The sequence below is a fragment of the Pteropus medius genome, unplaced genomic scaffold (assembly GCF_902729225.1).
Source record: "Pteropus medius unplaced genomic scaffold, Ma_sr-lr_union100, whole genome shotgun sequence".
NCBI classification, from domain to species: domain Eukaryota; kingdom Metazoa; phylum Chordata; class Mammalia; order Chiroptera; family Pteropodidae; genus Pteropus; species Pteropus medius.
Window position 1 is genome coordinate 12,165,069 of NW_024350325.1, and position 288,358 is coordinate 12,453,426.

A 288,358-nucleotide genomic window follows, 5' to 3' on the forward strand; every position below is an offset into this window, starting at 1 on the left:
ACCTGTGTTTTGAACTCCGTATCAGATAGGTTGCTTGCCTTCACTTCATTTAATTCTTTTTCTGGAGTTTTCTCCTGTTCTTTCACTTGGGATATGTTTCTCCTTTTCTTATATTGGCTGCCTCTACGTTTGTTTCTATGTATTAGGTGATTTTCTATATCTCCAAGTCTTGGCCAGGTAGCCTTATGTAGTAGAAGCCCTGTGTGACCAGGAGACACAGTTTTCCTGGTCACCTGCACCAGGTGCTTCAGGAGTGTCTGTCCCTTATATGGGTTTTCTGTGTATTTCTATTGTAGTTGAGCCTTGATGGCTATTGGCACATCAGCGGTTGAGACTGACTCACAGGATGACTGGCTGTGACTACTGGCTGTGCCCACAGGATATGAGCTGCTGTGTGGGTGCTGACCCCGTAAAATGGGATTTGCTCCAGCAGGTTTATGTGTCTGTTGAGACCACCCTTTGGGTGTGCCCTTGTGGGGCTAATCAAGTGGTGCTCTGTTGTGGCTGACACCAGCCTTTGTGTGTGTTGGCTCTGCAGCCCCTTGGTAGGGGTTCTCATGCAGGCAAAGCTCAGCCACTGTCTCTGACCCAACCAGGGCTATCTTGTAGGAGGTACCAAGCTATCCATCATTGGTTGCTGCCTATAATGGACATGGGAGGAGCCACGCTGCAAACAGAGGCTGGCTGCTACTGGTTCCAGGCCTGAGGCAACTCAGCAAAAAGCTCAGGGCACCTCAAGGCCTGTGGCTTCCTGCCAGCTAGCTATAAGGTTCAGAAGCTGAAAGAACCTGAGGCAGTACTCAAGTTGGGTGAGGCAGCATCCCAGGGAGTCACCAGGGTGAGGCGAGCTGTGTTCCCCAGGTTAGTGAAGATTCAGACTTTGTGCCAGTGCTGAGCCAGTGACCACTCTCAAAAGTTTCAGATCACACTGAGGCCAGCCACTGCCCACCTCTAGCACACAGACTTCCAAGATTTGTTCAAGAAATACTGCTGCTCTGGCTGGGCCTGGTTGCCTGCCACTGGAATTGTCTCTGGAGGTGCGTGAGCTGAGTCCTGTTGATTGCTGCTGAAAGAGCTTCCTGCCAGGAGGGCTGGGGGAGCCAGTTGCCCAGCCATGAATATGCCTCCAACAATTTGAAAGTTGATAGCGGAGGCATCCCAAGGTGGAGCAAGAAGATTTCAGCAGGCCAGTTCAGATTCAGATTTGGCTGTGTGTGGGAGGAATCAACACAGGCAAGATGGCACCTGCCTGCAGGCCACAGGAGGAGGGCTCTACACATGGTTTAATGGTGGCTATCCCTCTAGCCTTTGCCCTGAAGCCACATGATTCAGTCTTTTCCTGTATGTCTCTGGCACCTCCCAAGCTGCTGTTCCTCTGCCAGAGTTCAGGATGAGTACCTGTAAGTGAGTGAGTCTGTGCATTGGCCTTTTAAGGGGATGTCTGGGTTACCAGCAGCCTTACGTCTCACCCAGACAGTCAGAATCCCTATTGATTTTTGCAACCAGATTATGTGGGGACTCCTCATCCTGGCATTGGAACCCCGGCCTGGGGAGCCCTGATGTAGGGTTTCGGGCTCCTCATTCCTCCGGGGGGGACCTCCATACCCTAGATATTCCTTCAGATGCTCAACTGCCACACGTAGGTGTGAGACCAGCCTGTTTTGCATCTCCACCCCTCCTACCAGTCTTAATATGGCCTCTTCTTTATATCTTTAGTTATTAATTTAGGTGCTTCTTGAAACCCCTCTGCAGCTTATTACTGGGGGATTAATTATGCAATGGAGAAATCAGGATTTGATTCACCAACTCGGTCTTTCCTAGGGAGTCACAAGATATTTTTCTCTGTGAGGTGAACCACTTCTAGAATGAACTGAATCTCCACCATCTCTTCTTATTCTTCCGCCTAGCCCCAAGATGGCCACTCTTGGGTTCTACCACTGGCTGATGGAATAGATAAACCAAAATAGCTTGGTTTAACATTTGAGGTTGGAAGTAGGACTTTTCTAGAGAAGAAATCAAAGAAGCAAAAGAAGTATAAAGGCAGCACCCCAATCAGGGTACCCACTGGCAGAGTCCCAGGCCCCTAGTAAATACAAAAGTGAATGGAATGATCAAGCATCTTCAATTCACTATCAGACCTGGAACACAGCCATACATCCTGATTCTTCAGTAGAAGGCTGGCCACTGGAGCTGCATACAGTCTCTAGGCAATGTGGAGACTATGCTTAATGTTCCTTCAACATTACTCAGGGTGCTACACACTCTTCATGACCACTGTTAGGCTATGAGCCCTTGAAGACTTACATTTGAGGACAGGAATTTGCCCTCAAGACAAGCATTTGAGGTTTGGACATAGAATAAACCTTTTTTATTCTCGTGCTAATTTTATTAAATGTGCATACAAAAATAAATCTGGTCTGTATGAAGGAATTTAGTTGTTCATTTAACCATAACAGCTGCCTGTGTGATCCACTGGTGCTCTTTATAGGAAAAATCTAAATAATTGAAATCATTAATTGGGTTAAAGAGATCCTTAGCACATAGTGTTCTATAAATAAAAGAATGTGTAAATAATATAGTGGCCTCCCTTTTTCAGCTCTTCCCCTTAAAGAGATTGTTTTATTTTGTTTGCACCAAAGATCATTGTTTGGGGACTCTTAAGAGAGGTTTGGTTTTGGCCTATGTTGGCCAAATCTTTTTTAGTTTGTTTCAGGTGTACTGCCACCTTTTTCCTTGGTTCTTTCACTCAAAATGAGTAATTTGTTTATCTTTTCTGTAAGTAGCTAGAAACCTGGGCTTTGCATTTGTCACTGGGGTCAAAGAAAGAAGTCAAGGTAGCAGGCTGACCTTTCTTTGTTATCTGAAATCAAATAGGTTTAAGCGCCCATAATCTGACAGCTAGAGCAAAAAGAAAGGGAAGGAAAGAGAAAAATGCTTATAAAGCGGAAGTGGTAAGAGGCTTCTAAATTTCAGTGTGACCTGTTCCGTCAGGTGATTTTTTGCAGGGGAGGGAACATGAAAAAAAAGTTAAGTAAAATGTCCTTATAAAGACAAAATCTATTTCTTTCTTGGCTGATGATTTGTCATTTTAGTCACTTCCTGCCTTGTGACCACACACTCAGGGTTGACAAAGTTGTTCTGCAGATCAGAAGAAGGGGATTTCTGGTCACAAATCAGTACCGCTGAGGACAGTTTTTCTACAAGGTAAATTTTCTTTATGTCGTTTTGTCATTTTTAAATGCTTATGATGTTTTGTTTGTTGGGTTGCTCTGTTTCTGTGGATTGCAGATTTTGCCTTCAGAGAACTAGAGATCTGAGCACCTGTCACCTGAGCCCTATGTGAGCCCTGCCACCGTTAAACTGCCCAGCAATTGCTGCAGCCACATCATGTGGCCATTGAAAATGGGACCCCTCAGTTCTCCGGGTGGTTCCTTCTCCAGTTATCCACTGTTACTGCCTCACAAAGCTATGACTTTTTTCCCCCTTTAAAACAACACCATGTTCTGATTTATTTCTATTCCTTTATTTCAGGGAGGCTATTTACTCTGACTTTATCTACTTTATGTTTTCAGGATATTGATCATTTAGATTGTGTTGCTCATTGGCCAATAGGCATAGTTTAATTTTAGCTCCTGTGGTTCTGGTTTTCTAAAAAACTTCTTTACAATACTTTAGTCAGTGGATATATTAACATCTTGAGTCATGTATTAATTTGGTACTGGTTATTTGAATGATTTTGGTGCGAATGGTTTTTAATGGGTGTGCTTAATAACCACATGAAATTAGAGGTCACCTCTCCACCATTTATTCTCTAAAAATAAAAGCAATTTCTGTTGCTTATTTGTACGTTTTCATAGAATTGTCTGAATTATCTGTTATCCTTATGACCTTACAAATGACTGTTAAATTCTGGATGAAAGGTTTCTGTCTACAACAGAATTTCTTATCAAGTTTGTATGGGATATTTATTCTAGGAACTTTGTTGAAACATAGACTTTGGGTCTTGCAGCATCAGCCTTTATTTAATTGTCATTATCCGACAATGTTAAGAACTATTGATAGATGATAAACATCAGCATACTTAGCAAAACCCAATTTTTCTTGATCAAATATAGCAACTTGTTTTCTAAAATCACTTCCTAAGGATATTTTATAAAAATCATTAAATGAAGGTGGTTTATCCACACACATTTTGATTTTAAATTTATATAAATTTACATCATTGGTTTCTATTAAATAAAGTTTGTTAAAGAATATCTGCACAGGCAATTTTGAATGAAATTTACCTATAAAAGTGAATTTCTGGACATTGCAAAATGTGACCATCAATATTGTTTTACACATCTCATCTGAAAAAATGTGGAATTGGGAGAGGAGAACTTGAACCCCAAAAATGACAAATTAAAAAAAATATACTATGTGTTATTTTAAGTAAAAATATTAATGAGAATGAAATAAATTAGTATGCAAAGGTATGGCAGTATTTTCCTTACATTGGAGGGAGGGAATAAAATAAAATATGAAAAAGTTATTTCAAAATAGAAAAAACTCTCTGGATTTAAAGCAAGTTCAGCTTGTTAAAGCATCAGCCTAATATGTTATAAAATATCCAGTCTTCATCATTCTAGCTCACTCTCGGTAACAGCAGGGAAGAATCTTCTGGGTCTTGCCCTTTAGACAAGCATTGCTGTAGTAGGATGGAGCTGTACTTGTGGGGACATTTCATTAGCATCCTCAGGGATACTTTTCTTTGTCACGCTTTAAATTTTGTCTCTTCATAAATTATACCTTGAAACATTTGGTAATTTGGGAACAATTTCAGGGTTTTAACACCATTTATAATTCTTTTTATGAACTCTTTGGGGGAAGAGAGGCTAAAAAGTGAAGTCTCATTCAAATGTATCTATTTAAATTAGAGAGGATGGACAAGTAATAATAACACAATATTTATAAATACAGCCATTCTTCATGGATTACCTCATTTGATCCTCTCAAGTACCTTTACAGATGAGGAGTGGGCCCACAGTCACTGGGCAATTGGAGGGGACAAAGGGCAGTAGATAGCTGGGATTTATGGCTCCAGACTGCCTCTCTATAAGCATGTGTCTATTCCAGATCCTCTCTTCCACACTAGCATACTTTTCCCCCTAGAAATAGATAATTAAGGGCTTTTATTTCTGAAACTGGGGAGGAAGGGAGGAGATAGAGTGATGCACAGAAAATGAGAGAAAAAGAGAGAAAGAGAAGAAAAGTTGCAATAAACCCAGAAACATTTTAAATTTTATAATAGATATCATTGAAGGTTTTATATAATAATAGAATGAAGTGTTTTCTTTTAATTAATGCATAATTTTACTAAAAAATTGTGTGCCTTCACAAACTTGCCTCAACCACTTACCCAACCTAAATTTCTTGTCACTTCCTTCTGCTCTAGCTGCTTTCCCCACCCCTTACACCCCCCTCACTTACCCACATTCTAGGTGCACAAGACCACAAGCCACTGGAAAGTTCCATGCTCTTTCACTTCTTTTTGCTCCAACCGTTTCTCCAATTGCTTTCTTCTTTATTTGTAAAACTTCTGGTTATTTTTCAAGGCTCGTATTAAGAAATCTGCTCTTTGAGAGGTCTTCCTTACAGGACCCCACCCCCATTTTACTTGCCTAAAGTTTCTTCTATGTGTGGTTGTTTAATGCTGTGATCTTAAAGTAAATATAGCAGTATTCAGGTTAGTTTAGTTTCAAGTCCTTATTTGCTGACATCCTGAGCTCCTTCTCTAGCTCTCCTGGCATATAGTAGGTCTAATGATGTTTATTGAATTAAAAATTTGTCGCTAATATTTTTTTCTCAGTTTCTTAGATATTCGTTGAAGTCTTTTCTGTGATTTCACTTAACTTAATATTTACTGAGTTCCCCCAGTGACTGCCATGAAAGAAGATACAATAATATAATATTTTGCATTCTACTGTGCTTCCTCTTCGCCAAAGCACTATTCTTCGTTTTAGCCTCAAAGCACTAAATGAACATTGACTTGAAGGAATTTAAGAAATTGTCCAATGACAATTGCACACAGACAAAATTATAATCTCATTACTTATTGAGCTAAAAGTTAGCTAATCTTACCAAAACTACATACCTGATAATGGGCTTCTCTGATGATAAAACACAGGACCAAATATCATTAACTTTTATTCACTTTGGATTATCCTCAGAAAATTCTTAAGTCAACTTCTCCTTATTGCATAAAGACCCCTCTGTGTATACAGGAGAGATGGCAAACAAATTTTTAAATCAAGTTAGGTATAATAAATTTAAAAATTTTCTTATAAGATTATATTTATGAAGTCAAAAATTTATAAAATAAGATTATAAAGGCATTTTATAGCAGATTTTATAGCAGAGTGACATTATTTAGATTAATGTAATTGTCTTCCTAAGGTTTTTTTTTTTGTCTGCTAGTTTCCCTACTCACAGATATCATCTAATGAAATGGTGTTATTCCATCTGCATATTGAACCCTATAGAAATAAAAATTAGAATTAGAATCTATATAAAACTAATCAGTGTCAGCAAATTCCAAGTTTCAAGTTTCCCTATTTTTCCAGACAGATGGCCATGCATTTCTTAAATAAAAAGTGTTCCTTTGACATAGTTTTCATTTGGAGGTCTAAGAAGTTTCTATCTGATTAGATGTTTATCTTCTAGGAGCATCTCCCTACAGCTGCTGTAACCACTGGGCTCCCCAGATGGCATCTCCTGATTACTTTCCTCAGTTCCCTCCTGATTCAACTTCCTTATACTATTAACTGTTCCTGTTGTTTTGGTTTGTCAACTTCAGTCATTACATAGTCTTCCCAGTAATTTCGTAATTGCTCCATTTCGTAAGATACTGCAAGCAGCAGGGGGCGGAGGGAACAAATTTCCATTTATCGTCCCAGTAATAACAGCTAATACTTATGTATTACTCACTTCGAAGTGAGCATTTTTAAAGCATTTTAACCATATTAATGCATTTATTTGTCACAACAATCCCGTGAGGTAGTTGCTGGTATTATCTTCAGATTTAAAAGCTAGTAAATCCATTCAAATATTTTATTACTTTAATTTTCTACAATTGAATTAGTTTTGTATTAACTGCCAGATTCTAGGGAAATCTGGAATAAACAAACAGGCAGCAGACCATGGTACTTATTTACACCTAAGCCCTTGAGGTAAACTCAAATAATCATAATTTATCCTAAATAAATGCATTTGTAATATAATGGCTTTAATTAAACACACTATTCACCATCATCATCATCATTAGTATTTACTCAGCTCCTCTGTGTACTTGACTGAGTATTTGTTTTTACCAATTTATAAGCCTCTGCCTAGGTAACAAAACCTGATCTGTACCCTCAAAAGCTTTAAGAAGTTCTCAGTCTTAGAAGGTTAGAATACTTTTAGTCAAGTGGCATTCACATTTTCTAATTGTTGTGACTGACAGACACAAATAAATTTAGTATTTAGACCCAAGCACACATATCTATAATTATATAGTAATAGCCAAATATAGGTGTCCTAAAAACCTCAAAGGAATGGAAGATTATTTTAATTATGAGTTGAAGTATAGAAGTAAAAAGTGACCCACTTACTGAGTTAAAATAAGTTTTTTCTCAACTTCAGAGCCATGCCTGTATCAGCCCCACTTACAAGTTATACAGAGGCTTGTTTCTCAAGTATGGTTGGTTGGTTTTTTTGGCGGAAGAAAAAGCTAAGATGTTAAATTGAGGAACTAGCAAAACCACAGTTCTGTGGTTGAAGAATTGATTCTTGTTTTAGTCCAACATCAGTTACGTGGACTGATAGACTGACTCTCTCTCTCTCTCTCTCTCTCTCTCTCTCTTTTATTACAACTGTTAGCCTCAGTTGTAATATTTCAAAATATGGATCGTTGGCACCTCCTTGACATTACCAGCTCACATTACCTTTACCAGGAGGGTCAAATTAAGAAAGAAGAGTGGAATACACATTCCTTAGCGAGAAAGATAGGTAATAGCGCAAAGTGAAAGTAAGAAAAAAAATGAGGAACAAATATGCAGTTTTGCATTATTGAGCCCCCTTTCTTTATCTTAAAAATGTGAAATGAATGCTCCTTGTCATTTTCAGTGCTTTAGAAACATTTTAAATTATTTCTCTTTGGAAAGATGAAATATTATGGATGCCTTTGAGTTTTTCAGATTTTTTCCTTCCCTTGGTGTCTTTCAAGTTGAAATTTTCATCAAAATATCCCTGATTCTCTTTTCTTTCCTGTGAGCACAGAAAAAGGCTATTGTGAAGCTTAAGCTATCTGGCTATCATATATAATGTATGTAATATGTAACATACATAATATCATATGTAATGTCAGTTTTTTAAAGCCTATGAGACTAAGTGTGTGTCTACAGTTTCTGTGCATGAAACAGGTATGGTACAAAGAAGAAAGTAAATTAGGAGGCAAGTTTGGAGGCAAATTTGGATTCATAGTCTAGCCTTTTACTAAATGTTGAGTGTGAGTAAGTATCATTAAGCCTTCTGAAGTTCAGTTTCTTCTGCAAAATAGGGGAAAGTCCTATTTCTCAGGTCTATTTTTGGATTTATTTCCCCTTTACTTTCATTTCCTTATTTTATCAATCTATGTGTATATTTCACTCTGTTACACTCATCATCACTACTGACTTATTGAGTTATTACGTATTGTTAGGCATCATGCTAAGAACTTGATATATGTTTGCTCTCATATTTCCACACAAACGCTGCATAAAGTTGATGTTATCATCATCTTATAACAGAAAAAATCCTCAAGCATTGGTGCACCCAAGAGTGAGGAAGCATCGCCCAGTGGTTCTCATCACCATTAAAAAAGGATACCTTTTCTCTTCATGACTCATATGGATGTGGCTAGGCTTTTTTAAAGATTGCTGTAATTTTCCCACTCTGGCCACACTTCCTCAACTGTTAGAAGGTACTTTCCACCATCTGTATATCTGGCAAGGCTAAGCCCAGAGTCCCGTAACCACTCAACATGAGATCAGCCAGTACCAACACTGTTGGCTTCTAGTTGGCATGATCTATCATTCGTAAAATACCTTTCGAGACTCACTTCTCAGACTCTGGATGAGAAATGTGGTACAAGATCCCATTCAAGCCAAGCTAAAAACATTTTAAGATAGAGCACATATATGAAATATAGATTTATACCCACTCCCATACATACATACAATTAAGATGGTGACTCTACATAATATTTCATACAATTTACAATGAAAATTGGGTTTGTTCCCCAAGATAATTTTGTAAAAGTTCTAGTTCTCTATGTTCTTTTTCCTTCCTTCCTTCCTTCCTTCCTTCCTTCCTTCCTTCATTCCTTCCTTCCTTTGCCAAGCACTGTTGCATGAAACTTAAACACTTTGACTCATTTAATTCTAGCACAACTCTATGGAGTGAGCACTGTGGTTGCATTATTAATATCACCATTTCACATGTGAAGAAACCGAGGCTCAGAAAATTTCAGTAACATATACAAAACACACAGCAAAAGCAGTTGCATCAGAAAAACCCAACATCTTTTCATCATATGCCATAAATAGGCATATCAAGCTTATTTATATAAAGGAAGTTAGAATCATTAATGTTTGGCTGAGGTTTGTGAGATGCCTGAAATGCCTTTCCACTGGCTTAGGATGGGAGAGAGACAAGTCATTTTCTAGCATAGGTGAAACTGTAAACTAAAGAGCTGGTGCCATTCTTGAAACATGAGGAAGAAGAAACTCCTCTCTTATTTTCCTTTCCACCCAAATATCTTAAGATATAAAATACATTTTATGGATTGTGCATCTCAAGGGGGTTTTTTTTACCTTTAGGTTGTTTAGTGCTAACTGACTTGTATTCCCCTTACTTTGGGCAAGTCAAACCAAGATACAGAGGCTCTACTCTTTTTAGACTAGTCACTGACTCACTTTGAGAATTTGGGGAGCAACTTTACTTTTCGGGGCCTCCATTTCCCATTTTCTAACATGTCCATTTTCCTTCTCACTTCACAAGTCTGCATTTTCTAAGTGGGAGATAGTGATAAAAGTAGGAAGATATGTACATACAAACAGAAATGGCTTCTAGGCAGAATCATTTCGTTGTTTGAGGAACATGAAGGGTATTCGTATTACCTATAGTAAATGCAATAAGCATTGTAACTGAAGACAGCAAGAAAAGCCTAAACCATCAAGGTTTTCCTTCTGGAAACAAAAGCTATTGAAGAAAGAAACCACGATGCCACTTCCCCAAATCTTTCTAGGGTTATGCCCCCAACATTCCCAGCCAGTTATGCTAAACTCTGAACAGCTTCTGTGGTGTGCTCCTGCTTGTTTCCTCACTCTTATATGGAAAAATGGAGTGCTCTTCTCCATTTCATCTCTTTGGAAAACTTCTACTGGTTCTTTCTCTTCTCTCCTCAGGCAGAGTTAAACGCTTCCTTATTTGTGCTCCTATGGCACCGTCGTAATAATACCTTTAAACAATTTCAATTGGTGTGGTCTTTAAGTTGCATAACCAATTTCCTTCATGGGACTATGTGTCCTCAAGAGCAAGGACTATTCGATATTCATTTTTTTTATCTCTAGTATCTAAGACAAGGCCAGTGCTTTATTAAATGCGAGTGAACGACAGGTGTGGAGGCTACTAATAGAAAGGATCCCTTTGTCCACCAGAGGCAGGTGACACAGGCAGAAGTGGGCAAGAACAAGCCTGGTGGTGTCATTACTTAATTCTTCCTTCAAGATGTTGAGGAACTGAAGAGAAGAAACATTTAGAATTTCTCAAAAGAGCTTCAGATGAGCCCCAGTCATAAATAAACTCTTGCAGAAGTGTATGTGTTCCTAATCCACATGAGGTCAGAGCTGAGTAAACTGAGTAACCCCAAAGGAGAGTAGAGAAACTTGAGATACAGAAATCCAATGTCCAGGGGCACTAGGAAAGGTAACTCCAGCAAGGCCTACATCTGTGTTGGCCTGCAACGTCCAGGCAAGTGCTGGCATAAGCAGGAGGCTTCCCCGGTTCATAGTATTGTAACCCTGGACCAGTTTTTTAAACCTCAGTTCTCTCATCCATAAAGATAAAATCGTAATAGTGCTCCATAAGATTGTGGTGAGAATTAAATATGATAATGCTTATAAAACATTTAGCATTGAGTAACCATTCAATAAACATCAGCTGGTCTTCTCATTTGTCCTTTAGCTATTATTTTCTCTGACTCAAACATAGATAAACTTTCTATGGAGAGAATATGGATTAATCATCCTACATGAATAAGGAAAAAGACTAACTGAGCAATCTCCTCACCTGTGGAAATCTAAGTCAAATGTCACTTCTTCTGGAAGGCCAGGCTTGGCTCTCCAGAGGAAAGCTATTTTCCCCCTTCTCGTGAAGCTAAAAAGTCCCCTTATATTCTAGTGAGTGGAGTCTCTCTCTCCTACTACACAGGCAAGGACCACATCTTATCTTTATGTTGCCAGCATCTAACCCAGAGCCTGGCATATAGTGGGTATCCGACAGATATTTATTGAAAGAAGAAATGTACAAACAAATATATGAATTTGCTTAGTGGCAGACATTTAGAATTACCAGAGGATGAATTTTACAGTCCAGACAGTGACATGCAAATTATATTCAGGTGAACTCTAGCACCTATTCCAAATGATTTTCTGTGTGCTCCTGGTACATCCTGGCTTGGTTGCATCTTCCTTTCAGTGACTGCTCTATCTCTACAGTCTCTTTCCTCCCAACTCAGCAGGACTCAGCTCAGAGTCAGATACTATATACTTAGATAGAGACCCACTGCCAAGCATTACCAGCAGCTAGCAGGGTTTACAGAAACCCGGTAAGAATATGCAGAGTGAAAGGCCTGCTGGCAGTTCCCAGGCTTTAATTGGTAGGTTCTCCATGGTTTTAGCCATAGACAATGATCCTATTGGTTCCTGTTTTCCTTTCACAGGCATGGGGAATGAGTTGTTAGCAATCCCAGCAGAAATCTTCCTTTGTGCTAAAGGTGTCTTCCTGGCCTGGATGCAGGCTCATCGGCATATTGCGGTCTCTGAATGTAGCTTAACATTTTAAATTCTCTTGCCACCTCCCTATATTACCTTTATATGCAGGAAAACATACATGAAATTATATTCATAAGCTATTTGAAATCATGAGGGAATTATACCTTCTATATGTTGAGCATGTCTTACTTAAAGAACAGCATTCCCCCTTAGATTTGAAAACTGATTATAAAGGAAAGGGGAAAAATAAGGAGGTCTAGACTCCAGTCCCAGTGAGCGATGTGATGTTGAGCACATCCTTTAACTGGGCTGTCATTTTATTCCACTGTGACAGGAGGAGGGTAGCCAAATAGATAATTTCTAATGTCCCTTCACCTCTGCATTCTATGACTCTGTTATTCTTATGTTATTATTTAAGGAACTTGGCACAGACCCAGAAGATCGCAAACTATTAAAGATTTGGAAAATAAACCTCCAAAACAGGTTAAATGAATTTTTTAAAGCCTGGTGGCAGTCACCAAGGCATGTGACAGAATTTTTATTAATTGAGCAGCTTCTGTAACTCCCTCTGAGAATAGCTCAAGAGAAAAGAAGCTTTAATCATATCAAAAATAGATTTAAGTTACAGAGCAGGGATATGAGATACCAGAGAGCTTGTAGAGTTTCCTTATTTGGATACTTTTAAGAAAATAGTGGATGGTTTACTTTCTGGGACAGTTTTCATACAGTCTTGCATAGAAACTAGGAGTGAACTGAGTCAACATGTCTTAAGCTTATACGCCGTGACACCCCAGAAAGCATATCTCATGTGCTGCTCTGTTAACTTCCTTGCACTGTGCTGAGCGGGCAAACAGTGGGCATCTGCCTCTGTCAGTGAGGAGAATTCATGAGGACCAAGCTTTACCTTCTGCTCAGGTAAAGAGCCAGATGGGGATGGGAGAGATGCTAGGTTCATGTTAGAAGAGGCACCCCAGGAGGTTGTATTTGAAACTTGATGTGTAACTGTGGGCTTCTTGAAGCCCCAGCCTTTGTGAACCCCATGCTTTTAGCCCAACAATCAGAGCAGGGCTTTGTTTATAGACTCATAAGTGGAGTGAAAGAATGAACGTATGAATGAATGAATGACATCTGATATTGAATTAATCATGTAATAGTAAATAATCTACTAGCCCATAATAATAGTCAGCTTTTTAAAAAGATCCGGGATACCCGAACTTTCAAAAGAGAAAAGTCCTGGTGGTAGAATGCGAAATGAAGGGTAGCTGTGGATTTTCAAGACATTAACACCAGGAGTATTATTATGTACAGTCCAGGGAGAGAGATACCAAGGCAATGAGGGCCTCCCCAACCCATGGCCTAGAGTATCCCCTTTGCTTGCAAGAGGTTTGCTCTGTATCACATCGTTGGCAGAAAACAGAGGTGTTGGGTGTTTGCTGGGGGGAAAGGAGACAGGTGGTGAGCACTCCTTAGTTGGTGACAGAGCCAGGCTCTGTGTGCTACGCTATACAGCTTCAGAAGCTCCTCGGTGGAATAATCAAACTACAGTGGATCCATCAAGTCCATCAGGTTTGGAGTAATGTGTCCTGCTGGCTTCCCATGACTGTTTACATGACCTGAGATAGTGAGAGAAGAGAGCCGCTAGATCTGTACTGTGAATAGGCTTCCCCCTGCATTTTTTTTTCCTTTTTTTTACCTCGAAGAATGCAGAGATAAGAATTCTGTACCCTGAAGCAGTCCCTGGGAGAATCAGTGAATCTGCAGGGAGAGAAAAGATGACCTGAAGAAGATTTGACTTGATAAAAGAATTTGTAAGGGCCTCTTTAAGTGGCTTTCTGTATTTATAATTCTTCAGTTTCTTAAAAACAAAATCATTTTTAAAATACATTTCAGAACCATCTTTTACATAAAGCTTTGGTATATCTATCTGTATCTGTAGACAAATTGTTTCCCAGGAATACATGGTAAATTACTCATAGTTAGATCCCCTAAAGTGGTCGGTCCATTTTGTAAAATGAAAGTGAAAGCAAAGCTCCTTTGTTATCTAAGTTTTTACAAAAACTTATGGGTATTTCATTTTGTGTCAAAGTTTTATGTATTTGATGTTGTACTTCTAAAGTCATCACAATCTAACACTTGAGATTACAATATTAATCATGTTCTAGATTACATGTTGTTTTGGATTACTTACTGTTCATTGAGATATTTGGGAAAGTGTACAGTTTTCCCCTGGATACATACTGAAATTGTTGAGGTAAAGCTAGGAATTTGGGTCCTGAGTTTCCAGTTTTGCTTTACCCATTGTGTAAAATCGCATAAAAAGTAGGGCATATTCAAAAGAGTACCTTGGCAATGTGATGCCAGGTAACAGGTGCATCCTTGATTCTGGCCATTACGTAATTGGGCATCAATATATTGATTTGAAATACTGACCGGCACAGCACACCTTTGAGAAATAATTCTAGCCCATGAGCATTGTACTCTGGACAGGTCACCTTTTTTCCATCCTTTCTGCTTCTTTCATTATCAGTTTTCTCTCACCCCAGAGAAAATTCAGCCTCTAGTTTTATATTTATTTAAGAGAACATATTTCCTTCTGTAAATTCTATAGCACAGTGGTCTATAGTAAACACCAAAAATAATTTCTATATTCAGACTTCAGGAACTTGAGTCAGTTGCTTTTATTCTAAGAAGAAATTTGTTTTTACTACCAATCTGGGAAGTACCAGCCTCCCTTGAGCAGGGATTCAAAACTCACTGACCTAAAGGAATCAACAGGTTTTGTGGTTTTTGCCTTTTGAGGGGTTACTTGATTTTTTTTATGAGACTTTAAAAACAATTTTATAAAAATGAACAACTGGTACTTTCTTTGGCCAAATGTCATGGAATTCTATAATTATTGATTTAATAAATTTAAATGCTCACAGAAAAACTTGTAGCCAGATGTGACTTAGAGAAGGGTTTGAGATTTGTCTTCTTAGATTTTGTGTTGAAGTCTTGTATATTTCATGTTTCACTTCTTTAGATTTGGGCAGTGATTCAGAAATGAGATCTAAAATTCACCACTGATTTACAAGAGACTTTACTTAAAATGGTTTCTGGCAGGGCATAGTTAGATGATGCAGTCACTACATAAAGTAGTTCAAAGGCCACACTTACTGCAAGAGCAGTAGAGCAGAGCTGAAGAAACTGCTCATTCATGCTCTGGAAGAGACATCATATCTTACACTTTTTTTTCAGGCTCCAAATGCTTCAGCAAGTCTCATTACTGCAGTGATCTCTCTATAGTCTGCTGCCAATATGGTGCCAGTAATGTGCAAAATAAAACACGATTTGCCTTGATGAATTTTATCAACAATATTGTAACTCATATCTTCAAATGCATGCATTAAAATGAGTGTATTTTTCCAGGCAAACACATTAACAGACTATATGTAAGGTACTTAATATTTGATTCTAACCCCAGCGATGTCCTTCTTAGAAATGGTCTGATCTTCATGTAAATAGCTTCCTCTTCCTGTTTCTCTGCTTTGTGAAAATGCTTCCATTTACATATGCAGTTCAATTAGTTAAAAAGTCTCTTTTCAGTTATGGACCAAAATGGCACTTCTAATGGTCCCTCCATCCTTTTCTTGCTCTGCTCTCCAGCAGCTGCATCAACAAACTGTAGCCTGGCATTGCTTTGAAAACAGAGACAAAGCATTTCATCTCATTGGACCTTCAGATTCCTTGTCTATAAAACGAGATGGTTGTAAGAAATTATTTCTTAGTTTCTTTTTGCCTCTAAATGTTGGTTTATGCTTCTAGGACTTTCTGTTCATTTTGATGTTAAAAGAGAATCTCTTCAGATACCTATTTGTGTTTGGGCCCGATGACCAAAAAAAACATATCACAGTAACTTAGGCTGTTGAATATCGCTTCTCCAATTCATTTTTTAAAGTAGTTCAATCGACTCTCTTGTCCTTTAGCTCTTAAATCACTGACAGGTTTTGGGTTTTTAAAATTTGAAGGCTGTCTCACTATATGGCTTCTCTGAGCTGACCCCATTTATAAATCTCTTAGAAAAATGTGGTTATCCAGATGCTCAAGTTTTTCATCTTGACCTATCTGCCATGGCTTAAGAATCACATGGTTTTAAAATAATGCTTTTTTTATCCTCCTAGGTCTTTTATTTGAATGGGCCATGCAATTTTTATACTAAAATACTTGCTCTGCTTTTTCACTATAGCATGATCTTTATTTTTCACCAAACACTAATTTTTTCCTTTCTTCCCTGGCCTTGCTCTTGACCCTAACAATGCAGTCTCATTTCTTGCCTTTACTTGTATTTCTCACCAGTCTCTTACAGTATTCTAAAATCTAAACTTCTTATGTTAAAGGATAGGGCCAAATTTAGAGTCAGAGATCTCATTCATTCTCTTTACCTTTCACATTGTTTTTTGCTTCAAGGTAATTATGTCAATGTAGATATGCCTCACCTGAAATGAAGAACACTGCCTGGATTATAGTAGGCATTCACTAAATATTTGTTAAGTGAATGGATTTGTCTCATAGTTCCATGAATATTCATGAACAAAGAGGTGTTAAGATACCTAAAAAACAAGAAGGTCAGCCAGCTCTAGGGCTTTAGACCAGATTTTACCAAAGGCCTTATTAAAATATGATGGGGGAGAGCCTTCTCTTAATGTATATGTGGAATATTGGTGGAGAGTATAAAGGAGAACTAAACCAAATTAGTCACAAGAATTTAGTAAAGTATACAAAGTTACATACTATTTTCTTAAAACAGAAGCCTCAATTTCTTAACACGTGAAAGCAAAAGCTTTCTAAGCTAGAACACCTAGATATGCTCTCTATATTATAGCTGTTTAATCTCTCATGGGCTAAGCATAATAAAGACAATGAATAATTTCTGAGTGAATGGATGGATGGATGAAATGAGTATCTAATAGAAATATGAAGGCATTGAACCTGAATAGACAGCATGGGAGAAGAAAAAGGACTGTGAATTGGAATCCCAGTTGCTCTTCTACCTAGCTGTGTGATCTGAAATATGTATTTTAAATTTCTTGAGTTTCTGCTTCCTGCTCTAGAAAGCAAGAATGTTATACTTACACCATCAGCCTTCATTGAGGGACATTATAAGAAACACAAAACTTGTGTTTCCTACATCACACAAGATCTTTTTCTTGAAGCCTGGGTAAAGGTATTGCTATCAGACCTCAGTTCTGTGGCCCTAAGAAAATTGATTTGTTTGTCTTATATAGAGTAAATTATGTAACTGATATTTCCCTTTTTGCATTAGTTTCTAGGGAACTTGGAACTAGATTTTCAGCCCAAAATATCTTGTCCTAACCATGTATTTGCAGTATTAATGCTCTTTCTTCCCTGCCAACATCTTATTTCACCTATGCTTATTTCTCCTTCTCACCAATTATATAATCTTATTGGTTTAGAGCTTAAGTTTAAAGATATCTTTGTAACCTGGCTTAAATTATTTTTGGAATAAAACATGGTATAAAAGAAGGAAAAAAGAAAAGAAATAAAGGAGAGAAGGAGATAGAGAGATGGACAAAAAAGACAAGACAGATAGACAATAAAAGGAAGAAAGTGAAGACAAGAAAGTCAGATATGGACCTACCTCTGAGGGTTACTGTGATGTGTAAATGAATTATATGCATAGTTAAGGTCTCAGCATTTTCTACTACTATTCAGAGAATCCAATGGACCAATACCTTTTTAGATATATAATAAAATAAAATTTCATCGATAATAAAAAATTCCACAGTTTTAAAATCATGTTCCCTGGCGTTCCCATCAGTGCATAAGGGGACAAGGAAGTGGGATAGTGGAAGCAGGAGGACATTTGAATTTTTTCAACCAAAGCCTCCCACAATTGTTTTTTTTTTATTTGTTCACTTTTATTTACATGTAAAGTTTCCATTAATGAAGAGAGGCTTAGAGAAACAAAAGTTTGAAAGCACTAGTGTATACACGTGGCAAAGTAGGAAATTGGTAAATAATGGATGGGAACTGGCTAAATTGAGCATTAGCATTTTTGACCTGTAGGTTTAAGTGTTCAAAGAGTTTCCTTTTTTGTGTGGTTGTGGTTTCCACTGAGAACAAGTACAGCATTATAGAATAATGTGAAAATATGGAAAAGGAAATAAATCTAAAACAACATTCTGTCACAAATTTAAAATATTTTTAAAAATCAGTAGTTTCACTAAAATGCCAAGAATATAATTATAGAAATATCCCATCCTTCAGTCTCACCCCACTTATCCCTTTTTCATTAGGAAATCCAGTAAACTTTAGTGGAACTCCTATTTGAAACATGCTGGTGCCTGCCTATTAGCTAGGGGCATGGAAAATAGGATCAATTTTCTGTTTCATTTTCTTTTACCCACTAGAGGGCAGCAATAATGCACAGGGAAAGGGAAATTATTCCAGCACTGGCATTGTTTCTCAGCAACACTAGCCTTTCTAAGAAAAGAACACCTAAAAAGTCTTTCAGATTCACATATATGAATTATTAGAGGCTCAGATATCCTTCCTCCTCTAAATATTTAGAGAACTTTGAAAATTCCCTTCTTATAAAAATTATCTGTTGACTTGGCCAAACATATTATTTTTAAATATGAATTTGACAGTATGTCTAAAAGACATCTAGGTAAAAATAAAGTGTTTTCATTGTATATTGCTGTTTAACAAACTACTCCAAAGTTTAGTGATTTAAAACATCAATCATTTTATAATCTCTTTCGACTCTGTTGGTTCAGTGGGCACAGCTGGACGATTCTTCTGTCCCACGAGATATTGACTGGGACTGTGAACATCTGGAAGCTCAGAAGGGTTGGGACATCCAAAATGCCCAACATGCCCAACTCAGGTAGCTGGCAGTTGACACTGCCTGTCAGCTGGAAGCACAGCAGGAACCATCAACCAGAATACCCAGTTCTCCTTTATTGGCTTCTTCATGTGGCTTGGACATCTTACTGCATGGTGGTTTGGTTCCAAGAGGGAACATCCCAAAAATGAACATTTCAAAACAATGAAAGCAGAAGTTTACAGTTCTAGACATGGATTCTCCAGCCTTCTAAATGGTCAAAGCAGTCATAGGATCAGCCCAGACTCAAGGGAAGGGAAATAGGCTCTGCTTCCTGATGTGAGCAGCAGTCCATATATGTAAGAAGAGGAGAATTTGGTGAGGGCTGTCTTTGGAAATCACCACATTCAGGGTTAAAAAAAAACTGGCTATTTTTTACATTTTTGAAAGATAGTTATAAATCATGAGGGATGCAGAGGTATATTTCTTCACCCGAACAATAGAAATTGCTTCTTAATGTTGTACTTTAAGAATTAATAGACACAACAATCATTGCTTATGTTCTCACCTACTGTAGATCTGTTGCCTAAAGCAATAAAAAATGGCCAGAGGATCAGTGTCTGATGAAGAAATGATGGAGCTCAGAGAAGCTTTTGCCAAAGTTGGTGAGTTGACCTGGTACTTCAAATGGCACAATCCTCTTCTTTAATGAATAGCTTCAGGACAGAGTTAATGAAATGGTAAAACAAACAAAATAGCAGAAATGACAGGTATTGGTAAAAGAGCTGAGGAACTTAGTTCTGAAAGATATACTTCAAGAAAAATCCTTCTTTCTTTATCAAAATATGGAATATGGACCCTTTCTCACCTGTATCTTTTCCTGGAAATGGTCCCTCGGTCTAATCTTTTTATTGTGTCTACTTCCTTTGGTTTTCTATGTTTTTCTATTATTTTATACTTTTTCTCATTCTTTATCTCTAAGCCTGGGATTTATTTCACCATCTGATTCTATCAAAGTCTCTTTAGATTCTATTGCCAGACCTCTGTTTTGAAATTATGAATCTTGGATATTGGAAGTGATGCTAATGCCTGTATCCAATAGCAACAGAACATCTTTTGAGATTCTGACTCTTGCATGGGGTCAGGCTGTGACCCCCGAATGATTGCCTCTGCTGCCTTCTCACCTCCCATCTAGCCTTCTCTCACTTCTCTTCATGCTTTTAGCTGAATTTCTCTGAAACTTCAGCTCGTCATTTACCTTACAGATACAGACGGCAATGGGTACATCAGCTGCAATGAGTTGAACGACTTGTTCAAGGCTGCTTGCTTACCTCTGCCTGGGTACAGAGTGAGAGAAATTACAGAAAACCTAATGGCTACAGGTGATCTCGACCAGGATGGAAAGATCAGCTTTGACGAGTTTATCAAGGTGCGTATGATGCAGTATACAAGGAGATGCATTTGAAACTTTGAACTTTAATTCAAAAAATATCCAAAAATACATTCCCACTGTCCTTGCTTAAACATTATGTACTCTTTATGTTTTTCTTGATTACATATCAGGTTTCTAAAGATACGTTATATTTTTGCAGGTTTTTCATGGCTTAAAAAGCACAGATGTTGCCAAGACCTTTAGAAAAGCAATCAATAAGAAGGAAGGGATTTGTGCAATTGGTGGTACTTCAGAGCAGTCTAGTGTTGGCACCCAACACTCATATTCAGGTAGGCTGTACTAATGGGTATGAGTGGAGGTAGGGGGAGTGTTGGAATGAGGAGAGAGAGAGACCTGAGGGCAGGGGGAAAGGGAACCATGCAGAAAGGATCACGTCTTCTGGGTTACAAATTCTAAACTTGGTATTCCAACTTAAGGGGTGCAAAGAAAGACAAGTTAAGATAAATTTATTAACTACTGCCCGTTTTCCTATGTGTAGGTTGACCAGCTCTAAGTAGGCCCGATACAAAGTAATCTTAACAGCATTTAAAAAATACATTAAAGGCTGCCAGAATGTCTTTGTAAATCTTTTAGATAAAATGAAACTCTCAGGCTTCTACTTTCAAACTTCATGATTATTCTTAATGCCTACTGAGGTGTTCAAAATTTGTTTTCATTGATTTAAAAGAAAGTTGTATATTTATTTTGAAGATTATGGATGCTGCCATCCAGCAGCCTTAATGGAAACTTCTAATAGCCCAAAGAGTAGAACAATCCAACAACCCCCAAAATGAATTCTTCAAAACATTAATTGATCTTAAAGATAAGTTCATGTTTAAGTACCATTTGTAATCACTAAGACAAAGTTTAGCCTTCTATTTTTAAATACATTTTAAATACAAAAACTATTTACATAGCTTTTTGCTATGTAAATGTACATTATGAAACTTCAAGACAGTGATATGCAGTGTTTCTCAAACTTTTGTGACTTGGGATCCTTCTGAGGGACACTATTGTTTTCAGTGACACACAATTTGAGAAACACAGTGCTGGGCTATAAGGGCATAACTTGAGGTGTTATTACAATTTCTAAAGTTCACTTTTGGCAGCTTTACTGATAGGAAAGAAAGATTATATCGAAAATGATTTCATTTCATAGCAATTTCACTATAAAGAAACTCAGAGATATTGCAATGATTGTCTGTGATCATCCCACTTAAGTCATCAGGGCTAAAGACAGAACCTTAAGTTTTATCCTGTAAAAATTAGACCACATTTATATTTAAATTTTATATAAACTTAAAGAAAAATATCTTTTTTATTTACATATTTACTTGCATAAATATAGATATAATATATATTTCCTTCTAAATATAATATAATATATTTGCATATATACATGTGTGTGTGTGTGTGTGTGTGTGTGTGTGTGTGTGTGTGTGTGTGTGTGTGTATATCTTCTAAATCTGCTTGCTGTATGTTTTACGACTTGGAGTGAACAGAAATTCTGTGCCTATTTCCCCAGTCATCTGAGATTTTTAAATGTCAATAGATGTGAGACGATAGGATAATTGATGAGATAACCTTGCAATGTCTCTCTTAGGCATGAGAATCTCAGATCCACATGTATAATTTTGCTTATATCAGAATATTACTTTGAACATAAGTCTACTTTTAATCATTTACTTGCAGAGGAAGAGAAATATGCCTTTGTCAATTGGATAAACAAAGCCTTGGAAAATGACCCTGACTGTCGGCATGTCATTCCAATGAATCCAAACACGAATGATCTCTTCAATGCCGTTGGGGATGGTATTGTCCTTTGGTAAATAAAACCTCCTTCTTTGTTTCCAAAGATTTCCCTAGAATTTTCTGGAATATCAACAATTAATTGTGTTTATCCTAGACCAAATACCTTTAGTGATCAGCTGGACTCGAAATGCTTTCTAAACTTTTATTTGGCAGGTTGAGGACAGCAAACTAATTTCAAGAGCAACTTGTAATGAGACATGTAAAATTATTATTTATGGGGTGGAGGAGAGGGATGCCCAGTATAGAGACAAACATAAACATAAAGATATAATAATAAAAGGTCAAAAGCAACTATTTTTTGGAATACATACTGCTTTGCTTTATGGGAGCATGGCTTACATGAGAGTAGATGGAAGATAGCAGTATGATAATTGGAGCAATCCAATGCAAGTCCTTATGCAAAGGGATTTGTGAGTGGTGCATTCAAATATACAACTGAGGGAGAAATCTATTCACTCCATGGGAGGCCTCAAAACATAGTTGGTCAATTCATAATGGTGTCTTTGAAAATGCCTTTGTGGCTTTTGCTTCAGTAACTTCTTTGTCATCATAAAACATAGTGTTAGTGAGGAGGCTTGAAATGCCCAGTCTTAGGTGGGCCCAGGAGTTGAAGGGCAAACTTTGAGCACCTCCTTCTCTGCTTTGACCAGAGAAATTCCACTTTTGATATTTTATTTATTAGAGTTCATTTTCCAAAGTTTCAACTGCTAAAAAATAAAATAATAAAATAAAATAAAATAAAAACCCTAGCCTACATGATCAAGTCCTGATTCCTTAGGTTGGTACCCAACCCACCCCGTGACCTTCCATCAATCTCCTTCTAGTTTTACCTCTCAAGATCCTCTGATGCTGGTACCCAGCCCAGTGTACTGAATGAATGGCTTCATGAATGACAGAATGCATTAGCAAGCTTACTCACTCTTTCCTACTCAGTCTTTCTTATAACTTGCAACTGTGGCTTTGCTTTTTATTTTTCTTTATTAAGAATGCCTTTTCGCATCCTCTCTTCCTATATAAATCGACTCGTGGATAATTTTCTGGTTTATCTCAACCCCCAATGATTTCTTCCTTCACTGAATTTTTATAGCTCATGTTATTTGTAATATTTTGGGAGCCATTATAATGTTCTGCATTGGACTGTTATATAACTTTTTATGTCCAGATGTTTTGTCTCTGTAATTAGACTATATGCTGTTCAATGGCAGGGGATATTTTATACTTTTTTAAGTCATCCCTGGGATTCACCATCTCCAAGAGCTTCTAGTTCTCTCCAGTTTCATATTTTTCAAATGATGATTTAGGAGTTTGTTTTACTGCAATACCTATATCGCAGTAAGGTGACTTTTATTTAAATATATGTATACACTCATGATAAAGTCATAAAAATATATCTTTAAAGAATAACCACACAAAAGAAAGTATTGCTTTAAAATTGTTAGGAAAAAATGTTAATGCCAATTTCTCTTCTCATTAAAAAAAATAGTCACAGTCATTTACCATTCTTTGATTTTGTTGTTTCTTTGTATTTTTAAAATTTTTTTTAAAATAAGATGAAGGTGACCTAAGAAAATTTAATTTTTATACCCCATTGAAGATTAAACCAGTGTTAACTTGGATAAAATCAGTTTTTCATAAACAATATATGCTTGTTTTGGGTGTCCGATCAATGTATTAGATACCTGAGTGGGTGAAATTTCTAAAGTGCTGGTACAATAATGACTATAAGAAGATGTGAAACATTTTATCATGTGATTAATTAAAGGTATAGAGTTTGACCAGGTGTCAAATAGAAATTTAGGCATTATTATATGAGCTCAAAAGTATATAGTGGTCTTTTACATAGTGGGACAATTTTTATGGCTGAGAAAGTAAAGTATTCATGGGGGATTTGCTTTGGCTATCCACTCAGAATTTCCTAATATGCTAAGGGAACCAAGATAATTTGTAGCTTTTAATATAAGTGAATGAAGTGGGGTCCTTATTTCCTGGCTCAGTATACTAGTATGACTTTAGAACATTAACCTGTCCCACAGATAGTTCGAATCTAGTCAAAATTGCATAACTGATTTTATATCTAAACTCTGGGTAGCACAGATTATGTTGCTGTCTTGTCTGCTTATGATATCACTAGAATTTAAATTCAGTGTTACTGGGTCCTGTTATTCAGAAGCCTGCTTTCTTTAATCTAATTGTATCTCCTTCAGTAAAATGATCAACCTATCAGTGCCAGACACAATCGATGAAAGAACAATCAACAAAAAGAAACTTACCCCTTTCACCATTCAGGTATGTCTTCTTTCTGTTACCTTCACAGAGGATTGTTCTTGAAATGAATGAACACGATAACTGTTGAATCAGCCTTGTTCAGGTGCTCAGATGTTATTCTCAGAATCTAGGCTTTCGACTGGTGATATGTTATAACTAGTGGAGATAGAGTGACACATTTCTGTTTCATCTTCTATCAATATAACGGGTGAGGTAGGGGGGCATTTGAGGTGGAGAACGTTAAACGGGTATTAGTAGTTGGGGAATTATTTGTTTGTTTTTGACCACTTGTGAATAAAATTCACACAGGCTAAAGTTTTAACTCAAACTTTCCCTAGCAATTTATCTTTGAGCTGATGCCAAACGCATAGCATTTTAGCTGAAGAGATAAGCCTTTCTAAGAAGTAAGGTGGTAGAAAGCGGGAAATGCTCTGGTAGCCTTCACAGTGCCATTGGCTACAGCCACCAGCATGATAAATATAACTTGCATTAATGCCTTCAATATGTTGATCAGCTGAAACAATAACCAGTAGTAAATTGTATGTCTATGCTATGTTCCAGAATTTTAACATTATTGTAATTCTCTTGCAAGAGGTAAGAAGTCATGTCTTACCTCTAAAATCATAAACAATGTTACATCCTGTTTGGATTTTAGCAACCCTGTGTACTTTTAAAACAGAATTATTAATCAAAGAGAACAGTGATGATTAAATCTATATGAAAATATTTATGTTAAATTTACTCTCATCTATAAGGAGAAATGGTATTTTTCACTCATCATTTGAGCTCTAACTAGGGCAAAACCCACTCTTCTCATAGGTACTTTCCCAATTCACTGGTGACCTGTGTTTTGTCTTATTAATTTGTTATAAAACTAACTTCTATATATCTCCAACTCTGTTATCTCCTCCTCTGTGGACCCAAGAATAGTATATAGAGTCAATGGAAATTTCATTGACCCTATTCCAACTGTATATGAGTTACATTATGTACATTGTTGTTAGTGATAAGAACATATAATCTATACACATGTGCATGTGTATATACACATGTATGTGTGTTTGTGTAGACGTGTGTATATTCAAGGTCCCTAGATGTTATAGATACTCAACAAATCATCATAGTAAGAACCACTCTATCTTTTCTAAGCATTTGATTTGTATCTTTTTCATTTTTTAATACCCAATCTGAAAGTCAAAATGCTGTTTCTTACTCTCTTCTCTGATCTTGATAATCAACAATTGTGTCATTTATGATAGCCAGTGACAAAACAATTAGGGCATGTCTTGCCCCTTTTGTTTCTAACTAATGGAGATGTTGAGTGTGAAGGCTCCAAAATAGAGCAAGATGGAAAAATGTAAGACTCATTTGCTTCATCCTGATCAGGATGGCCCTTCAACTCAGGGTTCTAGTTTGATTGACTAGGCACTGCATAAGCTCTGTGTCTGAGTTATTGGATTTTCTTTTCCAATTATTGCTCATTGCTTTTTCTCAGTGTTAAAATCTAGTGAAGACCATGCTTTTAGACCTGTGAACTTTCCAGAAGCAAAACATTGTTGCCAATCAGTAATCATCATTTGGCATTTGCAAAATAAAAAACAAAACTTGCATACTTTTCTCCCTCAGGAGAATTTGAACCTGGCTCTGAACTCTGCCTCAGCCATTGGGTGCCATGTGGTTAACATCGGGGCTGAGGACTTAAAGGAGGGGAAGCCTTACCTGGTCCTAGGACTTTTGTGGCAAGTCATCAAGATTGGGTTGTTTGCTGACATTGAACTCAGCAGAAATGAAGGTACAAGCAAAACTTCAAATATTATTAATGGTGTGGCTTTTTATTAACACATGTGTTGGGGGCTATAGGAGGAAGATGTCAGGAATAGTCAAGTTCAGAATCTTCGATTTTTGAAAACTGTAATTATATTGAATTCATTATATTACTGTAACTAATTCTATCTACACTAACCAGATTTTTTAAAAACAATGTAGCAAAAGCTTAAGACTACAGACTATTAATGATGCACGTTTAGAACCTACAGCTCAGTCTAGCTGTCTGCAACTCCAACCTCAAGAGTTTTTCTGAGTTAACTTTGCCTGTAGACACTTTACAACAAATAAGTCTATGTTCAACTTGTATTTTATGAAGCAATTCAAATTCATATATTGCAGATAGAAACAGATTAGGAGAAACTTGTTCTATTTCTCACCAAGACAATAGAAAATTATATTTAGGTTTTCAAAGTTCTCAACTAAATATGTAATTATTAATCTTTTTCTGTTTGTTTGCAGCATCCTATCCGCATTTAGACAATTATAGCCTTGTCCTTAGTAGCAGATCTTGATAAGTATCATATAAAACACAATGTTACTTTCTGATTCTTAGGTACAGATCCTACCAATATGAAATCTGTATCTAAATTCTAATCCTTATACTTTATATGTAAAGTACAATATATTTTTATTATATACTTAATATACAAATCATAATAACCAGTAAAGAATCCTGGGATAATATAAAACCAATACATTAAATATAATACTTTTAAAAAACCCAGAGAACTCAAAACCTGTGAGAAAGACTATTAATTTGCAAATAATGACCTCAGCTAAATTTAAACCTTCTAGCTGAGCAAGAAATATATATTCACCTGGGAAACATAGAGGAAAGAGTTGATTGTACTTTTTGAGATGCTACAATTAGGCAGGTAAACATTGAAATATAAGACACCTATGGGAATAGACAAGAGAGCATTGTTATTACAAAACTGATGTCTTAAAAGCAAAAATGTTGTCATCTCATGAAATGTGGTCTGACAGACCCAGTGGAGCATTCTGAGCCAATAATCTTGGTTATTTCTGTGGCATGCCACCATATTCTTTGGCACAGGATTGAGATTCATTGGTGCCTTTTCTTTCCCATCTGAAAAATAGGGATAATAAATAAGCTTATGATGCCTACGCCTCTTTTTAAGAAATAATAATAAAGTGTTTGCTCTATGAGAAATATTACCACACAGAGATAATGTTGCTATTTTTGGCTTTCCAGCAGAGCTCAATGAAAGTTATAACTAATCCCCCGAAATAGCACCTGCATTCATTTTTTGTTTTTTTTTGGCTGTTTGTGCTTCCTCAGCTCTGATTGCTCTTCTGAGAGAAGGAGAGAGTCTGGAGGATTTAATGAAACTCTCTCCTGAGGAGCTTCTGCTGAGATGGGCTAATTACCACTTGGAAAACTCAGGCTGCAGCAAAATCAACAACTTCAGTACTGACATCAAGGTAGGAGCACTGTAGTTTGAACATGACTGACTGCAGAAAGAAGGGAATTTGGGTGGCAATGGAGAAAAGACAAAGACATTGGGCTATGTCTCTTCAGAACTCTGGGGTTAGTTAGAGAGCGGCTGGTGCTGTTTTTGGAGCCCCTGCTGTTCTCAAGTTCATGTGCGGGTCTAGCACTGGGCCACAGGCAGATGTGTCTGAAGTCCTTGGGACTGCACAGCAACAAAGAAAGATAGGTCTCCCTTGGAGTTTCAATATCAAGAAGGGACAAGGATGAGATAGAGGATAAGAGATAAGACTGCTTTTCAAATATGTGTAGGATCGTAATGTCTCTTCTGATTTTATAAATGAAACCATCAGATCACTATTCCTTTAAAAAATTAAATGAGGACTCTTCTAATTACATTGATACTAGCAAACAGTGTCTATTGCATGCCAGGTACTGTTCTAACTGCTTTATATATGTATTGACTCATTAATCCTCACAACAGACTTTTGAGATAAGGATTATTTTCTCATTTTACAGATAAGGAAACAGAGAGAAAGAGATTTTAAGTAACTTGTTCAAGTTCACATAGCTGGGGATAAAGTCAGGATTCAAATCCAGCAGTCGGTCTCCATTTTCCATGTACTTGACCACTACACTATACGACCACTCTAAAACAGCTTGTGAATTTCTTAAAAGGTTTTCCTTTGTATAACCCAGAGTGACTTTTAAAAGATAATGTTTCTGGAAACCACCTGCAATGATAATTTACCCCAGAGTGTGTAGAAGACATAATAAGTCCTACAACAGATATCCAAAAGGGGCAAGGTTAAGGAGAGCATATACTATGGTTTTCCATTTTATGAAAAGTTCCATGTCAAGGTGAAAGGAAACAGCTGTTGACATTGATGACAGACTAAAATAGAAAGAACTTAAGGTGCGTGCAGTAAGGAATGTTGGAGGAGCAAATGGTGTGAGATGCTGGAATAAAAATATTTCAGTCTTCACTTTCTCAAAACTTAAAGAAATTTTCTCCAAAGAAAGTCAGAGGAAAGGTTACATGCCTCACCAGGAGTCAACCCAGGCTTATAATTTTTTGAGTGACAGCTTCCACCTGCTGCAGACTCCTGGCTTTTAGAACTCAGTGTCTGTCAGGTATGGTGCCAGTTAGAGTGAAACTTCTAAATGTAAAGTCTCCCATTCCTTAGGACTTAAACTAATAATGCCAAATTCATTTTTTTAACTACATCACTTTCATTGGTATTAACGGTCTTCTAGCACCACCGACCAAACTGGGATTTATTAGGAGCTGGAAAACATCTTTCCCTTTGTGTTCAACAGTTAAGCTCTAAAATTGTTTCAGCCAAAATTTTCAAGGTTTTTAGCCAAAATTAGGCTGCTTAATTTAAGCCATGAATTTTCCTGACGTGCCATCACTGAAGTCTAAGTTATTTACGATAACAACCATTTTGGACTTGGGAAGTAGTTCTATGAAATGGGAACTGGCAAGCTGAGCATTTACACAGTAGTTGTGCTTGTTCACAGGGAGCAGCTGCATCCCAACCAGGGTCAGCACTGTGAAATGTATGTCTGAGCAATAGGCAACTTTGGGAGATATCCTTAAATTGCACCCTCAGCAAAGGTGGTAAGAATGCCCATGCTAGAGCGAATGAGAAATATTTCTTAGGATCAGATCAAATGAGGCAATTCTTAGCAAGGCTAAACAGATGTAACACATGCTAGGCAGATTTTATTTGTGCCTAACACCTTCGTGGAACTTTCACTGACTTTTAAATAGCTACAGTAAGACGAGGGGAAGGCAGAAATAAAAGAGACAAAACTCGAAACTTGGTTTCCTCAAGTGCAACATCAATGGCTGGCATTTTCTTGTTTTCATCTTTCTATTGTCACTGGAGGTGAGCATACCTCTGCTTTCCCCAGCTTTAGATAACATTACATGTACTTGTCATCTTAAAGTGCATCTTAATATCTCTCTCTTTTTACATAAAGACTGCTTATTAAAAATCTTTTGCTGATTTTCCATTTAAATGTATTTTTTAAACTCTGCTTTAAACTTCTGCTTCCTTTTTCTGTCACTTTTAAAGAAATTAAACCTTAGCTGACTGACTTCTATAGCCATATAAAAATATATATTTTCCTGCATGCAATTTATTACAGGTAAGTAAATTATTTTTCTCCCTTAAGAACAAAAGAATAATATTTGCATCTTTGGGTTGCCTTTTGTGTCTGTCCTGTATATTTAATTGTTATACTCATTTTTAAAAAGGAAGGCAAATAGAGAAGGTAAACAGACAATTAGAAAATTCAAATTAGTGAATGTTTCCAGCTTTGTTAATTAAGTTGCATTCTTGAATGATAGTCAAATAAGAAATGAAATACATTTGCTTTGGGGAAATTATTGTTATCCTAAGTATGTAATTTGAAATTGTAACTTCTCAATTTCTCACAGGACTCAAAAGCTTATTACCACCTGCTTGAACAGGTCGCTCCAAAAGGAGATGAAGAGGGTATTCCTGCTGTTGTTATTGACATGTCAGGACTAAGGGTAAGGCCATGTTCCAAGTTGTGTTTAGAGAACTTTTGTGTTGGCAGCTCTATTGACCTGCATGACCCTGCCTCTGGGGTTTCAGGATTGAACATCTCTGCTTAAAGCCCTGTTGAAACTATTAAAAACTATTAACAGTTTTGGATCATAATTATGGGAAATTAAATCTGGAAATGAACATTAAGGAAAGGAAGAAACTAATACTAATTAAATGCCCATACACCATGCTAGGTACTTCTGTGTATGTCCCATCATGTAATAGGCTCTATAGCACCAAGAAAGATTACTATTTTCATTTTAAGTACGTGAGTATTATTTCTGGAAATAGATGGGGTATTTCTACAAATAAATAAATTCTCACTTTAAGTGATGAAAAAAACTGAGACTCAGAAGAGTTAATTAACATGTCCAAGATCATATGACAGATTATTAGAAGTTATTTGATCCAAATCTGGGGCTCTTTTCCTCAAGTAATAATAAAGAGAGAAATCCCCACTTGCTGAGTTCCTCCAGCGTGCCCGGTACTATAGGAGGCATGTTGCATAAACAGCCTCTAATCCTTGCAAATATCACTAAGGTAAGTATTAAACATAGTTGAGAAAACTGAAGGTCAGAGAAGCTAGTAATTTCTCATGGCCAAAGAGCCAATACCTAAAACAGCAAGGATTTAAACCTAGGATGGCTCCAAAATTCACCTTGGGGATTGGGAGAAAAGGACTGGGCAGAATCATAGAGTTCTTAGAAGTGTCTGGTTTGAGCATTCTTAAAAACAGTACAATATAGGTCTGAAGGTTAAAATTTCAGTTTTGCTACCACTTTAATATTGATCTTGAGAAATCACCTTACCCATTTTTATGCCTCATTTGATGTCATTAGAGTTAAATCCAATGAGTTCTTATTGAAGTTAACTCATTCCTGAATGAGAAGTAAATCTCATGAAATGTATAATGTATAGTGTTATCTAGTAAAGCATCATATTAAGAAATAATTGTAGTTTAAAGTTCTGTTTCCTGGAAGTTAGTTTTTATAGGCTCTTAAGCACTCTAAGAACTGTGGACCATAATTCAACAAAACTTTTGTTTTCTAAGAGTCTTTTTACAAATGACTGGAGATTCTCTAGAACTAATTAATTGAACAGACATTTAATGTTCAGTGAGTTTTTCTCAATCTGAAGTTTACAAAAGCCAAATTGATATTACATACTTATTAATGACAATATGTAGCTTATATAACTCAACATATTTTGAGTTGCCAATATACCAGCTCAGTGTGGGAAAGGCGGTTATACTAATCAGAAGTTCTTATTGGCAGATGTAAATATCTTTGATGAACTAAAAATAGGAATATAATTTATTACTTAATAAATAAACATTTTTGGTAGACAAAAATCTCATGAAGTCTGGCAAGAAATAATATTAAGCTTAATGGTTGAAAATAATTAAGACATACTTAAGTAATAAATTGTAGAATCTACTGAATATCTTTAAAAATAGGACAACCAACCATTTATCTGAAATGGTTCTATATAGAGATGGGATTCTTAACTTCTCAGATTCCTTTTACTTGTGACTTTCTGACTTTGGTTCAGGCTAATATAAGTAATAATAGCTATTATTAAGTGTCTATTTGCAGTTAAAGACTAAGGATTTTGATAATATTTCCATTTCTTTTTCTGTTATCCACGTCTACTTTGTGCATGAAGAGCCTTGACCCAGCCTTGACATGTCTTTTTTTGTTGCAGGAAAAGGATGACATCCAGAGGGCAGAATGTATGTTGCAGCAAGCAGAGAGGCTGGGCTGCAGGCAGTTTGTCACAGCCACAGATGTTGTCCGAGGGAACCCCAAGTTGAACTTGGCTTTCATTGCCAACCTCTTTAATAGATATCCTGCCCTGCATAAACCAGAGAACCAGGACATCGATTTGGGGGCTCTTGAAGGTAACTGAAAGTCAGTTGATTAAGAGTTTGGAAAGACATTTGCAATTTTAGGGAATCCAAAATCACCTCCTAAGCAAATATAAACTTTTCACATGTCAGGGAAGATTTGCAAATAGGTCATCAATTCTCTGGTACATAACAAAAATAATAAATAGATTAATCAGGTCAATTACCCCCAAGCAGGAATAATCAAGTACTATTATATCACATCCATAATACATGGGCTTCATCCATTATCAGAATTGTTTTAGGGAAGACAATGCATTTAATTATCAGACGAAATAAATCCTGAGTTCCAAAAACCTAATTTATGTACTTAATGGACTGAGTGTTAATTTCTAGAGGCAAGGAATTACAGCCATTCATTATCTAAAAATGATATTTAATTATGCTAGAAGGTGCTTACTAAGATTTTAGGGTTTTTTATTTCTTTGATTTAGGTTATGGGAGGCACACAATCATATTATGAGGCAGAATCCCTGACCATTATATACGGGGGGTTAGTGCCCTAAGATTGAATAAAAAGCATATTGCTTTAGTCAGTTTCTGACAGGTAAAATTGCCAGAGAAGTTTACTCTTTTTTCCCCATCATGAATTAGTCCCAATCTTAAAGCCAAAAAATCAAAACAAAATTAATATCACCAAAGAAAGGAAATTCAGGTTTAAAGTATTGGTTGATCCTTTTCTGCAATGCTTTATTCTATCTGAAAATACAAAATCAATCTGTGTTCCAATACTGCTACATTTGTATCATTTGATAAATTGTGGTAAGGGGTCCATGCATTTTATTGATTCCAAATACATGTATCAAGCCTACTAATCACCTATGTCCAGCTGACTCTAGAACATCCCCCTTTGGGTCTTTCGCTATCACTTGAAATTCAGCATATACAAAATAGACTTGATTATTTTCCCTCCCTTCATTGTCTTTCTACTATACCCCCCATCTTATCAGCTCTTCTTTAGAAGGTCTCCATTTCCATTAATCATACCACTTCTTCTTCTTCAGTCACGAGAACTTTGGGTTTCACTTTGATATCTTCCTCTCCTTTACCTTTAAATGTATTGAATCAGCAAATACTAATAATTCTTCCTGCGTAATTGCGTTTCGATTGTTAGTTTTCCTTTCTGCTCTTCTGGACTCTTATTAAATCATACACCAATTATTTCAATAGGTCTTAGGGGCCTACTCCTCCATTAATCAAGTATTTGAATGTGCCTATATGCTAGTGTCAAACACTACCCTTTCTGCAGGTTTACTTTAAATGCATATTGCCTTCCAGTAGTTTTGTATACTGTTGCCAGGAACATAACAATACTACTTTCATTACATCTCTTACCTTGCTTAAGAACTTATTGTAGTAATAAAAAAAAATAATAATGACTGACATTATCTAATATATCAACGCAAATCTGCTACCTCACACCCAAAGATCCCTGATTCTGATTCCAGCCACTAGATAGCCTTATCTCCATGTACTGTGCCACACAGATGCCTGAAAAGTCAGTTCCTAATGGTTTTAATAAGACTTTGTCTATCACTCTCATTGTGTTCATATTTATGCTATCTCCTACTCCCATCCCTTACCATCCCCCAAATCCTCTCCCCTTTCCTCTTTACTATCCAGGTTTTACTGGCCCTATAAGGTGAAGCTCAAATTCCACTCCCTCCAAGTTTAGCCCATACTATTCTCTTCCCCTATCTCAACTCAAATAGCAAATGTATCTACTTCATATGTTAGCCCTCAAGCTTGCATGATCTCTCTTTGATGCCTAAAAGTCTTGTTTTTTCAGAAAGAATGTAAGCCTTTGAGGGCCAACTCTGAACAGTTTCCCTACAAAGGATCTTGCACACTTCTAATAGATACCATAGAAATACTTCTTCAATCGAAATGGAAAAAAATTAACACAGAATAACAACCGTCATCTAAATTCATTAGGATTTTTTTCATTCTTCTTCAGTTTTTATTACAGCTTCTTTACTTAAACTTTGATAAGGCATATTTTTCTAGGGGCCTAAAAGATAACCAGTCTTCATTAACTTAGGTGAGACAAGAGAAGAACGAACATTTAGGAACTGGATGAATTCCCTGGGCATTAACCCTCGAGTCAATCATTTATACAGGTAAGAATATTTGAGGACTCATCCTTAATGTGAGACACCAAGACCTTGAAAGATCCCCAGGATTCCAAATACTGCTACGGTGTACAATTCTCTTCACAAAATGTGTGTACCTTGATGAGAAAGGGGAAAAGTGACAAACTGACCTGCAGACGTTGGATGTTCAGCTGAGAAACTCGCTTTCGTATACCAACTTTGCTCTATGTTTAGTACAAAATCATAACCTAGAAAAAGGACAAATGTACTACATGTTACCAGCCTATATAATCTGCTCACAAGCAGACAAAACAATAAATGTTAAGTTTGTGGTGGTTTCCTATGCCATTTGTTAGAGTCATGTTTCTTTCCCCGGATGCAATGTGTTTTGGCTGATGGGCATAGTAGGAGTCCTGGGGGATACCTCAAGTAAGTACCCTCAATGTCTGAGTCAGAGTTTTTTCACCTCAAAAGATGGAGCTGCTAATATCAATTTTGCCAAGTTGTGAACGTTCCTTGAGCTAATATATAAAGAAGTTCCTGGCTCACCGTAGGCTCTTTATCAACGTCAGCAACCTGAGAATTCTTTTGTGTTTGTGTTTGTTCAGTGACTTATCGGATGCCCTGGTCATCTTCCAGCTCTATGAAAAGATTAAAGTCCCTGTTGATTGGAACAGAGTAAACAAACCACCATACCCCAAACTGGGAGGCAATATGAAGAAGGTAAATCATGACTCTTCTGATGTTCCAGTAGTTAAGCAAAGTTTTAAGCGTGCAAGACCATCCTGTGCATACTTTATCAGGAGGCCAAACTTAGATAAATAATGTTTATCTAGGGGTTAAATTATAGTAGAGCAATCAGAAACCTGAATACTTTTATTAAAGCAAGTCCATTATTTCTGTTGATTACTTATATATAATTCCATGTTAGAGGTCTTGAAACATTGTGATGTGAAAATTTCAGTTAACATAATTAGAGCAAGCAGGGTTGCTTTTCCCCAGCGGGATCCTCATTCTAATTTTCTGAAGAACTGGAGCTTTGTACTGATACTTTGACTCATATGAATAGTTTGTCTAATATCAACACAGTGAGAACACATTGTTTTATAAAAGTAGCAACAAGGTTGGCACAAACATTTCCCACCATTTCTCATCTCTGTGACTCAATGATCTAACCACAGAAATACCTGTCCCACATGTCAGTTCACTATGTACATATAGGATAGAGAATTCAGATTTTCCATATCATATCTCTATGAATTCAGCTTTTTAGGAATATTATGAACTGGTAACTGAGCATGGCTCTCTATTTATGTAGCGTAATATAGCCATGAAAATGTTCATAATGATGAATTCATTTTGGTTTTGTATTTAAGAGGACACTATGAATAGTTTTTGGTGGAAATGAGAGGTTCTATTTAAGAAAAGATGGAAATTTCTTTGACTAATTTAGAATCTTATGATTTCAGAACCATGTGAGTCTTGAGAGATCATTCAATTTGACCACATTTATTTCATTTTGAGTCTTTATTTCTATTCTTATTTTATCTGGTATTCATCACCATAGAGATGATGACATTAGATTTTTGTCCTTTCTCATTAACAGCTTGAGAATTGTAACTATGCAGTGGAGTTGGGGAAGAATCAAGCTAAGTTTTCGCTGGTTGGCATTGGTGGACAAGATCTCAATGAAGGAAACCGCACTCTAACACTGGCCTTGATTTGGCAATTAATGAGAAGGTAATGCAACTCAGAGGAATGGCTTTTTACTATTATTAACTTAGAAAATACTAGCACATTTTTAGGAATGTGATTTAATCTAGCAAAACTATATTTTAAGCTAAGCTTGAAACCAAAAGAGTGGTTTTTAAAATTTTTTTTCTTATTTTTTCTTTCAGTTCTATCAGTTATGTTTTAGATATTTTGAAACTCTTGTTATTAGGTTCATAAATATTTTAGATTGTTTTATCCTCTTAATCACCCCCATTTTCATTATGGAATGATCTTCTTTATGGCTAGTAATATTTTTTTCTCTGAAATCTACTTTCTGTGATGTTAATATAGGCACTCCAACTTCTTGCTGATTAGTGTTAACAAGACACATCTTTTCCAGCATTTTACTTTTAATCGATATGTGTTAATAACAGATAAAGAAAAGAGATTTTCAAAATAAAGGAGAAATATGCTACATCTACCTATCTATTTGCCATTTCTGATACTCTTCTATGGTATAGATCCAGATTTCTATCTGGTATCATTTGCCCTCTACATGAAATATTTCTAATAGTGCAGATCTGCTGCTGAGGAATTAATTCAGCTTCTACATGTCTAAAAAAAAAATCTATATTTTATTTTCATTTTTGAAAGATATTTTCTCTGAGTGTAGAATTCTAGGCTGATAATTTTTTCTCAAAGATAGTGTTGACTATCTTTTGGCTTGTATTTTTTTCCAATGATAAACCTGTTGTCATTCTTATCTTTGTTCTTCTGTATATAATATGCCTTTTTCCTCGGGCTTCTTTTAAGATTTCTCTTTATCACTTATTTTAAATAATTTGATTATACTGTGTTTTGGTGTCTCTCATGCTTGAGGTTTGTTATGCATCTTGAATCTGTGAGTTTATAGTTTTCATGAAATTTGGAATAATTTTAACTTAATGTCTTCAAATATATCTTCTATACTCATTCTTGTTTGGGGGAAGATTCCAGGTACACACATATTTGGTCATTTGAAGTTGCTTCAGATTTCACTGATGCTCTATTTACTTTTCTCCTCTATGTGTCATGTTTTTTCTCTAAGCATTGCATTTTGGATAATTTATATTGTTTTGTATTCAAATTCACTACTCTCTTCTGCAGTGTCTAATCATCATCAATCCCATCCAGTATATATAATGTTTATCTCAGACATTATAGTTTTCATGCATAAAAATTTGATTTGGGTCTTATCGGCATCTCCCATAGCTTTTTCCTCCACCTTCTTGAACATATAGAACATAATTACATAATAGACCTGTTTCTATTAATTGATTTTTATCCTCATGATGGGTCATATTTCCCTGTTTCTTTACATGCATCCTAATTTTTATTTTATTGGTAAAAATTTTTACCTTGATGGGTGCTGGATAATTTCTGTTTTCCTTTAAAGATTCTTGAATTTTGTCCTGGGGTATAGTTAAGTTACTTAAACATGGATGATCCTTTTGAAGATTACTTAAAATCTTAATTAGTCTTGAGCTAATTTTGTATCTCAATACTTAGATTATCTCTTCTGAGTACTTTACTTGACGCTCTGTGTATCATAATGTTCTTCCACTCCAGCTGGTGGGAACTGAACTATTTCTAGCCCTATGTGAGCTCCAACTATTGTTGTGCTCATTCATTTATGACAATTCTTTTCCTGGCCTCTGGCACTGCATGCATTCACTGAGAGTACTCAGCTAATGACTTGAGGCGAACCCTCTGAAAATCTCTGGAATTTTCTTTCTAGATGACTCTGTCCTTTACAGGCAGCTCCCTCCTCAGGTATTCTGTCTCACAAATTCTAGGCACGTTGCCTTCCTTGAGTTCTCACTCCTTCCCTTCGACTCATGGGAACTGCCATGTTCCGTTTGGGCTCTTTCTCTCTGCACTATAGCTAGGACAATCTTAGGACTCACCACATTTGTTTTCCTTCTTTCAGAGACCACTGTTTTGCACTTCCAGTTGTCCAATGTCTAAACTACATTATTTCATGCGTTTTTTCATTGAATATTAGATGTTTAAGGCAGAAGGGTAAATCTCGTCCTTGTTATTCCATCATGACCAGAAGCAGAATTTTATGCTAGTTCTTTAAAAGAAAGCTTTAGATAGCTTTTAGAGTTGAATATAAACTCAATTACTATGAGAGCTATATGATGATATTATTAAACAATAGTGGAATATAGTAAGATATATAAATAGAAAATAAATTGTAAGAAAAATAAACAACTTTTGGTACAAAAGTAGTTTTAAAAGAATTTTAGAGAACAAATCTATAAGTATAAAATCATTTATTTTTAAATGCTTTGCTCTTTCCTCTTTTACTGATAGTTCTGACGAGGCAGAAGTCTTATCACTTAATTAGAAGCTATGTTAATGTGACTTAATTCATTTTTCTACCTGGAAGTAAGCTCCAGAAACCATGTGTCACATTGTCTTATGTCTAACAAGGTAATGGCAGTGACACATCAGCTTTATTCCCAGGCCACCGTTTGCAGATCTTTATTTTTATAATAGTCCTCAAAGTAATTATTTCAATGTTTCCAGGTGCCGTAGGATAATCAGAAGTGATTATGATATATTTCACTACCCAATTCACATTTGCTTTATTAAGTATAGTGCTCTGCTAACTATTTCTAATCTGGGGTCTCCTTGAAGATTGAAGGCTGGACTCATAAAACTCTGCTGACACAGAAAACTCCAGACCCAAAGAAACTTCAACTCTATCTTCTATTTTACTTCCTGTATCTAGAACATTACCTAAGGTTCCTAAGGATCATTCTCACCAGTATATTTTCAGAAACTATTTTTGAACTATTCTCTACTGTCTTTCACATGTGTTTTTAATTCTTAACAGACTGGCTTTTGAGACTGATTGTGTTAAAAACCAAAGCAAAAATCTTTTTAGTTGCAAAAGCTAAGTTGAGTTATTGGTTTGAATATAAAATAATCTTTGATATTTTCTGTTTTAATGGTTAAAAAAACCGAGGCCAACTCTATTCTATTTTGAATTTCATAATATCTGAAAATCACCTTGTAATATGATCTTCGTTATGAAAGTTTTATAAAAAATGTGGCCCAAAGTAATACTTTATGCCTGATATATATATGGCTACTGCTGCTGTTGCCACCTGGTTAATAAGTCATATTTCTCATGAGTGTTTACTATATTAGAATTGTGCATGTAAGAAAGCGAAGAGAGAAATACATTACTGTTGAGGGCTGTGAACTGATGATTTTGCAAATGCCACCAGAAGGAACTTTTTTTCTCTATATGCTACATATTAACAAACCTATTAAATTTAGAGCCAGTTCTAACTAGAATTTATTTCACTGGATTGCACAGATATGCTAATAATTTGGTTATTATCTGGGCAATAAATGGCATGTCATTTTTTCCCCTAAAAACAAATGAGATATGTGTGCTTAAACTTCTCTTGCCCCTTTAGTAGCTTGGAAATTATTTTCAAATTGAAAAGCTGATAAATAGTGTGTGTAGAAATTTAGAGGTGAAAGCCTGAAACAAGCAGGCTGCTGGCAGATAGCAACGATAGTTAGACTCCAGCACGTGAACAGAGTCTGAGCAGGTTAATGAGGGGATTCTCCCCAAATCAAACGAGTTGTGAACAGCGAATTTGAGATAGGTCATTGAAAAACAAAACACTGAGGTTTGTCCTTCTGGTTCAAATGTTAAATAAAACAAGTACTGGAAATCAGGAAAGCAAACAAGTTAATGACCACAACCCACCTGGTACCACACATGCATACCTCATCAATCTTCTTTTGTTGAATGAGGCACTAACTGAAGCAGAGGCTCATGATGTTGTTTCATCTTGACAGAGGGCTTTCAGCACAGCACAGTTTTGCAAACACAAGTGGTACTGGCATCTTGTCTGGAGGGTTCCATTTAATAATAGCACAGTTGCCTCGAAACATGTTTGATGATATTAGAGTGTTTCACAAGGAAAATCACAGCTAGACACAGGCCAATTTCTATATTTAGTGCTTTGAGTTGAAGCTCCAACCTAATTCTATCTTTTCTTCCCTTAGTTTTTGCCATTGTATTTATAAGCAGGTATCGGATTCCATTTTAAACATCTGCATCTCCCTTGATGTGGCAGAAAGACAACTTTGTGCTTGCCAAGACTCTGTGCCACGTTGAAGGGCTATTTTCAAATCCCTGAGTGCATTTGTCTGCCTGCACAATTTTCTGCATTTTCCCCTGCCCTTTAGTGGCTTTTTAAGAAAATTTCAAAGATAGACTTTTATATAAAGGTGAGCTTTTCCTCTGTGCCATTTCTTTCCCTAGCTTAAGAAGCTGATCAGAAAGTTCTGTTTCTGTCTACTTGAGAGTGTCAACAAAGGAGGCTGGGACTCTTGACAAAGAGAAATGAGAATAAAGTCCTGAGATTACTGAAGCTGCTAGAAGATTAAACTTAGTTTGTTTTTATCAGGCTATATATAGACATGACCTAAGGGAGCAGAGACAGAGACATGCACATAAACTCCATCAAAAGTTCTGGGAAACAAGTTAGAAGTAACTGTAACGATGATTAATACACTGTATGGGTTGGAAAAAAAATGATGCTTGAGCTGTGAATTGTTCAAAGAATTAAAAATTGTTTGCCAGAGAACATAGCTGAGTCACAGAAGCAAGGAGGCAGGGGACAGGATCATGCATGGTATGGTAGGGGAGCTACTAACATTTCTGCGAGGTTAAAATATGAGCGTGTATGTCCATGAGGGGGATGGGGATAAGGCTGGGAATAGAGGAGGGAATAAGAAACCAAGGCTTCACTGAAAAGAGATACTAAGGCCAAATTGTGAAGGGCCTCATGTACCAATCTAAGGAATTTTACCTGTATTCTATGGGCCATGGAGAGTCACTTCAAATGACATGACTGGAACTGTACTTTAGAAAGGTAGTTCTATGAGGAGGAGAGGCAGAATGAAGAGAAACCAGTTGATTTGAGGGAGTCTGAGGATGTATAATTAAGAGGACTTTGATGCCAGATTGGTGAACATGATTTTTTTTTATACAGATAAAGTTGCAGAGCCCTTTTCCTCCCCACCTATAATAATGGGAAGGTATTATAACCTGGAGGAAGCAGGGCATCATTCCTATTTCAGAGATTAAACTTGAAACCCATGTGAAAAATTATGGGAGAATTGTGTTTTCCATAGAAACAGTAACTAAAAGAGGATACCCAATGGATTTTGTAAGCAGAATCCTAGGCACCCAACTAGAAGATGACCTCATTTAGGTAGGCCCTCCCTCCAGATGATACTCAATGGCAGGGTACTTGAGTTTCAGAGTGAACAGCAGCACACTAAAACACTAGCCCTGAGAGTCTTTCTTGGGTTTATTAGACTGAAACTTGAGGCCAACAAACCTGCTCAACTGCTTGGCTTTCTTCTGTGTATTTCCCCTTTCAGAGGGAGTAGCTTTATAGAATGGTGAGACTTCTCTGTTCCATGAAATTTTAAGAGCTTGAAGTATCTTCTTAATGAATGTTTTCCAACTCAGTTCCCAGAAACAGCATGTATCTAAAGTAATTCTTACTCTCACACTGGAGATTAACTTTGGTTTCTATTTAAAGTGACTTCCGTGTGAGGCATTCCTAATCTGCTTTTACGATATAAGAAGGAAAATATGTTTTTCCTTCAATACGTTGGCTATTTGGGCTTTTCTAATACTGAATTATTCCTTGATTTTTATGGTTCCCTTAAGAAAAGCATTACTGGTTCAAATCTTTTGGTTTACTTTCCTTCCCTTCTTTTTCATCTGCTTTCTCTTCCTACCCAGAGCAATTACTGCTTAAAAGAAGGTATTTGCTCTGCATCTCACTCTAACGACCACAAAGTTACATTTTAAGTCATTCTAAAATTCTAAAAGGAACTAATGTGTGTGTGTGTGTATATATATATATATATATATATATATATATATTTTTTTTTCTCCCCTCCATTAAAGTATTGTGTCCAGGCTGTCTCCTGGAACATACTAGAAAGAAAATAACATTTTCTACCCTTGCTGCTCTCTGTGATATTGAATTCTTCAGCAACTTTTCTCCAGAAATCATTCTTGATTTTGTTCAGGTACACACTGAATATTCTGGAAGAAATTGGAGGTGGGCAAAAGGTCAACGATGACATTATTATCAACTGGGTGAATGAAACATTGAAGGAAGCAGAGAAAAGTTCATCTATCTCTAGTTTCAAGGTAAAATTCTTAGTCTACTACTTGTGGCCACCTGAGATCTATGCTTAAAGTTATTGTCTTTTCTCTACATACATTTTAAAGTGACCTTTAGTGTGAGGGATTTGAGGCTCCCCATCCAGTTTTGATTTTACTTGAATGACCCATTATTGTTTTGATGTTCATAAGCTGTTTTGTTACCATTTGGAGTAATCTGAACTCCAGAATTGCCCTGGTAACACTGGGAGTCCCCAGTTCTTTTCACCAACACAGCAAAGAATTACAGCTCAGCGAGATTTAGGAAAGGTAAAATTTATTAAAGTACATTTTAAGGAAGAAGCACCTAAATGGCTATTACCACATGGAAACAAAAGGCATGATTAAAGTATACTCCAAGCAAAGAGCGGGTTACAGTAAGGGCTATAACCTCATGGAAGTGGGGAGGTCTGTATTATATTAGTGCCATGATGGAGATGTTACAAAGACGTTCCTAGATGATTGGCACATGAGGTCATTTTGATTGACATTTGGCTGTTATATAACTCTCTGCCTACTGTTCATGCAGTTACCCAGAATTCAGTCTGTTATAATTAGATTCCTGAACTTCCAGGCATGGGCATGATATTTTAAAGATGGTGTAATGGGGCTAGGTCACAGGGAAGTTAGAGGAGGACTGATGGCACAGGCCCTTGTGGCCGAATTTAACCAGCTATTGGTTTATGGCTCTTCATTCTTTTGTTCTTCAGAGTGCAGGGGTGATTTATAACTATAAAATGGGTGTTTAAGGGAGATCTCTGGGCTGGCCCTTTGTTCCTTTATTCCCCCGTTGCTCATGTCTGTCTAACTACCTAACAATTTCATTGATAAATTTCTTTTCACTTTTTCTTATAATAATTAATTTTTAAAAACCATCATTTTTTACACACCATTTCAGGCATTGTTCTTCCAAAGTACCATAAAATATGATAACATTTTTTACATATGTACAACTCCATGATTCAGATTGTTAACATTATGATGGTGAAATGGAAAATGCTAAAAGATCTCCCATTTGGTGTTTTCTGAGAAAAAGCAGTTGTATACTTATATCCAAATCCCATTTTTATTAATAATAACATTACCTTATATTAAATTTCTTAGCTCATGTTTCATCCATTAACTGGATCCTTCCCCAAGGGACCTGTGCACTTGATCCATATTATAATGTTTATGACATCTTAATTACATTTTTGTGATTTAAAGGTCAAGATTGGGGGGAAGGAACCCCTTCAGAGTTGTATTACCAGGGTCGGTGAGGCATTTTACAATATCAACTTTCTGCTCTAAAATCAAGAAAAAATTAAAATCTCTCCTAAAAGGGCAGAAGGTATCTCTGGGTTGGGCTATACAAGCAGTGCCCATTCCTAGTGAGCTCATCACAGATAACAGCTACCTCTGTCCCCCTTCCAGTTTATCATTCAGTCTAGATTGCTGAGCAGGGATAGGAGCAAAGGCTGGTGACAGACATAAGCAAGTTCTTTCCAGAAAGATATTTGGAAAGGTGGAGAAAAAGAGCAGAAAAGGGCACATGGAATGCACTCTATCAGGGGCTCCTTTTTCGTAATGTCTCATTTCATCCTCACAAACGTTATGAAGTCAGCTTTACTGTTTTCTTCATTTTATAAGTGAAGAAACTGGAGCTCAAGTTAACTTCTGAGGTTAGGACTATTGATTCTAGGTGATGGTCCATTATTGAAGAGAAAACATCTTTTATCTGCAAATGAGGTTGTAGAACAGAGTATATCTACAGATCACTTAACTGCTACTGTGAAATAACTAGTTAAATAGCCCAGGGGTGCATCTCTCTGTAACTAGCTGCCCCTGAATCCTATTACATTCCCCTAAGGCTTCTGGAGTGTTCTCTCTCTGAGGATTCACCTTTGAGAATGTTTGACAATTCTTTTGTCCCTTGTTCCTCTCTGCACTTTCTCCTGCCTTCTCACTGCATCATTTCAGAATTAAGTAAAAAGGACCACAGAAGGAACATGTCAAATTAATCGCACATTGCTTTTAAAGCGAAATCCTTAAAAAAAAGAACATAGCCCATTCTTGATTAACCATAGTGGAAATATTCCTTGTCCCCTCCTCATCTATGAATGCTTCCAGATGCTGGCCATTTCTCTGCCTGTCAGTACCTTTACAAGATTGTGGACAGAAAGTAGAAAAGAAGGCGAAACTCAAATACCTGCATTTTGCTTCCCTTGTATTTCTTCACCAAAAGTTTCTGTGGAGATAGATACTCAGGATAATGGTGGAATTAGATTATGATTATATATTGATTTCAACTTTGTTACTCAGGAGTAAATAAAAATGAAGCTATTATATTTTTAAAAACGTTTTTCTACCTATACAGAGGACCAATGCTAGAGACCTAGTGTCTTTCTTACAGGTGTCTTGTGCCTTGTTTCTTGCTTGGAATTGATTTTGATTTGAACCCTCAAGATATGAAGTATTTGGACTTGATTGTGCTCAGATGGAGACAAGCAGTTGCCTCTCCATCTCTACATTCACAGGTCCCGAGGAGAGAGGAGAACAAATGGTGCAGAAGTTTGTACTTCACACTTTAGAAACATTTACAGCTCTAGGTCTGACCATGAAAAGATTTACAAATGCTCAGGATTTTAAGTTGGAATATCTGGGTTAATATTCCAGCTCTACCATTCATCAACAAGTCACTTAACCTCAGAAACTCCCTTTACTCATTGTAAATTAAATTTGAGTGTCTGCATTTTTGGTGACAAGTGAGATAACTTAGTTAAAAGTACTGAGCAAATTGTGAGACACCAACAAATATTAGTTACTGCCATTGCATTTGATCACATAATTACCATCACTATCTCCTTGGACCTATGGACTCTTTTCTATCCTTGAGGTCCCTAAGAAAGGAGCATCTACCGAAGCTCCTGCCCAACTGAACTCTTATCACTATCCTTGCCTATCACCTCTGAAATGTCCCCCCAAAAGGAAGCAAGGTTTTTCCTAATGTTTTTGGTCTCTCCTTTCTGATGGTTTCTTTTTCAAATCATCCTTTCCTCTATTCATAAACATTAAATATATTTCAAACTTTATGTTTTTTTCTAGTTGTACTTTCTTTCATTCACTCACTATTTGAGAATGACCCTCTGCCTGTTGGCAGACAATGGGTTTTCTCTACTTAATAAGCCACTGGAAAGCTTCTGATGCCTCTACAGTAACTACAGTTAATTCAAAACACCATGTCCAACACTGTGGCATTTTCCAGACCATGCTATATATATTTCATTTTTAAGAGGAAAGAACCACCCATTCCTTGAGCAAAATAGAAGTAACTTGGGGGCATACTGATAAAACCTACCCTTTCTCTCTGTGCAGGACCCAAAGATTAGTACCAGTTTGCCTGTTCTGGATCTCATTGATGCCATTCAAACTGGTTCCATTAACTATGACCTTCTGAAGACAGAAAGCCTGAACGATGAAGAGAAGCTCAACAATGCGAAGTATGTAAATAAACCTGAGGTCAGGGAAAGAAGGACCGAATCAGTTACTGGATACCTATAAAGTCTATTGCTCATGCCTTTGTGCAAACACTTTAATTTCACTATTAATGCTTTTTCTTCTCATGATTTATTTTGTCCCATCATTATTTTAGATATTATACAACAATAGTTTAAGTCTTCTAGTGGTAAGGGAGTAAGACCAAAAAAACAAGAATATTCTTCCAATTGATAAGCAAGCCTATAGTTTCATACAATCAATTTTCTAACCATAATCTATAGGAGACTTCCTAAATAAAGTCTGTATGTGGCAGGCCTGAATATAAACACCCTTTTGTGAATATATATGGTTATGAATGGGCAAGGCGGGGATCAAGACCAGAGTCTTCACCAGCTTGGAAGCAGCTGCCATTTTCTTTACCGTGTAGAGTGAGGGTCAGCAGACTACAGTCTGTGAGCCAGATTTGGCCTATTGTCTGTTTTTATAAATAAAGTTTTATTGAAACACAGCCATGCTTATTTATTTATATATTTTATGTAGCTGCTTCCCTGCTACAACAGCAGAGTTGAACAGTTGTGACAAAGCCTACAAAGTCTAAAATATTTACTATCTGGTCTTTTATGAGAAGTTTGTTGACCTCTACTCTAGAAAGGCACCTTTCTCAGAGAAGGTTGTGTTGCTTACCTAAGGCTGCAATAACAAAATACCACAAACAAGGTGACCTCACAGAAATTTATTCTATCACAGTGTAGAGGCTACAAGTCTAAGATCGAGGTATCAGCAGGCTTGATTCCTTCTGAGGCTTCTGAGGGGAAGAATCTATCCCACACCTCTCTCCTGCCTTCTGGTGTTGGCCAGCAATCCTCGGCTTATAGATGCATCACTCCAATCTCTGCCCCCATCTTCACATGCCCTTCTCCCCTGAGTGACTTCACATGGTTGTCTTTCCTCTGTGTGTTTGCCTGTGTCTCTTTCTCTTTTCTTATAAGGATACCAGTCATACTGGATTAGGACCCAATACTATTTCAGTATCACCTTATCTTAACTAATTACATCTTAAACAATCTAAGATGCTAAAGGATAGGTGACATATCTTTTTGAGGTGACAAGGTTTTTATATATCAACCTCAATAGTACCCTTCTCTCTGTTCCCAATTTGAGACCTGTGTTCCTGGTATGCTGTTGTTTAGCACAGTCTAATGGAGATAATATAAATAATTAAATGGCAATTAAAATAGAGTGTGATGGATGGTATGGAAGGGGGAGTACAGGATGCTGTGAAGGGGACAGGAAGGAAACAGAAGCTCTGCAGAGAAAATGACATTAATGCTGAAATAGATTGAAAGGACAAGTAAGAAGGAGCTAGACGGGTGAAGGAAATAAGAATACTTCAAGTAGATGGAAGAGCATGTATGAAGACCTAGAATTTAAAAAAAAAAAAAGACCTTGAAAAGACCTTGAGCCTAGATGTTCAAGAGAGAGGTGATTAGGTTTAAGGAACTTGCCCAAGGTTTTACAATTATTAAGTGGTTCTACTAAGATTCAAAGTCCGACTTTAGGGCGCAGGCTCCTAAGCACTATCCTATAAGGACAAGATACAAAATTTCTTAAATAACAGGCAAAAGGAATTATATAAAATCCTAAAAAAATGCTTATGGTGTCAAGATTGTGATTTTTTTAAAGCTCTATTTTCTAATTTTCAACAATTTTCCTTTTAGATTTTATTATTGAAAATATACTTTATTTTATTAATAATGAATATAAAAGAAGTGATTGAGAGATGGATAAGGAGAAAGAAGGTGGACTACACCAGCGTGATGTTCTTAATTTAATTTGATTTATAAAGTAAGACTAAAGTTATTTTAGAGTGGCAGAGGGAGTGATGAGGTCTTGGGTAAAATGGAAAATCTCTGGAGTAGTCATTGCAAGAAATTCCCAGATAATAAATGAAATGAATGGAAGAACTTACAGGTGATAATAATGTGAGCTTATTTGAAAATAGATTACAGTTAATAAAAATTATCTTCCTATAACTATAAATAGAGCAAAAATGTTTAGATGCATCTATGATCATTTTATGTGAAAAATGTGTAATATAATACTCTGGCTATTTTAATAGTATAGCAACATAAATAAATACATGTATATGTGTATAAGGGTTGGAACTGACAAGAAATAGAAGGATTCGTGCATAAGGTTTCAAATGCATTTCTTTTTTTTCCTTGCAGATATGTTTCTGGAGTTAAAATATAAGCTGCAGACTTTCCCTAGCACACATTCTTATTCAGTTTCATGGCTTTTTCTACTTCTATACAGCCTCAGACAATACTCATGATGTAGGCATCAAAAGTGGCAGGAGCTAGGAAGACCTCTAAGAACAAATAATAAATTTAGTAAGCCAGACAGCAAGTCTGATGAAGTCAGGAGCTTTGTCAAGCCAAGATTTACCCAAAAAAGTGGAAGGATGCCAGTGAATTGCTTTAGCCGTACCAGGAGTGAGTTCTGTATTATATATAGAATGTAGTATATAGTATATAGCAGTATATAGTGTATATAATGGCTATAACTATGATACTTTTGTTGCTCTGGCTCTCCTCATTCTTCCTTTTTTCTCCTTTTCAGGTATGCCATCTCTATGGCTCGAAAAATTGGAGCCAGAGTGTATGCCCTTCCAGAAGACCTGGTTGAAGTGAACCCCAAAATGGTCATGACAGTGTTTGCTTGCCTCATGGGGAAAGGAATGAAGAGGGTGTAAGGTCCAGTGGGGTGAGGCTGGAGGTGGCACACTCATCTCTGACTGCTCAGCACTAAATGTTCCCAAGAAGCACGGAAATGATTTAAGCCATTCCAAAGTTCTCTACTTGGTAACATTATGCAAAATCCATAAAGTGTAGACCTGTTCAGCCAGGTAGCCTCTCCGGTATTTAACAAAATTTCTTCATTCTTTGCAGTAGACCCAATCTCTTACAAATATATATTTTTTTTTACCATGAATTTATTGCTTCTTTGAAAATCTAGAGAAAAAAAGAATTTATTTTTCAGACACTGTTCCTGCTTTCTGCCATTAGTCAAACATAGAAGGTGCAGTGTTATTAATTTTAACATAACCTTTCAAACTAGCTTAATTTGGCTGCATTATTGTTTCAGGTAAGGACCAGCAGAAGTAATCATTAAACCCAGTCCTAAAGCCTGTTTCTGGAGGTCAACATGTGATCTGAAACAAGCCTCTCTTTCTGTCCCCCGTCTCGTATACTCTATCTCCCTGTCACTTTGCTCTCTACCCTCTCAGAACTATGCCTCCTCTATGGCCCACTTCTGTAAGCCTTCCTTATCTCTGGGCCATTTGGAACATCTGACAAATCAGTCAGGCTTTTGGGGTCCCAAGATTCTCTAGTAACCTGCAGAAGTAAAACTCAATATCAGAGCTTTTCCTCATACTGTGGTCCCACATGTTATCAGTTTTGATTTTTTTTTTCAGACAGTAGGAAACCTTCTGTTTTCTATGCTAGGATTTGGGCTCAGTTCAGATCTAACATCTTGAAAACTTATGCCTTCAGGTCTATTCTTAATTCTTGGTTAGCTCCAAGGAGAGTGTAATTGAGCAGCAAACCACGAGGAGACAGCATGGAGATATAACAAAGCATCTATTCTCTGGTGTGGCCTCTCCATTTAGCCCTACATGGTAGACCTAGTTATTGTGGTATGCTAAATATCTGGTGACTGGGAACAATCCTGCTCTGCTTTTATTTGCTCTTAAATCTTAGTGTATCTGATTGCTGCCAGGCCATATTGTCAATGTGTACTTCTTTGATACGGTAGAAGCCACCCGCAAACTTCCAGGGGGCAATAAGTGCCAATAAACAAAGCCTCCACCTCACGCCCCCCTACACACATACTTAGCCATACCTACTCAGATGTCAAGCTGAATAAGAGCTGACTGAGTTGCTTTACAAAGAGCCAATTTACTGGATGTTTAAAGAATTCCAAAACAAAACCAGAGGAACAGTGTGAATTTAAGCAATCTAATAGATTATAGAATTTCCATGAAAACCTACCGAAGCTAAAAAGCAGAGCATTGTGAACCAACACTAGATTTTATCGTGCTTAAAGTGCTCATCAGTGAGGTATCTTCCTTAGTGGGTAGTACTAATGGAACTTATCCATTTTTCAAAGCACTTGAAATGCATTGCCCTGGAGCTGCTCCTTGTCAGTAGACTCAGGTAGCCAATACGTGGTTTCTCCCAGGGCATAATCTGTGTTTCTGCAGCATCTGAAAGAAAAGTGATTGGCTTTGTCTTAATTCACACTTAATGTAGCCTCAGGTGATTCTTTTCTGTCTGCCTCCCCAAAGAATGTTTCTGTCTTAATGGAAAATGAAGGAAAAATAGTGTTTAAGATGTCTCCAAATAAAATGCTCTTTATATTGGTTGTCCTTTGAAGGTTTCATAACTTATTCATTCAGCCAACATGCATTGAGTGCCTAATATGTGCTAGGCACTGTGAAAGATTTTGGAAATATGCTTATAAATGAGACAGGCATTACACTCAGCTGAGGGGGCCGGGGGGCGGGAACAGATGTTAAACAAACTGACAGCTGTGGTAAGTGATTAATAAGGGATGGTGAGACTGGACCTTAGAACAGAGGAAACAGGTTAAGGAGAAATAGTTTGTCTGAAAACTGAAGAGTAAGTTGAAGTTAGTTCAACAAAGAGGAGGCTAAAATTAAAGTTGAGACAAAATTTTCAGAAACACATTGAACCCAGTTGTGAACAAAAGCCAGACTTGGGGATTGATGCAAAACGGCTTTTAGAGTGATTTGAGAAGGAATCTTTTGGGTTGGCAGTGCCAGTGGTCTCCTCACTAGCCAGTCTGGGCCTCACTTGGGCAGGCAAAGGTGGTGGGGGTGGGGCGGGGGATATGCTGATAAATTCTGCTGCAGCCCTCTTTCTCTTAGGTGGGCTGCTATGACAAAAGCATCTATTTGGCATGGTCACATTCTCACCTACAGAGGCACCACAATCCCACACAGCTGCTAGAAATCTGGGCTTTTGTGCTTAAAGCTGTACGTCCTGGCTTCAGCAGCAACTTTTTGGTGATGGCTCTTTTCTGTCTGGAACATTCCTTCAGATTCTACACTTAGGAGGTAGCTGCCTTCCTTACATATAAAGAGATTACAAATATTAAGTGTTTTTTTGAACAAGTCTACATTGATAAGTCTCCTGAACATGTTCAGGATAGCAGAATAAACACCCTCAAGAAAAGAAAACCAAGACTCTTCTTGGAGAAGAGAAGGATAAAGGAATACAGCAATCTAAGCATGATTATTTTTCTAAATTTAAAAATTTATTGTTACATTTAAATAATTCGGGTATAGCATCAGAAATTAAAATTGTACCAAAAAGTCTACAATGGAAAGTAGGCCACTTTCTCATTGTGTCTAGTGATTTGCTTTGAAGCCGGCTCATATCAGCTCACTGAAGCTAATTTTTTAGCTTATTATCATTAAACCATCATTAACTTGAAATTGCCCATGATGGGGAGTATTTACACCACAGATATAATCAAAATCTACAAATAGGGTGTTTTTTTAAATCTCTAGAGAGCTAGTTTATCAACCCACCACTGTCTTTGTCTCAGTTCCTTAGTTCCCCTCTGTAATGCAGGAACCCCAGGCCTGGAACTTGCTCCTGGGTTTGGATATTTCAGAAGAACCACCGGGATGACTAGTTTATTTTAATCTCTCAAATGTAGTGTAATTGGGAAAGTGTAATTTAATTTAAAGCTGGTTAAGGTAACCGTCTATTGGTGAGAAAAGCCATTTATTACTCACAAGGCAGGGAAGCTTCAGCAGTGGCTGGTCGAAGCTGCAGGAATGATGCTGTTGACCAAGAGCAAGCAGAATTTTTTATGCCCACAAGCAGAGGGAGGGGTTATCTCATTGCTTCTCAGATGAGAGCAAGATATGCTGCTTGGTTACAGGAGCAGATAACATCCATGGGAGTAGGCATTGCTGAAAGCTCTTGATGTAGTGCCTTCCTTGGCTGCTGGTCAGGCACCTATCAGTCAGTCTTCTCAGTATGTAGAGGGTCTACGTTCTGAGTTAACTCTATACTCTCCTAGTCAGCAAGTACTGTTATCAATTTTTTAATATCTTTTTAGAAATATTCTCTATGCGCGCACGTGCGCGTGTGCGCGCGCGCGCACACACACACACACACACACACACACACTTCTGTTACCATTGGGGTGATCTAAAATCCATTATGCCCCAGTAGCCCAGAGGCATACCTCTGTTCTTGTCTCTCATGCAGCAAAGAATTTCTAATCAGTGAGATTTAGGAAAGGTAAGATTTATTTAAAGTGCAATTTTAGAAGGAGACAGGCCACACCAAAGAAAGCTGCAGCCCCATGGAATTCGGGAGGCAAAAAGACAAAAGATACTGTACGTTCCACATGAGGGGCAGATTATAGTGAGGGCTATAATCTCATGGAATTGGAGAGGTCTGTATTATATTAGGACAGTAATAGGGGGTAACAAAGGTGGTCCTAGGTAACTGGAACCGAGATCATTTTGATTGACATTTGGCTGTTACATAACTCTCTGCCTACTGCTCATGCAGTTACCCAAAATTCGGTTTGTTATAATTAGATTCATGAACTTCTAGGCATAGGCATGATATTATAATGATGGTATAATGAAGCTAGGTCACAGGGAAGTTAGGGGAAGACTGATGGCACACACACTTGTGGCCAGAATTAACCAGCTATTGGTTTATGGCCCTTAATTCCTTTGTTCCCCAAAGGGTGGTGTAATTGGGAAATTACACCAGGGTGGGAAACTCCACTCCAGGGTGGAGGAGTGATTTATAACTATGAAATGAGTGTTTCAGGTAGGGCTCTGGGCTGGACTTTTGTTCCGTTGTTCCCCGTTGCTCATGTCTGTTTAATTATCTAACACTTCTATTACAAATTAGCATACACATCATTCTGCATCTCAGTTTTTCACTTAATATATTTTGGAGATTGTTTCATATTGGTACATACAGACCTGCCTCAATTTTTTCAATAAGTGCTTAGTACTCTATTATATGTGTATGCCAAAATGTATTTAACCAGTGGCTTATAAATAGATATTTAAGCTGTTTAGATAGTTTGCCTCACCAAATAAGGCCACAATTAATAATATACTTCTTGTGCACTGAATGTTAATTTTAATTTGACAAGTATTTATCAAGTTTCTGCTCTAGCAAAGGTATTGAACATTGGCTAATAAAACAGATCCTCCTCTTAAGTTTCTTCAAATTACTTGGCAAAGAACCCTGACCTGGCATGGACCCTTGAGCTAATCCCAGCTTCTCCATTTTTTGTCTAAAGAAACATGTTAATCAGCAAGGAGATACATCTATAATGTAATAAAAAGTAGAATGTGATAGATGCCGTAATAGTAGAATAGATGCCATAATAAATTTGTAAATAAAGTTTGGAAGCTCAGGAGAAAAATTAACTCTGGGTGAAGGATTTGCAAGTCTGTTCTAATCTTTAGTCACTTAGATTAAATGCTGGTAGTGCTCTCTTAGTGAACTTGACATTGTTTTGGCCAGCACATCTCTGCCAGCCTCATGATCCAGAAACCACAGCTGATGCTCAAAACGAGTTAGCAGTGTTGACTAATCCTCTTGTGAAATCTAGTCACTTTGACAGTTTCCTAATTCAATTCCAGTAAAACTCTCAGCCGCCAAAGACTATTCTATACTCAATGTCTTCTCTCCTCATTTCTGAAAGACAGAGTTTAATGATTGAGTCTGTGCCTAGGTGACAAAAAAGAATTGTGTAAATGTTTTTTCACGTCTAAAGTCTACATAATTTTAATAACCCACAATATGTGAGGTGCAAACACATAGATAGTCTATTCAATATGTACTATCTCACCATTAACAACTCAAGGACAGGTCAGCAAACTGGTAATAATTTTTATGTTATCTGATATGTCAAAATTGGAGAGTTCTATTTAAACAAGTATTTTGATTAATAGCTATCATAAATAATTTTTGGAATAGCAACTTTTAGAGGATTTGAATGCACACAGGTATTTTATTCTAAAGTTAGATGTAATCTAACATCAAAGTTGCTGTCTCAGTAGGCATTTCTGGACTTGGCTGTCCCACAGGCCCATCATCATGAGTCCCAAATGTTCAATCCTCCTTGCTCTAAGTGTGGTTCTCAGGCCAGGGTCACTGGGAGGCTGGTTAGAAATGCAGTCTCAGTCTCTACCCCAGACCTACTAAATCAGAATCTGCATTTTAATAAGCTTCCCAGTTAATTTGAATGCACAGTTAAGTTTGAGAAACACTATTCTAAAAGAATAAAAGTTGTCTTAAAAGATCTACAAGCAATAGACAGTTACCTTAACCAACTTTAAATTAAATTACACTTTCCCAATTACACTAGACTTGAGAGATTAAAATAACCTTCCCTTAATGTTTTCCCATCATCAGTACTCATTTGAGGTAGCCCAAGTGGCTCTGCTCTCCATGTGGGTGCACCCAGCCTTGCCGTTTTCTATCTCACATCCCCTTGGTTCCTCTATTCCTCGTGAAACCGACTCCCAGGCACTGGCCCAAAGAGCTGCATCTTCCTGGTCCTGCTGGATATAATAAAGGTGTCTCTTGGCACAACTTTCCCTTGCTGGCTGCCCAGAGCTCCCACTTTAATGCATCTGACCCAGGGGATATCACTTAAGTCTTCTCTTCTGTTTCTTCACTATTTACATCAAAACTACTGGTTGTTCTCCTACTGTCTCTGGGACAATCTCTCTATGACTTCCAGTGACAGCTGGGTAACTTATTAAACAAAACTGTTCCAGGAAAGGGAATCATAACCCTTCAGTGCCTACTCTTTTCTCTCCAAAAACACACACTTCGAAAAGACTTTCTGGGGATACAGCTTCGTCATTGTTCTCTTTGCCAATTCCCTAATGACAAAGAGAGAGAAGAAAGTGTTTTCCAAGTGAACAACTCTTAGAAATATTCAAAGGTCCAGGGAATGGAAGAAGCTTGTTATTTTTGAGAAATTAAAACACTAGTATGGCCAAAGGGGAGTAAGAAGTGTCATATCATGAGAAACAGATGAATTAGTGAAAGGTTTAGAAGTGATTTTCAGAATTTAAGGTGCTTATGAATCACCTGGGGAACTTGTTAAAATATAGATTTTTCAGATCCTGCCTTGAGATTCAGTGCCTATAGAGCTACTGTGCCCAAGAGTCTCCATTTTCCACAAATACCCTAGGAGATTCTGTAACTTACAGACCACTCTTAGAAAATTACTGGTCCAGACCAGCTAGTCTCAACCCTGTCTGCATATTGGAATCATCTCAGGAGCTTTAAAAAATGCCGATGCCTGTACCCCTCCCTCTGAGGTTCTAATATAATTGATCAGATATGCAACCAGGGCAGCTAAATAGTTAAAAGATCCCCAAATGATTCTAACTTGCAGTCAAATTTGAGAACCAGTAGTTTGGAGTACTCTTCAAAGAGCAGGACTGGGTGAAGCATCTTAAAAGGTGGAGAAACCATAAAAAAGGAGTGGTGAGTTAGAAAAGAGAAACGAGGGATAGAAATATCCAAAGACAATCTTTGGTTTTTTCACAACTTAACTGTCTAGTCAACAATCAATTGCCTGTCTGTGTGCAAAGTAACCCTCTTGGTGCCCTAAGTCTCAGACTCCATCTTGCTAGCAAGGGAATTAGAACCCGGGACAGAGTTCTCTGCCCTCAAGCTTAAATTCTCCTCATCAGTGGCTTCTGAGATGGCATCATCCTTCATAAGAAGTAAAGCACAGGAGGCCAGATACACCAAAACTTAGTGCAAATTATAAAACTGTTTCACTTTCCTTGAATAAACGTGAGAGATAATGTGTGAGGGAAAAAAAAACATTTATCAATTATGTGTCTTTGAAACCTCTCAAGATTATGCAGCTTTAATGGCCAAATGATTCTGAAAGGAAAACTTGTAAATTAAGCTGCACCTGAACACATAATAAAACACCATTAAATTAATAAACTTTCTCAGTGCTTACTTAGCAATAAGCCTGAGCCAGCCAAGACTGCAATGGCATTTGCCCTTCTCCTCAGTCCCCTCCAATTGAAAGGCAAATCAGAGCACTCTTTACAGGGGAGGCTATCTTTTTAATAAAGGCTCTTGAAGAAACACTTGCCATATTATTTTTATTACCTAAATATTCCAAATTGGCTGGAGAACAAATGTACAAATTAGTGGGATCCTAGGGGGCATAATTCAATCAGATAAATCCCCAGGACTAGATTGCCTTCTAAGGGCGATGATTCATCACCTACCTCCCTGGAAGCAGCAGAGAAAGAGGACCAGCTGTCCTCAAGGTCATAATAAGTTGGATAAGGCTCTGGAAAGAGAACATGTTGGCCTTGGTCAGCTCTCTTCCTGATTTATCTTTTTAATATGAATGGAACATACTGAGCACCTGTTTTTTGCCAGTTACTTTCAAACGTTATCTTGCTTAATCCTCACACCGGCCCTTTGAGGTCCATTATTTTTAACCTCATTTTTCGGAAGAGGAAACTGAAGGTATTTGGAAGCTAAGGTATTTGACTGTGAGCTAGGGATGAAGTCCATCTGATCACACTTTTGTGTTCTTTTTCACTCTCCACAAGAGGTGCCCAAATCAGAAATCCCAAGGAGAGATGAAGAATGAGGAAAGAAACTTGTCTCCATTTATTTTCTTCTTCTCTCGTTTGTTCCTCTCTTCCTTCCTTCCTTCCTTCCTTCCTTTCTTCCTTCCTTCCTTCCTTCCTTCCTTTCTACAACAGTTTCAACTTTTAAGTGTCCATGTTAAGGAATTTGAACAGTATAAAACTGTGTGACTACCACCACAATCAAAATATAGAGTCTTTCCACCATTCCAAAAAATTCTCCTATACCTCTTTGTGAGTTAATAATCTCTTCCTCCCCAGCCCATGCCCTAGCCCCAGCCCCTGGCAAGAACGAACCTATTTTCTGTCTCTGTGGTTTTGCCTTTTTAATATGTCATGTAGATGGAATCAGACAACATAAATCTTGTAGTATCTGGTTAGTTTTACTTGACATGATATTTTTGAGATTCATCCACTTGTTATATAATCAGTAGTTTGCTCCTTTCTGCCGCTGAGGAATACTTCGTTGCATGCATGTACCATAATTTGCTTATCCAGGAGAACAAAGGAAAAGAAGACAGTGAGGTCAGGACTTTTATTCTTCCAGCTTCTTCCCTGCAGGGTTAGCAAAAATTGGCTGAGTCCCTCAAAGGGAAGTCACAGTTCCTGTAAGGCAGCCCTCTATGTGGCTCTGTCTCCAGTTTCTTACCTTTTCAGTGCCCTTCTGTAACTAGTCTTGGTATACTGAACAGCTCCTTGTAATTTTCCTATCTCATGCCAACATGGGTATAAACAACACTTTTATTAAATTCCCCACAAATTAACCAAATTGAGTGTTTCATTTTGCAACATTCACCAGGAGTCTTCTTATGTTCAACTAAACATTTAGACTCACAAGACTTTCATCAGCCTTATTCAGCACCAGTTTACTCAGAGATATATAAGACAGAACCAAAGCTTGACAGTAAAGCAATGTCAAGAGGTCCTCTCCCATTTGAGTAGTTCTTGCAGCAGACAATGAAGCAGTCTACACAGCTTCCCAGGCTCCCCAAATGACATTTCATGTGTGAGGAAATGAGATTCACAACAGGCAAGTATAAGAATCACCCTGGCTTGGAAACCCCATACCCCATAGTAACCAACCTTTTGCAATAACTCCATAGGCATAGCTTCTAGGGTCTCTGTACAGGCATTTCCATTTACAAAAATCACCACATTCAGAGACGCCTAAGACTATAATGTCCCAATCATTTATGGTTTCTCCCAGTCTAGATAGAATTTACTCAGCAAGGGTTAATTTCTACCTTAAGTAATATTGCCTAGGAACATAGTGACAGTAGTTTACATTTATCAAGTTCTTAGGGGAACACAGTGAGAAAGATAAGCTAAGATTAAAGTTTCATACAGAAAGGGACATCTCGTTCCCCACTGGGAAACAGGCTATATATTCTCTATTTCTAGTTTTGTCTATCATAGACAAATAGTAGTATGCTAAAGTCTTCCCTATGTTTTATTTATCTTTGTATTTATATCACATTTTGCTTTATATTTTAATGATATTTTTCAACTCATAAATGACTGCTGTAGATTAATTATACCTGTTATCAATCTCAATTGATCTTTGGCTAGTTTGATGCTTTGCATCGGTTAAACTTGCTTTGTCTGATTCTAACACTGTCATCTTTGTCTTTGTTTAACGAATAAACTACTTCTCAGAGCAGTTTTAAGTTTACAGAAAAATCTATTGGAAAATACAGAGTTCCCACATACTCCTCCTCTGCCACACAGTTTCCCCTATTATTTACATCTTGTATTAGTGTGGCACAATTTGTTACAATTGATGAATACATATTGATACATTCTTATTGACTATAAAGTCCATAGTTTATATTAGGGTTCACTCTTCATGTTGTACAAATTCTATGTGTCTTAACACATATATAATGATATGTGTTCATTATTCTATTATCATACAGAATAGTTTTACTGGTCTAAAAGTGCTTTGCGTTCCATTTATGCATCTATTCTTCCCTCTCCCCAAGCCCTTGGCAACCACTCTTTTTTTTACTGTCTCCATAGTTTTGTCTTTTCCAGAACTTCATATCATTGGAATTATATAGTATGTAGCCTTTTCAGACTGGCTTATTTCATTTAGAAAAATGCCTTTACGTTTCCTCCATGTCTTTCTGTGGCTTGAGACCTCATTACTTTTTATTGTTCCACACTAGTTTTTGTTTCTATTTTGTTAATGTCTCTTTCCATATATCTTCTATTTTTAACTTTTTTGGATCATTCTACTTAGAGTGTATAAATTATAAAAAACATGGAAAGGCTGCCTGTGATGGGGGAGGCAGGAGAGCTGAGAGACTTCTTACAGTGAAGGAAGACTGAGCCTGCTGAAAGCTGAGGGAAAAGCAGGAGAACTTAGATAAACTCTCAGGCAATCAAATCCCAATCCCCACGAAAGGAAAGGATTTGCTCCTATTCTCAAATAATTAGAATACTGTAGTGAACAAAAATCTAATGAAAATAATAGCAAAGCCCAAACCCATTCAGCCTCAGCCTAACTCGACACTAGCATCCTGAGATATGTGTCCTGTTCTGGGCATAAATACTATTTACTTCATTCTATAGTAACTGGCATTCGAGAAAAAAAATTGTAAATATGTGACCTAATACATAGTAACTGGCATTCGAGAAAAAAAAATTGTAAATATGTGACCTAACTTAAAAAGAGGAAAAAACTAGATGCAGAAATTGGCTGTGTACAACATGCATGAACAGATAGGGTAATGCAGCAGTAAGAAGAAAAATTAAAAAATAATCCAAATACAAGTCAGACATGATAGTTTGATATAGAAATGAGGAATTATTTCAACAGATTTATCAGCAAACTGCAATAACAGGGAAAAGAGTAAGTGAACTTGAAGCCAGATCAATAGAAAGTGTTCAAACTGAAGGACAAAGAGAAAAAAGAGTTAGAAAATAAAACACAAAACTTTTCTAGTTATTATTGCTATTAGAAAAAAAAAAGTCACTGCAAACTTTATGGTATAGATTCATTTATGCTATAGAGTCAATTGATTTTTTTGCAAAGATAACAAAGCAATGCTAAGAGGGAAGGAAAGTCTTTTTAGCAGCTGGTGTTAGAACAACTGGATGATCATAGGAAAATTAAAGTACCTCAGTCTTTACCTCATATCATATACAAAAATTAATTTGAGATTAATCATAAACCTAAAAGTAAAAAGCAAATTGATAAAACTTCAGGAAGAATAATTCCATGACTTTGAATTAGTTAAAAAATTCTTAGATAAGGCATAGAAAGTATCAACCACTAAAGAAAAACTGATAAATTGAAATCAGCAAACTTAAAAAATTCTGTTTTTCAAAATACACCAATAAAAAGTGGGCAAGGCAAAAGATGACAGAGATATTGACAAAACATATGTCTATATGTCTTTATATATTCTGGATACAAAACATATGTATCCAGAATATATAAAGAACTCGCACAAGTTATAGTAAAAAGACAACCAAATTTTTCAATATGGTCAAAAGAATGCAACAGACACTTCCCAGAGGAAGATATATTTATAGTACCTCTACCTGACAAAGGACTGATGTCCACAATATATAAATAACTCCACAATTCAGTAATAAGACAAATAACCTAATTAAAAAAAAATCAAGCAAACAATTTGAAGACACACACATACATATGCTGAGAAGGACAGAAAAGATTCTTCACATTATTAATCATCCTGAAAATGTAAATTAAAAACAAAATTAAATACCACCACATACTACAATGGCTAAAATGAAAAAGATTGCATCAAATATCAACAAGGATGTGGACCAACTAGAACTCTAATACACTCTTGGTGAGAGTGTGAAATGGTACAGCCACCTTGGGAAAAAATCATAATAGTTGCTTATAAAAACTAAACATCTCTATTACCTAGCAATTCCATTCCTTGTTATTTATCCAAGAGAAATTAAAACATTTGTCTACAAAAAAGCTTTGTACAAATATGTTCATAACCATTCTATTTATAATAGACCCAAACTGAAAACATCCCAGATGTCTCTTAATAGGAGAATGAATATAGCGTTACATGACTTAACAATAAAAAAGAATCAATTGCTGGCATATGCAACAACATGAAAGAATTTTAAAAGCATGCTGATCCAAAAGTAGCCTGACGCAGGAGTGCATTCTGTATATACTCAATGTTTGTGTCCCCTTTCCCTTGCCACTCATTCATATGTTGCAACTAATTCCCACTGTGATGGTATTTGGAAGTGAGGCTGTGGGATGTGATTAGGTCATGATGATGGATCCCTCATGAATGAGATTGGTGTATCTGTGCGTGTGTGCGTGTGTGTGTGTGTGTGTGTGTGTGTGTGCGCGCGCGCGCGCGTGCACGTAGACACCCCAGAGAGCTCTCTTGCTTTTTTTTCTGCCATATGAGGATTCAGCAAGAAGGTGGACATCTTTGAACTAGGAAGCAGGTCCTTACCAGACACCGAATCTATGCCTTGATCTCAGACTTCCTACTTTCCTGAACTGTGAAAAATTAATGTTTATTATTTAAACCACCCAGTCTATGGTATTTTTGTTGTAGCAGCCTGAACTGACTAGGACAATATATAATTCCATGCAGGTTTAAGACATGCAAAATTAATCTATGGTAATAAAATTAGGACAGCTGCTGCTGGAGTAAGGGGAGAATTGATTGGGAGCGATGTGAAGCAATGGAAATTTTCTATACCTCGATATGTATACTCAAGTATACATATTTTTCAGAACTAATCTAATGGTACACTTAAGATCTGTGAATTTCACTGTATGTACCTCAGTTTTTAAAAGCTACTGTCCAATGTTACCTAGGCCTGGTTTAGCTGCAGCTGCTGCTCTCTAGGAGACAGAGGAGTAATTAAACCAGAAGAACTAAGCCAGTAATTAAGTGAAGCTCTGTGAAAGCTATAATATTCTCATAGCATAGAAACTGCAAAAACCAGTGTAAGACAGGCTTTTGACTGGAAGCCCAGGGAGGCATATGCAAAATGGAGAGAAAGGAGCATAAAGGAAAAGACAGGAAAAGAAAACAAAAGACTTCAAAATGAGCCTGCAAACTAAGGTTCCAAATTACAAAACAAATCAAATGCTAAGAAAAGCAACCAGCAAAATCAATCAGAGCTTGAATTTACCCCAAATATAATTAGTCTTCTAGAGCAGTCTGATGCAGACTTTAAAATAAGTATTCTGAGGATTCTCAACAATACCTCTGAAGGAATTTTTTATGTATATATATATATATATATATATATATATATATATATATATATATATATATATTAAACAGTAAAATATTTTAAAATAGTATTTCAAAATACTTATATAAAATGAAATGAATAAATGTGAAAAAGAATCAGTTATATAAGTTGAAAAAGATTTATATGGTTATTAAAATAATTTTTAAAATCTACCATAATTGACTATGTAGTCTAAACTAGACACAAAGAGTAAATTAGTGAATTCAAAGGCAGTGCTGAAAAACCTAGAACTCATCAAACAGAGGAAAATTTATGATTTTTAAAGCCATGAAGGAAAGTTACAAGAGAGGAAGGGTAGATCAAGGAACTACAAAGGGTACCCTTAAAAAGAACTAGCAGAGATACAATAGCTGAAGAAATAATCAAACGGGTTTCCAAAATTTAAAAAAAGCATCTAAATCCTCAGATGAAAGTTATGTTGTGTACCAAGCAAGATAATAAAAAAAAAATCCATATCTAGACCAGAGCAATAGATCTGGGGAACATCAAAAATAATGATAACCCCTTAAAAGTCATTGAGTAGAAAGGACAGCTGATCTGCAGGATAATTACCTGAGTAGCATATTATACAACAGTAGATGCCAAAAGACAATGGAGGACCTGTCACACTAGAATATCACATTCAGCTAAACTAGTATTTAAAAGTGAGGGCAGATAAGGTTATTGTTAGCTATACAGAGCATAACAGAATTTACTAGCAATAGATCTTCAATAAAAAACTTTTAAAAGATTGCTTCAGCAAGAAGAAATGTAAACTCAGAGAGGAAACAGGATACAAAATAGAGAGCACAAAATTTGACAAAACTTGTCAGTAACATTTAACCTACTACTATTTTAAAGTTGCTTTTTGTGTAAAAAGAAAGAAAAGGTAAAAGTCATTTGGGTTAGTTTTTTCCCCCTCTCCCCTTCAGTGTGGTTATGTTATTCATTTGAAACACAATTAATTTAATTTATTTTGTTTGTATTCATTTTATTTACTTGTTTGTATGTTTCGAGTATGTGAAAAGTTAACATCCTTGTAAAATTTAGAAGTATTTAAAAATGTTACTCAAAGAAGGGTACCTCTCTCATCTCTTCTACCCTGTTTTTATTCCCCCATATTTTCCACTCAGTTTTCCACCTACCTGCTGTAGGTAACCAATCTTATTAATTTCTGATCTGTGTTTCTATGTTTCTTTTTCTACTAACAAGCAGATACATATGTATTTTCTTTTTTTTCTCCTTCTTTCTTATATAAAAGATAGTTTCAGAGTTCTGGTCAAGATGGCAGAGTTGGTAAATCTTGTGCCTGCCTCCTCTTACAACCACATCGAAATTACAAATAAACTGCATAATGGCCATTATTGGGAGTTACCTAAAATTTAGCTGAACAGAATCCTACAACTGGGGACACACAGAAGAGGACACACAGAAGAGACTGATAGGAGGGGCAGAGGTATGAAATGGGCTGGTCCCACCCCCTCATGTGGCAGTGGAGAATTGGGAGAAATATATCAGCTGCAGAGATCTTCTTAGAAGAGCAAGGGGTCCTGGCACCATACTGGGCTCCCCATCCCAAGTGCTGGGAATAGAGGTCCTCACAACTTCTGGTTGTGAAAACCAGCAGAGATTATGGATGAGTGAGACAGAGGGCCGAGGGAGTCCCAGGTGCTCTTCTTAAAGGGGCCCGCATGAACTTACCAACTCGTGGACTCATTTGCTCTGAATTTCAGTGTCGGGAAAGTGTTTTGAAGGAGATATGCAGGGAAGAACTGAGTTTTCTGGTTTCAGAGTGAGGGCTGGAGGGGCAGCTTTCTCCTAGACAGAAGTGCTGGCAGTGGCATTGTTGTTTATTAAACCCTACCCCCCACAGCTTGCAGACCCAAGTGGCTGCCATATCTGAGTCTCAGGCAACATAGCAAACACTGGTCACCTGGCCTGGGTTAGTCCCTGAGACCTCACCCTTCCCAACTTTCATGCCCACTCAAGCTACTTCCAGTGAAGTTTCCATACAAATGACCTGTCTTGGGCTATACTGCAGGCTTCCTAAAATCTCTCAAAGATTTACAAAACCTAAACATGCCCCGTACTTCTTGCTGAGCAGCCCCAAACCCAGCACTAGCAGCCGCTGACCTCAGATTGCAGTTTGGCCTCTTGAGGCACTTCCAAACCCAATCCAGGTGGTGGCTATCTGCAGATTGCTTGGTGGCTCATGCCAGGTGGCCCTGGGCAGGGTACAGGCTGCAGTTGAACTTAGCCTGTGGCAGGCCCCTCCCTGGAGGTCCCGGCCTGCACATCTGGTGGCCAGCTTCAATCTGAGCCTGAGTACTACCTGGGGACACATCTAAAGACAAGACATACAAAGGGCAGACAGGGCAGGCACAAGAGCCCTGCTAAGGTGAATCCTGATCTGTAGGGTCAGCCCCAGCACAACAGCTCCTTCACTGGTCTTGGCTAGTCATCAAAACCAATCAGCCTAAAGGTCAATCCCTCCCATTGACAAACAAACAGCAACCAAGGCTCAACTACAACAGAAGGGCACACACAACATATACAGAGGACGTATTTAGAGCATCCGGCTCAGGTAACCAGGGAAGGCTGTGCCATTGGGCTGCATAGCACGCTTACTACATAAGGCCACTCTGCTAAGACCAGGAGACATAGCATTTGTTTCTAATACATAGAAACAAACACAGAGAGGCAGCCAAAATGGGAAGACAAAAAACATGTCCCAAATGAAAGAACAGAACAAAGCTCCAGAAAAAGAACTAAATAAAATGTAGACAAGTAATTTACCAGATATAGAGTTCAAAACACCTGTTATAAGGATGTTCAGTGAACTTAGGGGAAAAGTAGATTAAGTCCATGAGAACTTTAACAAAGAGATAGGAAGCATAAAAATGGAAATAGAAAACACTAAAAAGAACCAGTCAGAAATGAAGACTACAATAACTGAAATAAAGAATACCTTAGGAGTAATTAACAGTAGGTTAGATGAAGCAGAGGATTAAATCAGTGATTTAGAAGATAAAGTAGTAGAAAACACTCAATTAGAACAGAAGAAAAGAGAATTTTTAAAAAACGAGGATAGTTTAAGGGGCCTCTGAGACAACAACAAGTATACCAACAGTTACATCATAGAGGTGCCAGAAGGAGAAGAGAGAGAGGAAGGAATTAAAAACCTTTTTAAAGAAATAATGACTAAAAATTCCCCTAAGCTAGTGAAGAAAATAGACATACAAGCCCAGGAAACACAGAGAGTGTTGTCCCAAACAAGATGAACCCAAAGAGGCCTACACCAATACACATCATGATGAACATGCCAAAGGTTAAAGACAAAAGAGAATCTTAAGAGAGCAAATGAAAAGCGGTTAGTTACCTACAATGGAGCTCCCATAAGACTGTCTGCTGATTTCTCAACAGAAAATTTACAGGCCAGAAGGGATTGGCAAGAAATATTCGAAGTGATGAAATAAAGGATCTACAACCAAGGTTAGTCTACCCAGCAAAGCTATTATTTAGAATTGAAGGACAGATAAAGAGCTTCCCAGACAAGAGAAAGCTAAAGGAGTTCATCACCACCAAGCCAGTATTACAGGAAATGTTGGAGGAACTTTTCTAAGAAGAAAAAAGATAAAAAGATAAAAATATACATAATAAATTGGCAATAACTAAATATCTATCAACAATTACTTTAATGTCAATGTATTAATTGATCCAATCAAAAGGCAAATGGTAGCTAAATGAGTAAGAAAACAAGACCCTTACATATGCTGCCTAGAGAGACTCACTTCAGTTCGAAAGACACATATAGACTGAAAGAAAAAGAATAAAAAAAGATGTTTCATGAAAATGGAAACAAAAAAAAAGCTGGGGTAGCAATTCTTAAAGAAGACAAAATAGACTTTAAAACAAAGACTATAACAGCAGACAAGGACCCAGTAATCTCGCTTCTGAATATTTATTTGCAGAAACACAAAACACTACTTTGATGTAAATTCATATGTCCATTGCAGCATTAGTTACAATAGCCAAGATATGAAGGCCACCTGGGTGTCCATCAGTGGATGAACGAATAAAGAAGAGGTGATACATACATACAATGGAATATTACTAAGCCATAAATAGAATGAAATCTTGCCATCTGCAACAACATAGATCTTAGAGAGTATTGTGCTGAGTGGAATAAGTCAGAGAAAGACAAGTATCATATGTAGAATCTAGAAAACAGGATAAACAAACAACAGAAACAAGCTCATAGATACAGAAAAGATTTTGATGGTTGTCAGTTTGGGAAGTGGGGAATGGGTGAAAAAGGGAGAGGATTAAGAGATACAAATTGGTAGTTACAAAATCATTATAGAGTATAGAATGGAAAATATAGTCAGTATTGTAATAACTATGTATGGAATCAGATGGGTACTAGATATATTGAGATGACGACTTCATAAATTATATAATTGTCTAATCACTGTGCTGTACACCTCAAATTAATATAATATTGTATGTCAACTATAATTAAAAAATAATAAGATAATTTTTTAAAAGGTAGTTTCAGTGGAGGATACCTTGCTCCATTAAATATGTTTCCATAACTTTGAAATCTCAAAACTTTTCAAGTCCATCATGGGGGGTTTAATTTATTTAGCAAATTTGCCTGCCCTGAATCAAGAACATTCAAATGCATTTGTCAGTAGGAATGGACGAAGGGTACCAGAGCTCATTCCACTTACAGAGAGTAGATATGGCCTTGTACCAGACAAAAATGTTATATGATGCTACCTTCAGAATGACATGTGGTGGGTTGTTTCATGCCAGTCTCAGCCTATCAATAACCAATGTTGTGGCTGTGGCTAGACTAGCCCTTGTGGTTTTTATTATGATTGTAAGACACCTTTATAGCAATAATCACCAGGAAACTTTGAAAAGATACAAGTTTAATAACAGGAACTGAAAATTACACAGCACACCTGGGGCCACACAGTGAGGTCACGAGAGAGAAAAGAGAGAGAGAGAAAGAGAGAGACAGAGAGAGACAGAGAGTGACAGAGAGAGAGACAGAGAGAGACAGAATCGCCAGCCCAAGGAACTGGGCCTTAGGTTCTGCTTTTATCTGGGTTGAGGATGGGGGCATAGGGTTTCTCAGTCTCACCCTTTATTGGTGAATTTAAAACAAGAGCAGAGATTTGAAACACAGGAAAAGAGAAAACGAGCAGCACAAATGGTCAGTTATTAAAATCAACCAAGATCTCTAGAACAAAAGAGCCTTAGTAAGCGGCTTAGGTCTTTTCCTAGTCCTGTGGCTAGCAAGGTGTGTATTTCAGATAGCTGTCTTTGAAGTGGATGACTCAGCAATCAAATCTTAAATCAGGCACTTGCATTACAAAAAAGAAAAAAAAGGTCAGGGCTTACACCACATGGGCTTTGATTTAGATAATAAATATTATAGTGGGCTTCCCTAAATATACATAATTTAAAGTAATCTGATTTCTTTACTGGTCCAAAGAGCTCCCAATAGGATAGTATTCTTATCCTTTAGGGATGGATCCATTATTCCATATGGACAAAAAAAATTTTTTTGAATGGAGATTCTGTAATCCTCCTTATAATTTCTCCTTCTCATCCTTGTATCAGCCACAGATTCGAGAAACTCACCTTCTACATCTTCATCTAAACTGTAAATGTTGAAAAAGACAGGCAAAGGGAGATGTTTTTAGTATTCCACTGGAGACCGCCCTCAGCATGGCTTATGATTCATTAGTCGATACTCTACTGCTATGGCTCTCCAACAAACTCAGTACATTCCTGCTATATTACTATCTTTTAATTCTTGGCCTCGTTTTCCTTACTAAGTTAAATATTTTCCAGATAGTCTAAACTAAGAACAACAACTCTCATCATACTTTCTTCTTGAGAGTGGAAATGAAAGCTAAGTTGATTAATTACAGAAATGAGAGGAAACATGTCATTAAATTTTAACCACTGTGTAAAGAAGGCTCTTGTGTAACAAGCTATCAGGGTCTTTCTCTTCAGATAATTTTGTTTTTCCACAGATCACTGTTGGGATGAAGTTTTATAGCTTTGGAGTCCTTGTAGCCACTATCCTCTTCTGTGAGCAGCATGCCTTCGCATTTCAAAGGTAACCTGGTAGAATCCTAGAGGGTGGTGGGCCATTTGTTTGCCTCACATGGAATCTGGTCAGTGCATTGGATTGGGGAGCAAATAGTAAAGTTTGAAGGTCAGCTTTTCCAGAATCATTCCATGTTTCTCTGACAAATAGTAGATTTCATTATAAGGATCACAGTAGATATAAGGTCTGTCTCTTTTCTTATCTCTTTTTAGTTTTATTACTGAGAGGATCATGGATGATATGTATATTCAGTGGCTGCGGAGAATAAAGAAACAGAAACTTTTATAAAAAATAATTATTTATACTCTAACACTTATAAAATAAATTAATTATAGATAATTTATTTTCTTCTTGTACATGGAACATAGGTAGGAAAAGAGGGTCAAGGTATCGAATAGGAGATTTTGATTGTACATGACACTATTCAGCATGGAACATAAAAGTAAGAATAGTTGTGTTATAAGAACAGCTATGTGAACATATCTAATTGTTATTTTGCTTAGTAGAGTGATTCCCTTAGGATTTTCTACTGTAAACCACTTAGAAGAACACAAATGAATATGCTCTAGCATACATAATACATGCTGAAAATAGTTCCTAGCTGTGTATAATATTATTATTGATTAGTTAGTCAATATTTAGGCTTTTTAAAATTTATATTGTTTCCTTTGGAATTATCTTTTTTTTTCCTTTGCTTTGCTTCTATGATCCTTTTCTTCTCCAATTATTTCTGATACAGAGTTCTCTCCCCAGGTTAGTGAGTGGCAAAGAGAGAAGGGACATATCAGGGGCAGGAAAAATTCTACCAGAAAAAATTTTCTGAGTCATAAAGAGCCATAGGACAGCACTTAAGATGATAGAGCTTGACCGCTGAGCCCGAAGCTGTGTTTGCACATCGCCACTGAACTAACTATAGTTGGTTGATTCTTTTTTGTTCATCATTATTGTCAAGTGTCCCTAATTTACCAATATTTCTCCTTCTAGGTTCTTGACCAGTTAAGCCATTTGCCACTGCTCATGAATCCGTGTATATTCTAACTTTTTATAACTTCTTATTCCACACAAAATGTATGATCAGATGTGCTGCCTGAAACTCTGCCTATTTGAGAATGTTTCTCTCATTGCTGTCTTTCTGAGCCACCCCTGAGTGAGTCTATAGTGCAGCTCCAGTCCACTTTTTATTTGTGCCTACACATAAAAAGCTGACTATCCATGTATCAAAATTCCTCTTTCTCTACTTGCGTTAGTTCTGATCCTTCCAAGAAGCAGACACCAAAATGGAATTATACATGCAAGAGATGTGTTGAGAAAAATGCTTGAGAGGCAGAAATGGGGAGGGGTCAAGAGAAGACTGAGAGAGCCCTGAGACTGTAATACAGGTTTCACCCCTGTGGAGGAGAAAAGGAGGGGAAAAAGGTGGAGAAGGGAAGGTCTTAGATTGCATTGCATTTCTAAGAAAGTTTTTGCAAAGCTGATAGACAGTCTTTGAGCCAATGCCATCTATCGAAAGAGTCTTTCATCTTTCAAGAATGAGCTTTTCTTAGTATTCTCACCATGGTCAGTTATTAGCTGAAAGCAGGCAGTTGGAAATATGACTTTCATATTAAACAGGGACAGATTTTAAGCACAGCAACTGGAGCCTTCCATCAATTACACACCTTGCAGTTGGAGATCTGAGAGGTACATTCTGATGACTACAACACTCTTTCATGAACTGTTCATAAGGGACCTTCGTATGTCATTATTAGTATATAGCTTAGTTTAGACAGAGTCATTGGTGCAATAGTAATGGATGACACATGGGTCTGGGGCACCTTCTTATGCACCTCACTGTGTCCCCTGGCCCTGCCTGTGGATGATCATAGATAAACCACTTTCATCTTATGATGGTCTACAGGAGGGCCTGCCTAACCTCATGACATGGTGAGTAGATATTCCCCATTGCCATGTAACAAATTACCACAAATTATTGACATAACACAATACAAATTTATCATCTTACATTGCTGTAGCTCAGAAATTAAAAATCGGTCTCACTGGGCTAAAATCAAGGTGTCAGCCATGGCTGTGTTCTTTTCTGGAGGCTCTATGGGAGAATCCATTTCTTTACTTCTTCCAGCTTCAGAGGACACTCTTACTCCTTAATTTATGGCCGCTTCCTCTATCTTCAAAGCCAGCAAAGGCAGGTCAAGTCCTTTTCACACTGAATCACTCTGACTTTTTCTTAGGTCAAATCTCCCTCCGTTTCCTTTTTCCACTTTTAAGCATCTTTGGGAAAATATTGAGATAATCTAACATAATATCCCACCTCAAAATCCTTAACCACATTGGCAAAGTCACTTTTGTTATGTAAGGTAACATTCAGTGGTTCTGGGGAATAAGACGTGGACATTATTTTGCCTACGACAGTGAGTATGACTGAGTCCAGCTCATAGTAGGTGAGGCTAGCCCCATGGCTACTTGTTGTCCCAGGGTCAGGCATTCCATTCTATTAGGGCCCAGTAGCAGCCAGGAACTTTTTCTCAAAAGTGTATGAGTCTCCATTGCAGATTCCATGGCCTTGCTCTAGGTGACTACTTGGTGATTCTCCTATCACATGCCAAAACTTCCAAACAGTATCTTTTTCTACTACAGATGCCTCTAATCCCATATGGTATACCAGGCTGCTTGGCCCAAGTGTCAGGGCTTTTGCACTACATCCTGAACATTTCTGCTCTGGTTCTCTCACAAAATGCTAGTTTTTCATGTCATCTAATATATAAGTTGAAGCAGTATTTCCAAGAGAGGCTATCATATTCTAAGAGACTTACAAGGAATTGTGCTCCCTTCTTCAGCAAGGGTGGTCGAGATGTAATAATTTGTCTTTTATTTGAGAGGAGATTTCTCAACCTATCCAAGACCACTAGACCCTTAAAATTTTCCTAGTGTGGCAGGCCCTAAATCTTTGCGGTATTTATCTCCCACTCTTGGGAGTACGTGTGTGTTACTGGAACCTCCAACGCACTTGCACTTCTTGCTTATTTTACCCAAGATTCATATGATGTCATTGATATAGTGGACTGAAGTATCCATACAGGCTACTTCTCTTTATGTTATTACAGTTAGTGAACAAGTTAATTTAAATTGAAGCAAGACTATAGATATACATTGGTGTCTGTCCCAAGTAGATGTGAACTGTTTCTGACACATTTTTTTATGATCGATATGGCCAGCTCAGCAGCTGAATACCACATACCTGAGGTATTTCCTAGCAAAGATACCACATTGAGTCCTACCTACTTGGTTGAGTTTGATTGTTCACTGTCATTTTCTAGGATCTGTCTGGTTTTTGTGGGATCCAGACAAGTGAATTGAAAGTGGATTAGATGGGAACCACTATCACTGCATCTTTAAGTCTTTAAAAGTGATACTCATATCTGCCATTTCCCCCAGATACATTTTTTTTTTTAATTCCACTATCTTGGCTAGCAGATGAACAGTTTCACCGATAGCTTTTTCTGCTATAATAGATCTTATTTTATAGTCAAAGAACCAATATGAAGGTTCTGCCAACTACCAAATATGTTCAATTCAAGTATACATTTGGCAACCATAGACATGATCATGGGGGGATCCAGGGACCAAAGTGTGTGTACTATGAGCTAAACTTACTTACATTAGGACTCCAGATCTCCAGGTTTCAATGTCAACTTAGATGCAGCATCCCAAAGACCTAATATGTGGGGTTCCCTGAGTAAGTTGTCATAGGTCCCTTTTGGAACCAACTGAGGAAGTCATGATCATACCGCCTTTCTACACTGTTGCAGGATCTTTCTTAGTAGGCACTTGATTCTTCCTTCAGGCAAGAAATTCTGGTTCTAAGAACTGGCCCAGATGTGAAAACTGGACAATGGATTGTGATTTTTGATTAGGATATCTGTCCTTAGCCTCTCTCACACATTCTTGATTTATTTTGATGATAGAGATTGAGCAATATCATTGTTGGCTGCCCATCTCTCTTGCCCCTAAGAACTCTGTGTTCTTTTTAACTCTATAGCATTTGAATGTCATGTTTCTCTGGCTGCCACTCTGACCTTGCTGCTCATTACAATATTTGTACCCAACTTGTTAACATGTGGTTAAGCACTGCCAGTTGGCTTCTATTGTATAGCAATCTTGTCACCCCAATTGCTGCTGGAAAATTCAGTTCTCTAATGTCATCTCCTACTCCTACTGTCAGCCATCAGAGTCTACTCCCACTTCCCCACCCAGCCTCCAAACCAATAGCTAGGATTAAGTCATGACATTATCTGGCTGTGGAAGTGCTGAATATATTAATAAAAGAAAGAGACTATATCCCTAAAGGGGTACACTCACTCATAATACAGGACTTAATGTTAAATCTTTGAGAGGTGGTGCCAACTGCTGCCAGGATGGTTTTTGGAAGCTTAGAGAAAACAATGGCCTGTACTAAGTCAACTAGAAATGTCAGAACTCTTGTGGCAGATGGTGAAAAAAAAAGAAGATTAAAAAAAAGACATACTTTTTATTGAAAATACTATGAAAAGCTAGAAAACCCACTGGGTAACTGCCTCACTGATGGGCTCAGAAGACGTTTGAAAACAATAAGTAATGTTCTAGTACAAGGGTCACAGCATCATGAGAAGCTCAGTAGTGGCTTTTTCACAGTCAGAGTAGCTTTTTAATAGTATTTTTTTTTTAAGTACAATAAGTATTTTTTTTTAATTTAAAAAGTAAATAATATAAAAAAGCATAAAATTAGGAGGGAAAACGCTGAAATTTCATCACTTTGAGAAAATGTCGTTAACATTTTAGTGATCGTCTTTTCATCTATTTCTCTCAACAATCTTATTTGCTTCTCCCTTCCCGTATCTGCCCAATCTTTCAATTGCCATTCTTCACCATCCAAATCAATGTTAATAATGTACTATGTATTCATTCATAATTTTCTCCTGCATTTAATATATATAATTTTCCTTTTTCTAATTTATTTTTATAAAAAATAGATAATATTTCATAAAGTTCTCCACTTGCTCTCTCCCATAATACATCATGTAAATCTCTCCCAAGTTAACAAAAATAAATCTAAATCATTCTTTAAAATGATTATAAAACATTATAGAATGTGGAGACAATATCAATATTCTATTACTGATAAGCATTCATATGGTTTCCTGTTATTGTTACTATGAATAATCCTGTAATACATACTCTTGAGCATATATCTTTAAGCACCAGTTGAATAGTTTATGCTAAAACTGTACTAGGATCCACATAGAATTTCCTAGTCTATTTTTTCTGTAAGTTACTCTTTCCCTCTTCTGATAACAAAATCTCTAAAGGCTTATTTCCAAAATTTGTAGTCTGTTAATCAGGATTTCCAAAATAAAACCATCTTCCATCCCGCTATCAAAATTATTTTTATAAATCACAAGTCAAATGATGTCACTTTCCTAACTCCTAATTGCCTACAAAATAAAGACCATATTTCTCAGCATGCATTCAAAACTTTCTCTAGAGAAAGTCTAACATAAGTTTCCAAGTTCATTTATGTTTACCTACTATTCTATCCTATACTTGGCAATAATGAACATCTTGCCATTTCCTCAACAGTGACCCTTTGTTTCCCATCATTGTGCCCATGTACACTCTTACTTACCCAATCATCTCTTTTATAAATCCTTTTCCAATAATGACAAGCAGAAGTTATTATAACCTCTTTTATGCTTCCAGAGCTCTTGGCACAGTCTTTTTTTTTTTTTTTAATTTCTTTGGAATATTTTTAAATTTGTAGAAAGTTGCAGAGATGTTACAGAGTTCCTGTACACCCAGTCTCCCCTAAGGTTAGCATGTCATAGTACCATGGTACATTTGTTAAAACTAAGGGAAAAAAATTAATATTAACCAAACTCCAAACTCCAGACTTTATTTAGATCTCACCGATTCTTCCACTAATATCCTTTTTCTGTTCCAGGATCCAATCTAGCATACAATATTGCATTTAGTAATCCTATTGCTGATATTCAATGTATTAAGTGTATTATTTTGAATAGATAGGCCAGCTTTTTGGTTTCAGGCAGGAGGTTCTTGTTTCTCCATCCCGACTGGAGGCAAAGTCTAAGATTAGTTTTAAATAAAGCAAAAGCAAAACATTTTCTTTCTTAATATTTATAAAATATTTATAATCATATTTTAATAGCAGTATTTGTCCAAAAATAAAAGAAAAACCATTTAAAGTTAAATAGGCCCCTTTCTGGCAAATGCCATCAATATAGCTTAATCTTAATTTAAATAAAATAATTACTTAGAGGTAAACTAGAAACTTGAGAATGCCTTTGCTGTTAACAGATTCCACATATATCTGCAATTCCTCACCTTACTGTTTTCATTCTCTCTTTACCCAAATCTTCCTCACTATCAAAAATGGATAAAGAGTTGCAAGTAAGAGAAAATTTATTAAGAAATTATTTCTATTAAGTGATATGTGAAAATAATGTTGATCCATGTTTATTCACATTAATCTATTACCTTGGTTTTGCAAGAATCATTAACCATTCCTCATGGCCTTAGCAAGCATTGCAAGGCAGAAAGAAATATGACAAAGCAAAGGTAAAAAAAAAAAAAATTAAACCAAGTGTTGACTTACAAAAAACTATTAATGTAATTCATCACATTCAGAGATTAAACCAGAAAACTTTGTGCTCTTCTCATAAAAATATGATGAAATCCACACTCATTCATGATAAAAACTCATATCACAGAGCAGAAGGAAACTTCTTGACCTGATAAAAGGCACCTACCAAAACACTACAACAAGTATTCTAATGGTAAAATGTTAGAAAGTTTTCCTTAAAAATTATGAATCATGCATTTTATTTCCACTTCTACTCAATACTGTATTGCAGGTCCTAGCCAATACAGTAAGGGGGGAGAACTCTATAAGCATTGAAATGAAAGAAGCAAAACTTAATATGTGCAGTTGTAATGATTACTTGCAAAGAAAAAAACCAAAAATATCCACATTAAAATGATCAAAATTACCAAAAAGAGCCAGATAAAAAATCAATATCTAAAAATCAATTTCATTTTTATATCCTAGCAAGAAAGAATTAGGAGATTGAATATTAAAAGTTGTCATGTACAAAAGAAAAAACAAATTTGCTAGAATAAATATAATAAAAATATGTAACACCTTAATGGATAAAAATTATAAAACTTTTTGAAGGCTATTTAAGAAGACCCAAACCAATAGACATATCTACTCTATTGACCGAGAAGACTTAGAATCATCAGGATGTCAGTTTTCTTCAAATTATTGATCTATAGATTCAATATAATTATAATCACAATCCAAAATTTTTCATGGAACATGACAAGCTGATTTTCAAAATGTGTATGGAAAAGCAGAGGACCAAACCAAGAAGATATTTTTTAAAAGAAATAGGTAAGGGAGAGGAGAAGCAGGAGCTTTTCCTATAGGGTGTTAAGATTTAATATAAAGCTACAGTCACAAAGATGAGTTGTTTAGGCACAAGGCTAAACAAGTAAATCAATGGAACATAATAGAGAGCCAAGAAAGAAACCACACTATATTAGTGAGGGTAATCCTTGATTATACTCTAATATCTAGTTCACCCTGAAGCAGTTTTACTTGCCACAACCAAGTTTTATTTCTTGTTTAGCTCACCAGTTGATGAAGGTCACAGGGCTCTCCCTGGTGCTCTCCTGCAACTTGGAGATCTGGGCTTCTTCCATTTTCCCACTCCATATCTCGGAGTTCTTTGCTTCTAGCCATAGGTTGAGAGGGAACATAAGCATGTGAAGACTCCCACTTGCTCTTAATTGTGGCATATTATTCACACACACATTCCCATTGTTGAGAACTCAGGCACCTGGTCTCAATGCAACCATTTAAAAGGCTGAGAAATGCAGTTTTTTTGTGTGCCCAAGAAGAGGAAATTGTGTGATGAACCAGCATTGTCTCTGCAAAAAAAGTATGAGACCTTATAAATAGCAGAATTGACATAGCTGATCCCTGAGGAAAGTATTAATGATTAAAAAGTAATGCTAAGAAGAACTCACTCTCTTCTTTACACTGCACTCAAACAAATAATTTCCAAATGGATTAAAAGCTTAAATGAACCTATAACCAAAATTACCCAGCAAAGCTATCATTTAGAATTGAAGGACAGATAAAAAGCTTCCCAGACAAGAAAAAGCTAAAGGAGTTTATCGCCACCAAGCTAGTATCAAAAATATGAATAATAAAATGGCAATAACTACATATCTAGCAACAATTACTTTAGATGTCAATGGATTAAATGCTCCAGTCAAAAGAAAGTGTGGCCGGATGGATAAGAAAACAAGACTTTCACATATACTGCCTACAAGAGACTCGCTTCAGATCAAAAGACACAAATAACCTGAAAGTAAAGGGATGAAAAAAGATGTTTCATGAAAATGGAAACAAACAAATAAAAAAGCAGATATAGCACTACTTACACCAGACGAAATAGACTTTAAAACAAAGGTTATAACAAGAGACACAGAAGGACTGAGTTATCCCATTTCTGGATATTTATCCGAAGAAACCCAAAACACTACTTTGAAGGGACATGTGAATTCATATGTTCATTGAAGCATTATTTACAATGGTCAAGATACAGTGGCTACCTGGGTGTCCATCGATAGATGAATGGATAGAGAAGAGGTGGTACATATATACAATGAAACATTACTTACCCATAAAAAAAATTAAAAGAATGAAATCTTGCCATCTGCAACAACATGGATAGACCTAAAGGGTATTGTGCTGAGTGGAGTAAGTCAGGCAGAGAAAGACAAATACCATATGATTTCACTTACATGTGGAATCTAAAGAACAAAACGAACAAAAAAAAAAAAACAAAACAGAAATACTCGTAGATACAGAGAATGTTTTGGAGGTTGCCAGATGGGAGCAGAGTTGGGAGGGTGGGTAAAAAAGGAAAAGGAATTAAGAAGTACAAATTGGTAGTTACAAATAGTCATGGGAATATAAAGGATAGTGTAAGGAATATAGTCAATAATATTGTAATAACTATGTATGGTGTCAGATGGGTACTAGATTTATCAGAGTACTAGATTTATATTGAAACTAATATAATATTGTATGCCAACTGTAATTAAAAATTAAATTATTTTTAAAAAAACTTTAAAAAGAAAAACAAAAGAAATATAAAAAAAAAAATCTTTATGACCCAGGACTGGGAAAGAGTTCTTAACACACACACAAAAGCACAAACCCAGTAGGAAATGATGAATAAAAATGCATCATTAAGAAAGAGAAAAGACAAACAAACTGGTGGAAGATATTTTCAGTACACATAACTGAAAAGAGTTAGTATCTAGCCTATAGAAAGAAATTATACTGGCCAACTGTCACACAAAAAAAAAAATCTAAGGGAAATAACTACACTTCATCAGTAAATCAAAAAAATTAAAATTAAAATCCAAAGAAGATTCCATTCCACAACCATTAGATTGAAAAAGTTAAAGTCAGATAGCATCAGTGTTAGCAAAGAGGAGGAGCTATAGGAAATCTTTTCCACTATGGGTGAGAATATAAATTGATACAAAAAGTTTGATAAATAATTTGACACTATCTCATGAAATTAAAATAGTGTATACTCTCAAGAAATAGCAATTCCACTTGCAGACAAATTCTTGCACACGTGAACTATGACAAAATACTTCAACACAAATGTAATCTTGAAAATACGATGTTAAGTGGAAAGATACTGAAGAAAGTATATAGTATACCATTTTGTAGGGTTAGATCAAGCAAATCTAAAGATATTTTAAGAATCCGCATGTACAAGAATCCATACATGTGTTATAGTCCATACTATAAAGAAAAGCAAGGGAATGAGCAAAGTCGAAATTTAGGGTAGTGGATACTGTTGGGGGTGTGGCAGAAGGGTATGGTGGGGAGCTTCGAGGACACCAATAAAGTTATATTTGTTTAGTGGGGTAATGGGTTCACAGGCATTCCTTTTATTATGTAATAAACTAATTTTAGCATAAATATTCCCTTATGCATCAATATTTAATTTTTAAAATACACACACGGAGAAAAAAGTAAGCACTCTGCAAGCTGACTCTCATTCAAGAGAGCTGTTTATTTTGCAATTGCTTAGGAGCAGAAAGAGTGAGTGGATGTTCTCTTTTTAACACTACACTTAGTCTTTAGCAAGATCCTCTTTCCTTTTAACATTTCGAGTTTGTTTCCTTTTTATAATTATCTCAAAGTCCCTCCCAGTATAATTTATCTCATTTTTACTTTTTATTTAACATCAAAATTCTGTTTTATTTTTTCCAGTGGCCAGGTTATATCTGCTCTTCCTAGAACCTCTAGGCAAGCTCAAATTCTGCAGAATCTCACTACGACATATGAGGTAATTTTTCCCTCATAGATGTTTATATTGGTTTCATTCTGTAGGAGTATAGTGTGCCATATTCTTTCCTATATGTTGTCTAACTTATCTATAGTTGGTATAAACCCCTCTTCTAATAGCCTTCTCCCCCTTCTCATATTTACATGATTTTACTTGTTCCCCAAATCGAAACTTCTTCATTTGTATTATTGTCTTTTTAGCAAATTGCATAATAGCATCTTGAGATTAAAAGTGTGTACTTACAAAGATGCTACAGTAACTGAGGTCCAAAAAGACTTCGGTTATAAAACAATGGTTTTTAATCAAGAAGTAAATATCAAAAATAAAAGTGAAAATTTATTAAAATTTTCATGCCTGGGACCCATCTCCCCAGAATGCCTAAGATGTAGATGTTAGACCATGATGCAGCTCTGACAACTGTGCAGAAAAGAAAATTATGCATTGAGAACCTCTAGACTACAGGGTGGTTCCAACGAAAGTTTGGCTGGACCAATGGTGAGCCCTTAAGCCAAAGTCACCTGTAAGAGGAAACTCATACCTAGCAGGAATGGATTTGTATTAATTCTCCCACAGTGCTCAATCACTGTGTGGCTACAGCCCTGGAGTAGCATGGCTTCAGCCAGGTGGATCAAGATGCGGAACAAGTGAGAAGATTAGTCAACCATGCTTTTCCCAACAGAATTGCTAAGTAGCGAATTTTCATAGCCACCACACCATGGAAAGAGGAAATACCACCAGAGGAAGCATCGGAGATTTAGAATTTAGTTCTTGGTCTACCATTTCCTAGGTGTGTGATTTTAGACAAGTTAGCTATTAACTTTAATTTCTTCATCCAAACAATAAAAATAATAACAGTTGTCCAGTCTATATCAAAGTGTTATTATAATGATCAAAGTAAATGAGTGTGAAAGTGCCTTGATAAAGTACAGTAATATAGAAAAATATATATAAATAATTTTTGAAGGCATTGCCCAAAGTCCATAATTAGATTAAAGAATAGGAACACTGACACAATAGTAATGTTAAAGATATGAAATTTTTAGTAAAGAAAATTAGCATTTAATTTATTTAGAAATTAGCATTTAACTTTCTGGACAAAATTTTATTTCCCTCCTAAACATCTGACATATACATCCAGTTTTACAGTTGAGCCATAAATATATTCATTCATTCACTCATCCATTCATTGTCTCGTCAAACATTTATTGAATACCTAGCATGTTCCATGTCCTTGTTAGCAACTGGGGTTGCAGAGAAGAATAAAACAAACTCCCTGAAAAAGAAATGTTTATAATGCCACTTGTGTGAATGAGGACCAGTGGCCAGGAAATATCTTTTTCATTTTTCTTATATACACATTTAATGGCTTTAGCTGCAGATAAGAATGATATGAAAAACCGTTTTTATTTTATCAATTTCCTCCCTTGAAACTGCAGATTGTCCTCTGGCAGCCAGTAACAGCTGAATTTATTGCAAAGAAAAAAGAAGTCCATTTTTTTGTGAATGCATCTGAATTAAGCAATGTGAAAGCCCATTTAAATGAAAGCAGAATTCCATTCAGGTAGGCATCATTGAATATTTATTAAATTGCTATTATAAACACCTATGATGCGTTTGACTAGCAGATGATATAATTGCTTCCTGGAAAAATAAACACTTACATTAAACATGACAATAAGAAAATCTCCAAAATGGACTGGAGATGAAACCCAAGTGGCTAACTCTGTGAGCTTGAGCAAATGGTTTAACTTCCCACGACCGCATTCCCTTGTCTCAAAATGATTTAGACTCAATGATCCATGGAGCCTCTTAAATTCCTCCTAATTCCTTCTTTCTTATAGTTCCTCCACTCTGTAGCCAGACTTGGGGAGCAAAATTGTCATTCACTTTAGTAGACTTTGTGGTATCTCTCAAAAAAGCAAGCTGGTGAATAGGATTTTGCTTCCTTCATCAGGTCAGTGAGCATTCTGGAATGTCTGGTCCTAGACTAAAAAGTCTAGGATTTCTGCTCAGAGTTCGTGGTCTCCTACTTTTGGAGTCTGCTGTCCGACATCTCCTCTCTGTATCCATTGCCCACATGTCAATGTCTTCCAGCTGCTCTAGCACTTCCTGAAGGCTAGGGTCTCTTCTGTGTATCATGGGTGACCTTTGAAGAATACGCTATGATAATTAATAATGTTATAGGTGTTTACCGCCTTCTAAGAACTATGCCGAACCTTTCTATACATTGTATCATTTACTCCTTATTTAACCCTGTGAGGTAAATACTCTCCTCATTGTACAGATGAAAAAGTTTTTCAAACTTACAAATGAATTTCTCAAAGTCAACCAGCTAGAACATGGTAGAAGTAGGAGTTGAACTCAGATCTTCCTGATGTCAAAGCCTTGGCTCTTATCTGTTGGCCTAAATAAAAGTAAAGAAACCTTTACTAAAATGGTAGCTTATTTTCAAATTGTTTATTCTGGGTAATTAAATGGCTTAATTCAGTTTTTGCCTAGTTAACTGTGTGGCACTTCTCAAGAGTCATCTTACTGATGACCTTCCTGTAATCTCCCTTTTCCTTCTATTTTTCTAGAGATATGATCATCTTTGGGTATGTAGAACTTCTGATATAGGTCAACAGTTGTCACAATGGAAAACAAAAAGAAAAGGCATTTTGCATCTCTTTGGCTCTTAACTGAAAAGAAAATAATACTATGTTACTCTGAATTGAAGAAAGTTGTTCACTAACCCACATGTTCACAGAAAAGACACTGATGAAGCACAACCAAGAAATGTTAATAACAGTGAGGAAAGGGTGAGATATTGGAGGCCCTGAAAATATACCATATAGGAGTCACTTTCCCATGTGGGTTTGTGAATTTCAGCTTACCACAATGTTAGGTGGTGTTTTCACCTGATGATCTTCTGCTTATTAGACTTCTTAATGATTTTACCCCCATGCTCACCTGTTGTGACTACAATGGGCCACATGGGAAAATCGAGGCTGTTTTGGAAACAAGTTTGCCCTCTGTTTCATCACCTAGTGTCTTGATGGAAGATGTGGAAGATCTTATACGACAGCAGACTTCCAATGACACAGTCATCCCCCGGGCCTCCTCCTCATACTATGAAAATTATCACTCACTAAATGAAGTAAGCCATTCCATTTCTCTCCAAAATTACTATTTTCATTTAACCAGCATTTCCATGGGAAATTATTAAAGTATCATAATTTGTGGAAGAGGGTAAAAAAAAAAATCACAATTAGGTTGATCGTATGGTGGTAATCCATCCTTTTGTAGATGGCGTTTTATTTGGTACACTGCCTCTAAGCAGGCTGTTTGTCCACAGCTAAGAGTATCTCTAATTGCTAGGAGTAACACTACCTGCCAAGGAACAGCAGGAAATAACAATAGGGCCTTTTTATTGAAACTGACACACAAAAAAATTAACGGTCCAATTAATCATGTCTCTTTGGAATATAACCCTAATTATACTCTTGCTGAATAATTGCCACATTATCTCACTGAATTAAAAAAATTTATTCACTTATATTTAGTATACTATAAATAAATCCATTTTATTCCCCTTAGGAGGAAACTATTAAACTAATAATAATAATAATAACAATAACAATAATAATGAGAAGAAAAATGTGTTTTAATCTTTAAAAAATCGATTTTTTTCTATCAGTACTTCTTAAAGTTCTAGTTTTCCTAGAAAGAACCTAAAGATGTCAATGTTCAGTTTACCTCACTAAGTTTTCATATAATATCGTAAGAGCTATTTCCCCATATTTATTAGTTGAAAGGATAGACTCCTTGGAGGATTTTCTTGTTTACATAGTATACTCAAAGGAATAAGAATTCCTTGGTATCTTTTATTCTTTCATAGGAGTACACTGCTATATTTTATCATCTTTGGCTAGGTGCCCAGAAACTATTAAGAATCATATCTATGTTTTTAAGACTTAACTAATAAAAATCAATTTTCTATTTTAATTTTCAAAAACCTCCATTCCTTTCTAGTTAATTAAACCAGAACTCAGTCTGCTTCTAGAATCAATTTGTCTGGTTGATTGATGGCATTCTTAAAATGCCATCTCCCTCTTTTATCTCTCATACCTTGTCTCTATCTATTCCACATAGACTATCTCCTTCCAGCATCCATTATCAGCCCTGCATAAGCAAACCTGATGTCCAGAATTGAGAGGTGAGGTAGGAATGGAGAAGATAAATATGTCAGTGCTGTGTTGAGTTTGGTGGGAAGAGGGGAATTACTTAAACAAGTATTTTTAATATTTTTAAAAATATATTTTAATTTTTGTTTTAAAAAGTTATTTTTTTCTTACCCTATTCCCAGGAAAGAATTGGAAACACAGTTTCCATCAGCTAGGATTGCTATTTGAAATTACCTCTAGAAAAGTTTCTAGAAGTAAGGCCAAGTGTTGGTTATTCCCATTTCAGAAAGTATAAAAGTTTAATTGTGGCCCCTGAGAAGTTGGTCTACATTGAAACATGAGTAAGTTACATCTTTCAACACCAGCTTTGAAGTAGATGCTAGCTTATAGTCAGGCCTGGATTTTTTAATTTGTCCTTCCAGTGTAATCTTGACAGAATCACCAATACCACTAGACTTCCACCCAGGAAAGAGGTCTGGAATCAAATTTCTTCTCAAAGTAGAAGAGAATTTTTTTCTCCAGATTGTATTCACTTTTGCCTCTCATAATTTCTCAGATCTTATTGTGCATGCACAGGTCTTTAGTGGAAAATAATGGCACTGCCATTTACCCTGTGCAAAGGTAGTACCCAGGGCTTCCTTAGGTTACTCTTGAAAATTGAATTAAAAAAAAAAGTCTTGTATAAAAGTGAACTCTTGAATCAATGGCAAAGAGAATTTCATACATAGAGGCAGGGATTTGATTTGATGAGGCTATAAAGAATAACTCCTAGGAGACATACTTTAAAGATGAACTTTTCCTGCTATGTCATAAGGTTCTCAGTACTTTTCTACTCTTTCTCTAAACCTTAATACTTTTCAAAACTTAATTTTATTGATTTTTCCTAAACAGCAGAAGGACCATTCTGCCTCGAGTGTTTTAGTTCTTCATTCTTTCTACATACAGAGGTTTTAGAGAGCTCTCCTTCCCTCGAAGATGTTGTCTGTTTCCTTTGGTCAGGGAAATGCTTTGAAATTGCTCTGTGACTGACTGCTTTTTTCCATTTTGATAGATCTATTCTTGGATTGAAGTTATTACTGAGCGGTATCCTGATATGGTTGAAAAAATTCACATTGGATCCTCATATGAGAAGCGTCCACTTTATGTTTTAAAGGTATGTTGTGGGGAGAGTCATTGATCTTTCAATTTTGGGGGATGTAATTCTCTGGTGGCACTTGTTATAACTTGGATTTTTTTCTTTAAGTTCTGGAAATATTTGTATTACAAGTGTTCCTCAACTTTAATACCGAGCTATTTAGGGTTGGTTTTACCTTAAAAACTTTTTTCAATTACTAATGCAGTGTTGGTCTATCAGTGGACATCGGTTTTAGAATCAACTCTGTCTCTGTTTATATGGCATAGATAAGCCATTTAACTTTCCTGAGCTTCAGGGCTTGCTGTCATAAAATGAGAGGAGTGGTCTGTATTATTTTTCAAATCCTTGTTTTATTTACACCATCCCCACCACCACCACCCCTTCCTCTGACTGGCTTACTTAGGAAAAGAGAGAAAAAGAGAGAGGAAATCTATTATTGGACAAACACTGACATTGACACAGGTTTTAAAACCAAATAAGGAGCTGAACAACCAAGCCCAAGGAAAGGTAGGAACAAGGGCAATGCTGGAGTCTTGGCAATAGGGCTGATATAATAGCTTCTGCCCCAGTCATGGTCCATTTGGTTATTTATTTCAGTTGAATAAATTGGCTTTAGTAAAGGTGAATGAATATGACCATAGGAGGAATTTGGGGGAGCCATGAAACCATATTAATTCCTGCCTATTAATTTCTAATTCTGTACTTCTTTTTATACTTCTCCCCAACTAAAAACATTTAAAAAAAATAAAAAGAAGCTCTAAAAATGTTTAATCATTGGAAAAATACATTTGATTTAGTAACACTTAATTTGCATATTGCTTCCCAAAATAGTCTCAGTTGTGATAGGAAAGCCTCTTCGGTCATCCAAAGATAAGAGTTTGAGTCAGAATTTCTGGGTTTTAATCTGTTCTGACAGGAACTTGCAGTTCAAATTCAAGAAAGACATATGAAACATTGGGTCCTCTTGGTAGCTGAGTTGGTCTATCAGATTGGATCAATGTAATCATGACATACCCATCCATGACATTTTCTTTCAGTCATATAGTGTATATTCTTTGAAACTTGTGTTTCTGGGACATAGAAGTTGAAAAGCCATAATTTCTGCATGTTTTGGTCTCACTCTTACTTAACCAAGGCATAATGTGAGTCTCTGGGGTTCCTCTATCTTTCCAATGTCAGGAAAAGCACCGAGTGTTTACTCAGCACAGTTAGACAGAAGGTAACTAATTCAGATGACTCAAGATTCTTATTAAATTGAATAGATTAAATCAGCCAGGCACCACTTGTTCCACACCTCCTGCAGAAAGTTGCCCACCCAACACATACTTATTTACCTATAACGAAGTGTGAAGAAATTGCCTGAAGTACTAGTTCTCTGGTCTCTACTTCTACATTTCTACATGCAGCACAGGTATGACTAGTTAAATATGGAAGAATAAAAAGAGCTTTAAATTAAGAGTCCTGGCTTTAAGCCTTAATTCTGACTCTCACCAGTTATGTGAAAGTTGGCTAGTAATTTCATCTCTTCACCTTTAATCTCACCAGTTTTTAATTTCCCTTGAGAATTCTGAAAGAAATGCAGAGACTAATGCACATTTCAGAGATTTGTTAAAAGAATTAGATATAAGCACTAAATAAATGTAAGTTATTATCCTGAGGCTTCTCGTTATTGTTTTTGGTTTTCTTTGGGTAGGTTTCTAGAAAGGAGCAATCAGCCAAAAATGCTGTGTGGATTGACTGTGGAATCCATGCCAGAGAATGGATCTCTCCTGCTTTCTGCTTATGGTTCATAGGCTATGTAAGTACAGCATTCACATTCTTTTAAACCAGAGTTTTTTTATTATGTGGACAAAGACCACCTGTGTCAGAATAGGCTGGGCTGTTTATTAAATGCATTTCCCCTGGTCACATCCTAGAACTCGACTTGAAATCTCTGGCTTAGAAATTTATAATTTTTACAAGTTTCCCAGGTCACTTTTATACATATTAAATTTGAGAGCCATAACTTCAAGCATTTAAATCACGCTAAAGATTGTCAGCCTCCTACATTTTATCTAAGGCTAAACACTGGAAAATAATTTAAAAATAGTATGCAATTGTAATATTTTTTCAGGTAGAAGAACTAAAGCAATTATCCAAATCGAGTTCCAATTAATTCTTTTCTTTTGATTTAAATTATCCAGGCATCTTTTGCCATATTCTGCCCTTGGAAATTGAACATTAAGTACAGCATTACAGAGCAGATTATATTTTTCCACATGTTATAATAGAGAATTTTGTCCCCAAAGAAGACCTTGACATCAAAAAATCCACATATGAGACAAAGAATATGGCATAAAAGTAAAAAATTATAATGAATATAAACCTCTATAGTAAATGAAAACAGTAAAAATTATGGTTTGGATCCCATAAAATGGACATATATGTCCTCTACACTGATTTAAACAAAGAGCCATTGTTCTTTGTATAATAACAACATAATAACTTTGGAAAAGTAACTTAAAATATGTGTCCTTTTGATAATGGTTATTATGGTCTCTATAGTTAGAGATATATAATAACACAAAATAGAAGTTAGAAAATTAAGAGATTGTCACTTAGATTGATCTGTCTTAATAAATGAGGTACATTGAAAGTAAAAATATTTCCTCCTCTTTCGGGTCTTGTCAACTATAACATCCCTATCTGCTTTTATTTGACTTATCATCTTCTCTTCCCCACTTATGGGAGCTGCAGCATCCTGGAGCCTACTGTAAAGTTCCCAACCATCATTGGTTCCGCCTTGACTAAATGAGAGTAATTCCCAACTGACCAGACTGTTAACACAGCCCAGTCATTTGATGATCTGTAACCTTCACAAAGTTGGGCAGTTTTATTCATTTTAGGTAATAAATGAAGCAGCAGTTAGTAGAAAAAGGTGCAAAGCAAGAGAGAAAGAACGTTTATTTCTTATTCTATAACTGAACCTGGAAGGGGCCAGAAATTTCATTTCATATTGACTCATTCATCTTGATGAAGTTGTCCTTAATTGCTCTCTTTCTCAACATTAAAACTTTTTCTTCCTACTACACATGCTATTCCCCACCCCACACTTGCTGAATCTTTCTAAGATTAAATTACTTATTCCACAAATATTTATAAATTGCCTATAAGGTCTGGACCCCAGAGATACAATGGAAAACAAGATACAGTTAGAGAAACTTACAGTCAAATATTTTGCCCCCAATACTGTGAGCCTGAGTTTTGTAGCCCAAGTTAACAAGCTCTTTTTAATGGACATTTAAGCTCCATTCTTTCCTGCCTAAAACTAATCTAGATCATCTGACTTTCATAATGATTCAAACAACTGTAGGAGGAAAAATAAAATACAATATTTAGCTTTAAAATATTTGTGTAGGTAGACTTTATATTTAAAAAGTAAAGCACCCAAGGGTAAATTGAAGTCTTTGCTTTCAAGTCTGTGTAAAGAAAACCTACATTACTCCTATGTTTCTCCTTTAATCACATATTACTACACTCATAACACTTCTGATACCAGATATGTGAGGATTTCCCCCACACCAAGCAATTCTGTGACACCAGCTGAGTGTCCTATAATTTAACTAAATTCTGACACTATTTACCTGGTGATAGCATTAGATTCCACAGGCCTGCCCAACCCCTCTCCATACTTGATGTTAATTGAAAGTCCAGGTTGTTATCTTTGTTTCTGACCAATCAACTGTAAATTGAAGGGTCCCAAGACCCGCTCCATGGGTTAAATCAGTTTGCTGGAGCAGCTCACAGAACTCAAAAAAAACCCAGTTTATTTACCATATACCAGTTTATATATGAAAAGACAGATAAAAGGGATGAATAGGGCAAGTTATGTGGGAAGGGATCAAGAGCTTCCCTGCCCTCTCCAGGTGCACCATTCCTCCAGCACCTCCATGTGTTCAGAAATTCGGAAGCTCCATGAACCCCATACCTTTGGGATTTTTATAGAGGTTTTATAATGTAGGCACGATGGATCAATTTTCAGTTCTTCTTCTCTTCTTGGAGGATAAAGAATGGGGCTGAAAATTTCAAGCTTCTAATCCCGGCTTGGTCTTTCTGTTAACTAGTCCTCATTCAGGAGCCTACCTCATCAGAACAAAAGATATTGCTTTAACCCAGGAAATTTCAAGGGATTTAGGAATTCTGTATCGGGACGCAGTGTCAAAGATCAAATATTTTACTCTATTTTATTTTTATTTATTTTTTAGGCGAGGCAACCCTAGGTTGATCTCACAGATTGCAAGGACCTTGTCAGCTTACAATTCCTTTTTTTAAAAAATCTTATGCCTTCGGCACCTGGTCTTCCTTGATAGTCTCCCATCCAAGTACTAACCAGGCCTAACCCTGCTTAGCTTCCGAGATCAGATGGTATTGGACTTGTTCAGGGTGGCATGGCTGTAGCAAAGACCAAATATTTGAACAAAAGATGCTGCTAGTGCTCTTTTAGGAAATTACGAGGGTTTTACGAGCTTTGTGCCAGGAACCAGAGGTGTGGTGGGGCAGAGACCACGATATATATTTTTTCCATTATCTCAGTCTGTCCCTTCCTTTTCCCACTCAATAAAGATTTTTAAAGTTTTGTTTCAGTCTCAGCTAAAGGAAACCTATTGTTCTACACTTTAGAAAACTTGAGGCCAGTCATTTCTTTCTGTGCCTCTCTTTCATCTTCTGGAGGCCCAATTTAGATCCTTTCTACTTCTGCAAAAGCAGGGGCTGAGGCTCACTTGTGCATGACTACATCACCAAGTCCACACCAAGCAGAGGTCTGGCATAACATATGAGCCCAATGAACCATCACACCTTGCTCAGTACTTTGTCTGTAAGCTGACTTTTCTCACTGCTATCTTTCCTCTGAACCTCTACCCTGGAGAACTCTCACTTAATTGCACACAAAGTTGGCACTCTACAACCTCAGGGCTTCCACAGAATTCCTTCTGCTGTTCCTCATCTTAACTGACACATGACTTGAGAAGGATTTTGCTTCATAGGAGCTCCATCAAGTAGAGGGCCTGCTCCTTCATATCTTCACATGCCAAGGGACCAGGAGAAGTGAATCAACAATCTCCTGTCCTAATACTGCCATTGCTCTCATTCTCCCCCCAAACTCATAATCTGATCTGGTTATTCTAACTTTGTCTTTTCTTATTACTGTCATCTATTGGCCTCCAGATAATTTCCTAGAACCTGGCTCATGGTCCTTCATTCCCTTGCAACTCTTGCATTCATTCTGAGTGAATCCAAAGTCCATATGTGAGACCCATTTGATTAATCATCTTCTCAGCTCCTTGAACTCTACATTACCAAACCTAACCTCAACTCTGTTTTAGTAAATTTCTCCCATGTCCATCCTCTGGATCTCAGAAATAATTCTCTTCCTGATCATTAGATCTAGAATGTGACCATGGACAGGGAAGGCTAGGAGGGGCCACTTAACAGTCTGACTTCTTAATTTCCTCTCCTTCCATTTCTCTCATTCTTCACACCTGCTATGCATTTTTTCATTTTTTTCTTTAGTAGATTTCCAGTTCTTGGATATATCTACTTTCTTCTAATTTATCAGCTCCTTTCCAGGAATCTCTTTTTTTCACTAACAAGCCTGAGTCTCATCACAAATCACCCACTCACCTGTATCCTGAATTTCTTGCCCCTATGATCACCCTCCAGCAATTCCAATCCCAAGCATCCCACAGAATTAACCTGAGCCACTTTGTATATCTCAATTTTATTATCATATTTATAACATTGAATGGTTTTTTTTTTCTTTTCTAACAACACTTATATTAGTTTTTCGAGGGCTAAGATAATCTCTAAAGTCTTTTCGTGGGGCTGGGGGGGGCGGTGCTTCTCCATAACCCAGTGTGTTGTTCAGTCCACATAATTGGCAGTCAATATCTTTTTGTTACATTTGAAATTCAAATCAGTACTGCAGGTTTAGGCTGAAATACAACTATGGGGTCCAGTGAGTAGGAGCTAAACATTACAAACCATTGGGCTAATACCTTATTGCCATTGGATAAGGTCAGAATTATCCATCCATACATAGAAATTAGAGAAAAACTGAGACATACAGTTCTTTGCTATATTTCTAATGGTAGTAGGAGTAACAGTTTATTTTAAAATCTTCTTATACATTTTATATGCTTTCATATAATATTTATTCTCTATCAAATGGTTATTGGTACTGTTGTTGGTTGCTGTTTAGAATCATTTTAAAGACAAAGCTTTAGTGTACCCCAGGCAAAAAGAACTAAGTAATCATTTGACACTGGCCTACCTGATAGGAATCAGTCAAGGCTTCATCTCCCACCTCCTAATCACTCACTTACTTTTATGCTCTCCTCTGGCACCCCCTTTCCTCATCTTTATTCTCAATTGCTTATAGTAGGACAATGATTTCAATTATATTATCATTTGGTGGTATACCTTTTGTGTGTCTGGCATAATTTCTTCAGCCACTCACCTTATTAAAAGTAATTTATTCACTAGATATAAATATATTTACAGAATACTATGAAAACTCATTGGATAAGATATGCTTAGAGAGCCCCATGATACATCGATCACAAATTAATAGTAAAGAACTATTAGATTTATGAACATGTTTGACTTGGCTGAAAATGTTATTTGAAAAAGAATTAATGTCTTTAAACACAGTTGATAGTACTAAGTCAGAATTATAAGGTAGGCTTATAGAATTTTAGAGGTTAAATTACTTCAATTACATGTTTAGATATTTAGATTGTATGCTTTTGAAGAATAGATTATTTGATAAATGTCAAACCTGAAGAGATTTTAATAAGTAACGACATATTTCACAAAGTTGATTAAGAACATTTCTTGGATTTCTCTGCATCTATATAACCTTGCTGTAGTATGGTTATGCCTGGAAAGGAACACAGGCCTGCCATAGTTCCAAGTATAACTCAATCTTACCTTTAGCCAATCAGAAAAATATTTAAAGGCCTAAGGACACTATATTATCTAGCTGATACATTCAGGTCGCCCTTTCATCGGGGTCTACTTCTCCACTTACAGACATTGAGAAGTACTCTTATTGCTGAGTTTCCTCTCTATCCTTCTTTTTACGAAGGTTATATTTCCGCCCTCACTCACCCCACCTATTTGGAGCCCTACTATTATACAAGAAATTCCACAGCTAATATTGATCGTCTCTTAAAGCCTAACTTTCTGCTGAAAGATTTTCATCAACCATTGATAAAGATAGTAAGGAAGTAAAGAGAGTGAAGCAGATGAAGAAATTCACCATGCCATATCTATTAAAAGTTCAGCACACATTGCAGAAATAAAAATGATAAATGCTTTATATTTTGAAATAAATAAGATCTTATAATCTTTTCTTCTGACAATGAATGCTATGTTATTACTGAAACATGACTCTGACATAAATTTACAAATTTGTAGAATAAAAGCATATTTAACTAGTTGCTCAGCTATTTAAAATAGCTTCTTTTATCCTATAAAATTTTCTTCCTTCTCATTCAGCTTTCATTTCTGACCCGTAGTAGGTTAAAAAATAACTTATACTTTTGCTTTTTTTTCTCCTATTCTTCATAAGTGTTATCCATTGCAAAGAATTTTAATATGACATAATTATTTTAGGGAAATATAAATATAATATTTTAAATATTAGAAGAGAAAATGGTAAACATTTTGCTATAGCTAAGGTAGGATTTAAAAAACATTTTTCTTTTGTTGATAATAAAACCATTTCTTAAAGTTTTTCAAATAAAGTTTGAAGCAACAAATAATTGTAAACTAATCCACAAATTAAAAGGTAGCAAAGTTGCCACAAGTGAAGGTTTTATACCAAATCTCAGTCCTAGATAAAGGTTTAACCAGCTGAAATTTGTCTTTGTGTTTCTCCTGCCTCTATGTTTGGTTAGTCTGGGGTAAACTTTTCAGTCATTGAAATGAGGACATCATTGGATCATGTTGAAATATGTGACCCTAATGAAGGTGTGAGTCTAAAGCAGAGAAGACCAGTGTTAGATGATGCCTACTGGGAAACTCATAGCCAGTACCTAGGAAAAGCTATGGCTGATTTTAAAGCCGAATAATCTGATGCTTGGAAAACACACTTTATTGCTGCAAAAATTTAGCTCCATAAGTTATGAAGACAACACAGAAAATATCATTAGTTCTATCTGGGCATATGACAAGGTTAGTTTAAGCTCTGGTTGATATGGATTATTGAAAAAGAAGTGGAACTATGTCTAGATTTTTATTTCCTTAAATATTTGTGGTAGGCTTTATGGATTTAACAAATAATTATTTTTGTTTCTTAGAGAAAATTTTAGAAAACATTTGGTTCTGTTTGGTGCCTCCATTAAATAGGAAAACCATTCGTCCTGTATCCAAGGCATTTACCACACTTGGCAGTTTAGTACCCTAAATTCATTCTTTCCAGGAACTGATATGCTTCCTGAAAGTTAAATATTTTTTAGCGACCTTTAAAAAAAATAAAAACACACAAAGAAACAGATAAAGTTTAGAAGAACTTAAAAGAGATATTATTAAACATACTTGGTTTAATTTGTAGGTAACTCAATACCATGAGGAAGAAAGTCTATATACCAATCTTCTGAGGCACTTGGATTTCTATGTCATGCCGGTAGTTAATGTGGATGGTTATGACTATACATGGAAAAAGGTAAGTGAAGCCAAATAAAACAAAATATGCTCCCTTTAAGGATACAGGATACACAGGCTGAATTATTCATAGAATCCTGGATCTTGGCACAATGGTTTTATTATAAAAAAAATGTTTAATTATCATTATGGAAAAATTCAAACATATATGTGTGGAAATAATTTTAACTCCTATGTACCTGTCAGACAGCTTCAAAAATAATCAATTCATAGCCAATCTTTTTTTATCTACATGCCCCACCTACTTTTACCTTATCCATATTATTTTGAAACACATCTCAGATATTATATTATTTTATCAATAAATATTTTGCTATGCATCTCTACGAATTCTTAAAAAACAACCACAGTACAATTACATATATAAATTAATTAACAATAATTAATATAAAATGTCCAATCACTATTTAAATTTCCAGTGATATCATAACTTTTTAATAAGTTTCTTTCTGTGATTCAGGATCCAAAGAAGGTTAGTATGTTATGATTGATTTACATGTCATTTAATTCTATTTTAATCCATAGATGCTCTCACGCTTACTCTTTTACTCTCATTCTTTCTTGCAGTTTATTCATTGAACTGAATGAAGTGTTTCCCATTGTCTGGATTTGCTATTTGAATTTTGCCACGTTGCAGTTTAAAAGATTCTACTGTCCTCTTAATTTTCTAAAACTTGATATTTGGATCTAGAGGCTTAATTAGATTCAGGATTGACTTTTTTTTGGCAAGACTTCATTGTGCAAGTGTGTCCTCCCATCAAGATGTGTATAACGTCTGATTGTGACTCTTTTCGAGATATTTGCTACCATTGATGTGTAATGCCTATATCCATTTATTCTTACTAGGAATCCTTTGAATAGCATTTTGATTTGTAAAATCATAAATTGAAAGACCTAAAACAGCTTTCTAACTGAGCTTTTATTCTAGCCGATATGTGAATTTAAACCTTAGTACCTTTTAAATCAATCAATATAAATATAAGTATCCTGGTCAATCTCATCTACATCAGAAACCACCATTATAAATGTTTTCTCTAGCCCATCATGATTCATGTAAAATTACTCAAACAATATGAAGTACAATCTTTTTCAATTTAATGAGGGGGATATAAAAAGGCAACTAAGTATATATAAGTTCAGAAAAACCTACTTGAATAGCACATGTAAACACTAAGGAGAATGAGAATAATTGCAGTGATTAGAAATATTTGGGATTATACAGAAATTGTTTCACATAGGAGGCAATTTATGCAGAAAAGACAGGAGTGATAGAGATTGATTTTTAAAAAAGTCATCTCAGGTGAGAGGAATACTGTGGATAAGCGTTTACAGGTGCGGGAGGGCAAATCTTGAACTAATGAGAAATACCTACCATATACATAACACAAATTTAGTGTTCAATAAATGGTCACATTTGTAGATCGATACTATAATAAGTTTATGCCTTCACCTGAATCATAGCGGAAATCAGTTATCCTTTAGATGTTCTTACTTTCCAGCTGGCCTTTCTGTTTTAACTCTGTCAATTGTCCCTGCAGTTTGAGAACCTAATTTCTCCAGGGCAATTGTTACTACCCACCAAACCACAAGCCAGGGGTTGGAAGCAGACAGGGAGGCTTGGGCAGAAGGGCTGGTGAGAGTAGGGGAAAAAAGTGCCATATCACCCCAAACTTAGAACTTAAAGTCTATGCAACTGTTTACATGATAAAATTTCCTAGTTTGCCCCAAGAATCCAGTGGGGAATTTGCTTTATGTCTCCAAACCAGAATCGAATCAGTACAATCAAAGGAGCCATCAGGCTAGAGATGTTTTCCTCTTTCTGTCTCCTGTAGCTTTTAGAGTGTTGAATTCAGTCTAAAGAGATCATTGAAACTCATTACTCAACAATACTGTATTATAATCATCAAATGTGCTAAGATACTAAATCTTAATTATGCCCACCATAAAAATGAAATGATAATTATGTGATCTGATAGAGGTTTTTACTGTTGCTACAATGGCTATCCTATTACAATATATAAATGTATCAAATCAACATGTTGTACACCTTAAATTTATGAAATATTAGATGTCAAATATATTTCAATTAAAAAAAGAAACTCCTAACAGTTTTAATTTGAGTTGAAACACAAAGTTATTTTACTTTTCTTAGAAAGAACTCAAAATGATGATGCATAAAATTAAGGGAAACAAGACTAAACAAGAAGGCCAATATGCAGTCTAGCAAAACCAAGTGAAAATTTGTCTACATCAAAATTAATCAAATATTGTGATTTTTTTTATTATTCCAACTGAAATAGTTAGAGTGAATGTGATTGAGACCTACCTAGAAACAGGAGCTGTGTAAAGGAATACTGTGAAGACTGACAGGAAGAAGTGATGGGGTTGACTAAAAGAAACACAACCCTGGTTACTTAGGTTTTAAAAGTTCTGTCTTTCCTTGAACCACAAACATAGCCACCATGGTTATCTGTGTTTTGTTTATTTAGAATCGAATGTGGAGAAAGAACCGTTCTTTTCATGAAAACAATCCTTGTATTGGAACAGACTTGAACAGGAACTTTGCTTCCAAACACTGGTGTGGTAGGTTGTTTGCTTTATTTCTAGCAATGTTACTTCATTGAAAAGGTGGTACTCATAAAGAAAGAACCATTAATTAAAACTAATTAGAGGGGAAGTCTACCTGAATCAGGAAGTAATTTAAATAATTAATGTTTTGGTTAAAGTAATGCTGTGAATATTATTGACTAGAGTCAGCAAATCACCTGAACCTCTCCCCTCTGCTGTTTCCTCATCTTTTAAAAAAAAGAAGTTGAACCAGTTCTTGAAGGTAACTTCTAGCTTAAAAATTCTAAAATTAAATTTTTCTAGAATAATAAGGAAGTGACTCAAATTTCCTACTTTAATAAACAAATAATTTTCATCCTTAGGATAGCACTGAGAGAGGAGAGGAGGGCTTGCAGAAATGACCAACTCAGCCAGTTAAAGCCCATTCCTAACTGCCCTCTCTCCCTCTTCCAGGACTCTCCAGCTCACATCTGTTGATTCATGGTTGTCCAATCAACTAATGTCCTTTCTTATCTCTGTAGTTGTGTAGGAATAACAAGACTATAAAACTGCTTGTTATGTTATAGTCGGGGCTCACCCTTTGGATAGGAATCCGCTGAACAGGTGCTGGCATTAATAAGTGTTGTTTCCTACTTAGAGCCTCAATGTCCCATCTCTCTGTTCGAGAATCCTATAACAGTGCTGATAACGCCAAGGTTGCAAAACAAACGACCTGTAAGACCACTGGCCTGGAAATTCCTCCCCGCTTGCAAACCCTGACCCAAAGCTCCCCCTCCCATAGTGAGTCATGAAGCACATGTGAAACCTCAGACAAAGGAATCACGTGCCCCTTGAATGGACACTGCAAGGGTATATACACTGTAAGAAATCTAACCAAGGGGAAATCATGCTTTGGGTCTGTTGAAAGCCCCACGCTCTCCGCTGGCATTAAATTCTCCTTTCTCTAACAAAGTTGTCTGAGTGTCCAATTCCTCAATTGGATGTCGCTTCCTGCAACAGCAGAGACCAGGGTTTGGTGGGTACCTCTGATTTGCATAGGTAAATGTTTACTTCCATAGTGTTTGAAAACATTTTCTTTTATGTTTACTGTTTACTTTCTTATCGAGTTCTTTCTTTCATGAATATCATAAAGATAAACTTTGTCTAGTGGATGGGAGTTTATCATTCTTTGACTTAAGGTACTCAATGAACATTGATTAAAGCATTCTGGAACATTGTCTGCTCTCAGAGAAGTAGGTGTTAGTTCACCTTTCAGTCTCCCATTGTATTTCATAGGCACAACATTTAAGAAACAACTACAAAACTACACTGAACAATAAGCTTCAATCATGTATATTTTTGGAAGTGAGAGCATGTGGCTCCTTGGAGATTACAAGGAGTTTAAGCTCCTGTGGACAGAAATGCCCTCTTCTTTCTAGCCCTTTGCCCCTGTAATATCCTACATATGTACATGATCTTACATATTTTCTTTAAAAAAAGAAGTGGTTATTCGTGATTTTGAACATTTTATCATTATCCCAGAGCACATATGAAAACTCCACAACAAAGTAATTACCTTTTTTATTTCTTTCCCCTTCCAGGTTAGAAATTCCATGAGGGCAATAACCATTATCTATGACCTAATGCAGTGCCTGACATATGGAGGGTTCTCTGAAAATGTTTATTCAATGAACATGTGAATGAATTTAGTTGTTCTAAGAGAGCTAGAGATGTAGTCAGTAAGGAGAAGAAAGAGCAGTTAATCCTGTCTCAGGCTCAAAGGAATCATGTAGTGGTTTATCCATTAGAGCTGTTCTCAAGATTGCCTAATAAAAGTGCCTGCTGAGGCCCAAAGACTGTTGTAGCAATGACAACTGAGCAAGGGAGACAGAGAAGCAGCAGCTAATATAAAATAGGCCTGAATAAATAGAACTGACAGTTATTAAGTGCCAAACAGTTTACATAGTTCATCTCCTACATTTTATTACCTACATATCATAGAAGAATCCCAGAATTTAAAGGGTTAAATCCCTTGCTGGAACACAGTAAGCTACAGAGTGGCAGAACTGCGATATAAAGTCAGGCTGACTGACTCCAAGTTTATTGAGATTCTTCTCTGACAATCACTCATCAGTTATAAATTCCTTTTAGGAACTTTTTATTTTAGTTAAAACTCTTTTGGTGCTCTATTTTACTTAATATTTTTCATGGTGAAGGCATTGTTACCTAATTTGAATAGCCAAGTAGTCAAAATATATTGTTATTGCCAACAAGAAATATCTCAGGCTCTTCTAAGGCATGGCTTTATATTATTACACATCACAAGAGTTAAAAACAGAAGCAGAAGCAGCAAGTACATAGAGAAGAAAGAGTTCCAAATAAAACAAAAAGTAATTGTAAGGACTCTTTTTTTGCCAAATGCCCCAGCATCTTTTCAGTATCACATAAGTAAGCCAATGAGAAAGAATTAAATCTTATCTTTTCCTTGCCCCTACAACTAGAATATGCCTTTGTAATACTTTGTAAAATATCTATTAGAGTACCTCGCTTATTAATAGGAAGTGATGTATCAAGCCTACTTATTCATTTTATGTTCATTTTACCCTTCCTTTGTATTAAAATTGTTTGTGTGTATGTATGTGCATGTGCGCTAGAGATGAGAATGAGGTTGGGAATATCTTAGTTTGCTAGGGCTGGCATAAGGAAATATCACAGACTGGGTGATGTAAACAAGAGAAATTTATTTCTTGCAGTTCTGGAGACTGGAAATCCAAGATCAAGGTGTCAGAAGGGTGGGTTTCTCCAAGGCCTCTCTCTTTGGCTCATAGATGACCACCTTTTCATTGTGTCCTCACATGGCCTTTTCTCTGTGTTTTGATCATCCCTGATATGCCTCTCTTCTTTCAAGGAAACCAGCCATAGTGAATCAAGCTTCCACCTTTGTGACTTTATTAAACCCTAATTAGCTCCTTAAAGGCCCTATCTCTAAATACAGAACATTGCGGATTAGGGCTTAAACAAATGAATTTGGGATGGGGGGCAGAAGTCAGTCCATTACAAAGGGCATTTTGGTCTCAAACTTCCTAAGACAGATACACAAATTTTCAAAAATGTTAAGTTAAATTACAAAGTTTTTACAATGGGTATGCAGTGAAAAATTCTTTATTCCTTTTCCTATGAGACAGTAGTATCTTTTAATTATTTTTTATTATAGTAAAATATATATAACATAAATTTGTCATTTTAACCATTTTGACTATACGATTCAGTGGCATTAAGTACATTCACAGTCTAGTACAATCATCACCAATATTTATTCCCCAAACTTGCATCATCCCAAACAGAAACTCTGTAATCATTAAGCAACATCTCTTCATTCCCTATTCGCCAAGGCCTTGTTATTTCTAGTCTATTTTCTGTCTTACCTCTTCTGACATTTCTTGATTCTTTGCCTATAGGTCAAATAATGCTCTAACTTGAAGGGACCTGGTAAACCAAGCACCTCTTGGTCCAAAGTAAGCACTTAGGCTAAGAGAGATGAAGTAGCTTGCCCAGATTAATGTGCCTGCTTAATGGCAAAGCAGAGTCTCAAATTCAAGTTTCCTGACCTCCTATTCTTTTCTCCAAAATGCTTGACATCTCTAGGATGAGAGTCACAGAATGAGAATCTGAAGGTGCATTGTCCAAGACAGTAGCCACTAGCCACATGTGGACATTGAGCCTTTGAAATGTGACTTGTTTGAATGGAGATGCATAGTTATTATAAAATACACACCAGGTTTTGAAGTTTTAGCATGAAAAAGTAACAAAATATCTCATGATAATTTTTATATTGGTTACACTTGAAATGATACTTTGTACATATTGGGTTAAACAAGATGTATTCTTAACATTAGTTTTACCTGTTGTTTTTTTAAAGTGATTACTTGAAAACTTAAATAAGTGACTTACATTATATTTCTATTGAACAGCTCTGGTCTGAAGATTCATATTATGGTACCACCTCTCCCTTCAACTCTTTTATGTCCTCTCCAACTTCTACCCCTAATAGATAATCTTTATTTTCCAGAACTATATGTATATCAGGGGAAAAAGGCCAGGAGAATTTGAAGTTGACTGAACTATCAAAAATGGTTTGTCCAATCACATTATTGGTTAAAAAGTAAAACAAATAAAATACTTGTAAAGGCCTTGGATGTTCAGTACAAAATTTCCTTGTGGGAAAAAGAACGCTTAACTAACATTAAGGTTGTTTCCTTTGAAAATAACAGGAAGAAAGCAGAGCAAGCTTAAGAAAGGGCAAGCTCTGTAAGGATAATGGAGTGGTCCAAGGAACCCAAGGACAAGAATGCAGCTGGGCCTCAGAAACAGACTGCAACTGGGCTAGAGCAATGTAGGGGGCTCACTGAGTCTTTTCTCTTCTGTCTCATCTCTGTGATGCACACTGGCTTTTGTGAGTTCCATTCCTCATGATAATGGTGACAATGATAACAATGGCGAGAAACAACAGAGAGTGAACACTTAGTATATATGCCAGGCACTGTGCAAAGTGCTTTGTATGCATTAGCTCATTGAAACCTCATTAAATCCTCATTTAATGTGTATTTTTTTCCATTTAGCAGATAAAGAAATCAAGGTATGCATAGGTTGAAAAACAAGGCCATATAGCTATTAAGTGGCAAAATCAAGATTAGAATCGATTGGGTAATTAACAATATGTTACATAGCCTTTTATTGTAGGATGGTTGACCACCAAGAGTGTCCAATTCGCATCTCTTAAAATAACAGTATTTACTTCAAAGGATTATGTGAGTATTAAACGAAATGTGTGTTAATCTTAGCAGAGTTCCTGATACATACATAAATACATACATACATACATACACACACACACACATACATACATACATACATACATACATACATACATATCTCATATGCTCGATGGGTGTCAGCTAGTGGTGTTATTGTTATCTTCTTTGTTCAAGAGAGCAGTTGGACTGAAACTAGAATCTTCAACTTGGCAGAATACGAGTTAAGGATCCAGTTTAGAGCTAATAAACTGTTTCCGGGAGGGAATAATTTTTTGGTTAGAGGTGGCTCTCTGTGAATTAGGGACAGAAATGAGATGTGTTGGGAGGCAGGCTATAATTCAAAGCAGTATATACTATAATCTTTCAAAAGAATGCATAAACATTATTCTGGCACCAAATACCCCCATCTCATTTTATTTACTAAACCACTTTAGCAAGTTAGAAGTAGCACAGAAGGTGAACTTGCATATTCTTTTTTTTTTTTTTTTTTTGATGGGGACAGGTCACAATTTTATTTATTTATTTTTATTTTTTTGGTGATGTTGGTTAACAAAGTCCAGTAAGTTTCAGGTGTACAATTTATCAGTAAGGCATCTATATATATATATAGATGCCATATATATATATATTTATATATATATATATATATTGCATTCTGTGTTCCCCTCCCTTAGATTTCTTTGTCACCACATAATTGACCCCTTTTACTCCATCTCCTTCCCTCCTCTCTCCGCCCCTCTACCCTCTAGTAACCACTAGTCTATTGTCCATGTCCATGAGTCTCTGTTTGTTTGTCCTGTTTGTTTGTTTGTTGTTTTAGGTTTATACCCCATATATAAGTGATATCATGTGGTTTTCAACTTTTTCTGTCTGCTTTATTTTGCTTAGCATGATTATCTCTCTGTCCATCCATGTTGTCGCAAATAGCAGTGTTTCATTCCTTCTTATGGCTGAGTAATATTCTGTTGTATATATGTACTACAGCTTCTTTAGGAATCATCTATCGTAGGACACTTCAGTTGCTTCCATGTCCTGGCCACTGTGAATAATTCTGCTATGAACATCGGTGTGCAAATGTCTTTTCAGATATGAGTTTTTAAGTCTTTGGGGTAAATACCTAGCAGAAGAATTATATGGCAGATCAATTCTTAGTTTTTTAAGGAGCGTCCATACTGTTTTCCATAGCTACTGTACAAATTTGCAGTGCCACCAGCAGTGTATGAGAGTTCCTTTTTCTCTGCATCCTCGCCAACATTTGTTATTATTTGTCCTGTTGATTATAGTTACTCTAACAGGTGTGAGATGGTATCTCATTGTGGTTTTAACTTGCATTTCCTTAATAACTAGCGATGTTGAGCATCTTTTCATGTTTGTTGGCCATTGTATATGTTCTTGGGAAAAGTGTCTGTTCAGGTCCTCTGTCCATTTTTTGATTGGATTTTTTTTTTGTTATAAAATTTGCATAGTCTTAGTTCCCAAATGATACTTTTCTTTTATGGGCTATATTGATTATTAATTTTTAAACTACGTATATCAGAAAAAAACAAACTTATAACAGATTAAAGAAAGTGGGGCTTATTTTTCTCATATAACCGGAAGTTTGGAGGCAGGGCTAGCATTTCTGAGACTCTCTTAGCCACTTTCTCAAGGTTGCAAGATGGCTGCCCCCATGCAGCAAATGTTGGAGTGTCTGCTATGAGGACATATAAATATTTGAGTTCACATAAATAACATTTAGTGAACATCAGAAATATGCTCTTTACAGAGCTCTATGTAATCCATTATCTAAAAATGTTATACCATAGATATTAGGAGAATACATTGTGAGGGAAATCACAAATTACTATAGTATGTGAATCCCCTCATAATTCTATCAATTTCACCACAGAGAAAGGTGCATCAAGTTTCTCATGCTCAGAAATCTACTGTGGACTTTACCCTGAATCGGAACCAGAAGTGAAGGCAGTGGCTAATTTCTTAAGAAGAAATATCAACCACATTAAAGCTTACATCACTATGCATTCATATTCCCAGAAGATAGTGTTTCCATATTCCTATAGCAGAAGCAAAAGCAAAGACCACGAGGAACTGGTAAGTACTACTTAATTATTTTTATCATTAGTATTTCAGAGATAAAATAATACTTAGTTCAAGAATCAAAAACTGTGGGAAAAAAATTTCTCCTCTAGAATACAAATGAAAAGATGCTTATATTTTGGTCTAACTCTACTGAGGGTTACCCAGGGTCAGGGTTCACAGAAGGAATGTAAAGAATGTGGCCTTACCCTGAGAACATGAACTTTAGTCCAGCAGATGGGCTAAGGAAAAGTCAGACAAGTTCTTTGAAGGTCAGGAGGGAATTATTCCACCTGGATATACTCCACATACAAGCAAGAACCAGGAAAGAGTCTCTGGAATTATGCAACTTTCTGGTCACTAGCTTTCTACAATAGCTACCACAGATCAAGTCTTAGCACAATACTCATCAATTTGACAGGTGCATCAGGAATTGTTTGCATGATGATCTCCCTAACCCCCAGAGGTCCTATTTAAAGCACTTCCAATTGCAGCATTGAGGCAAGAGCACCCCCCACCCCACTCACTCTCTTTTTTGAAATATAGTTGACAATACAATAAAAGAAAAAGGAATGATAAAGTGCTATTGACATCGAGGTACAGATACAACTTTAGCCAGACAGTAAAAAATAGGATTTCTACAGGTGGACAGGAAGACATGCCAAGCTGAGAAGATGGTATTTCTCATGAGAAGTATGTCCAGGGGACTGTGAGGGTACAGAGTGAAGAGTGACACTCTCTGAAAGTAGATGAGGTCAGCTTATGAAGATAAGGTCAACTTGTTTGAATGTCAAAATAATTTGCATTTTATTGTATAGACAATGGGCTTCCATCCAAACTTTTATTTTGAACAAAAGAATGGCACAACATCTTATCCAATGATATTCCTCTGGGTCATTCAAGAGAGTGACAGTGAATACCATTTAACTTCAGAAAGATCTGGGTAAGCTAGAAACAAAAGTAGTAGAATAGGAGACTTAGTTGTTACCCTGCTCCATACCAGGAATGATACCTTTCTTTATTTATGAGTCTTTAGGAGTTATTAGACATTTTACACAAGAATAAAATAGAGTTTGTGAAAAGGATGAGAAGGGAATCAGGCATGCCTTAGGTATAATATTGTTTAGAGATGTTGGATTTAAAGTTTGGTGATAATTTTGTCTAGGAATGAAATAATCCCAAGTTGTTCGCTTTTGAAATAAAATTATACTTCATTTTACAAAATAAATGAATTCCTTAAAAAGGCATGTGAAAGTTATTTTTTTCAAATTAAATAAAAATTTCAATACATTGGAAGAATCTATATTTAAAGACAACCAACTGTGATTTCCATAAAGCAAAAAACATTTTTTAAAGTTAATTTATTCTTCTTGATTTATCTTTTGAATGTAGATTTTTCATATGCATAATTTTTTTCCAACTTTATTGAGAATAATTGACATACACATTGTGTAAGTTTAAGGTATATAGTGTAATGATTTGATACACACATATATTGTGATATAATTACCACAATAAAGTGAGTTAACACATCCATCACCTCACATAATTATAATTTTTTAAGATCTATTCTTTAATCAGCTCTCAAGTATATAATATTGTTAACTGTAGTCATCATGCTGCACATTAGATCTCCAGAACTTATTCAACTTATAACTGGAAGTTAGCGTCCTTTGATCAATATCTCCCCTGCCAGGTCCTGGCGACCACCATTCTACTGTCTGTTTCTTCATATATATAGTCTGAGTCAATTAATATATGATTTTTTTTAGAAACTTCTACATGTCCTGTTTTAAAGCTGTACATTAACCGAAATTCCACATTCTATTAATTTTAGTCTCTAGTGGCCAGTGAAGCAGTCCATGCTATCGAGAGTATTAGTAAAGATACCAAATATACACATGGAAGTGGTTCAGAAAGTTTATGTAAGTATTTCTTAAGATCTTGGAGAACTGTGATGTACTAAAGAAATCTGTTTTGTTTTTCTGTGTTGATTTCAGTTTTCTAAGTGGAATGTTTAAACAAGGTCACATGAAAACAACTGTATTATAACAATTAGAAATGGAAGCATAATAGCTATGACAGCACTTAAGAATATATTAAAGAAGCCAAAATAATACTTAAGAAATTATGCTTATTTATATAGAGTAAGAATTATAGAATTGGCATCACACTAATTGAGTGAAGCAGAAAAGGTCATAAAGGGTCAAAAAAATGTATAAGCTGTATAGCACCACTACGTAAGGTTGTGCAGGTTGGAAACAAATATAGGGAACACCATTTATATTAGTTGCTTCTTAATGACAGTCTGTGCTCAAAGGTATAGCACATTATAGTTGAATATCTTTTGTTTGTATCACAGTGATGAGAATATGCATGTGGCTAACTCTTAACAAATATTTTAAGTTAATTTCTGCCCAAAGATGTTTATTGAGGGACTCCTTTGTGTCTGCAGTGGGATGATAGACAATTGTTTTGCTCTTTTGAAGCTGGAGGGGTAGATGAGAGAAGAGCAACAGAAAATAAACATATAACCAGATATCAGAAAACTATGACCTGTAAGGCCATGGTTTTCCATTTTTTAAAATGGTTGAAAAAAATTAAAAGAATAAAATTTTGTGACACTTGAAAATTATATGAAATTCAAATTTCATTGTCCACAAATAAAGTTTTATTTGAACACAGCCACACCCATTCATTTGTGTATTGTCTATGATAGTTTTCATGACAGTAGAGTTGAGTAGTTGTGACATAGATTATGTGACACACGAAGCCTAAAAGATTTACTATCCGGTCCTTTATAGAAAAAGTTTTCCAAACTCTAATATTTAAACAACTAAATAGCAAAATATAGTATAATTCCATTGATAAGTTAAGAAAATAAAATAGGCTACGGGTTTGAGAATGACTTCTGGAGAGAGGGGCTACATAGCTAAAGTGGTCTTGTAAGGTCTCTCTCTGTAGGTGACATTTCTGGGAGACCTACCTGGTAAGTAGCTGCCAAACAACGAGGAGGGGAGAGGGAATGGCATGTGAAAAGGCTTTGAGGCAGTATATTCAAAGTCCCAGAGTTTCCTTTAATAGGTATGATCTGCAGGGGTATAAAAACACATTCATATTAATAATCACATTTATATTATATTCAATAAATAGTTTGAGTACCAGATGCCTTATTAGTGGAAAGTCCAGAACCAGAAATTTTCTCTTCCTTCTAAACAATCTCAAATTGTCTCAGAACAAACTGAGGCCAGATTAGTTTACATGGTATCACTGGTTCCTTGGTGTCACTGGTCCACCGCTGCCTTTGTCAACTCAGGTCCTTGCTCTGTCACAGAAAAACCCCACAACTCCCTTTCACAGTTCAGAGCTTTTTTGATTCCTACTCTTTTCTCTACTATTGTTACCCAAAGCATAACCATAGTGTCTGAGAGCTGGAGGAATTTATGGAGCAACTTCCTGTTATGATGAAATGAGTCCATTTCCACACCTTCATTCATTCAGGACACACCCATGTGTATGTGTGTGTAAGCACAGGAAAATGTCTAGAAGAACAAATGTTAAATATTGACAATGGTTGTCAGAAATATTTGCTGAATGAATGAATAACTTAACTAATCTACTCTTGATTGATATTTTTTAATATCATAAACAGTGTTTCAGTAAACATCTTTGTATTAATTCAAGTATAGATATTAGAGAGAAGCAAAAATGATCACTTGCGTATTATATGGTTGTTCACCTGGAAAACAGTAGAAAATCAACCAAAAATATTAGTTAGAATTAAAAAGTTGAGTAAGGTGGCTGACTATGAACTAAATATACATCAATCTATAACTTTCTTATATACCAAAAATAATCAGGTAGAAAATTAAATGGAGAAAAAGATCCTACTTCATCCTTACTTGTGTGTATGTGTGTGTATATATATATACACACATGCACATATATATACATATACATACACATACATGGATTCATTGTCAAATGTGTATATATATATATACACACATGTATATACACGAATTTGTATGATCTACATGAAAAACAGAAAATTTTACTTGTGTATATAAAAGAAGACATGAGAAACCTGTCATGTTTTTGAGTGGGAAAGCAATATAAAAAGTGTCAGTTGTTCTAAATTAATTTGTACATTAATCCCAATAAACAAATGATTTTGAATTTCATTTGAAACAATAAATTTGTTAAAAGAGCTTGTAAAATTATGAAAACTAAGACTAATAAGAGAGAATTTGCTCCAACCAGATATTAAAACACATTAGAAACCTGTAGTAATCAAGACAGTGTGGAACTGAGCCTGGAAGAGATAGATCAATATAAGGGAATAGTGAGTACAGAAAGACACTAATAGATAAGGAGATCTAGTGTCTCATCAAGAAGGCATTTCAAACCACTTAAGAATGTTAGGTTACTAAATTAATGGGGCTGGGAAACCTGACAAGTTACTTAGAAAAAATTTAATTGTATTACTAACATGTCTTTCTCCAAAATAAATTCCAGATAGATAAAATATTCTCATATAAAAATCCTGTTATAAACAAAGTGGAAAGCTAAGTAACCAAATAAGAAGAAAAAATTCTCTACATATTACACAGGACTAATATCACTAATGTTACTTTTATAAACAATCTATACACTGAATCAACTAGGACAATAAGACAATTGATAAAAAATATGTTAATATGTACAACAAATATACCAAACAAAATGTTTAACTGTGTTAATCAAAGAAACATAGATAATTTAATATTATTTTTCACTCATATAATTGCCAGAAATGTAAAATTCCTATGGATAATGTGTGAGGGGGAAGTCCACATATTCATATCTTGCTAGTGGAGATGTAAATTGGTTCAATTCTTTTGGAAGCTATTTGGCAACATGTAGCATAATTGTAAAAAGTACATACCCTTACATTATCAAATCTATCTCTGGGAAGTTCTGTTCTAAAGAAACAAAGAAGCAATTATGATAAACAAGGATGTTCATTGTAAAGTTGTTTATATTAATTAGAAATGAGAATAAAATCTAGAAGTCTCCAAGTAAATATTTAAATTAACTATATCTAGCTTTACAATGCAATGCTATGAGATTGTTAAATATGATAATGTAGATTTGAGCTCATTAGTACATAAAGCTGGTCACGATAAATAAAGCTTAGAAAAGTTATAAAACAGCATGTTCTTATGTTCTTATTTATGCAGGAAAAATTAACTTAGAAAATTTAGAGAATTAAGTTAAAAATTAATTTTTTTTTTGGTTAAAAAGCATGCATTGAATAAATAAAGCACTAAAATGTTAATGGTGACTGTCACTTCTCAGTAAAGTTAGGGGGAATTTTTATTTTCCTCCTTGGCCTGTTTTTCTTCAAACTCTATTTTCTACCAGAAACTTAGATTACTTAATAACCAGAAAAAAAGCAAATAAATTTTCGCTTTTAGGATTACAAAAATCCATTTTGTTAACTTAGCTTGAAACATCTATATTTTTAAAAGTAATATCTCTTTCTTCTTGTAGACCTAGCTCCTGGAGGTTCAGATGATTGGATCTATGATTTGGGCATCAAATATTCCTTTACAATTGAACTTCGTGATAAAGGCAAATACGGATTCTTGTTGCCAAAGCATTTCATCAAACCCACTTGTATAGAAGCTCTGGCCGCTGTTTCTAAAATAGCGTGGCATGTCATCAGGAATGTTTAATGCTCTTAATTTTTTTTTTTTCGCTCTGCTCTCATATTTTAATTTACTAATTCCAACAAGAGCAAATTATTGTACCAGTTTCTTTCTAAGTTTTATCAATAGTTTTGTTAAAAGGTTTTCTCTTCCTTGGTATTGTCAAAGAACAAAATAAATATTACCCTAAAATTAAGGCAGACGAGGATTCACATTTATTTTCTCTTTTTTCTGTAATTTGTAAGAATCTAGGTAATGATTTTTTCTTTGATTTACTATGGTTGACTAGCCATCTCAAGTAATTTTAACAACTGGTTTCATGCAAATGATTGGAACACAAACAACAAAAAGAAAGGCTATTAGAAGCTCATTAAAGATTTCCTTTCCAAATTTCAACAAATTTCTGCTTGCACCTTTAAAAACAAAACTTTGCAGTCCGTTCGCTCCACAGGAATAGACAATGGCCTAGAAAGCTGAAGGGTGTCAAAAACACGACAAGCACCGCCTGTCGTTCCAGATTAGTGCTCATTAAACATTGTTGAGAGAATAATGCATGGCTGTACTTACTTTCGACAAAACCTGGGGCACTTAACGCATTTATAACAACCGTTTATTGTAAGAAATTATGTAATAAAAGAAGGAAACTTTTTCTCTTAAATTTACTTTTAATTGGGCACTTTAGCTCTTCCTAGCTCCAGGTTTCCTCTTGTCCAGAGATCTCTCACCAAGGTACCTTGAACATTTCAGCTGCGCACAGGTCGGGTCGGGGTGCTGGGCGTGTCTACAAAGGGGCGGTGCCTGCGCGCTGACGACTAATCCGGAGGCCGGAAGCTGCACCGGTCTGCGGAGGAAAGGGCAAGCCCGTGACTTCCGGCGGCTTTATGAGGCGGTCCTCTCAGCGGCCCGATAGTATTTTCGTTGTCTTTTTTTACTCTGTTGTCGCTCTTCGTTGTTTTTCTTTCTGCGTCCCAGTCGCGTGATTCTGGCAAAGCGGCCGACGGGTTTCGTTCCTTGGCCGCCCCGGGGGACCCCTCGCTAGCCGAGGGCCGGTTCCCGGGGCCGCGCGCGCACCACCTCCTCCCCTTTGTGGTCTTCCCGGGGCCCGGCGCGGGGACAGAGTCCCCTTCCCCGCTCCTCGGGGCAGCGGCGGCGGCAGCGGTGACGCCTCTAGACTGTGCTCACGGAAGGAGTTCGGGAAGGAGGTAAGCGTGAATTGCGCGGATTGGCGTGGGCGTCGGGGAAAGGCGTTGCACGGAAGCGGGATGGGGAGGCCGGTTGTTGTCTTCCCCGTCTGGTACACGCTGGGCTTTTGAGCTCCTGGAGCATCCCGCCCATAACACTGCAATAGCTCCCTGTGCTCAGGCCTCGTGTCTCGCTTTCGTTCTGATTCTGGCGAGTTTGTCCAAGGGGACAGGTGGATTCGAACAAAAGACTGAACCGCTGCCATTGAGGTGGGCTTGTGAACCCTTGCGTGGTATTCGCATTTGTATGCGATGAAAAGGTGTTGGAATATGGTTTTAAATTTAGAGGCTCACTCTTTATGCATTCCACACTTGGTAGGGAATCGTATCTTACTTTTGGTTGTATTTGGTCATGCTTATTTCTTGGCAGTGATAACGACTGAGAGTTGAGGAGTGCTACTTTTTCAACTTCACATTTCCTAAGTAGGTGGTTTTGGCAACTATCAGAAACCGAGGAATGTGGAATGAAAGGAGAGGATCTGTTGTTTGGCATTATCTCTTTCTAAATAGGTTAAAATAATTATGTGGCTAGAAAATTATTCGGAGTTGATAGTACTTGAATGATATTGGTAGGATCTTTTCTATGGAGCATAGTGTCAAGCAATTCGGTTATTCGCGAGGTTTTCAGATAATTTGAACTATTTTGAAAATTATTGGCGTATGCATTCTTTTCAGATGTGGGGATTTTTGAAGAAATAATTTCAAAAGTTTGGAAAAGATCTTCACACCTCAAGTTTTCAAAGTCCATGACACTGTCTCAATAAATCCAAATATGGTTATGCAGTACCGTCCACGCGTATATGCTAATTCTGAAATATTTGAAAATTTTGTCTTTACTACCTAAGCGACAGTATTTTGAGAGTTCTGTGGACATAATCTGTAGATTTCCAAGTAATTTCCAATTTTTTAATGAAATATTTAGATTGTAACATCATAATTTCAACAGGAGACTGAGAATTCAGAATGTTGATGCAGGTAGGTAGCAATTTGTGTCTGTAAGAATAGTTGCACCATGAAACTAAAACTGTCGATCTGATAGGATCCAGTTTTATCAAAATACATGCCTTTTACTGGCTTCCTAATTATCGATGTTTCGAAATGAACATTTTAAGATATGGAAATTCATCAAATTTTCATATCTGTAAATTAAAACTAAAATCTATAAGTGGATGTTGTATTCACTTCTGAACAAGTCATCAGTGGTGTTAATTTGTATTATAATATGCCTTGGTATTTACATAGAGAAAGCAAAGTTGTTTAACTTACATTTATTTGAAGAATTGGTTTTCAGTACCTTAGTCTTCCTCACCTCCCCTAATCCCAGCTCTCTTTGTTATTTAGAGTTGGAGCTGTTTCAGCAGATATTTAGTAGCAGTTGAAATGTAACTGGTGTTGATATATAAAGTGTCTTTTATTCTTTTTATTTTCCTTTGGTAGTTTTGTGTGTTGTTGTTCTCTTTGCTTATAGTAGTTGCTAACATGGCATATTCTATGTGCATAGTCTTTTTAACAAATTATTTTTTCTACACCGTGCCATAATATTACTGCCTTGCTCCTACCTGTGTGTAGTCAGTTTAGTTCGGTCAGTCTTCTTTGGAATTCACTTTGTAATGGTTTTAGTCTATCTACATATAAGCAATCTGTAAGATTGTTTTAGAAAGTTCTTTTTAAAAAAATTCTCCCAGACTGTGCATCAAATAAACTTAACTTCTTTCTTTCAAAAACATGAAATATAAATATGAGGAGATCTTATTTTTAACATAGCCCTTTTCATTTTAGAACCTTGGTGGATAGGGGTTTAATATTATGCTACTACTCATCAGATTAAAGTGGTTTATGCTTTCATTTATGCTGCTGGAAGATGAGACCTCAAAAGTATGTAAACAAAGATTGAAGTGGGCATGCTAGAAATGATACGTTTTATTGACAAGATTTCAGTAATTAGGCTTTAGAAACAGTTGTTTGAAAAGAGGCTCCTGTGTGTTTTTCCTTTTTCAACCATCTTTATAGTATGAATTACAAGCATGATTATTTATAAGTTTGAGGAGGACCGATAGTTCTCACTTATTAAGACCCTCTTTGTTGTGTGTTAATAGATTCAAACTTTGTGCCCCCTGTTTTCTTTTTCAATTGAAAAAATATAATAAAAACTTCTAATCTTTATTTAATCTGCAAATGGATAGGAGAAATAAGAAATAACTCAATAGACTTTCACCAGTATCACCCTGGCTTTGATAATGATGGCGTTAGGGAAAGATATGATGCAGATGGAAGTGTGATGACAACTTTTAAAACCAGAGTAATTTGAAAATAAAACTGGAGGGAAAATCTTCAAAATCTCTGAGATAGGGAAGACTTTAATATTTGCATTTTAATCTTATTTTTATTGTTTTTAACTTTTCTCATACTTTGAAGCATTCACTTCTTGAAATCTGTTCAGATATTAATTGAAAACTGCCTGCTCCTTCAGTCAAATCTACATTTTATTCTATTATAGTGTTTATCTTTTGTGAGCCCACATTTTTAGATTGGAAATTCTAATTAAATCACATTAGTTGGTAAGAGATTTAAATTGATTAATTACTACATATGAGTAAATGCTTTTCTTTTTCTTTCTTTTTTCTTTTTTTTAGGTGAGGCAACCCTTGGTTGACCTCACAGATTGCAAGGATCTTGTCATTTTACAATCCCTTATTTTTTAAATTTTTTTACAGCTACAACACCTGGTCTTCCTAGGTGGTCTCCTATCCATGTACTAACCAGGCCCAACTCTGCTTAGCTACCGAGATCAGACGAGATCCGGCTTGTTGTTCAGGGTAGCATGGCCGTGGACTTTAAGTGCTTTTCTGGTGTATTTTAGAATATATGTATATACTTAGACAAATAGGATTTAAAGCATATTTTGTATTCTTTGCAAGCGTAAAGGATTTTACTTATGCAAAATAATAATATTTAGATAACTTGTTATTGACTGATGAAAGTTCCTAGACAGATGATCAGAAGAATTCCTGGTTCTTTCAGTTAGAAAACTTTTAATTCCTACTTTTTCTCTTTTGCCTTTTTTTTTTTTTTTTTTTTTTTAAATCTAAGACCCTTCTGTAACCTAGACCTGGTACTCAAACTCATTGCCATTTTGGGGCAAGATCTGACACTGTTGGACTTTCTGAGAAAAGAGGAAAATACATCTTTACTTCATTACTCCTATTCCCTAAGGTGGTAGACAAATTTACTTCTTATCAAATCCTGCTCAGTTATAAATGGAAAAAAAAAAACACATGGTTTTCTCAGTTAATCAAAGCTCTATATTTTCTAGAAAATCTCAGCTCCACTTATATTGGCTTTTATTAGTTCTTTATGTTCAGTAAATCAAATGGACATACGAAATTTTACCAACTTTTCCTGTGTAAATTCACATTTGTGCTGAGAATGTGCTCAAGAAAAGTGAAATCAATTATAATACTAACTATATAGTATGTAGCGTTGACTGTACAGTTTCTTAGAGAACAGATGATACATAAGTGATTTTATATTGCAGCAAATTCTTGTTCACTTATGTGACACTACACTAATTTTTAAAAATGTGGAATTTAAAGTTCTTTTCTAACTTTGAATCACTAAAAATTAATTGCTATTAATTTTTAATATTTATATTAATTTTCTATTTTATTTACATACTATTTATATTAATTACATTTTATGTTAAAGAATAAGTATACATTTTTCTAATTTAAAATACCACCTTTTCGTATTTTCATTTCATATTTTCCTCTTGGTTCATTATCTTTGCTCATTTGTCAAACATTGTCTTTGTTCTTTGGATCCTTTAAAAATGTGACCTGAAAATAAATATCTAACTGAACCACACATTATTTATAATTTTTTTCCTTAGTTTTGATTTGGTGCTACTATGATTTAATTTCTTTTTAAATGGTATGCCTTTACTTTGAAACACATTAAAAAGCATTGTGAACTTTATAGGACTAGTTGTCTACCAAATGGAACTTTTACTTTTTTAACTGCCATTATTCATTCTAGTAACTAATTTTGACTACTGATGAAATTTCAACTAATATATAGATTGTATAAAGAGTGATATTGCTCAGTTCTTTTTTCTTAGGCAGTTCCTATTACCCACTTTCCACAGTAGTGTACTGTTTGAGTTAATTTTGGTCTAGAATTTAATATTGTTTTCTAATGTATATTGTACAACCATTATATTTTCATTTCCAGTTGAATTACCTGATTATATATTTGGATTAATTTTCTATTAAGTTTTAGTTTTTAATGTTTCACTTTTTTTGTAAAATATTTTTGCAATTTATCTTTCTTGTTACTAGTAATTGTAAAATGGCCTGTTTATTACTTTTAGCATCTTTGACTTTTATGTCAATGTAGAATAGATTATAGAAACATCTTCATTTTTTCTAGTTCTATAGCCTGTTCTGTTTTGAAAGAAAGTCATCTTATCATCAATTGAGGTTTTCTTTTTTTTTTTTTGGTATTAACAGAAAATAAATATCCTCTATTAGACTGTGTTTGACTTCTATAAGACATAGAAAATATTTAAATAGTATTCATTTTTTTCCCAAGGTGATTTTTGGAACGTAAATAATGTCACTTAAACTGAATAAACATAACTTCTATCAATAAAATTCTAAAAAAAATAAAATTTTCACCTAATTTTATTCTCCTGTTTTTCTTTTGACATGGCTTTATTTTCCAGTTAACCAGTTGATGGAGAATGATAGTACAACTTTTCCGTAAAAGAAGAAAGTTAATAAATTTTTCAATGACCTGCATAAGGAACTTAGCAACTAATCATTTTATAGTGTGTTTTCTGAGAACTTAACTCTGAGTTGAATCTTTTGCTTTCACTCTGCAGAAAAGGTAAAATTCTAGCCAACAGATTCAAAGTGACAAATCGACTAATAAGTTGGTCTTAGAACAGTGGTCTTCAACCTTTTTGGCACGAAGGACCAGTTTTCCTATGAGAATCTAATGCCTGCTGATCTGGGGTGGTGCTAGTGCTGGGAAGCAGCTGCAAATATGGATGAAGCTTCGCTTGCACCACTCCAACTGTCATTTCGTTCTCTTTCGGCCATTACAAACACCAAGATCACCACACGCAGCCTACTCACACATTGTATGTAGTGTGGTAGTGAAGTGAGTAGTCAAGGACCCTTGTCTTAGAAGATAACTTCTGCTTACTTTTGTTTACCTGTGACCTCTCTCATGCCCTTTTTTTTTTGTCCTGAGGAAAATCTGTAATTTTACGGTGTTATGTACAATTTTATCTGCTTGTAAGTAATGGACTCAGTTATTATAAATTGAAGAATTTTACAGTTTTGCCTCTCTCTTTTTTTGGTTAAAGTAGTACAAAATGTCAAAAATTAGAAGGAAGGTCACCGTGGAAAATACCAAGACCATATCTGATAGCACATCCCGAAGACCCAGTGTATTTGAGAGGCTGGGACCCAGCACTGGCAGTGCAGCAGAGGTGAGCTGTCACTATTACAATCACAGGGTTTCTCTTCCAATCCTGTTCCTGAAATACTGATTCGTATCATAAAGATGAACAGATTGTATTGTAGGAATGTTGGTTTAGTAAATTTTTTGAAATGTGTTTTGTGGAAAAGAGTGAAAAGGGTGATAAGGTCAATGGGTTCTTTTTTTTCTTGATCTCTTTTATTTGGGGAGTAATATATAGCTCAGGTTAGCTGGAATTTTGATATCATTTGTTTTAATTTTATTCTGCTAACATTTTTGTCCAGAAATGAATATGAATATATATGAAATTTACATAGTAATATCTGTCTCTTAGACACAGTGCCGAAACTGGCTGAAGACTGGCAACTGCCTCTATGGAAACACATGTAGATTTGTACATGGCCCTTCACCCCGTGGTAAAGGTTATAGCAGCAATTACAGAAGGTAAATGGAGAACTTTGAATTGTTCCTATACTATTAGAAGATGGCTTTTGTAGTTTACCTAGTGTAAAAGTCTGAATACAACCATATATTTGGTCAGATTTTCTATTTTGATGGTAGTCTTATTGATATCCAGTTAAAGATTGGCAAGATCTTTTTAGTCGTTAAATTCAAGATTAATAAAATGATTGCTTTAAAACTTATTTGCTCAATATTTACTTTTTTTGACAGATCTTTTTATGTGTATGGCTCCCAATTATGTATTAAAGTGCTACTTATGACAGCAAAATTTCATGAATTTAGTTTTAGTGAGGAGAGGTTATTTTCAACTCTTAAAATATTAAAATTTAAGTAGAATATAATTTTTAGCTTTTTAAGATGCTATAAATATAAATCTTAATGACAAAAGATAATCTAATACAGGCTCTGAAGGTTAAAATGCATTTGTAAAAATCCCTTATAATGTATTAATGTAAATGAAAATATGTATTTATATTTATAAGGGTGAATGTACTACCTATTTAGAACATCATTTTGCCTTCAGTAAAGGCAAAGTTAAATTAAACTTTCCTGATAAAGACCTTATTCTTCTTTTGGTTCCCTCATGATTTTGTTGTGGTATAGCATACATAAAAATTGTCAAAAAAGTTTAAACATAATTGATAAACAAATAATTTACCTAGTTCTAAAATTGGGTGTGCTAATTGCTTTGGCTATAGCAACAGCATAAAAATTGAACATTAACATTTGGAGATTTTTTTTAATTGGGTGAATTTTCTTGTGTGTTTAGATTATGAAGTTCAGTAGAATTTAGAATTCAAACCCTTAACATTAGCTGACTTTCTTTTCATGTAAATGTTGTAAATTTTAATATACTTGTGATGCTGAATATTGTTTTATTCGTATTTAGAGTGTCATTTGTCTTGTCTGTTAATGTGGGCAAATTAGTCTTAATTACCAATATAAACACTTACCCAGGAAAACTATTTCAGTAATTTTAATGTTTTATTTATATTATTGCTATACTTTTAATACATGCTTTAATTTATCTTTGAAATTTATTCTTAACGGACTCAAAATTATTATACAAAAGATAGTTTTGAGGAAGATGGGCAGGGAAATTTGTCTCACATGAAAAAACAGTAACATACAGACTTAGAATAAAGGACTTTTTGTTATAATTTTGCTATTTTTTGTGTTTTTTTATCTGATAACTTCTCTTGTATTTGTATATTTTCTCCTTTTTGTAGGAAAGAAAAATATAGTTTATAATGCGATTCAAAGATGGAAATAAAAGCAGTGTATTTCAGATATGCTTATTTAGTCACAAGCCAGTTAAGTCACTTATTCGGCATTCACTGTATATATTCTGTTAGGTGCTGTTTAGGATAGAAGCAAGTTTATAATCATATAAGTGAAACCCTGGCACATAAAATTTACATATACATCATGATTATAATTTAAAGGATTTAGGTACTGGTTCATAGTAATATTCATTTTTAAGTTCAGCATTAACTATTAAACATTTAATATAGATCTATAAAATATACATGGAAATGTTAATGTGATCCTTTAAAGTGAATTAATTGAAATTTTTTCTTCATTATGTGATTTGTATTGATTGATAAATTTAAAGGAATTGATTTGATTGGTCAGCTGTTACTTGAAATATATGTGAATATGTGATTTGTTTATATCTTTAAAACTATTACAGTATTTTTTAATGGCTAAAGAGGGACGTATTTTTAACTTATATTGCCTTCTTTTAAAGGTGCTCTGGGAATATTCTTTAAAGTCAATGTGTTTTCTGTCTCTGCTTTGTTTTTCTCACTTAGTAATGGTGTGAAAATAATTGAATTGCCATTTATCAAATTTCCACTATAAATTATGAAGCCTTACCAGTGTTGACTATAAATATGTGTATTTTTCTTTAATTAAAAAAAGCCCACAGTAGAATGTAAAATCACTGTTTAAAATCTTGCTAAGAACTCTTTATTTTTTATTCTGAAATAATTTTAAAGTTAAGAAAAGTTATAACAAATTCCTATATTTGCTTTGATTCCTAAGATGCATAAAATTAATTTCTCAGTTGTTGATGCTGCATCCAGTCACGTACATATGTAGATGATAATACCATTGCTTCTAGATTAATTTTGCAATGTTGTGGTTTAAAACTGTCTTCCTACTTTTTGTTTTCAAATATAACTATTTATGTGGTTAATACAAAACAAATTAAGTGTTAATTACTAATTGCTTTTTCTCAGCTCATATACATTTTCTTATTCATATTACCAGTACCTGCCACCCCATGGAATTTTAACGTATACGTTTTGATTGGTATTAGGAGAAAACTTGTAAATGATTCTCATATTTCTTTATGTTAATATTTAAGCTATTACATTATTAGTAAATTAATTTTTTACCTGAACTTTAGGAGTTAGAAATTATATTGTGATTTGTGAGATTATTTCTGTAAATATATTTTTATAAAATGTTATATAAATATAGTTTTTTTCTGGCTTGTTTTATTTTTTGGTTCAAAGGTCACCAGAAAGACCTACAGGGGATCTTAGAGAAAGAATGAAGAACAAGCGCCAAGATGTGGACGCTGAGTCTCAGAAACGAAATACAGAGGAGTCATCCTCACCTGTTAGGGTAGGAACGAATTTCCCGAAACAAAGTTAAATTTCAGTAGTGATTTGTTATTTATATTCTATTTAAAATATTCTTATATGCTAAGTATATGATAAATGTGTAATATTGCATTATAATGTTCAGACAGACAATGTAATTTGGAGGAAAGAAGCCCTCTGGCAAAACTCATAATTCTCTTGATTGTTTTAGTTTTCAGTGGTAGTTTAAGATAAAGGGAATTTGTTGGCAGAGCTCAAGCTGAACATAGGGTTTCTGTACTTTCGTGGACATCATGAGTATCTAAACATATTCTTAAGTTTTCAGAATTCAGCTAGCCATCATATCCTGCCTGCGTCCAAGAATAATTGAAGTGGCTTAAAGAAGGACAATTTTAAATTAAAATGACAGAAGTAAGACATAGTGGTGACAGAAACAACTAGAAAAGTTAGGTAAAGGAAAGCACATGTGACCACAAAATTTAGTGATAAATTTCTTGGCTGTTAAGCCTAAAGAGAAACAATTTTTGATGTAGTTTATTGAATAAAAGAAAACAGGTATTTGTCAGGAATGGAATCTTTTCCAGAGCTTTTTTTCCCCCAACAAATTTTTCATATCCTTCCATGTGTGTAACAGATTTATTGTGATATATTTCACATATCATACAATTCATTCATTTAAAATGTCCACTTCAGTGATTTTTCGTATATTGAGAGTCAAGCAGTCATCACCACAATCAATTTTAGAACATTTTTATCACCTCCAAAAGAAATTTCGTACCCTTTAGCAGTCGTTCCCTTATCCCTTCAGCTGACCACAAGCCCTAGGCAACCCTTATTCGACTTATTGTCACTTAGATTTACCTATTGTGGATATTTCACATAAATGGAGTCATACAATGTGTTTTTTTGTGACTAGCTTCTTTCACATAGCATAGTATGTTCAAGGTTCATGAAAGATTATGGTGTAAGAGTATTTTATTTTTTTTTGCCAAATATTCCATTGTATTGATATATGACTTTTTTTTTTATTTTTTTATTTCTTTTAATGACATTTTGCTTCCTCATTTACCAGTTGAGCATTTGGATTATTTCTACTTTTTGGCTTTTATGAATAATGCTCTTATGAATATTCATATACAAGGTTTTGCATGGACATATTTTTCATTTCTTTTGGGTTTACATATGGAGTGGAATTGCTGAATCATATGGTTTAATCATTTTAAACCGCTATGTTTAACCTTTGGAGCAACTGCTAGAATGTTTTCCAAAGCAGCTGTACCATTTTACATTCTTGCCAGCAGTGTGTGAGGTTTCCAGTTCTCCATATCCTTGCCAACATTTGTTATTATCTAATTTTTTGATTATAGCTAGCCTAGTGAGTGTGAAATGTTAATCTCATTGTAGTTTTGATTTCCCTGATGACAAATAATGTTGAACATCTTTTCATGTGCTTATTGGCCATTTGTATATCCTCTTTGGAGGATTGTCTATTTAGATAGATCCTTTACCCATTTTTTTAATTGGTTGTCTTTTTATTGTTGATTTATGAGTTCTTTATGTATTTTGGATACATGTTACTTGCATATATGATTTGTAGAAATTTCTTTCATTCTGTGGGTTGTCTTTTCATGTTCTTTTATTTTTCCCCCCTCTTTAATCCCCACACCCCTGCCTCCCCAACCGCCTCCCCCACCATTTCCACCCCTGACCTATGGATGTTGCCGTCCCCTTTAAGAACTGGATCTCTGAAGGCGGGGTGTCTCCTCCCACGCGCTTGTGGCAGGTCCCCGGGGCCTGGTGCCCCTGTGGTATGGTCCCTGGCTCCACCTGGGGCATGAACCCAGGACCTTCTGGGTGTAAAGCAGAGGTGCTAACCACTACACTGTGGAGCCACCCCCATCTTTTCATGTTCTTGATTGTTTCTTTTAAAGCAAAATGTTTTTAATTTGATGAAATCCAATTTATCTAAATTTTTGTTGTTTCTTGTGCTTTCGGTGTCATATTTAAGAAACCACTGTCTAATTCAAGGTTAATAAGATTTATGTTTATGTTTTCTTCAAATAATCTTAGAGCTTTAGCTCTTACATTTAAATCTTTAATCTATTTCGAGTTAATTTTTATTTATGGTTTTAGGTAAGGGTCCAATCTCATCCTTTTACATGTGGATATCTAGTTGTCTCATTGTAGTCTTTTTATGAAAGTTATTGAATTATGTTAGTGGCAACATTTTTGATAATTTAAGATATATAAAAGCTTTCCTATGGCTGTTTTTGATCTTTGATAAAAAAAAAAAACTGCATTGCAGTTTTACATTATAATTTGTAAAGACTTACCTTTGGAGACCTAAAGTAATGCAGTTTTCCATGTATATCTTTCTGCCATCTAATATGATACAAAATATACTGTTTTATTAATCTGAAGTAGGAGTTCTTAGCCTGAGGTATATATCAAAATTGTTTTGGAGGAGAGATGGTCTTTTTCAGAATACACATGCAGCAGATACTCTACCCCTGATCTGCTGAATTAGAATTTCTGGGTAGAGGCTGAACACATATATGTTGCATTTCGAAATAACCTGTTGATTCAGAATAATGAATTCTGTCGTTTGCTGTAAATGTTTAACAGCCACTCAAGGAAAAAAAAAGCCATGCTTTGTAGGATTTGGCAGTTTCTTTGGTGTAAATACTCCTATCACGGTCAGTTTCAAGGTGATAATCACTGAACACAGAGCTGGGAAGAGATACTCAGTTTTACACCATTGTATAGTATTCTGACACAGATGACCATATATACAATAAATGTCATTAACTACAAGAGTAAAACGTACTAAATATTTAGGAAGTGAATAATTTTTAATTATAGCCTTGACTATGAATGGCTTACATAGTTCTTAAAAATTAAACAGTTGGCTTTTATGATGAACTGGTTCCAGCACACTACTACATGGGCTGTAATTAATGTAAAAAGCAAACATCTGGAATTCATATTCTGAACACATTACTTTAGGAATTATTGTACTTTCAGTTTCTCGATCTGTAAAATGGAGGCGATAGCTATATCAGTGTGTTGCTCTGAAGAAAATATATGTAAAACAAGTAACACGACTGACCATTCCTTAATGACTGCTTAATAAATGGTATGCACTGGCATTAGAGTAGCTTTCTTTTCTCTTTAATATAAATTTGGTTTAGGCTCTTAATAGGAGATGGACCTCAGCAGTGGAGATTTAGGTTGTTAATAGGCATCTAAGTGTGTGTTGTTGATCATAAAGGTTTATATGTTCAGCATATGATTTAGTAGACAGCAGTGCTGGCATTTTGTTAAGAAATTCAAAGACCGATTCTTGCTTTCCCTAGATGAGAACGCCCTGAAAGACACCGAGCTTCATGCATAACTAAGGAATAGAGAGAGTCACAAGATTCAAGAATAGTCAGGTTTCAAGGAATTCATTAATCAAACTTAAAGAAAACTGTTAATAAGCTAATATACTAGGGTATTAATTATTTTGAGTGATATGAGGCTAATATTTATGTCATTGATCATTTAGATTTAGTTTAGGTAGGGGCAACTACAGCATAGATGACAACATAGTTATGACAGTATGTGTGTAATTTTCCACAAACTAATTCCACCCCTTCTGTGCCACTGACCTCAGCTCCGATGTGTCTGAGTTATGAAGTTGATAACTTGATTTCGTGGAGAGAGAAATTCATAAATAGATAAATTGTATTTCTATGGCGTGTGAGAGATGTCATAGAGATAGGAGTAAATGGACAGGATAAATGAGTGCCTGGGGAGCAAGAGAACTTTACAGAGGGGAATGATGTTTTGCACTTAGTGCTGAAAGAACAGTGAAATAAAAGGAGACAGATGAAAGTCCAGGAAGAGGGAGATACCAAAATAGTACCCATAGAAGTTTAAAAGACCTGCTGGTTTGAGAACCTGTGAAGCTGTGTTCCTAGAATTTAGGAATTATAGGATGTGGATGTGAAATGAAGGCTGGAGAGATCTTCCTTGTTCACCAGTTCACCTCCATACCCTGGAACTAGTAAGTCCACTTAGTGAATAAATGAAAAGTGATTCCGCTGTGCAGCCAGTATTGAGAACTCCTGGTGGTCTCAGTCTGTATTGTCCAGTGGGGCTGTTGAACACTTGAAATGTAGCTAGTCTGAATTGAAATATGCCATAAATGTAAAATACATACTGAATTTCAAAAACTTAGTATGAAAAAAAAGAAAGTCAAATATCTTAATTTTTAATGTTGATATGTTTCATTGGCATTATTTCGGATATATTGGGTTGAATAAAATATACTATCAAAATTTTAATTTTATCTATTTCTTGTTTTTTTTTAATGTGGCAACAAGAAAATCTTAAAAGTACATATTTAGTTTGCATTATATTTATATCGAAAAGGGCTGATCTAATGTTTGGACCAGACTTAACACAATGAAACTGAATTTAACACAACCAGAGGCTTAATTGAGGTAGAGTCAATAGGATTTGATGACCAAAAGGCCTTTAATTAAGATGAAGAGGAGAGAGAGTTGGTTTGTGGCCCCTTTTGTTTACTAGGCTCATATCATCATGAACAACTAATTTTTGCCACTGTTTACAGTACTCGTACTGACACTAATATGCTATTTTGTAACATAATATATTACATTTTTATGGTACTAGATACTTTCAACCAGTCTATAGAACTTTTCAAATGCAATAATTGTGAAACCAGACCACTGTCATACACCACATACAAGAATAAACTCAAAATGGATGAAGGACTTAAATGTCAGACCCAAAACCATAAAACTCCTAGAGGAAAGCATAGGCAGTAAACTCTTTGACATTGATTCTAGTAATATTTTATCTCCATGGGCAAGGGGAAGGAAAGAAAAAAAATGAACAACTGGGACTACATCAAACTAAAAAGGTTTTGCACAGCAAAGGAAATTAACAAAACAAAAAAGACAACCGACTAAGTGGGAGAAGGTACTCACCAATGATAAGGGGTTAATATCTAAAAATTATAAATAACTAATATAACTCAACAACAAAAAAATAAACAATCCAATTAAAAAATGGGCAGAGGACATTTCTTTAAAGAGGACATACAGATGACCAATAGACATATGAGAAGATGTTCACCATGACTAATCAGAGAAATACAAATTAAAACCATCATGGAATATCACCTCACACCTGTCAGAATGGCTATCCTCTATAAATCAACAAACAAATCTTGTTGAGGTTGTAGAGAAAAGATAACCCTCTTGCACTGTTGGTGGGATTGCCAGTTGGTACAGCTACTGTGAAAAACAGTATGGAGTTTCCTTAAAATAAAAACAGAACCATTTTGTCACCTACCAATTCCACATCTGGTTATTTATCTGAAGAAGTCCAAAGCACTAATTTGAAAAGATAAATGCATCCCTATGTTCATTGTAGTAGTATTTACTATAGCCAAGATAATCGTAAGTGCTCATCAATAGATCATTACGTAAAGAATAAATGGTACATATATACAATAGAATATTACTTGGCCGTTAAAAAGAGTGCAGTCTTACAATTTGCAATAGCACGGATGGTCCTGGAAAGTATTATTCTAAATGAAATAAGTGAGACAGAGAAAGACAAATACCATATGATTTCACATATATGTAGAATCCAAAAAAACAAACCAGAAACACACTCATCGATATAGAGAAGAAACTGATGCTTGCCACATGGGAGGTGGGGTTAGGGAGCTGGGTGAAAAGGTGAAGGGATTAGGAAGTACAAATTGGCAGTTTCAAAATAGTCACAGGGATATAAGTACAGCATAAGGATTATAGTCAGTAATATTATAATAAATATGTGTGATGCCAGGTGGGTACTAGACGTAATGGGGAATCACTTAAATTTTATAAAAGTTTAACTGCTATATTCTACACCTGAAACTAATACAATATGAATGTCAACTGTAATTTAAAAAAATGTCTATAGCCATGCTACCCTGAACAAGCCCGATTACGTCTGATCTCGGAAGCTAAGCATGGTCGGGCCTGGTTAGTACTTGGATGGGAGACCACCTAGGAAGACCAGGTGCTGTAGGTGTAAAAAAAAAAATAATAATAAAGGATTGTAAGCTGACAAGGTCCTTGCAATCTGTGAGATCAACCAAGGATTGCCTTGCCAAAAAAAAAAAAAAAATTAAAAAAATTTAATTCTAGAGCTGCACAAGAAAAATTATCACGAATTCGCTGATTTTTTGTGTTCTGTGAAACTAAGTGTATTTTTAGAACAATATGATTTGGAATCATTTTTTAAAAAATAAAAGATTGTATAGAAAAGTGAAAATCCTTTGTATAAAACATTGAGTGTTTAAAAATTTGATATTCATTATAATATGGAATTATGAATGATAGCTTTAGGCTAATAATGGACAAATTTATATAGATGTTTTAAAATGAATATAGTAAAAGTGGAGAACTTTGTTGTCATATAAATGAGTCATTCTTTGACTAAGTGTTCTCAAAGTGAATTTTATCATGCAATTTTGGAAAAGTATAAGGAAATCTATTTTAAGAGGTGAGATTATATAAGATAAATGGAAGCGGTATTTGACGCAGATTTTTATTTTTTCCCATCTTTGTCTCCATCTAATAGATACTAATGCTCCTCCCAGTCATTAACAAAGCCATACCTTTTGTTAGGGATAAGCATAGACTTGATCTTAGTCACAAAATGTCAAGTGGACCAGTATAACATAGAGTCCTGTGACCTGACAGTAGTTGTGAATAAGTCTAAGGGGAAACAAGTGAATTATACTTTAAACAATAGGAAAAGTTTAATATGATTTCTGTAGAAGTGTTAATCTTAACTTCCCTTTTTAACATCATTACTGGCGATATACTCTGAGGATTTTCCCATTTCAATAAAACTAGATCCTGGATAAGAGACAACAAACACATTTTTAATGCATTGCTGCTTTCTCAAGAACTCAAGAACACAGAAACAAAGAAAAACAGTGAATTGAAACCAAGGGTTGAGCAGCAAATATAAAAGCTGGTGGCAACCTTGAGACTTTTACAAGTATTAGAACTGGTCAGAGACTAATTAAGCCTGGGCTCATCTGTGAAGAGAAAATTGGTGAATTGGACAATAGAGCTGAAAAATTTATCCAGAATGCTGCACATAATGACAAGGTTATAGAAAATATTGAAGAAGTTCAAAAATGTGGGGGAAATACTTGGACAATCTAACATACGTCTGTGGGAATTCCCAGGAAAATTAGAATGTAGGAAAATTAGAATGTAGGAAAAGCAACATTGAAAGAAATAGTGGCTGAGAATTTTCCATAATTGATGAGACATAAATCTACAGATACAGAAAGCACAATACATTTCAAGTAGAATAATATAATGAAACTGCAAAACACCAGAAGCATAGAGAAAATATTAGAATTACCTTAAGAAAAAAAGGCAGATTCTCCTACAAAGGAGCAACAGAATGACAGAACAACAATGGAAACCAAAAGACTGGAATATTTTCAAAGTGCTGAGATAAATCTGTCAGCCCATAGTTCATACCCAGCAAAACAATTTTTTAAGAATGAGGATATAATAAAAAGGTTTTCAGATAAAAAGAGTGTGACTACCAGGAGACCTTTGCTAAATAGAGAATGTCTAAAAGGATATACATCAGGAAGGTGGAAAATGACCTTAGATCCTTCTGAAATGTAAAGGTGAAACAGAAAATGTTTACTAGGTTGGAAAAGTCTGTTTTGTTTTGTCCTATGCAGTTGTCCATAATGTGGCATTTATTAAAGGTGTAGCGTAAATTGCTTGAACTCCCGAGAATCCATTCCATCACCTTTTCATTTTGTAGGTGTACTGTGGCTTGGAGAATAGACCCCAGATTAACAGAGGGGCCCTGCCTAGTGTAATCTAGTTGTAATAATCCCATTCTCCATGTTAATTCAGTTGACTCAGAACCAGGCCTTAGTAATTTATTGATTCGGATGAAACCATGTCGGCCTACTCAGACTGAAGGACAGAATTCTTATTTTGTGGTTTGAGAGAAGCACACTGGGGGAACTTAGATTGCTTGTTATTAAGCAGTATGCTTCAATGTGAAGTCAACACTAGAATAGCAGAGCTGTGAGAAAGGAAAAAAAATAAGGAAATTGGTCTCTAATTATTTCAGTGTGTTACTGAATTAGCCAGCCCTGATGTTTACCCTATTTTTAGATTTCATTTTATGTGATTGTGGTTTGAATTTACATAGTTATGAGATTATAGTTTGTTGTTTAAACTCCACCAAAACTCCTTCCTTCAAAAAGCAAGTTAGACTTCATTAATACAAGTATAATTTCAGTTCTGCAGTAGGAAATATAGAAGCTATATGCTCTATGCTGCTTTGACAAGACTAATTTTAGTTAATCACATTTTATTGAAGTACAGAGGAGATGACAGTGATGAGTGGTGTGAAAATCATGAAATGTTAATGTATGATCAATATACAGGATATCTTTGGCCTGGAATAAGAAGATATTGAAGAGATTTGGTAATAGCATTCTAATATTTAAAGAGCTATCATGTAGAAGTATTAGATTTGTTTTGCACAATTCCAGTGATCAGAACTAGTCAATCAGTAGAAATTCTGGAGAGGTATAAGAAAGTTGTTATCGATGTAAGAAATAATTTTCTAATAATAAGAAATGCTTGAAAATAGGGGTAAAGGGGTATAACTGTGAAGAGCAATCAGTGGAGACTTGGGAGTAAACTTGTTCCCTAAAATTCTTCTAATGGAGGACTTCTATAATTACACAGTATTTAACAAAGTTTTTCTACATTGGGTAGAAGGTTGGATTATATTAATTACAAAGACCCCTGACATTTTATTCTAGTTGCTAATCCCGTTACTATATTGGTTTTCGACTCTCTTGGCCTCAGCACTTCTTTTCAGATCAAATTCTTGGTAATGCCTCCTTACTATCTAAAAATAAAATTCATAACAACTATAGTCTGCCCATACATATAATATTTAACAAATAAATATGAATGTAATATGAAGCAGAAATAAAATGAAAGTAAAGTCAAACTCCACAATCATTTATTGTATTTCTGAAATGTAAAAAACTTTTAAAACCAGACATTTTTCCTAAGTTAGGCTTAGACTTATTTGGCAACAAAACCTGATATTGACGTAAAGCTAATGATAGGCTTTACCCAATTGGTGAATTCATATGTTTTGCTGCAAAAATATTAGTGTGTTTGGTACTAATTAGTATGCTGCTCCAGAACCTACCAGCAGTATTACTTAATGTATTTTGAAATCCAGATAAATCCTGAATTCTTAGAAAACATCTCTTCCCAAGGGTACTAGCTAAAGTATTGTGGTTCTTGAACAAATATTTCAACAATATTTAACAAGTAATTCAACACATATTTCTAAATTAGAATGACTAATTTAGAACATATGACGAATTATTAAAAGGTTGCACTTCTAATTAATGTTTGCATTTAAGAGAAGTAAAAATGGCAAGCTATTCTATTTAGGAACTACAGGAAGGTGAAGGAGCAGACCACGTTGTATGTACTACATGGGACAATATCACACTTATTTATTTGCATAGAATAAGAGTAAGGGGGAAATAACTTTATTTGACAACAACATGCCTAAACAAGTTTTATATATTGTTGAAGTGGGGAAATGAAGAAATAATAACATTTTTTTAAACTGACCTGAGCCCTCTTAATAAATGTTATCAAAATAATTCCTTGTATTATGATTTGAAATGGACTAGTGATACAGTGTTAAAAAAAATAAAAAGTATCTCCTAACTTGAAATTCCACCACATATTGAAGCCTGCATTTAGTCTTTAGAAATTTCTGATGGAAGGTACATATGGTCTCTGGGGTTAGTATCAGAGTCATTTTGAAAAACAATGGACAAATCATAAATTACATAATTTCAATACATAAGGTAAATATAAAATATTTAAGTTATAAACATTTTTTTTAAGTATATTGGGGTGACATTGGTTAATATAATTGTATGAGTTTCAAGTATACAATTCTATAATACATCTTCTGTATATTGTTCACCACCCAAAGTCAGGTATCTTTCTGTCACCATATTGTTGTCCCCCTTTACCCTTATCTACCCTCCCACCCCTTCCCTTTGGTAATCACTAAACTGTTGTCCATGTCTCTGACTTTTTGTTTGTTTGTTGCTTTCAGTTTTATATCCCAACTCAGTGAATCATATCTCAACTTTTTCTGCCTGACTTATTCCACTTAGCATGATTATCTCAAGATCCATCCATGTTGTCAGAAGTGGCAGTATTTCATCTTTTCTTATGGCTGGATAATAATATTCCATTGTATATATGTACCACATCTTTATCCAGTCATCTATCAAAGGACACTTCAGTTGTTTCCATGTCTTGGCCATTGCAAATAGTGCTGCAATGAACATTGGGGTTCATATATTTTATGGATACATGTTTTCAAGTTTTCGGGTAGGTAGATACCTAGAAGAGGGATTGCTGGGCTATATGGTAATTGTTAATTTTTTGAAGAACCTCTATACCATTTTTCATAGTAGTGGTATGAATTTATATTCCCACTAGCAGTGTGTGAGGATTCCTTTTCCCTACAACCTTTCTAACATTTATTATCACTTGTTATGTTGATGATAGCCATTCTTACAGATATGAGGTGGTATCTCATTGTGGTTTTGATTTGCATTTCCCTAGTAGCTAGTGAAGTTGAGCATCTTCTCATATGTCTTTTGGCTATTTTTATGTCTTCTTGGGAGAAGTGTTTTTTCTGGTCCTCTACCCATTTTTGTATTGGATTTTTTGTTGTTGTTGTTGAGTTGTATGAGTTCTTTATACATTTTGGATATTAACCTCTTTTTGGTGGCATTATTTGCAAGTAAGATTATTTTCTGGTTCTAAATCTGTTAAAAATAGTCTGTTACAAATTCACAGAGTGTATTGGTTATTTTGCAGACAAGTATTACTAAGAAACCCTTTTCACCCTTCTCAACTAAATCTGTACTTGGATATTACAGGATATTTCATGTAAACAGAAAGCACACTATATTATTGAATAATTTGGAGATAAGGTTCTATAAGCTTTTTTGATATAGTATATACTAATATAAATTATAAATTATAGTGGATTTAATCCAAGTAGGTCATTGAAAAGTTGCATGGGATATAGAGTAATTCTTCATTGATAGTCCATAGAATATATTTTAAGGATAAAAATAAATTATATTCCTTTTCTCCTTTTGTCTTACATATAAATAGGAGCTCTTTTTTTTCTTTTTCTTTTTTTCTTTTTTTGACCTTTTACCATTTTTTCATGTCTGGTTCTACCTTTGTATAATCTTTTAATAATTTATGTCAGTTTCTGTTGTCTTACCAGTAGCCATATACTTAAATACTTAAACATGACTTCATGGCTAAATATGCACAATTTAGGGATGATTTTAATGTATACCAGTTTTTTTTAAAAGAAAACTTCAAGGATAAACTAATTTGTGTTTTAAGCAGCAAAATTTTATGTCTGGTAATGCCCAGAAAGAACTTTCAGCATGTACTGTTCTTGTGTGTTTGTGTCTTTCATAGTAAAGATTGAGTATTAATGAAAGTGAGACACTGGTGGAAAGATAACAGTTGCATGACACTGGTTACTTTAATTAAATTTTATAAGCTGAATTACTGCTGTCCTATTTTGTCTGTTGGCTGCTGTTGCACCTGGGATAAAGTTTAAAACCTTCTGTTTTTCAGGTGCAATGTAAGCACTAATTTCTAATCATTTTAGCTGGCATTTTGGTTTCATCAAATTAGAGAAAGTCTCTTTTTTTAAAGCATTTGTAAAATTATTAGATGAGTTTGGATTTATCTCTAGATGTGTAGGAAAATGGTGACAAGTCTTAGATCAGCAATTATTTTTGAGAGTTTACTGTGAATGATGTTGCCTTTTTTTAGTAATTTTTAAAATTTAGTCACTTACAAATCTTTTTATATTTTATCAGTTTTAAACTCTTTTCCCTTGTGATTTTCATATAAAACCTAGTATTCAGTATACTGTCAAATGCTTATTAAAGTATTAGATTTGCATTGTATATTTTAAAATCTTAGTTTCTCCTTACATTTACCATGTCCCTGTTTTTATGGTAAAGTATAGTCTTTTCATTGTGGTGCTTCACTACAAGTTGTCATTTCCTCTTCTTAGTGGATAAGTGATTATTTGCGAAAGTGATTCTTCAGTAAAACACAGGAATAAAGTTAGAAGTATTTTCTATTACAATAATTACTATATATAATTTTTTAAAATATAATAATTTATATGTATGTATGTATTTTTAGAAAGAATCTTCAAGAGGGAGACATAGGGAAAAGGAAGACATAAAAATCACTAAGGAGAGAACTCCAGAAAGTGAAGATGAAAACGTAGAATGGGAAACTAATAGAGATGGTGAGTTTCAAAAAAAAATCTTTGTTTATATAGTCAATTTATTGATTATTCACTTTGTAGACTTTTTGTGGGCTCCCAAACTCTTTTCAGTTGTGATCTCACTATTGGTTTAGAATCATCTTATTGACTGGTTTCTACCTTTTTGAGTTTTAAGGCAGCAAATGACATATAGTAGCAGAACAAAGGCAGAAAAAGCTGTTTGTGATGCGTTTTTCAACTTCTCCATCCTTTTTCCTCCTGGAACTTTATTGTGCAGCATACAGTCCTTTGGAATTTTATTGCATTTATAAATTTTTAAATTCCTCAACATCAAGGTTAAAAAATTTAAATTTATGTTTGTTGTCTTGCATAAGATATTAAAAATAATATTTTAAATATTAAAGACATGGGGAAAATTATTTCCAAGAAATTACTGACTTTTATCTTTAACAAGAAATCCAAATCAGATGATAATTGAGGCCTGGGATTTATTCATGAAAAATTAGCAAAATCATCTTTGAGTCATTGTCTTAACAAATAAGTATTTATTTTCCACACCATAAGTATTTTCTCTCTTCTTCACTTTTATGACCTTCTGGAAGGTGAGCACTATAGCCTCACACTACCAAAAGTAGAGAAAAGGAACTCATATTTTTTGACTCTACTGGCTGTGCTGGGCATTTTAGTATAATTTATAAACTAATTAAGTAGTTTTGCTACTCTACATATACATGACAAAACTAAAGAGTTTAAGAATTCAAGCAACTTCCTCAGCAGTAAGCTGAACACTTAGACCAGGGGGTTATAAAATTATAGCTTGTAGACCAGCCCCCTATTTTTGCAAATAAAGTTTCATTGAAACACAGCCCTGCCCGTTTGTTTACATACTTTCTGTGGCTGCTTTTGAGCCATCATAAATGAGTTGATTACTTGTGACAGCCAAGAGCCTATAAGCCTAAAATATTTGCTACTATGTTTAAGAACAGTCTCTGAAAACTTACAGACTAATACTTAAATTGTACCCTTAAATGCCTCTCCAGTACTTTGAACATCTGTAATTTTTAAGGAAATACATTCTATCTTTGGACAGTGTTGTCTGTTGAAGAGTTGCTTCTAAGAACAAATAACAAAACTTCCCTGTGATTAGTTCATTGGGATTTCATTAGCCAATCTAATACCTCTTACATGATAGCAGTAAAGTTAGCTATAATGCTTCATTGTACTTGATTCTTTTTATTAAATCTATTTATTAGTTTTATCTCTTTTTGAGCTGTGTATACATGGAATCTACAGCATGTACTTTTTCTGTTTAGCTTCTTTTGCTTACAGTATGTTTGTGGTATTAAACCATATAATTTATTGCACATAGTTGTAGTTCATTAATTCTTATTGCTATAGTGTTTCACTGTATTAATATACCGTAATTTATCTATTCTACTGTTGACAAACATTTGAGTAATTTTCAGTTTGGGCTGTTAGTAATAAGGTGCTGTTAACATTCATAATCCTATCTTTTGGTAATCATGTACCTGTTTCTTTTGAGTTTATGCCTGGGAGTAAGATTGTTGGACTATGGAGTTTGCATATGTTCATCTTTAGTAGATATTAATAAATGGTTGTCATTACTCATATACCATTTTTTGCCTTTTTCATCTTAGCCATTCTAGAGGTTTGTAGTGGTATCTTATTGTGGTTTTAAATGCACATTCCCCTAATGACTAATGTGAACTTTTTCATATTTATTGACCATTGTACAACCTGTTTTGTAAACTGTTTCAGACTTTTGTCTATTCTTATGTTGTGTTATCTGTTTTTTTAATTGTGGAGAGTTCTTTATATATTATGGATATAAGATCTTTATCAGATATGTGTGTCTTCTCTCACCGTGAGTTGCAGAGTGAACTTTTGGAAGAATAAATTGGTTCATTTCATTCCCCTGTTAAAAATTATCTGATTTTCCATTGCCTTCAGGAATCAAGTTTTACATTATACCTGTAAAACTTTTCATTATCTGGTTGCTTACTGTATTTCCAACCCCCTACCCCAAAGTCCGTGTTTTTTATCTGGTTCTTTAAACTTCTTTTATTTCTTTACCATAAAGACTAGTGCAGTAAAATAAAAAGCAAAAGTATCATTGCAGTAGCAGAGAAAAATGTATGGATATATTTTGGTACACTTGCATGTGGGTACATCTTCCTAAGATAAGTCATAAAACTCATAGACCATAAAAAATCTGATTATATAAAGATTGAAATTTTCTTTATAACTAAAATATAGAAGTTAAAAATAGATCACTGTAAGATAATACATGACATGTAACATGCATAAGCATATAATAAAAACACTATATAAAAATGTAATGAGCTTTCACAGGTATGTAAGGAATAGATAGCCTAGTTGAAAACGGGCAAAAAACCAAAAATTAGATATGTAATTCATAGAGGCCAAATAAGTGGTCAGGTTTACTGCAGGAAAATGCTGATGAAAATAAAAGAGATGGCATTTTTTATCCATCAGATTAGCAGAAATGAAAAATACTTATGTTAGCAAGTGGGCATTTACATTGCTAAAGCTGTTTTGGAGTACAGTTTTGCATATTAAAAATAAAAATTTTACTTGATTGGCAAATATAGTTTGAGAAATAAATACCTGCACTTGTGAACCAAGATAGATATCAAAATGTTCATTGAAGTCTTGTTTATAACAGCAAAATACCTGTATTAAAAACAAACAGAATGTATGTCAAAAGGAAACTGGTTAAGTAAATGATATATTTATATCATGAAATACTTTGCAGAGTTTGAAATGAAGGTAGTTGATCTCTATGACATGGGAATATCTTCTGTAGGGCAGTGTTTTTAGTTTTACACCCATAGTTTTGAAGAGTATAAATATAAAGGCTTATTTTTATGCATATAACAGTAAACTATTAACAGTGTTATCATTAGAATAAGGATGGCAGTTGGAAGAGCATGAGGGAAATTTCATATTTTACTCTGTGTACTTAAGACTTTAATAGTGAGAATGTATGAAGACAAAAAGAAGTACTCAAATATATATAGTCTTTAATCCTTATACACATACTTTTTATATATCTATGATTATTTGCATACAGAATTGTTATATAAAAGGGTATGAATATTCTTAAGGCTTTTACTCACATTGCTAAATTATTTTCCAGGTTAGATATACTAGTTTACATTGCTTCCACCAAAGAAAGAACATGCCTTTATCTATGCTAATACTTAATATGTTAATTAGAAAAAATTGGCTGTTTCCAGTCACGATGGTGGAGTAGGTAAATGCTCTGCTTGCCTCCTCTCATGACCATATCAAAATTATAACTAACCTACAGAACAACCATAATTGAGAACCTTCTGAAGATAGAGGAACAGAAGTCCTATAACTAAGGACATACAGAAGAAGCCATGCTGAGACTGGCAGGAGGGGTGGAGACATGGAATGGGCTAGTACCACACCCATTTGTGGTGGTTAAAAATTGGGAGAGATATCTCACTGGTGGAGGTCCACCCTGAGAACCGAGGGGTCCCAGCCCAGGGTTCCAGTGCAGAGAAGAGAAATCCTCCAAATTTGTGACTGTGAAAACCAATGGAGATTGTGGCTGAGTGACACAGGATGGCTAGAGTTCCAGGCACTCCTCGTAAAGGACTGACACACTGACTTACTCACTGACAGATTTACTTGCTCTTTGCTCCATCTCTAGGACAGCAACTCAAAAAGAACCAGGGACATATGGGGAGAAACTGAATTGTCTGGCCTCAGGGCAAGGGCTGGAGGTGCAGCTTTCTCCCAGCCTTAAGTGCTGGTAGAAGCCATTGTTTCTTTGTTGAGTCCTACGCCAACCAGCGTGCATGCTCAGGGAAGTGCCATATCTGAGCCTCCAATGGCAAGAACCATTGGCCCTCTGCTGGTGATTCCCTGAGAACCTGCCCTAACCAACCTGCAGGCCCATCCAAGCCATTTCCAGTGGCTTTTCCATACAAACAGCCTGTCTTGGCTTGTTCTGCAGACCTTTCTAAAATCTCTCAAAGGTTCACAAAGCTCAGACAAACAGCATCTGGCCTTGGCATGCCCTGTACCTCTTGCTCAGCAGCCCTAAACCCAGCATTGGCAACAGCCGGAAGTTTGAGGCTTGGCCTCTTCCAGACATCTCCAAGCCTAGCACAAGTGGCAGCCATCTGCAGATTGCTTTGTGACTCATGCCAGGTGGTCCCAAGCAGGGCACAGGCTGTGGATGAACTTGGCCAGTGGTAGGGTGTTCAATTGGGGTTTTGTAAATGTGGCCTCTCTATTACTATTTAACATGCACTGCTAAAAACTTGATAAATAGCCATCATTATTTGCATACTCACTCTTCATATGACAAAATGATTTATTTTGAAAAATGCCCAGTGACTACCTTTGAACCAAGCTGGAGTACCACCCAACCACTGCAGACTATATACTCACAAGGCAGACTGGGCATGCACCAGAGCCCTGCTAAAGCAAATCCTTCTCTGTAGTCTCAGCCCCTGCACAACAGCTCCTCTACTGTAGTCGCAGCCTGTCCTTACAACAAATCAGCCCGAGGGTCAGTCTCCAGTTGATATGCAGACAGCAACCAAGGCTCAACTACAGCAGGAAGGCACACACCACCCATACAAGAGGCACACCTGGAGCAGAGAGTTGCACCATTGTGCTCCACAGGATACCTACTACATAATGGGATACATGGCAGCTCTACTTAATACATGGAAACAAAAACAGGGAAGCCACCAAAGTGGAGAGGCAAACATGTCCCAAATGAAAGAACAGAAGAAAACTCCAGAAAAAGAACTAAACAAAATGGAGACAAGGAATCTACCAGATGCAGAGTTGAAAACACTGGTTATAAGGATGCTCAGTAATCTCAGTGAGAACTTCAAAGAAATAAGAAACATAAAAATGAGATAGAAACGAAGAATTAGAAACGAATACAATAACAAATGAAGAATACATTAGAGGGAATCAACATAGATGAAGCAGAAGATCAGGGAAGCGATTTGAAATATAAGATAGCAGAAAACACCCAATCAGAACAGCAAAAAAAAAAAAATCTAAAAAATGAAGATAGTTTAAGGGACCTCTGGGACAACATCAAGAATACCAACATTTGCATCCTAGGGGTACCAGAAGGAGAAGCAAGAGAACAAATAATTGAAAACCTATTTGAAGAAATCATGATGGAAAACTTCCCTAACCTAGTGAAGTAAATAGACATACGAATCTAGGAAGCACAGAAAATCCCAAACAAGATGAACCCAGAGAGGCCCATACCAAGACACATCAGAATTAAAATGCCAGAAATTACAGACAGAGAATCTTAAAAGCTATAAGAGAAAAGCAGTTAGTTAACTCCCACAAGACTTGTCAGCTGATGTTTCAGCAGAAACTTTGCAGGACAGAAGGGATTGTCAGGAAATATTCAAAGTGATAAAAACCAAGGTCCTACAACCAAGATTACCCAGCAAAGCTGTCATTTATCTGAAGAACAGATAAAAGCTTCCTAGACAAGAAGAAGCTTAAAGGAATTCATCACCACAAAACCGGTATTACAAGAAATGATGAGGGGAAGAAGAAGAAAAAAGGATCAAATATATAAATGATAAATGGTAATAACTTCATATCTGTCAACAATTACTTTAAATGTCAATGGATTAAATGCTCAAATCTAAAGATAGAGTGGATAAATGGATAAGAAAACAAGACCCTTACATATGCTGCCTATAAGACACTCACTTCAGATTGAAAGACACAGGCTGAAAATAGAAAGAGGTATTTTAAGAAAATGGAAAAGAAAAAGGGAAAAAAAAGCTGGGGTAGCAATACTTATGCCAGACAAAATAGATTTTAAAACAAAGGCCGTAACAAGAGACAAAGAAGGACTCAGTAATCCGACTTCTAGGTATTTATCCGAAGACACCCAAAACACTACTTCAAAGGGACATATGAATTCATATGTTCATTGCAGCATTATTTTCAAAAGCTAAGATGTAGAGGCAACCTGGGTGTCCATTAATGGATGAATGGATAAAAAAGAGGTACTACCTATATACCATAGAATATTACTTAGCCTTGAAAAAGAAAGAAATCCTGCCGTCTGCAACAGCATGGACACGGGAGGGTGTTGTACTGAGTGAGTATGTCAGGTAGAGAAAGACAAATGCCATAGGGTTTCATTTACATGTAGGAACCTAAAGAACAAAACAAACAAAACAGAAACAAACTCATAGATAAACAGAAATTTTGATAAACAGATGGAAAGAAGGTTGAGGGGACGAGTGAAAAAGGTGAAAAGATTAAGAAGTACAAGTTGGTAGTTATAGAATAGTCATGGGGATGTAAAGTATAACAAGGAATATAGCCAGTAACATTGTAATAACTATGTATGTTGTCAGATGGGCATTATATTTATTGGATTGAGCACATCTAGCATACCAAAAAAAAAATACAGCTCTTTAATATATGATAAAGGCATACTTATGTATCATTTGCATTTTTCTTGTAAATTGCCTATTTATGTCCTTTGCTCATTCTTTTAATTGGTAACAATTTTTTTGTATATGGATATCAATCTTTTCTTATGTATTACATGTACATTTATTATACTAAAAAATTGTCGCCTTCTTAAATGTGTCAGTTATATTTTTCTGACGACTTAGAATCACAATATTAGTCTTTATAAGGCAATTGTAATGATAACCTCAAACTTTAAGGCATGAGAAACATTTTCTAAATATATTAAATGGTTTCAGACTTTTTTGAGTTCCATCCTATGTTTTGATTTTCTGATTTTTTTGGGGGGGAGCTCAGGAGACTATCACTTGCAGTGTGACTACTTTGTAGCCCATCTCTTATAGATTAGGAAAACATCTTTCCTTTGATTATAATAGATATGCATAAAATAAGAATAAGTAGTTTCCAAGTAAGGACTTGAGACCTTTTCCCTCTAAGCATAATGTATTAGCTGTTGTGCATTGGCTTTGACATGTATTTTAATTGTTCAGGCCTGTCCCCTTGGTTGGGTGGTTGGTGATTGTAGCCTGAAAACCAGCTTTTCCTTTCTTACATGTATGCTGTATTGGTGATATTTCCAGAGAGCAGTTTTTTGATGGTCAGAGCATTTTTGATAATACCTTAAAAAATACTGTAAATCATTTTTACCAATTATTCTTGTATTCTTATATTTGGTTATGGAATTTCATCTTTCTCTTAATAACTTATAATCTTTGATCCTTATTATTTATTGATGTAAAGTGTCTGAATGGGGTGTGTAATAGGAACTAGAGATAGCCATTATTCCTTTAATAAAATTCCAGTATCCAATTATTTTATCTATTAAAAGTTGTATGCCATTTAATAATTGCTTTCTGTGTGAAAAGCGTGATTTAGTCTATTTTATATATTTGCTGAGAAATTCTCATCTATTCCAATATAAAATGAATAATCAAGTTTAGTAACACAAATAATGTATAGCTACCTTCTCAGTCCCCAAACATGAATGGATAGTTGACATTCTAATATGTTTTACCTATCTATGACAATAATGTCTATTTTCTTGTGCCTTAAGCGTTCAAATAGGACTACTTTCTTTATAGTTTTTAGTTCTTCATTTTCTTTACTCCAGGTTAAGAAATGGTGATCTTAAATGCTAAAAGTATAGTTTGAGAAGGCACCTCAGTTTGTAATTTTGCAAGCCCACCACGGTCATGTGTTAGAATAAAAGTCAGTGAAATTCCCACTTCCAGGCTTCTTGGAGTTTATAACAAATGAAGGTGAGAGGTTGGGTAGCTGTGCTGGTAGTCACCAAAAACTTCTATGTGTTATAATGAAATAGCTCTGCACACTGCTTTTTTTTTTTTCTCCTTAAGCAACTTTTGTTTTCATTGGAAAAGTGTGAAATAGAGACATATTAGATCCACTGAGGAGATGACAATTCTAATCTAAGAAACTAATACAAATTACTTGTAATGAAAATATTACAGATATTTCAGAAAGGAGCTCATATACATATTAGTATTACTTAACTTTATATTTAGATACAAATCAGTTGGATCACTAAGAAACTTATGGAAGCAATGTTGCACACCTAAAGTAAAGTTTATTAGATACTAATGAATCTTTAAGAAAATCGAGGTAATGATACACATTATATGCAGCATGTAATTTTGAAGGGTTTGATATCTTTAATGCTTAGAATTTATAGCTAAGTGTTTTAATGTTATCTTTTAAAAATCCTATCTCCTAACCAAAACCCAGCTCCCGACAACCTAAAATCACTTCCAGAAAACCAAGGTACCTTAAAAATGCTTGGCTATTCATATAGAAATCAGCCGTATTGATTTTAATCTTTTACAGAAACAGTATATATTTCTTTTTTTAAAAAAATCTATTAATTTTTATGATGATGTTGGTTAACAACATCCAGTAAGTTTCAGGTATACAATTTAACAGTAAAGCATATATATTGCACTGTGTGTTCACCTCCCGTAGTTAGATTTCTTTCTATCACAACATATTTCACCCCTTTTACCCCATCTACCTTCCCCTCCCCGTCCCTTCCACTAGTCTATTGTCCATATCCATGAGTCTCTGTAACCACTAGTCTGTTGTCCATGTCCATGAGTTTCTGTTTGTCCTGTTCAGTTGTTGCTTTTAGGTTTATATCCCACATATAAGTAATATCATGTGATTTTCAACGTTTTCTGTCTGGTTTATTTCGCTTAGCATGATTATCTTGAGATCCATCCATGTTGTCACAAATGGCAATATTTCATCTCTTCTTATGGCTGAGTAATATTCCATTGTATATATGTACCACAGCTCCTTTATCCAGCCATCTATCATAGGACACTTTGGTTGCTTTCATGTCCTGGCCACCGTGAATACTGCTGCTGTGAACATCGGTGTGCAAATATCTTTTCAGATATGAGTTTTCAGGTCTTTGGCGTGAATACCCAGTAGAGGGATTGCAGGATCATATGGTAGATCAATTCGTAATTTTTTGAGGAACCTCCATACTGTTTTCCATAGCGGCTGTACCAATTTGCAGTCCCACCAGCAGTATATGAGGGTTCCTTTTTCTCTGCATCCTCTCCAACATTTATTACTTGTCCTGTTGATTATAGCTATTCTAAAAGGTGTGATTTGGTATCTCATTGTGGTTCTGATTTGCATTTCCCTAATAGCTAGTGATTTTGAGCATCTTTTCATATATTTGTTGGCCATTTGTATGTCCTCTAGGGAGAAGTGTCTCTTCAGATCCTCTGCCCATTTTTGAATGGATTGTTTGTTTTTTAGTTGTTATTGAGTTGTATGAGTTCTTCGTATATTTTGGATAGTAGGCCCTCATCGGAGGCATTGCAAATATATTCTCCCATTTTGATGGTTGACTTTTTACCTTGTCGATGGTTTCTTTTGCTGTGCAGAAGCTTTTTAGTTTGATTTAGTCCCGTTCATTTATTTTTGCTTTTACTTCCATTGCCTTTGAGGTCAATTCATAAAATTCTTATTAATTCCAAGGTCCTTGAGTTCCTATGTTATCTTCTATGCATTTACTGTTTTAGGTCTTATATTCAGATCCTTAATCCATTTTGAGTTAATTTTGGTATGTGGTGATAGACAACCGTCTAGTTTCATTCTTTCACAGGTGACATTCCAGTTTTCCCAGCACCTTATTGAACAGGCTTTCCTTTGTCCACTGTATGTTTTTTAGCATTTTTGTCAAAAATTATTTGCCCATATAAGTTTATCTCTCGACTCTCAATTCTGTTCCACTGGTCTGTGTGTCTGTTTTTCTGCCAGTACTGTGCCATTTTGATAATTATTGCTTTGTAGTATAATTTGAAGTCGGGCAAAGTGATGCCTCTAGCCTCATTCTTTTTTCTCAGGATGGCTTTGGTAATTCGGGGTCTTTTGTGCTTCCATACAAATTGATGATTTTTTTTTCAATTTCTTTAAAAAAATGCCGATAGGATTTTGATGAAGCTTGCATTAAATCTGTATAATGCTCTAAGTAATAAGGTCATATTATCTATGTTGATTTTTCCAATCCAAGAACATGGAATATCTTTCCATTTTTTTGTATCTTCTTCGATTTCCTTTAATAAGGTTTTATAGTTTTCATTATATAGATCCTTCACATGTTTCATTAGATGCATTCCTTGGTATTTTATTCTTTTTGTTACAATTGCAAAAGGAATTATTTTTTCCATTTCCTTTTCTGAGACTTCATTATTAGAGTATAGGAACGCTATGAGTTTCGAACACTGATTTTGTATCCAGGAACTTTGCTGTATTTACTTATTATTTCCAATAGTGTTCTTGTGGAGTCTTTAGGGCTTTCTATGCAGAGAATCATGTCATCTGCAAATAGTGACAGTTTGACTTCTTTGTTTCCTATTTGGATGCCTTTTTACATCTTTCTCTTGCCTGACTGCACTTGCTAGGACTCCCAATGTTATATTGAATAACAGCGGCAATAGTGGACAGCCTTGTCTTGTTCCTGATCTTGAAAGGTTTTTAGTTTTTCACCATTCAGTATACCGTTGGCTGAGAGTTTGTCATATATGGACTTTCTTATGTTAAGGTACTTTCTTTCTATACTGATTTAGTTAAGTGTTTTGATCATAATTGGATGCTGTATCTTGTCAAAGCGTTTTTCTGAATTTATTGATATGATCATATAATTCTTATTTTTTAATTTGTTTATGTAGTATATCACATTAATTGACTTGCGTATGTTGAACCATCCCTGTTCCCCTGGGATGAAACCCTCTTGATCGTGGTGTTATAATCCTTTTAGTATGTTGCTATATTCGGTTTTCTATTATTTTAGGATTTTTGCATATATCTTCCAAAGAGATATTGGTCTGTAGTTTTCTTTTTTTGTATTTTTACCAGGTTTCGATATTAGGGTAATATTGACCTCATAAAATGAGTTGAGAAATATTGCCTCTTCTTCGATTTTTTGGAAGAATTTGAGGAGAATAGGTATTAAATCTTCCTTGAATGTTTGTAGAATTCATCTGGTCCTGGACTTTTTACTTTGTGGTAAGCGTTTGATGATTGTTTCAATTTCCATACTGCTGATCGGTCTATTTAGATTTTCCAGTTCTTCTTGGTTCAGTCTAGGAAAGTTGTGTATTTCTAAGTATTTGTCCATTTCTTTGAGGTTATTAAATTTGGTGTTACATACTTTTTCATAGTATTCTTATGTGATCCTTTGTATTTCTGTGATGTCTGTCGTAATCTCTCCTCTTTCATCCCTGATTTTGTTTGTGTCCTTTCTCTTTTTCTTGAGTGAGTCTAGCCAGGGGGTTGCCAATTTTATTAACCTTCTCAAAAACCAGCTCTTAGTTGCATTTATTTTTTCTATTTTTTTTTTTTTGGTTGTCATTTTCAATTTCATTTATTTCTGCTCTAATTTTGATTATTTCTTTCCTTCTGCTGAATTTAGACTACATTTATTCTTCTTCTTGTTTTTTAAGATAAAGAGTTAGGTTGTTTATTTGGGCTCTTTCTTGTTGTTGGAGATAGGCCTGTAATGATATGATTTTTCCTCTTATGCCCGCTTTTGCTGTGTCCCAAAAGTTTTTATATGTTGTACCGTCATTCGTTTCTAGGTATCTTTTGATCTCTCCTTTTATTTTTTCTCTGACCCAGTCATTCTTCAGTAGCATGTTGATTAATCTCCAAGTAATTGTGGTTTTTCCTGCTATTTTTTAGAGTCGATCTCCAGCTTTAAAGCATTATAATCAGAGAATATGATTGGTATGATTTCAACCCTCTTATGTTTGTTGGGGCTATATCTGTGTCAATTCTTGAGAATGTTCCATGTGTACTAGAGAAGAATGTATAAGCAGCTGTTTTTGGTTGAAAGGCTGTGCAAATGTCAATTATGTCCAGTTGGTCTACCGTGTCATTTAATGATGTTATTTCCTTATTGATTTTCTGTTCAGATGATCTGTGCATATCCGACAGTGGGTTACTTAGGTCCCCTACTACGATAGTGTTTTGGTCTGTTTCTCCCTTTATTTCTCTTAGTAATTGCTTTTATATTTCGTGGCTCCCTGATTGGGAGCATAGATATTAATAAGTGTTTATCTTCTTGGTGTATGATTCCCTTTATCATTATAAAGTGTCCCTTGGTATTTTTCTTTACCTTTTTTTATTTTAAAGTCTACTTCATCCGATATTAGTACTGCTACTCCCGCTTTTCTCTGAATGCCATTTGCTTGAAATTCGTTTTCCACCCTTTTACTTTGAGCCTATATTTGTCTTTGGTGCTGAGATGACATGTGTCTCCTGGAGGTAGCATATAATTTGGTTTTGTTTTTTGGTGCAATCTTCAACTCTTTGCCTTGTTATTCCTGACTTCAGTCCATTTACATGCAGGGTGATTATTGAAATATGACGATTTCCTGTAACCATTTTATGTTTGCTTTTTGGTATCTCGCTATTTCCAATGCTGCTTTATCCTTGTGTTTGTGTGTGGTTTTTAATTTTGGTTGGGTTTTGTGGGTTTTCTCTCTGGTTCTTGTTTTATGTTATGTATTTCAGTTCTGAATCTTTGGCATTTGGTTACCATTACAAATATGTAGAGGAGTTTTATATATATATCTATATATCTATATCTCACATATCTATGTGTGTGTGTATATGTGTATGTATATATATATACACACACACACACACACACACATACAGATGTCCATTTTCTTTTGCGTGTGCCTTATCTCCATTTTCCTTTGCAAATTTGCATCTTTGAATCTCCCCTTTTTTGTCATTGTTGTCTCAATTCTATTTATGTTAAACATTCATTACTATGTTGCTATAGCAAATCTCTTCTTACTGTTTAAGCCTATAATGTCCAGTTCTTACTAAGGGTTGTACTCCTCTTTTATCTGTCTGCTAGTCACTTTACTCCTAGTCATGTATTTTTTGTTGTCATTTTGTTTTAGGTGAGCTGATCCTTTTCGGTATTTCCTGTAATGCAGGCCTCGTAGTGACAATTTTTGTATATCTGGAAAGGTCTTTATTTCCTCTTCATGTGTAAAGGAGAGCTTTGCTGGATATATTTTTGCTGGATATATTATTCCTGGTTGGTAGTTCCTTTCATTTAATAGTTTGAATATTTGATTCCACTCCTTTCTGGTTTGTAAGGTTTATGCTAATAATCTAATGAGTTTTCGTTTATAGGTTAGGTCTTCTTTTCCCTGGCCACCCTGAGAATTCTTTCTTTGTTATTGAGTTTTGATAATTTTAATACAATGTGTCTTAGAGAAGGCCTTTTTTGGGTTGATATAACTGGACGTTCTGTTGACTTCTTGAATTCCAAGCTCCAGCACATTCTTTAGATTTGGGAATTTCTCATCAACTATTTGTCTAAAAATGCTTTCTAGTCCTGCTCCTTTTCCTCCCCTTCAAGAATGCCCATTGTTCTTACGTTTCCTCTCCTGATGGTATCAGCTAGTTCTTGTATTTCTCTTTCATTATTTTTCATTCTTTGGTTTTTCTTCTTCCTTCTGATTTATTTCTAGATTTCTGTCTTCCACTGATCCTTTCTTCCATTTGGACGATTCTATTTCCCAAGCTTGCTACTTCATTTTTCAACTCTTGCAGTGTTTTCTTCATCTCCAGAAGTTCTGTTTGGTTCTTTTTGAGGGTTTCAGTCTCCTTTCAATAGAATTTATGCTACTCATCTAGTCGTTTTTTCAGTTCCTGAAATTGTTAATGTGAATTTTTTTGGATCTCATTTAATTTTTTCAGAATTACCATCCTGAATTCTCTGTCATTTAAATCACCTATTTCTATGTCTCTAAGCTTATTTTGTGGAGATTTTTCTATTTCTTTCTGAGATGCCTTGTCACCTTGGTTGTTCATGGTATTTATTTCTATGTCTGGGCATTAATGGATGTGTATTCTGCTTTTTTTTTTTCCCCCAGAAGGAAGATTTATTATATAAAGGTCTATTTTTAGCCTGTTGCAAAGAAGGAGTTTTTCTTTTGGTTTCTAGTAGATGGCATCTAATCTTCTTGGATCCTTGCTTTATACAAAGTCTTAATAATGCCTTTTTTTTCCTTATAGATATTCAGTCCCACTCGCTAATTTCAGTCTTAGTCCCTGTCAGTATTAGCGACAGTTTCAGTAGTGTTTGCTCCGATTCCTCTGGGGCCCCGCGGTGTTCGGTCTTAGAGGATATGGGTCATGGGGCTGCAGCTCAGCCTCGCATTTTGCAACCTCTGCAGGTAATAATCAGATGTTGTTTCTCTGCCATCCCTGCTTCTCTGCTGTCTCCACTTCTCTGATTTCTGCCCTGAAACCGGGGCTCTGACGCGGGCTGCTTGGAGCTCACAAGGAACCCGGTGCAGCCTCACCCCTCCCCCTCTATCTGCAGAGAGCTCAGACTATGAAAGGCAACTTCTTTGTTTCTCCCAGTCTGCTGCCGGATTCCCAGGGTTCTGTGTGGTTGCTCTTATGTGCAGATCCCACACTCAGAGTTGGTGGTGTGTAGTTTGGGTGTTTTTTTGTTGAGTTTTATATGTCAAGCTTATTGTTGTTTCAAGGGGAGAGCTCTGGTGACGTCTCTCACTCTGCCATGTTTCTGACATCCAATCCCGAGTGCACCAGACAGTCTCCACAGCTCTCTCCTTCCAAAACTCAGTGCATAGGGAGCCTGTTTTGTCTCTGGGAACAACTTTTCAAGGTGTTTAGGTCCAAAAAAAAAAGGATGCAATTTTGCCTCTTAAATAAATTTTCTTCTCTCTTGGTCCGTGAGACAGGGTGAGAGTCAGCATATATTTCTTTATTTTTTAGAAGTATATTAGTCTAGGAAGACTCCATCATTTTAGTTTACATTAAAAATTAGTTGAAAAGATTCTCTAGATTTTGGTATAGGTAATTATGATAGTTTCTGACAAGCAATGGAATTTTTATTTTTAAGATTCTGACAATGGAGATATTAATTATGATTATGTTCATGAGTTGTCATTGGAAATGAAGCGTCAGAAGATACAGAGGGAATTAATGAAGCTGGAACAAGAAAACATGGAGAAGAGAGAAGAAATTATTATTAAAAAGGAGGTATACTATTTATTGAAATATATGTTAAGTTAACTTCAGTGCGAATATTGTTCAGAGAACTCATTAGCTGCTTGCTACATCTTAAATTAGGATATTGATACATTGGTCAACTTGCTATATATCAGTTACTTCATATATGTTGATCAGTTAATCTTCACATTACTAGATAAATTGGAAATATTTTTCCTATTCAACAGGTGAATAAAACTGAGGTTCTGTTGCCTGGGGTCATCAGCTAATGTGAAACGGGATTTGAATCTATATGCTATTTCTAGAATACTTGTTTCTTTTCTAAATAGTAGAGAGAGATATAATTTATTTGAGAATATAATTTGTAATTTTTTGAAGAGATTTTGAAATTTTATAACTTTATTGGTGTTAGTGTTATTTATGGAAGTTAATTAGAATATTAGTTAAAAGCACAGGTTCAGAAGTCAGACTGATATCAATACATAGTATCATAACAATATTTCATCCGAAGTTTGGTATTTAAAAACACATGTTCACATGCTTTGTTACCTGATTATATAACAGCTATGATTGGAGGGGTTTGTGAATTGACTTACTGAATTCTTTTGAAAGGTTTCACCAGAAGTGGTTAGGTCAAAATTACCTCCATCACCTTCTCTGAGAAAGTCTAGCAAATCTCCAAAGCGAAAATCAAGCCCTAAGTCGTCATCTTCAACTAGCAAGAAGGACAGGAAGACAACTGCAGTATCCTCTCCCTTGTTGGACCAGCAGAGGTCAGTAGTGATAAATAGTGCCAGAAAGAAATAGCGTTTTGTACTTTTTGTAGTGATATTCAAAAGATTGCTTAGTAGATTATAGAAGGGTACTTTTAGTACAGTTAGTATTTATTGTAAGCTATTTTCTTCTAAAAAAAAAGTGAATTGTTTTAATTTGAAAGAAAATTATAGAGAACAATAAAACAAAAGTGTCACATCTACATATGCTTCAGAGCTTTTTATTTTTTAAGAAATAAAACAATAGATAAATTTGCAGTTTTTCCCTCTGGAATTTGGTTTTTATGATACTTGCGCATATCTTTATACTTTCATAATATGTATTATTTTGCAATGTACAGTAGTATTTTCATCTCTGTAATCTTAATACAGATTATAACTTCTGCAACTTGCTTTTTCAGTTAACATTTGTTTACATTTGTCTATTTTGATACAGTTAGCATTAGTTCTTTTTAGTATTTATACTATATATTTATATATAGTTTCCAGTTGTTGAACATTTAAGTTGTTTCTGGTTTTTTGCTATTAGAAGTTATATACACTGAATTTAATTCTTGTCCCTTGTGTACATGATCAAGAGATTAAATTCTTTATAGTACATATGTAGCAGTAATAACATATTATTTAAAATTATTGTAGTAGCCAGTTGAAGAAATAAAAATAGAAATAATTAAATATTACCACATCGAGGGACTGAGAAAATATGACAGGAGACACTTTTTCATTTAATGTCACTCTGTACTATTTAAATTTTAATTAAATTATATACACTAATTTTATTTAAGAAAAAAGCTGGGTAAAAATTTCTTCCCAACATTTGACCAATTGGCAAACCCTATCTATCTTATTAACCCATAATGAAACTCATATTTGACTCCTTCCTTCTAGTTTCTAGAGGCTTTAACCCTATTTTACACTCCAGTTACTTTCTGCCTAAATTATTATATCATCCTGTTAACTGTATTGACTTTATCGAGTGTCTACTCCTCACACGTGTAAACATTTTCATTCATCTACTCCAACCTATTTATGTTATAGATGTAAGAGAAACTTTAAGTGATTAATTCCAATTAATTTATTAAGTCATTGAAAAACTCAGTGATTTTTTCATTCTCTTGAGAGAAATTCAAATTTTAGAGTGAATTTCATACTTTGATCTTTCAGTCTTGCCATATTTTTGTTCAGTCTTCCTCCTGCACTCTTCCAAGTTTGATCCGTCAATGTCTAGCTCAAATTCTCTTTTCTGTTAAGTTTTCTCATTTCTCCTTACTGAACATAATTTCTATTCCCTGTGTGTTTTTCAGATTTTATTTATATCTTTCTCTTAATATTAATTCCTGTTTGCATTATATTTTAGCCATGACATACATGTTTTACAGCCTCTATTAAATTTAAGCTACTTGAAGATTGGTATCTTAATGGTTTATTGTTCTGTCTCCCCACAGCACCTCCTTTGCATAGAGCTTTGCATTTTATTTATTTATTATTTTTTAAAATTTTTCCCCAGCTTTTTTGAAATATAGTAGACAATCGCTCATATTTACATTGTACAATTCAATGAGTTTTTTCAATTATAATTGTTATACAATAATACATTAGTTTCAGTTGTATAACATAGTGATTAGAGCTCAAGTGATCACCCTCTAAATCTAGTACCCTTCTTCCCCTTTACATATTTATTACAACATTGTTGACTATTTTCCTTATGCTACATTTATATCTCCATGACTATTTTGTATCTATCCATTTGTATTTCTTAATCCCTTCGCCCTTTTTCAGCAACCCCTCAACCCTCCTCTTGCCTAGTAGTCCTCAAAATATTCTCTGTATCTATGAGTTTGTTTCTGTTTTTGTTTTTATTGTTGTTTATTTTGTTCTTTAGATTCTGCATGTACGTGAAATCATGTATTTATTTGTCTTTTTCTGACTTCATTTTAGCGCAGTACTCGCTAGGTCCATCAAGGCAATATCTTTTTCCATCCCCTTTCTTCTAGTCTATTTGTGTCTTTTAATCTGAAGTGAATCTCTTGTAGGCAGCATATGTAGGAGTCTTGTTTTCTTATCCATTCAGCTTCTCTTTCTTTTGCTTGGAGCACTCAATTCTTTTCCATTTGAGGTAGTCGTTGATAGATATGTAGTTATTACTGTTTTTTATTCATGTTTTTGATACATGTTTTTTCTTCTTGAAGAAGTCCCTCCAACATTTTCTGTAATAGTGACTTGGTGTTGATGAATTCCTTTAGCTTATTTTTGTCTGGGAAGCTCTTTATCTGTCCTAAGACTCCTAAATGATAGTTTTGCTGGATAAAGTATTCTTGGTTGTAGATCCTGGGTTTTCAACACTTGGAATATTTTTTGCCGAGCCCTTCGGTCCTGCAAAGTTTCTTTTGAGAAATCAACTGCCAGTCTTATGGGAACTCCCTTGTGGGTGACTAACTGCTTTTCTCTTGCTGCTTTTAACAGTCTCTTTTTATATTTAATCTTTGGCGTTTTAATTATGATGTGTCTTGGTGTGGGCCTCTTTGGGTTCCTTTTTTTTGGAACTCTCTGAGCTTCCCAGGGTTATATGTCTATTTCCTTCTCCAGATGAGGGAAGTTTCCCATCATTATTTCTTCAGATAGCTTTTCCACTTCTTGTTCTCCCTCTCCTCCTTCAAGTACCCCTATTACATGGATGTTTTTGCACTTAACTTTGTCCCAAAGATTCTTTAAATTATTTTTATATTCTTGGCTTTTTTTTTTTTTTTGGCCTTTCTGATTTGGTGATCTTGGCTTCCTCATCCTCTTCTGGATCTACTCTGTTAATTCCCTCTAATATACTCTTCATCTCAGATAATGCATTCTTCATTTCTGACTGGTTCCCTTTTATAATTTCCATTTCCATTTTTATGTTTTTTAACTCTTTGTTAAAGTTTTCACTGAGTTCATCTACTCTTCTCCTAAGTTCACTGAGCATCTTCATAACCAGTGTTTGAACTCTGCATCTGTTAGATTGCTTGACTTCATTTTCCCTGGATCTCTGTTCTCTTCTTTCATATGGTTTCAGCTTCTTTGTCTTCCCATTTTGTCTGTCTTTCCTTGTCTGTTTCTATGTACTAAACAAAACTCCTAAGTCTTCCAGTCTTATTAGTGTGTAGTAGGTGTCCAGTGGCATAGTCCTGATGGGGGTTCAGCAGCAGGCCGATTTTAGCCCCAGCCTGTGTGCCTCTGGGGCTACCTGTTAAGATTCAGCAAGCAATCCACAGATGCTGTGCTTATAGTTGCCTCAAGAAACCACACCAGAAACTGAGGTCAGCTGCCACCAGTGTGGGTCTTGGAGCTTGCTCTGAAAGTTGCACAGGACTCGCCAAGAACACAACTGGATGTGGCTTGGGTGGGTCTGCGAGTTGGGGGATTTCAGAGAATCCTCTGGGCAGAGAGACCTCTGTTATCCAGTCTGATGATGTCTCAGCTATGGTGGTGCAGTGTCTGCACACTGGGATGGGGGAGGGCTCAACAGAGGAACAATGGATAGCACCAGCACTTCTGCCTGGGAGAAAGCCTCGCCTACGGCCCTCGCGGTAACAACTCAGTGTCCCTCTGTAAGTCTCTGGTGTCCCTCAAGCAGCCGACCCGGAGCTGGTGCTCAAAGCGAGCACGTCCATCACTGTGAAAGTGCTCGTGGACATGGTCCCTTTAAGAGGCATCTGCAGCTGCTGGTTGCTGTAGCCTTTGTCCCACCCAGTCACTAGGGACCGGGAAGCCTCGTGTCCTCGCTCTGTCCTACCCCCTACTGTAGTAGGGTGATTTCTTATTTCTCCTCCTAGTTGTAGGCCTTGTTCATCTAGACCCTGGGTGACTCTGCTTACTGTTTGCTCCCTGTTACCATCACAACTGTGATGTGGTCGTAAGAGTGGATGAACAAAGCCTCTATCATCTATGCCATTTTGACTTCTCGAGCTTTGCATTTTTATGAGGCACTCTGTGAAGTTGACTTGATCCTCTCTTTTGCTCCTGGGATTGAGTAAATTAGCAAGGGATATGAGAGTAGAGTGATGTGACTCACTCCCACTTGATCTATGTCTACTTGGCTAACCAGTTGTTAACTTTCCCTCTATTTTATTTATTTCTTCCAGAAAAGCAGCATACCAGAAATGCCCTTTTTTCATCTTATTAACCTTTCTATTTATAAAATCTTTGAAGTTTAGTCTCTTCATAGAAAGTTTTGATAACTATTTAGATGAGGGGTAGTTTCATTCTGTTATTTTTCACATAGTCTTTTCTTACTGCTTGATTAGTAATCACTTATCTTTTGATGAATATTTAGCATGAACAATTACATTGATTTAACTACGATATTACCTGTATTTTATGGTGTTATTGACTAAGATGCATTGTTAATTTAATGATAGAAGCAGAAGGACCTGGAAATCAGTACATTAAAGTTACATAGAAAATATTGAATTGAGTGTAGCCTTTCTTTGGCCATGCAGTTTACATTACCTAGAATGTGTTAGATCATCAACTTTTAGTTTGATTTCTGGATCGTACTATAAACTATTTGAAGACATATTAAGCAACAAGTAAAGATTAGAATTTCAGTTAAAATTCCGTGCAGTGTTTCAACCAATGCCAGTAAGTCAGCTGAGGTGAAAATCAGGTAAACTTCTTGATGTTAACATGGTTATCATATTGAGAAGGCAGAGAAAATTTCAGATAAGTTAAAGCTCACAGTTCTTTCTGAGAGCTGGTAGTTTTCTTTGACATTCGTTGTGAGATTAGCCTGATAGTAAGCTTTATACTGATATATGAGATTAGGTGGCTTAGAATCAGCAAATGTATTATCTGTTCTGGCCACGTACATTGTTTCTTAGTTTTTATGAAGTAAATTTTTCTTTATAGCTCTTTGTACAAAGATGTGTGAAGTATGTCAAAAGCTGTTCAAAATAAGTAGTTTTGGGAAGAGAGTAATGATCTAAAAATGATAGAAGTAGATAATTGAGCTCTATGCCACAAATAGGAAGTGGGCTCTGTGCCACTGAAGAATAATTGAATGACTTAAAAAGTGTTGAAAGGTCTTGTTGACTTCTGAATTCGCAAAAACAATTTTGGCGCATTCGGTTGGAAGATACTTGAAAGCCCTTTATCTGTAACATAGTTATGTTTTACAGCCACCTCTTTTTTATGGTAGTATGAAGAACTACTGTACTTTAGTGAGTGTATTGGGATACTCCTGGTTGTTATAATAGTTTAATCCCCAAATGTGAGTGTAACACACAGAAGTTTATTTCTCACTCAAGTGAAATCAAATGTATGTTTCTGATTAATAGGTAGCTCTCCTGTATTTGGAAATTCAGTAACCTAGGCTCCTTCTGACCATGACTCTACTTTCTTGGGCTTTCGAGGACACCAGTAAATGGAATGTGCAAATAAAAAAAAAGTAATTGGTGTTTACATTTATATCTATATAGTTTACAACTGACTGGAATATAGAATCTTTTATTAGTTATGTGTAGAGTGGTGTACATCACTTCTACTTACATGCTTTTGGCCAGAATGTGGTCATTTGGTCATATCTGATTTAAAAAAGTTTGGACAGTAAGGTTCAACATTGTGCCCAAGACAAAATTTAGTAAACACTTGTCGTAGGCAGCAATGTAATTCAATTCGTATCGATTATTTTATTTTCAAAATGGTTTTTATAATAAGTTTTGTTGTAGATACCAACTATTGATTAGTTTTTATCTTTTAAGTGGAAAAATATTGAGAAATGCAGACATTTCATCACTTTTAGATACATAAAATATTTGAGTCATCTCATAAATATGCAATGAGATTGTGACTGATATAGTTCATGGCAGAAGACAAAGATGAAAAATAGATTTGGTCATAAATTAGTAATTTCTTTCTTGTTAGGTGGTTGTAATCCTATTTATGATAACGAAATAGGGTTAAAGGACTAAGAACTAAATTTTCTGAATGGCTACCACAAGTCAGTCGCTTTTGTACTGTTATCTTTATAAAAAATTTTATCAGCAGCTTGAGAAAGATACTATCTGTTACCTTTTTATAGCTAAGAAATCTTGGGATTAGAGACCTCAAGGTCACAGGAAGTAAATTCTAGAATTTAGTTTTAGGGCCATCATTTATAAAAATCAATACAGAGTGAAATGAGTACCTAGTGAAAACTTACCAGATACATGAAAAGAAAGGGCTACTTAAAACTTAGTACTCAACTGAACACTCATTGTTGCAGAAAATAGAAACAAATTTAAATACTTCATAATTTTAGACAATTTGAAAAGATATTGCATTGATATGAGAGCAGTTGATGATAAAAATATAAGCCATCTGTGAACAAAGATATTTTGGAAGAATAATAATTTTTAAACTGAATATAGCAGAATAATGAGATTCCCAAATTTAGAATTAGTAGAATGAGTGTTGCTTAGAAGAAAAATTACCAAATTTAAAAACATATTTAGGATATTGGAAAGCAAAAGAGACGGAAATAACAAAACTAAGATATGGAGGAGAGTTCTAGGAGATGCATTATTGTAATAATAATAAAGGACACCAGAGAGGTTTGGGTCATATGGAGAATTAGTGAAATTAATTAAACAGTCCTTGAGGCTTCAGATTGAAATATCTTACTGAGTGCTAGAAAAGGTTAAAAACAGAAAACCTTGATTTATCTTGGTGAAATTTTTTTATTTATAAGGAATAATGTATTATAAGGATCCCAACAGAAAATCTAGGTAACCTGTATAGGAAACAAATCGACTCTTTCGACTTTTCATTCATAACACTAAATAAATACTTACAAGATATTTTGATAATATTTATAGAGCTCTGAGGGAGAAGAATATTCACACCAAAATGCTGCATTCAGTCAAACTGTTCAGGTATGCAATAAAAACAGATAATTTTGGAGATATAAGGGCTCAAAAGTATACCACTTAGATAAAATTATTTAAAGCACCAAATGAAAGAGAATAATCTGTACCCCAAAATCAATTCTAGGTAGATTAAATGTGAAAGACAAAATTCTAAAATTTTAGGAGACTATCTTTATAATCTAAAAGTTGGGAAAGATTTCTTTAACAAGTCTCAGAAATTTAAATGAATACTTACTAACAGTGCTTAAGATTTCATTTATAATTGATATAATTCTGTGTTCTTTGTAATGATAAAAAATAAATATGAAATATTTACAGAAGTTATAGAACATATTGATACAGGGAAATCCTATATAATTTAATAATCATCTAAATCTACAATTTGTTGTAGAAAGATACCCATACTATATTTAGTACAAAAAATTTACAAAACCTAATAGGATTTTGTGTGGCAGGGGAAGGAGGGAAAGAGAGAGGAAGAGAAAGAGACATTGTGAACATACGTCCAAAGTGTTAACAGTGGTTATCCTTGGGCATTGGAATTATAGATGATTTTTACTTTCTTAATCTACTTTTCTACATAAGCTAAAAAAAAAAAAAAAAAAAAATTTAGTTCATACAGTTGTTTTACTTTACATTACTTTTTTTCTGAATCTATTCCTACTCCTCTTCTGTCTTTTATTTAATAAGTAGTGTTAATGAAATAAGTAGCAAGTAAATTATTTCTTTGCTCATTTCTGTTTTTTCTAGATATTGATTACTAGCATACAAAATACTAAAAGGCATGTTATTGAAAGGATTGCTGCCATTTAAAAAATGTGCTTTGTTAAAATAAAAAAAATAGCCATTTGATCTTACGAAAGTATTTAGACTTTTAATAATAACTTTGTGTTACCTTCAGGAATTCAAAAAGCAGCCAAAGTAAAAAGAAAGGACCTCGTACTCCTAGTCCACCCCCTCCTATACAGGAAGATATTGCTTTGGGGAAAAAAAATAAAGAAAAATATAAAGTAAAAGACAGGATAGAAGAAAAATCAAAAGATGGAAAAGACAGAGGACGAGATTTTGAAAGACAAAGAGAAAAAAGAGACAAGCCCAGGTAAGTAGGATTCTATATTTTTAATAATATTACTTTTGTAGAATCTAAAATACTTTTCAGAATCTTTTAGGCATTACTGTAATGGATTTTTTGGTGTTTTTAACCATGTGTTTTATATTTAATAATTCTCATATTGAGATATGGCTAATTACATAAACTTTAACTTAAAGTTTTTTATCGTGATTAAAAAACAGAAAATTTCCAGTCTTAATCATTTTCAAGTATACAGTTCAGTAGTGTTAAGTATATCACATTGTTATGAAACAGATCTCCACAACTTTTTCATTTTGCAAATCTGAAACTCTGTACCCATTAAACAACTCCCTTTCTCTCTCCCCTCACCACCAGCTCCCCAGCCCCTAGTAACCACCATTCTACTTTCTGTTTCTGTGAATCTGACTACTTTTAGATACATCATTTAATGGGATTGTTTTGTCTTTTCGTTACTGGTTTATTTTGCTTAGCATAATGTCTTCAGGGTTCATCCATGTTGTAGTGTGACAGGATTGCCTTCCTTTTTAAGGCTGAATGATATTCCATTGTCTGTATATGCCACATTTTGTTTATCCATTCTTAACGTCGATGGACATGTGGGTTGCTTCCACTTTTTGGCTATTGTGAATAGTGCTGTTATGAAAATGGATATGCAGATATCTCTTCAAGACCCCTCTTTCAGTTTTTTTGGATATATACTCAAGTAGAATTGCTGGATCATATGGTAGTTATTTTTTGCTTTTTGGATAGTAGCAATTTTAATGGATATGAGGTGATAGCTCATTGTGGTTTTAATTTGCATTTCATCAGTAATTAAAGATATTGAGCATCTTTTCACATGCTTGTTGGCCATTTGTGTATTATCTTTGGAATAAGGTCTGTATAACTCTGTTCCCATTTTTTTAATCGAGTAATTTGATTTTTGTTGTTGAGTGTTAGGAATCCATTATATATTCTGGATATTAACACTTTATCACATACACACTTAGCAAATGTTTTCTCTCTTTTTATAGGTTGCCTTTTTACTCTGTTGGTAGTATCTTTTGCCCAAAAGTTTTTTAGTTAGTTATAGTCCCACTTGTCTATTTTTGTTTTGTTGCCTGTGCTTTCGTTATCATATCTGAGAAATCGTTGCCAACTCCAGTATCATGAGGATTTTCACCTATGTTTTTTGTAGATGTTTTATAGTTTTAGATATTATGTTCAGGTCTTTAATTCCTTTTAAATTAATTTTTGTTTATGATACAAGATAAGGGTCCAACTTCATTGTTTTTGCATGTGAATAACTAGTTTTCTCAGCGCTAATTTTTGAAAAGACCATCCTTTCCCCATTGAGTGGTCTTGGCATCCTTGTTGAAGATCATTTAGCTCTATATGTAAGGATTTATTTCTAGGCTCTCTGTTCTACTCATTTGGTTTTGGTCTGTTTGTCTGTCTGTATTCTATCTAGTACCACACTTTTGATTACTTAGGCTTTGTAATACATTTCAAAATCAGGGTGAGTTTTCTCACTTTATTCATTCTTTTAAAAATTATTTTGGCTAATCAGGGTCCCTTGAAATTCCAAATAAATTTTAGGATGAACTTTTATATTTCAGCAAAAAAAAAAAATGCAATTGGAACTTTGATAGCAATTGTGTCTAATCTGTAGATCACTTTGGATAGTATGTACATCTTAATATTAAGTCATATAATCCATGAGCACAGAATGTCTTCCCATTTATTTGTGTCTTTAATTTTTCTTGGCAATATTTCACAGTTTTCACTATACAAGTATTTGAATTCATTAGTTAGGTTTATTTCAAAGTAATATATTTTTTATGCTGTTATAAATGGAATCGCTTTTTTAATTTCCTTTTCTGATTGTTTATTGTTAGTATATAGATACACAACTGGTTTTTGCATGTTGATTTTGTATCCTGCCACTGTGCTAAATTTATTGTAACAGATTTTTGTTTTGTTTTATTTGTGGAATCTGTAGAGTTTTCTACATATAAGATCATGCTACCTCTGAACAAAAATAATTTTACTTCTTTCTTTTTTTTACTTCTTAATTTTACTTCTTTCTTTCTTTTTCTTGCCTAATTGCTCTGGCTAGAACTTCCAATACTATGTTGAATATAAGTGAGAGTGTCTATCCTTACCTTGTTCCTGATCTTAGAGAAAAAGTTTTCAGTCTTTCACCAATTGAATTTGTTGTTCCCTGTGGGTTTTTCATAAATGGCTTTTGTTATGTTGAAATAGTATCTTTGCGTTCTTAGTTTGTTGAGTTGTTTTTATCATGAAAATGTTTTGAATGTTATCAGATATTTTCCTGCGTCTATTAAGATAATCATGTTTTTTTTCTTCATTCTGTTAATGTGGTGTAGTACATTAATTTTCTTATGTTGAACCATCTTTGCATTCTAGGAATAAATTCTATTTTGTCTTGGTATATAATCTTTTTAATGTGGTTTGCTAGTACTTTGTCAAGGATTTTTGTATCAGTATTTATCAGGAATATTGGTATGTAATTTTCTTTTCCTGTAGTATTTTTGTCTGGTTTGGTACCAGGGTAATATGGCCTCATAGAATGAGCTGGGAAGTATTCCTTCCTTTTTGGAAATTTTTTGGAAAAGTTTCAGAGGATTAGTATTAATCCTTTAAATGTTTGATAGAATTCCCAAGTGAATCCATCTGGTCTTGGGCTTTTCTTGGGAGGTTTTTAATTACTACATCAATCTCTTTACTCATTGTTGGTCTGTTTGAATTTTCTGTTGCTTAATGATTCAGTCTAGGGCAGTTGTGTGTTTCTAGGAATTTATCCAGTTCTAAGTCAGCCAATTAGTTGGTATACAGTTGTTCATAGTATTCTCCTTTTTATTTCTGTGGCATCAGTTTTATCGGATGCTCTTTCCTCATTTTAGTTATTTGAGTCTTCTTTTTTTTTCTTAATCTAGTTTAGGAATTTGTTATTTTGTTAATCTTTTCAAAAATCCAACTTAGTTTTATTGATTATTTTTATTTTTTTAAATTTCAGTCTCTGCTCCAATCTGTTATTTTTTTCCTTCTGCTAGCTTTGGATTTAGTTTGTTCTTTTTCTTTTTATTGTAATTTCTTGAAGTGTAAAGTTAGGTTGTTGATTTGAGATCTTATTTCTGTGTATGTATTTGTAGCTGTAGAGTTCTCTCTTAATTTCAGTATGTTGTTTTTTATTTTCATTTGTCTCGAGGTTGTTTCTAATTTCCTTTGTGACATCTTTTTTTGACTCATTGATTACGAGTGTGTTGTTTAATTCTCCTTATATTTGTGTATTTTTCAGGTTTCCTTGTGCTGTTTATTTTGAGTTTTATTCTATTGTGATCAAAAAAGATACTTTATGATTTTAGTTTTCTTGAATTTGTTAAGACTTGTTTGCGGCATAAAATGTGGTCTATCCTGGAGAATGTTTCATGTGTACTTGAGGAGAATATATATTCTGCTGTGGTTGAGTGAAGTGTTCCTATGTGTATTTTAGATTCAGTTGATCTGTAATATTGTTCAGATCCACTTTCCTTACTGAACTTTTTTTTGTTGATAAACATTAACTTTTTGATGTAAATATAAGAAATCTGACCATTGAAAGAGATGAGAACCTTCTGAAAATGTTTTTATTTTGAAATTTAATAATTGTATCAAATTTTAGAATTTAGGACACTGCATTGATTTTGATTCTGTGTATTTTAATAAATTCTCATTAACCAGTTTTTGTCTACTCTAAAGATAGTACTTCTTAAAGGTCTGTATTCAAAACTGACAAATTATAAATTCTTGATTTTTAAAATTTATTTAAATCTACTTAAGAACAAATTCCTTTTTGTAAAAATCAACTTTGAGGTAATATTTTTATGGTTCACAAGATTTTTGAAATGCTTACAAATCTGATAGGGATGATTTTCCATTGTTAATTTTTCAATTTATTTCATGAAATGAGTATTTCCTCCAGGAAAAAAATTCAGCTCTTTAGAGGGCTCTCAGTGTATTTTCTTCCTGAGTTATAGTGTAATGTAAAATGTACCTGCCTTGAATTTACACAAATACGAACTTGTTTCTTGGCACTGCCAGTTACTTGATGTGAGACCGTGAATAAGTTATTTTCTTTGAGCCTCTATTTACTCAACTAAAATATGCAGGAAACTACCTCATAGGTTGAGGTGAGAGTTAAATGAGATAAAGCTTAAAAAAGCGAGCACAGTGCTCAATAAATATACTCTTTATTTTTCTGTTTTAACAATTACAGTGTAGTAATATTTTTAAGTGCCTTTCCATTTATAGGTTTCATTTAAACTACAAATGTAGCCATAAAATTATTTAGTTTTTTTTTCTGATTTTTGCACTTTTTTCCTAACTGATACTTAACGCAGTATCAGTTAGATTTAGAATCAGGTATTAGAAATAAGGACTCAGTTTGGGAGGCTTAAGTACATAAGACAGTAGTGCCGAAGCTTAGCTGCACATTGGAATCAACTGAGTCTTTAAAATGTATTGATACCTGATTCCATTTCCCAGATATTCTGATTTATTTAGTATGAGGAGCCTCCTCGGTGTCCAGATTTTTAAAAACTCACTGAGTGAATCAAATGTTCAGGGACCATAAAGTTGGGAACCATAAATGGTTTTATTCTCTCATTTAAAGAAACTTGGAGGGAGGTGATCCAAGACTGATACACTGTTCTACAAAGTCATTAATGATCTAGGTACTGTCTTTCTTCCTTGTGCATGCTTCCTTTTTCAGGATTTTCTCACGGTTAAATATTATTGCATAGTCTTTGCATACATCTTCCAGGCAGCAGAAAAAAATGAAGGGAAGAAAGCCTTAATCTTCCTGAAAGTCTCACACACTATTTCAACTTATATCTGATTGGCCAGAATTTAGTCATATGGCTACATCTAGCTATCAATGAGTCTTGGAAATGTAATCCTTTAGCTGGTGTATAGCTCATTCGAGTAAAATTGGGGTTACTAAATAGCAAGGAGAGAATAGATGTTGGGATAGGTCATTGCAGTCTCTGCTACTCTTGTGAGATGCCATTTCTGCTCATGTTTTTAAGTGACAAGATCATTAAAGTAAAAGGAGTGTTGTCTGGCCCTTTATCTGGAAAGTTCTGTGAACTGATATTTGTAATATTATTCAGGATAAAGTATCTACCCAGTAAGCAGTTACTACCTCTAGAATTTGAATTACTTTCCTTCTAAACTTTCATTAGCCACAGTAACTCTGTTAAGAATATACTGTATTCCTAGAATATTTGTTCATTTGAGTAACACTAAATTATATCTCATAATTGCTTTGAAGTGAATAATTTGGAGGCCACAGTTATAGGAATGTTTTTATCAGTGTCTTTCAGTTTGACTAGTAGACTTTACTCAGGTACGATTTATTTATCTAATATTGATCAAAACCTGAATACCACTTGTTTACTTTTTTAAAAGCCTTATGGATTTATTTTATTTCTCTGTTCTTAGGAAATGTAGCATTTTCCAATAATATTTTTTAAAAATAAACTTTTCATGACCTACTCTGTACAGAAAATAGTAGAATCTTGATTAGTTGGAACTGAACTAAATCATTTTTATTCTGTAATTTGTTTGAGATGTAACTCACAGGAAAGCTCAAATTGAATATTTAGTCAGAAAATCACTTGTGATGGGTATATTTCATATCAATATTCCTAACATAACCTATTATATTTAGATAATCCTAAAGTGGATGTTTACAGTGATGTTTCAATGGACCTGTAATATCTTCTTTTTCCGTGAAAATCTGTATCCTTTATTCTTGCTGAATCAGGAAAGTTAACCTATATTATATCAGTGGATTAAACAGACAAAAACATTATGGATAGCAGTTAGCCAGAGAAATTAGCTAACAATTGCATATAGCTTGTTCTGCTGGATATTTGGTTAAATGTGGTTTCACTGATGAGTAATATGTTTTAATCAAAATGCTAGGTTGCAGAATGTTGTGGTTAAATGAGAAGATAGTATTAAGAACATAGATCGTTTTTTTAAAAAATCACTTTTTTATCATTACTAGAATTTGGAAGAAATCTGTTTTACTTCTTGGATAGGAGTATAAATGCCTGCATGAATCTTTCCTAGATTTGAAAAACAGATGTGGTCATCTAAAGCTTGTTGGCTTCGACTTCAACTTAGTAAAATAAGCAAATTACCAAATCGATAGTCCTGTTTCCTTTCAGTGATCACACCCATTTATCAAAATAATTAAAATCAGAATGTTTCAGATCTTTGACAAAGAATATCATCTATTGGATTTATTCTTTGATTTATTAGTATTTAACATTTATGTTCAAAGACCATGCATAGTCTGGACTGGTGAATCTCATCCTGTGGCCATTAACTATAGGACAGGGAGGAATCCATGTGTGTGCCAAGCATTTTATATACATAGACTGAATTGATAGATTCTTGAGTAAGTAATGTACTAATGTTGCTTAATTGTATACAGAGGATGGAAAAAATGTTACGTTATTTCACACAAATAAAAATAGAATAGTATGAAGATCCTTTTATATCCATCTTGTTTCATCCACACCCCTGTCTACCTCCCCCCTCCAGTATTATTTTGAAGTATGTCCTGGACATTTTATCATTTTATTTGTATATATTTAAGCATATCTCTCCAAGAAAAGACACTTACAGTATCACATGTAAAATAAAAAAAGGAAAATAATGTAATTTTAAAATATAAATTTTAAAAGCATTGATGAATCTGTAGTATCTTTTATCATATTTTCCCAATTAACGGATATCGACACATACATCATGAAGGTATGCAAACATTTTAATATTAAAATGGAACCTTTGTATTCAGTTTGAGAATTGCTTGTCTGAGGCATTGTCTTTTTTCTGCATTTAATTGAGCCCTGTCTATAGACCTAAAAGGTGTTTTCATGTGAATGGTAATTTAGGCTAGGAATATAAAATTAAGGCACTTAAAGAAATGTGATATAACTGAACATAATTATATAATACACTAAATTTATAGTAGACGTGTTAAAAATGAATTTTATAAATATCAAAATAACTCAGTTGTGTTGGAAATTTTTAAAAAAGCCTTCCACATTTAGTCCAATTGATCAAGGCTAGGACTCTCATTTGTAAGTGTGATATTGGGACGATTTATTGAGCCAGAATCTAGAGTGGCATTTATGTCCTTAAAAGTTGTACTTTTACCCTTTTCCAACATGCTTGGTGGAATTAAGACTTGAAGTTGTTCTTCAGCAGTGTCAGAGGCTTTCAGTATCAGAAAGTGATTGAGAAGTTAGTCCTGTTCCAATAATTGGTCTAATTAGAAATACATAAGATAGTAAATGGAGGCCAAAATTCACTTAGATAAAAATGTGGGGTTGTGTTATATGTGGTGAGATTAATTAAATAACGGACTCCTAGCTGCATCATCAAAATCCATCTCAATTTGGGTGTAGGTTTGGTGCCGTCTGGTGGTAATTTTTACACTGACAGTTAAATGACTAAGTAGGACTTGTAGGACAGTGGCAGGGATTTCAGGAATCCTTCTTTGACACCCATTTCATTGGCCTGAGCTGAGGAAATGTTGAATCTGGGAAATTGGACCAGGGCTTGAGAACCGTTCTTAATTTCCCTCTTTCCCAAGACTGGATTGTGTATTTCTTGGCGTGGTCTGGTCTTCTCCTTCATCTGTTACTACCCCAGCCTATCCTAGGAGTAAGTAAGAACTTTAACTTGCTCCACAAAGCAGAGGACAGGAGCCAGTTGCAGTTGTCTTAATTCATGTTATGCTGGTGTGTGTTGTTTCTGGGTTTTACTGCATTTGGAATACTGAGTCCCTTATTCCTAGAGTTTAAAAACAATTTCCTCATGTGCCAGGGATACTAAGTACTTGTCTCCTCTGACTCTCGATCACAGTGGTAGGTATAGTTTTTATAAGTCATTTGATTGAATAAGTCTACGTAAGGCTCCTGAACCAGATCCTGAAAAATATATTATTTAAATAGTAAATAGTTCTGGCTTCGAATAGCATTGAAGGATGTGTTGATTTAGGGATTATCTTAACATTCTTTTTTCCTACATAAATGCAAAAATAAAATCTAACCAAAATTATTAGTACTTGGCTTAAATTTCCTTGTATTATCTAGAACTTCTTATTCTTTTGCTTGAATCGAAAGTATCATTATGTATATTTACGGAGGAGATATCTTTCACAAGATTCCTATAGACAAAAGTATTCTCCTATTTCTGTAGATTATTCAGTTAGAAATGATTCTCCTTCCAGGGAGTATTTATCATGCTCCAAAGGAACAGCAAGCTACTCGGTCTGAAATAAATCACACAGAAGTGTTTTCTTTTTCCATCTTCATATTTATTTAGGCAAGTAAGATCTTGTTAGATTTTGAATGACATGTTCCTGCCTAAAACTCTGTAGTGATTTCCTTCATCCTTAGAATAAAACCAGACTTTTACGTGACCTAGAAGAATTCATATCATCCGACCCCTGGCTACTCTCTGACCCTCTCTCATGAATTGTACTTGTCTTCTGCTCAGACAGTTCTTCTCTCAGATTTTCAGCTTTTGGCTCAACTATCATCTCAGTAAAGGCCCTTTTCGTAATAAGCGATCTGAAGTAGTTCCCCTGACAAACTTTTTTTTGGACCTAACATTTTCTATTTCTTTTGGACCTAACAGTTTCTATTTCATTACCCTGCTTTATAGACTTTGCTGCATTAGTTAGCTGAAATTGCCTTGCTTTATTGTTTGTGGGCTACTCCTAGACCCCGTAGTTAAGACAAACTGGTTTTCAGGCCTCTACCTCAGTTACCTTGTAGGATTGTTGTCATAAAGATGAAATGAGTTAATATACATAAAGCACTTAAAGCATCGTACATAGTGGCAATGTGTGTGTTACCTGCTACTATTAGCATTATCGGCATGATTATGTCAGTGGTTTTGTCTGCCATCTTCACTTCTCTGCTTGGAACAGAGAAAGTATTCACTTAATATTTGTTCAGTGAATTAAAATGACTTATTTTACATAAGGATAAATTTCTTATGTAAAATAATAAAGCCTAAATATTTCTGTGTGTAATGTGTATCCTGTTGTGCTATATTTTACCACTTAAAAGAGTTGATTTTGATTTTGTGCATAGTCCATTTGTTTCTTGTTTTAAAGTATTCTTTGCATGATGATTTTAACAGTTGAATAATGAATGTTAGTTACAATATATATTTTCATATTTGAGAAATAAAAATTATTGACAGAAAAGATGGTGTTTCTAATTTTAAGAAAGTCTAGGGTAAACATTGGTTTGTAGGTGAAATTACTTGGATCTTGAATAAGAGGAATTTTTAATTTCTTAACCTTTCACATTTTTCCCTCAAATGAAATAGACCCCGAATATTCTCATTTCACATCATGTCCTAATTATAGAAGCATTAAAAAGCTTTTGATAGGAACCAAGTCAGGCTAAAGATCGTCTTTCCCTTTGTGCTATAAATCACATTGCTCTTGCCGGCAGTTCAAATTTCTGTTTTAAGGTCTTGAGCTTCTCTTGGTGCACTAAACTTTCCTTTTTCCTTTATTCGAATTTCAAATGTCATTTCTCTTTTCCCCCTCAGATGAGAAACCAGCCAATTCTAGAGCATAAGACTAATTCATTTGAAACTACTGGTATTCTAAGTGGAAATGTATTTTAATACTGTATATCTCTGCAATAGTCTAGAATCCAAAGCACTAATAATTTTGGTTAGATTTCAAGGTGGTTTTATTAATAAGTCACACTTTATATATATGCAGAATGAATATAATTCTTGTTCCAATCAGGCTCACATCCATAATTTGATCCATCTTGTTTTGGTAACAGATCCTTTCTTTTCACTGTTCAGTCATCAGACTTCAAAGAATGATAACAAGAGAATGTAAAATACTATCTTAGCCAACTTGGGATACTGTTATTACAAAATTCCATGGACTGGGTGGGTCAAACAGCAGACATTTATTTCTCACAGGTGTGGAGGCTGGGAAGTCCAGGGTCAAGGTGCCAGGCAGATTTGCTTCCCGGTGAGGGCCCACTTCAAGATTCATAGACAGCTGTCTTCTCACTGTATCCTCACATGGAAATGGGATGGAGAAAGGGAGAGGGAGCTTGCTCTCTAGCTGTCTGGTCTCTTCCTTTTCAAATAGAATGCTAATCCCATCATGGGAGCCCCACCCTCAGGACCTCATCTAAACCTAATTACTCCCAAAGGCCCCACCTCCAGATACCATCATCTTGAGGGTTGGGGTTTCAGCATAAAAATTTGGGGAGACATAGACATTCAGTCCATAACAGATGCTTAAATCAACAGTTTTCTTAAACTTTTTTTTTCCCCGAAGAATGGGTAAGAAGAAAAATATGGTTAAAAATGATGAAACCATAACTTGACAACACAGTGGTGCTCTGATCTTACTTAATACGATAACTCGATTATCCGAAGCTTGAACTGAAGTTTTTTTTTCTTCCATAGACACTATATTTGAATAGAAATGTGATTGGGCTATGTGTTTTTTAAAGAGAGCATTATGAACTATTTTATTTTTTAAGTATGTGAACTAATCACCAAAGGATATTATAGACATTCTTGAAACAATTTTGAGTATACCTCAGAAATAAACTAAAAATTAATCAAAATGTCACAGAATGTGGAGAGCCAGATTCTTTATTTTATCAATTTAAATATTTCCAAGTTGACTAGAACCTGATGAAATTAAAATTGGAAAGCACCAAACAGTAGTCATTCTAATACTGTCTTGCATTGAATTTTTGTTCAGCAGGATACATTTAAATGGCCATTGATCATAAATGGTTTTCCAAATTAGGATAAGGCCCATGGAGTATTTTTACTAGTATGTTTAAGTACCTATTTAGAATCAATTAAATTATTGTAGCTAATGGCTTAATTTTTTTACATGAGAAAGTAATAACAATTTTTATTTCTATTTAAAAGGGTTTAGTGAAATCACAGATAATGTTTAGGTAAATATGTTCTAGTCAGCTGTTATCTAGAAGGTGTTTTTGTTTATTTGCTTAAATCCATGTTCTGCAAAATTCTTTCAAATATATTGGATTATTTTTGACCCAGTAACACATATTTTATAGCTATAAACCATATATTGGAGCAGTGGTTCTCAACTGGGGGTGGTTTTACCTCTCTGGGACATTTGCAGATATCTGGAGCAATTTCTTATTGTCATAAATGGGGTCGTGGGAGCGGGGGAGATGTACTGGCTTCTAGTATATAGACGCCAGAGTTGCTGCCATACATGCACAGCCACCACAAAAAATTACTGAATACAAAATTTCAGTAGTGTCAAGATTGAGAAATCCCAATTTAGGATTAATAATGATTTTGCCACCATCGATATTAAGAAGTATTTATTGTAGGCATATAAGGTAATTCTAAAATACTTTGACTAGAACTGCAGAATGTTTTCGAACAACCATATACCCTTCAAAATGATTGCTTTGACAAATATGATATTTGGGTATGTGATATCTAGAATGTTATTTTTTAAACATTAGCCCTGTTTTCGGATATTGCACAAATGTGTGTATTCCAGCTCTCCATCGTGCACACATTTTGCATATTTATTGTAGACAGGGCCCTGGACATAACAGATTATAGGAGTGATTGAGATGTGTTTTGTGAGGTTACATGTTATTTCTCTAGCATCAATGAAAAAAGATAATTTGAAGGGAAATCAAGATTTATGAACTATATCTTTGTGCTGCCCAAGGGTGAAGGCACATAATTTAAGATAAAAACTATATAGATAATACCTTCTTTCCTTAACCATAGCATTCTTTCCCCATTCTAAGTGTCAACCCAGGCAGTGCAGACTTTAGATTTTGCTTAGCTCATGACATCTTTTCCCTTTTCCCATAGCTTTGAAATACAAGCATTCTCATAGCTGCTTTCTGTCTAGATTTACGAGCATGTTTTCTCTTTTGCTCTTCGTGGGTTCCCCCTCTCCAAGCACCTATTCACACTGTCAGATATTATCTCTGGTAAGAGCAAATTCTATACTTTAAGTAGACCATCTGTGCTGAAGGGGAATGTTGCCTGAAAAAGGTACTGTGCTTAAAGCCAAAGCTTGGGACAAAGGCAGTGAAAATCTCATCTAGAAGTGTTGCCTCAAGCTGACTTAAAAATCAGTTGGATCTTTAAAAAAATCAACTTATTATTTTATAGCATTTTGAATTAAAATTTATCCTGGAATTACACTTTTAGTTTAATATTTGCATTCATTTTTTTTTTTTCATTTGTTTTTAGAAAAGATTTTCCTTTGGCTAGAAATGAAGGTTCTTTTTAATTTTTTTTTCAAGTACAGTTGGCATACAATATTATATTAGTATCAAGTGTACAACATGGTGATTAGACATTTATATAATTTACAAAGTGATTACCCTAATAGGTCTAGTACTCATCTGACACCATACATAGTTATTACAATATTATTGACTCTATTTCTATGCTGTACTTTACATTCCCATGACTATTTTGTGACTACCAATTTGTACTTCTTAATCCTTTCCCCTTTTTCACCTGTCCCCCAACCCTCCTCCTCCCATCTGACCACCATTAAAATGTTCTCTGTATCAATGAGTTTGTTTTTGTTTTGTTTTGCTCATTTGTTTTTGTTTCGTTTTGTTCATTTATTTTGTTCTTTAGATTCCACAAGTAAGTGAAATCCTGTGGCACTAGTCTTTCTTTGCCTGACTCCACACAACACAATACCCTCTAGGTTTATCTGTGTTGTTGCAAATGGCAAGATTTCATTCCTTTTTTATGACTGAGTAATGTTCCAATTTATATATTTAGCACTTCTTTATCCGTTCCTTCATTAATGAATACCCAGGTTGCCTCCGTGTTTTGGCTGCTATAAATAATGCTGCAATGAACATATGGATCCACATGTCCCTTCAAAGTAGTGTTTTGATTTTCTTTGGATAATAAATACACAGAAGTGGGATTACTGGGTCCTTCATCTCTTGTTACAGCTTTTGTTTTAAAGTCTGTTTTATTTGGTATAAGTATTGCAATCCTAGCTTTTCTTGTTTCCATTTTTATGAAATACCACTTTCTGTCTCTTTATTTTCAGTCTTCATGTCTTTCAATCTGAAGTGAGTGTCTTGTAGGCAGCATATGTAAGGATCTTTGTTTCTTATCCATTTATTCACCCTATATTTTGATTTGAACATTTAATTTATTTACATTTAAAGTAATTGTTGATAAATATAAAGTTATTGCCATTATATTTTTGATATTTTTTTAAAATTCTTCTCCATGAAGTCCCTTTACCATTTCTTGTAATACTGCTTTGGTGGTGATGAACTCCTTTAGCTTTTGCTTGTCTAAGAAGTTTTATCTGTCCTTTAATTCTTAATAGCCTTACTGGTTAGAATAATCTTGGTTGTAGGTCCTTGCTTTTCATTACCTTGAATATTTTCTGCCAATCCCTTCTGGCCTGCAAAGTTTCTATTGAAACATCAGCTGACAGTCTTATGGGAGCTCCCTTGTATATAACTAACTGTTTTTTTCTCTTGATGCTTTTAAGAATCTCTCTTTATCTTTAACCTTTGGCATTTTAATTATGATGTATCTTGGTGTGAGCTGCTTTGGGATCATCATGTTTGAGACTCTGTGCTTTTTGGACTTATATGGCTATTTTCTTCACTAGGTTAGGGAAGTTTTTCATCATTATTTCTTCAAATAGATTTTCAGTTCTTTGCTCTCTGTCTTCTCCATCTGGTATCCCTATAATGTGAATGTTGGTACACTTGATGGTATCCCAGAGGCCCCTTAAACTGTCCTCAGTTTTTTGGATTCTTTATTCTTACTGCTGTTTCGATGGGGTGTTTTTTGCTACCTATTTTCTAAATCACGGATTTGATGCTTTGCTTCATCTAATCTATTTGATTCTAAGATATTCTTTCAGTTATTGTTCTTAATTTCTGACTAGTTATTGATGTTGTTTTTCCTTATAGGTCTACTTCCCCTGCAGGACAGCATCATTCTCCTATATCTTCTAGACATCACTCATCTTCCTCACAATCAGGATCATCTATTCAAAGACATTCTCCTTCTCCTCGTCGAAAAAGAACTCCTTCACCATCTTATCAGAGGACAATAACTCCACCTTTACGACGCTCTCCTTCTCCTTATCCTTCACATTCTCTCTCTTCTCCTCAGAGAAAGCAAAGTCCCCCAAGACATCGCTCTCCAATGCGGGAAAAAGTGAGGCATGATCATGAGCGAATTTCACAGTCTCATGATCGACGTCATGAAAGGAGGGAAGGTATGCACTGTACTTTATCTTGATTTTTTTAAAAGTTATTTTACTTAAGTAGCTGTGTTCTTTATTTAAAACTTGGACATTCAGGTTTATTGTTATCATAGGGAATAAAAGAGAACTGTGTTATATAAATTCTTTTGTAACACAGAAGAAAGTTCTTGAGGGCTGTAGGAGGTGCTTAATAACTCAGGAATGTAGGCTCTTAAAATATGTATAAGTATGCATTTATTCTAACTTGATGCTGTCTTTAAGATGTTTTACTTGACTACCTTCCAGAAATTTGGGGGTTTCTTATTCTTAGAGTACCCTTCTAATTGCTTAGTTATTTCTTTTAAAAAAGAAAAAAAAAAGAGGTGAAAGAAAAGGAGCAAGCCAGGTCCAGAGTTTGAAAACATACGTGTTTTGGTAAAGATGTGAGGGCTGGGGGAACATTTAGAATGTCAGTACAAACTAAGTGATCAGTTTTTCAGGTGTAGCTCAAGAAAGAAGTAAGCAAAGCAATTTTCCTTTCTAGATTCCTGAAAATTAAGTTAACTTTGGGTATGCTACTTCCTTTTTCAATCTGAAATGCTATTATTACTTGGCAGTACAGTGTAATGTCTCACATCTCTTTCTGCACTTTTTGTCTAAGCTTCTTGTCCTTGTTTATTTACCTTTACAAGTCCCCCCTGCCCCAAACTTTTTCTTAGTTTTCGAATATAACAAACACTCAGGAAATACTTGCTTATTTGCAACAACGTGTCTGTTTATACGTGTTTTCAAAGCTTGTCTGTGAGTATAGTATAACAATCTCCTACAAAACATGTTGAACTTAGTTATTCTCTTCTTATCAACACTGTAAGCGATAACTAATCAAGTTCTTTTATTCAAGAAAATGATGGTTGCATAGGTAGGGACTGGAGAGAACACCTATTTTATAGAATTATCTCTTGTATCCATGATTTTGGAACCAGATTAGCACAACAGTATTTATGGAACATTGATAAGATGAGAAAATTCTTTTATACCTGTCTATTAATTTTAATAAGATTTAGCATTAGAGTTGACTAAGAATATAATATTCATTTAGCGACTATTTACTGAATGAAAACTCTTTTATTATTTTAAAACATAAGTTTTAAACATGCTAATGAAGGGAAATAATACACAGTTAAGTCTTCTGGGATTGCTTTTTTGTGGCAGGAGTAGCTTGTGTTACAGGAGGAATCCTTTTAATAATAAACCATATGTTTTTTCAAGGAGGTTCTTTCAAAGGGGAAGAGATATAGCACATTTGTTCCTCTCTATTTGTCACTTTTTGAAATAAGAATAATTTTAATGGAAAAATGGGGAGCTGGGTAAAGAACAAAATATAATAGCTAGATATATTTGTAAAGACAGATGAGGGCATTGCAAAAAAGGGATCTGGTATTAAGTTAACATATTTTTAGGCACAGTTGATATTGAAGGACTAGAAGTCATAGGTTTCACAAGAAGGGATGGAGACATATCAAATCCTTGCCTAATTCTGTACTTAAATGGCATTTTTGGGTATAGGCATATGGACAAAGTGATTGGCAGGACAGATAATTTATTATTGTAAGAATCTACGGCGTTTGTGGATACTAGGTATTTGGGTACTTGAGAAAGTCTGTGGTCCTAGCCACTGGAGACAAAGTGAAAAGGAGTAAAATTTACAATGTCTTAGGCATAAAGGTTTTGTAGTTGCTAAAATAGCCTTAGATCTTGAGGCAATTTCAGAGTGTGAGAGCAATTTATAAAGGAATCTGATTTAAAAAAAAAAAAAAAAAGGCAGTGTTTTGAGGGTCTTTAATTAATTCTTTGACTTCATATTATATTCGTGCTGTAATCAGTATATGCTTATTCTTTGACTTCATATCATCTTTGTGCTGTAATCAGTATATGCTTATTTCAGGCATATCCAAAGAATGGTTTCTAATCTTTGTAAAATCTCATGAGGTATGGGATTAACTAACCCTGGGCCTCTATTTTATTTATACAATGACAAGTTTGAATTAAGTAAACAATGAGGTTCATTCCAGTTTTTTTTTTAAAGAGCGTTTAAAATTTTTATTATAGTTGATCTGTTTACTTTTTTTCTTTATTTTTACTTTTATTTTTATTTTTTTTATCTTAAGTTTATTGGGGTAACATGGGTTAATACAATTATATGATTTTCAGGTGTACATTATCATTTGACATCTGTATATTCTGTTGTGTGTTTACCATCCAAAGTCCAGTTTCCTTCAGCTACCGTATATTTGATCCCCTTTACCCACTTCACCCTCCCCCTAACCCCCTATATTGACCTCATTTACCCTGTCTACTTCTCCCTTCCTACCTCACCCCCTAACCTCTGGTAAACACTAGTCCATTGTCCATGTCCCTGAGTCTCTGTTTGTTTGTCCTGTTCATTTGTTGCTTTAAGGTTTATATCCCACATATAAGTGATATCATGTGGTTTTCAAGTTTTTCTGCCTCGCTTATTTTGCTTAGCATGATTATCTCAAGGTCTATCCATGTTGTCGCACATGGCAGTATTTCATCTCTTCTTATGTCTGAGTAATATTCCATTGTACATATATGTACCACAGCTTCTTTAGCCAGTCATCTATTGTAGGACACTTTGGTTGCTTCCATATCCTGACCACTGTGAATAATGCTGCTATGAATGTCAGTGTGCAAATATCTTTTTGGATATGAGTTTTCAAGTCTTTGGGGTAAATACCCAGTAGAGGGATTGCTGATCATATGGTAGATCAATTCTCAGATTTTTGAGGAACCTCCGTACTGTTTTCCATACTGGCTGTACCAATTTGCAGTCCAGCCAGCAGTGTATGAGGGATCCTTTTTCTCCACATCCTCTCCAACATTTGTTATTACTTGTCCCATTGATTATAGCTATTCTAACAGGTGTGAGATGGTATCTCATAGTGGTTTAGATTTGTATTTCCCTAATAGCCAGCGATGTTGAGCATCTTTTCATATTTGTTGGCCATTTGTATGTCCTCTAGGGAGAAGTGTTTGTTCAGGTCCTCTGCCTATTTTTTGATTGGATCATTTGTTTTTTAGTTCTTATTGAGTCATATGAGTTCTTTGTGTATTTTGGATATTAGGCCCTCATCAGAGGCGTTGCTTGCAAATATATTTTCCCATTCAATGGTTGTCTCTTTCCCTTGTTGGCGGTTTCTTTTGCTGAGCAGAAGCTTTTTAGTTTGATGTAATCCCATTCATTTATTTTAGCTTTTACTTCCCTTACTTTTAAGATCAAATTCATAAAATCCTCCTTAAGTCGAAGGTCCTTGAATTTAGTTCCTATGTTTTTTTCTATGCATTTTATTGTTTCAGGTCTTATATTCAGGCCTTTAATCCATTTTGAGTTAATTTACGTGTGTGGTGATAGACAACAGTCTAGTTTCATTCTTTTGCAGGTGGCCTTCCAGTTTTCCCAGCACCATTTATTGAAGAGGCTTTCCTTTGTCCACTGTATGTTTTTGGCTTTTTTTGTCAAAAATTATTTGCCCATATAAATATGGGTTTACTTCTGGACTCGATTCTGTTCCACTGGTTTGTGTGTCTGTTTTGCTGCCAATCCCGTGCCGTTTTGATTTCTGTTGCTTTCTAGTGTAATTTGAAGTCATGCAGAGAGATGCCTCCAGCCTCATTCTTTTTTCTCAGGATGGCTTTGGCAATTCGAGGTGCTTTCATACAAATCTTATGATTTTTTGTTGTATTTCCTTAAAAAATGCCAATAGGATTTCGATAGGGATTGCATTAAATCTGTATAATGCTTTAGGTAATAAGGTTATATTAACTGTGTTGATTCTTCCAATCCAAGAACACTGAATATCTTTCCATTTCTTTGTATCTTCTTCAATTTATTTTAATAGGGTCGTATAGTTTTCATTATATAGGTCCTTCACTTGTTTCGTTAAATTTATTCCTAAGTATTATATTCTTTTTGTTGCAATTGCAAAAGGAATTATTTTTTCCACTTCTTTTTCTGACACTTCATTATTAGAATATAGGAACGCTATGGATTTTTGAACATTGATTTTGTATCCAGAGACTTTACTGTATTTACTTATTGTTTCTAGTGGTGGTCTTTAGGGTTTTCTATATGAAGAATCATGTCATCCGCAAATATAAAATGCTTTTATATCTTTCTCTTACCCGATTGTACTTGCTGGGACTCCCAATGTTATATTGAATAACAGTGGCAATAGTGGACAACTTTGCCTTGTTCCTGATCTTAGAGGGAAGGTTTTAGCTTTTCACCATTCAGTATAATGTTGGCTGAGGGCTTGTCATGTATGACCTTTATTATGTTCAGGTACTTTCCTTCTATACCAATTTTTTAAGTGTTTTGATCATAAATGGATGCTGTATCTTGTCAAAGGGTTTTTCCACATCTGTTGACATGATCATATGATTCTTATTTTTTAATTTGTTTATGTGATATATCACATTAGTCGATTTACGTATGTTGAACCATCCCTGTACCCCTGGGATGAAGCCCACTTGATCGCGATGTATAATCTTTTTACTATATTGCTGTATTCAGTTCACTAGTATCTTATTTAGGATTTTTGCATCTGTATTCATGAGAGATATTGGTCTGTAGTTTTCTTTTTTTGTGTTATCATTACCAGATTTTCGTATCAGAGTGATAAAATGAGTTGGGAAGTATTGCCTCCTGTTTGATTTTTTGGAAGAGTTTGAGGAAAATAGGTATTAAATCTTCTTTGAATGTTTGGTAGAATTCACTGGTGAAGCCGTCTGGCCCTGGACTTTTACTTTTTGGTGTGTTTTTGATGATCGTTTCCATTTCCATACTGCTGATCAGTCTAGATTTTCCATATCTTCTTGATTCAGTCTAGGAAGGTTATATTTTTCTAAGTACTGGTTCATTTCTTCTAGGTTATTAAATTTGTTATTATATACTTTTTCATAGTATTCTTATGTGGTCCTTTGTATTTCTGCGATGTCAGTCGTACTTTCCCCTCTTTCATCCCTGTTTTGTTTATTTGTGTCCTTTCTCTTTTTTCTTGAGTGAGTCTAGCCAGAGGTTTGTCAATTTTATTAACCTTCTCAAAGAACCCGGTCTTTGTTGTATTTATTTTTTGTATTGTTTTTTGTTTTGTTTTGTTTTCAATTTCATTCATTTATTTTGTAATTTTGATTCTTTCCTTCTGTTAACTTTAGGCCTTTTCTAGTTTTTTAAGATGAAGCATTAGGTTGTTTATTTGGGCTCATTCTTGTTTTTGGAGGTAGGTCTCTAATGATATGAACTTTCCTCTTATGACCGCTTTTGCCGTGTCCCAAAAGTTTTGATATGTTGTACTCTCATTATCATTCATTTCTATATTATATATCTCTTGATCTCTCTTTTTATTTCTTCTGTGACCCAGTTATTCTTCAGTAGCATGTTGTTTAATCTTCATGTATTTGCGGTTCTTCCTTATTTCTCTCTGCAGTTGATCTCTAGTTTCACAGCATTATGATAAGAGAATATGGTTGGTATGATTTCAATGCTCTTATATTTGTTGAGGCTATCTCTGTGTCCCAGTATGTGGTCAGTCCTTGAGAATGTTCTATGTGCACTAGAGAAGAATGTGTATAAGTAGCTGTTTTGGGATGGAAGGCTCTGTAAGTGTCAATTATGTCCAGTTGGTCTAATGTGTCATTTAAGGATGTTATTTCCTTAGTGATTTTCTGTTTGGATGATCTGTCCATATCCAACAGTGGGGTGTTTAGATCCCTTACTACGATAGTGTTTTGGTCTGTTTCTCCCTTTCGTTCTGTTAGTAATTGCTTTACATATTTTGGGGCTTCCTGATTGGGAGCATAGATATTAATAAGTATTATGTCTTCTTGGTGTATGATTCCCTTTATCATTGTGAAATGTCCCTCAGTATCTTTCTTTACCTTTTTTAGTTTGAAGTCTATTTTGTCTGATACTAGTACCGCTCCTCTCACTTTTCTCTGAATGCCATTTAATTGAAATAATCATTTTCCAACCTTTCACTTTGAGTCTATATTTGTCTTTGGAGCTGAGATGTTTCTCCTGGAGGCAGCATATGGTTGGGTTTTGTTTTTTGATCCATTCTGTAACTCTATGCCTTTTTATTGGTGAGTTCAATCCATTTACATTTAGGGTGATTATTGAAATATGAGGTCTTTCTATAGCCATTTTTCTTTTGCCTTCTGGTAGCTCGGTGTTTCCATTACTTTCTTGTCCTTGTGTTTGTTTTCTTTATTTTGGTTGGGTTTTGTGGATTTTGCCTCTGGTTCTTCTTGTTTTATGTTATATACTTCGGTTCTGAATCTTCGGTGTGTGGTTACCATTACAAATATGTGAAGGATAGTTATACAGATATACAGTCGCCCATTTTCTTCAATGCGTGTGTTATCTCCATTCCCCTTTGCGAATTTGGATCTTTGACTCCTCCCCTTTTCAGTCATTGTTGTATCAGTTCGTCCCTATGGATGCTGAACGTTCATTACTCTCTTGCTATAAACATTCTTTTCTTATTGTTTAAGCTTATAATGCCCTGTTCTTAGTAAAGGTTGCCCTCCTCTGCTTCTATTTGCCTGATATTCACTTTATTCCGGATTATGTGTCTTTTTTTTTTTTTTTTGTCATTTTGTTTTAGGTTAGCTGACCCCTTTCAGTATTTGTTGTAGTGCAGGCCTCTTAGCGGAGAATTCCCTCAATTTTTGTATGTCCTGAAAGATCTTAATTTCTCTTTAATATCTAAAGGAGAGTTTATAGCTGGATACATTATTCTAGGTTGATAGAATACTTAATACTTACTTAATAGTTTAAATATTTGATTCCACTCTTTTCTGGCTTGTAAGATCTGTGCTGTTAAGTCTGATGATAATCTAATGGGTATTCCTTTATAAGTTTCCGTTTTCTTCTCCCGGGCTGCCCTGAAAATTCTTTCTTTGTCATCGATTTTTAATAACTTTAATATAATGTGTCTTGGTGAAGGCCTTTTTGGGTTGAGATGCTTGAGTGTTCTGTTGACTTCTTGAATTCCAAGCTCCAGGTCATTCCTTAGATTTGGGAAATTCTTGTCCACTATCTGTCTGACAGTACTTTCTAGTCCTGCTCCTTTTCCTCGCTTTCGATAATGCCCATTATTCTTATGTTTCCTCTCTTGATACTATCAGCTAGTTCTTGTATTTCTCTTCATTATTTTTCATTCTTCAGTTTCTCTCTTCTTCCTTCTGATTTATTCTAGGTTTCTGTCTTTGCTATCACTGATCCTTTCCTCCATTTGGTCGACTCCATTTCCCAAGCTTGCTGTTTCATTTTTCAACTCTCACAGTATGTTTTTTTTTTTTATCTCCAGAGTATCTATTCTCTTCTTCTTGAGAGTTTCAGTCTCCTTGTTCTGCTCATCTAGTTGTTTTTTCAGTTCCTGAAATTGTTGATATGACTCATTTCGGATCATATCAGAAGTACCATCCTGAAGTCTCTGTCATTTAAGTTGCATATTTCTATGTCTGTAAGCTTATTTTCTGGAGTTTTTTCTCTTTCTTTCTGAGATACCTTGTCACCTTCGTTGTTCACAGTGTTTAACTGACTGTTTATCTGCCTGGGCATTAATGGAAGTGTATTCTGTTGTTTTTCCAGAAAGAATATATATAAAGGTTTCTCTTTAGCCTGCTGCAAAGAATTTCTTTTGGTTTCCAGTAGGGAGCGTCTAAGCCTTTTGGATCCCTGCTTTCTATAAAGCCTAAATAATTTTGTTTTTTTTTAATTTTCTTGTTGAAATTTAACCATACTTGCTACTCCCAGTTTCAGTCACTGTCAGTGTTAGCAACAGTTTCAGTAGCATTGCTCAGATTCCCCTGAGGCTTTGCAGTGATTGGTTTTGTTGGGTATGGGGGAAGGGGCTCTCTGGGTTTGGAGTTGGGGGCTGCGGCTCAGCCTCAGTTTTGCAACTAGGGGCTAAAAATCAACTGTCATTTCTCTGTGGTCCCATCTCGCTTCTCTGCTTTCTGCCCTGATGACTGGGCCCTGCTGCCAGCTGTAAAGAAGTCATGGCACTTCCGGGCAGGGTTGTTTAGGGAAGTCGCCACACCTTCACCCCTCTCTCTTCACCTGCAGAGAATTCTGGTGGCTTTGAGAGGCAGCTTCTTTGTTTCTCCCAGACCGCTACCCGACAGACACTGGTCGGACACCCGGGGTTTCTGACCTGTTGTAATTCTTATGCGCAGATCTCACACTCTGACGTGCTGGTGTGCAATTTGGGTGTTTCTTTGTTCAGTTTTAGATGATCAGCTTATTGTTTCAAGAGGAGAGATCTGGGGACGTCTCTCACTCCTCTGTTTCCCAGAATCCCTCCATTTAGTTTTTTAATAACTAAAATATTTCTTTATTTTCTAATGAATCTTACAAAATGCTTTAGGTAGAGGAAGCTTTAGAGACAGGAGTGTAATTCCATTAAATAGTTTAAGAAAAGAAAATAGCTATATCTCTTTGCCAGCCTGCTTACTAACTGTAGGCCACTCCCAAGTGCTTAACTCCATTTGAGGTAGTCAAGTGTGGTCTAGTCTGGCCTAATGTTTTGTTGAGATGATTAAAATCACTATGTGCCTCTAGATCTAGAAGTTGTTTCTAAAAAGTAAGCCATCAGTGGTATGAGATCAGCTTGTTTCAGTTGTTTAAGATAATAAGTATGGGTAACTTGAAGTGGGGGGAGATCATATTCAAAGTTTATCCAATAAAAACATAATAATTCATGTGTTAATGAAATTACCTTTGGATGTCTAGCTTTTGAATAGACTTAATTTTCTTATTTTAGCATTTTGTCTCCTTTTATTCTCTGCAAAGAACATGAATTATTATAATAAAATTTTAAAAGCTCCATATCAAATATATTGACTAGTTGCCCAAAATTTTGTGAAAGGAATTACAGTTGATTTCCAAAATTGCATTACAGAGAATAGAGGCAAAAGAGAGAGAGAAAAGGACACAAGAGAAGAACGAGAGTATGAACAGGATCAGAGCTCTTCTAGAGACCACAGAGAAGACAGAGAACCTAGAGATGGTCGGGATCGGAGAGATACCAGAGATACTAGAGACCGAAAGGAACTAAGAGACTCCAGAGACATTCGGGACTCCAGGGAGATGAGAGATTATAGCAGAGATAACAAGGAGTGCCGAGACCCCAGAGATTCTCGTTCTACTCGTGATGCCCATGACTACAGAGATCGTGAAAGTCGAGATGCTCATAGAAAGGAGGATTCATATCAGGAGGAATCCCGAAGTTACGGCAGAAACCACTTGAGAGAAGAAAGTTCTCGTACTGAAATAAGGAATGATTCCAGAAGTGACTCTCGAAGTGATATGAGGAATGACCGGATGGGCAGAAGTAGGGGGAGAGGTCCAGAGTTACCTGAAAAGGGTAAGATTTTTGACTTGTCAGTGAACCATATCTTGTATCTTCATATAGAAATTATTAAATCTCCTAAGATTTCTTTTTTAAATAATATTATTTCTATATTGATTATTATTATTTTGTCAAAGCAATTTTCAATTTATTGAATTTGTGATCTTCCCTATAAATTTTGAATAGGAATTATAAGCTAGAGTAGCAGAAGTGGGGCCTGACCTAGACCCCCTGGTTGAATTATATCCAGTCATGCCTACAATCTTGATTAATGTAGAATACTAAGGAAATTGCTATCATGCAAAAAGTAGGACAAAAAGTAGTAGTTTCTAATAGACAGATGTATGTGCCTGTGTGTGTGTCTGTGTGTATAAACCATATATGTATATCATGTGATTATTAAAGTGGAATTAAAATGGTGGGCTTTCAAAATTGATGGTGTCAGAGATGACTGATTTGTATATTCAGTATTTGTGCTTGCTTCAAACTACCTCAAATCATCACATATTAGGATCTTGAGCCATTTTTCTTATCTTCCCCTGAAAAGGCATTTGCCATACTCAGTAACTACCTACCTAAATGTATTGGACTATCTCCAAAATGCTTGGGCTAAATCAGTTTTGACCTGTCTCTTCTTCCATCCCCTTCTTTCTCTTCCCCGCAAACATTGCTGCACAATCTGACCACTCTTATTCTTTCCATTGGTCTGTTGGTCTATTTTGGTCAATATTACAGGTTCACATTAAGCTGAAGTCCCCTCACCTCCTCCTCCTTGGTTGTCTTGGCTTATCATGGCCCTTTAATTTTTCATATACATTTTATGAAAAACTGTTGAATTTTTATTTTAAATGAATTACATTGATCATTTTGTAACTTTTCCGGTTAAGGTCCTGAGCATATGTATTCCTTGGTCCCATTTTTGTTGTTATCGTAAATGGTACTTTAAAAAATTCTCTTTAATGCATTCACATGGTTCAGAATTTCAAAGGTACCAGAGAGGTGTGTGTGTGTGTGTGTGGTGTGTGTGTGTGTGTGTGTGTGTGTGTGTGTGTGTGTAAAAGCTTCCCCCTACACCTGAACTGGTTCCTTCTTTTGCCAGTTTTGTTTGTATCTTTCCCAGAAATATTCTACATAAGCAGATATGCATGTCTATTTTATCCTTTAGTTTTACAAATGTAATTAAAATTATAAAAAAGAAAAACTTGTTTATAAAAGGAACAACTACATACTGCTCCATACCATGCTCTTTTTCACTTAAAAATATTTTGGAGATTATTCCTTATTAGGTAAAGAGCTACTTCTTTCTTCTGGTGCACAGTGTCTATTATGGTGCACAGTGTCTATTATAGGATATACCATAAAATCATAAGTCTTAAATTGATGGATACTTAGGTGTTCCAGTCTTTTTTTTTTTTGAACAGTGTTTCAGTGAATAACTATGTACTAGTGTCACTAAATGGTATGTTTAAAACATTTTCTTAGGCTTATTGCTGGCATATGGAAATGGTAATTGATATTTGTATGTCAATCTTACATTGTGATTTTTTTTTTGTAGATCGAATTAGATTCTCTTAAACATTTATGTCTGGGAACAGACAGATTTGGCTCTTCCTTTGTGGTTTTTATTTACTATCGATAGCCTGCTTAGTAGCTCTTTCAAATAGTGTTGAATATAATGATGTAATGGCTTCTTTGCTTTGTTTCGGATTTTAAAGGCTGGCATTTCACCACTAAGCATGGTATTTATAGATGCTTTTATATTGTGTTAACTTAGCTAACAGCTTTTATCATGACTTTTCCTCTGTCTTGAGATCATATAGTTTGTGTCTTACCTTCTCACATGTTAATATACTTTTTTAAATTTAGAACTATCCTTGCATTACTAAGATAAATGCAATTTTTCATTTTTTACAGTTCTGAAATAGGTTTGTTAAAATTTAATTTTTATTTAAGCACCCATGTTTTTGATTGAAATTGGCATATAATTACTGGTATTATGGTAAATATTTAACAACTAACTCTTAAGAAAAAAGCCTTCACTTGTAGCTTTTGCCAATTTCTGTAATATAAATACTCCTGCCCTAGCACATTTCAAGCTACTAACTTGTCACTCAGTGTTGAGTTGGGAAGAAATGTGCACAGTTGGCTCTGTCAAGCCATTGTGGATCAGTTCTAGCATACCACACTGCACAGTTCATTCTCTATGTTCTTGTTTGGTTTGGGGATCAGAGCTATACTAGTCACATAAAATATGTCAGAAAGTGTTGCTTCTTTTTTTCTCTCCTCTGGCACAATTTAAATATGATCAGTTATCTGTTCTTTGACAGTTTAATAACATTTGTCTGTTAAGCCTTGTTTCTCATTTTTCTGATGCTTAGAGCTTTTACTATCAATTGACTTTCAGAGTTACAGATTTAGATCATTGTAATAATTATAGATTTCTGTTTTTTCTTGAAGCAGTGTAGTATGTTACATTTTTTTTAGGGATGGTTTTCAAATTTTTGACACATAAATGTTCCTCAAATTTCTGTTATTTTTATTTATATTTCTTTTTTTTTTATTTCTTGCTCAATCTTGCCAGAAGTTTGTCTGTTTTGAGTCTTTTTAAAGAATTAATCTTTTGTTTATTTTCTTTTGTATCTTTCATTCTTTTTCATTAATTTCCATTCTTATGTTTTACTTTGTTGTGAAATATGTGGTATTTATATTAATAACCATTCTAAACACTTTCTGAGTTTTAATATATCTTCTTGGACTCATGAGTTATGTAGAATATGTAGAATTGGGATTTTAAATTTCCAGTCATGCTTTTTAAGATAAATCCCCTCCCCCAATTTTAACTGTTGTTGTAAGAGGATTCTTTGAAGTCAGTTCTTTGGCAGTTGTATTTGCTAAGGCTTATTTTGTGACAGCAGTCTTTATAAATGTTCTACATCTGCTTTTAATGATTGAATGCAAAGTGTGTCTCTAAGATCAGGTTTGTTAACTATGCTTTCAAATCTACATTTAATTTTTTTTAATCTGCTTTTTCTAACATTACAGAAATGTGAGTTAAATCTTCCACTGTCATTGTGAATTTGTTAATTTTGTATAATTTGATCCAGTTTTGCTTTGAATATTTTGAGGCTTTGCTGTTAGGTACACTCGTATAAGACAGATTATTCTTTTATCATTGTATAATGAATGACCCTATTTATCCTTCATAGTGCCTTTTGTCTTGAAGGTTGTTTTACTCACAGATTTCTTTTGGTTAGTATTTGTTTGATGTCTTTTCCCATCCTTCCAACCTTTACATATCTTTATGTTTTAAATATAACTCTAAATAGTATGTAGTTAGATACGTTAGACATATGTTGAATCTTCTCGTTGTACCTTCCTTAATTCTTAACTCTCCTTTTAAATTTTTCACTTTTTTTTTTATCTCTTTCACTTTCTAGGTCATATCCTCATAATATCTTTTTTTTAATTAATTTTCTCTTAGCATCTAATTCAACATTTAACCTTTTCATTCCTAGATGTTATATGTAGCCTTTTAAAAAATGTTTTAAATTTCTTCTTTTTGGTCCTTAATTATTGAAATATTCTTTATAGATATTTTGTTTATTAAAATACCCTATTACAGTATTTAGAATTACGCTGTAATTCTTTCAGAGCTCAAAGCTTGTTATGTGTAAGGGGTGCGTGCGTGCGTGTGTGTGCATAACTCTACGCATTTTTTAAAACGTTTTCTCAAGATAAGATTGACATACAAAAAGCTTCACACATTTAATGTATATAACTTGATGAGCTTGGAGATAAGTATATATTATAGTCTATGCCATAAAAATATCTGTCACCTGCAAAAAAAGTTTTCTCCTCTCGTGTTTTTGTATGAGTAATGAGAATACTTAATATAATATCTACCCTCTTACCAAAATTTGAGTTTCTAACTATAGGCACTGTGCTGTATAGTAGATATCTAGGTTTCATTCATTTTGTACAACTGCAACTTTGAACCCTTTGACTTAATACCTCCCTGTTTCCCTCTCCCTCCAGCCCGTGGCAACCACCATTCTACTCTCTGCTTCTATGAGTTTGACTATTTCAGATTTCACAAATACTACATGTTATCATGTAGTATTTATTCTTTTGTGTCTGACTTATTTCACTAAGCATAATGCCCTCCAGGTTCATCCATGTTGTCCCAAATGGCAGGATTTCCTTATTTTTTAAGGCTGAATAATATTCCATTGTATGTATATACCGCGCTTTCTTTATCTATTCATCCATCAGTGGACATTTAGGTTGATTCCATGTCTTGCCTATTGTGAATAATCCGGTAATGAATATGGGAGCGCAGATATCTCCTCCAGATCCTGATTTCAGTTCCTTTGGATATATACCTAGAGTGGAATTGCTAGATCAGTGGTAGTTCTAATTTTAATTTTTTTAGGAACTTCCACACTGTTTTCCTTGGTGGCTGCATAGTCTTCCATTACCATCACCACAATCACGATACTCAACTGTACAGTCATAAGATTCCCTCTGTTACCCCTTTATAGCCACAACCTAAATCCCTTCCTCTGTCCCTGACCTCTGGCAGCCACTAATATGTCCTTCATCTTATAATTGTTATTTCACAAATGTTACATAAGTGGAATCATGCTGTATACATCCTGTTGAAATTGGCTTTTTCATTCAGCATAATTTCCTTGAGGTTCATCCAAGTTATTACATGTCTCAATAGTTTGTCCCTTGTTTTTAGTATTCCGTGGTTTGAATGTACCACAGTTTGTTTAACCATTCATCCATTAAAAGACATTTTTAGGTCCTTTTCAGTTTTTGGCTATTACAAATAAAGCTACTATGAACATTAGTTTCCCACATTTTTTAATGAAATTTCAGGTACCACTTAATGTCGATAAAGTGCCTTGGTTCTGTATTGGAATGTTTTCACTGTAAGCTGTAATTAAAGCAATAATATATATCCATATTTTTCATTTTCATGATATTTCTGTGAATTAGATATGAATCACTAGTTTTTGTTTTTGGTTTATTTATTTATTTTTTTGTTAATTGAAATGAATCTTCTTTATGATTTTATTATATGACTTTTTTTAATAGATAAGGGTAACTGGGACTTAACTTACCCAAGTCAGTCATTATACAGCTTAGGTGTTTTGATCTAACACTTAATATTCTTTTCAACAATGATTAATGTACTTTGGAATTTAAAAAAAAATAACTTATTTTTTGAGGGGAGAAGAAAGATTGTGACTGATGAAACTTGTTGAATAAATTGTATATGTTTAAACATTTGTGTGAATATCCTTTGTTTAGGAAGCCGAGGCACAAGAGGTTCTCAAATTGATAGTCACAATAGTAGTAACAACTATCATGACAACTGGGAAACAAGAAGTAGCTATCCTGAAAGAGATAGATATCCTGAAAGAGACAACAGAGATCAAACAAGGGATTCTTCCTTTGAGAGACGACATGGAGAGAGAGACCGTCGTGACAACAGAGAGAGAGGTTTGTCAAATGGAATATTATTAAATAGTGACCAACATTGATTGGGAGAATTGTTTTTTTTAAAGTTATCAATTTACTTTTTAATATAAAATGTCTTTTAAGACTTGTTTATTGACACATTTTAAACTTATATTTACTCATATAATTTTGTTTACTTAGGGGAGAGTATGTAAATAGCTGGCTACGAGTACCTATTTGTCAACAGAGTACTAAGGTAATAGGTACTTGCACACTGCGAGAACTGAGGTGCCCTATTGTATGTTTCTCAACCAGATAGCTCACAACCCTTTAAAAAATGTAGATGCTTGGGTGCCATTCCAGGCATTTCTGATTTGAGAGATACTTAAACTTTCTCATCTGAGGATCCTGGCCACTCACTAGTTGCGATAAACAGAGTTTTAAATAAGGACTGCCAAAGAGGAACGAGAAAAAAACGATGATAGTGCCAGGGGTTGTTTGGAGAAAGAGTCGTAGTCCTTCCTGGGAATATGTAATGCTTGCTTTAGCTAATTTTATATTATTTTATATATCTTAAGCTAAATATTTTCTGTTACTCTGTTAGATGATCTCTTAAATCAATTTTGAAGCAAGGTTACTAGAAGGCATTTAAGAAGGGTGATAATTACTTTTTTAACAGGCTCGTATTGCCTGTACATATTAAGACCTTAAACATTTAAGATTTTATGAAGGTCTTACTAATCTTGGCTGGTTACTAAAGTCAGATTTGCTATAATGCTGAGATTAATATTGTATGAAACTTGATGAAGTAGAGAATGAATATTCATGCTTCATGGTGAGCTGAATCAAAAAGGTAATAGTGTATCTTGATATGGGCAGTACTGAGAGCAGAATGAAGTTTCTAAGACACAATGTACTTTGGGGAGTATATATGAGATAAAAGATGAAATCAGAGTTGGTTAGGTTGAGTTTGAGGGTAAGCCTAATGCATTTGAGTTAAAAGATGTTTATGATTTCTTTAGTTACACGTGAGGCTTGAGTTTATACGTTCTATGTTCATAAATTATTTTTTCCTTAACAATTCACCTCTCTTAACTCTCTTTAACACCATGTCCTGGTAATGCTTTTTTAATATCTCTCTTTTTTTTTTTTCTAGTTTCATATCCTAGCTCAGATTTTTCTCATGTCATACCTGAATTTAGTAGTAGCATTTGGTTTCAGTCTTATATTTGGTTCAGCTACACATGCATTGAGTTACCAAGAACTTTGATAGTTGCTTTATATATATACTCTGACTTAATATCCTTTACAATATTAAGTCAGAGAATATATATTTTAAAAATAAAATCTTTTTGTCTTTACAATGTCCCTGTGAGTGTAGATGTAGATATAAGAAAATCCATGTTTCATGTTTAGGAGATTTGAGCTAAGAGAAGGGTAGAGATTTTTCCAGTATTACAGAGAAGTAAGTTTCAAAGCCTGCCCCCTCCCCAAGAAATAATTATTGAGTACTGTCAAGGGAACATACAAGAGACCCAGATAGAAATAAAGTGTAAAAGGGGGACCCTGTTTATCTGGATAAAATTTGAGGAAATGACATTTATGCAGAGGCATAAATACAAGAGAATTTAGCATTGCAAAGATTGAAGTTAAAATTTTTTCTGCAGAGGGAAGAGTATGTGCCCATTACCTGAGATGAAAAATAGCTTAGTATGTCCTAGAATTTGAAAGAAGACTGATGTGACTAGAGTGTGGTTACCAATAGGGAGTTTAATCGAGGCTGAGGGTAGAGATATGCCCAGGCACCTTGTTCTGTGCTCAAGAATTGAAATATTCTCTTTAGTTCTTCACAGGCTAATTAGGGTACAAATAGACAATTGAGATGTGATAAATGCTACTACTATATAAAGTTCTGTGTGAAGACAAAGAGGCAGAAAGAATTCTGAGAAATTCAAAAAAGGTTCCTGAAGAGGGGACATCTGATTAGGGCCTGAAGGATAAGAGTTTGCCGGAAGAACAATGAAAGAAACACCTTGCAGTGAGCAGGTGCAGCATGTGCAGACACATAGGACTAAAAGAAATATGTTTGGAACTAGTAAAGAATTACGAGATTGGGGTAGAAGGTGTGCTATAATTGGTAAAAAAGGAAAGAAGCTAGGAAAAACGGTTGATGAGAGTTGATAGGCCAAGTTGTCAGGCCTATAAGTCAAGCTGAAATTTTTGGACTTAATTGCCTTTTCACTATAAGATAACTGCTTTTATGCAGTTGGAAAAACAGTTTTCATCAAAAAAAGAAAAAATAAATGAGAGTCTGGGGAAAGACTAAAGACAAGGATAGCAACTAGTTAGACTATTGATGACATAGACATCTAAGAAGAGATTATCAAACTGAGTTAATAATATTAACTATAGAGAACGAGAGAGGAAGTGGAAGAAAGAAATATTTTGAGAGTGAGAGTGATGGTACTTGAATATGATGAGACTTGGATAACTCAGATTTCCAGCTTTTGTGAATGGGTATGTTATTCATTAAGAAAATATATAAAGAAAAGCACATCTTCGAAGAACACATTTGAGGGAAAAGATAGAGAAGATAGTTTAGATATATTAAAGAAGTGTTCTTATATTCTTTCCATTTTCTTTGAAGTAAGGAACATTGTCATTTTGGTTGGGAAAATAGAGTTTTTATATGTCAAAAAAGAATGTCTTGCATTAAATAGTCTGTTCCCTGACATTGCTATAATCAGAAATTTCAAGTAGGAATTACTATGAGTTGCAGTATTTTATTTGTTTCAGCGTGTTTTGTAGTCATTGTTACATTGGTATGACCCCCAAACCAGGAATTCAGTCATATAGCAGTCTGGTAATTGAAAGTGCAGTACAGTACAACCATTTTAAATTTAAGTTGCTTTCAGCAAAAGTAAAGTGTTTAAGAGAACTGACTCCCAGTCCTGTTTACCATCTCTCTGATTTTGGCACATTTCTGGACCATAATTTCTCTGTTTTTAAGAAGAAAAGGGGGAAAGGGGCTGAACAAGATTTTGTTTTGTTTTAGCTTTAAAATTCTATGAATTTTTCTATCAATCTATAACCTCTGAAGAGTAAATATGAATAATTCAAATGACTGTATTGAACTCTTCCCTAGAAATATCCTAAAATTATTCTGCCTAATAAGTTGATGTTTAATATGCCACTTGCAAACCTGTTGGCCATATTGTAGTATGACCTTTATAATTAACTGATAAACATTACTATATAATGTGAAAGTAGAAGCATCACAGTGGCCTAGATTCTACCATAGTGAACAACTTTCAAAAGTGGCTCTCTCCATGGAAGAGTTCATGCCATTTTCTTGTACATTTTTTGACCTCAGACTAATGTCCTGCTCAACTGGGCATTTGGGCTTCATGCATTTATTTTCTCTGTGTTTATATGACCCATATATTGAATATATACGTATACACACACACACTCACACGCATATATGATGAGATTATGAGTTAATACTTTAAGAAAACAGTTCTTCACCTGAGTAATCAGTTATACGATTAAATAAAACTTTTAATTTGTTAGTAGTTATTAATTATAAATTTTTATCACATGAAACTTTTTACATTTGGTTATTTCGACTGCTAAGCATCAGTACCCTTAATTTTCTAGTTTACGATAAATTGATACTGCAGCAACAAATATTTGTTTTGTTCTACTATATTTTCCTCACATAATAGCTGCACTTTGATGTATATATATATTTTGCCTGAAATTAGAGGTGTAACTTACGAGGGAAATTTTTTTTTTCCTTCAGCTCCTATGTTCTACACCTCCTGCTGCCCCTATCTTTTGCCACCAGTGTTCTCAGGTCCTGCTGGGGGGACAGAGAAGATCAGAGGTGAAGGGTAGAGATGGCAGAAAGTGGGGTTGGAGCAGTGGGCTGGAGGTAGGGTAGGGAGCATGCAGAGAAAGATCAAAGGTGGATCAGTGGGAGGTGGTGGGGGTTGATGGGAAGCAGAAAACATGTTAGAGGGCAAATAAAAATACCTTTAAGGAAAAAATATTTTTAAACATCTAGGGGTGATTATTTAGATGATTAAGTTAAAGATGCTTTATATTTATTGCCACCATGACCCTATACACAGATTAAGATTTGCCATGCTGTCTTATCAATAGGTTATCTGTAGAATTAATCACTGACAAAACTTGATTTTCATTGTAGATCAAAGACCAAGCTCACCAGTTCGACATCAGGGAAGGAATGACGAGCTTGAGCGTGATGAAAGAAGAGAGGAACGAAGAGTAGACAGAGTGGATGATAGAAGAGATGAAAGGGCTAGAGAAAGAGATCGGGAACGAGAACGAGACAGAGAGCGGGAACGTGAGCGGGAACGTGAGCGGGATCGGGAAAGAGAGAAGGAAAGAGAATTGGAAAGAGAGCGTGCTAGGGAACGGGAGAGGGAAAGAGAAAAAGAGAGAGACCGGGAAAGAGAGCGAGATCGTGACCATGATCGAGAAAGAGAAAGAGAGAGGGAGCGAGATAGGGAAAAAGAACGGGAGCGGGAGCGAGAGAGAGAAGAAAGAGAGAGGGAGAGAGAGAGAGAAAGAGAGAGGGAAAGAGAGCGAGAGCGGGAACGAGAAAGAGCAAGAGAAAGGGATAAAGAAAGAGAGCGTCAAAGGGATTGGGAAGACAAAGGACGAGAAGACCGCAGAGAAAAGCGAGAAGATATCCGAGAAGACAGGAGTCTGAGAGATGGACATGATGAGAGAAAATCAAAGTAAGAATGACTGTGAATCATTTTTTTAAAATTACATTTCAGTAAAGAATTAAAAAAGTTCCATTCAGTGCTTTTCATTGTGCCCCTAATGTCTTGTTAATTCTTTTTTTCCCCTGTATATTTTTCTGTATTTCTATTTTATTATATATGTTTGTTGTTAGAATCTTTTGAATAGTCTGGGGGAAAAATGATAGTTTTCCCATTCTACTATTTCTATATCCAGGGGATATAATCAATCAGTCTTATTACATTACGTTTTTGATGGCACATTGGCCTGTTCAACTTCTGTAGACTTGTTTTTAACAGGAAACCAACATAAAAGTGATTGAATCATTGAACCTTGTATCCCGTTACATCCACTTTATAACTAGTTAATGGAATTGACTAGTCACCAAGAGATGTTGCCTGTGCTATTTCTAATAATCTTTCATGAGTTTTGTGTACTTAAAAATCTGGAGTCACTATCCTCAGGCTACTGAAGCATTTACGGTGTCTTAGAACTGAGGGAATTACTATAACCAGTGCATGGCTAGAAGAAGATGAGAGATAGGAAAGTATCCTCTCTTGGGCTATGGAGTTATAGTAGATTACTAGGGACGAAAATGTGTTATTTCAGATAATATACCTGAGGGCATTTTCTTGTTTTTTTCTTTGCTTCTCCCCTTCCTTTTTTTTTAAACCAAAAAGAATTTATTTTCTCATCTATTTGGGAAGTCCAGGGTAACCTTTCATTTGTTCTGATGTGACTGTGTCCACATTCTCAAACAAAGCATCAGGAATGGTATCTCGTCATCTCTCCAATGTTTTCTCTTGTGTTAGTTCCAGTCTCAGAAAGGTTTTCTCCAAATGATAGCTAAGGAAGCCCCAGGGTTATACCTGTCAGCCTAGCAACCTTCAGTGTTGGACCTCTCATTAGGTGAGGACAAGGGAGCCAAGCCAATCACTGTGGCCATGAGGATTCTGGACTCTGGTCATTTTTGAGGTTTTACAGGCACCAAACCAAACTTATTGGAGTTAACTTCTTTTTTGAAAATAGCAACTGGGATAAAGTATAGTTAAGTTTGCTGAAACAAACTGGAAATATTTTATATATCTTCAATTTCTTTACTCCTACCTCCTCATTTGCCTCATGATAAATACAGACTCCCTGCTTTAGGCTTTTTTTCAGCATTACTATTAATGGATTATGGTTATGGACAGACAACATAGCACAGAAGTGGAGGCTTCTTCCATTAAGTCCTGGCTTCCCTTCAATCTGCAGTCAAGATTTTCTGTAGTTCACCCTCATTAAAAAAAAAAAAAATCTTAGATTAACAAATTCAGGTACTACCTTTAACACATGTAGGCAGACAATACATATTATCTCTCTTATCTCCTCTGATCTCTAGCTTTCTCTTCTAAGGTTAAAATTCTGAAATTTGTTTTTTATCCTGTGCTATGCTTTAACATTTTTCCATGTGTCTGATCTGTTTATAATAGCAAAAGTTACTTCTGATTTTTTTTGTGTGTGTGTGACTAGACAATCCAAGTGTTGATAAAGACCCCAGAAGCTTAGGAGTCAAACAGCTCTATGACAGTAACTGCTTATATAAGATTAATATCTTGATGTCTTCATCAGTTGTATTGTCATCCTAGTAGTTGGAAGTTATCCAGCACTTTTTTTGACCAGTGTTATGTAGAAGGTTTGCAGAATTGCCATAGTATTTATTTTACTCTAATTCTAATTTTCTTTCTGTAGATATTGCCTTGAAGTTAAAGGGGATTTTTTATTGCATGTTTAAATTTTTCACTTTATTCTAGTGTTATCAGTTATCTTTTGCTGTTTATCAAATCACCCCAGAAGTTAGTTGTTTAAAACAACAGTTTTTTGGTTCACGATTCTGTGGATTAGCAATTTTGGCTGGGCTTAGCAACACAGTTCTTCTGTTGGTCTCACTTGGGAACAGTCATGTTTCTACAGTCAGTCTGGCAGTTCAGCTGGGTCTGAATGACCCAAAATGGCCTCGTTTACCCTGCGTCTATGAATTACTGCTGGCTGTTGGTTAGGGCATCTCATTTCTCCTTCGCATGACCTCTCATCCTCCAGTAGTCTAAACTCTGTTTTTGCATATGATGGTAGAAACACGCAAGGCCTCTTGAGTTCTAATATAGTGTCACTTTCACCACATTCTGTTACTTTAGTAAGTCACTGGGCCAGCCCAGATTCAAAGAATGGGAAAGTATACTGCCTAAAGATGGGAAGTCCTTCAGAAAATAAATTGCACAAGCTTGGGTTTTTGAATTGTCATACTGTATACGAGGCTTCCTTCTTTTCCACCTGGCTGCACATTTATGTAAATGAGCTATCAAGGAAATAATATGTGCTGTAGTGTGTTTCTTAACTTTTGACCATGATATTTACTAACAATGTTAATAACAAGTTAGGTGGTCAAAATTTAATTAAAATATAGGAAAACACTAGAATAGCTTAAGTACTCAGAGTTATAAATCACTACTCATTTAAAGTTCAACTAAAGAACAAAAAGTATAATGAACTTATGAATTATTTTATTAATATGTCACCAAGCAAGTAATTGAGTTCTAAGAAGAAAGAAGGAACTAATTTTTACAGTATACACACAGCATGCCTACCACTGGGCTTATGACATAACTAATTTATTTCTCATTGCAATATCGTAAATTTGGACCCGTTTCCCCCCCCCCATTTTAAGATGAGAAATCTAAAGTTCAGTAATTTCAAGGAATTTACGTAAGGTTATAAGTAAGGTTACATTGGCTATAAGTTGAACTCATCTTTTTGACCTTAAAACTAATATTTTTTTCATTTAGCTTCCCTGCATAAGGTATTTTTGTATCATAAAAATGTAAAATTAATGAATACATTTTAGTAGAGGGTTTATTAATATATCATCAATTCCTCTGATGTATGTTATCACCTTGCAGTATTTAAATGAAGTAATTTTCAGTTGAGTGATTCTACATGTATAATGAAAGGAAGATATGTTGCCATTTATTTTAAGTTCACAATTGTAAGTCTTAACATGAAGTGAAGAATTTTATTAAAAATGTTGAATATCCTTTGTATGATATAGCTCTGACAATATTGCTATCTTACAATTATATATTCTAGTTATAGTGAAGAAATAATAGTAAAAAACATTGTAAAGAAATCTCTTCACCTCTTGGAATTTTATAAATTACACTTGTTTGTCCTATTTAGGAAGCGCTATAGAAATGAAGGGAGTCCTAGCCCTCGTCAGTCACCTAAGCGCCGACGAGAACATTCTCCTGACAGTGACACCTACAACAGCGGAGATGATAAAAGTAAGCAGAATTTGTTTTGTGTCTCTGTATTCATATTCATTTGTAACCACGAAACCATTCTCTGACATTAGTAGGAAGTGATGAATTAAGATTTAAAATTTTTATTTGCTTTGCTGCCTCTGAAAATCTTCTATGTGACTAAAGTATGTGTTAGAAATCGTCATTTTATCATAATGGAACTGTCATTTTCTACTATTTGTAGTAAAGTCATTTTTATTTTTACTGAAATTGCCATTTTTCAAGTTAAAATGAAAATAAGAGATTGGTTTGTTATTACTTATATATAACATGCAGTGTTTATTAACTTGGTGAAAGTGTGATTACATTTATCTTTTTGTATAGATGAACGACACAGACTTTTGAGCCAGGTTGTACGACCTCAAGAATTTCATTGTCTCAGTCCATCACAACTTCCAGAAGACAGGCAGGGTAGATGGAAAGAAGAAGATCGTAAACCAGAAAGAAGAGAGAATTCAAGGCGCTATGAGGAGCAAGAGCTTAAAGAGAAAGTTTCTTCTGTAGATAAACAGAGAGAACAGACGGAAATCATAGAAAGCTCAAGAACTCGGGCACAGGAAATGATAGGACACCACTCATCTGAAGACCGAGATACATCTGATGGAGCTCATGATGAAAACAAGAAAAAAGTAAAAATTCAAAAGAAACCTATTAAGAAAAAGAAAGAAGATGATGTTGGAATAGAGAGGAGTAGCACAGAGATAGCATCTGAAGATGGTCAACTATTTTCACCGAAAAAAGCACAGAAGAAGAAAAGTGTTGAAAAAAAACATAAAAGATCCAGAGGTGATTCTGATATTTCTGATGAAGAAGCAACCCAGCAGAGTAAGAAGAAAAGAGGCCCCCGGACTCCACCTATAACAACCAAAGAGGAATTCGTTGAAATTTCCAATGATAAGGATGTGACCGTAGACGATCCCCAGAGAAAAGAAGATACAGCATTCAGTGACTGGTCTGATGAGGATGTGCCTGACCGTGCAGAGGTGACAGAACCAGAGCATGCCGCCACAGCTGCTATTTCTGGAAGGATTCCTCCATCTTCCCTTCCTCCTCCTCTTCCTCTGGCTACTGCTGCTATTACAACTGCTCCTGCTACTCTTGCCACTACTGCTTCTGCTACCAGTACCTTCAACACATCTGCCACCACTATTTCCACCTGTGCCACCCCCACCAACACTACCAATACAGCTTTTACTAGTGAAGACTCATATAGAAAGTGCCATAAAACACGAGCAGAAAAAGTAGAGGTACCTCATGTTACTATGGAAGATGCACCACATCGCAAGCCAGTGGATCAAAAGAGAAGTAGCAGCCTTGGGAGCAATCGTAGTAATCGTAGTCATACATCAGGTCGTCTACGCTCCCCGTCCAATGATTCTGCCCATCGAAGTGGAGATGACCAAAGTTGTCGAAAGAGAGTTCTGCATAGTGCTTCAAGAGACAGAGAAAAAACAAAAAGTCTGGAATTCACAGGAGAGAGAAAATCTAGGATTGATCAGTTAAAGCGTGGAGAACCCAGTCGAAGTACTTCTTCAGGTAATAAAATTGAATTGTAATCTAGCCAGCATTTCTTATGTTAGTATATTTTATACAAATTATAATTTTAAAGTAAATGCTAAATTGATTACCTTATACGCTGCCTTAAATTTCAGGGAACTTAAAATAGAAGCTTAACCATCCCCCCCAAAATGTTACCTGTTATTTCATTAATACCAATATTATAATAAAGGTACATTCAGTGATGTCAATCTACTTAATATCTAGATTTTAGTAGTATATCTTTGCAGAAGGACTATGCAATCAAATCCTTTACTGATGCCTAAATTTTAACCTTTCTGCTCTTCCAGCAGCCAATTCATTCTCTTTTGACCACAGAAAATTGAGTAGGGGGATAGGAAGAGATCAGATAATGAAGTGATCAGTTCTGTTAATGCTTAACCATTTTATGTATTTATTTCTTTGAAGAGATTTACAGTTATAATGGAAATAGACAAATACGTTTTTTTACATATTTTAATTAGTACTTTGAGAGATCAGTTTTTCCTTAAAATGAGTTCTTTGGCTCATTGGGAATAAATATAGAAAAATATAAATTGCAAGCTTTAAAAGACCCTAAAATGCAGCATTTTATTTCTGTTTTATCACATGTTAACTTTTTGGATATGATATATTCATTTTAGATCGCCAGGATTCAAGAAGCCATAGTTCAAGAAGAAGTTCTCCTGAATCAGATCGTCAAGTTCATTCGAGATCTGGATCATTTGATAGCAGAGAGAGGCTTCAAGAGCGTGACCGATACGAGCACGACAGAGAGCGGGAGAGAGAGAGGAGAGACACAAGACAGAGAGAATGGGAGCGAGATGCCGACAAAGACTGGTCGCGAAGCAGGGACCGAGATAGGTTACGAGAAAGAGAGCGAGAACGAGACAAAAGGAGAGACTTGGACAGGGAAAGAGAGAGATTAATTTCTGATTCCATGGAAAGGGACAGGGACAGGGACAGAACTTTTGAGAGTTCTTCTCAAATGGAGTCCGTAAAACGCAATGAAGCAAAACTGGAGAGTGAACATGAAAGAGACCTAGAAGGCACTTCCCGAGACTCTGTGGCTTTGGATAAAGAAAGACTGGATAAAGATCTAGCTTCTGTACAGGGATTTGAAGATACAAATAAAGCTGAGGGACCTGAGAGTGTGGAAGGTGAGTATCACACCTTTTTGTCTCTTACACTACTACATTCCTTTTCAGATTTTATAGGAAACATTTTCTTTTAAGGTAATCTAATGATATGCATATCGACTCCATTGTTGTTTAGGGAAAGCAGATATAAGAAAACGTCATATCATATTTTAAAAATGTGTTCTCCTCATTAGTACTATCAAGACAGACTTGGTTCATATATCTAAATGAAATAAAAGATTACCTAGATTCATTATCTATAGATGTTAAAAAATAGTCATCACTTCTTTTTCTTCGATGTTTAAAAATATAAAAATTGAAGTGACTTCTTGGTTCAGAGAGAGATTCAGAAAACTATTAGGGGAGTTGAGAACAAATATATGAAATAGTAACACTACCTAAAACTGCATTTAATGACTATAGATCCTACTGACACCCCCAGCTCCTAGAATGAGGAACCCTGAGAAGTCCACATTACTTTGGCTCATTCAGAGCCAACCTCAGCTGTGTGGAGCATCACTCTCCGTCCGTCAACCCTTATCTACTATACAAATAACTCATGCCTCTGCATTCCCTTAATGGGCTGCATTCTCTAGCCATTTTTGTACCTGCTTCTCCCATTGCCTAATAGATCCTTCCCCTTCTTTGTTCTTTTTTACTCAAACTGCAAGTCCCAGTTTATGCATTATTATCTCTAAGAAGCCTTCTCTGCTAAAGGTGCTTACTCTTTAAAAATGAAGTAGCGCCTTGTTTATACATCTTTTAGAGCATCCCTCCACTGTATTAAAATTATTTTCCCATGGTTTTATCTCCACTAAACTACTCCTTCATAAAGGACCATAGCTTTTTATTTCTTTTATCATCAAGACTATAGCAAAGACAGAATAAATGGCTCATAAATGAAAATATGTTTTGCCTATATGTACATGCCCTACATTTTATTCTTTGGTGAATTATACCCTAAGATAATAGTAATGGCTCCCCTGAGCTTTCTCCTGGAACTTTTGCCTCTATAGGACTGTCTTGTTCTGATACCAGTGCTTACACCGTTATTCTGACATCACCTCTCTACTTTAAGCCCCCATAACACTTCTAGAATACTTAATATATAAGCAGTAATATTTTATTACTCTTTTATTTGCCATATTGTAGCACTGAGACCAGAGTAAAAGTCACATCATTTTAAAACTATAAACATCCTTATATCCTTTGGTTATCTGATTAAATATTCCAATATGCCACCTGTTATGTATTTTTTCTACTTGACAAAAACCTCAACGTTCTTTACATTACATTTTCATCTTAATTTTGAGTTTAAGTAGCATCAATTCGTGAGGTACAACCTTGGGTATAATTGAATATATAATTGAACTCATGATTATAATAGTTCTCTTGTGGTTGGAGTCTGTTCCCTTTATCTCTAAAATATTTTGTTCATTGGTTATGGTCATAGATAACAGCATAGAAATTTATAAGTGAATTACTTGCTGTGAAATGAAACTTTTTTTTTCACTTATAGTAGGAAAATGAGTTGGATAAACTTGAAAAATAAAAAATTCTATTATTTGCCTTTATGTTTAGATGCATATTTGTATAATGATAAGTTATTAAAATTGGTCACCTTACTAGTGAATTGGCGAGAGTATGGGGGCATTGTACAGTTTAATAGAATAGAAAATTATTAAAATGATTAGAAACATCATAGTTTATTTGCTGCAAATTTTTATCTATAAAACATACTGTTGCATTTGAAAACTAGTGTTGTAAACTCAATAAAGTGTATGGATAACTAGTGATTAGAAGTATTAAACGTGGAGTTCTGGTCAAGATGGTGGATTAGGTAAACACTGCATGCATCCTCCCATGACCTCATTAAAATTGCAACTAAATTATGAAACAATCAACCTGGAGAACGATCTGAAGACTAATTGGACAGAGAACTCCTGTAACTGTGTTTATAAAGAGGAGGCCACATTGAGACTCATAGGAGGGGCGGAGACATGAAAGAAATGGGCTGGTCCCACACCCATATGGGGTAGTTGAGCATCAGATGGTAGTTGACCATCTAGCTGCAGAGGTCCCCCTGGAGGAGCAAGGGGCCCCAGCCTACACAGGGCCTCCCCAGCCCAGGATTCCAGTGCTGAGAAGAAGAATTCCCACAAAATCTGGCTGTGAAAATCAATGGGAAATCTGAATGTCCAGGCAAGATGGAATGAAACTGGAAACACAAAAGTCCCCTTAAAGGGCCTGCATACAGACTCACTCACTCACAGAAGCTTGGGGAGTACCAGAGACATAAAGGGAAAGACAAAGTCGTGTGGGCTTCCGGGCAAGATTTGGAGGGACAGCTGCCATTGTTCATTTGTTAAGCTCTCCTCCTGTGCATCCTGCAGCCAGGCACTATCTTGCCTTTATTGAGCTCGATCTTACATGGATAAATATGAATCTGCAGTGCCCTGGTGAGGTCCGTTTGCTCCACCATGGTAATTCCCTGAGACTCCACCCTACCCAGCTCACAAATTGCCAGTGGAAATATCCTTGCTGGTAGCCCCACCCCACACTATCAGCAGAAGGCTCCTTTGGTATTAATCAACAGACCTCGACTTCCACACCTCAGGAGACACTTTAAGTGGTGGGCAACCAGCCGCAGCCCTAGTTACAGTATTTCTTGCACAAATCTCGGGTCTGCAGGCCCAAGACGGACAGTGGCAATTCCCGATGTGAGCCGAAACTCTTGCAAGTGGCCACAGGCTCACCATGGGCAACAATGCTAACCTGGAGAACACTACTTACCCTGCCCCGGTGACTCCCAGAGACAGTGCCTCATCCAACTACTGTACCACCCGAGGCTCATTCACCTGCTGAGCCTTACGGGCAGTGGGCAGACAGCCTCAGGACTTGGGGTACCCTAGGCCTTTTGCCGAGCTGCCTGGACAGAGGTTGGCTGCCTGGTACCAGGTACCAGCTACCTGGTACCGATGGGAGCCAACCTCCGTTCACAGCGTGGCCTCCCTTATGTTCTTCCATGTGCATTACAGGCAACAACCAACCAAGGATAGCTTAGTAGCTCTTACCAGGTACCAGGTAGCCCCAGGCTGTTCACAGACAGTTGCTGATCTTGGCCTCCATGGGAGCCCCTACCAAGGGGCCGTAAAGCCAACACACTTAGAGGCTGGCATCACCTGAACAGACCACCATCTGATTAGCTCCACAGGTGGCACACACAAAGGATGGTCTCAATAGGCACATAAGTTCATGGGTCAAATCCCACTTTGTGGGGTCAACCCCACACAGCAGTTCATACTCTGTGGGCATGGCCAATATTCACAACCAGTCAGCCTGTCCCTCCCCAACCACCCGATGTGCCAGCAGCAATCAAGGATCAACTACAACAGGAGAACACAGACAGTCTACATAGGGATACTCCTGGAACACCTGGTGTGGGTTACCAGGAAGACTGCGTCACTGGGTCACTCAGGGTACCTACTACATGAGGACATTCAACCAAGACTGGGAAACATAACAGATCTACCTAGTACATAGAAACAAACACAGAGAGGCAAATGAGAAAACAAACATATTTCAAATAAAAGAACAGGAGAAAAATCTAGAAAAATAATTAAATTTAGGCAAGCAACCTACCAGATACAGAATTCAAAACACTGATTTAAGGATGCTCAATGAACATAGGGGAAGAATAGATGATCTCAGTGAGATAGTAAGCATAAAAAAGGACATAGAAATAATTAAAAAAAGACCAGCCAGAAATGAAAATACAACTGAAATGAATGTATTAGAGGGAATCAACAGATTAGTGAAGCAGAGGATCAAATCAGCAGTTTGGAAGATACGGTAGCAGAAAACATCCAATCAGAACAATAATAAGAAAAAATCCAAAAAAAATGAGGACAGTTTAAGGGGCCTCTTAGATAACATCAGGCACACCAACATTCCCATCATAGGGATACCAGAAGGAAAAGAGAACAAGGGATTGAAAACCTATTTGAAGAAATAACTAAAAACTTCCCTAACCTGGTAAAATAAATAGAAATACAAGTCCAGGAAGTACGTAGAGTCCCAAACAAGATGAACCCAAACAGACCCACACCAAGACACATCATCATTAAAATGGCAAAGGTTAAAGACAGAGAATTCTAAAAGCAAGAAGAAGGAAGCTAGTTACTTACAAGGAACTCTCATTAAGACTGTTAGCTGATTTATCAACAGAAACTGCAGGCCAGAGGGGACTGATAGGAAATACTCAAAGAGATAAAAAGCAGCTACCTACAATCACAGCTACTCTACCCAGCAAAGCTATCAATTAAAATGGAAGATGAGGTTAAGAGCTTCCACAACAAGAAAAAGCTAAAGGAATTTCATCCCCACCAAGCTAGTTTTACAAGACTGTTAAAGGGACTTCTTTTAGAATAAGAAGAGGGTGAAAAACATAAATATGAATAATGGCAATCATTACATGCCTATCAGTAATCATTTCAAATGTAAATGGATTGAATGCTCCAATCAAAAGACATAGGGTAGCTGAATGGATAAGAAAACAAGACCCATACATATGCTATTTACAACACCCACTTCAGATAGAAAAACAAAGAGACTGAAAGTAAAGAGATGGAAAAAGATAATTCATTCAAATGGAAATGAAAACGAAGCTGAGGTAGCAATACTTACATCAGACAAAATAGACTTTAAAACAAACAGGTGATAAGAGGCAAGACAATCACATAATGATAAATGAATCAATCCAATAAGGATATAACCCTTGTAAACATTTATGCACCCAGTAGAGGGGCATCTAAATATATAAAGCATATATTGACTGATATAAAGGGCGAGTTCGACAGTAATACAGTAATAGTAGGGGACCATAACACCCCATTAACCAATGGATAGATCTTCCAGACATAAAATCCACAAGCAAACAGTGATCTTAAATGGCACACTAAACCAGATAGATTTAATTGATATTTTTAGAGCTTTTGACCTCAAAACAGCAGAATGTACATTCTTCTCAAGTGCACATGGAACATTTTCCAAGATAGGCCACAAACAAATCTCAATAAATTTAAGAGGACTGAAATCATATCAAGTGTATCCTCCAACTACAGTGGTATAGCACTAGAAATCAAAAACAAGAAAAAAACTGAAAAATACACAAACACATGGAGACTAAATAACATGCTACTAAACAATGAATGGGTTAGGTATAAGGTGAAGGAAGATGTCAAAAGATAGAGACTAATGAAAATGAAAACGAAAACACAACAAACTAAAATATTTGAGACACAGCGAAAATAGTCCTAACAGGGAAATTCATAGCAGTACAGGCAGGCCTACCTTAAGAAACAAGAAAAATCTCAATCTAACCTTACACTGAAAGATACTAGGAAAAAAACAGTAAACAAAACCCAAAGTGAGAAGAAAAAGGGAAATGATAAAGATTGAAGCGGAAATAAGTGAGAGTCTAAAAAAAAAAAAAATTCAAAAGATCAATAGTTCTTTGAAAAGATAAACAAAATTGATAAACCTTTAACCAGACTCATCTAGAAAAAAAGAGGAGGGGACCCAATAAATAAAATGAGAAATGGAAAAGGAGAAGTGACAGCTGACTCCACAGAAATAGCGAAGGGTTATAAGAAAATACTATGAGCAATTAAATGCCAACAAATTGGACATTCTGGAAGAAATGGATACATTCCTAGAAACATACAGTCTTCCAAGACTGAGTCAAGAAGAAACAAAATCTGAACCAACCGATTGCTATTAAAAATTGAATCAGTAATCCCAGAACTCTCAACAAACAAAAGTCCTGGACTAGATAGCTTTGCAGGTGACTTTTCTACCAAACACTCAAAGATGAATCAAAACCTATTCTTCTAAAACTATTCCAAAACTTCAAGAGGAGGGAAGGCTTCCAAGCTCATTCTACAAGGCCACCATTACCCTGATTTCAAAACCAAAGACCAAAAAAAAAAGAAAATTATAGTTTAATATGCTTGATGAACATAGATGCAAAAATCCTCAAAATATTAGCAAACCGAATTCAGCACTACATTAAAAAGATCACACACCACGATTAAGAGAGATTTATTCCTGGGATACAAAGTTGGTTCGATATCTACAAATCAGTTTATGTGATACACCACATTAACAAATAACAAATTAAAAGATAAAAGTCATATGATGATATTGGCAGACTAGGCAAAATGGTGTAGATGATAGAAGCTTTGCTCATCCCCTCTCGCGACCACAGCAAAGTTGAGATGGAAACACAGAGCAGACAGCAAGCAGAGTCGCCTAGGGTCTAGATGAACAGAAGACATACAACTATAAGAAATCACCCTGTGACAGAAGGAGGTAGGAAGGGGCAAACACGCAAGACTGCCCAGTCCCGAGCAGCTGAATGGGACAGAGGCAATGGCAGCTGCAGTTGACAGCTGCGGACATTCCTCTTAAAGGGGCCATGTCCGTGTCTGGACTTTTGCAGTGACGGATTCCTTGCTCTGAGCACCAGCACCGGGCTTGCAGCTTGGGGGACACCAGAGACTTACAGGGGACATTGAGTTGTTGGAGCAAGAGCTGGAAGTGAGGCTTTCTACTGAGTAGAAGTGCTGGGAGTATCCATTGTTCCTCTGTTAAACCCTCCTCTCCTTGAGTGCAGATGCAGTGCTGACATAGCTGAGATGTCATCAAATTAGATAACAGAGGTCACTCCACCTAGAGAATTCCCTGAAACTTCGCTTCCCCCAAATTGTGCCTCCCCCCAAAGCCGCATTCAGTTGTGTCCTCTTGAGTCCCATGCCACTCGCTGAGCAACACCAAGACCCACACTGTTGGCAGCTGACCTCAGTTTCTGGTGTGGTTTCTTGAGGCAACTGTAAGCACAGCATCTTTGGATTGCTTACTGAATCTTAACACATAGCCTCAGAGGGGCACAGGTTGGGGCTAAAATTGGCCTGCAGCTGAACCCCTCTCAGAACTATTTTGTTGGACACCTACTGCACAAAGCCATGCCAGTAAGACCGGATGCCTTAGGAGCTTTGATTAGTATATAGAAACAGACACAGAAGGGCAGCCAAAATGAGAAGACAAAGAATCAGAAAACATATGAAAGAACAGAATAGAGATCAAGGAAAAATGGAGTCAAGCAGTCTCACAGATGCAGAATTGAAAACACTGGTTATGAAGATGCTCAATGAAATTAAGAGAAATGTAAATAAATTCTGTGAGAACTTTAAGAAAGAGTTAAACAAGAATGGAAATGGAAATTATAAAAGGGAACCAGTTAGAAATGAGGACTACATTATCTGAGATGAAGAGTGTATTAGAGGGAATCAACAGAGTGGAGGAAGATGAGAATCAAAACACTGATATAGAGGATGGAGAAACCAAAGACACCCAATAGAACTCTAAACATTCCACCAAAGAAACTGTTAGAACTGATAAATGAATTTAGTAAAGTAATAGGATACAAAATTATGTTCAGAAATTGTTTGCATTTTTATACACAAATAATGAACTATCAGAAAGAAATTAAGAAAACAGTCTTATTTACAATTTTATCAAAAGATAAAATACCGAGGAATAAGTTTAACCAAGGAGCTAGAAGACCTGTAATCAGAAAATTATGTCATTTAAGAAAGAAAATTAAAGAAGATACAAATAAAAGGAAACATATACCATATTCATGGATAGGAAAAATTAACATCATTAATTTTAACCCAAAGGAATCTGTAGATTCAACAAAATCCCTATCAAAATGTCAATGGCTTTTCTCACAGAACTAGAACAAATAATCCTAAAATTTATATGGAACCATTAAAGACTCTGAATAGCCACAGCAATCTTGAGAAAGAAGAACAAATTTGGAGTTACTATGCAACCTGATACCAAACTGTATTACAAGACTATAGTAGTAATCAAAACAGTGGCATAAAAACAAACACATAGGTCAATGGAACAGATAACCCAGAAACAAATCCACACCTAAATATTCATTTAATCTATTAACAAAGGAGGCAAGAGTATACAATGAAGCAAAGACAATTCAATAAGTGGTTTTGGGAAAACTGAGAGATACATGCAAAAAATTGAAATTGACCACCTTTTACACCACATACAAGAATAAACTCAAAATGAATTAAAGACTTATAAATGTAAGACCCCAAACCATAAAAATTGCGGAAGAAAACTTAGGCAGTAAATTCTCTGACTTGATATACCTCCTTGAGCAAGGGAAAGAAAACTAAAACAAATGGGACTACATCAAACTAAAAAGTTTTTACACAGCAATGGAAACCATCAACAAAATGAAAAGACAGCCTACTAGTGGGAGAAGATATTCACCAGTGATACATCAAAGAACTCATAAAACTTAGCACCAAAAAAACAAACAAACAAAAATAAGCCAATTTAAAAATGGTCAGAGGACCTGATTAGACATTTCTCCAAAGAGGACATACAGATGGCCAGTAGCCATAGGAAAAGATGCTCAACATCACTAATCATCAAGGAAATGCAATTAAGACCACAATGAGATATCACTTCACACCTGTCAGAATGGCTATCAATAAATCAACAAACAACAAGTGTTGGCGAGGTTGTGGAGAAATGGGAACCCTCATGCACTCTTGGTGAGATTGACAGTTGGTACAGCCACTATGAAAAACAGTATGGAAGTTCCTCAAAAAATTAAAAATAGAACTATCTTATGATCCACCAGTTCCACTTCTGGGTATTTATGTGAAGAAATCCAAAGCACTAATTTGAAAAGATACATACATCCCTATGTTCATTGCAGCACTATTTGCCATAGCCAAGATATGGAAGCAGCCTAAGTTCCCATCAGTAGACAGATTAGATAAAATGTAAGTGGTACATATATCCAATGGAGTATTACTTGGCCATATAAAGAATTAAATCTTAACATTTGCAATGTGACATGGATAGAACTAGAGGGCATTATGCTAAGTGAAATAAATCGGACAGAAAAAGACAAATCCATATGATTTCACTTAATTAGATGACTCTAAGGAACAAAATAAATGAACAAAGCGAAAACAGACTCATAGATACAGAGAACAAATTGATGGTTTCCAGATGAGAGAGAGATTTGGGACTGGGTAAAAAAAGTGAAGGGATTAAGAGTTACAGATTGATAGTTACAAAATAGTCATGGGGATGTGAAATACGCATAGAGACAATAATAATGTAATTATGTGTGGTGTCAGGTGGATACTAGCGTAATCATGAGGATCACTTCTTCGTAAATCATATAAATGTCTAACCACTAAGCTGTACACCTGAAACTAATGTAAAATAATATTGAATGCCAACTCTATTTGAAAAATGAATAATAAAAAAACTAAAAAAAAAAAAAAAAAGAAAATGCTTCATTTAAAAAAAGTTAAATATACTCTGTAATTTTAGGAAATTTTAAGTTCACAACTAACCCAGTATGAGACAAAGCTTAGCCTACCTAGGTGGTTGAGAAAAGTTGGTAAAATAAATAGAATATACACCAGTGGTACTAACAAAAAATGTTTTTAAATTGTATTATAGAATTTTTAAAAAATTACATTCATTAATTAAATGATAATATTGGGGTAGAGAATATGAATTGGGAACTAGGGGGAGAATTAATGGCATTTTTACATTTTTACCTCACTGCTATAAAGTCCTTTATATGAGCTAAATATTATGAACTAAGATTAAAGTTTCAAATAAATTTTATTAATGAGTTTGCAAGTATAAAAATGAGTTTAGGTAGAGAAATTTATGCATCATTTTTAAGTTAACTAGATTTGTCTGGATATACTTCAAGTTTTACGATGAAAAATTATCACCACATAATCAACATTAATATGTTAATGGTAGCTTTTATTTCTCATTTTAATTGTAATCTGACCTATTTCGATATTGCTACCCATATTGAGTTCTTGTCGTTAAAACCAAATTTAACTAGGCACAGGTACATGGCTCCAGTGCACACAGGTGCAAAAAGGGTGCAGCTCCTAGTCGGGTCTGGTGGTGTTGGAGCTCCTTGGGAAGAAAAAAAAAGAAGTACGAAGCAGCACTTTGAGTTGAAAGGGTATGTCCTTCAAAATGACCCTGTTGCCATGCCAGGAGTAACTCTTCACATCCACATTTCAGGCACATCTGCTTTTTTTTAGTAAATTAGAAAGCAGGACTCTTCAGGTTGGACAGAGAATAGCCACATTTCAGCTTCTATGTCTATCAGAAGTTTTTATTTGTCGTGAATAATCTGTCATATGAAGAAATTCATTTGAGGGCTCACCAGGTTACTGATGAGTCTCTGGAAAATACAAAGACAATCCTGGGTTTAGCCATTGAGTCTCAGGATGCAGGGACAGGACTACCACTATGCTGGATGAACAAGAGAACTAAACCTCATAGAAGAAGGCATGGACCAAATAAAGACATGAAAGAAGCAGAGAAGACTTTAACAGAACAAGTGTTGTGGCCTTTGTGTCTGCCCATATAATAGTATAACTAATGCTGCTAGAAGAGAACCTGACTCAAGTGGGCAGTATCCCAGGGAATCTAAATAACTTGGTCCTGGACATGGGCAGTGAGATTTGAGGCTCAAAATCAACAAATAGACTGGATCATAGAAAAGGCTGACACCAGCAAAGATTGTATTGACAAATGCCAATGCCAGAGCAAAGAAACTCATTGACAGCTCAGTTACTGCTGTACTTTACTATTTATTCACTTGCCTAGCTCTTCCTTCAAAGTCACTGCCTTTTTGGAGTATGAGATTTTGGTTCCACATTCTTCCAATCAGGAGATAATGTGGAAGAAGGGCTAGGAGTAACAACCCCCATATTTTTTTATTTTCTTTTTTTTCCCTTGAGGGTAGACTGCCTGCTCAGCCTGCCTTCTAGTATTTTCTTTCTCAGTTTATACTCTTAGACTGGTTTTCGTACATCATATGTAGCATTGTTTTTCACCTTCCTAACTGTAGCAGATTCTTCTGCTTTCAAGATTTAGAAGCATTGCCAAAGACAGCCATTTAAAAGGAAGCTAGAACAGGGGTGGGGGAGTGCAAAAAGGAGAAGCAAGAGGTAAAAAGTTATTACCTCAGTAAAACTTTCAGGCCACAAAGTAAAAGGTTGCGTAACCACAGTAAAGATCTAGTTGGATTTAGTTTTCAGTTTAAGTTACGGTTATTTACCAATTTAGGCTAATACTTGGTTTTGGAACTTTTATACACAGTATTTTTGTTATACATCACAACTTGGCAATCTCTACTTCAAAAAAAGAATAGAATGAGTTTTCTTAAAGTGAGCTTAATTCCTGGTGATTTATATATGTACATAGACTCTGATCACATTTAATATTGTACCATACAAGAACTTCGTATAAGTGCATGGCTTTTTATTTTCATATTATTAGTGTCATGGTTCCATTACAGGCTTACTAACATCAAATATTTGTCATTAGTCTTTGAAGAAAAAAATATGTAAATATATGTGTGTAATATGAGAATTTAAAGCAGGGCTTAAAATATTTTGGAAAAGTTTGACAAAATTCAGGTTATCTTCAATGCCAAGAATTATGTTTAGATAGGAAAAAAAGAAACTTGTTTTGATCACAGGTAGAAAAACTGTTACAATGCTTTGAGTTTTATGTAGATTTAGACTTTTAAAAAGCTAGAATTCTTTTTAAGTGTGATTTGGAAAATAACACCTTTGGTGTATTATTGATAATCGCACTATCATTCTCTTTGGCTTGTATATTGAACTATGTTCAGAATCATGTTTGTTTAGATCCTGAACGGTGTTATGAGAGTCTGATTGGTATTTGTCACCTATATTTAAAAGCTAGCACCTGTACACTTCAAAGCCATTAATATGTATTGCTTGATCATTACAGTTAAATTTTGTAACTAAAAAAATAAATTTAATTGAATTTTGTTTTTCAGTTTTTATTTTTGAATCAAGTGTTATTGAATAACTAAAAAAATGTCATTTTCTAATAAAAAAATGCTTTTCGAATTTTTTTAATATGCACAGCCTCTACATCTTTGGTTTGACTTGTGTTCCTTCTCCTAACACACTCTTTTACATGATATTAATTTTTCTAATTAGCAGGAGATGACGAATCCAAGTTAGATGATGCCCATTCATTAGGATCTGGTGCTGGAGAAGGATACGAGCCAATCAGTGATGATGAACTAGATGAAATTCTGGCAGGTGATGCTGAAAAGAGGGAGGACCAACAGGATGAGGAGAAGATGCCAGGTAATCATTTGTAGAGGTTGAACATAAAAATTATGATTTATGATATTAAGGTATTTTTTTGCTCTCTTTCATGCTAAGAATTGATGATAGGCACTTTGAACTTTCCCCTTTATATTTTAATTAATGTTGAAAGGCCAGTAAAATGAAAATTATAGTGAATATGCTCTGCTCATATTTTTAAGTAGACTTTGCCTGTGAATTGGGAAGTCTCATTTAAAATAGCAAAATTGAAAGATTTCCTTTCTAGAGTTTAAGATTCATATTTTATATGACTTGGAATCTGACCAAATACTGATTGTCTAGCAGTGTTCTAGATGGTAGGTGTATAGTACAGAGCTTTACAACTGTGGTGCCACAAACCAACTTTTGAAACAACTTCTCAGAAATTTATAATAGTTGAAATTATGTTTGAACAGTATTTATATACTTTTTCCTATCAGTTTTCTAAATTCAGTAAGTATTTTCACGTACAGTACTTAGTATCTTTCCAGAGCTTACTCTACTGATTATATATAATTAATCTGATTGTAACTAATAATTTTTCTTTTAGTCAGAGTGAGGTTCTTTGTTTCATCTGGGTATGTAGAATATTGAATTTTTATTTTGACTTAATTTGCTCTTATTTCACAGTTGTTTCTATTAATGTAAAAGGTATGTATGATTGTTAACCTTTATTATTGGCTATTAGATATTTCTTAGTAGAACATTATTTTGTTTATTTCCTCAACTGTTCCTTGTCAGTGGATGATTTGTTCTCAATATTAATAATAGCCACTGTCCGATTCTTAATGTAAGTTCATGATGAATTGTTTTTAAAAAATAAAATTGTGTGTGCATGTGTGTGCATACATGCAAACTAAATTAGATTCCTAGATTTAACCCATGAAAGGATTCTGATACCAAGTTTCAAAACCTCCGACCTCTTCTTAGTGAAATAATGGAGTTCTTTCATTGGTGATCTCTCAAGCAATTTAAATGAGTTATTTGTAAGAATGGGTCTGCTTGGGTTTTTGTTTGCTTGCCTGTTTTCTTTTGGTAAGAAAAATTTTGATTTGTAAAGGTCCTTAGATTTTAAACATTAGTGTTTATAGAAAAATTTTCATTGTAAGAATATGACATTTTTGGTTTAAAGTACTTGTTACTTAATGCCTTTCTGTGTTTTACAATTTACATTTTTCTGTAGATAACAAGAATGCTAAATCGTGGTGTAAAAATAAATCCTGTTTTTTAACTTTTTACAGATCCTTTAGATGTGATAGATGTAGATTGGTCTGGTCTAATGCCAAAGCATCCAAAAGAACCGCGAGAGCCTGGTGCTGCACTCTTAAAATTCACACCTGGAGCTGTTATGCTGAGAGTTGGGATTTCTAAAAAGATGGCAGGTTCTGAACTCTTTATCAAAGTCAGAGAAACATGTCAGAGACTTTTAGAAAAATCCAAAGGTAATTCTATTCTACTTTCATTATGTACTGTCTGCTATAAGTATTAAGATTCCTTTTACAAGGATTCTGTTCTTTTCTCATGTAGCATTTATAGTACTGGAAATATATATATATATATATATATATATATTTTTTTTTTTTTTTTTTTGAGAAATCACATTCATTATTTAATTCTCATAGTGGGAATTCCTTTTTTAAATTTATTTTGAGAAACATTTAAGCCCACAGAAAAGTTGTAAAAATAGCACAGTTGATCTTTCTGTATCAAATTACTTTTAACAAGGTACTCAGTAGTTTACCCAGGGCTAAATGAAGCAGAGCCTGGGAAAGTGGACTAGATACTTTTCATAAATGAGTATATTGGATATCTTGGCAACCCTTTCGTCTGGGAAATGGGGGAATTCTACCCCAATGAAGTTATGTAGGTTGAACCTTTAACAAAGTTGTTAAAAACTTGATCTCCAGGCCGAATAGTCCAGATTCCAATAGGCATACCACTTACTAGCTATTATCTCTGTGTGTTAGTATCATCATCTTAAGCTGGGAGTAATTACACCACCAACTTCATACGATTGTAGGGGGAACAAACGAAATATTAAACGTGAAGCACTTAGAACAGTTTTTAATGTATAATGACACTCAATAAATATGAACTGCTACTCTTAAGTTTGAAAATACCTTATCACATTGATTATAGACCTTTTTGGCACAACTTTTCATTATTCCAGAACATTTTATTTAGCTTTGATTTTTTTTTTTTTTTTTTTTTTTTTTTTTTTTACTGTTTCACTTACCTGGTACCTATCTTGTTTGGTTTGTTAGCTTATCAATACTTTATTAATGGGGAGGGGTTGTAAAAAGAAGGTAAAGAAGTTAAAGGTGAAAGCAGCATTTTTAATTTTATATCATGTTCATGAGAATAAAAGAGTTTGGTTAAAAGAATTAAGATTTTTACTAAGATAAAATTGGAAAAAAATTGCTTTGTGAATTTCATGAATCCATGTCCTTTCTTTCAACTCAGGATAAGCAGTAAAACTCTTGATTTTACTGTCTTAATAAACATAGTATATATGTGTATGAAACATATACTCGTGAATGTGTATTAACCTGACAAATGACTGAAGTCTTGAGTTATTGCCCCATTCTTTCTACTTTGATTGGCTCTGTGATCTGAAGCCTGTGGACATAAAATGATGGAATAAAACTCATAAGGTCTTATCTATCTCTAAAGATATTTGTTCCTGTGACTTTTGCTGATAGCATTTCAGGTTAAAATCTAGTTCGATTTTGCTAACTATAATATACATTTTAATCCTGACTTGATGATGGCTTAATCTAAACAATGAAAATACACACTATAAAGAGGGCTTTGATTGTTCGTTACCAATCAGTCCAGTTTTTTACTTGCTATAATAGCTTTGTTAGAGAACTGACATATGTTACTAAACATAAGTTTCTTAAGGAATAGAACTTTGTTTTGTTTACTGTATCCAGTGTCTACTAATCTGTTCTTACGAATTATTCCATTGCCTAGAATACTACCTGACACATAGTAGATATGCAATAAGTATTTGTGAAATAATTGATACAGATTTTTTCTATTTTATTTAGTCTGTTTCGGTGCCCCAGTATTAAAGAAAGTATATCCCCATTCTAAGTGTCATTTTTTAAAAAATTCAGAGATCCTTAAATTCTTAATACAGAAAACTTGCATGTACAGTTGACCCTGGAGCAACACGGGTTTGAACTGTGTGAGTCCACCTATATACATGATTTTCTTTTAATATGGGTACAGTCAGCCCTTCATATATCTGGGTTTTGCATCCAACAGCAGGTGGAAAGCAGTATTTTTGATCGCAGTTGGGAATCCACAGATGCAGTGAGCTAACTGTGTAGTGTTCTTCACTATTTCACAATAAGGGACTTGAGCATCAACGTGTTTTGATATCTGTGGGAGGGTCCTCAAATCACTGCCTTCCGCAGATACCAAGGAACAGCTGAGTTTTAGGGGAGTCAAAAATTATATGCAGATTTCCAGCTACACCCTTTACTTCCCTGCCTTGTTTAAGAGTCAGCTGTATACTGAAATTTAAATTGCTTTTGTCTAGGCTTTCTGATTGTAATATGGTAAAGTTTTTTAAGTATGTGTTTAGTCTGTCTAGGGAGGTTTGCAGATATGTGTTTTATATTCTATTGTGAAAGCAGAAAATGATAAGGATTCAATAAAAAGAAATTTGTCCTAATGAACAATTTTCAAGAATGGCATGGACTCAATACAAATTTTTTCTATATTTGTGTCTACAATGGAATAATAGTTAATTTCTTTCTTTAATAGTATGTATATTTGACTGTGTCATTGATTCAAACATTCATGTGTCTGAATCACCCGAGGAACTGCCTTTTTTTTCCTATAAAGTATCCTCTTCCAACTGTGGAGGTTCTGTAGATCTGATGGAATAGCCCTGGCAGTGTATTTTAAAAAGCTCTTCAGATGATTCTGATAGACACCAGAGTTTGCAAACTATTTTTGAGATTTTCTTTATATTTATTTACTCTTTTCTCATGTTATACACCCGTTGGCTAGGTATATAACTTATTGACTAGGTATCTTACATGAGACTAGTTTTTTGTTAATTATCCAGTCTCTCTATTTATGCTTTGCACTTCTTGAAAATGAAATAAGTAATCTAGTTCCATTTATTCTTAGTTAATAATGACTATTTTGACTTAGTGACTGTTTTGTTTTTACCTGTGTGTCTACTGCTTTTCTTGTGGGTTCTCACATATAACCTGTTTAATCATGTTGTTATAGAAGCTTTGAAGTTACTACTATTCTGTAATTTATTTTTATTACTGACTGGTCCTATTCTGATATCTTGACTTCCTTTTTGTCTATTTTTAATCCAACCTCTTTATTTTTATTAAATAATAAAATATTTAATAAAATATTAATTCTCCCATTTTTATAAAGTTTAAGTATGTTTTCCCTACGTTGCATGTTATGACTTAAAACTAAGTGATTTTAATTTAATATGTTGTCCAGGTTTTTATAGTGATCAAATCTAGGGTAAAATTTGCAGATTGTATGACTAACACCTAGTCATTTTACTGACTGATTTTTTTACAGGTCACAGAATGTAGTCACATTACTACATTTGAATCTTACTAAAGTCCCGAAATCTAGAAATTTAAGTAATAGTTGATGGTATGCAATATTCTAAATTTAACTTCACTAAGTTATAACTTGAATTTATCTTCCCAGTCATAGTTTTAGCAATCATTGTCTAAATTCTCTCTCCCAAGTCTGCTTTTCTTATATCTTGAACTTAAAGTGGCTATCAGAATATTTTTTTTCGTTTCAGACTAACAACATATTGAATGACTCTTAACAGAAAATACATAAATAATTTTCACCAATTTTGGTAATTTTGATAGGTAATTTTGATAGGCTTTACCTCAATTGGTAACACTTCTATTTTAGAAAAATTTTAATGCAAATTGTTGTTTGTTTATTTTGAAAGATGCAGACAGTCTTTTTGAACATGAATTGGGGGCTCTCAATATGGCTGCATTACTACGAAAAGAAGAAAGAGCAAGTCTTCTTAGTAATCTTGGACCATGTTGTAAAGCATTATGCTTCAGACGGGATTCTGCAATTCGAAAGCAGCTTGTTAAAAATGAAAAGGTATTGTTTACTTGGAAAAATGCAAAGTGTTTGTTGAGTAGTATGAAAGACATATTATTTGATTGCTTTAAGGTGAAATTGTAGTCTCACCTGTTTTTATGAGATTGGTTTTCTAGTCTTTTATACATGTAAAAGAAAGAAGTCTGTTAGAATTTATAATCCTTTTTATTTTACTTTAAATAACAATTTGTTTCAAAAATTGATGTATAAAATTTAAAATACTCTTATTTCTGTGAAATGTTTTTCATTTCATTATGAAAAGTTTCTTTAGATAATAAAACATACTAGAAATTTATTTAAATTGAAGATTAAGGAAAAAATTTCCCAGAAAGAGTGGAAAGGGTATTTATAGAAATAGTGTTTATGAGAATGTACTAACTTGGAAGAGAGAGAAATAAATCCAAATGATATATATGTAAGGATTTACTTGAGAAGAATAAAGAGAACTGAAACTAATAGAAATTAATTTAGATTTGGAAGAGATTTGATCACGAGAAACTGAAAATATCTTAGGCTTTTTAAAGTTGACTTCTTCATTCCCTATTTGGATGCCTTTGTTGTCTTTCTCTTGCCTGATTGTACTTGCTAGGACTTCCAAGACCATATCAAATAATAGTGGTGATAGTGGATAGCCTTGTCTTGTTCCTGATCTTACAGGGAAAGTTTTTAGTTTTTCACCAATACGTATGATGTTAGCCATGGGTTTGTCGTATATGGTCTTTACTATATTGAGGTACTTTCCTTTATACTCATTAAGTGTTTTAATCATAAATATACACTGTATCTTGTCAAATGCTTTTTCTGCATCTATTGATATTGATTTTTATTTTTTATTTTCTTTATGTAGTGTATCACATTAATCGATTTGTTTATGTTGAACCATCCCTGTGTCTCTTGGATGAAACCCATTTGATTGTGGTGTATAATCTTTTTAATACGTTGCTGTATTCGGTTTTCTAGTATTTTATTTAGGATTTTTGCATCTGTGTTCCTGAGAGATACAGGTCTGTAGTTTTCTTTTTTTGTGTTATCTTTACTAGGTTTTGGTATCAGGGTAATGTTGGCCTCATAAAATGAGTAAGAAGCATTGCCTCCTCTTCAGTTTTTTTTGGAAAAGTTTGAGAAGAAAACAGGTATTATGTTTGGTAGAATTCGCTGGTGAAGCCAATCTGGTCCTGGACTTTTATGTTTTGGGAAGTTTTTGATGATTGTTTCAATTTCCATAGTGCTGATCAGTCTATTTAGATTTTCCAGTTCTTCTTGATTCAGTATAAGAAGGTTGTATATTTCTAAGAACTTGACCGTTTCTTCTAGGTTATTACATTTGGTGGAGTATAATTTTTTGTAGTATTCTTGTATGATCCTTTGTATTTTGGTGGTATCTGTCATAATTTCTCCTCTTTCATTTCTGATTTTATTTGTGTCCTTTGTCTTTTTTCCTTAGTGAGTCTAGCCAGGAGTTTGTCAGTTTTATTGAATTTTTTAAAAAACCATTAATTTTTTCTATTATCCTTGTGTTCTCAATTTCATTTAATTCTGTTCTAATTTTTATTCTTCCTTCTGTTGACTTTGGGCTTCATTTGTTCTTTTTTTCTTAGTTTTTTAAGATGTAATGTTGGGTTGTTTATGAGAGAGCTTTCTTGTTTCTTGGGATAGGCCTGTAATGATACGAACTTTCCTCTTACTACCACTTTTTCTGTGTCCCAAAAGTTTTGATATGTTGTACTTTTATTCTCATTTGTTTCTGTGTATCTCTTGACCTCTTCTTTTATTTCTTCTTTGACTCAGTCATTCTTTAGTAGCATGTTGTTTAATCTCCACATATTTGTGGTTCTTCCCACTCTCTTTTTACATTTGAACTTGTTTCAAAGCATTAGGTCAGAGAATATGGTGGGTATAATTTCAGACTTCTTAAATTTATTGAGGCTAGTTTTGTGTCCCAACATATGGTCTGTCTTTGAGAACGTTCCATGTGCATTAAGGAAGAGTATATAATCTGAGGTTTTGAGATGAAAGGCTCTGTAAATGTTGATTATGTCGAATTGGTCTAATGCGTCACTTAAGATTATTTCCTTATTGATTTTATGTTTAGATGATCTATCTATAACTGACAATGGAGTATTTATGTCCCCTACTATAATTGTGTTTTTGTCAGTTTCTCCCTTTAGTTCTGTTGGTAGTTGCTTTATCTATATTGGTGCTCCCTGATTGGGAGCATAAAGATTGATAGGTGTTGTATGTATGGTCCTCTTTATCATTGTGAAGTGTCCATCATTGTTGCTCATTCTTTTTTCATCTTGAAGTCTATTTTGCCAGATATAAGTACTGCTACATCCACATTTCTCTGAATGCCATTTGCTTGGAAGGTCATTTTCCACCTTATTACTTTGAGTCTATATTTTTCCTTATAGCTGAGATGTGTCTCTTGAAGGCAGCATATGGTTGGGTTTTATTTTTTGATCCATTCTACTATTTTGTGACTTTTTATTGGTGAATTCAGTATATTTACATTAAGGGTGATGATAGAAATATGAGGTTTTCCTATAGCCATTTTATCTTTTGTTTTCTGGTAACTGGGCATCTCCGTTGTTTCTGTGCCCTTGTGTTCTGTCTGTTATTTTAATTTGGTGGTGTTTAATAGTTTTTACTTCTGTTCCCTCTTGTTTTATGTTGTGTGTCTCTGTTCTGGATTTTTTATGTGTGGTTACCATTAAGTTTATGTAAAGAAAAGTTATATATACACAGTAGTCCTTCTGCCTTGTCTCCATTCCCCTTTGCAGATTCAGATCTTTACTCTCTCCCCTTTTTTGTTGTCTCAAATTATCCCTATATATGCTGTACATTCATTTCTATGTTGTAGCAACTGTTGTCTTCTTCTCTTTTTCAAGTGTTTTTTTTTTACCTTTAACCATTATGTAATATTTAAAGTTATAATACATTGTTCTTAATAACAGTTGTACTTTCCTGTTTCATTGTTATATATTTTTTGTCCTTTTGTTTCAGGTAGAATGACCCCCTTCTGTATTTCCTGTAATGCAGGCTTTGTGGTAGAAAATTCTCTTAGCTTTTGTAAGTCTAAAAATGTCTTTCTTTCTTTTTCATTTCTGAAGGAGAACTTTGCTGAATATATTTCTTTCTTTCAATAGTTTGAATATTTGGTTCCACTCCCTCTTAGCTTGCAAAGTTTATCCTAAAAAGTGTGATGATAATCTAATGGGTTTTCCTTTATAAGTTGTTGTCTTCTTTTCCCTAGATGCCTTGAGAATTCTTTGTCACTGATTTTTGACAATTTTAATATGTGTCTTGGAGAAAGCCTTTTTGGTTTTGGGTTTATTTTGTGGAGACGAGGGAGAATGCTTTTTCGGATTAAGATAATTAAGAGTTTAGAGTTTCAATCTTGGTAAAGTATTCCTGTTTTTTGATTGTTTCTAAGTTCTTTGAACTGTCTCTCAGAATTTTCTTGCATCTCATTGAATTTTTTCAGAAGTGCAATCTTGAAATCTCTGACATTTAAATCATGTATTTCTATATCTATATCTTACTTTCTGGAATTTTTTTTTTTTTTTCCCTGAGCTTCCTTGTCCCCTTGGTTGTTTATTGTTTTGATTATTTCTCCACCTAGGCATTAATGGGAACGTAATCTGCTTTAAAAAAAAAAAATGAAAATTTATATGATGATCTCTTTAGCAGATTGATAAGAGGTTTCTTTTATTTCCAGTAGGTGGCACCCAAGCCTCCTACACTGCCCAAGCTGCTGAATCTCTACTTTGAGGTTAAAATGCCCTTTATTCTCGGGGGGGAGGTGTGCATCTCCTCTATGACCAGGTCACCTCTGTCCCAGGGCTCCACCCCTGTAGGAGAATGTGAAGGATGATGGGGTTCCATGCCTCTGAAAAGGCTCTGAAGTTCTTGTGCTGCCCCAATAGTCATATGTAATGTTCCAGTGCTTCTTTCCAAATCATCCTGACTCACGGAAGCGGGGGGCAGGCCAGATTGGGAGAGGCCAGCGGTCTGTGTGGCTATTTTCCTTCCAGTAATGCTGGCCCTCAGGCTTCAGCTGCCTTGCTTCTATATCTCTGCCACTGTCACTGGAAACGACTGCACTGTATGTTTCAGTTCTCCTGGGGCTCAGTGTTAGCTCTGGAAGGTATGGTCAGGAGGGAAGGGAGGGGAGAGGAGGGGAGGGGGAGGGGAGGGGAAGGACTTTGGGATGATGTGGGGAGGCTATAACTCAGCTTTCTACCTGGCAGTGGCGGTTGCTGAGACATAGATTTCGCCCCTCCGCGCTTGGTCTCTGTCCTGCTCCACTGGGTGCTTATCCCTCAGGCAGGACTCTTCAGTGCTTCAAAGAGCCAAAAATCCGCCACATAATTTCCCCCCTCCCTCATCCTTCAGGGAGTTACAGGCTGCATTCCACAGCTCCTGTCTTTCTTTCTTTCTCTCTTTGCACCTCCCTATCACATGCAGTTGGCCCACCTTCAGATGTTATGATGCACAGATCTCTCAGACATGCTTGTGTGCAGGTTGGGTATTATTTGGTGGATTGTAGATTTCAGGTTGTAATTTCAAGGGGAGAGATCAGGGGAGATCCCTCACTCCACCATGCTTCTGATGTCACCTCCACATTGAAAGCTTTCTAATTGAAAACTTTCTGACTGTGTCTCTGGAAAGAAGAGACACAACTAAAGAAAAATTAATTTCAGATGCTAGAGAACATGATAAATGCTAAGAAAAACAAACAAAAACCTTTATATATGACTGTAAAATAAAAGTACAGAATAGGGGGTAAGTGGTACCTTATCAGATAATAAAAAGAAAGTAGAAATCCATTGAACCCCTATAAATTGTCATCATTTCTATTTAGGAGAATGATTTTTAAAGTATATAAATATAGTACATATCAGAAGAGTTACTAAGAGAACATTTAGGGTGTTTTAAATGAGTTTCAATCTCATTTTTATATCATAGTATTAAAAGAATGTACAGAACATGTAGCATGCAGAAAGAAGGAAATAATACACCAAATCAATAAAAATTTATACTAGAAAAACATTAGAGAAAATTGGCGAAACCAGAAGCTGATTTTTGAAAAATAAAATTGTTAATCCTCTACCCATACTGATAAAGAAAAAAAGAACACACAAATTACCAATACTAATGAAAGGGAATGTCACTACAGTTCTCACAGATAGTAAAAGAATAATAAAACAATACTATATACAACTCTATGTACTTAAATTTGACAATTTGAAGAAATGGATTAATTTCTCTGAAAGCCACAAACTACCAAACTTACTCAACAAGTGATAGATGACCTGAAAAGTTTTGTCTATTTTATTTATTTATTTATTTTAATCAGATTTGTAGTTAAAAACCTGAAAAAGAAATATCCAGTCCCAAATTGTTTCATTGGAAAATCCACCAAACTTTTAAGGACAGAATAACACTAATTCTAAGCTATTTCTCCCAGACAGTTGAAGAGGCAGGAAGACTTTCCAATTCATTTTATGAGCCCAGCAGTACTCTAATATTGCAACTAGACAAAGACATTACAAGAAAAGAAAACTGCAGATTAATATCTCTTATGTACATGGACATAAAAATCCTCAAAAATAATAGCATATCAAATTCAGTAATATATAAAAAAGAATACAACACCATGACCTAGTATGGATTATCCTGGGTGAAAGTCTGGTTTAAAATACTAAACTTGAAGAAAAAAACACATGGCCATATCAACCGATACAAAAAAAGCATTTGACAAAATTCAGCATTCCCTTACAATAAAAATTTTTAGCAAGCCAGAATTGGAAAGTAGTTAGTAAAGGGAATCTACAAAAAAAACTACAACTCACATCATACGTAATGGTAAAAAGTTTGAAAGATTTCCCCAGAGATTAGGAACAAGACAAGGACTTTCTTACTATCCCTATTCAACATTGTACTGGAAGTCCTAGCCTGTTTAATATGGCAAGAAAAAGAAAGCATACAGATTGGAAAGGAAATAAAACTGTCTTGATTTTAGACAGTGTAATTGCTTATGTAAAAGCTTCCATGGAATTTACCAGAAACACTCATAGAACTTATAAATGAGTTAACAAGGCTACAAGATACAAAGTCAGAATGCAAAAAGCAATTGTGTTTTTATATATGAGAGTAATATATAGAAGCACCTGGAAACCGAAACGTGTACAAAAAAACAAAACCAAAATCTTTTTAGCAGCTTTCCCCCAGAATGAAGTACTTAGGTATAAATCTAACAAAACGTGCAGGATCTATCTATGTCCGAAAACTACGAAAAACTGATGAAAAAAATCAAAGACCTAAATAAATGGAGAGACATATTTCATTTGTAGATTGGAAGAAGACTCAATATAGTTAAGATTGTGATTCTCCCTAAATTGCTCTACAATTTAACACAGTTCTAGTAAAAATTCCTGCATGATTTTTTTGTATATATAGACAGACTGATTCTAAAATGTACAAGGGAAGTCAAAGCAACTTGAATAGCCAAAAAAATTTTTTAAATAGATGAACAAAATATTAATAAAGTTGGAAGATACATACTACTTTATTTCAAGATTTACTATAAAGCCACAGCACTCAAGATAGTATAGTAATGATGAAGGGATAGACATTTAGATCAATGGAACACACTAAACAAGAGTCCAGATGTAGACACAAATATGACCAGTCTGCTGGGGAAAGACATTTTAAGAAGAGTTGTTTTAATTAAAATTTTTATTTTTAGATAACTGATGTTCAAAATTTAAACTTTTTTGTTCTTTAGCAGACAGAATGAAAAGACAGTATGCTGCAAGAAAATATTTGCAAATCACATTTTGAAAAACAACTTGTATCCAGAATATATAAAGAACTCATAAATTAACAGTAAGAAACAAGCAGCACAATTTTTTTTAATGGACAAAAGTCTTGAATAGCCACTTTAACATTATTAGCCATTAGGTAATGCAATTAAAACTTCAAGGCAATGCCATTAACAACCTCTTACAAATAGCTAAAAAACAACAAAATATCTTAACAATATCAAGTGTTGGTATGAATGCAGAACAGTTGAAACTCGCATATATTGCTGGTGAGAATACAAAATGGTAGAACTACTTTGGAAGACAGTTTGGTTATTTCTTACAAGGTTAAATGTATACTTACCCAGCAGTACATTGCTATGTATTTACCTTAGAAAAATGAAAACTTACATTCATATAAAAATCTGTACATAAAAGTTTATAGCAGCTCTATTCATAATCTCCAAAACTGCAAATAACTCTAGTGTTCTTCAGTTGGCTAATAGATAAACTTTGACATATCTATACAATGGATTAGTGATTTCTAATAAAAAATTTCCAAGCTATCAGCACTATCTGTGGCATGAAAGAATCTCAAAGGCATTATGCTGAGTGATAAAAACTAGTCTCAAAAGATCATATTACTGTATGATTCCATTTATGTGGTGTTCTTAAAAAGGCGAAAGTATAACAGACACTTATCATTCGTTGTCAAGGGTTAGAGATTAAAGAGAGTGTGAATACAAAGGGGCAACAAAGGGAATTCTTTTGAGTGATGAAACAAACATCTCTACCTGATGGTGGTCGTGAGTACATGAACCTATACATGAGTAAAAGTTCACAGAACTATATGTAAAAAGTCAATTTTACTGTACTACAACTTGTAAAGTATTTTTTTAAATGCAGATGTGATCAAAGAACCACCATTTCATTAAGGATCCTAGCAAGAAGAGAAATTGGCAGAATGCTAGAGATTTTCAAACCTTACCTTATTTCATTATACACATGGTTGGAGAACATTTAACAAAAATTTTTGACAGTAACTTCCAAAATTGCTAATCTAGATTTAAGTTACAATACTAGAGATAAACATTTTAGTACGAGGGAGGTCGTAGCTTCTCAATGTACTGCATTGACCAGTATACTGAGAATTTGTGCAGTTCTAGAACCTGCATCTTATGGGACATTAACAGTTCAGTGCTTCTCTTCAGATAATTGAAAAATTTTCATGTAAGAGTAAGATTGAATTAGTGTGTAGTACCATAGAAGGGAGTTTATTTCAACACGTAGAAGTAGTACTTTTCATCATAAAATGTTCAGTGTGTTTTTTTCCTCATTAGAAATGAAGTAAAACTAGTCGATTACCTATCAGATTGAGAAGATTCCTACATTAAGCAAGATGTTAGACTAGGTGCCCTTTAAAGATTGCTTTCTTTTCTAAGATTCTTCGAGTCTGAAAACATTTCCTTAATTCTGCGTTTAAATTTCCAGTACAGCTAATATTTATCTCAAATTAATTTTTCTTATAATTTTAATATTTTGTTAGACTTTAACCTGTCTTTCCTACTGTTAACTAATAATGTACGTCTTTTTAAATTTGTTTTTATTTTCTCCAAATAGGGCACAGTAAAACAAGCTTACACAAATGCTCCAGTGGTAGACAATGAATTATTACGATTGAGTCTGCGATTATTTAAGCGGAAGACTACTTGCCATGCCCCAGGACATGAAAAGACTCAAGATAAACTCTCACAGTCTGGTGTCCAACAGGAAGTGTGTGTATCTTAAAGACTGAAGTTCAGTGACATTTTTGGTACTATCTTTCTTCAGCAGTACATATTCTTTTTCAAAGTGCTTTGGTTTCAAAAGCATTATTAGTGGCAGTGGCAGAAAACATTTATCAGCTGTGCTAAAAGAGTGAAGAACTTGATCTAAAGTTTAAAGACATTAGTTTTGGCTAACTTAAGATTTTACATAAATTTTTACATAGTACTTAATACTCATGCAAAATAATGTGAAAGCATCTAGATTTAGTAGTTTATTTTGTAAATTTTGTTAAAACTGAAGTTTTGGAAAATGATTGTCACTGCTCTTCCAGCCTATGAAGATTTTTTATGAAATGGAGCCATTGATATGTTCTGGATCATCCATAAAGAGACTATGATTTTACTCAGAAATCGTTCAATGAATGCACACAATGTGCAAGACTGTGCTGTGCAGAACACTTGAGATGTTGGTTCTGCATGCTGTTTGTAGGCAAACCTCCAGCAGAAGGGAGCCAAATACTTTATTTCTTTCTAAAATTCTAAAAAAATTTCTTCATAAGTCATTTTTTTTTAATATATGTGCACAGTGTATACTGAGACTGTCTGCTATTTTTATTTTTGATAAACGTAGCTTCCCTTTCCATGTTCTAGATTTACTTTACTCTTCATTAACTTTATTCCTGGTGTTGTGAAACATTTTTTGTCTTACATCATTACATATTTCATACTTCAGTATTTTACTGGTTAAGTTATTATTATTGGACAGCTGTAAATAATGTGGAGTTGAATATGTATTTCAACTGTAGCTCAATAATACTTGAAACCAAGTGTTAACGAACCTGCGAATTCTGAGCTTTAAAATCTTACCATCATACTTTTCAGAGCTGTAACCTTTGATTACATTGAACTGCCTCCAGCCAATAATATGTAAAATTATTTACTTTTTAAAATTACAACATATCTGCTTTATTCTGTATGTACATATTTAACTCATGAAGTAGGCTCTTAGGAAGATTTGAAATAGACTCCAAACTGCAGAATTTATGGGGAGACAGTAATAATAATAAAGGAACCCAATCAAAATTGTCATTTGGTCATTGCCTCTCAGTTTTTTGTTAAAACTGTAAGCCTATGATAATCTGTCTCAGTAGTTTTGTATCCTGTTTTCTAAAGGTAACCAAATGTTACTGGTGTAAAGTTTCTGTTCAAGAAACATTAATTATGCACTGAAGCTGTACAAGATACTTACCCAGTAAAGGAAATGGTCTTATTTTTAAATGACTTGGAAAGCATACATAAGAAAAATTGCAGACAAGAAAAATTTATTTTCCTGGTGTTTCCTTTTCCATTTAGTAAATGTTTTGAATAACAAAAATGAAAAGATAAAATTCTTTAATGACTGGAGAAACTACATCCTGATTATAGTGGGCAATATTGTTCCTGTACCATGAAGATTTAAAGTCCTAAAACTTAAAATTTCAGTTCCCAGAATTGTGTAATATAGCAAAAATAATGATTTTCCTGTTTTGTCCACTGACTTTAGGACTTCTTCACAAGTCATTATAGAATGAAAACTGTGCAGTCAGTCCCTGAGTTAACAAAAGTTCAACTTAACGATTCCTCAACTTTACGATGGTGCGAAAGTGATACGCATTAAGTAGAAATTAAGTAGAAGTAGAAATTAAATAGGCTAATCTATGATGTTCAGTAGTTTAAATGCATTTTCAAGTTATATTTTCAACTTACAATGGGTTTATCAGGATGTAACTGCATCATAAATCAAGAAGCATCTGTAGTTAAATTTACCATACAGTCAAAACTGTTCTCTTATAGTTTGAATATCTTTTTGTTACATTCTGAAAGGAAATTTTAGAACCATTCCTGTTTCCTTAGTCACAGTATTAAGAGCTTTATGTTCTCAGTAGGAATGTACTGTTAAGTTTCATAATGTTTTTAAAATTCATACATTCTCTATTTCTAATCATAAACTCGTAAAGTTCTAAAGCAGATCTTTTCATTGAATTTTTTATAAAAGCTCTTGAACCATAATTAAAGTCTCAAACCAGTATTCCTGAAGACATCTTCCAGTCTATAAATTATTTCCTAGTACAGTTAAAGAGGTCTGTTATAACTGATGTATCAAGTTTGTCTATTTCCAAAAATTGCACAACTGGACTTGAGCTGTTGGTAATAAGGAGTTGTCTAGATAGGGAAAGGGCAAAAGTATGTCTATAATCCAAAATAAAATGAGACTCAGCACATATATCATTGAGTCAATTGTTTGATTTTGGGGGAGAGAGGGGCAGCCGTCCTCACTAGTAAAGGGTTGTACTAACTTACTATAGCTGGTAACTTTTATTTCACAAAAATTTGTAAGTATAGCTAATAATGTAATATGCTGGAAAATATGACCTGTCTCTTTATTCTGATCAATAACTGCAGGTTACCTTCTTCATCCTACTTAAATGTAAGCCCTGAAACCATAACTATTAGAAGAAAACATAGGCAGTAAACTCTCTAACATTGCCCTTAGTAATACACACACACATATATGTATATGTATACATACATATATGTTTTAGTAATATATAAGTAAATATATATATCAAATATATATGGTATCTCTCCTTCAGCAAGAGAAACAAAAACATGAGACTGCATCAAACTAAATGTTTTTGCACAGCAAAAGAAACCAACAACAAAAATAAAGATAACGGGGGAGGGGGAGACGAGGAATAACCCTTTTCCTAGTTAAAAAAAAAAGTGTAGCTCACATAGGGATACTATGTTTTCTAGTATTTGATTTTTTCAGCAAACTAATAAAAACAATGCTATAAATAGAATGATGTCATTTGTTTCAAGACTATTGATATACTAGAGTGATGCAAAAAGAGAAGCAAGATATTTCATGGCAAACTATGGGGTTAAGGTTAGGACTGTAATCCGTGAGTTAACTTGGTGCAAATGGGAAAAGAGCTAAACAAAATGTAGACAAGCAATCTACTAAATACAGAGTTCAAAACACTGGTTATAAGGATACTCAGAGGAAGAGTAGATGAACTCATTGAGAAATTTAGCAGATAGAAAACACAAAAATGGAGATAGAAAAATATATATAACAACCAAAATGAATAATATATTAGAGGGAATCAGTAGATTAAGCAGAGGATCAAATCAACAATTTAGAAGATAGCCAAAAACATCAAATCAGAATAGCAATGTGGAAAAAGAATTTAAAAAAAAAAAAAAAAGATAGTTTAAGGGGCTCTTGGACAACGTCAAGGGTACCAACATACCTATCATTGGGGTACCAGAAGGAGAAGAGAGCAAGAAAATGAAAACGTATTTGAAGAAATCATGACGGAAAACTTCCTCAACTGGTGAAGGAAATAGAAATACAAACCCAGAAAGCACAGCCCCAGACAAGATGAACCCAAACAGGACCACACACAGATACATTAAGATGCCAAAGGTTAAAGACAAAATTTTAAAACCAGCAAGAAAAAAGCAATTTGTTATGTACAAGTGAGCTCCCATAAGATTGTCAGCTGATTTCTCAACAGAAGCTAGTCCAGAAGAGATTGGCAGGAAATACTAAAAGTAATGAAGAGCAAGGATTTACAGAGATTACCCAGCTAAGCTATCATTTAGAATTGAAGGACAGATGGCAAGCTTCCCAGACAAAGAAAAGCTAAGGAAGTCTGTTACCACCAAGCCAGTGTTACAGAAAATGGAGGGGCTTTTTTAAGAAGAAAAAAGAGTCAAAAATATAAATAATAAAAATGGCAATAACTACATATCTATCAACAATTACATTAAATGTAAGTGGTGCTCCAATCAAAAGGATGGATAAGAAAACAAGACCCTTACATATGCTGCCTATAAGAGACTCACTTCAGATTAAAGGACATGCAGGCTAAAGGGATGAAGAAAAGATGTTTCATGAAAATTGAAACAAATTTTAAAAAGCTGGTGTAGCAATACCTATACCAGACAAAATAGACTTTAAAACAGGCTGTGACAAAAGTCAAAAAAGGACACGTTAATCCCACTTCTGGGTGTTTATTTGAAGAAACCCAAAACACTACTTTGAAGGGACATATGAATCCATGTGTTCATTACAGCATTAGTTACAATAGTCAAGATGTGGAGGCTACCTAGGTGATCATCAGTAGAAGAAGGGATAAAGAAGTGGTATATATATACAATGAAATATTAGCCATAAAGAAGGAATGAAATCTTTCCATCTATGACAACATGGTTGGACCTAGAGAGTATTGTGATGAATAAAGTAAGAGAGAAAGACAAATGCCATAGGATTTCACTTTCATGTGGAATGTAAAGAATAAATTAAACAAAACAAACATAGATACAGAGAACATTTTGATAGTTGCCAGATGGGAGGAATGAGAGGTGGGTGAAAAAGCGAAGGGATTAAGAAGTACAAATATGTAGTTACAAAATACTTATGGATATGTAAAATATAGCATAAGGAATATGGTCAATAATGTAATAACTATGTACAGTGGTCAGATGGGTACTAGATTTGTCAGGGTTATAATTTTCTAAGTTATATAAATCTCTAATCATGTACACCTGAAAATAATATATGCTAACTGTAATTGAAAAAAAATTTAATTTAAAAAATAATATAAAGAAGAAAGATAATAACCTAACTTTATACCTTAAGGAACTAGAAAAAGAAAAGACACACCCCAAAGTTAAGGAAGAAAATAATAAAGACCAGAGTGGAAATAAATGATACAGAGACTAAAAAGACAATATGAAAGATCAAAGAAACTAAGAGCTGTTTTGTTTTGTTTTGTTTTAAGGTAAATGAAATAGAGAAACCTTAAGCCCAAATTACCAAGAAAAAAGATGACTCGAATAAAATCAGAAATAAAATAGCAACTGATACCACAGATATACAAAGGATCATGAGAGACAACTGTGAACAATTATACTCCAACAAATTAGATAACATGTAAGAATTGGATAAATTTCTAGAAATGTACAACCTACCAAGTCTCAATTATGAAGAAATAGAAATATTAGCAAATCATTACTAGTAAGGAGATTTAATTACTAATTAGAAAGAAACAAATCAAAAGTCCAGAACCAGATGGCTTCACTGGTAAATGCTGTTAAACATTTAAAGGTTTGATAGCAATACTTCTCAAACTCTTTCCAAAAATAAAAGATGGAACATTTCCAAGCTCATTTTATAAGGCAAGCATTACCCTGATTTCAAAATTAGACAAAGATATGACAAGAAAAGAAAGTTACAGGCAAATATAACTAATGAACATTTATGCAAAATTGCTCACCAAAATATTAGCAAACAGAATTCAACAATACATACAAGTATTATACACGATAGTCAAGTGGGATTTATTTCAGAATGCAAGGATGGTTCAATGTTTCAATCAATGTGATACACCACACTAACAAAATAAAGGACACATATATGGTCATCTCGATGTATAAAAATCATTTGACAAAATTCAACAACTGTTCATTATAACAACTCTCAACTGGGTATAGAGGGAAAGTACCTCAACATAATCAAGGCCACATATTACAAGCCAAGAGCTAACATCATACTCAACGGTGAAAAACTGAAAGCTTTTTTCTCTTAAGATTAGAAAGAAAACAAGGATGTCCACTATTGCTACTTTTAGTCAACATAGTACTAGAAGTCCTAGCCAGAGTTAGGCAATAAAAAGAAGAGCATCAAAATCAGAATCGAAGAAGTAAAACTGTCTTTATTTGCAGATGACCTGATATTCTGTATAGAAAACTTAGAGACTCTACCAAAAACCATTAGATTATGAATTCAGTAAATTTTAAGAATACAAAATCAGTGTGCAAAAATATGTTGTTTTTATACACTAATGACAAACTATCAAAAGGGAAATTAAGAAAACAATCCTATTTGCAATTGCATCAAAAAGAATAAAATACTTAAGAATAAATTTAACCAAGGAGGTTAAAGAATTGTAAACTGAAAATTATGAAAGAAATTAAAGAAGATGCAAATAAATGGAAGGATGTAACACTAAACCTAAACTCAATCCAAACCTAAATCTTCACCCTTACCCTAACCCTAATCCTAACCACAACCAAAACTAACCTCAACCTTAATTCTAAACATACACCTAACTCTAAACATAACTCTAACTTCAATACAAACCCTAATCTTAAATCAACTGTAACACTAATGATTAATCTATACCTAAACTCAAACCTAACTCTAAACCTAACCTTGATCCTAACTTCAACCCTAGCTCTCACCATAAACTTAATCCTAATCCTAACCTTTACCTTCAACCTAATTTCAGCCCTAACACTAACACATATCCTAACCCTAATCTTTACCTAAAACTTATCCTTAAACCTAACCCTAAAACTCATTTAATCATAATCTCAACTCTAACCTTAAAACTAACCCTAACCCTAATGCAAATCTCAAACCAAAACTAATGGTAACCCTAACCATGATCCTAATCCTAAATTCAACACTATCACTAACACTAACCCTTATAAAAACCCTATCCCTAACCATAACTGTATTCTAACCTCCACCCTAAACCAAACCCTAATTATAACCTCAATGCTAACTGTAAATTCAGCCCTAAACCTAATCCTTACCTACCTATAATCTTGACCACCACCCTAAACCTAACATCAAACCAAAATCTGTTCCTAATTTAGCTAATCCTATCCTAAATAGAAATCTCAACCCTAACCCAAACACTGACACTAAGTCTAACTCTATAACTAACCTCAAACCTAACCCCAGTCCTAACCATAATCTTACCCCTATTTCTCACCTAAACCCCAATTCTAACTCTAAATACAACCCTAATCCTAATTATAAACTTAAAAAACTGATCCCTAATTCTAAAACTAACCTTAAACCAAGCCCAAATTTTAATCTCAAACCTAACATAACTCTAACTGTAATTCTAACCTCAAACCTAAAACTAACTTCACACCTACACTAACTGTAACCCTAACCCTAACCCTAACCTCAACCCAAAACCTATCCCTAAACCTAAAGGTAACCCTAACACTAACTCTAAACTCAATCCTAAAATTTACACTAATCTACCTTAAGCCAAACCCTACACTGAAACCAGCTGAACTCTAACCCTAATCTTAATCTTAACCCTAACCAACCCTAACCCTGTATTAGGTTATAACCTAAATTTTAACCTTAACCCTAATTATAAAGTAAACCATAACACTAATCTCAAACTTAACCCTAATTCTAACCCCCAAACCTAACCATAATTCTAGCCTCAACACAAACCCTAACTCTAACACTAACCCTAACCATGCATTAACCCTAACCTCAACACTATCCCTAAAATTTTAAACTCCAACATAATCCTAACACCAACACGAAGCCTAAATCTATACCCAACCCTAACCATAACTCTAAAATAAATTCTAAACTCAGCTCTAACTCAATCCCTTCCAAAACCAATATTCTGACCTCAACTCTAACTCTAAGATAAACCCTAAACCTAATCTTAACTCTACCTTAATGCTAATCTCAAATTTAGACTTAAACCTAACCTTAAGTATAAGTAATATATAAGTAACCTGAACTCAAACCCTATCTTACAACAGAGAACTAAATTCAAAGCTCGGTCCAAAACTCCAACCTAATCCTAACACTAATCTTAATTCTAACATCAACTCTAACCATAAATCTGACCCTAACCCAAACTCTAAATTTAATCTCAACCCTAACTTCATACTCATGCCTAAGAATAAAACTGACACTAATTATAAGCTCAATTTTAACCTTAACTTCAACCTTAATCCTAACCTAAACCCTAACCCTAACCCTAATCATAACCTCACCTAAATCTATCCCTAAACCAAAGCTATTCTTAACCCTGATCAATCCTAACACCAGCATTAAACTTTATACCTAAAATCAAACCTCACCCCTAACCCTAATCTTAATGCTAATCTTAACTGAAATTTTGACCCTAATTCTAATCATAATAATCCTAAACTACTGCATAATTAAACCCAAACCCTATCCATAACTCTGAACCAGACTTAATCTTAATCCTAGTCTCTACACAAGTCCTAATGCAAACACTAACCTAATCTTAAAATCAACCCTAACTCTAAACAACAATCCTAATCAAACCAAACTCAACCAAAACCCTAACCCTAATGCTAATCCTAACCTCATCGATAATCCTAACCTCAAACTTAATTCTAACCCTAAATGTAACTCTAAATGTAATTATGACCTCAAAAAAACCATATCCCTAATCCTAAAGCTAACCCTAATTCTCAGGCTAAACTCAATTCTAACTATACCAGTACCCTTAACCTAAATTAAACTTAAACCTAAATTCAATCATAATCCTAGCTATAATCTTAACATAAACCTTACCCCTAACTCTAAACTTAACCACAACACTAAAAACCTCAACCATAACATAACCCTAACCCTAAAACTAATCCTAAACTCAACTAAAACCTTACACTTATTTTAACCATAACTCTAACCCTAATCATAGCTTCAACCAAAAACAAATCCTACTCTAAAGCTAACCATAACCCCAATCCCAAACTCAACCCCAACCCCCCAAAAAACCCTTACCCTGAGCCTAAACCTATACCTAAATTCAATCCTAAATCTAACATTAAATTTTATTCTAAACCTAAGCCTATAACTAAAGTCTAACATAACACTAATTCTAATCCTAATCTCAAATATAACCCTTAACCTAAACTTTACCCTAACCCTAATCTTAAACTCAATTCTAACCTCAACCCTAACTCTAACCTCAGCAATAACCCTAAATGTAACACTAATTCTAACCTCTACAAAATACCTAAAGCTGTCTAACCATTACCCTAACCTAATCCTAAACCCAACCCTACTCTAACTTCAACCTTAAGTCTAACTTTACCACTAACCATAACCATAATTCTTAGTTAACCCAAACCCTAAGTCTAACCATAAACCTAACCCTAATTTCATCCCAAATTCCAAACTCAACCCAAAGTCTAACACTAACCCTAACTCTAATTCTAACCTCAAATCTAAACCATAACCTAAATCTAATCATAACCATAACCTTAATTGTAACCTAAACCAAAATCATATCCCTAACCCTAAAGCTAATGCTAATACTAATCCCACCCTCAACACTAACCTGAACAAAAACCCTGACCCTGAGCTTAAACCTATGTATGAACAAAATCCTAACCCTAACACTAAAATTTACATTAAACCTAATCTTATACCTAAACTCAAGCCTAACCCTAGCATTAACTGTAATAATAAATCAACCCTAATCTTTAAATCAACCCTAAAACTAACCCTAAACCTATCTTGAATTCTAACTTCGGTCCTAAATCTAACCCTAATCATGACCATAAACCTAACCCTAAAACTAAAATCAACTCTAACCTTAAACTTAACTCACCCTAACATTAAACCTAATTGTAACCATAATTCAAATGTTAACGCCAACCCAAACCCTAACACTTACCTAAGCCTTACCTACAACTAAAGTCAACTTTAATAACCCTTACTCTGACCCTTAAACTAACATTAAAACTAATCCTAACCCCAACTTCAACACTAATAACCCCACCACTAACCATAATTTCAATCCTTAACTCAAAACCTAAACCTAACCCTAACCATAGTCCTAAAATCAACCCAAATCCAAACACTAATGCTTTTTCTAAGCCTAATTTATATACCTAAACTCAACCCTAACCCTAACACTAATCTTAAACTCAAATCTAGCCTAGCCTTATTCAAAACCCAAATCCTAACTTCAAACTTAACTTAACCTCAACTCTCACTTAAAACTAAACCTAATCTTAAACTGAACCTTAACCTTAAATTCAAACTTAAATTTGACATTAACCCTATGCATAAAGGTAACCTCATTCTAAACACTACTAACATAAAAGCAAACCTAGAGCCTAACCTAAACTCATTCCTAACCCTAATACTAATCTCAATAGTAACCCTAATCATTAACCTAACACAAATACAAACCCTAATTTTATTCTCAAACATAATCCTAATCTCACACCTAACATGAACTCTAATCCTAATGCTTATCATAATCTCAACCCAAAACCTATACCTAAACCTAAAGCTTCTCCTAATTTTGAATTCAATCCTAACACTAATGCTAAATTTAACTCATACTTAAAACTAAATGCTAACTCTAACAGTAATCCTAATTCTAATTTAAACTCTAAACTTAACCCTAACCATAATCCTAAACGAAACCTTAACTCTAATCCAACCTAACCCTAATCCTAGCCTCAGTGAGAATGCTGACAGTAACACTAATCCTACCTCAAGCTTATTTCTAACCTCAACCCAAACACTAACCCTAAAACAATCACAGACCTAATCTAACCTCATTGCTAACTCTAATCTCAAACCTAACTCTAAACCTAAATCTAACCCTAAACCTAATAGTATCTCAACCCAAACCATCTCCCTAACTCTAAATCCAACCCTAATTCTAATCCTAAACACAACCCCAACAATACCACTAACACCTATTCTAATTCCAAACTCTTACCTAAACTCATCCCTAAATTTAACTATAATCTTAACCTTGACACTAACCCTAATCTCAACCTTAACCCCAAACCTGATCCTAATCTAACTCTAAATATAACCCTAATTCTAACGTCAGCCCTAACCGTACGTAACCTTAACCCTAATTTAAATGTTAAATGTACACCTAAATCTAATTGTAACCTCAATCCCAAATGTATCTTTAATCCTAGAGGTAACTGTAATCATAATCCAAAACTGAATCTTAACACTATCAATAACACTTACCCTAAGACAAAAACTATACCTCAATTTAATCCTAATCCTAACCTAAACTCTAATCTTAAACATAACCCTAATCCCAACATCAACATTAACTCTAAAGTAGCCATAACCATAACCCTAACCTAATACTAATCATAAACTCAACCTCAAACTTCTCTATTCTTAACCCTATCTTTAATCCTAATCCTAAAGTCAACTTTATACCTAAACTCAAATTTAATTCTAATCCTAACTTTTATTGTAACATCAATCCTAACTCTAGCATTAACCCTAACCCAAATTCTAACCTCTACCCTCAACATACCTCAAACTTAACCTCAAAACTAACCCTAAATTTAACCCTAACTCTAACCTCAACCCTAACCTTAACCTTAAACTAAACCTTAATCTTAACCTCAAAACTAACCTTAACCCTAATCCTAATTGTAACATCAGTGAAAACCCCATTCCTAACCCTAAAGCTAATACTAACCTAATCCTAAACTCAATACAATCACTAACACTAACCCTTACCCTAAGCCTGTACCCTTACCTTAACTCAAAACTAACCCTAACCTTAGCCATAACTGCAATCCTAAATTTCACCCTAAACTGTACACTAATTCTAGCCTCAATCCTAATCAAATAATCTTGACTTCAATGCTAACCCTAACCTCAACCCAAAATATATCCCTAACCCTAGCTAACCTCATTCCAAATTCTAAACTCAAACCTGACCCAAACACTGACACTGACCCTAATTCTAATTTAATACCTAACCTCAACCTTAACCATATTACTAAACCTAATCCTACCCTTAACCCTAAACTCAAACTTAACCCTAACCATGACCCTAACCTCAATTTTAAAACTACCGCTAACCCTAAACCTAATCCTAAACTCTACCCTCAACCCAATCTGAACCTTGACACTAATGTAATCCTAATCCTTACCTCAAACTTATCCCTAATACTAATCCTAATTGTAACCTCAACCATAATATTAATCTTAACCCTAATACTATGTCAACCTAAAACCTAATGCTAAACTTAAACTTTACCCTATCCCTAATTCTAAACTCAACATTATCATTAACATTAACCTGTACTCTAAACTCAATCCTATACCTAACTCAGTCTTAACTCTAACCGTAACCGTAATCCCAAACTTCACCCTAACACAAACCATAATCCTAATCTCAAAACTACCCCTAATTTCAACCCTAACACTAATTTAAAACTACTTAACTAACTGTATTTCTGACCTCAATCTTAACTCTAAATTCAACACAAAACATATCCCTAAAGCTAGCTAAAATTTTAATTCCTAAACTCAAACCTAACACAAACACAAACACTGACCATAGCTTAACCCTGTATCTAAATTCAAAACTAACCCCTAATCTTAACCTCACACCTAAACCTAACCCTAATCCTAACCCTAATTGTAATCTTGATCAAAATGATATCCCTAGCCCTAAACTAACACTAACCCTAATCCCAGACTAAACCTAACCCAAACAAAAACTCAACCCTAAGACTTTACCTTACACTAAGCCTAATCCTATACCTAAACTCAAACCTAACACTAACACTAATCATAACTTAACCCTAATCCTAACAACTCCAAATCTAACCTTAACCCAAACAATAACTATAACCATAAAACTAAAATATTCTCCTCTTACTCTAATCTTAACCCAAGGGTAACTATAACCCATACTCTAACACAAACTCTAACTCTAACATGGACATTGATCCTAAATCAACCCTACCATAACATTAAGCTTTACCTAAACCTTACCTACACCTAAACTCATCTCTAATTCTAACTCTAATCCTTAAACTAACATCAACCCAAACTCTACCCTCAACACTAACTCTAACTCTACCTCTAACCATAACTCTAATCCTTAAACAAAACACAAAAACTAAACCTAATCCTAACCCTATACCAATACTCAGCCTAAACCCAACCAGATCCAAAAACGAAATCCTAACTGAAACCCTAACCCTAACCCTAAATGAAACCCTATCCTAAGCTCAACCCTAATTCTAAACTCTAACCTAAGCTTAACACTAACCCTATAAATAAATGTAACCTCAGTTAAAACACTATTATTAACACTGAAGCTAACCCAGAGACAAATTCTAAACTCAGAGTTATTCTAACACTAAACCTAGGATTGGGTTTGAGTTGCAATTAGGGTTAAGTTTAAAGTTAAGGTTTGGGTGATTTTATGATTAGGGTTAGAGTTATGATTAGCTTTGAAGTTAGTATTTGAGTTTAAATTAGTTTCAGTGTTAGGTTACAGGTTAGAGCAAGGGTTAGGATTAGTGTTAGGTTTAGGGTTAGAGTTAGGGTTAGATTTAGCTTTTATGTTAGAGTTAAGATTAGGGTTAGGATTAGAGTTAAGTATGAGTTAGGGATAGGGATGGGCTTATATAATTGGAATTATGTTTAGGGTTAGAGTTAGATTTAGGTTAGGATTTTGGTTTAAATTATGTTTAGGGTTAAAGTTAGGGTTAAGAAAAGAGCTAAAAATAGTGTTAGTTTTTGAGGTAGTGTTAATGTTAGGGTTAGATATAGTTAAATTGAGAGTTAGGGATAGGTGTAGGGTTAGAGATGAGTTTATAATTAGTGTTAGTGTTGGAGTTAGAACTAAGTTAGTTTTGAGTTTTGGGATTTGATGTTATGGTTAGTTATGTGTTAGACTAAACACTAATTTTAGAACTAGGTATATAGTTAGAATAAGTGTAAAGCTTAAAATTAACCTTATTCCTAAAACTAAAGATTACCCTAAGTCAATCTTTGCTTCGAGGTTACTAAGGATAGGATGAGGATGAAGGCAAGGGTGAGGGTAAAGATTAGAAGTAGATTTGAGATAAATGTAGGGTTGTAGTTAGGAATAATTTGATTTAGTCTTTGGTTAGAGGCTTACTTTATGATTAGGTTCAACTAAACCCAAACTTGAAAGCTCATTATAACCCGAATACTAACTTAAGCTGAATCACAAACTCAACCCAAACCCTATCCCTTACCCTAACTCTAACCTGAACCCTGACTCTGTCTTTAATCACAAACACGGCCCTAACCTTAACCCTGATGCCTAACCTAAATCTGACACTGCCTCTAAATGTAATTTAAAAACTTGGCCCCCAACTGACCCTGGACTGAAGCCCAAGACAAACCTGAATTAAACTCAAACCCCAACCTCAAAGCGAACTCTAGCCTCACGCCAACCATCAATCGCAAAATCAACTCTGACCCTAACTGTAAAGCGAGCCCTTCCCCTCACTTACAGCTTGCTCAAAAGACACCCCTAGCCGTAAATGTAAACTTAAATGTGACGCTAATCTAGACCCAAAATCTAACTCCGAAGCTAACTCTAACCCGATGCACCCCCAGACCTAGTCTTAAACCCGACCTTAACCCTAACCCCTAACCTAACCTAAATAGAACATGAACTGAATCCTAACTTAAACTGAACCCTGACTTCAAACTGACTCTTAACTTTAACCGATACCTTAAGCTCAGTCACAAACTCAACCCCAACCACAGCACTTACCTAAAACCTAAGCCTGACCCGAAACATAGACCCAGCCCTAACCCTTACCCTAAAGCTAGTCGAACCCTGACACTCAGCTCCCACTTAACGAAAACTCTAACGCCAATCCTCACCATAGCTACACACGACCCTAACGTAAATTCAATCCCTGACCCGAAAACTAATTTGAACCTTAACCTAATGCTTGCCATGATCACGAAGCCAACCTTGATTCGAACCCTAAAGCAAACCCTTAGCCTAACGTGAAGCCTAATCAAAATGTAACCCACACCAGAGATTTAACTCTATACAGAACCTCAACCCTCACACTAGCCCAAAGCCAAACTTAAAACCTAACCCTAAACCTAACGTGGAATGTAGCCTTAAATATAAGTGTAAACTTAACCCTAACTGTAGCCCTTACCAGAATTCTCAACTTAACCCTACCTTAAAGCCAAACGCAATCCTCAAAGTGAACCTGAACTCTAATGCTTAACCGCAACCCTCATCTCCTAAGCTCAAATTGAATTCCATCTCTGACCCTAACCCTAACCAGAGCCCTTTCCCTAAACGGCAACCTTAAGCCACGCCTAACTGAAATTCAAAACAGAACCAAAAGCTAACTCTAACTCTAACCCTAAACCTACCCCTGACCTTAAACCTAATGCTCTCCCTAGGCAGTAACCTAAGTAGTTGAAACCCTCACCTGAATCCTAACCAAGACTTCCAAGTCATCTCTCGCCTCCAGGTTAACCCTAAAACTAACGATAAGCCTAACTGGTGCAATTTGAGCAATTTGAGAAAAAGGCGTTTTCTCTACATAACTAACGAGTCACTTCCAAATGTTCAGCACACTTGTCCCTCGGCCGATGAAAACAAAACTTGCTGTCGAATGCACATGATCTTTCAAAAAGGTGGCCAAAAGTTGTTCTAGACTTAGCATATGTGTCCACAGGGCATCGAAAGTCTGCTCAGAGCCCTGCCTTGACAGAGATGGAGTTCAGTTCATACTTAGCTGGTACACATATAGTTAAGATTCGGACGCGACTCATTTTCTGGACCATTCCAAGAGGCTAGCTGGAAACCCTCTTTGGCTCGGTGGCCCTTGACTCTTCCAACTCGTACACACTGTGCAAAGCGGCTGTTGGTTTGAACTGGGATCTCCCTTGCTGTAAAGTCGAACCACACAGGACACTTGCAAACCGCATTTGGCAGAGTGTTTCTTTGGTGACTAGACCCGGAGCCTTTTCTATCATACGTACGATCCTTTGGTTCACTGCGATGTGTAATCTGTACAACATAGACGATGAACTTGCAAACTTTGTCCATCACAGTTGTTCTCTCAGCAAATGGAAACAAAAAAGCCTTCTCAGGTGCATGCGGTCTGCGAGGTACACAGCCCAAAGATGTTTCAGATCAGGTGCCGGCCGCCGCGCAGTGTGAGCGCCGCTTCTTCATTCTGAGGGGTGCTGGGTCGGGGAGAAGCAGCTATCGCACTTAGCCAAGTTGCACGAGGTAAAGGGATTGACTTGAGCCTGCTCTATTCAGCAGAGTTCTTTCTTGGGATGAAACTTAGCATGCTCCATAATGCCTCCAAGCCAAGGTTCTCACGTGACTGGCTTTTGAAACGATTGTGTCTGTTGGAAATCCTTTGCAGATCAGTGGCCTTTAGTTCTCACACCCCTACACCTTATGCCTAGCGATTAGTTAAAACTTGGCTCCTACTTGTAAATTCATACCAAACAGGATTCTTGCAGAAAGTCTTTCACAGAGGAATTCATCTGCCAGATGGGCCTCAAGCCCTTTCTGTAATAAACGTGGTACTGTGTTTCCATACCACGCGTGTCGTGCATGCCGTAACATGGGTATCCACAAACTTTGCACATCACACACGTTTTCTCAGCAAATGGTAACTAAGTGCCTCTCCCAACGCATGTGGTGTGCGAGCCACGTGTTCAAAAGACCTTTTGGACAAAGTCCTACCACACTGTGAGAGCTCTGAGATGGCACTGTGGATAGCACTTGCTCAGGAAACGGACATCTCACTGACCGGCAATGCATGTAATAAGGCAATTGTCTTGAGCCCACGGAGCCATACTAAACCCTAAACGGAACGTTTAGAGCAATGCAAGCCTGAAACTCAAACCTCACTGTCTCCCTAAACGTTAAACTCGAAGTTAAATGCAACCTTATTCCTCCTCACCCGACCTCCGCATTGAAATCTAACACCAACCCTACAGCCTATCTCCTGCTGTACTGGAAAGCCCAAACCTCAACTGCAATCGAATCTTCAGTCTAACTTCACTTGAACCTAATTTTAAACTCAAGCCCTATCCATAACCCTAATGCTAACCAAACCCAATTCCTAAACCTACCTCAAACGGCACCCTAAAGCTAACCCTAGACTTGCCCGAACCCCTACCTTAACACCACCCCTAACTGGAAGCCAAGACCTACTTCAGATCTCACCCTGACCCCTCACCCTAAACCTAACCATCAATGTAACACTCGCCTTAACATTAACCTGACCTGGAAACTTAGCTCACACCCTAACCTTAGACTTCACCATGGGCCTGTTCTAAACATAGCCCTGATTCTAAACCTAGTCCTCACTAAAAACCAAACCAAACTTACAGTTGTCTTGAACTCTCACCCTAATTTTAACTACAATTGCCAATTCATCACTAACCTCGCCTATGCTCTAAACCTTACCCTCAACTGACCTTGACACCTAACCCCAGTTTTGACCTTAAACAGAATACTAATAGCCAAACCCGCACGCTGGCTGGCGTTTGGATTTTCACACTAGCCCTTATCTCTGAGCTCCCTTCAACTTTAACCTCAACCCTCCCCCTTACCTTAAGCCTGATGTCCAAACTTAACCATAACATGAGTTCTTTCCTGGTCTGGAGTCTAATTTAAATAAAAACCCTGAAGTCACAATCATTTCTACAGCCAATCCTAAACGTAACACTAACCTGGATCCTGCACCTAACAGGAAGGCGAAATCTATTTCCAGATGTTGCTCTTACCTTAATCCTAAATGAACCCTAACCCTAATTTCCACTCAAGCCTTCATCTGAGGGGTAACTCGACCTTTGACCCTAGCCCTAAACCTAATGAAAACCTATCCTCGGATTCTACACTGACTTCTCCCTGATGATAACCTCGTCCCAAATCCTAACCCTACACCTCACCCTGACCATAACCCTTGATAGCAGTTTCCCTAATGCTATTCGCAAAACGGATGCAAATGGAAATCCTTACCCCAGAGCAAACCTGAATCCTCACTCTAATCCTCAGGCTACCTCAAAAGCTAACATGAACCTTCACCCTTGCTCCAAAGCACACTCAGGCTTAGATCGCCCCCTCACCCCCGTTTTAACCCTAGCCTAATTTAAATCCAAAACCAGACCTGAATGCTAACTCTTAGCCTTTAGCATTCATTCAACCCTAACCCTAAACCTAAGCGGAAGCCCCCCTCAAACTTCACCCCCGTCTTTACAGTCACCCTAGATGCACTTCACATTGAACCATAAGCTCAAAGCAACTTCTAGACCCATTCAAATTCTTACCCGAACTCTCAACCTGACACTATTTTAAGCATAATGCAGCACCTCACCTAAACCCTGACAGTATCTCAAACCTTAACCTTCCTCCGAACCTCAGCCTAACCTAATTTTAAAGTACCCTAAGCTCAGAGTTAACTCTGCCCTAACACAAATCTCTAAACTGGACATGGATCCCAACCTTAACACTCCCTGCAGACACCAATCTGACCCTATCATACACTCAGACTCCAAACTAACTCTCCCCCAAACCCTAGCACCAAAGCTATTCAAAACTCAAACCATAACTCTATTGGAAACACATCCCTTTGAATTTAAAGCTCATGCTAACCCCAACCCCAGCCCTCACGCTAAAGGTTATTCACCCTAACACAAGCTCTTAAACTACCCTTGCCCCTAACCTTTCAATAAAAACCTAACTGCAAAGCTAACACTAACCGTACTACTAGCGCTAATCTTGCCTCTAAACCTAATTCTATTCCTAACCATCGCCATTGCCCTTACTTCAACCCTAGCACAAACCTGAAATGTCAGACTAATTTCACCCCCAAAGCTCACTTCAAAGCTCTCACTGTAACTGTACCTTCCAGCTCCTTAAAAACTCCACCCTGATCCTAAGCCTCACTCAAAACATTGCCCTGAGCTAAGCCTGCACCATAACCTATTTCTAATCCTAACTCTAATTTCAACCAAAATCCTAATCTTAAAGGTAACTCTCCACCTCACCCAAACTTCATCTGAACCGTAAGCTCGGCCCTGGCAGCCTGAGCCTAATTCTAATCCTCATAAAAAACAGAGAGCTGACACTATAACCAACCCAAACTCCAACTCTAACCCTCATTCATCACGTTAATTCTGAATCTACTCCACCCCGAGAGCTTGCGTCAATCCCAACCCCAACTCCCTTCCAAAACACGGCACCCTGATCCCGCTACATATGAATTTCCAATATGAAAACTGCCAGTTTTGCTTAATTGCTTTCACACTTTGTAGATGTTGGAAGAGTAGAAGTTTGCTTCAAAAACTTCAAATTTCAAGTCGCCCCTTAGAACAATATTGCAGGCAATTTAAATCATCTATTTATCACTTGGCATATAGGATGCATTTGGAGCACTTTGTTGAAACTGAAGCTTGCAGAATGGAAGTGGCTCAATTCAAAGCCATTGCCTCAAGCGTTATTGGTCAGAGTGATCTAATTTCCTGATTAAGCACACTTGAATCCCAGTTTTAAGGCTCCACCAATGTGTCAGTGCCTCATCTGAAATGTCTTTGGGATACAGCCCTCAATTTCCATATGCATTCCACAACACATTTACTGTTCATTTATGGAACAGCGCTGCTGAGGATACGGGTTACAAGCAGCTCATCACCAGAAAGATTTCTCATCGCATTCGACAATGACACTACACACAACGCTCTGTGGCTTTCCATTCTCCTCAGCCAAGAAACATTGTACAGTGTTATAAATGACAAGGAAGCTGCCACTGTATTAGCACCTGCTCATGAAGTCTGTGCAGATGATAAGTTCCAGACCGCGGATCTCTAAAGAGTATTTCTAACCAGCTCTTTGGTACTGAAAACAGGTCGCATCATAAACAGAGCTGAGGTCGTGTCAGACTGGGTTTGAATTTCACTCCCGTCAAGAACGCTGGCAAAAAGAGCTTGCTCAAAACAAGAAAGTATTATACGAATTACAGGTAAGTATGATAATCACTTCCTAGGTATTGCTTGAGTGCCACCTTAGATGTCACGGTATACACCAATAGTAGCACCAAATCATTTACTGGACTTCTGGATTACAGAATGTGGGTATTCAAAAACCTGTTTCCTTTGCATGTGCTACGGAATGTCTCTAAAAGATATAGGTGCCCACGCTCCTCTTCATAACATCAAATGAACCATTGTATTGACTAACAGCCTTAGGTAGATGCTCTGGCTTTTGGGCTCCTTGTGCCAAACCTTTGTTGTGGTGGATGTCGACTGCCATGATGGCCTAATTTTTTAACATAGCTGTGCAGAAGAGACTGGCAAGTAATATTCAGTTATGAAAAACAAGAATTTACAACCAAGAATACTCTATCTAGGAAGGCCATCAGTTAAAATGGAAGGTGAAATAAAGATCTTCCCAGACAGGAAAAAGCTAAAAAATGCGTCACAAATAAGCTGATATTACTAGAAATGTTAAGGGAACTTCTATAAATAAAAAAAAAAAGAGGGGGAACTCATAAATATGAACAATAAAATGGCAGTAACTATATACCTATTAATAATCACTTTAAATGTAAATAAATTAAATGCTCCAATCAAAAGACTTAGGACAGCTAAATGAATATGAAAACAAAAACCGTGCATATGCTGTCTACAAGAGACACACTTCAGATCAACTGACACACACAGACCAAAAGTAAAGAGATAGAAAAAAACATTTCATTCAAATGGCAATAAGATAAAGCTGGGGGTACCAATACTTCTATCAGACAAAATAGACTTTAAAACAAAGGCTAAAATAGCAGTAAAGAAAGGCATAACAAGAGGAATGACTATAACAAGGGAATATAACCTTTGTAAACATATACACAACCAATATAGAAACACCTACATATATAAAGCAATCACTGACTAACATAAAGGTCAACGCCAATGGACAGATCATTCAGACATAAATTTGATAAGAAATCAATAGCCTTAAATAATACAATGTACAAAATGTATTTAATTGATATTTTCATAGTGTTTTGCTCCAAAGCAGCAAAATATACATTTTTCTCAAGTGCACATGGAACATTTTCCAGGATAGGCCAAATGTTAGGCCACAAAATGAGCGATATAAAACAAGAAATCAACTACAAAAAAAAAAACCCTGAAAAATACTCAGACCATGAAGATAAACAATAAGCTACTAAACGATGAATGGGTTTATAATGAGATCAAGGAAGAAATCCAAAGATACCTAGAGACAAATAAAAATGACAAAAAAATTTGGGTTTTGTTTACTGTCTTTTTTTTTTCTCTCTCTCTCATTCTTTTAAGTGTAAGGTTAGATTGTTTATTTGAATTTTTTCTTGTTTCTTGCAGTAGGCCTGTATTATATGAATATCCCTTTTAGGACTATTTTCTCTGTGTCCCAAGATTTTGTCAAATAGTCCTAAGAGGGATACTCATACAATACAGGCCTACCACAAGAAACAAAAAAAATTTCAAATAAACAATCTAACCTTACACTTAAAAGAATGAGAGAGAGAGAGAAAAAAAAAAAAAGACAGCAAACAAAACCCAAAATTAGTAGAAGGAAGGAAATACTAAAGATCAGAGTGGAAATAAACAATATAGAGTCTAGAAAAGCAACATAAAAGTTCAATGAAACCAAGAGCTAGTTATATAAAAGAATAAACAAAGCTGATAAACTTTTAGCCAGACTCATCAAGTAAAAAAGAAAGAGGACCCATGTAAATAAAACCAAAAATGAAAGAGTTAAGTACAGACTTCACAGAAATAGAAAGGATTATAAGAAAATACTAGGAGCAGTTATATGCCAATAAATTGGACAATCTAGAAGAAATAGATGCATTTCTAGAAACATATAATCTCCCAAGACTAAGTTAAGAAAACACAGAAAATCTGAACTGACCAACTACCACCAATGAAATCAAAATCGATAATCAAAAGAAACTTCCGAAAAACAAAAGTCCTGGACCAGATGGCTTCAGAGGTAAATTTTACCATACAGTCAAAGAAAAATTAACAATTCTTCTCAAAGTATTCAAAAATTTTAAGAGGAGAAAAGGTTTCCTAATTCTTTTTATAAGGCTACCATTACCTTGATTCTAAAACCAGACAACGACATTACAAAAAAAGAAAATTATAAACCAATATCCATGATGAGTATTAATGAAAAAATCCTCAACAAAATATTAGCAAACCAATTTCAGCCAGCTGTACATTAAAAATATCGTACACTGTGATCAAGTTAGATTTATTCCTGGAATGCAAGGTAGGTTCAATACCTGCAAATCAATTAATGTGATATGCTACATTAAAAATTTGAAAGATAAAAATCATATGATCATATCAATAGATGCAGAAAAAGCATTTGACAGAATCCACCATCCACTTATGATAAACGCTCTCAGCAAAGCGGGAATAGAGAGAACATACCTCAAGCTAATAAAGTCCATATATGACAAACCTATAGCTAACATCATACTCAAAAGGAAAGGCTAAAAGACTTTTCCTTGTGATCAGGAACAAGACAAGGACACCCACCTTCTCCACTTCTATTGAACATAGCATTGGAAGTCCTGGCTACAGCCGTCAGACAAGAAAGAGAAATAAGAGACATACATATTAGAAAAGAAGAAGTGAAACAGTCATTATTTGCAGATGACATGATACTATATAGAGAGAACCCTAAAGATTCCACACACACACACACACACACACACATGCAAAATTGGTAGAACTGATCAATGAATTCGGTAAATTAGCAGGATACAAAACTAATATTCAGAAGTTGGTTGCATTTTTATACATCAATGATAAACTACCAGAAAGAGAAGTTAAGAAAACAATTCTATTTATGGTTGCATCAATAACAATGAAATTCCTGGGAATTAAATTAACCAAGATGGTAAAAGACCTGTTCTCAGAAACCCATGTCATTGAAAAAAGAAACTGAAGAAGATACAAATAAATGGTAGCATATACTGTACTCGTGGATAGAAAAAATTAACATCATTAAAATGTCCATACTACCCAAAGCAATCTATAGATTTAATGCAATCCCTATCAAATAACACTTATATGTGAAATATAAACCTAAAAGCAACAAATGAACAGGACAGAGACTCATGTCATGAACAATAGACTAGTGGTTACCAGAGGGTAGTGGAGAAGAGGGATGAGAAGGTACTTGGGGTAAAGGGGGTCAAATATATGGTGACAGAAAGAAATCTAACTATGGGAGTTGAACACACAGTGTAAACATATACATGCCTTACTGTTAAAGTGTACAGCTGAAACTTATTGGATTTCATTTACCAATGTCACCATAATAAACAAACAAACAAACAAACAAAATTTAAACAATAAAAAAAATACCAATGGTATTTTCCACAGAACTAGAGCAAATAGTCCTAAAATTTATATGGAACCATAAAAGATTCTAAATAGCCATGGTAATCTTGAGAAAGAAGAACAAAGTTGGAGGTGTCCACACTACCTGATATCAAACTATACTACAAGTTTATAGTAACTGAAACAGCATGGTACTGCCATAAAATAAATAAATAAATAAAACACAGATACATAGACCAATAGACAGACCAGAAATAAATTCTTGCCAATATGGCCATTTTATCTATGACAAAAAAAGGCAAGAATATAGAATGGAGTAAAGAAGATCTCTTCAACAAATGGTTTTGTAAAAATTGGACAGATACATGCAAAATAAATGAAACTGGACCACTTTCTTACACCATATACAAGAATAAGTTAAAAATGAATTAAACACTTAAATATAAGCCCCCAAATCTTAAAACTTATAGAAGAAAATGCACAGTAAACTCTCTTACATTGCTATTAGTAATATTTTTCCTGATCTATCTCTTTGGACAAGGAAAACAAAAGAAAAAAATAAACAAATGGGACTACATCATACCAAATGTTTTAGCACAGCAAAAAAAACTATCAACAAATTGAAAAGAAAACCTACTGACTGGGAGAAGATATTCACCTATGATACATCTGATAAAGGATTAATATCCAAAATTTATAAATCACTCTTACTACCCAAAAACAAAAAACAAACAATCCAATTTTAAAAAAATAGGCAGAAGATATGCATAGGTATTTTTTCAAAGAAGACATACAGATTTCCAATAGACACATTAAAAGATTCTCAAGATCAATAGTCACCAGAGAAATGCTCATCAAAAACACAGTGAGATATTCCCTGACACCTCTCAGAATGGCTGTCATCAATACATCAACTAACAAGTACTGGCAAGGATGTGGAGAAAAGCAAACCCTCATGCACTGTTGTGAGATTGCAAACTGCTACAGCAACTATGGAAAAGTTGGGAGGTTTCTTAAAAAATTAAAGAAAAGATTACCTGTTGACAAAAAAATTACTCTCCTGGGTATTTATCCAAAGAAAATCAAAACACTAATTTGTAAAGATATATGCACTCCTATGTTCACTGTGGCACTGTTCACAATAGCCAAGATATGAAAGCAACCTAAGTGCCCACCAATAGACACTGGATAAAGAGGTGGTATATACCTCCCATTAGCCAATGTGCGTAAAATATATACTTGAATAAAAATGCTATTATTATTATAAATATAAAATTTAATTATTTAAAATGTACATTTAAATATCAACAGAAAAAATTTAAAGATTATGATTTTGTTATCTTTTCAGATTATTCATGAATCCAAAAATACATTGTAATTTTCATCAATATCATTATTTGTTTGAACTAGGTCAAAGCTGATCATCTCTATCATAGGATAAATTTTTAGAAGAGTAAAATTATGTGAAATATATTAAAACCACATTCTAAAATATTTTTTATTTTTTAATTGCAATTGACATACAATATATTAGTTTCAAGTGCACAACATAGTCATTAGACATGTATATAATTTATGAATAATCACCCCAATAAATCTAGTACCCATCTGAAACCATACACTGTTATTACAATATTATTGACTATATTCCCTATGCTATACTTCACATTTCCATGACTCTTTTATAACTACCAATTTGTACTTTTTCTTTAAATAACTTAAAAATTTTTAATTATACTCGACATGCAATAAATATTAGTTTTAGGTGTGCAACATGGTAATTTATTTGTTATGTAACCCATATGACACCATACATAGTTATTACAATACTACTGATTATTTTCTTCTGATGACTATTTTGTAACTACCAATTTGTGCTTCATAATCCCCTCCCCCTTCAGCTATCCCCCAACTCCCCAATCTGACAACCTTTAAAATGCTCTCTGTATCTATGAGCTTGTTTCTGTTGTTTGTTTATCCTGTACTCTAGATTCCACATACAACATTTGTCTTTCTCTGTCTGACTTATTCCAGTCAGCACAATACCCTCTAGGCCCATTCATGTTATTGCAGATGGCAAGATTTCATGTTTAATGGCTGAGCAATATTCCATTGTATATATGTACCACCTCTTCTTTATCCATTCATCCATTGATGAACACCCCATTTCTTGGCTACTGTAAATAATGCTGCAATTAACATATGGATTCACATGTCCCTTCAAAGTAGTGTTTTGGGTTTCATTGGATAAATACCCAGAAGTGGAATAACTGAGTCCTTCTTTGTCTTTCATTATAGCCTTCTTTTTAATGTCTGTTTTGTCTGGTATAAGTATTGCTTCCCCAGTTTTTTTGTTTGTTTGTTTCCATTTTAATGAAACATCTTTTTCATCTCTTTACTTTCAGTCTGTGTGTGTCATTCGATCTGAAATAGGTCTCGTGCAGGCAGCATATGTAAAGGTCTTGTTTTCTTATCTGTTCAGCCACCCTGTCTGCTAATTGGAACATTTAATCCATTCACATTTAAAGTAATTTTAGCTAGATATATAGTTATAGCTATTTTATTATTTATAATTTTTATTTATTTCTTCTTTTTCTTAAAGAAGTTTCTTTAACATTTCCTGTAATCCTGGCTTGGTGATAATGAACTCTTTTAGTTTTTTTCCTGTCTGGGAAGCTCATCATCTGATCTTTGATTTTAAATGATAGCTTTGCTGGGTAGAGTACTCTTGGTTAAAGGTCTTTGCTTTTCATTACTTTGACTTTGTCATACCATTCCCTTCTGCACTGCAGAGTTTATGTTGAGAAATCGGTCTTATGGGAGTTCTCTTGTAAATAACAACTGCTTTTCTCTTGCTGCTTTTAAGATTCTCTCTTTATCTTTAACCATTGGCATTTTGATGATGATGTGTCCTGATGTGGGCCTCTTTGGGTTCATCTTGTTTGGGATTCTCTGAGTTTCCTGAGCTTTTATGTCTATTTTTTCCCACCAGGTTAGGGGAATTTTCAGTCATTATTTCTTGAAATAGTTTTTCAATTTTCTGCTTTTGCTTTTCTCCTTCTGGTACCCCTATGATGCAAATGTTGGTACACTTGATGTCCCAGAGATCTCTTAAATTATCTTCATTATTTTTTGCTTTTTTTTCTTGTTGCTATTCTGATTGTGCATTTTCTGCTACCTTATCTTCTAAATCACTGATTCAATCCTCTGCTTCATTTAATTTACTGTTATTTCCTCCTAAGCTATTTTTCATTTCAATTATTGTATTCTTCATTTCTGACTGGTTCTTTTTTATGTTTGCTATCTTCATTCATATGTTTTCTATCTCTTTGCTGAAGTTCTCACTGAGTTTATTGACACTTCCCTAAGTTGATTGAGCATCCTTATAACCAGTGTTTTGAACTCTGTATTGTTTAGATTGTGTGTCTCCATTTTACTTAGTTCTTTTTCTGGTGCTTTAATCTGTTCTTTCATTTGGGACATAGTTCTTTTTGTCTCCACATTTTGGTTGCCTACTTGTGTTTGTTTCTAGGTATTAGGTAGGGCTGCTATGTTTCCCAGTCTTAGTAGAGTGACCTTGTATATTAGATTTGCTATGGGTTCAGTGGCACAGTCTTCCTGGTCACCTGAGCCAGGTGCTCCAGGTATGTTCCTTTTATGAGTGGAGTGTGCTCTCCTGTTTGCTCATCAATGGATGGGATTGACTCTCACGTTGATTGGTTGTGATGACTGGCCAATACCAGTGGAAGAGCTGTGGTGCAGGGTAGGATTTGCTTTAGCAGGGCTCTGCTTCCTGTCTTGTCTGTCCTTTGGGTGTGTTGTCCTCAGATATGACCCCAGGAGGTGCTCTGGTTCAGATCAAAGTTGGCCGCCAGCCATGCAGGCGGATCCTCCTAGAAGGGGGATCTTGCCCCAGGCCAAGATTAGCTGCAGCCTGTGCCCTGCCCAGGTCCACCTGGCATGAGCCACCAAGCAATCCACTGATGGCTGCCACTCATGCTGGGCTTAGAAGTGCCTCGAGAGGCCAACCCACAAAACGAGTCTGGCTGTGACTTGTGCCAGGTTTGGGGCTGCTCAGCAAGAGGTCCAGGGCATGTTAAGACCAGATACTGCTTGTTTAATTTTTATAAACCTTTTAGAGATATTAGGACATTCTGTAGCATGAGTTAAGATAGGCCATTTGTATGGAAAATCCACCGAACTTGGCTTGGGTGGTCTGGCAAATTAGGAGGGGCAGGGTCCCGGGAAATCACCAGGGCAAGGTGATTAATGTTAGCTACATTGGTGGAGATTCAGATATAGCGACCACCTCGGCAAGCTGAGCAGGGGAGGACTCAACATAGGAAGAATGGCCTCTGCCAGCACTTCTGTATGGGAGAAAGCTGCCCCTCCAGCCCTCATCCTGAAGCCAGACAGGTCCCTAGTGTTTTTAACATCACTATCCAGCCCTGGAGCTCAGAGCTAGTGAGTCCATCAGTGAGTAAGTCCATAATCAAATAATTATCATGAACTAATTTTACTGGAAACAAATGAACCACATACATATCCTTCAGGGAAAAAAATTATTTTAGTGTAGGAGTTTATATTGGAAATAGATATTTTTAAAAGTTTACAGTGAAAGGGTATAGATATATGGAAAACAATTTCTGCATCTATAAAGGTAATTTAGAATTGCAATATCTACTATTTTTTCTCTTTGAATAATTTCACACCAGCTACAGCATAGATGTACAATTCAGACTGATTATGCTCATCCAAATAATTTTATCATTTGCAACGTTTTCATCTCAATCAAGAAGACATAATATCAAGTATTAAAGTGATTCAAAAGTTGGTCAGGTTATAGACCACTAGTCAGTTTAATGGAGGTCCATTGGTCTGCTCTAGGTACAAGAAGTCAGCCCTGATCTTCTCTTAACCATCTCTGTTCATCCTTTCTTTCTTGCTAGTGCTCATTCACCTTGGCAATTTTGGGGTTTTGAGGGAAAGGTGGATGGCCCAATTAGAAGGGCTAAGACTTTAGGTTCCTGGGTTTTGGCTGCTTTCTTGGTGGCCTCATCAGCTAGGGTGTTCCCCTGGCTGACAAGGGACTTATCCCTCTGGTGGCCTTTACAATGGATGACTGCTAATTTTGATGGAAGCTGTACTGCCTCAATAAGCAACAGAATGATCTCCTTGTTTTATTGGGGATCATTTTGCAATGAGCAATCCTCTCTTTTTCCAGATAGCTGTATGAGCATGGAGCACTAGAAACCTATATTTAGAGTCTGTAAATATGAAGTCATTTGTATTTCCTTAATTGGAGGCCCTGAGTAGGGTCCTTAGTTCTGCTTCCCATGCCTAACTGCCCAGGGGGGTGTCTGAGCTTCTGTTACCCATGGGAGCTCATGACAGCATGTCCAGCTCTATGATCCCTCCTTTTCTTAAAACTGCCACCAGTAGTAAACCACTTCAGCATCTGTTATTCTAGAGTTTCCAGGCGCCTGTGTTCTAGGTCCCCTTGGATGTTCGCAGGGAGTAGAGTGGTAGGATTTAGAGTCCAGCAGACCTTTAAGGTAAGGTCTGGGGTGTCAGGGACCAAAGCCTGTTATTGTGCCAACCTGTTCCCTGTCAATCATGAGTGTCCTTTGGTATCCAGGACAGTCCAGACCTGACGGGAACTGCAAATTTCAAGAGGTTATCCTGCAGTTAACTTAGAAGCTTCTCTCACTGGCTGGGCAGTGGCCCCTGTTACCCTCAGGCAACAAAACTCTTAGGTAAGCAAGTCCAGTTGTTTGGGCTATGGCCTCAGGGAAGGCCCCAGCTTCTGAGCCAGCACTCTCAGTGCCTGCACCGACCTCCCTGTCCAAGGCACCCTGTCCAAGGTGTCCTTTAAGATCTCAGTGCCCGTTGATATTCAGAGAATTATAACAGAAGGGGTCCTTCTCTTCTCCCTATAAGGTTCCATAAAGGGGTTTTGCAGTTATTCCAAAATTTGACCCCAAAAGCAACTGAAACTGTCCCTCAGCTCCTTCTCAGTGCTTGGAACCCATGGCGATAAGATGGCCAGTTTCCTGTGAGGATTCTGCATTCAGCCCTGGGTGTAAGGGTGGACCTGAGATACTGAACCTGCTGTGGAGATTCAGGCCTTTGAGAGAGATATCTTGCAACTCCTCTCAGCCAAACAATTTAGTGTGCTCACAGTATTATCCTGAGGACTCTGGAGGTCCTCACTGGCAATAAGGAAGTCATTCACATATTGAAATAAGGAGCCATTTTTTAGCTTATGGTCTCTGAGGTCTCTTTCTGGTACCCATCCAGACGAGGGCTATGTGGGAGCTCTGAGGGAGCACCATCCATGCATATTGGCTGACACTGAGGGTCTTTGTATCTTTCCCTTTGAAGGCTAAGACAAGTGAATCTGGGTACAATTGTTACAGAAGTAAGCATCTTTCAAACAAGGACTGTGTGGTGCTAAGCATTCTACAGGACTCGGGAGAGGAGGCTGCAGGGGTTGGGAACAACTGGGTTATTGATTGCCCTGAGATCATGAATCAACCAATATTTCCTGTTTGGCTTCTTTCTTGGTAAAATTAGGGTGTTTCAAGGGGACTGACAGGACTTACATTATTTCAAGGGGTTGGATTCCCTGTAGGATCTCTGGCCTCAAGGAGTACTGAGGTTTGCGGGGCTGTGAGACTCTGGGTCTTAGCTGTACCCAAGACTACTGAGGACTTGCATTTCTGGGGAAGATTACTGGGGGTCATATCTTGTGGACCCGCCAGGACTGAGAAGTGGGTTCCACTCTCTGGGGTACACTGCCCTTAGTTCACACTCTTGGAGGTCAATAGTAGCCCCTTATTTGGTCAGTGAATCTTAGCCAATCAAGGAGATAGGGCCTTTGCGTATATACAGGAAAGACTGGGTCAGAGTTTGGGACCCCATGTTACAATGAGGGGAAAATAAATTGCATTACCTGAGGCATCCCGGGAATGGTGCAGTCAGTATTAGAGAGAGGCCCAATAGATTTGATCAGGATAGAGTTGGCAGCTCCAGGGACACATGGCAAAGCAGCTGGAAGAACATTCCCTACAAAAATCTTCAGTGGCTCTACTTGAAACTATGTGGAGCCCTGAGTTGAAATGAGCCTCGGTCATTGGCTCTGCTGGCCCAGTGAGGTGCCCACCCAACTTCTCCCTTAGTGGTTGAAGGCTTCTTCTGGGGACAGGCCCAGATGGCAAAATTCAACCTACAACTGTGAGCCCATTGACCAAGAGCCATATGTGGGGGAAGTGCCGAGGTTAGGGCCCCAGATAGATATTGCCTGGAGTGACCTGGAGATGCCAGATGGGCAGAAGGGAGGCAGAATGAGCATAACATGTTATGGAATAACAAGATCATTGATTGAGAGGAAGATTCCCAGAGGGGTTGCCATAGGTACAGACTGAGCAAACTGTAGCATTCTCATAGCTTGGGTTTGCAGCAGGAGAGTCTGTGAGTTTGGGTGAGGGATGAGCTGGAAGGGTGGGCCCCGGGAGGCCTTTGAAGGAAGAAAGCTCCAACAGATGGCAGAGGCTCAGCCCTGTGCCTCTCTGGGCCCTGATCACCTCACTGCCAGGCAGAGACAAGAGGGAGATGAGGTGTCTGTGGACCAGGTTTACGGAGCAGGCCAGGTAAAGGCGATCCTCGCCTTTACATGGTGAGTGAGCGAGACAGGTGATCACAGCACACCAGTGGCAGACCTTTAACTGTCCAGGTTGTCTCCATTTCCAGGATGGAAAGTGGATGCAGAGCTGTGGGCCAGTCTAGAAATCCCACAGTGACCACCCCAAACCCTCAATGCTCCACTTACTGTCACTGAAATTTAAAGGATTGACTTGAGACAGTTTGCTGCAGTCCAAACGGGAACTGGATAGGCAATGCATGTTGGGAGGTTTCCCCTAGGCTGTGGAATTGGCCCTCCTCTGGAAAATTCTGGAACAACAGAGCCTGGAATCCACAGGAATTGCAAAGTGAAGCTTCCAGGATCAACTTCCATGCATTTCCAGGTCCTCTGAAAATGAAGGGTGGGAAGAGGGAGGCCGAGGGTTTCCCTGCGTGTGGCTGGGTGGCCTGGTAGAAAGCTCACAGCACAACATTGCCTCCTACCACAAATCCCCTACCACAAATCTCATATTTGGTACTTATGCATACAGATAGAAAGAACAATGTGTTCAGGAGTACCTGTGTGGGGCAGGGGGCAAGAAAAAGAGAGAGAGAGAGAGAGAGAGAGAGAGAGAGAGAGAGAGAGAGAGAGAGAGAGAGAGAGAGAGAGAGATTGAGAGAGAGAGAGAGAGAAAGAGACATGGAGTAGTGGAGGCTCCACGGTTTCATGGCCAGAGATATATAGTCAGAGGTTTGTCTGCACTGTCCCATCAAAGGCCTCTTTGACCCTGAGGATACGGACGGGCATGGATAAACACCTGAGAGCCAGGGTAGTCAGGCCAGCTGCAGTCCCCAGGCCCAGAGGGTGGGGTCAAGGCAGACTCTCTGGGCCTTTGGGACAACCCCCATTAGGGTGGAAGAGGTCCAGGTGGGGCAGCTCTGTGCTTTTCTTCCAGGCCTGTCAAATAGGGAGGGCTCCACCTACTGACCACTGACGATGGGAAGACCTGTTCTAAATAGGCTCTGTTGGTTAGAGTGGCCTGGGTGGTGAGTGTGGAAGCTGTGGGCCTGGGAGGCCAACAAGAGACAGTGGGGCTCAGAGGGGAGGGCATTTGCAAGAGGAGGCTTCTGCCTCAGCAGCTCAGGTGCCATCACAGACACCATAGGGCAGGGGGCTTACACGAGGGGCACTTATTTCTCACAGTTTGGAGTGCCAGCATGGTGGCGTTCTCGGGAAGGCCCTCTTCCTGTCTGGAAGATGGCCGCCTTCTCCTTGGGTCCCAGTACAGTGGGGAGGGAGGTCTGGTCCTTTCTTCTCCTAAGCACCAATCCCATCCTGAGGGCTCCACCCTTCTGTCTTTAAACCTTATCACCTCCCAAGGCCTCACCTCCTAACACCATCCCACTGCCACTTCAGTGTATTGATTTCGGGGCCACAAACAGGCACTCCATGGCAGTCTTGGCTTGCAGGGTGCAGGCTAGAGAGAGGGGTGAAGCGGGAATGTGGGCTTGTGGGAGTATGTGAGGGTGGGTGGGCAAAGTATGCGGCCCTGGATGTCAAGACCACGTTGGAAGGTGTCTGAGGTGGCTGCAGCAGGGGTGAGTGTGGGAAACCACGGCATAGGGGACATCGTATGGTGAAAAGCTGGGAGTGGTCTTGTGGATGCAGAGCCCCCTACCTCCTCCAGGCTTGAAACCAGGAGAGGTTCTGCCCAGGGATGGAAGTGACAGGAAAGCGGGAGGGGCAGGAACCCACTTCCAGCACCAATGGTGGTGTCATGGTGAACAAATGGGAGAGATGAGGAGGGCAGGGCAGCTCCTGGGGAGGCTCAGTCAAGGTGGGCACATCCAATAATAAAGCAGGAGGGGCAGCAGGCCAGAAAGACCAGAGAGAATTGGTCAGGCAGAGAGAGCTACCCAAGTGATCTTGCCTGTGAACCGTCTTCCAAGCCTCATTGGGGGCATCCACCTGTCTGGGAACAAAGAAAGGCAAAATGACCTTTTCCACCAGTTACCATTTTTCCCGTAGCAGCATCCCTTGCTAATCTGTCACTAAAGCTCTGAGGCCATTTTTGTGCCTGTGGGGTCTGTGGTGGGGAGCAGGGGGCAGCCTCACCTGGAAAGCGATTGATTCTGCTTCCCAACTATAGCAAACAGAACTCATTTGGCTTCCTGAGTATGAAGATATCTGTAGACCTCTATGAGGCTTTTGAACTCCCAAATGGTGTGGACTTTCTCTCAAAAGATGACAAAATATCATGGGAAGTTTTCTCAACAACACCGCCACTGTCCCATTAGACAGCTGACCCACATGGGGAGGGAGAGATTGAAGGGTGACAATGTCATCTCTGTAAAATCCAAAGCCAGTTATGCATGTACGACCATGTGCTTCCCTATGCCCAACTTCAGTCAGCTTTGGGGCTTGTCACCCTGGCAGGCCCTACAAACGGAGTGGGAAGTGGCACCCTGAGCATTGTGCTCTGTCTAATCGAGTCTCTGTGCCATGGCTGGAGGATCAGGGGCTGCATGTCTTTGCCCTCTGTGGCTCTTGAGACTAGCCTATGTGACACCAGGGAGAGGCAGCAAATGGAATCGCAGGCAGATGTGGCTCTTTTACAGCAGCCCAATCCTCTTTCCCCTCCCCTGCTTTTTCCTTTTGGGATTCACATGTGGTCCCCAAGATATGCTTTATGATAATCTAGAGACAAAGGTAGAAGACACATGCTGATTGGGCAGAGAGATGCCGAATCAGGCCCCTTCTATCTGTGTCCTTCAGAAAACGTGGAAGAAAGGTGTGGCTGTCCCTTAGCTGCTGTGAAATAGACCTCAGGCCAATTTAATGCCATCCTTGTGGTGACCCTTCTCAGCAGTGGGTCGATGCCACCATCCTCTGCATTCCTTGACATGTTACACTTTCTCAGGATGCCATCCGCTTATTCACCAAACATGAATAAACACCTGTTATGTTCCAGGCACAATGCTAGCTGCTGGGGTGGGGAGTGAACAATACAAACAAATGCAGTTGGGTGTCAGGGACATGCGTCAGAGGGTAGGTAAGACCGCAGATGTTTGTGAAAAATACACTTGTCTAAATCTTTAACTGTACTCACTTTAAACTTTTTCTTTCACCCTATTCCAAGTCTTTGGTTTTTGTAATTTTTTGTTTCAAGGATTTCAGTGTGATGGAAATCAGAATTACTCTGGTTATTAGGTTATTAGATTATTAGTTCAGCCAGTCTCTATAACAGAAAAAAGCTAGGTGGGAATGGGGTGCAGGGAGAGTGCTTTTGAGAAGCTCTGATCTAAAAATATATCCAGAATGACCATTTTTTACCACCTCCACCAGAGTATTTAGTATAGATCTTGGAGGTGAAGCTTTGAAGCTGTTCTTGGTTCTCCTAAGTTTTTGCCCAGTGGCCAGAAACACTTACTACAGTGCTATGTGCCTAGTAGCGATGTTTTTTCTCCTGATTTCTATACATTTATTAATAATATTTTTCTGTAAGAAAACACCCATTGCTCACATTTATCTATTTATTCGAATTTTTTTTTAATATCAATTGGAACTCAAAGACATGTCACTTTATGGATGATTATCTAATATTGTCATTGTTTATATATTTTTAAAATTATTCCAACTTTGAACAATGAGAGTCCTTTCCATCTCCTTGATATTTACTTTTTGAAATTCTCAAAGTCACCTAGATACCTGAAGGCTTCCTTACAACAAGGACTGCTGATTCCTGGAGAGGTGATGTCAAAATCAAAACATAAACACTGAAGATCACAAGGCTGGTAATAACTACCATTTATTGAGTGCCTCAGGCAGTGTGCCAAGCGCTGTGAGCACTTTTTTAAAAAAAAATAAAATCATCAGTATAAACCCAAAGTCTTATTTTTACTATCTAGATTTTTCACATGAGAAAACTGAGTCAGAGCCGCAGAACCTCAGCTGGGCTCACTCAGCTGACTAGGTGGTCCAGGGAAGGCCTGTTCCTTCCTTGTTTGCCGGACCTGCACTGGCACCCATGAGAGAGATGCTTTGCTTACAGGCTTCCTTTAAATGGCTCTCTATCCCCAGAGGCTGATAAAAAAGGACCTTTCTGTGTATGCACTGGCAAATGCTACCACCCCATTCCCAATGGAGTTTCGAGAGCTAAATATAACTCTATGTTTTATTTTGTATACAGAAAAGAGGAAACGTGCTTCTTATTTTGACACACTTACTATTTTAAAAATCTAAATTATGTCCTTCGGAGATGTCCTTGAGGGAAAAGACATAATGCAGATTTCACCAAGGATCTCTCCATTTTTTAATACTGATATTTAGGAAACAACTCCTGGAGATAAGATATGGGGGACAGAAGGAAGGAGAACCTTACCCAACACACATAGCCAAGGGGTGAACTTGTAAGAAGGTGCCCAGATACAGATCACCAGGGATCATATGAGTAAAGCCAGCTCTTCATCAGCCCGGGAATTCACACCTCAGGGCAGAGGAAAAAGAAACTTTACCAGGACTCTGTATGACCTGTCCCATGAGCAAGGAGAGGCTAATTATCCCACAGCCACAGACCATTAGTGAGCCTGGGCTCTGTGGTCCTGACACATGGGCAAGAGACCACAGTCCAGCTCAGCTTCTACATTTCCCAGGCTGCAACAGAGCAGTCCTCTGAGGAAGGAGAGAGGTGTTCGTGGTAAGCTTCCCTCTAAGTAATCTCCTTAAGTGAGTGAATGCCCTGAGATTGTGGAGAGGGTCTCCTTTGTTTTCAAGGCTCCCCTGTAAGAGATAATCAGGGCTTGTGGGTTCAATGTTGTTTCCCATCCTTCCTTGTCACTGAAATAGTGGAAAATTTAAAAATATGTAAAAAACAAACAATAAAATAAAAAGAAAAAGACACAAATTGCCCACAGCACACTGGAAGCTGGAAACAGGAGTGAAGGACCATGGTGACCACAGGGTGTTTCCAGGGAGCAAAGAGCAGTGTAGTGGCAGGAGGATCCATATGGTGGAAGAGGGTTTCTGCCTATCTGGGTGATTTCAGAGGGCAGGGCTGTAGAGGTCCTCTTTGGACACTTTCCTGAGGCTGCTGCAATGTGCTCTTCTTGTCAGGATATCTCTCATCACATTCACGTGGCCTGTCGCCGAGAAGCACTTGCAGATATGAGCAACGTCATCTGGGAGGCAGAACAGGGGCAAGAAGAATGCGGGAAGTAGGTGGTAGAAATATGTAGTAAGAATGGTGAAAACATGAATGTAGCAGATGACCTGATCCTGGCAGTAACAACCCAGGAATAAACTCATCTGGACAGGCTAAGGCTTAATGTGAAGAAAGCCCAGTCTCTCTGAGGATACAAATACAGTCTGAGTGAAGGAGACACACATTGAACGGCATATAGATTAATAGTCCTGGGCTTCACAGGTTTAGTATAAGTCAAAGCAAAATTATGTCTCAATCATTAAAACCAGCTACTTTGATTCAAAAACTTCTCTGGAAAAATAAGTGGACATGAAAAACCACAAGAGCTTTAAGTGAAATAATCAACGGTAGAGATACTTAATCTGATAGTAAACCATAATATGAAGCTATAATTGCTTAAAAGTATAGACAGCTGCAGGAACCATCATCTACATCCATAAAAATGCAAAGGTCATGCCAGAAAGAATCAGCATTTGTATCATAATGTTATGTGTACATGCAATCATTTACTGAATGCCACCGGTATCATCATTAATTAACCAAGAAAGATTTATTTAATGAAAATTATAGGATCGAAAAACAAACCCCAGACAATAAAATTAGATCTTCGTATATCCCTTTAGAACATGATAAATTCTAGGTAGAGTTGATTAAAAAAAAAAAAAAAAAAAAGAGAAGAACAGGAAGACAGAAAAAAACATGACTGTTTATTGGCTCTAAGGTAAAAATGACATTTTTAGAAACTACAAGGGAAAATACATAAAGTATTCTGAATTGACATAGAGATTATAAATCAAGACCCCAGCAGAAATAAAAATAAAAAACAATAATGGAGTCAATTATAGGGGGATAGGGGGAGGGTGAAGTGGGTAACGTGGCTGAAGGAAATTGGACTTTGAGTAGTAAACATACGGTAGAATATACAGACGTCAAATGATAAAGTAAACCTGAAAATTATATAATTGTATTAACCAATGTCACCCCAATATATTTAATTTAAAAAAAAGAAAATGTCCATGAAAACAATTCCTAAATTGTTCTATTTAAAAATAAATAAATAAATAAATAAATAAACAAACAAACAAATAAACAAATAAATAAAATGTTGCCCGAAAAAGTGGGGGCTACATGAGAAATGAATGAATGAATGAATGAATAAATAAAGACAGCTGACCCAGATAGTAATCAGAATTCTCATAAAAATTTAAAGAGAGGTGGCTGCTTTGAGGCAGCTAGCTTAAGGCAAGGGAGCATTGGGCCACATGCTATTTTCTGGGCTACAGAGACTAGTGAATAACATAGAATGGTTGATTAATGCTGAGCAGGAAATAAAGGACAAGATGTTTGCTTATGCCTTCTTTGTGTCCGTTATTCAACTGATACGATTATTATTTCTAAGACATTATTATATATGAGTAAATTTTGGTGTGTGGCGATAGACAACAGTCTAGTTTCATTCTTTTGCAGATGGCTTTCCAGTTTTCTCAACACCATTATTGAAGAGGCGTTCTCCACTGTATATTTTGGTGTTTTTGTTGAAAATTATTTGCCCATATAAATATAGGTTTACTTCTGGGCTCTCAATTCTGTTCCACTGGTCTGTGTGTCTGTTTTTCTGCCAATACCATGCTGTTTTGATTACTGTCGCTTTGTAGTAAAATTTGAAGTTGGGCAGAATGATGCCTCCAGCCTCGTTCTTTTTTCTCAGGATGGCTTTGTCAGTTTGGGGTCTTTTGTGCTTCCATACAAATCTGATGATTTTTTGTTCTCTTTTCTTTAAAAAATGCCAATGGCATTTTGATGGGGATTGCATTAAATCTGTATAAGCCGATGATTGATGGTGGAGCACTCATGCTGCCTACCTACAGAGGAACCCAGATCTCATCAGATCAAAAATGAAGTCCAAAACTAAAACAAAAACAAAAACAAAAAAGTGGCAATGAAGTCCAGACTCTGGCTGTAGATTTCTTCAACAAAGAAAGAGATTGTTCGTGTTAAAAACTCACCCCCAGCCCCCTGTCCACTCACCAAACTAACCACAGCCCCTCTGTAAAATAATAATAATCTCAATTTGGATTTTTATTTAATCCATCATTTACTTGAAGTGGTCTTAAACGAAGTTTGCTTGTGCCTGGACAGTAGTCATGGGTTACACTCTGACAGATAGAATCTAGTTTTATTTCACAAGGCCTACACAGTAAAGCCTGTTGGATTTCTACTTCATAAAGTTAAGTACAATTTATGGGCCCCCAAACCAGTCATTAAAAAATCTCGCATATTTGAAAATAATGTATATCCTGTCTTTACTGCTGTAAAATGCCGTTCTTTTTTTCTTTCTTCAGTTCGGCAAACTTTCTTATAAAGTCATTTAACATTCTTTATGTTGATTTGCTTTTTGTATACCCCAAACAATTGTTATCTGTGCTGGTTTGAATGACATCTGATAGGATTATAAATGTGACAATTTGGCATTTTTCTGTGACTCATCAGGTATATAGTTCTAACTCTTAAATAGTAAATCTGTTATGTGTACATGGCTTCCAAAGCTACCTAACACATTGTTTTTGCTAAGTTAATATGATACATTGTTATTTGCCAAATTTTCATATGATTCTTCATTTACAATGTTATTTTGTATTTGTTCTTTTTAAAATTAAAATTTTTATGACCTATCTAAACATTGTTGCATAAAGAATATAGGCTCAGTCTGCTGTTTTGATGAAATTCAAGTTCATAGGGCAGTCTTCGAAAATTTATTTTATATTCAGTATCTAATTTATCCATAAATATGAGTATTAGTTACAGCATAATTCATACCCATAATTTTCATCCTAGTAACTTAAGGCTATAAAATAATTCTTCCAAAGACTCATTCTTATGCATTATTTTTTTCTGTGTATTCCATGTCGACTGCCTAGAAGATCTAGAAACATGGATTAGTACACATTAAAAATATATATCTTGATATGCACCAATTATCCAGTTAAACTCAAAAGAAATATCAATACATAATTTGATCTACATAGGAAAAAAGAATATGTGAGAAGACTTAATTATAATAAGAAAATTCTTTAAATTAATTAAAAAGCTATCCACAAAGAAAAGCTTAGGGCTGAATGCCTTAACTGGTAAATTCTACCTAACATATGGTGAATAATTAACAAACAATCATCCCAAAATCTTTCAAAAATAGAAGTTGTAACTTCTCCAATTATTTGATGAGGCCTGAATTACCCTGATTTGAATATCGGAAACATTATGAGAAAATAAAATATCAGATCATAATTTCTTCTGAAAATAGATGCACAAATTCTCACAAAATACTAGCAAATTGAAACCCAAGAAAAATGATAAAAGTTATTATGCACCATGACTGACTGGGATTATTCTACGACTGCAATGTTTGTGTACGTTAAAAAATATCAATCAACTCCCCAATGGAAAAGAAAAATGACTGTTCTTTGTTGCAGATGACATAATCCTCTTTAAAAATTTTTGTGAGAAATTCACTGAAAATCCACTAAAACTAATGAATAATTTAAAAAGATCACAGGATACAAAATCAAAATACAAGATTGAATTATACTATTACATAGTAATAATAAATGATGTGAAAATAGCATCACATTAAGAAACATTTAGAAATTTAAGCTGTTCTAATCTTCTACACTGACAGTTTTTCTGAAATTATGAATTAAATAAAAAGCATTTGAATTAATGTAAGTCATCAAAAGTTCAATATTAATGTCAGTATGGGTAAGATCAAAATACATCACAAATTGATCTACAAATTTAATGGTTTTTTAAATTACCAAAAGATTTTTTAGAAAAACTGACAAGCTTACTTGAAATTGAATATGTAAATTTAAATCAATTTAAATTTGCATGTGCAATGTAATCGTTAAAAAGAAAAACAATATGGTGTGACTCATAATCGCATATATCAAATCTTACTTCAATGATATTATAAGTAAGACTGTGTAGTACTAGCATAAGTATTGATCTATGTAGACCAATCAGATAGATTTCAGGTCTAATAATAAACATTTTATTAAAATTGATTTTGACAGAGTTATTAAGAAGTTCAACTTAAAAGGAACTATCCTTTCAACAAATGATGATGTGAATATTGAATATTTACCTGCAAAATGATGAAGTTGGTCCCTTGACTCAAATAATACAAAATGATGAAGTTGGTCCCCTGACTCAAATAATACAAATAATCAATCAGTTGATTGATTTTTTTAATGTACACAAACATTGCAGTTGACATGTAAATGTAAAGGCTAAAAGTATAAATTTATTGGAGAAAAAAATGGCATAGATGATAGAGGCTCTCTCTTCATCACTCTGGCCACCAAATCTAAGTTGTGACAGAAACAAGGAGCAGCAGCAAGGAAAAATCATCTGGGATCTTGATGAACAAGCCATACAAATAGGGAGAAATCCAAGAAATCACCCTGCAACGGCAGAAGGTAGGATGGGGCAAGGATGCGGGACTGCCTAGCCTCGAGCAGCTGAGTGAGATGGAGGCTGAGGCTGAGGCTGTGACAGTGGCAGATGCCTCTTAAAGGGGATGTATCTGCGAACAGATTTTCACGATGACAGACCTGCTCATTCTGAGCACCAGTGCTGATTTGGCTACGTGCAGGCGGCACCAGGGTCTTACAGGGAGACATCGTCAGAGTGAGGGGCCAAGGCGAGATTCGCTCTGTACAGAAGTGCCAGCGGTATCTATTGTTCCTTGATGAGCCGGACACAGCACTGCCATAGCTGTGAAGTCATCAAACTGGATAACAGAGGTTGCTCTGCCCAGAGGATTCCTTGAAACCCTGTCTCCCCCAACTCATGGCCCCACCCAAGCCACATTCAGGTATATCCCTAGCGAGTTAGGTGCTCCTTGCTGAGCAGCGCCTAGACTCACACTGGAGGCAGCTGACCTCGGTTTCTGGTGTGGCCTTTTGAGGCAACTATAAGCATAGCATCTGTGGATTGCTTTCTGAATCTTAACAGGTGGCCACAGAGGGAGAGAGCTTGGGCTAAATTTGGCCTGCAGCTGAACCCCTCTCAGGACTGTGCCACTGGACACCTACTCCACAAATCCACACTAATAAGACTGGGACACTTAGGAGCTTTGCTTAGTACATAAAAACAGACATGTAAAGGCAGCCAAAATGGGAAGACAAAGAACCAGAAACCATATGACAGAACAGAACAGAGATCCAGATATAATGGAGTCGAGTAATCTAACAGATGCAGAGTTCAAAACACTAGTTATATAGATGCTCAATGAACTTTTGGGAAGTGCAGAGAACTCCAACAAAGAGATAAAAAACATAAAAATAGAAATGGAAATTATAAAAGGTAACCAGTCTGAAATGGAGAACATACTATCTGAGATGAGAAGTATATTAAATGGAATAAACAAAAGAATAAACAAAGTGAATAAAGAAGAGGATCACATGCCCTATCTAGAGCACAGGAAAGCCAATCAGGACACTCAAACTAAATGGCAAGAAACAAGATGCCAAGACTATAAAAATAATTTAGGGAGGATATGGGACACTATTAAGGTGTCAAATATTCATCTGATCGGCATAACTGAAGATAATCAAGATGTTGAACAGCTTTTTGAAGAAATAATGATGGAAAACTTCCCTAACCTGGTGAAGGAAATGGACAGGAAACCCCAGGAAGCTCAGAGGATTCCAAAAATCAGGGATCCAAAGAGGCTCACACCAAGACACATCATAATTAAAATGTCAAAGGTTAAATACAAAGAAAGAATATTAAAAGCAGCAAGAGAAAAACAAATAATGACATATAAGGGAACACCATACGACTGGCAGCTAATTTCTCAAAAGAAACTATGCAGGACAGAAGGGCTTGGCAAAACATTTTTGACTGGATGAAGACCCAGGATATACAACCAAGAATAATTTATCCAGCAAAGCTATCATTTAGAGTTGAAGGTAAGATAAAGAACTTCTCAGACAAAAATAAGCTGAAGGAATTTATCACCTCCAAGCCAGAATTACAGGAAATGTTGGAGGGACTTCTTTAAGAAGAAAAAACATGTATCAAAAATAGAAATAAAGAATAGTAACAACTACATTCCTATCAATAAGTACCTTAAATGAAAAAGAATTAAGTGCTCTAACCAAAAGATAGAGTGGCTGAAAGGATAAGAAAACAAGACCCTTACATATGAAAAGGAAGGGGGTAGAAAAAGATATTGCTGTGATGAACGTAGGAGGTATTACAGTCAGACAGAGAAAGATAAACACTATATGATTTCACCTATATGTAGAATTTAAAGAATAAAAAGAAGAAACTAATCAAGAACAGACTCACAAATATAGTGGACAATTTGGTGACGGACAGAGGGAGAGGGGTTTGGAGAGCTGGGAGAATGAGGTGAAGGGTTAAAGAAGTACAAATTAGTAGTTGATGGATGGTCATGGGGATGGGAAGCATGGCATAAGGAATGCAATTAGCATTAATACATTGGCCAGATGGAGGGTCAGGGGAGGGAGGGAGCAATTAGGGGGATTATTTTACTAACTATATAGATGTCTAACCAATGTATTGTATGCTTGAAACTAATTAAAATAAAAAAAAATGATGTGACTGATAAATGTTGGGTGTGTATAGTACAATCATGCACAGTTAACAATGTTCTTTTTATAAATCAATTATAAAATATGATTCATTTAAATACATGTCATGTCAAAAATTACTGACAACAAAATTAATACAATTTTAAGTCTGGTTCAAGATGTGAACAAAGTAAGAGAGTTTCAGCAGAGTTCATTGTATTTATTTGTTTCGTACTTTTAATAATTTTAATTTTATTTGTTTTTTGTATTGTTTTGGAAAGAGGTGGACTAAGTCAGGTATGATTTTTAAAAAGTCACTTAGAATTTCAGGTTTCCTTATAAAATGAGAAGAATATTGATCAACAAATATTATTTTAAGATATTATATAGCCAAGTACAATATGTCATAATTATCTAAATTTTTATAATATTAAAAAATAACATTTTTCCACCTAGACATTTACCAATGAATATGCAAATTTAAGCACAAAACCAAGTAAAACTCTTATTACTTAAGACATTATCATAAGATTGTAACTCCCTTAATATAATGTGTTAATCAATTTTTTTCCTATTGAGCTCAAGATGCATATACTTTGCTCTCCTAATGTATATATATTTATTTTTATTTATTTATTTTTCTTTTCCTGCACTCCTTATAGCTTCCAGGTCACTTTTGAATCAAGCATGCACAACTGCTCTCTAAATCGAAATCCATGCCTTTATATGTAGTTTACATTTTACCCTTCCTTGTTGTTGAATATAATGAGGCTATAGGTATCTAGCTCTTAGTCTACCTCTTTAACTTCACCTTCATTTTGTATGAATTTCAATGTTTATGTAGATGACACACTCAATAACCCATTTCAAATTCCTAGGAATGAAAAACCTTTGATTTTTGAACTGACGGACTGCATCAATTTAATTCTATAGCTACACTCTAGTCTTTTGTTTTTTGAAGATATTGTTTCTAAAAAAACACTCCAGCTCTGGAAGTATTAACTTTAATGTATAAATTTCTGACCAAAACATCCCATCACTTTCTTATTAGGTAAGACCACTTCTGTAATAACAGTGCATTTTTAGTTCCAAAATATCTTCTCGGCTCTCAACTTCCCTCTCCATCATAGATTTCACAGTCACCTTGTTCTTATTTCTTTTCTCCTTCCACACCTAGAATTTCCTCAAGACCAGGAATTTAATCCAGGAATTCTGCCGGAATGGACGGCTAACCAGACCATAGCCCAGGATCATGCAGTTGGAGCTTCATGCGCTGCACACCGACGACCACCAGGGGGCGCAGAGCCTGCTCCTGCTTGGTAGCCTGCCCAGGATAGGGAAAGAATCCACAACAGAACTAGAAACTCCTGTGGCCAACAGGAGAGAGCCCCGTGCAGCCTTTGGGGCCCAAGAAGGCCCAGTCCGCTTGGGGCCAAAGCTTGGTCCAGGGCCCCGATGGCTGAGGAGGGGTCCTGGCTGTGGCTCATCTCACGTGCTTTTGTACATAATAAGGACAGAACCTTTCCTTTGCTCTGAGGTAACCTCAGGCTTCATCCTAGTCTTTCCCTCATAATGCTTTGGTGAATTTCAGGTGACTGTGGGAATGTGGTTGTCCAAGATGCCCTGCATTTCTAGTGGCTGGCCTTGAAATTCAAGCATTCCCAATGCGTCAGCTGTGTGCAGGAAGACACTGGATCACCCATCATCAAAAACCGACCCCCAAGCCCCTTTCACGCTCCCCCACACCATTCTCATCTAATCCATGATTCACATTTGCCCTTGAACGACTTACAAGGGTTTGCCTCACAGAATCAGAGTATCCTGGATTGTTCCTTATGGATTTGGGATTTCAGGGAGGAATCAGAGCTGAGTTGCAGACAGAGATGAAAACCCTGACAGGGTAGGAAATTGCCTGGGTATCGGGAGGCATACATTCACTCGACTCCCAGGAGACAGGTGCAACCCCAGTACCCTTCGTCCGTGACAAGAATGTACATTTTTCCACAACGCTTCCTTTTTTGGTCACCTATGGAGAAAAAGAGCCTCACGTCAACATCACAGCTTTCTTTTCATGTCTCCATTCCGGGCTACCCGATCCAGAAAGTATTAGGCTGTAACACCTCCGGCCTCTGAGAAACCATTTTCTCACTGAGAGTAGAACTCCTCCCTTTCAACTTCATATGCTTTTCAAATAAGGGGATTCACGTGTTCCACATGCTCCCATGAAATGGTCATGCACCCGATCTGCCAGTCATTTTGAAGTTCCTCCCACCTTCCACCAATGTCTTTTGCTACCATCTCTGTGACTCAATGGAAAACCATCCCATCAAGTCCACACAGCGATCCAGTTTGTCCCCGGTTCTGTTGTCATGAGAAAGCTGGACTGCGCTTTGGCACTCCAAACCCTGCTGTGGTCTGTCATTTGTAGCAAATGAAAGCTAGCTGAAACACGTGGCTTCTGAACCTTAGGAAAATGTCAGGTGTGCTAACTCATTATCCAAAAGCCGTTTAGTCGGTGATATGCTCAGCACCAGCTGCCTGGTGGTTTACCATCACCCTGGTGCTGACCCTCTTTACACATGACATTGTCCTCCTGCCACCCTGAGGCTCTGGTCATCCCCGGTCTGTTGGCTGAGCCTAAGAATCTGCTTTTGCTTGTTTTGCTTCTTTACATCTTGCCCTCTGTCCCAGGTCCACATGGGAGTAAAATCAGAAAGGCCCTGTTCATTCAGTAACCTCTTTCACCCCCCTTAGCAGGCTGGGGAACTGATCAAAAGAGCCAGGGTCACAGCATGTTTATATGAAGTGTTCATCCGGTGAGTGGAAGAGGCTGGAGCCCCAGGAAAATGCAGCCCCGAAATTCCCAGGGCTGTTCGGTGACCACCTGTTTTCGGATTAAGGACTGATGGCTGCACAAGCCACTGGGCAGAAGGAGTCAGCCAGTGGCATTTGGGCAGACAGATTGCAGATGCAGACATGACTTGAATGGAGAAAGAGTTCGATGCAAGGCAGGTGAGGCTGGCCTCCCAGTAGACCGGTGGCTAACGGTCGGCCCTCTGGCAGGAGGCAAGGCAGAAGTCCTGAGCCTTGGCTCTCATGCAAACTCTAGGAACATTGGGGCCAGTGGAGAGTGTACACCCTGTTCATCCAGTCTGGCCTGGGCTGAGGCTGGGGAAGAGGTGGTGTTACTCAGTAGTGGGGGGCCACAGCACCTACCTACACTCAGCTGTAGGCAGGCAGACTGAGCACTCAATTGGAGTTCAGGACACACAAATGCAGCTTTGGCTGTTGAATTCAGCCCACTGCTCACAGCGCTGTCATGGCACTTATCACCGGCTTCCCGCCATCAATGCCAGCAGGGATGAAGAAACCGAGTCTCAAGGAAGGCACAGACCAAGAGCTGGCCAGGTGCTCTCTATCAACCTGGGAGCCAGGCCGGCAAATGTCCTGGCATTGGAGGGTCTGAGAGTCACTGCCTTGCCCCTACCTGGGCAATCGCCACCTGGCCAGGCACTGGGGGAACTGTGGGGTAGCCAGCCATTTGGATTCCAGTTCCCTCCTGCCCTGACCGTCTGGTTCACCAATATTCATGCTTTTGCTCCAAGTCTCTGGGCTGACAAACAAGGGACCAGGAGCCACCCTTTCATCCAAGCGCCTTCCCCTCTGGAGCTTTTTCTTTCTCCATGGCCCTGTCTTCGTTTGACTCTTCTGCAATCTTGAAGTGGCCAGGCCCAGGACAGGAGAAAGACCAGAGGGCAGCTCTGGGTGAGCAGAGGCCAGTTGACATCAATTCAGCCTCTCTGGGCCCCTGGACTGGCTCAGATGAGTGGCCCAATTAATGCTCCTAGGAGAGAGGATTAGCTCTCAATAAATCACAGCTGTTGTGCATGCGCTTGATGATGGCCCAGCGTGGACTCTCCCCTCCCCCAGCCTTTTGCTGTATTTAACCAACATCTTCAAGCCCTATTCTTTTCCCTGACCCCCTCCTCCCATTTGCCTTCTACTCTCAGCTTCCACCTTCACACCCCATCCCATTCCAACTCGTGAATTTTCCAGCAGGCCATATCCCTTTTCTTTCAGGTTTCTTTAACTCTTGCAGGCAATTTTATATTCCTTCACTCACCCATTCTCCTGTCTTAATCCTCCCGACAACAACACCTAAATTCCTCACCCCACCCATTTTGCATCCCAAATTGGGCAGATTTTCCCCATCCCCCATCCACGCCCTAGTCTCTCTTGCCCCTCTCACCCCCAGAGGGGCGGTGGAACACAAGAAAGTACCCAGCTCCTGGGAGCAGGCCTGCCTTCAGGCCCACTGCCCAACCAGAGTGGGGCAGCCAGGGACAGGATTCTGGAGACATGGAGTTTGGTGATATCTCATTCAGCCTGGCAAGTGGCTCAGAAAGTGAGACCACACACACATCCATGCCCAAGCCGTGCCACCAGGCACACTCCCTTTTGTCCTTTAGCAAGGCATGCCAGAGGGCTAAGGAGAGTGTGGAAGGCCCAGGCCTGCAGCAGCCCCAAACTGAGAAACTACATGTCCTCAAAGGCCTGGCTGAGATGCTGGAGTGACTTTGGGTATCTTTCTGTGTCTGGGTCAAACAGGGACAGCCAAGGCATGCCTCCTTGGATCTTCCTGCTGTGGGACTTGTATAGCTGTGCCACATCCTTAAATATCAGGGGAAAAGATTTCAAATAAGCCCCGTGGTGGGTATGTTAGGTACCACTCTGTGTGTTTGTGTGCGAGTGTGTTTGTGTGTCTATGTGTCTGTGTGAGAGAGAGATGTGGGCATGTGGATATCCAGGCAGGTGGAAATGCACGAACGTCTGCGTGTGTGTACCTGTGTGACAATGTCTTGAGTGTCTGGGTACGTTTTCAGGTGTCTAATGATGTGGGCACTTGGCATCTATGCTAAAGTGTGAGTGCAAATCAGCATGTGAGCAAAAAGCGTTCTTTTATGTGTGTTATTGTCCAGATGACTGTGTGAGTGTTTCATATATTTTTCCCCAGAGAGGCCTGTAAATGTTGGGCTAGGCCCGGTCTGAAGGAAGGGTGTCCAAAGGGAGGGGAATCTTCTCAGTCCTATTGTGAGAGTGCTGGGTGGCAGAATACGGCTGGACTCTTTGCTGGAAACTTATCAGGAGGTATGTGAGTGTCTGATCATGATGTCGTGGACCTGAAACTTAGAGAAACTTGGATTCCATTCATGCTTCAATCCAGGATCTCCATTTCAAACAGACCAAGAATTTAATCCAGGAAATCTGCCTGAATGGACCGATGCCCACACCACTGCCCCAGATCCTTCAGTTGGAGAATCGTGTGTTATGTGCCGACGGCACAAACTGCTCCTGCTTGCTGGCCTGCTCAGTTTAAGAGCAGAATCTTCATCAGAAGTAGAGACTCCTGTTGCCAACAGGTGGGAGCCCCATGATGCCTTCACAGCTTTTTTCATGCTGTTGATGCTGCCCATGTTGTTGACTCCCCTCCCCCAGGCTTTTGCTGTGTCCATCTATCTCCCTAAAGCCCTGTTCTTTTCCCTGACTCCTCGTTCCTTTTGTTTCTACTCTCAGTTTCCACCTTCACACCTTGTTCCATTCCATTTCTTGTGATTTTTCGACTTGTTAATTTCCCCTTTACTTCAGGTTTCTGTCAATCTTACAGGTGAAGGCCAATTCCTAATGCGGCTCAAGGGCCTGGATTTGATGCCTGCTTGACTTTGAGGTTCTCGATGTGCCTTTTTCACTCACGGTCAGCTATGGCCTGCCTAATTGGCCTGTCTTGGTGCTGAAATTGTGGACTTGTGCCATGTCCCTAAGTGTCTTGGACTCTGAGTCAGAGGTTTCATGTCTCTGTGTTTTCGCTGCCCCTGGTGTGCTTTCTGCTGATGTGGTGAGATGTGGATATGGCCATCTAGGCATGTGTCTATTCATGAGTGTCTCTCCTTGTTTATCTATGTGAACATTTTAAAGGGGGTTGGGATGTAGTTTCCCATGTTTCTCCGGATGTACGGTATTGTGTGTTTGCTTAAGTATGCTTGCAAATCTGCAAGTGTGAATCAAGTGTCTTTTGCGTGGGTCAATGTCTGGATGAGCATGTTCATGTTTCATCTCTTTTTTCCTACATGTGTCATGTCAATATTTCACTGGCATGGGTTTGAGGGACAAGTGAAGTAGGAGAGGGGATCCTTTCACTTATATTTTGATAGTTGGCTGGGTGAGAGATGGTTACTACACTCTGGGTGGCAAACCTTTTGGAAAGTGTGTCAATGGTTTCAGTATATCATGCATCCAAAACTAATATCACTTGGAAAATAGTCTCTGCCTAATCTAGGATAGAAATTTAAAAAAAAAGAAAATGAGTGACATCAGAAACTTGGCAGAGTGAGAGACATCGCCAGGTCTCTCCCCTTGAAACAATGAGCTGAACATCTAAAACTCAACAAAATTACCCAAACTGCACACCAGCATGTCTGAGTGTGGGATCTGCACATAAGAGCTACCACAAGTTAGAACCCTGGTAATCAGGTAGTAGGCTGGTACAAACAAAGAAGCTGCCTCTCACAGCTGGAGCTCCTTGCAGAAAGATGGGGAGGGGAGAAGGTGTGGAGGGTTCTCTGAACAACCCTGCCTGGAGGAGCTGTGAGCTCCAGGTGGCCAGTAACAGTGCCCAGGGATAAGAGAGGAAAGCAGAGAAATGAGGACAACATAAACATGGGGTTGGCAGAGAAACAACAGTTGATTATTACTAGCTGTGGTACCAAAATGCGAGGCTTAGCCACAAACCCATCCCTCAACCCAGATGGCCCCTCCTCCCATATCATCCAAGACCAAACACCAAGATGGAGCCCTAGTGGAATCTGAGCAAATGCTACTGAAACTGGTGCTAACTCTGACAGGGACTGAGACTGAGTGTAGCAAACATAATTGAATATCTATACGAAAAAAAAGGCATTTTTAAGACATTATATAAAGCAGAGATCCAAGAGGCTTAGAAGCTACCTAAAGGAAACCAAAAGAGATATGCCTTCTTTGCAACAGGCTAAAGACAGACCTTTATATAACAAATTTTTTTCTGGGGGAAAAAAGCAGAATACACTTTCATTAATACCCCAGCAGAGAAATAGTCCATTAAACATCATGAACAACCAAGGTGACAAGACAGCTCAGAAAGAAAGAGAAAGATGTCCAGAAAAGAAGCTTAAATACATAGAAATATGTGACTTAAATGACAGGGAATTCAGGATGGTACTTCTGAAAAAAACTCAATGTGATCCAAAACAATTCATATCAACGATTTCAGGAATTGAAAAAAACAACTAGATGAGCAGAATGAGTTCTTTGGCAAGAAGATTGAGACCCTCAAAAGAACCAAATAGAACTTCTGGAGATGAAGAACACACTGCAAGAGATGAAAAATGAAATAGCAAGCTTGGAAAATAGAGTTGATCAAATGGAGGAAAGGATCAGTGATAGCGAAGACAGAAATTTAGAAATAAATAAGAAGGAAGAAGAGAGAAACCAAAGAATGAAAAACCAAAGAATGAAAGAGAAATACAAGAACTAGTGATACCGTCAGGAGAGGAAACATAAGTGTAATGGCCATTCTCGAAGGGAAGGAAAAGAGCAAGGATCAGAAAGCCTTTTCAGACAAATAGTTGACGAGAATTTCCTAAATCTAAGGAATGAACTGGAGCTTGGAATTCAAGAAGTCAACAGAACACCCAATTATCTCAACCCAAAAAGGCCTTCACCAAGACACGTTGCATTAAACTTATCAAAAACCGATGACAAGACAGAATTTTCAGGACAGCCAGGGAAAAGAAGATGGTAACCTATAAAAGAAAACCCATTAGATTATCATCGGACTTCTCAGCACAAACTTTACAAGCCAGAAAGAAGTGGAATCAAATATTCAAAGTATTAAATGAAAGAAAGTATCAGCCAAGAATAAAGAATCCAGCAAAGCCCTCCTTTAGGTATGAAAGAGAAATAAAGACCTTTCCAGACTTACAAAATTTGAGAGAATTTTCTACTACTAGACCTATATTACAGGAAATACTAAAAGGGGCCAGCTCACCTAAAACAAAATGACAAAAAAATAATACAGAACTATGAGTAAAGTGACTGGCAGGCAGATAGAAGCAGAGGAGTGCAACCCTTACTATGAACAGGGCATTATAACCTTAAAATTTGCTATAGCAAGATAGTAATGAACGTTCAGCATACATAGGGACAAATTGAGACAACAACAACAGGAAAGGGGAGGGTTCAAAGATCCAACCAAAATTAAAAAAAAAAAAAAAAGACACACAAGGACAAAGAAGCAATGGAAACACTGAGCTATCAGAAAGCAAAACATAAAATAGCTATAGGAAAACCTCGTAATCACCTTAAATGTAAAAGAACTAAACTCACCAATAAAAAGGCGCAGAGTTGCAGATTGCATCAAAAAATAAAACCCAACAATATGCTGCCTCCACAGACAATATAGACTCAAAGTGAAAGGGCGGAAAATGATATTTCAAGCAAATCCCATTCAGAGAAAAGTGGGAGTAGCGGTACTAATATCAGATGAAATAGACTTTAAAATAAAAAAGGTAAAGAATGATCCTGGGGGACATTTCATAATGATAAACAGAATCATGAACCAAGAAGACATAACACTTATTAATATCTATGCTCCCAATTAGGAAGCCCCAAAATATACAAAGCGATTACTAACAGAACTAAAGAGAGAAACAGACCAAAACACTATCATAGTACGGGACCTAAATATACCACGGTTGGATATGGACAGACCATCCAAACACAAAATTAATAAGGAATTAACAACCTTAAGTGACACATTAGACCAACTGGCCATAATTGACGTTTGCACAACATTTCATCCTATAACAGCTGCTTATACATTCTTCTCTAGTGCACATGAAACATTCTCAAGGATTGACCACATACTGGGTTACATGGATGGCCTCAACAAATATAAGAGGGTTGAAATCATACCAACCATATTCTCTGATCATAATGCTTTGAAGCTGGGGATCAACTGTAAAAAGAAAGCAGGAAGAATCACAAATACATGAAGATTAAACAACATATTACTGAGGAATGACTGGATCGGGGAAGAAATAAAATGAGAGATTAAGAGATACATAGACATGAATGATAATGATAGTAAAACATACCAAAACTTTTGGGACATGGAAAAAGCGGTAATCAGAGGAAAGTTCATATCATTAAATGCCAGTCTCAAAAAACAAGAATGAGTCCAAATAAACAACTCATGCTTCATCTTAAAAACTAGAAAAGAAAGAACAAATGAGGTCTAAAGTCAGCAGAAGGAAAGAAATAATCAAAATTAGAGCAGAATTAAATGAAATTGAAAACAAAAACAATAGAAAAAATAGATGCAACCTATTATTAACCTTTCAGAAGGTTAATAAAATTGACAAACCCCTGGCTAAACTCACTAAAGAATAAAGAGGACACACATAATCAAAATCAAGGATGAAAGAGGAGAAATTAAGACAGATGCTGCAGAAATACAAAGGATCATGCAAGAATATGTTGAAGAAGTATATAACACCAAATTTAATAACCTAGAAGAAATAGCCAAGTACTTAGAAAGATACAACCTTCTTAGACTGAATTAAGAACTGGAAAATCTAAATAGACCGATCAGCAGTATGGAAATTGAAACAATCATCAAAAACCTACCAAAAAGGAAAAGTCCAGGGCCAGATGGCTTCACCAATGAATTCTACCAAACATGCAAAGAAGATTTCATACCTATTCTCCTCAAACTCTTCCAAAAAATCAAAGAGGTGGCAATACTTTCCAATACATTTTATGAGGCTAATAATACTTTGATACCAAAACCTGGTAAAGATAACACACAAAAAAGAAAACTACAGACCAATATCTCTCATGAACACAGATTCAAAAATTCTAAATAAGATACTAGTGAACCAAATACAGTAACATATTAAAAGATTATACACCACGATCAAGCGAGCTTCATCCCAGGGGCACAAGGATTGTTCAACATATACAAATTGATTAATGTGGTACATCACATAAACAAATTAAAAAATAAGAATCATATGATCATATCAATAGATGCAGGTAAAGCCTTCGACAAGATTCAGCATTCGTTTATGATCAAAACACTTAACAAAATCAGTATGGAAGTACCTTAACATAATAAAGGTCATATACGACAAGCCCTCAGCCAACATTATACTGAATGGTGAAAAACTAAAAACCTTCCCCATCTAAGATCAGGAACAAGGCAAAGTTGTCCACTATCGCCACTGTTATTCAATATAACATTGGAGTTCCTAGCGAGTGAATCAGACTAGAGAAAGAGATAAAAGGCATCCAAATAGGAAAAAAGTCAAACTGTCACTATTTGCAGATGACATGATTTTCTACATAGAAAACCCTAAAGACTCCACAAGAACACTACTAGAAACAATAAGCAAATATAGTAAAGTCTCTGGACACAAAATCAATGTTCAAAAACCCATAGCATTCCTATACTCTAATAATGAAGTGTCAGAAATAGAAGTGGAAAAAATAATTCCTTTTGCAATTGCAACAAAAAGAATAAAATATCTAGGAATAAATCTAATGAAACATGTGATGTACCTATATAATGAAAATTATGAGACCCTATTAAAAGAAACCAAAGAAGACATCAAGAAATGGAAAGATATTCCATGTTCTTGGATTGGAAGAATCAACATAGTTAAAATGACCTTATTATCTAAAGTATTATGCAGATTTAATGCAATCCCCATCAAAATCCCATCAGCATTTTTTAAAGAAATAGACTAAAAAATCATCAGATTTATATGGAAGCACAAAAGACCCCAAATCGTCAAAGCTATCCTGAGATAAAAGAACAAGGCTGGAGGCATCACTTTGCCTGACTTCAAATTATACTACAAAGTGACAACAATCAAAAAGGCATGGTATTGAAAGAAAAACACACAGACCTATGGAACAGAATTGAGAGTCCAGAAATAAACTCATGTTTATATAGGCAAATAAATTTCAACAAAAAATGCAAAAAACATACAATGGGCAAAGGAAAGTCTCTTCAATAAATGGTACTGGGAAAACTGGAAAGCCACCTGCAAAAGAATGAAACTACACTGTTGTCTATCACCACACAGCAAAATTATCTCAAAATGGATTACAAACTTGAATATAAGACCTGATACAATAAAGTGTCTAGAAGAAAACATAGGAACTAAACTGATGGACCTTGAACTTAAATAGGATTTTGTGAATTTGACCTCGAAGTCAAGGGGAGTAAAAGATACAATAAATGAATGGGGCTACATCAAACTAAAAAGCTTCTGCACAATTAAAGAAAACATCAACAAGGTAAAGAGACAACCATCTGAATGGGAGAAGATATTTGCAAGCAACACCTATGATAAGGAACTAATATCCCAAATACACAAATAACTCATACAACTCAATAACAACAACAACAACAACAAAAAACTAATCCAATCAAAAAAATGGGCAGACAATCTGACACTTGTCCCAAGAAGACATACAAATGGCCAACAAACATATGAAAAGATGCTAATGATTGCTAGCTATTAGGGAAATGCAAATCAAAACCACAATGAGATACCATCTCACACCTGTTAGATTGGTTGTCATCAACAGAAGAAGTAATAACAAATGTTAGAGAGGATGTGGACAAAACGAGACCACCATACATTTCTGGTGGGACTGCAAATTGGTACAGCCACTGTGGGAAACAGTATGGAGGTTCCTCAAAAAACTAAGAATTGATCTACTGTATGATCCAGCAATCCCTCTATTTACCTCAAAGACTTGAAAACTCATATCCGTAAAGATATTTGCACACCGATATTCATAGCAGTATAATGCACAGTGGCCAGGACATGGAAGCAACTGAAGTGTCCTACAATAGATGATTGGAAAGAAGCTGTGGTACATATATACAATGGAATATTACTCCGCCATAAGAAGAGATGAAATACTGCCATTTACAACAACATGGGTGGACCTCGAGATAGTCATTCTTAGTGAAATAAGCCAAACAGAAAAAGTTGAAAAACACATCATGTCACTTATATGTGGGCTATAAACCTGAAAGCAACAAATGAACAAGACAAACAGAGACTCAGGGACATGGACAATAGACTAGAGGTTACCAAAGGGTAAGAGGGAGGGGAGAGGAGGGTTGTAGATAGGTAAAAGGGGTCAAATATGTGGTGACAGAGAGAAATCTTACTATGGGAGAAGAACACACAACTCAATATATATATGCCTTACTGTTAAATTGTACACCTGAAACTTAGTGGATTTCATTAACCAATGTCACCAAGAAAAATTTAAATTAAAAAATAAATATATAAAAAAAGAGGCAAAAATAAAAATACACATGAAAGCAATTGAATCAAAAGAATCTGCCCTAATGGACCGCTTCCCCTACCCTGGCCCAAAGTCATGAAGTTGAAGCTTCGTGTGCTGCATCCCCATGGCCAGCAGTGGGTATCAAGCCTGCCCCGTCTGCCCTGTTGGTTCCCCTGCCTTCTGGCCTGCTCTGGACAGGGCTGAATCCACCTCAGGAGAAGAGCTTCCAGTCCTCCAGAGGAGGGAAAGCGCCGCCTAGCCTCTAGGGCCCATGGAGGCCTTGTCAACCTGAGGCCAAAGCTTGCTTCAGGGCCCTGCTGGCTGAGGAGGGAGACTGGCTGTGGCTTCCGTCAGATGGTTCTCTTAAGAGTAGTTTGAGAACCTCCTGTTTGCTCCAAGATTACTTCATGGTACATTTTTCACCTCCTGCCTAACAGATTAATGAATTTCTGGTGCTGGTGGGAGAATGGGTGTCCAATGACATCCATTCCAGGTGGCCGGGCTTAGGATTTGAGACAAGGAAGCAGTGGGCAGGAAATCTCTGTGACCCTCATCACCATACAATGGCTCCCCTTGGCCCCTTTCACCCTTCCCCAGCTTCCTCCTCCCCTAATGTTGAAAAGACCTTGCAGAGTGATCCATTTGTCAGGGCGTTCGGCATCAGAATCCCAGCATCCTCTGTGGTTCTGTTTAGGTTCCAGAGTGTTTCTGGGAGAAATCCCAATCGAGTTTCAGACAAAGGCGAACACCTCGACAGGGCAGAAATTGCTATCCAAAAGTTGGGGCATGCCCACGTCCCACGGAGCCGCATTTTAGCCTGAGGCCAAGGAGACAGTATGCACCCCAATCCCATTTGTACTCGACAAGCCCATTCTTTTTTTTTTTCTTTTTTTTCTTTTTTACCAAATGTGACTCCTTGAACTAGATTAAGCAATAGAGAATGGATCCCAGTTCACAGCCTTCTTGTCATCTCCACATTTCTTTCTAGCCGATCCAGAATGGATCACACTCTCACTCTTCGGGCTCTCAAGAAGCTGACTTATCAGGCAAAATGGAACATGTCCTTTATGAGTGCATCTGGTTTTCCCCTCAGAGGATTTACGTGTTTGACACATTCTCATGAACCAGTGGGTACACCCGACCTGCCAGTCATTTCACAGGTGACTCTGAGATGATTCAAAGGTTTTTGCTGGTCATCTCTGTGAATGGATTCAAAAGAATCCCAGCCAATAAACATTTCAGTAAGTCTAGGAATCTGTAGAAACCAGGACATCAGACTCGGGTTGGACAGACCCAACCCAGCTGCTGTGTGTATTTTTGACCAAGTGCAACCTGCCAGAGATATACTGCTGAATGGCCTGAGAAAAATTTCAGGTGCGCTCCCTCCTAATCTGACACCTGGATACTCCACAGCGTGCTCACACCTGCTACTTGGGTTTTAACCACCACCCTAGAGCTGATGCTCTTATCACATGTCGACCCCTCCTACTTCCCTTATGTCCCAGTCACCAGCAATGTGTTGTCTGAGCCTCTGAATTTGCTGTTGTTCGTTTTGCTTCTGGGGATCTTGCTCTCTCTGTTCCAAGAGCACATGGAGGTGAAATCATAAGGACCCTGCCCCTTGCGGTCTGACATGTTTCCTTTACCTCGGTGGGGTGGGGAACTGATTGAGAGGGCCAGTGGGACAGAAGAATGAGGTGAGTTTTCCAGGTAGGAAGTGGCAGAGGTTGGAGTTTCTGGCTGAATGCAGCTCTCAATTGCCAGTTCTGTCTGGTGACTGACCCTCTGCGGACTAAAGGCATCAGCCAGAGGGCAGGAGGGAGAAGCTCATGGCTTTTGGGTAAATTGAGAGAATGCAGATGAGGCCACGACTTGGGTGGTAAAAGAGGTCAATGTGTGGCCAATGAGGCTGGGCTCCCAGAAGGCTGGTGGCTTATAACTAGCCCTTTGGCAGAAGCCAGAACAGGCTTCCTGAGCAAGGTTTCTCATGGTGTCTCCAGGAGCATTGTGGCCACTGGCATGTGAATGCCTTGGACATCTGTTCTGGCCTGGGCTGAGGCTGAGGAGGAGATGATGAGACACATGAGTGGGGCCTGCAGGAGGAATCTGCTAGGGATGGAGTCCCAGCTGGATGTGGGAATCTTGAGAAGTCTTTCCAAGTACAGGACACACAGATCCCACATTGGCTCTTGAATGGAGCCCTGGTCCCATGTCCCAGTCCAGGCTGTTCTCATGACCCTTCCATGATCCATGCCATCAATGGTAAAGAAAGAAAGTCTCACAGAATGCCCAGGACAATAGCTGGCCTGGTTCTGTCCATCTTCCTTGGGGCCAGGTTTGGAAATGTTCAGGATTTAGGAAGCATAGGGCTCACTGTCCTGTCCTCTCTTGGAGAATTAGTCCATGTCCAGACCCTGTGGCCTGTGGGGTAGCTGACCACGTTGGGTCCAATGTCCCCACAGCCTTGACTGTCTGGGTCTCATTGATATTCCTGCTTCAGCTCCATGTCTGCTGGTTGACCAAGAAGTAGCCACCAGCTATTCTTTTAACCTGTTTTCTTCCCCCTTAAATATGTCACTCTCACAGGCTCTGTCCTAGTTTGCCTCTTTTGCCAACTAAAAGTGGCAGACCTAGGAGATGTGGAAGGCCTAGAGAGGAGATTTGGGGGAACAGGGATGAGGTGGTGCAGATTAAGCCCTTCTGTGTCCTTTGACTGGCACAGTTGGATTGCCCAATCAAGGATCTTTTGAGGGGCCATATCTGTCCTCGTGTAACACGACACTTAGATACCCTAAGTGAAGCATTTCAGGCAGGCTTTTGTGTCACCATGTCTTGGCCATCAGTGCCCTGCAGACCTGAACCTTGTTCAGTCTTATCAGCCTCCTGGCTGTCCCTGCTTCAGGAAGAAAGCAAATATGCATGGCAACTGGTCTAAGGAGGGACCTAATGTCTGCATTTCCTGAGCTACAGGCCATACTTCAGGGAACAATCACCCTAAGTAAAGCATTTCAGGCAGGCTTTTGTGTCACCACATCTTGGCCATCAGCGCCCTGCTCCAATCTCACTGAGCAGTTGTCTTGACAGCAACCAAAGTTCCAAAAGCAGGGGCACTTGGCCTGAGCCGGGAATTCTGCTATGGAACTGAATACCTTGAGTGAAAATAGGCGATGGGAGAATGGGCTACAAGGGGCTAAGTTGAGTGGGGTGTGCAGAATAGGTGCCAATTGGGAGGTGAAGAAGGTGGCAGAGTGATTGAGGGGCTGGAGGCAGAACCCATTGCAAGGGTGAAAGGAACTCTGAAGGAGGAGGGCAATGGGCTATTTGGGGGCAGTAGGAGATTGAAGAGACAGGGAAGTAGAGATGGGGACTTAGAATAGAAGGAAAAGCAATGGGGGTGTCGAGGGGAAAAATGGAGCTCCAGGGCGATGAGAAGACACAGTGGTGGGCTGGGGGAAGGGAGAGCCCACTCCCTGGCCAGCATCAAGAGCATGGACAATAGCTATATGTGATTGAGACCTAGACCTCCCTCAAAGGAGCTTTGATTGGGCAACTCACCTGTACCACTCAAGAAGTCTGGAGGGACTGAATCCATTTCAAGCCACACCTGTCCTCAAGCTATTCCTACCTTCCAAGAGCTTCTATCTGGGGGTACGGTGTGCCCCAGGATGGGTGTGATCTAGTTTGCTGCAGGGAAGCTAAGGACAGAGCCCAAGAGAGGGAAATTTCCAGGGGAAGGGGATGGGCAGAAAGGGTGGACTTTGGTCTGTGCTTGGTTGGCCAACAGTCTCAGACCTAAAGCATGAATATAGGAGAACTGGACAGTCAGGGCAGCAGTGAGACTGGAAGCCCACATGGTCAGCTGCATCACCGGTACCCTGGTTCCTGGCCAGGTGCTGATTCTCCAGAAAGGGGCTGGGCTGTGATTTTTAGACTTTTCCAATCTTGGCAATTTTCAGGCCTAGTTATTTGCAAAGTGGCCAGGACCTGGCCAGCTCTTGTTCTAGGTCTTCTCTGAGACTCAGTTTCTTCATCCCTGTTGGCCTGTTATGGGTGGTAGAAGGGTTGTTGTAGCAGTCTCTATGAGGCCACTTTCACCCAGTCCCTGACCCCACCAAGGTAAATGAACTATGTCAGACCAAAAAGGACAGGGGCCTTATAATTTCTCTCCCATACTAGGGAGACCTAGTTGCAGAGAATCCCAACAAACAAAAGCCAATTCCTAGAATCAGAAAAAGGAAGCCATTACTATCCATACACAGAGGTAGCTACCAAAGAATAAGGAACTCATCTGAAAGTCCATTTAGTGTGACTGACATGATGTGTACATCACTGTTTCACGAGAACACATTGTGTTCATCCTCTGACTTGGAAACAAGATATGCTAAAAAAGGACATGTTCTGCTATTTGTGATAAGTCCACTTGCACCTTTAAAGCCCAAAAAGTTAAAGGGTGATATTTTCTGGTTTGGGGATAAAGAAAGATTGAAATGAATGAATGTTGGGGATTCTTTCTCCATAATGTAGTAGATTACAATGAGTTTAACTCATTGTAGAAAATGAACAATCTCAAGGAGTCTGAGGTGTGATCTGTTTCCTTGGTCTTGGCCTAAAATAAGTTGCTACAGGAAAAGAACTGGTTGCATATTTTGGATATTAATTTCTGCCCTGTAGATGTCTTTGCCTCTGTCTCAAATTCTCTTGGGATTTCTCCCCAGAAATCATCAGGAATCCAACCAAAACAATACCAAATGTTGTGTAGTTGAGGACAAAAACCCGCACAAGTGAATCCTGGTGCCAACTTTTTATCAATTGTATGTGGGGGAGCGGAGCAGGGCAAACAGGGCAAAGGGGATCAGTCGTATGGCGATGGGTGCTCACTAGATGTGCTGCCCACTCTTGACACATTCTGAGTCCTAAGGTCATTCACATGGAACACATGTCATCTCAGACTCCCAATTTCTTACGATCACAAGACATTGGTTATTACATTAGGCAAGAGAGTAAAAAACAAAAAAGAAGTATGAGGGTATCCTATAGAAAATGAAAGTTTCAACATTGACTATTTAGTGAACATCTGAGAAAAGCCATAGGCAAGGCCCTTCCTCAGCCATCAGGGCACTGGATCAATCTTTTTCCTCAGATATTGTCCCCTCCTGGTAGGGCTTCATCCTACTGAGGTGGGGAAGCTCTTGTCCTGAGGATTCTGCCCTGTCCCATGCAGCCCTGCAATTTTGAGAAAAGCCAAGACATGAGCTGCCATGTGCAGGGGAGTGGAGGTATGGGCTTAGAGTAGAAGGCAAAGGCAATGGAGTGTCAGGGGGAAAAATGAGTCTCCAGGATGATGGGAGAACACAGAAGAGTGCTTCAGGATATGAGAGTACTGCCTAGTCTGCATCACCAGTATGCACAAGAGTTGTGTTTTATTGCTACCTAAACCACCCTAATAAGAGCTTTGATTGGGCAACTCATCTGTGCCACTTAAGCTTTTCAGAATGACTGAATACATGTCAAATAGCCCCTGCCTTCCCAGAGCTTCCTCTGAACTCTTTCTTTCTCTGGACCTGTTTTCAAGCTGTTTTCTTAAAAGTACATGGATTCTTGGGCACCCATTTATTTACTTTCAGATTAAATTCAAAGATTTTTTGCTAAAAATTTATAGGAAGATACTTGAGTGTACCATTTAAAATCGAAAGACTTTTACTATTTAGAAAACATGTAATGAATTGGGTTTGGCTCATATTTAGGTTTATAGTTAGTTTTGAGCATAGAGTTTGGTGTTGTTTAGTGTTGGTGTTTTCATTAAGATTAGGGTAAAGTGGATTAGGGTTTATTTAGGTGTCAGTGTATTTTTGATTTAATGATTATGGTTATGTTTAGGGTAGGATTAGAATTAGATGTCAGATTAAGTTTTCTGTTTCCTTGAGGCTTAGGTTTAGGGGTAGTATTTGTAAACCGAGTTTAGGTTTCAGTTTTGCATTAGGGTTAATGTTTGAATTTGAGTAAGGTTTAAGTCTAGGCTTAGGTTTTGGTTTACTGTTAAAGTTAGCATCGTTTTAAGTTAACGTAAGGGCTATGATTATGTTTAGTTTTAGATATATGGTTAAGGTTAGTGTTCATGTTGATTTTATGATTAGGGATAGGATTAGGTTCAGCTTTGAGATTAGCTTTCAGTTTTGTGTTCAATATCATTTTTTTGTTAGGTGTAATGGTAAAGGGCTAGGCCTGCATTAGGGGTAGGGGTAGGGTTAATGTTAGGTTTATGGTTTGTTAAGGGTTGATGTTTAGTTGATGTAATGATTAGGTTTCAATAGGGTTGGTGTTATGGTTAGCATTGAGTTTAAGGTTTGTGTTTAAATTAGGTTCTGGTTTAGGGGTAGGGATTAGGTAAGGGCTAAACTCCAGATGAGGTTTAGCATTAGGGTTAGGTTTACATTAAGTTTTCAGTTAGAATTAGTATTTGGATTCAGGTTATTTTTAGGGTTATGTTAGGATGAGGGTAAGGGATACATTGATGGTGAGTTTTACAGTTTGGTTTAAGGTAGGGTATAGCTAATGCGATCAGGATAGGGTTTAAGTTAGGTTTAGGCTTAGCTTGTAGTTTCGTGTTAACTTTCTACTAGATTTACCATTAGGGTAAGTGCTATGGTTATGGTTCAGTTTATGGTTAAAGTTTAGTTGACGATTAGGGTTAGATCCAGGTTTTTGTTAAATTTAGGATCAGAGTTTGGGTTAGGATTAGCATAGGTTTAGGTTTTGGGTTAGGGTTCAATTTGAGTTAGTATTAGGTGTAGAGTTAGAATTCAGGGTAGAGTTACTGTTAGGGTTGAGTTTACATTTAGAGTTAAAATTAAGGTTTGAGTTAGCTTTGAGGTTAGGCTTTAGATTTACATTTGGGGTAAATTTAGCTTTGGTGTTAAGGAAAGAGCTAGGATTAGAGTTGGTGGTAGGTATAAGGATAAATTTAGGTTTTGATTTAAAATGAGTGTCAGGATTAGGGTTATGGATAGGTCGAGAGTTAAGTTTATGATGAGAGTTAGGGTTATAGTTAGATAAGGTTAGGGATTAAGGTTCTCATTAGGGCTGAGTTAAGGTTAGGCTTAGCCTTGGATGAGGACTATGGTTAAGGTTAAATGGTTTAGTGTTAGTGTTGGGTTCAGGGTTTGATTTCATATTAGTGTTAGAATTAGGGTTAGGGTTAGGGTTAGCATTTGATTTTGTTTAGAATTATGGTTGAGGTTTTGATTATGATTAGGGTTATGATTAGAGTTAGCTTTGAGGTTAGGGTTTGGGTTTAAACTGAGGTTAGATTTTGTATGAGGGCGAGGTTCAAGGTAAGGCTTGGGGTTAGAATTAGTGTTAGTATTAGGACATTGTTTAGTTTAGGGATGGCATTTGAGTTCAGGTAGTTTGTGGTTATGGTTATAGATCGCTTTCAGATTAGGCTTTAATTTAAGGTTAGAATTAGGTTTAGGTCTAGGATAAATGCTAGATGAGGTACAATGTTAGGGTTAGGTTTAGGCTGAGGTTAGAGTTTATGATTCTGTGTGGGATGAGGGATAGAATTGAAATAGCTTTGAGGCAGGGTTTGTGTTTAAATTAGAGTTTGTATTGGGGCTAGGAAAAGAGCTAGCAATAAACTAGTGTTTGGGGTTAGAGTTACAATTGAGGTTAGTGCTTAGGTTTCAAATAGGTTTAGGGTTAGCATTAGGGTTATTGTTAAGGTTAGGTTTTGAGTTAAGGTTAGGTTTGGATCAGGGTAAAGTGAGCATTTTGATTACGCTTAAATATAAATTAAAAATAGTGTTAGGGCTCGGTTATGGGCTGAGGTTATGATTAGGTTTTAGATCGGGGTTAGGGTTATATTTACCTTTGATGTTAGGTTTTGGGTTTAAATTAGTGTTAGGCTTCAGTTTAAGGTCTCCAGTTAAGGTTCATTTAGGTTTAGAGTAGGGATTAGGTTTTCCGTTAGGGAGAGGTTTAGAGATAGGTTTAGGTGCGAATTTATGATTAAGATTAGAATATGGGTCAGGGTAAGGGTGACATTTATGTTTAGGTTTTGGGTTAGGTTTGGGGGTTAGGTTTAGCTTTACTGTCATGTTCATGGTTCATTTAGGAGGTAGATTTAGATCATGTGTCCACTTAGGGTTAGGTTTGCTTTGAGGTAAGAGCTTGTGTCTAACTTAGGCTTAGGTTTATGGTTAGGGTTAGAGTACCCTAAAAGCCACTTTTAGGGTTAGTTTTAGCCATGAGGAGTAGGTTAGGATTAAATTTGGAGTTTAGAGTTAGGGTTAGTTGTAGGGTGAGGGTTCAATTTATGATTAGGGTTAGGTTAAATTTAGCATTTGCCTTTGAGTTAGGGTTGGAGTTAGGGTTGCTTTCATAGTTAGGATTAGATTAAAGGTTTGGGTTAAATTCACTTAATGGTTAGCTCTTATGATTAGATTAGAATTAGGGTTAAGGTTACAGATAGGAATTGGTAAAAACAAAAATTAGTGTTAGTTTTACAGTTATGGTAATCGTTTGGGTTGGGATTAAAGTTAGTGTTAGGTTCAATGTTAAGTTAAAAATTTGTGTTACGATTGAGTTCATGATTACAATTAAAGTAAGGCTTAGATATAACTTTGAGGTTGGTGTTATTTAAGCTAGGGTTAGGGTTCTGTATTGGGTAAAGGGTTATCATTAGGGTTAGGTTCAGGTTTAGGGTTTTCAAGAAGGCTATGCTTAGGGTCATGTTTGGGTTTAGGGTTAAGGTTCAGTTAAGATTTGAGTTTATAATTATTTTCGGGTTTAGGTTTAGATTTAGCTTTGAGGTCAGGATTGGGTTTTCACTAAGAGCTGGTTTTAGAATTAGAGTAAGATTGAATTGTAAGGGTAGGGTTAGGTTTAGGGATAGTGTTATGAAACAGGGTTTGGGTTAACATTAGAGTTGGCTAATGTTAGTACTCTGTGTATTATGAGGATTAGGGCTAGAGTCTGGGTTTGAGTTAGCTTTGAGATTATGATTTGGTTTTAAATTACTGTTACCTTTATTTTTACAATTGGGATAAGATCTAGGGTTTGGATAAGGTTAGCATTCGGTTTTGAGTTAAAATTAGGTTAAGCTTTACAGTCTCATTAAGATTGAGTGTTAGAGTTGAGTTTATAAGTAAGGTAAAGTTTAGGATTAGAATTAGATTTACCTTTAAAGTTAGGATTTGGGTTTAAATTAGGTTTAGGTTTAGGATTAGGTTAAAATGAGGGTTCTGTTTAAGGTGAGATTTAGAGTTAGGTTTTGAGTTAGGGTTAAAGTTAGAGTGGAGTTTGTGATTAAGTTGAAGGTTAAAGTTAGGTTTAGAGTTAGCTTCGAGGGTAGGTTTAAGGTATAATTAGGGTGAGATTTCCAGTTAAGCTTAGTGTATGGGCCAGGTATAGGTTTAGGTTTAAGAATAGGGATAAGGTCAGGTTTAGACTTAAGTTTAGAATTACAGTTAAGGTTCTGGTTCAGGGTGAGTTTAGATTGGGATTAACCTTACAGTTACTGTTGGTGTCAGCTTTGAGTTTGGAGCTAAGTTTTAAGTTGGGGTTAGTGTTAGTTAGGGTTAGTACGAGGGCTGAGGTTAGGGTTATGTTTTGGTTTAGGGTTAGAATTAAAGTACTACTTTTGTTTAGGTTTAGATTTAGGGTTAGGGTTAAAAGGTCAAGGTTCGGTTCAAAAGTACAATTGGCCCTAGAATTAGAGTTAATTCCCTTGGTAGAGTTAGATTTAGGGTTAGTTTTAAGGATAGAGTTAGATTTTTATTGAGTTAGAATAGGGGTTAATGGTAGATTTAGTATGGAGTTTAGGATTAGACTTAGAATAAGGGTTATGGTGAAAGTTAGCTCTGAGTTTAGCACTTGGGTTTAAATTTGGGTTAAGCTTAGGTTTGGGGTTGAGGTAAGGGTTAGGTTCATGATTAGTTTTAGGGTTGGGTCAGGGTTTACTTTCAGATTAGATTTAAGGCCAGCATTAGCTTTAAGAGACAAGGTTTAGGCTTTAATTAAGATCGAGATGAGGCTTCAGTTAAGGTTTGAGTTAAAGTAAGGTTTTGGGTTAAGGTTAGATATAGGTTTAGGTTTATATATGAGTTTCTGTGTAGGGTTATGGTTAGTGTTACAGTTAGATTTAGCTTTAGCTTTAAGATTTGGTTTTAAATAAAGTTTTAACTTAGAGTTAAATTGTGTTGGGTTGAGATTTCTGTTAGGTTTAGGGTTAATATGAGGGCAGATTTAACTTTGAGGTAGGGATTTAATTTAAAATTGGGATAGGGTCAGCATTGGAGTAAGAGCTATCCTTAGGGTTAAGATTTGGGTTATCATGAGGTTTAGGGTTATGTTTTGAGTTATGGTTAGGATTAAGGTTAGGGTTAAAGTTAACTTTGGTCTTCAAGCTAGGATTAAGTTTGAATTTAGCAATAGGGTTAATGTGAGTGTGATGTTTGGAGTTAGCCTTGAGGTAGGGGTTGGGTCTAAATTAGGATAAGGTAAGGTCCAAGTTTAGATTTATGTTTAGAGTTACATTTAGGCTTAGGGGATGCTATGACTGTATGATTAAGGTTAGGATTAACATTCGAGTTTAAAGTAGCTATGAGTTTATGGTTTGGGTTTAAATTAGAGTTTGGTTAGGTTTAGCATCAAGCAAGAGCTAGCAGAGGGATGCGGCTTGGGAAAGGGTACTGTTTTGAAGAACTTTAGAATTGGGGTTTCTGTTAAGGTTAGGATTATCGTTAGCTTTAAGTTTAGGGTTTGAGTTTGAAATAAGATTAGAGTTTTCTTAGAATTAAGGGAAAAGCTATGTTTAGTGTTGGGTTTAAAGTTAAAGTTATATCTAGAGTTTGTATTAAGTTTATAAGAAGTTTACACATTGTTTTGAGCTTCAGGTTTAATTTAAATGAGATCAAGATTTACTGTAAAGACTAGAGTTTCAGGTTAAGGTTAATGTTAGGATTTGAGATAGCTTTAGACTTAGAGTATGGATTCAAGTTAGCTTTGAAGTTAGCATTTGGGTTTAAATTAGGTTTGGGGTTAGGGGTAAAGAAAGTGGTATATTTTTAGGTTGAGGTTTTAGGATCGGGTTAGATCAAGTTTTCAGTTACGAGTTGGATTTGAGATAGGGTCATCTATAGGGTCCATGTAAGACCCAAGTTGAATCTATAATCAGGTTTGGGATTGGTTTCAGGGTGAGAATTACTTGTCAGGTGAGGCTTTTGGTTAAATATAGGATAGAGTTTCCTTAAGTTTAAGGTAAGGGCTATGTTAAGGGTTAGATTTAGGGTTAATGTTAGGGTTAGGTGTAGTGCTAGAATTAAGTTTAAAATTAACTATAGAAGTAGTTTTGAGTTTAATATTTTCTATAAATTAAGGTTAGGATTAGGGAAGGACTAGAGTTACTGTTAGGTTTAGGGTTAGGGTGTGGGAAGCTTAGTGTGGAGGTTAGGTTGAAGTAAGCTTAGAGATCAGGGTTAGTGTAAAATTATAATATGAGTTAGTGTTTAAAACAGAGTGAGGTTTTGGGTTAGGGTTAGGTTTTGAGGTAAGATTAGAATTAGGTTGGGGAGTAAGTTAAGGTTGGAATGAATTTATGATTATGGTTAAAATTAGGAATACAGTTAAAGACAGTTTTGTTGTTAAGGTTAGGGGTTTAATGAGACTTTGGGTTAGAATCAGAACTAAGTTTATGGTGAAGTTTAAGGTTAGGACAAGGGCTCGGTTCAGCTTATGAGGTAGTTTTATAGTTAGGGTGAGGGAAAGGTTTATGCTCAGTTAATGATTCAAATTATGGTTAGGGTTAGCTTTAGGGTGAACTTGAAGGCAGGGTTTGGGTTTAAATTAGGGCCTTGGGGTTGGGGTAAAGGCAAGTTTAGGGTTAGTGTTAGGGTTACTTTTGAGGTAGGCTAAGAAATTGGGTTAGGATAGTGTTAGCCTTAGGGTTAGGGTTGAGTTTATGATATGGTTAAAGCGATGGTTAGAGTTAGAGTTAGATCGAGGTTTAGGTTTTGGGTTTCTACTATGGATAGTGTTAGCAGTGGGATTAGTGTTAGGTTTAGGTTTTAATTTAGGGTTAGGGTTAGGGATAGGGTTATAGGTAGCTGTGTGGTTGAAGTGTTATATGAATTGAAGTTTAGCATTAGGGCTAGTGTTGGGGTTAGGTTTCAGGTTGATTTGGGGTTAGGATTAAGATTGAATTCAAAATTGTGGTTTAGGGTGAGGTTATATTTAGATTTGAATTTATAGTTTGCATTTTCCTAAGGGTTCTGGTTAGCATCCTATTTAGATTTAGGTTAAAGGCTATCTTTAAGATGAGGGTTATGTTTCAGTTTAGGATTTTAGTTAAAGTGAGGTTTAGAGTTCAAGAAAGATGTAGAATTAAGGTTAGAATTAACATTAGTTTTGAGTCAGGTTTAGATTTGAGTTAGTTTTAAAAGTTAGATATATTTTTAGGGTTGAGTTTACACTTACTATTAGGATTAGAGTTAGCTTTCAGGATAGCATCTGTGTTTAACATAGGAATAGCTCTCAAGTTAGTGTGAGGCTTGGTAAAAAAATAGAGTTAAATTTAAAATAATAATATTAGTGTTAGCTTTTGAGTGAGAGTATGGTGAGGATTAGAACTAGCTTTGAGCTTAAGGTTTAATGTAAATTAGAATTAGAGTGAGCATGTTGTACATATACACACATGGATGAATGAGTTTCTGTTCCCTTCACCAAAACAACACTCTGATGAACACCATTTGCAAGGATCCAGTTTGTTAAATATAAATTACAAGGAAAAGCTACCCTCTTTTGAAATGCTTTTAATCAATACTAGAGTTTGAGAATAAAATACTATAGTTCGTAAGAGTGATCCAAATGCTTTTTGAAAAAATACTAATGGCAAGACTTGTGAATAATCTTGTAACCTGCAATAGAAAATAGGTTTAATTTCCATTCAGAAGAAAAGTATCACAAACATAGTGTGCTCAATAAAACTTTACTACATACTTTATGGGTAAGAAGAATGGTCATACTCAGAGTTATCCTGTTCAGAATACACTTTAGTGTCATCACAGTACGCTAGTAACTAGTTGAAATATTTTTTGACCAGGAAGTGAGAAACTGCATGCATAGCAAATTTGTTGGGTATCCATTCATAGGGAATTAATTTTAAGAAACACATCTTTTACATATTTGGGTCACAAATTCATACTTTAGGGAATGTTTTTCACTTCCATTTCTTGAAGAAAACTTGTGAGATACAAAGTTTGCAAGAATCTTTTTCATGACATACAAATGACACATCAATCATCTTAGCACAGTACCCCTAACTTGCCAGCAAGGGCTTTAGATCTCTTCAGCATATACATTCTGTGCAAAACCATTTTGCATTATCCTACTTGGTACAAATATAAACATGTGAAATCTTAGTTTGCACTAAGCACTTTACACACTTGTAGGAACTAGAAGAGTAAAAGGCTACTGAACTAAAGAGAGTTTGAGGGTAGATTCTTAGAATATGACTGAAAGCAATTCATGTCACGTACATATCCATTGGTATAACAGGGTGTGTTTTGAGCACCCTTCCAAAAGGGAAGCCAGCCAAATATATTGTGCTCAAGACAATGGCTTTGCTTCCTGATTATTGGTCAGTATGATCTCCATTTTCTGATTAAGCACTCATTAAAACACAGATTTGGTGCTCACCAAATGTGTTTGTGCTTCATCTAAAACATCTTTGAGTTTTAATATTTACATGCATTCTAAAACACATTGACTCTTCATTTATGGAAATGTGATATTGATGACACAGCTGGCCAGCCAATTTTTATAAACAGAAATATTCCTAACCATGTTTAAATATGGTACTACACGAAAGACAATTGTGTTTCTGTTTCATTTGTCAATGAACACTGTCCCTAACATGAGTTTAAAATACTCTTTTAAGAAATGAAAGTAGGTTCTCAAACTTTTATTATTTGCTTGTTCAAATACGAGATTTGAAGGTGAAGACCACTGTTCTGAAGAGTGTTGGCAACTAGT

General features: G+C 36.1%; 3 protein-coding genes and 2 pseudogenes across 13 annotated transcripts; all 5 read left to right on the forward strand.

The window, feature by feature from the left end:
- Positions 1-3,104: 3,104 nt before the first annotated feature.
- On the forward strand, positions 3,105-50,129 carry LCP1 (lymphocyte cytosolic protein 1). The gene is made up of 16 exons (XM_039839479.1): positions 3,105-3,204; positions 19,457-19,544; positions 20,145-20,308; positions 20,472-20,601; positions 22,004-22,136; positions 24,328-24,409; positions 26,015-26,180; positions 27,519-27,661; positions 30,118-30,213; positions 31,955-32,150; positions 34,198-34,276; positions 34,858-34,972; positions 35,856-35,989; positions 42,089-42,212; positions 45,579-45,703; positions 48,324-50,129. The coding sequence occupies exons 2-16, from the start codon at positions 19,481-19,483 to the stop codon at positions 48,454-48,456; spliced, it is 1,884 nt and encodes a 627-aa protein (XP_039695413.1). The 5' UTR covers positions 3,105-3,204; positions 19,457-19,480; the 3' UTR covers positions 48,457-50,129.
- Positions 50,130-67,655: 17,526 nt separating this feature from the next.
- Positions 67,656-107,579, forward strand: CPB2 (carboxypeptidase B2). Its single transcript, XM_039839481.1, has 11 exons — positions 67,656-67,822; positions 78,174-78,249; positions 79,686-79,810; positions 81,277-81,385; positions 83,464-83,565; positions 85,241-85,345; positions 92,144-92,254; positions 94,743-94,836; positions 101,503-101,705; positions 103,528-103,615; positions 107,226-107,579. Exons 1-11 carry the CDS (start codon positions 67,749-67,751, stop codon positions 107,408-107,410), a joined length of 1,272 nt encoding a protein of 423 aa, XP_039695415.1. The 5' UTR covers positions 67,656-67,748; the 3' UTR covers positions 107,411-107,579.
- A 666-nt stretch (positions 107,580-108,245) lies between these two features.
- On the forward strand, positions 108,246-221,733 carry ZC3H13 (zinc finger CCCH-type containing 13). 11 transcript variants are annotated; one of them, XM_039839467.1, is made up of 21 exons: positions 108,449-108,585; positions 113,996-114,121; positions 114,446-114,555; positions 117,096-117,207; positions 129,554-129,662; positions 144,625-144,764; positions 145,347-145,507; positions 152,335-152,391; positions 153,287-153,484; positions 167,521-167,831; positions 176,786-177,250; positions 182,555-182,746; positions 186,510-186,593; positions 186,918-187,473; positions 190,694-190,797; positions 191,140-192,351; positions 192,996-193,511; positions 205,619-205,771; positions 207,013-207,213; positions 210,735-210,898; positions 219,325-221,733. In XM_039839467.1, exons 2-21 carry the CDS (start codon positions 114,005-114,007, stop codon positions 219,490-219,492), a joined length of 5,130 nt encoding a protein of 1,709 aa, XP_039695401.1. In that variant the 5' UTR covers positions 108,449-108,585; positions 113,996-114,004; the 3' UTR covers positions 219,493-221,733. The 11 variants fall into 11 exon arrangements, with proteins under 11 accessions (XP_039695411.1, XP_039695401.1, XP_039695405.1 ...); XM_039839471.1 differs by having other exon boundaries at positions 205,622-205,771; XM_039839472.1 differs by having other exon boundaries at positions 186,510-186,563.
- LOC120583933 (uncharacterized) lies at positions 123,160-123,278 on the forward strand (annotated as a pseudogene).
- LOC120583781 (synaptosomal-associated protein 23-like) lies at positions 203,480-205,604 on the forward strand (annotated as a pseudogene).
- Positions 221,734-288,358: the final 66,625 nt, after the last annotated feature.

What these genes read in the sequence shown, in the direction of transcription:
- LCP1 (XM_039839479.1), top strand. Translation starts at nt 19,481, where the DNA reads ATGGCCAGAGGATCAGTGTCTGATGAAGAAATGATGGAGCTCAGAGAA. An exon ending in CACCCAACACTCATATTCAG is followed by an intron (nt 20,602 to 22,003) that starts GTAGGCTGTACT and finishes ATTTACTTGCAG; the next exon opens with AGGAAGAGAAATATGCCTTT. An exon ending in TTGACATGTCAGGACTAAGG is followed by an intron (nt 30,214 to 31,954) that starts GTAAGGCCATGT and finishes TTTTTGTTGCAG; the next exon opens with GAAAAGGATGACATCCAGAG.
- CPB2 (XM_039839481.1), top strand. Translation starts at nt 67,749, where the DNA reads ATGAAGTTTTATAGCTTTGGAGTCCTTGTAGCCACTATCCTCTTCTGT. An exon ending in ATTATCACTCACTAAATGAA is followed by an intron (nt 81,386 to 83,463) that starts GTAAGCCATTCC and finishes CCATTTTGATAG; the next exon opens with ATCTATTCTTGGATTGAAGT. An exon ending in GCTTATGGTTCATAGGCTAT is followed by an intron (nt 85,346 to 92,143) that starts GTAAGTACAGCA and finishes TTTAATTTGTAG; the next exon opens with GTAACTCAATACCATGAGGA.
- ZC3H13 (XM_039839467.1), top strand. Translation starts at nt 114,005, where the DNA reads ATGTCAAAAATTAGAAGGAAGGTCACCGTGGAAAATACCAAGACCATA. An exon ending in CATTCAGTCAAACTGTTCAG is followed by an intron (nt 152,392 to 153,286) that starts GTATGCAATAAA and finishes TGTTACCTTCAG; the next exon opens with GAATTCAAAAAGCAGCCAAA. An exon ending in ACGTCATGAAAGGAGGGAAG is followed by an intron (nt 167,832 to 176,785) that starts GTATGCACTGTA and finishes ATTGCATTACAG; the next exon opens with AGAATAGAGGCAAAAGAGAG.